Source organism: Pan paniscus, chromosome 18, assembly GCF_029289425.2.
Source record: "Pan paniscus chromosome 18, NHGRI_mPanPan1-v2.0_pri, whole genome shotgun sequence".
NCBI classification, from domain to species: Eukaryota; Metazoa; Chordata; class Mammalia; order Primates; family Hominidae; genus Pan; species Pan paniscus.
Window position 1 is genome coordinate 17464070 of NC_073267.2, and position 285241 is coordinate 17749310.

At 46.4% G+C, this 285241-nt stretch overlaps 4 protein-coding genes and 5 long non-coding RNA genes across 16 annotated transcripts; 8 read left to right on the forward strand and 1 right to left on the reverse strand.

Annotated features, from left to right (window-relative positions):
• Window positions 1-486: 486 nt before the first annotated feature.
• Window positions 487-5078, reverse strand: LOC134729409 (ATP-binding cassette sub-family C member 6-like). Of its 2 annotated transcripts, XM_063598428.1 has the most exons (3): window positions 4189-5078; window positions 2441-2623; window positions 487-739 (listed from the first exon to the last, which is right to left on the reverse strand). In XM_063598428.1, exons 1-3 carry the CDS (start codon window positions 4222-4224, stop codon window positions 488-490), a joined length of 471 nt encoding a protein of 156 aa, XP_063454498.1. In that variant the 5' UTR covers window positions 4225-5078; the 3' UTR covers window position 487. The 2 variants fall into 2 exon arrangements, with proteins under 2 accessions (XP_063454498.1, XP_063454499.1); XM_063598429.1 differs by lacking the exon at window positions 487-739 and having other exon boundaries at window positions 758-2623; window positions 4189-5062.
• Window positions 5079-11997: 6919 nt separating this feature from the next.
• On the forward strand, window positions 11998-41066 carry LOC129394132 (BOS complex subunit NOMO3-like). Its single transcript, XM_055099383.2, has 12 exons — window positions 11998-12307; window positions 16398-16487; window positions 19354-19399; window positions 22666-22766; window positions 24587-24693; window positions 26914-26986; window positions 30436-30588; window positions 31472-31609; window positions 31942-32031; window positions 35244-35349; window positions 35533-35678; window positions 41027-41066. Exons 1-11 carry the CDS (start codon window positions 12143-12145, stop codon window positions 35541-35543), a joined length of 1080 nt encoding a protein of 359 aa, XP_054955358.2. The 5' UTR covers window positions 11998-12142; the 3' UTR covers window positions 35544-35678; window positions 41027-41066.
• A 6662-nt stretch (window positions 41067-47728) lies between these two features.
• On the forward strand, window positions 47729-55406 carry LOC129394135 (polycystin-1-like). 2 transcript variants are annotated; one of them, XM_063598410.1, is made up of 10 exons: window positions 47729-48288; window positions 48584-48740; window positions 48921-49173; window positions 49298-49493; window positions 50992-51161; window positions 51248-51391; window positions 51486-51696; window positions 51787-51913; window positions 53581-53697; window positions 53785-55406. In XM_063598410.1, exons 1-8 carry the CDS (start codon window positions 48057-48059, stop codon window positions 51807-51809), a joined length of 1386 nt encoding a protein of 461 aa, XP_063454480.1. In that variant the 5' UTR covers window positions 47729-48056; the 3' UTR covers window positions 51810-51913; window positions 53581-53697; window positions 53785-55406. The 2 variants fall into 2 exon arrangements, with proteins under 2 accessions (XP_063454480.1, XP_054955371.1); XM_055099396.2 differs by lacking the exons at window positions 51248-51391; window positions 51486-51696; window positions 51787-51913; window positions 53581-53697; window positions 53785-55406 and having other exon boundaries at window positions 49298-49452; window positions 50992-51160.
• A 48067-nt stretch (window positions 55407-103473) lies between these two features.
• Window positions 103474-119918, forward strand: LOC129394154 (uncharacterized). Of its 2 annotated transcripts, XR_010110501.1 has the most exons (4): window positions 103474-103606; window positions 106369-106497; window positions 115294-115422; window positions 119884-119918. It is a non-coding gene; the product is annotated as an uncharacterized LOC129394154 (long non-coding RNA). The 2 variants fall into 2 exon arrangements; XR_010110502.1 differs by lacking the exons at window positions 103474-103606; window positions 106369-106497 and adding an exon at window positions 112387-112519.
• A 1405-nt stretch (window positions 119919-121323) lies between these two features.
• On the forward strand, window positions 121324-137812 carry LOC134729413 (uncharacterized). Of its 3 annotated transcripts, XR_010110493.1 has the most exons (4): window positions 121324-121444; window positions 124221-124349; window positions 133136-133264; window positions 137726-137812. It is a non-coding gene; the product is annotated as an uncharacterized LOC134729413 (long non-coding RNA). The 3 variants fall into 3 exon arrangements; XR_010110494.1 differs by lacking the exons at window positions 133136-133264; window positions 137726-137812 and adding an exon at window positions 128811-128897; XR_010110495.1 differs by lacking the exons at window positions 121324-121444; window positions 124221-124349 and adding an exon at window positions 130228-130360.
• Window positions 137813-139142: 1330 nt separating this feature from the next.
• Window positions 139143-156103, forward strand: LOC134729415 (uncharacterized). Of its 2 annotated transcripts, XR_010110499.1 has the most exons (4): window positions 139143-139275; window positions 142050-142178; window positions 151000-151128; window positions 155589-156103. It is a non-coding gene; the product is annotated as an uncharacterized LOC134729415 (long non-coding RNA). The 2 variants fall into 2 exon arrangements; XR_010110500.1 differs by lacking the exons at window positions 139143-139275; window positions 142050-142178 and adding an exon at window positions 148095-148227.
• A 918-nt stretch (window positions 156104-157021) lies between these two features.
• LOC129394305 (uncharacterized) lies at window positions 157022-191937 on the forward strand. Of its 2 annotated transcripts, XR_010110491.1 has the most exons (8): window positions 157022-157154; window positions 159926-160054; window positions 168850-168978; window positions 173429-174909; window positions 177674-177802; window positions 182255-183735; window positions 186499-186627; window positions 191088-191937. It is a non-coding gene; the product is annotated as an uncharacterized LOC129394305 (long non-coding RNA). The 2 variants fall into 2 exon arrangements; XR_010110490.1 differs by lacking the exons at window positions 157022-157154; window positions 159926-160054 and adding an exon at window positions 165171-166087.
• Window positions 191938-192324: 387 nt separating this feature from the next.
• LOC134729412 (uncharacterized) lies at window positions 192325-205071 on the forward strand. Its single transcript, XR_010110492.1, has 3 exons — window positions 192325-192584; window positions 195330-195458; window positions 204161-205071. It is a non-coding gene; the product is annotated as an uncharacterized LOC134729412 (long non-coding RNA).
• Window positions 205072-207845: 2774 nt separating this feature from the next.
• On the forward strand, window positions 207846-214273 carry LOC117976211 (nuclear pore complex-interacting protein family member A9-like). Its single transcript, XM_063598435.1, has 6 exons — window positions 207846-208024; window positions 208166-208332; window positions 211288-211395; window positions 212409-212469; window positions 212579-212614; window positions 213974-214273. Exons 1-6 carry the CDS (start codon window positions 207959-207961, stop codon window positions 214217-214219), a joined length of 684 nt encoding a protein of 227 aa, XP_063454505.1. The 5' UTR covers window positions 207846-207958; the 3' UTR covers window positions 214220-214273.
• The last annotated feature ends 70968 nt before the right edge of the window (window positions 214274-285241 follow it).

A 285241-nucleotide genomic window follows, 5' to 3' on the forward strand; every position in this document is an offset into this window, starting at 1 on the left:
GGTATGTGTGCACACAGGTGTGTCTGTGCCCAGGTTGTGTGTGTGTGCATGCATGCATGTACTTGTGCGATGTATGAATCAGTGCCTATAAGTGTGTGCATCGTGTGCAAGTGGCACGTGTGATGTGGGCGTGTAAGACAGCAAATTGTGTTGATAAGAAATGTATGCGATGATGGGTACTGACAGGTGCGGGAGTGGATTTTGTGTCTCTAGAGTGTAAGTGACTGGCTTGTGTGTGTCACTGTATAGAGAATAGGTTGTATGTGGAAACAGGAGGAGAAAGGAAGGGACCCAAGGCATGAGCCACCATTTTGGTTTCCCAGGGTGGCCCACGCCCCGACTTACCGCTCCGGAGGCCTGCTGGGCAGCGTTGGTAGCTGGCAAGACAAAGCAGAGAAGCCAGTAACCAAACAGCACTCCAGATGACTGGACTCCCTTTTTCCTCTCGGTGTGAATCAGGAACACTGCGAAGCTCTGGACGGGAAAGTCAGGGAGGCCCCTTAGGGGAGGGTGGGAGGCTGAGGGGAGCCTCTTCTCTTCCCCTTGTTCTCCACTGTGGCAGGCAAAGCAGCAGCTGGGAGGAAGCCGGGCTCCAGACTGAAGGCATCATTACCATCGTGGTGAGCCACACGGTAGGATGAATGAGGAATTCTGGGGCCTCAGGCGTTCCCTGTTGGATTTTCCAAAGAGCGACAGCCACGCTGGACGTACACAGGACTATGAGGGTGAATCCAAGCACCTGAGGATACAGGCTTAGATAAGCTTGGGGGGCAATAAGGGAGGTCACAGCAAACTGGTAGGCGGCCCCATGTCCAACTGGGAGCTGGTTTTGCAACATCCTGGCTGATACTGAGTATACCAGGGTCACCAGCTAGCAACGTGCCAATGTGAACAATGTGTAAAGGGCATTGCAGATCACTCCTGACCTGTAACTGTCATATAAATAATGCACAGCAAGGGCTTGAGCCAACCGAGTGTTTTCCAAAATGCAGGAAGTGCTCCAGTCGTGCACATATGAGATGACTTTGGGTATGGAGAAACAGCAGGAAATGAAATGTACTCACCAGGTAAAAAACTATCCTTTCTCCAAGTCATTTTTCAATCCCTGCTATGAAATCAAGGAGCAACTCTCTGTTGGGCCAGTAAGTCTCTAGGGTCTCTCTAATATATTTTGGTTTCTCTATTGAATAAAAGAAAGGAAGAAAATGAGAGAACGTGGACACACCAGAGGGAAGGCCAGAGCTAGGTTACGTTGGAGGAACTGCTCAAAGAACCTCAGTTTAAAGCAGAAGTTGGCAAACTATCAATCATCAAAGAAAAATAAAAAGCATATGTCATGACAGGTGAAAATTACATGAAATCCAAATTTCAGTGACTACAAATAAAGTTTTATTGAAACACAGTTGGCCGGGGGTGGTGGCTCACACCTGTAATCCCAGCACTTTGGCAGGCCGAGGCAGGCAGATCACCTGAGGTCAGGAGTTGGAGACCAGCCTGGCCAACATGGCGAAACCCTGTTTCTACTAAAAATACAAAAAAATAGCGAGGTGTGGGGGTGGGCACCTGTAATCCCAGCTACTCGGGAAGCTGAGGCAGGAGAATCACTTGAACCCAGGAGGCGGAGGTTGCAGTGAGCCGAGATGGCACCATTGCACTCCAGCCTGGGTAACAAGAGCAAAACTGCATCTCAAAAAAAAAAACAAAAACAAAAAATAACACAGTCATGACTATTGTCTATGGTTATGACTATTGCGTTCATTCTGGAATGGCAGAGTTCAGTGTTCAGAAGGAAGATTACCTGGCTCACAAAGTCTCAAATACTGTATACCGCTTGGCTCTTTAAGTTTGCCAACCCCTGGGTTGGTGGTGGGTGATAATGTAAAAATTAATACAATGGCAGAAGAATGAATGAACTCTGAAGAACATTCTTTGGAAGCCTACAAGAATGGAGTAGAAGAGGATGGATGAGCAGAAAGGCTCACACTTGGAATGCCAGTGTTTATTTAACACACTAAGGTAAATACATATCACATATAAAAATTGTCCTATAATACAGCCAGTGGGGGAACATAAAAATAAATGCATAACTTTTTAAAAGGTTCGTCCTAATGTGGCCCTAAAATTACCTTGTGTATCCAAGAGTCTACATGGTATGTTTTGGAAAATGCCAGGTTATGGTAGCTATAAACTGTCCAGGAACATGGGAGTGTATGCGTATGTTTGCGCGTGCGTGGATTTTCGGAATTACAAAATCTGTTTGGGAGAACCGTGTTCCACTGAATTGACCTCTGTAGCCTTTCTAATATTGCTCTGTTTGATTAACAGATTCCCTTCTACACCCCGATAGGAGGAGTCTACTTTAAGACTTCACCAGGTTCCAGCCTGTCCCCTGCCTCCCCCCACCATTGCCTGGTTCCATGCTCCCAGGGATGGCAGCTACCATCTTGGCTTTGAAGAGTGGGGACATCCGGAGGTAGCCCCGGCCATGGTGGTGGATGAAGAGGAGGTAGATGGGACCAAGGACCCAGAGGTACATGGGGGGCACCCAGACCCCTGCTGTTCTCAGGAAGCACAGGCTCAGCAGGCTGGTGGCGGCAGGTTCAGGCTCTGTCTGGTTCCAGACCTGAGGGAACACAAAGAGGACCCTTAGGATGGTACAAGGCAGGGGTCCCCAGCTCACCTGCCCGGGGGGCCAGGCAACTTTTTGGATCTTTAACATTTACACAAAAATGTGCCAAGTACTCTTTGGAATACCTACTAATTCTCAATTCCTTTCATCCTGACATTAACCCTAGGTAGTTGCAATTATATTGATTTGCAGATGAAGAAGCTGAGGACCAGAGAGGCTGAGTAACTTTGCTGACTTTACCCAGCTGAGGAGTGGAAGGGCTGGGATTTGAACCCAGGGAACTGGGCCATGTGGTCTAGGAGACCTGGGCTCCATAATCATTGCTAGGCATGGACTGTCAGTTAATCCTTATAACAACTCCAGGACGCAGACAGTACTGTCTCCATTTCAGAAACCAGCAGACTGAGGCACCAATCGGAGAACTGCCTCCCCCAGGGACACACAAATGGGAAGTGGCAAAGTTGACTCTGACCCAGGCTTATCTGACCCCAAACCTCGTTCGACTGGTGGTCTTGATGTATGATTTATTTTTATTTTTTATTATTAATTAATTTATGTTTTAGAGACAGGGTCTCACTCTGTTGCCCAGGCTGAAGTGGCACAATCAAAGCTCAACAAAGCTTCGAATTTCCTGGGCTCAAGCAATCCTCCCACCTCGGCCTCCCAGAGTGCTGGGATTACAGGCATAAGCTGCCTCACCAGGCCTGGCTAATTTTTTTTTTATGTTTTGTAGAGATGGGGGTCTCTCTATGCTGGTCTTGAACTCCTGGCCTCAAGCAATCCTCCTGCCTCAGCCTCCTAGGTACTGGGATTACAGGCAAGAGCCACCGGCCCAGCTTGATCTGTTATTTTCATCTCAGCAGGTCTGCTGGTCCTATCTAACCCTAGAAGAAATTTGAAGTTGAGTGGACGTGGCCTCTTCAATTCTCTCTCCGCTGTCTTTTTACTCCTCCTGGTTTCACAACTCACCGGCTGTGCAAACTTTAACCTCTCTGTATCTCAGTTTCCTTCCCTGCAAAAGGGGGATAACGAGACTCTACCTCTATGAGTTGTATTAAATGGATTAATAGCAGCAAAGTTCATAGCAGCATGGCACAAGGTTGGGCACAAGGCTAGGCACAGAGAAAGCCCTCAGTTCATTGCCAGTTTATTGCTTCAACTCCCTGGCCCTCGAAATGCTGGCAGTTTGCAACCCCCACCCCCACTCCATGAACTCCACTCCCTGGAGTCCTTTGCTAAGAGCAATGGAAAAAGAAACCAGAGAGGTAAGGGCTCTCCGGGGGCAGGAGGGCTTGGGGGACCCACTAGCTTTCTGCAAAGAAGGGTCAAAGCCCCTAGTAGCTGGGGGGTCTGGTGGCCCCTTAAATAGAGCTGGGCTCTCGGCTGCTGGCTTGGTGAAAGAAATCCAACCCGCTGCAGTGAGGGGGCCGGAGTAAGTCTCCTCGCTTCCCGGGTCCAGGAATTTGGGGGTCTCTCCTCTCCCCAGTATCGCAGCCCGAGAGCTCTGCAGCCAAACCAAGCCTGGAAAAGGAGAGTGGGGCGCAATGGGGGGCACTCACCCCCTGCCCCGCGCAGGGCTCAGCAGGCGCGGCCATCGGCGCCTTCTGTCGTCGTGGGTCCCAGCGTCTGTCTGTCTGTCGCTAAGTCTCTGGGCAGACTGCTCGGCCGCGATCCTGCCAGGGAAGAGGCGGGGCTGGGCTGGTCGGGCTGGGCTGGTCCGGCTGGGATTCGAGCTCCGGGATCGGGAGGCCCCGGGCAAGGTCCAGCTGCGCGGCGGGAGTGAGGCCACGGGAGGTGAAAACAGGCGAGGTGGGGGAGGGGGGAAGAGAGGCGCTCGGGGAGCTGGGACGGGCACCGGGTTGGGGGGTCCCGGAACCCCTGAAAGTTCAGTGACACCTCCATAGTTCCCTCTTCCCCCTGCAACAAGAATCACTCCAAACTTCCCAAACACTTTGGACCCAGCAATTTCCAGGAGTTCATCCTGATGAGAGAACTGAAAGGTGTGCACACGTTAGTAACAAGGAGGCCTGGTGACCGCCTAAGCGTCCAATCGCGGGGACCACCGGGTCGAGGCCGAGAGGATGGAGACCGCGTCACAGGCACCTCGCTGCTGGAATGGAGGGTGGTGGGGAGAACTTAGAAGATTATGCAATGGGCTGGCAGGGCTATACCCAGCCGCCCTGGTAAGCAGAAACTCAAGAAACCTCTAGGGTCCTGTTTTCTGGTCGTATGATCCCAGGAGTGCACATGGGCCCCTCGGGTGTCTGAACAGAAGGGCATAGGAGGGAGGGCGGCAGCCCTGCAGTCTCACTCTGCTGGTGTAGCAGTCACCTGCCAACTCCCACCCCACCCTGCACCGCGGGCTCCTGAGTCGGCAGATTAAGCATTTTACAAATTCTATTTTAAATACGTGTTTTAAACTTGTCAGATGTTTGTCTTCATTTCAGTCCCTGCGCCTCTACCTCTTGCCGTGGTCGCTTATTTAACACTGGGGGGCTACGTTCTGCTAAGTCCCAGGGAGAGACTGTTCCTAATATCCGAGGGAGATATCATTCCTAATATCACGCTGGGTGAACACCACGTGTGTACAGCCTCTGATACGATTGGTACTATCCAAGGGAGATATTATCCTAACATCCCAGTGGGTGAACACCATGTGTGTAAACGCTGTGGTATTATTAGAAATATCCAAGGGAGATATTACTCCTAATATCACAGTGGGTGTACATCCTGTGATATTATTTGTAATATCCGAAGGAGATTGTACTCCTAATATCACAGTGGGAGTACACACTGTGATATTATTTGTAATATCCGAGGGAGATTTTACTCCTAATATCACAGTAGGTGTACAACCTGTGATATTATTCATAATATGCTAGAGATATATTACTCCATATCTCATGGTGGGTGTACACTCTGTCATAGAATTCGTGATATCCTAGGGAGTTATTACCGCTAATATCACAGTGAGAGTACACCCTGTGATATTATTCATACTATCCTAGAAAGATATTACTTTTAATATCACAGAGGGTGTACACCCTGTGATATTATTCATAATATTCTATGAAGATATAACTCCTGATATAACCGTAGGTGTATACCCTGTGATATTATTTGTTATATCCTAGGGAGATACTACACCTAATACCACAGCGGGTGTACACCCTGTGATATGATTTGTAATATCCTAGGGAGATATAACTCCTAATATCACGGAGGGAGTACACCCTGTAATATTATTCATAATATCCTACAAAGATAATACTTTTAATATCACAGTGGGTGTACACTCTGTGATAATATTCGTAATTTCCTAGGGAGATACTACTCCTAATATCACCTTGAGTGTACACTGCGTGATATTATTCATAATATCGTAGGGAGCTATTGCTTTTAATTTCACAGTGGGTGTATACCCTATGATATTATTCATAATATCTTAAGAAGGCAGTACTCCTAAAATCACAGTGCCTGTACACACTGTGATATTATTCATAATATTCTAGGGAGATGTTACTCCTAATCTCATAGTGGGTGTACACCTTGTGATGCTATTTGTAATGTTCTAGAAAGATATTCCTTTTAATATCACAGTGGGTGTACACCCTGTGATATGATTCAAAATATTCTAGGGCGATATTACTCCTAATATCCCAGTGAATTTACACCATGCGTGTACACGCTGTGACCTCCCAGAAAGATATGACTCCTAATATCACAGTGGGGGTACACCCTGTGATATTATTTGTAATACCCTATGGATATCATAATATCACAATGAACGTACACCATTGTGTACATGCTGTGATATTATTTGTAATATTTTTGGGTGATATTACCCCTAATGTCACAGTGCGTGTACATCTTTTGATATTATTTGTAATATTCTGTGGAGATATTGCCCCTAATATCACAGTGGGTGTATACTCTTTGATACTATTCGTAACATCCTGGAAGATATTATCCATATTGTCACGGTGGGCATACACCCTGTGATATTATTCGTTATATTCTGGGGATATACTATTACCCCTAATATACTGTGGGTGTACCCCCTGTGATATTATTCACTATATCTTGGAGATATAATATTACCCCTAATATCACAGTGGGTGTATACTTTGTGATATTATTCATTATATCCTGAAGAGATATTATTTCCTTTAATATCACAGTGCATGTAAACCTTGTGATATTATTTGTTATATCCTGGGGAGATACTACTATATTACTCCTAGTATCGCAGTGGCTGTACACCTTGTGATACTATTCATTATATCCTGGGGAGATATTATTACTCCTAATATCACAGTAAGTGTATACCCTGTGATATTATTCATAATATCCTGGGAGATATTACCCGTATTGTCACAGTGGGTGTACATCCTGTAATATTATTTGTAATATCCTGGTAAGATATTATTAGTCCTAATAGCACAGTGGGTGTACACCCTGTGATATTATTGGTTATATCCTGGTGAGATGTTATTACTGCTAATATCACAGGGTGTGTCAAATTTTCTGGAGATATTATTACCCTTAATATCACAGTGGGTGTACACCTTGTGTGTACACTGTAATATTATTCATAATATTTTATGGAGATATTACTACTAATTTCACAGTGGGTGTACACCTTGAGGAGATATTACTTCCTCTGATATCACAGTGGGTGTACACCCTCTCATATTATTCATTATGTGCTAAGTAGATATTATTACCCCTAATATCACAGTGGGTGTACACCCTGTGATGTTATTCCTTATATCCCAAGAAGATATTATTATAACTAATATCACAGTGGGTGTACACCTTATGATATTATCTGTTATATACTGGGGGGATATTATTTGTAATATTTTAGGGAGATACTACTCCTAATATCATAGTGGGTGTACTCATATTTTACAGATATATTACTTTTAATATCACAGTGGGTGTACACCCTGTGTGTACACGCTGTAATATTTTAGGGAGATATTACTCCTAATATCATAGTGGGTGTACACCATGTTTGTAAACCCTAGGATATTATTTATAATATCCAAGGGAGATATTACTCCCAATATCACAGTGGTTTTACACCCTATGATATTATTTGTAATATCTGAGGCAGGTATTACTCTCCATATCACAGTGAGTGTACACCCTTCTATATTATTCATAACATCCGAGGGAGATATTACTTCCAATATCGAAGTGGGTGTGATAATATCTGAGGGAGATATTATTCCTAATATCCATGGGAGATATTATTCCTAATATCTCAGTGGGTGTACCGCGTCACAGTGGGTGTGCACTGTGTGATATTATTCATAGTATCCAAGGGAGATCTTACTCCTAATATCACAGTGAGTGTACACCCTGTGATATTATTCATTATATTTGAGGGTGATTTTACTCCTGATATCACAGTGAGTGTACACCCTGTGATATTATTCTAATACCCAAGGGAGAGCTTTCTCCTAATATCACAGTGGGTGTACACTCTGTGATATTTTTCATAATATCCGAGGGAGATAGGATGGAGACCACGTCACAGTCCCCTCACTGCTGGAATGGACACTGTCTACCCGTGGAGTGGTGGGGAGAACTTAGTGAGATTATGCAAGCGTTTAGCACACTGCCAGATATACATTAAATGCTCAGAAGACTTAGCTTTTATTATTACTGTTATAAGTGAGGCCATGGGTTACTAACCAGTGGTTTAAAATGCCATTGCAGCCGGGCACGGTGGCTCACGCCTGTAATCCCAGCACTTTGGGAGGCTGATGAGGGCGGATCACTTGAGGTCAGGAGTTTGTGACCAGCCTGGCAAACATAGTGAAACCCTGTTTCTACTAAAAATACAAAAATTAGCTGGGTGTTTTGGTGCGTGCCTGTAGTTTCAGCTTCTCAGGAGGTTGAGGCAGGAGAATCGCTTGAACCTGGGAGGCGAAGGTTGCAGTGAGCCAAGATTGTGCCACTGCACTCCAGCCTGGGTGACAGAGTGAGACTCTGTCTCAAAACAAACAAACAAAATGCCATTGAAGACATATATGAATATGAAAAGGTGGTTGCTAAATGATGATTGAATAAAAGAGATTATAATATAAAATAGGCTTTGGTTTTTTTAAAGCAAAAAAGAAAAGGATATGCCTAAATTAGGGAACATGGAGAAGAAGGCCAAGGCATTTACCTTCCTCTCTTGAGTCTTTTTCTCTCTCCGTCTCTTTTTTTTTTTTTTTTTTTTTTTTTTGAGTCAGGGTCTTGCTCTGTCACCCAGGCTGGAGTGCAGTAGTGCCATCATGGCTCACTGCAGCCTTGACCTCCTGAGCTCAAGCAACCTTCCACCTCAGCCTCTCCGGAGTATCTGGGACTACACGCACACACCACCAAACCTGGCTAATTTTTAAATTTTTTGTGAAGACTGGTCTCACTTTGTTGCCCAAGCTGCTTTGGAACTCCTGGCCTCAAGCCATCCTCTTGCCTAGGCCTCCCAAAGTGCTGCCATTACAGGTGTGAGCCACCATGCCCAGCTCTCTCTTGGGTCTTAAAGCAAAGTGTCAAAGACCCAGCCACCACTTCTTAGAAATGACTCAATGTCATACTAGCATAAATGCATCGATAAAAAGATGGAAATGTGGTAACACAGTGATTTTGGGGAATCCTAGTTTTCTTTTCCAATTTCTTTGTTGTTGCAGTGAGCAAGTACTCATTTCAAGATAGGAATGAAATATTCAGCTCTTTTAGACAGACAAGCACAGGTGCTCAGTTTGGGAGAAGAATTAAAATCCTCTGCACTCTCCATGCTGCCTTGCTAATTCTCGGGGTCCTGTCCTCATCTTCTACTCTTGCCTTCTGCAGGGACCCCACAGCGTGTTTTCCCCGATCTTTTTGTACCACTCTAAATCCAGTCTTGGGCCCAGGGAGCACCACCTCCCCTGCCCCCTTCAGCTGTCCCCCTGCCTGAGTCTTCTGGAAGCTTCGGGACAGAAAGAACCCAAGGATTTGTCATGAAGCTCAGTGTGGCAGGTCTACTGTTTCCATGTAAATCATGTCTGCTTATCTGAGTTGGTTTTGGTGGAAACTGATGGAAATTATGGGGAAACTAAATCCCTGTCTCTCTGCAAGCCACTCCCCAGTCCCACCCCCATGAATTGGCATTGTCACAGTCCTGGTGCTTCATTTCTTTCTATATTTGAAGATGAATTTGCGGGACATAGTCAGAAAGTCAAGAAGAACACAGCAGAAATCAATTGGGGTGAGTCCAGAACAAAACTTGGGGATCCCACTTCCTGCTTTTTTTTTTTTTTTTTTTTTTTGAGATGGAGTCTCACTCTGTCACCCAGGCTGGAGTGCAGTGGCAAGACCTCAGCTCACTGCAACCTGTGGCTCCCTGGTTCAAGTGATTCTCCTGCCTCAGCCTCCTGAGTAGCTGGGATTAGAGGCATGCACCACCACACCTAGCTAATTTTTGTATTTTTAGTAGAGACAGGGTTTCGCCAAGTTGGCCAAGTTGGTCTCGAACTCCTGACCTCAAATGATCTGCCCACCTCGGACTCCCAACATCTTCGTATTTCAGTAGTATGCCACGGCTTCTGGCCCCAATTCCTGCTCTCTAGCTCCGGGAAAACCTATGGCTGCATGCAGAGTCTTAGACAACTTCCTTTTCTTCTCTGGGCCTCAGTTTCCCATTCTGTAAGATGAGAGGTTTCCATAGGCCAACACTTTCTAATTGGTGGTTTTCAATCCTCTGGTGATTTGCATAAAAGGCATCTATTTCAATTGTGCTTATAAATAACAAACCCCAATAAATAGAGGAATTATTTAAATGGTTTCTCATTATCACGGAATAGTTGAGAGTCTACTGTATTTGAGTGAAAAGGCAGCACGAGAAACTGAAATCAGATGCACTCATGATTATGACCCTGAGGTCAATGTGTCATTTCCTTCATTCCCTCCTTGCCCCCATGAAGGTTTGACTACTGTATAGTTTGAACCTGTGCTTCTTAGTTGTTTATTGCTTAAGTTTTAGCCACAATGGCAAATTGCAGCGGGAAATTCAGTCTTACTTTGTCATTTAGAAACAAAATACGAAACCTATCAAAATAAAGCACTAGCTTTTTTTTTTTGAGACAAAATGGAGGAAATCCTAATATTAGGTTAGAAAAGCAATTTTTTGGTGTTTTTATTTTATTTTATTTTATTTTATTTTGAGACACAGTCTTGCTCTGTCGCCCAGGCTGGAGTGCAGGGGTGCGATCTCGGCTCACTGCAAGCTCCGCCTCCCAGGTTCACGCCATTCTCCTGCCTCAGCCTCCCGAGTAGCTGGTACTACAGGCGCCCGCCACCACGCCCGGCTAATTTTTTATATTTTTAGTAGAGATGGGGTTTCACCGTGTTAGCCAGGATGGTCTCGATCTCGTGACCTCATGATCTGCCAGCCTCGGCCTCCCAAAGTGCTGGGATTACAGGCGTGAGCCACTGTGCCCGGCCTCTTTGGTGTGTATTCTGATGTGGTGACTGGTAGTTAAATTCAGTGTACATATGAATTCACTCTTGGGACAAAATATGCTGGATTTGAGCTTGTTTTCAGGCAAATCATGTTTCATCTTGCAGAGCTAATTCAAAGTATACTGACTGCATGCACTTCTTCCTTAGGGGAAGAAAACTCATCATAATTTGTTTCTAGGCACATGTTATTAGAGCTAGGATTAAAATAAATCCTACATACTTTCTTTAATATGCTAACATTAACACGTTTCGCTTAAAAAAGTATCGATCATTTATCATGGAAAAATACACCAGCTTACACAAATTCCTAAAGCGTTTTTCGTGTGTGTGTGTGTGCGTGTGCGTGTGTGTGTGTGTGTGTGTGTGTGTAGAGATGGGGTTTCGCCATATTGCCCAGGCTGGTCTCAAACTCCTGGGCTCAAGCGATCCACCCACCTCAGCCTCCCAAAGTGCTGGGATTACAGGCGTGAGCCACACACCCGGTCCCAAAGCTTTTTGTGAGATTATATATTTTACCTGCGAAATATATGGGTCAGAAAGATTTGAGAAAGTTGTTAGATAATTCCACCAACAAAATCTCCCGTCCTTTCCAGCTGTGATGGTGAATTCTAAAGTAGAATTCATCTTTGGAGCTTCTCCCTGTAGGCATGCACCTTGCGTTGCACCAGCAAGATGTTGCGCGGAGTCCTCCAGGCCTCTAGAGGGCAGAGATGGTCTCGTTTCCTTGCCGAGCATGCGCCTTAGTTCTCTCCTTTGGGGCTGTGACCGTGGGGTCGAAGCGCGCGTGCGCGGCGGACGGCGGCGGCGGCTGGCGGCGGCGGCTGGCGGCGGCGGCTGGCGGCGGCGGCTGGCGGCGGCGGCGGCGGCTGGCGGCGGCGGCTGGCGGCGGCGGCGGCTGGCGGCGGGGCCTGGGCTGTCAGCCGGCCTAGGAGGAGGAAGGAGCCTGCAGCGTGCAGTGTGAGGGGCGGGACCCGGCTGCCGGCGGTTGGTCTAGCTGGGGGAGGTCGGGCCATGCCGGTGGGCCAGGGCGCGGGGCCGCTGGGGCCCGCGGTGGTCACCGCCGCGGTGGTGCTGCTGCTGAGCGGTGTGGGGCCGGCGCACGGCTCGGAGGACATCGTGGTGGGCTGCGGTGGCTTCGTCAAGTCGGACGTGGAGATCAACTACTCGCTCATCGAGGTGAGTGCCCGCCCCGCCGCCCGGCGCCGAGTCGCCGGGCCGGTGGTTCAGCCTCTCTGGGCCGCGCTGGCCTCGTCTCTGACACCGGGCGGGGTGGAGTCCTTGGAGCCCTTACCTCTTCCGAGGCTATGCTGTCCGCGGGCTCCCTGCAGCCCCTCCCCAGTCGCGCTGGAGGGGAGGTTCTTATCATGGGGTCGTCTAAGGACTGAGGGGGTGCCAGACCTCAGGTTCTTCAAAACCCGGACTCCAGATCCCCGGAACACAGACCCCAGATCCTCAAAACCCAGACCCTAAATTCCCTGGAGCCCAGACTCCATTTCTTTAAAATTTAGACCTGAGATCTCCTCGAATCAGACCCCCTGAAACTCAGATTTCCCCAAACCCACATTCCAGAACCTAGAGACCACATGTCTTATCCCCCAAACTCCACAGCCCAGAACCCCCCGAAGTTCTAATCCACTGCTCCTCCAAACCCCGCGGCATGATTTTAAAGAGCATCAATTCCCATCCCATAGATTCTGACCTAGTAGATCAGTATTGGCAACCCTGGGGCCGGAAAGCTATTTTTTATTTCTCCGGCTCCCCTCCACTTCTGAAAATGGAGAGTTGCCAGCTGCCCTGATTGCCTTAATGAGTAGTTAATGGAATTACCCTAGAGATTTGTGCTGAAGGTTTTTGTGTGTGTGTGTGTGTGTTTTTAATTAAGTTGTAAAGTCCTGTTAAATGTTTATCAGCCCGGTGGGATTATGACCCAGAAAGGTTCCCGTAAAGAGGAAAGGGATGGATGGAGGTAGGGGCAGAATGTCATTTGTCCCGGTAGATGGGAGGGGACCAGAGCAAGACCTGGGCCTCATTTTTGGGAGGGGATTTATGGTGGGGTAGGACAAGGAAGAGGAAAAGAGCGGGTGCCTCGGAGGTAATTTAGGAGAAAACGAAGGAAGAGGCTGGGAAATGCCAAAGAGAGGGATTGGGGAATAAGACCCCAAAGATCGTCTGAAAGCACCTTTGAGCTGTTCCAGGGCTGGCAGTGAAGGGTGAAGCTCTGTGTTCTGCAAAGCGGGCTGCTGAGGATTGGGGGAGGGGGAGGGAGTCAGTTCCACACCCCACCAGCTCTGCGACCTGCCCTTGCTCTAGGTTTCAGTTTTTGTACCTATAGGATGGTGTTGGGAGAGAAAGAGTGGAACCCAGCAGATACATTTCTTAAACAAGCGGATCCGTGATCATCTTCAAGGCCCCCTTGTTTGCTGCTTTTTCAGTCTGAAGAGGTCAGAGGTCAGGCATTGAATGAATCTACCCACTGGCAGCGGCAAGGCTCCTAGGATTTCCTGGGTACATGTTTCTGGGTGCCTATGCCACCTCCTAGGTCTGCACTGGGGACAGGACACGTTCAGGGTGGTATGGCTGTAGACGGCACAGGGCATTTCAGAAGCTGAAATGCAAGAGGTCGGTAAGGCCTCTTGCAACTTGTAGTTTCCAGGGGTTCTGGAAGGAAGGAAAAGACAGGCACCCCCCTCCACCCTCACCCTCATACTAATAGTGACCTTGAGAGCAGAGGACAGGTTTTGTGACCCATTTCGAAGTGTGTTCCTTAAGCCCAAGAGCTGCCTGTCCAGATGGTGTGGGACACTCATTCTTTCGTAAGTAATTCAGATTCTGAAATCAGACATTTCATACTGGCCATCTTGACGTAGATTACATTGCCATCCTGTGTCCTGATTGTACTTTATGAAAGATGTAGAAATAATCATGATATTTCACGGTTATTTCTTGATTGTGTTTTTTTGCGTTCCTATGCAACTGCCGCCATTCTTCTCTAGCTTTCTCCCATCCTGGGTGTTTTTACATCGTGTTCATTGAGTCAACAACTATTTACTGAGCCCCGGCACATACTGAAGCCTTGTCCCCAGTGTGGATATAGCAGTACAGTGAACAGAACAGACAAAACTCCATACTCTCATGAGACTGACATTTTCTTCTCTAACAGGGACCTTACTGTTAAAAAAAAAAAAAAAATTATACTGGTTGCTAATACTTTAACAATCAGCAGGTTTCACATTAAAAACTGGGTTCTTTATTTCTCTGGAAAACCAGCCGATCTTTAGGCTGCCACACTTGGCTTGGGTTTTGTAGTGATCTGAATCCTTTTGGATGAATGCCCCTTGATGTTGCCTCCCTAAGCGGTCTAGGCTGGTGAATTTCCAGTCCCTGCCTTAAATGCATGCATCTGAATCTCTTTGTCACCTGTAGCAAATTCACTGAGTACCTAGAGTAAGCAAGACACTGTCTCAGGCACTGGGGAATGAAGCTGTGGTCACTGACCTCTGAGAACTTTACATACAGGCTTAACCTTATTTCACACGAGTCCTTTCCCAAATGTTCAAATGTTCATTTTATGAGTTAGTCACTTTGTACATCTTCTTAGCTGGTAAGATTTGACTGTTTCATTGCAGCTTGTGTCATGGTTTGTTTCATGGTCATAGAGCATTAACATTTTGGAGGTGAGGCTTTTAGGTGCATCAGACCCAACTGCTTCCTTTTACAGACATGGAAACTGAGCCTCAGAGTGGTTGAGCTGTGCAGGTACATTTAGGAAATTTTCCTTGAGCCCGGTATGTTCCCTACGTATTACACTGTGTTGCCTTTTTCTTCAGAGAGAGATATTAAATAGTAATACAAACTGCTTTTTCCATTTTACTTATTTTATTTTGTTTTATTTTGAGGCAGGGTCTCACACTGTTGCTCAGGCTGGAGTACAGTGGCACCATCATAGCTCACCAAAGCCTCTGACTGCTGGCCTCAAGCAATCCTCCTGCCTCGGCCTCCTGAGTAGCTGAGGCTACAGGCACGTGCCATCATGCCTAGCTAATTTTTTTTCTAGTAGGGATGAGGTGTGGCTGTGTTGTCCAGGCTGGTCTCCTGGGCTCAAGTGATCCTCCTTCTTTGGCCTCCCAAAGTGCTGGGAATCCAGGCATGAGCCACCATGCCTGGCCGCAAACTGATTTTTCTTTGAATCCATATTCTATAGTAGGTGCTTAATATGCGTTGATGTGAATCTGTACAACCACATGAAAAGGAGTGGCTCTGTGTCTACACCTGAAGAAACCGAACATGAGCTTGCCCAAGGCCACGCAACACGTGGAAGACTCAGATGGCATTTGGGCATCTTGCTGGGTTAACACTTCGTGTCTGGTAATGCTCAGAATGTAAGAGTTTTAGAGAGTCCTTGAAGAGAGGACAGACATTAAATGTCTTTTTAGTCTCTTTTTCTTCGGAGAATGAAAGTAATGAGAAAATTAAGTTTCTAGATGAATGTTGCTCCAAGTATTTGAAATTATTCAGAGTTAGTAAGGAAGATTTCTGGCCCTCATTCCAGACCTTTAGTTGAGAAATAGAGGTGGGCCCCAGGAATTTGCAATTTATTTTACTTTATTTTTTTTTTTATTATTATTTTTGAGACGGAGTCTTGCTCTGTCTCCCAGGCTGGAGTGCTGTGGCATGATCTTGGCTCACTGCAACCTCCGCCTCCTGAGTTCAAACAATTTTCCTGCCTCAGCCTCCCAAGTACCTGGGACTACCGGTGCCTGCCACCATGCCTGGGTAACTTTTTTTGTATTTTTAGTAGGGACAGGGTTTCACCTTGTTGGCCAGGCTGGTCTCAAATTCCTGACCTTAAGTGATCTGCCCACCTCAGCCTCCTGAAGTGCTGGGAGTACTGGCATGAGCCACCGTGCCCAGCCAGGAATTTGCATGTTAATAAGCACCTTACTAATGGCAAAGTTGGCAAATTTGTTTTAGACCCAGAAACTTACACGAGCTACCTAGAGACAGCCACTAAAATACACAGAAAAGCATTGAAAAATAAGGCATTGTAATAGGCTGTAGGTGGTTTCTAATCTGAAAAACATTGAGTCACATGATTTGGGAGAGAGTTTGTTGATTTCCCTCTGTCCCCAGTAATGCCCCGTGTTAAAAGCTGGTATATAATAGGTCCTCAGTGAATGTATACTGACTGAGTGCATTCAAGTGTAACATGTGTAGTTAATTCCCAAAGGCAATGTTATGATTTCTGTTTTCCTTCCTTCCTTTCCAGATAAAGCTGTACACCAAGCATGGGACTTTGAAATACCAGACAGACTGTGCCCCTAATAATGGTTACTTTATGATCCCTTTGTATGATAAGGTAAGAGGGGACTGCTTGTCACTTATGATGGGAAGTCACTAGTGTGCCTCACCAGGCTGCACTAACCATGCCCTTTCCTACACTAGCAAATGCTCATCTGTTTTGTAAATTATTAGTGGAATATGGTAATCCTAGCCACATTTGGAGGGAGACAACTTACAAACTGCCTTGACGAATACAGTGGCTCTCTCTGTGTTTAGGGCCATTTGGCAATGTCTAGAGATGTTTTTGTTGTGACATCTGTGGCTGTGCGCTACAGTCACCCAGTGAGTAGTGGCCAGGCGTGGAGCTAAATGCGCTACAGTGCTGCCTACGACAGCCCAGATGTCAGTAGTGCCAGGGCTGAGAAACTCTGATTTCATGGAACCCGTTACTTGCAGGCAGCTTAAAGTATTGTTAAAACAATTGTATAAGTAATACATGAATTCATGAACTATGTGAAAAAAAAAGTCAAGGTCTTTAGAAGTATGTGAAATAAATTTGTACCCTTTTCCCTCCAATTTTACCTCCCTCTGTAGTGATAACCTCTGATAATCTGATAAAGGTGTTTTTTTTTTTTTTTTTTTTTTCTTCTTTTGAGATGGAGTCTCGCTGGGTCGCCCAGGCTGGAGTGCAGTGGCGTGATCTTGGCTCACTCCAACCTCCACCCCCTAGGTTCAAGCCATTTTCCTTCCTCGGCCTCCCGAATAGCTGGGATTACGGGCACCTGCCACTACACCCAGCTAATGTTTTGTATTTTTAGTAGTGACGGGGTTTTGCCATGTTGGCCAGGCTGGTCTCGAACTCCTGACCTCAAGTGAACCACGTGCCTCAGCCTCCCAAAGTGCTGGGATTACAGGTGTGAGCCAGTGTTTCCGGCCCTCTTATAAAATTTTGATGTGCATCCTAACAGATTGCTTTCTATTTATAGTTATTCAGATATCCACGGGTACACATGCATATGTATATATGCAAATACACACAAGCACACATGCACATAGATATGTATCCACAAACACCTCTATACAATCCCATCCTCCCACATATAAACCTTTTATTTGGAAATACAGATTCATAGGAAGTTGCAAAAATAGTCAATATACATAGTTTTGATTTTGATATATTTTTTAATACAAATGAAATCAAACAATAGGATTTATTCTGCAGTTTCATTTTTTCCCCTGTGTTAATGCTTTCAATACCAGAGGGACATTTGGTTTTTTCCTCTTGCGTGCTTTCAACATTAGCATAGATAGATTTACTGACTTTTTTTTTTTTTTTTTTTTTTTGAGACAGAGTCTCACTCTGTCAGCCAGGCTGGAGTGCAGTGGCGCGATCTCGGCTCACTGCAACCTCTGCCTCCTGGGTTCCAGTGATTCTTCTGCCTCAGCCTCCCAAGTAGCTGGGATTACAGGCACCCACCACCATGCCCAGCTAATTTTTTTTGTATTTTTAGTAGAGATGGTGTTTCACCATGTTGGCCAGGCTGGTTTTGAACTCCTGACCTCAGGTGATCCGCCCACCTCAGCCTCCCAGAGTGCTGGGATTACAGGCATGAGCCACCATGCTCGGCCTACTGACTTCTTTTTAATCACTGCATAGTGTGTCAGAGTCAAACCCAAACTGTAATTTATTTAACTACTTGGACATATAGACTTTCCCCAATTTTAAAATAGTAGTAATTTTAACATAACACACCAGGAAATATTCTTGAACTTAACTCTTCATCCAGAATGCATAGGATTGATTTCTAGAGATGGACTAGCTGGGTCTGTCCTGAAATCTATTTAATTAATTTTTAAATAGTATCAGTATCAGTCTCAAGAAACCAGGAGGCTGGATGTGGTAGCTCATGCCTGTAATCCTAGCACTTTGGGAGGTTGAGGCAGGTGGATCGCCTGAGCTCAGGAGTGTGAGACCAGCCTGGGCAACATGGTGCAACCCCGTCTCTACTAAAATACAAAAAAATTAGCCGAGTGTCATGTGGATGCCTGTAGTCCCAGCTACTTGGGAGGCTGAGGCAGGAGAATCGCTTGAACCTAGGAGACGGAGGTTGCAGTGAGCCAAGATCGCACCACTTCACTCCAGCCTGGGCAACAGAGCAAAGCTCCATCTCAAAAAAAACAAAAACAAAAACAAAGAAACCAGGGTTGATAAGTAAAATGTAGTTTTATTTATTGAATTAATGAGTTAATGTATTGTTTAGAGACAGGATCTCCCTCCGCTGCCCATGCTGGAGTGCAGTGGCACAATTATGGTTCACTGCAGCACTGACCTCCTGGGCTCAAGTGATCCTCCTGCCTCTTCCACCTAAGTAGCTAAGACTGTAGGCGCCTGCCACCACACCCAGCTAATTTTTTAAGAACATTTTTTGTACAGATGGGGTCTTGCTATGTCGCTTAGGCTGGTCTTGAACTCCTGGCCTCAAGTGACCCTCCTGCCTTGGCCTCCCACAGTGTTGGGATTATAGGTGTGAGGTACTGTGCCTGGCCAAATCTAGTTTTAAGAGGTGACTTTAGTTCCTGAAGATACATGCTAACTTGTGCAACTGTAGGCACGTGAGGGCTTAATGGGAGACTCAATTAATAGAATTATAGTATGTTTAGTATTAAAAGACAGTGAGTGGCTGAACCTAGTGTCTTTAGAACTCATGAATGGGCTTCAGCACTGTCTTCTGATTGTTTAGATGAAAACTTCTGGTGTTCAGCTTCAGCTTGTAGCTTCTGAAGAGAATCAGTGCTCAGTACCATATAGAAGAACAAGGCTTACTCTTAGAATTTCATTTCCGGTGTAAAAAAATTTCAGATTAAATGATAACACTAAACTAAATTAAGCCAGAGTCACAATTCTCATTTCTTGAAATTACATTTTCTTTTTTTCCTTTTAGGGGGATTTCATTCTGAAGATTGAGCCTCCCCTGGGGTGGAGTTTTGGTAAGTTAACTGAATCACTAGACATTCTTTGTAAAAGATTAGATGATATGCCGAATATTAATTTAGGCTAGCAGAGTGCATAAACTATTAAAATATTAAGGATCATTTCCAGTATGGAAGAGGGTTTGTATTCCTCCCCTCCTTGCCCCCATCACTCTGGTTTCGTTCGGATTTACCTTAATCTACCTTAAGACTTTCTGTCACCTTTGAAAAATAGACATCTTTTCTTCTACCTTTCTGGAAACTCCTCCCTTGCAGTTTCACTCATTACGTGGCCGTAGAACAGTATAGAAATCAAGAGTGGGGACTTGGTTCCCGTCCCAGGATGGCTTCTTTTTTAGCCCCCTCAGTTTTTTAATTTTTTATGGAATTAATTGAAACATTTAAAGATTGTGAGATTTGTCATAAAAATCCAGATTTATGTCCCATGAGATGAGAAGACTGTCAGCCTTAAACCTTACCAGTTAAATACCTTTGGGCAAGTTACTTCCCCCGTGTCAGCCTGGCTCCTCACTGTCGAGCAAGGGTAGTTATAGTCCCTGCCCCACTGGGTACTTGGAGGGTTAATAAACCAATACTGAGTGTTCAGAGTGGCTGGCACGTAATTAGCAAGTACTCAGTATTCGAAAACAGCCCTTCTGCACACATCCCAATAAAAGCTCCAAACTTTCCTCATATAACTGTCTTCAGGCATAGCTGGGGAGTTGGGGATGGGGTTGAGATCAGAAGAGAGGGTCTGTTTTGATGTAGTTTACATTTTTGAAGAGGAGAGACTCTTGATGTTTCAGCAGAACAGGTGTGGGTGACCCCAGTCCATGGCTTGGGGAGAGGAGTAGGGATCACCGTTGTTGATATCAGGCTTGCTCGTGCATTAGACAAGGAAGAATTTAGCACCTGCCATCACCAAGGCTAAAATGAGGCTCAGGCAGCTGACAGCTAATTTGGCTCTGTGAGAGCAGCTCTTTTATCAGTTTGTAGTCAGGGATAGGGCGGGGGGTGCCTGGCTGGTACGTTCCAGAAAGCTGGAGAGGAATGTAGCCCTGCTCATGGCCAAAGCAGAAGTCCAGATTGGTGGCCTGGAGGAGTGTTGTGTTTGCCACCCCCCACCCTACCCCCAACTGGTGCTGTTGATAAGCTTTTTAATTGAATTATGCTTTCAGAAAAGTGCCTTGGATGAATTTTCACTAAGTGAACACACCCATGTATCCACCATCCAGATGATAAGATAGCACTTCACCAGCACCCCAGAAGTCCCCATCCTGGGTGCTCATTAGCCATCCCACCCCACCCTCCAGGTGACCACCACCCTGACCTTCTACAAATGAGAGATCCATTTGGTCGTTTTGAACTTTATACAAATGCTATCATGCAGGGAACTTTTTAATATCTGGTTTCTTTCACTCAACATTATGAACTTTATCTGTATCATTTGTAGCTTTAGTTCATTCTCTTTGCTGTTCAGAATTCTGATGCATAAATATAAAATTATTTATATTTTATAAAATATTTATATTTTCTTTTCTTTTTTTCTTTTTTTTGAGACTGAGTCTCGCTCTGCTGCCCAGGCTGGAGTGTGATCTCGGTTCACTGCAACTTCTGCCTGGGTTCAAGCAATTCTTGTGCCTCAGCCTCCTCAGTAGATGAGATTACAGGTGTGCACCACCACACCCAGCTAATTTTTGTATTTTTAGTAGAGATGGGGTTTCATCATGTTGACCCAGGTTGGTCTCGAACTCCTGACCTGAAGTGATCTGCCCGCTTTGGCCTCCCAAAGTGTTGGGATTATAGGCAAGAGCCACCACGCCTGGCCTATATTTATATTTTATATTCATATTTTGTATCAGTGATCTCTTCTACTGTTGATGGCCATTTGAGTTGCTTACCGATTTTGGCCACTAAGAGTAGTGCTCCTGTGAACATTCTTGTATGTATATTTTGATACATGTGTGTCTGCATTTTTGCTGAGTATATCACAGGAGTAAAGTTGCTGAGCCATAGAGCTGATACATGCTCAGCTTTAGGTGTTTGCAAACATCCAAAGTGGATGCACCAGTTTGTGTTCTCCCAGCAGTGTACAAGGGTTTCCATTGCTCCACATCCTAACCTACACTTGGTATCGTCAGTTTTTTTTAATTTTAGCCCTTCTGGTAGGGGTGTGGTATTATCTCACTGTGGCCTTGATTTACATTCCACTGATGGCCAATGAGGTTTCACACTTTTTCGTATGTTTATGTTTATTTGCCATGGGCTAGCTATTTTTGTAAGATTCCTGTTCAAGTCTTTTGCCCATTTTTTATTGGAGTCTTTGTGTGTGTGTGTGTGTGTGTGTGCACGTGCATGTATGCGTGCAAGCACGTGTGTAATTCATCTTAACTGAAAATCTCATCTCATGGTTTTCCATTTTTTTCTCTACTCATTACTCCATATTCTTCCTAACCTTTCAAAAACTCAACCTTAACCCCTATTATGATGAACTCTTCAGTTAAAAAATGGAGTTAATTGCTGATATTGAAAAATCAAGAGATGGTATATAAAATCCAGATTTCCAGTTTTTCGGAGAAGTTGGAAGCTCTGGCAAAGCATGGTAGTGGTTGGCAGACTTGAGTGGCAGTTGTCTCCTTTCAATTTGCCACAGTCCCCCTGAGGATGCTCCGCTTACTTCGAACCCATGAAGCCCCTGTGGCCCTGGAGTTTGTGTTCCTGGTTTAACATGGCTGAGCTCATGTCCTTGGTCAGAGAACAGATCCAGAGCCAGACTTTTAGGGTCGAATTGGGGCTCTGTCACTCAGAAGCTCTGTGATCTTGGGAGCTCCTTTAACCTTTCTGTGCCTTAATTTACCCCTCAGTAAATTGCAGCTATTACTGCCTGTCTCTTAAGATAATTGTGAGGATTAAAGGCACTCAGCTCAGTGCCTGGTCGGTGATGAGCATTCAGGAAATAAAATTATTTGGTGCTCACTGAATTTTCACTGGAACTCTGAGATATAACTTAGCTGAAAGGCGTTGTAAAATTATTTTATACTCTAAACACGAATTCCCTCTGGGGCAGGAAACCAGGAGGCTAGGGGGATAGGGGTGAGAGGGAGACTTTTCCCAGAATACTTTTTTGTACCTTTGGATTTGGAAACACACGAGTGTATTAAGTGTTCAAAAGTGAAATGAAATCTGAATAATAAAAATACATTCTACTTAGGTTCACTGTTCCCCAAAACTAAGCTTGCCTTTGTGTCTTGTGCCCCCGTTTCCTCCCCTGCTTCGTTCCTCAGAGCCGACGACCGTGGAACTCCATGTGGATGGAGTCAGTGACATCTGCACAAAGGGCGGAGACATCAACTTTGTCTTCACTGGGTTCTCTGTGAATGGCAAGGTTTGTCTTTGGAACTTGATTATTTTTCCTGTTCACTCTATAATGTATACTAAATCCTTTTTTAAAAAAATGCAGGATACTTTAACCTGGGGACTTTGATCCCACAGGGGACCCATGGATAAGTGGCAAGGGAGCCTGTGAACTCTGTACTTCATCCTGTGTAGAACGCAGCAGGTGTATTTAGGAGTGAGATTGAGGTTGCTGGTCATCCCCTCTGCTCCCAGAGCATAGGCTGTTGGTGTTTTTATTTTTTTATTTTTTATTTTGAGACAGGGTCTTGCTCTATTGCCCAGGCTGGAGTGCAGTGGTGCAATCTTGACTCACTGCAGCCTCCACCTCCCAGGTTCAAGTGATTCTCCTGCCTCACCCTCCCGCTCCTTCACCCTCCCGAGTAGCTAGGATTACAAGTGTGTGCCACCATGCCTGGCTAATTTTTGTATTTTCAGTAGAGATGAGCTTTTGCTGTGTTGGCCAGGCTGGTCTCAAACTCCTGACCTCAGGTGATCTGCCTGCCTCCACCTCCCATAGTGCTGGGATTACAGGTGTACGCTGTGCACCCAGCCGCTGTTAGTGTTTATGTCAGGGATGGCCTTTTACAGGGATGCCGAATTGGAAGGACGCACTCTCTAAGCCTTGTGGCATCTTGCTGTCCCTGTGGGTGAATTGAAGTCAGCTTCTCCCAGAGAGAGCATGCATCTGCTTCTGACACTTACCTAGGAGGATTCCCATCATTTAAGTTCTGAGATTTTTTTGGACCGCCACGGTGGTGTGAATTTAGAGTCCTAACGGGTGTGTGCCCCAGCTCCCGCGATTCAGATTCTCAGGGGAGAGTCGTTTTTCCTCCACCCGCCCTGTGCCTGAGGTTGAGATGTGCTTCCTTCCTTCCTGTCCTTCCTTCCTTCCTGTCCTTCTCTTCATGATGGGCTTCTTTCTCCTCTACCTTTGCGGTGAGGGGGAGGCCCTGCCATCCCAGCTGTATGTGTGGGCTTCTTGTTAGAGATGGGGATCTTGGGTAGTTTTTTCTTTATCGATGGTTTGCAAAATAATGGTGAATCTTTTTTTATTTTTATTTTTATTTATTTATTTTTTTGAGACAGAGTCTCGCTCTGTGGCCTAAGGTGGAGTGCAGTAGCGCAGTCTCTCTCACCACAACCTCCACCTCCTGGGTTTGAGCAATTCTCCTGCCTCAGCCTCCCCAGTAGCTGGGATTACAGGTGTGTGCCACCTGACCCAGCTAATTTTTATATTTTTATTTTTATGTATATTTACTTTTTTTTTTTTTTTTTTTTGAGATGGAGTCTCCCTCTGTCACCCAGGCTGGAGTGCAGTGGCACGATTGCAGCTTACTGCAACCTCCGCCTCCTGGGTTCAAGTGATTCTCCTGCCTCAGCCTCAGGAGTAGCTGGGATTACAAGCATGTGCCGTGACGTTCAGCTAATTTTTGTATTTTTAGTAGAGACAGGGTTTCACCATGTTGGCCAGGCTGGTCTCAAACTCCTGGCCTCAAGTGGTCTGCCTGCCTCAGCCTCCCAAAGTGCTGGGATTACAGGCGTGAGCCACCACACCCACCCAGACCAATAATGGTGAATCTATAACTGATGATGTCTTAGATTCATTGAAATAGAGTCTTATTTTACTGTTACTGTTCCCTCTCCTACCTCATCCCCAGGAAACATATCCATGATTTATATCATCTTTTCAATGGGATTCTTGACCCAAAGAGGGTTCCTGGCTCCACCTGGGAGTTGTAAGCAGGGCTGCCAGTGCTTTGAGAGGAGGGTGCTTTGCTGGGTGGGCCCTAACTTTCTTCTCCATGGCAGGTCCTCAGCAAAGGGCAGCCCCTGGGTCCTGCGGGAGTTCAGGTGTCTCTGAGAAACACTGGGACCGAAGCAAAGATCCAGTCCACAGTTACACAGCCTGGCGGAAAGTGAGTAGCGTCCTGTCTCTTAGTGTTGCCTTAGAGCCGGGCTCTGACAGGGGTCATGGAGCTGGGTTTGGGAGTTTGGATTCAGGGAGTTCTGGGTTCAGATCCTGATTCAGCCTCTTAACTTTGGGTGAGTTCATGCCCCTCAGAGTGCTGAGTTCCCCACATGTGAAATGGAATCCATTTGACCCATCTTGCCTAGCACTGATGGGATGATTAAATATGAGTTCATACTGGCCAGGCATATTGGCTTGCGCCTATAATGCCAGCACTTCGGGAGGCCAGGATGGGAGGATCACTTGAGTTCAGGAGTTCGAGACCAGCCTGGACAACATAGGGAGACTCAATCTCCACAAATAATTTTAAAAATTATATCAAGTAGAGTCCCACGGGGGAAAACAATTAGCTGGGTGTGGTGGCATGCTCCTGTGGTCGCAGCTACTCGGGAGGCTGAGGTGGGAGGATTGCTTGAGCCTGGAAGGTTGAGGCTGCAGTGAGCCGTGATCATGTGCCACTGTGCTCCAGCCTCGGCAGCAGAGCAAGACCCTGTCTGAAACAAACAAAAAAAGAGTTAATACCCATAAAGCACCTGCTTCAAGGCCTGGGGCTTAGTGGGTCTTCATTTAGCAGCTCAGCCTGGCTCTGGAGCCTGCCAGCCTGGGCTTGAATCCCAGCTCCCCCATTTGCTGGCTGGTTGACCTAGGGCAAGTTCCTTAACCCCTCTGTGCCTCAGTTTCCTCTTTCGTAAATGAAGATAATTGTGGAACCTATCTCCTAAGGTACTGGAAAGATGAAATTAATATTATTACTTCAAGCTGCCTGGCATATTAGCTCAAATAGGTTAGCTCAGTTATGATTAGAAAAAATCATTATCATTATTATAGCAAAACTGCTTTGTAGTTGGAACAGATGCCTAGCTGACCTTGCTGAGTCAGATTTAAAGCATTTATTTAATGGATGTATATAGTTGAGTTGTAAATGTTAACAGATATGCCAAGATTAATACCAGAATAGTTCAAACTGATAATTCCGAAAGCGTTCAAATCATTACTAACTCCGTTAATATACAAACTGAGTAAATTGCAAAATAGAAGTTTATAATGAGTCTGTCAGTAAGTTATTCAATTTTAAAGTTATTATTGTTGAAACTAGTTTTCATTTTTGAAATAACATTTACTTCTGCTTGACTGGTGCCTCTCCAGCCCTGGTGTGTAGCAGGAATATGGAGCTGTCATTTTTTTTCTGGGCTAGTAATTTGATGTTGACCTTACTAGAAAAAAATAGTGTCTTGAGCCTTCTAAATACCTTTCATCTGCACTAACTGAAACAATGAAACATGTAGCACTGGGCTATTATGAAAATGAAATAGAAGCTCAATCTTACCAATACTTGTAGTAATGTGATTTCCAAGCCCTATCCAGTTATTGCAGGCAAGATTTGATACAATAAAATACCACAGAAGAAGAAATCAAATGCATTTTCTAGTTCATTTCACTGGACTTAGCCTCCTCATTTGTCAGTTGCCTTACAAATTTGAAGGGATAAACATGTTAGTATACTGGCAGCAGCATTTCCAGCTTTAGCTCGGCTCACTCTGGTGTTAGTCTGTCTATGGCTAGTAGAGTAATTTTCATCAGCTGCTGGTTTCTTATCTCAGTTGCTTTGTGCAAAAACCCAGAATGACTTATCTGTGTTTCTCTAAAGCCTTTTTTCTGGGATTCAAAGCTTGTGATAGTTTACCCTGCCCTGTGTCATTTGCATCATCTTGGGTCAGCGTCCCCCTCAGCCTGTGCATCTGTTCTGTTCTTTTTCACCCCACTTCTCCCTTCCCATGTGTTTCCTTGGACACTTCTGTCCCCTTCTCCTTGTCAGTTCATGCCTGTCACCTCTGTCAAACCCAGTCGAATGTTCTGTGACTGGTCCCTGCTGTGCTACAAGGATTGGTTTTATGCCAGAAATCCTTGAGATTAAGGGAGACGTAAGCACTCCTCTTTCCGATCAGCACATGGAGCACCCCTCTTGGCACACAGTAAGTGCTCAATAAGCGCTCTTTTATGCAGATTTGTACAGTGAAGGATTGAATTTCATTCATGCTCATTTAACAAGCTAATGGAAGTTTGCGATAATTCCAACATTGTTTTCTTGTGCTGCCAACATTAGTCATAGAATTAGAAATACTTGGGTTGTTTGGAGAAAGTTAAATGGTTATTTTTTATGTCTTAGGTTTGCATTTTTTAAAGTTCTGCCTGGAGATTATGAAATCCTCGCAACTCATCCAACCTGGGCGTTGAAAGAGGTGAGTGTGACAGCTACGTCTATAGCCATGCCAATAATATGCTGGTCTTGGGACAGATGTAGGGCTTTTCAATTTAGGATATGAAAAGAATTTATGGTTTCTCCAGGACCAGATGAAGAACCAATGGTGCTGTTGTTTAGTTTGGTAGTTATTTATAAGGTGTAACTCCTCACTGTAGCAGATGTTGCTTGTGTTAGTTTCAGTTTTAGGTGACAGTGTTGTCTTCCTGCTGTGAAATAGATCTGTTTTATTAACTATAGCTATTTTAAACTAAATCAACAACAGAAGGCCCTGACGAGATTTATTTGTTGTTCTTTTTTCAGCCTGAAACAGAAATCTGTAAATATACTAAACATTCTAGAAACTGTGGTACGCGTGACCAAGGAGAATGTATGAGAATGTTTATTGCAGCTTTGTTTGTAATAGCAAAATATTGTAAACAACCTAAATGCCTTTTAAGAGAAGAATGGATTGGGGTTCCATCATACAATAGGCTGCTATATGTCAGCAGTAATGAATGAACCAGAGCTACATATATCAATGTAACTACATTTAAAAACAGAGTTGAAGGAAATATGATTTTAAATACTTGTGATAATCATTTATGGATACAGTCTTTTTTTTTTTTTAAAGACGGAGTCTCACTCTGTTGTCAAGACTGGAGTGCAGTGGCGTGATCTTGGCTTATTGCAACCTCGGTCTTCTGTGTCCAAGCGAGTCTCCGGCTTCAGTCTCCTGAGCAGCTGAATTACAGGGATGTGCCACCACGCCCAGCTAATTTTTGTATTTTTAGTATATATGGGATTTTGCCATGTTGGCCAGGCTGGTCTCGAACTCCTAGCCTCAAATGATCCACCAGCCTCGGGCTCTCAAAGTGGTGGGATTACAGGTATAAACCAGTGCACTCGGCCAGATACAGTCTTTTTTTTTTTTTTTTTGCAACAGGGTCTTGCTCTGTTGCCCAGGCTAGAGTACAGTGACATATTCATGGCTCATTGCAGCCTCTGGTTCCTGGCCTTAGGTGATCCTTCCACCTTGGCCTCCCAAGGATCTGGAACTGCAGGCGTGTGCCACTGCCCCTAGCTAAGGATACAGTCTCTTTTTTTTGAGATGAAGTCTTGCTCTTGTTGCCCAGGCTGGAGTGCAGTGGGGCGCTCTCGGCTCATTGCAACCTCCGCCTCTTGGGTTCAAGCGATTCTCCTGCCTCAGCCTCCTGAGTAGCTGGGGTTACAGGCGCCTGCCACCATGCCCAGTTAATTTTTGTATTTTTAGTAGGGACAGGGAGGATACGGTCTTATGTAGAAAAATTATGAAGACACGTATGGGAATAGCAGACGCTGTTCAAAATGATACTGACTTCTAGAGAAAGAGGGAGGAGGGGGACTTCGGGGTACGCCAGCATCTTGAATTGTATTTTTTTAAATTTCTTTAGCTGGTTAGAAGGTATGTAAGTGTTTTTTAGCATATCTTTTTTTGTTTGACTGAAATAGTTTATAGTCAAAGATCAAAAAAGGAACTCCACCTAGTAGGTGAGGTTCTGTAATAGTCGTGAAAGACCAAATTGAAATAAGACTTAAGGGACATCTTGACATGTTAGCTTCTGTGTTAGTATTGAAGCTGTATCTCATTTTTGCTAAAGAAGCATTGGAATCAGTATTTCAGCTTCTACTCTATAAGTTTTATTATTATTTTTACTCTGTAGGTTTTACGCACTTACAATTGATGATAGTTTCACACCTAGATGTCTCTTCTTACTGTTTATGACTTTTGGTTTTGGGGGTTTTTCTCTTCTGCAGCAACATTTAAAAATATTTTATTCGAGGCTGGGCGCAGTTGCTCATGCTGTAATTCCAGCATTTTGGGAGGCTGAGGTGGGTGGATCACTTGAGGTCAGGAGTTCGAGACCAACCTGGCCAACATGGTGAAACCGCATCTCTACTAAAAATAGAAAAAAATTAGCCAGGAATGGTGGCATACACCTGTAATCCCAGCTACTCGGGAGGCTGAGGCAGGAGAATCGCTTGAACCTGGGAGGTGGAGGTAGCAGTGAGCCAAGATTGCACCACTGCACTTCAGCTTGGGTGACAGAGTGAGACTCCATCTCAAAAAAAAAAAAAAAATTTTATTCGAAATGAAAGAGCTTACACATTTATAAATAGAAGAGATTTTAAGGTTTACATTGTATGTTAATTGTCTGCATAGAAGAATCTGAGTTTATTAATATGAGATTGGGATTTTCAAGTAAAGCATGTTGTTAGAAGTCAGGATAATATTTATCCTCCTGGGGTGTTAGTGACTGGAAGCAAGTGTGAGGGCACTTCTGGCTTGCTGGTGCTATTCTGTTGGGTAACCAGTGCCCAATTTGTGACAAGCCCTGTGCTGTGTGCTTAGAATCTGTACACTTTTCTCTGTGTTTATTGTACCTTAACAAAAATGTTTAAAAATATACACATATTGTGAAAAGAACAACTTAAGGCAAATTAAACAGAGTTTAATTGAGCATAGAACAATTTGTCAGTTGGGCAGCCCCCTGAGCCAGAATAGGTTTACAGCGACTGTGGCACTGTTGCGTGATTGGAAAGGGCTTATGGACAGAAAAAGAAAGTGACGGACAGAAAGTGGAAGTGAGGTACAGAAACAGTTGGATTGGTTACAGCTGGACGTTTGTCTTATTTGCACATGGTTTGAACAGTTGGCTGCCTGTGAGTAGTTGAAGGGTGGCTGCTTGAATTGGCTGAGACTTGGCAACACGTACAGAGAAACCTTTAGGCCAAACTTAAAATATGTAAGGAGGCAGCTTTAGGCTAATCTTCAGTTAACACTATATATCATTAAAAATAGAAAAAAAGGCAAAATATGCTCATTAAAAAAATTGGAACATATAGAGGAATATAAAGCAGTGGAAACAAATTTTGGAAGCTGGAAAAGTATACAAGTAAAATAGCACCATATAGACAAAATCATTATTATTTACATTTTGCCTCATTTCCTTTCACTTCATTTTGGGCATTAAAAAATAATGATAAGCCAGGCATGGTGGCTCACACCTGTAATCCCAGCACTTTGGGAGGCTGAGGCGGGCGGATCACCTGAGGTCAGGAGTTCGAGACCAGCCTGGCGAACATGGTGAAACCCTGTCTCTACTAAAAACACAAAAATTAGCCGGGCGTGGTGGCGAGCGCTTGTAATCCCTGCTACTTGGGAGGCTGAGGCAGGAGAATCTCTTGAACCCAGGAGGCAGAGGTTGCAGTGAGCCGAGGTTGCGCCATTGCACTCAAGCCTGTGCGACATACTGAGACTCCGTCTCAAAAAAAGAAGTGATCATACTGAATAAGCAATTTTATAGATTACGTTTCCCAGTTAATATTTTAGCTTCAGCGTGTCCTCATGTTGTTAGGCACTTTGCAAGTGTTAATTTTTTTACAGGTTAAAATCTTTTTCTGTTACAGGCAAGCACCACAGTGCGTGTAACCAACTCCAATGCCAATGCGGCCAGTCCCCTCATAGTTGCTGGCTACAATGTGTCTGGCTCTGTCCGAAGTGATGGGGAGCCCATGAAAGGGGTGAAGTTTCTTCTCTTTTCTTCTTTAGTAACTAAAGAGGTAAGCAAAGAAAAGAACAAAAGAGATGGTGTGAGGGGTAGGAGGGTGGGGGAGTATAGCCCAGAACGTACTGTTGTAAGAAATGCAGGTCTGAGTTGATTTATCATTTTAACACTTAAGAATATCGTCTGTCTCAGGCCGGGTGTGGTAGCTCATGCCTGCAATCCCAGCACTTTGGGAGGCCAAGGTGGGTGGATCACTTGAGCTCAGGAGTTTTAGACCAGCCTGGCCAACATTATGAAACCCCGTCTCTACTAAAAATACAAAAACATTAGCCGGGCATGTTGGCACGTGCCTGTAGTCCCGGCTGCGTGGGAGGCTGAGGCAGTAGAATCGCCTGAACCCAGGAGGTGGAGGTTGCAGTGAGCCGAGATCACGCCACTGCACTCCAGCCTGGGTGACAGAGTGAGACTGTCTCAAAAAAAGAAAAAAATTCAAGAATATCATGTGTCTCTGTTGACTCACAAGACATTGCACATCTACACTGGGAGGCAGTGGTATGTGATGGAAAGTACACAGGCTTTGAAATCAGACCTGGGTTTAAACAAATCTCAGGTTTAAACAAATTCCTCTTCCTAGCTGTGCGACCCTGGGCCAGTCACATTACCTTCCTGAGCCTCCGTTTCCTTATTTGGAGAATGGTGACCCATCATAAGGAAGGACAGTCATGTCATCTTTCCCGGGAAGACTGTGCCAGTTTTTAACTTTGCAACTTGAATGTCAAGATTTTTGTTCCTTTTATCTGTATTAATGTGTCTTAGATTTCAGAAATACATATATTGACGTGAAACTTAAAAATATTTTCCTATAATGTGGCTAATTGATGGTATTCAGAACATGTAAATGGAAAAGGAAGTCTTGTCTTTTTTACCCCCTGGCATAGGATGTCCTGGGCTGCAATGTCTCACCAGTGCCTGGGTTCCAGCCCCAAGACGAGAGTCTGGTGTATTTGTGCTACACGGTCTCCAGAGAAGATGGCTCGTTCTCTTTCTATTCCTTGCCAAGTGGGGGCTACACTGTGGTGAGTGAAGCAGATTTCCGTTCTGTTTATGTCTGGGACTCTCATGACACAGTAAAAGCCAATGCTGTTTGGGTGTTAAAGGAAAAGATGGTTGGCCTGCAGTTCTCTGAACACGCTGTTAAGCAGTAACTTACTTAAGATGAGACACTCACCCCTTCGTAATAGCTACAAAAAGGGCAAGGCTTCCTCTTTTTGAATCTGCAACAGTTATGATGAATGTTTCTCTTGGTCTGTCTGAACCCCTTGTCATTTGTGGGCTGCTAGATCGATTATTAATATTGCTGATTGATCATGTTAGTGGTTCTTAGTGATTAAGAGACTCTTCCTTCCAGATTCCGTTCTATCGAGGGGAGAGGATTACCTTTGATGTGGCGCCTTCCAGACTTGACTTCACAGTGGAGCATGACAGCCTGAAAATCGAGGTAAGGCTTTTCTGTCTTCTGGAGGGACAGGTGTTTGAGTTCCCATCCCTAGGCACAGGTATTGCAAACGTGTTTTTAAAAAAAATCAATTATTTTATCTGGAAGGGCTGTTGGAAAAAATGCCATCTGGTATTATATTCTTACACATGGTGTCCTTATCGTAGAGAGCTGGATTCCTAGTTAAATCTACTCATTCAGTGAAATATATTTATTGATTGCCAGTGACATACGTTTCAGGCACCATCCAGGACTGGGGATACAGCAGTGACCAAAAGAGGCAAAAATGCTTGTCCCTGTGGACCTCATTTTTTTTTTTTTTTTTTTTTTTTTAAGATAGGGTCTCACTGTGTGGCTCAAGCTGGAGTGCAGTGGTACGATCTCATCTCACTGCAGCCATTGCCTCCAGGGCTCAAGTGATCCTCCCACCTCAGCCTGTTGAGTAGCTGGGACCACAGGCGCGTGCCACCATGCCCAGCTAATTTTTGTATTTTTGTTAGTGATGGGGTCTCACCATGTTGCCCAGGCTGTTCTCTAACTCCTGGGTTCAAGTGATCTGCCTGCCTCGGCTTCCCAAAGTGTTGGGATTACAGGTGTGAGCCATCGCACCTGGCTAGACCTCATGTTCTAATGACAGGAAGGGTCAATACATGTATAGATGTATAAGTTAGAAAGTACAGTAGAAGGTGATAAGTGTTCTCTAGAAAAATAAAGGAAGAAAGGAGGTCGTACAGTATCAGGGTGGAGACAGGGGTTGCAGTTGTACATAGGGTGTTTTTGGGAAGTCCTCCCTGTGAAGGTGACATTTGAGCAACAACCTGAAGGGAAAGAACAAGAGAACCATACTTCACTCCTGCAGGAAGAGTGTGTAAGACTGAGGGAATGGCACGTGCAAAGGTCCTGAGGCAGGAGTGTGCTGAAGGGTTTGGGGCACCCCAAGGCGGCCAGGGTGGCTGGAGTGGAGGGAATGAGCAAGGAAGGAGGAGGCGGAAAGAGGGTCAGGGAGGTGACAGGGCAGATTGTGCAGGGCGTGGTGGGCCACTTTCCCTATAACTCTGGGTGAGAATTGGTGCCACTGGAAGGTTCCTAGCAGAGGAGTGGCGTGATCCTTCTGGCAGCTGCATTGAGGAGAGTTTGCAGGGTGTCAGGGTGGAAGTGGGAGACCAGTTGGGATGCCATGGCCGTAAACCAGGTGAGAACTGGCAGAGCTTGGACCGTGATGGTAGGAATGGGCAGTGTGATACATGGCTTGATAAACTGCCTAGACCCTCACATAAATGGTAAATGTATTTTTCATCTCACTTACGTCTCCTTTAATTACAGAAGTAGAAAATGGTTACTGTAGAAAATTGGCTAGCTAGAACAAATCCCAAAAGAAAATAACAGCCTCTCCTAAGTGGACTACCCAATGTTAGAGTTATCAAAGCAATTATATTTTAATCATTTTCTCTTAATATTACATTTGAAAGTACTGTGTTAAAATCGCTTAAACTGGCAGAAGCGGGCTTTTAGGTCATATGCACAGTGGGGTGCAGACTCTGCATTTTAAGATTCAGTGGAGTGTTTGACCGTTCTGCTGTACACTGGAGGGGAAAGAGAAGGGTAAGAAGATGAAGCCTTTACTTTGCTTCTCGTAGCTTGCAGAGAAGGATGGGGGCAGGTGAGCAGAGACAGCTATTCCCAGATTACAGCCAAATACATATTTTGAAAATGATGAATGGAATTTCAGGGAATGGGGCCCTGTAAGTTCCCTGAGGTCAGGTACCGTGTCTTATTCTTTACTGTTTTCCTAACATGTGATTTAGTGCCTGGCACATAGTAGGTGCCCAGCAAAAATATTTGTTGAATACATATGTGAATTAATAAGTAGGTAATGCATGGAATGAAACATGTCTTTTTGGAAAGATCAAGAAGGACTACCTGTCATGTGAGACCATCACTAAGAAACCATTTGCTGAAAAAAAAATAAAAAAATAAAAAAGAAGGGCTACCTGCATAAAAAGGAAGTCATTTAATTATTTAAAGCTTCATCTCAAATGCTGTTGCACACGTGCGTGCACACATTCATTCATTCAGTAGTCAGTTATTGAGTGCCTGCTGTGTACCAGGTGACTAAGACAGAAAAAGTCCCTGTCTCCATGAGGTAACATGCTAGTGGGAGGGAGACAACTAAGAAATCGAACGAGGACATTTCAGATACTGGTAAGTTTGATGAAGATACTAAAATAGGTTAGCAGTGGTGACCTTGGGGATACACAGATCAGGGCTGGAACTCAGTAACTGCAGAGAAAGCACAGGTGTGCTGCTCACAGGCGAGTGGGGCACAGACACAGACACAGACACATGGAGCATGGGACCACGTGTGAGCCAGTGATGGTGGTGGAGGAGGGTGGTCTAGGTGGATTTCTTCTTTTTTTTTTTTTTCTTTTTTTTTCTTTGAGACAGAGTCTTGCTGCTTCACACAGGCTGGCACTATCTTGGCTCACTGCAACCTCCGCATCCCGAGTTGAAGCGATTCTCCTGCCTCAGCCTCCCGAGTAGCTGGGATTACAGGCGCCTGCCACCACATCTGGCTAATTTTTGTATTTTTAGTGGAGACAGGGCTTCACCATGTTGGCCAGGCTGGTCTTGGACTCCTGACCTCAATTGATCTGCCTGCCTCGGCCTCCCAAAGTGCTGGGATTACAGGCGTGAACCACTGCGCCTGGCCTAGGTGGATTTCATAAGGACCTGTGTTCAGGTCGTGGTGGAAAGACAGGAGGGGGCACGTGAGACCTTGCAGAGGTGGAATCCACAGGACTGATCGATGCTGGAGGAGCGGGGCGGGGCATCCGAAGTGATGCCGGGGTGTGCATGGGAGACTGGAGGAAGACGTGGGTCACCAAAATGGGGGCATCTGGAGGGGAGGAGATGGCACAGGGGTAAGGGTGGGGGGCTTCTAGAAGCTTGAGTCAGTGACCTTTTAACGAGGGAAGTAAGTCTCTAGACTTTTCTGTTGTTTGACGCTCAGCAGTGTGTTGGGAACACAACAGAGAAGACAGATGTGGGTAAAGTGAGAGGGAGCCCGGCTGGCACACAGGACCGGGGCACTGAGTGTTGGGAGGTGGGCGGCAGGAGCAGACATGGTAGGTGGTGGCCGGCACAGCAGAAGGAGGCTTTGTGGCTCTGGCACAGGAGCACCTTCGAGCACCTTCTTCTTCTTCTTTGTTTTCTAGCCCGTGTTCCACGTCATGGGATTCTCCGTCACCGGGAGGGTCTTGAACGGACCCGAAGGAGATGGTGTTCCAGAAGCAGTAGTCACCCTGAATAACCAAATCAAAGGTGGGCTGACACAGCAGCCCCAGGCTGATGGCCAGCGCTGTTTTTGGATCACAGAGAGAAATGGAGAGGAACTGATGACTATATGAGAACATGGCAGCTTTTGGTCTCAAGTATTCTGGTGTACATGTAAGGATACACTGTTGTTTTTGGCTTATCTTCTGTTTGTGTGTTTTTGTTTTACAGTTAAAAGCTGATGGCTCATTCCGCCTTGAGAACATAACCACAGGGACATACACCATCCATGCTCAGAAAGAGCACCTCTACTTTGAAACGGTCACCATCAAAATTGCACCGAACACACCTCAGCTGGCTGACATTATTGCAACAGGGTAAGCTTATCGTGTGGATTTGGAAGCGCCAGTAAATATGCTGGCAGCCAGTGTAGAACAAAATGACCTGTGATCTGTGTGTCTTTGCCGAGCTTAAGAACTTAAGAAACATTAGTACTTTTTTTTTTTTTTTTTTTTTTGAGAGTCAGAGTCTTGCCCTGTTGCCCAGGCTGTAGTGCAGTGGTGCCATCTCGACTCACTGCAACCTCTGCCTCCCAGGTTCAAGTGATTCTCCTGCCTCAGCTTCCCAAGTAGCTGGGACTACAGGTGTGCCCCACCACACCCAGCTAATTTTTGTATTTTTTAGTAGAGACAGGGTTTCACTCTATGTTGGCCAGGCTGGTCTCAAAACTCCTAACCTCAGGCTGTCTGCCTGCTTTGGCCTCCCAAAGTGCTGGGATTATAGGTGTGAGACACTGCACCCGGCCAAGAAAGATTAGTTCTAAATCTTACAAACTGAAGGTACTGACATGTCGGATGCTTAATGAAAAGTCCCTTGCTTCAAATTAAAATGGGCTTGTGAAATTAAAAAATCTTTCATGTCTGACTTTCACGATCTTTCACAGGACCCCTCTTTGCTTAATCTTTGAGGATTTTTGGAAGATGGTATTGTTGGTTGAGAAAGCTTATTGGAAGATGCTTCAGGTCATTGGTGTAGTTCTTCCTGCTTGTAGTTACTCATTATACTATAAGTACAGGCAGGGACATCTTGTGGTTGAATTCATGTGGTTTTACCATCATCTGAAGCAAGATTGTGTAGTGCCAAGAACTTGGGCTTTGGAGTCAGATCCCAGATCCACCTGCATGTAACCTGCAGAACAGCTTTAGACATAACAGGTGCTCACAAAACAGTAGCTTAGAAGGAGAGTGCAGGGTCTGCTTGGGAGAAGCGCGGCATGAGCAAAGTCAGGCAGTCTCACAGCAGCATGAGGTGGCTGCGGGTGTAAAGCTGGGTGCTACTGGAGCAGAATATACTGGCAGGTGAAGGTGATGATGAGGCCAACCCCATAGCACCTCCTCACACCCCACCGGGGCGTAGGGGCTTTCTCCCACTGGGGCCAACGGGCCGTGAGTGGTTTTGAGCATTAATTTAACAAGCTTTGATCATTGTTTTCAATAGGGCATTCTGAAAACAATGGCATGGAGTAGAGTGGCTTTGAAGGGGACAGGACTTGGGCACAGGAGGTCTGAAAGCAGAGACGACAAGGGCTTGCCTCGTAGGGAAGTCAGGGACAGACTGGTGAGATATTTAGGGTGCCCAGCTTGAGAGGTGTGATGGCTGGGGACAGAAAGAGAAGCCAGTTAGGTGATGAGGGTTCAGATTTGGCCACATTGGTCTGTAGGACCACTAGGTGGAGCTCTTCAATAGGCGCTTGGATGGATGGTCAATCCTGAAGATTCGGCTGCAGGTGGCAGCCAGGACCTCAAATATGTATGTGCAGGTAGAATTAGAAGAACAGTAGGCCAAAAACAGAGTGCCAGGTGGCCCAGGGGGGACCTAGGGAGCATGAGGTCATAGGAGCTAAGAAAGTAAGTTTGGGGTAGGAGGTAGTGCCCAACAGGGAGGTGCAGGGAGCTGAGCCCTGGTGAACACAGTCCCCTGGCTTGATCACTGAGGAGGCCACAGTGACTCTTTTCTGTAGACAGATGGAGGTCGAGGTCAAGGAGTCCAGTGGTGAATGGAAGACAGGGAAGCAAATTACCCTCAGAAAGTAATTCTTGGATTGAAGTCTTTCCCACCTTCCATAAACACTTTGTGCAATTACTCTAGCTGAGGCACTGAAAAATGCTTCGTACCTAATAATTAATCAAACTAGTGTTCCAGAGATGGGGCTTTCACCCTACCAGGGAGACAGACTGAAGACAAATACATCTGTGGCCAGGCTTAATGCCTCACACCTGTAATCCATCCCAGCACCTTGGGAGGCGGAGGTGGGCGGATCGCTTGAGCCCAGGAGTTTGAGACCAGCCTGGGCAACTTGGCAAAACACCATCTCTACCAAAAATGCAAAAAGTAGCTAGTTTCATAACCTGGTCTAAAAATAAATAAATAAAGAGATAAAAATTAAAAGATAACAAGATTTTAAAAAAAGACAAAAAAGACAAATACATTTATGCTGCTAAATTATGGCAAGTGTCGTGCAGGGAAGAGATCAGGGTGCTGCAAGAAGAGCTAATTTAGAGTGGGAGCTCTGCAAGGCTCTCTGGGTTGCAGAGACCTTAGTAGAGACTAAAAGTTAGCTAAAGCAAATCTTCCCTAGTAGAGAAGCAGCATGCTCAGAGGCCTGCATAGGATAGGAAGGACCTGAAAGGCAGTCTGCGCAGCTGGAGGAGGTGGGTGAGGTCAGGGAGCTCTGGGGCCTTGTAGCCTTGCTTTGGGATTGGGCTTTGCTCCCTAATGCAGTGGAAACCCGTTAGGAGTTGTCTGTTGGTTGGCCGGGCACGGTGGCTCACGCCTATGGTCTCAGCACTTTGGGAGGCTGAGGTGGGCGGATCATGAGGTCAGGAGTTCAAGCCCAGCCTGGCCAGCATGGTGAAACCCGGTCTGTACTAAAGATACAAAAGGTTGGTGATGCGCGCCTGTAATCCCAACAACTCAGGAGGCTGAAGCAGGAGAATCGCTTCAACCCGAGAGGCAGGGGTTGCAGTGAGCTGAGATTGCACCATTGCACTCCAGCCTGGCCGACAGGGTGAGATTCCGTCTCAAAAAAAAAAAAGAGTTATCAGTTGGCAAGGGAGCGATAGGGATCATGGTACTTTAAAAAGTTTGTTTTTCTTCCTGGCTGCTGTGTGGAGAATGGATTGGAGGAAAGCCATGGTGTGAATGGAGGGGCCAGATATGAGGCAGTGGTGGTTGTCTGGAGGAGATATGGTAGTGGCCGGGCCCAGGCGGCTGGCAGGCGAGGGAGCGAGGAGTAGATGGATTTGGTAGGTCACATGGAGAACACACCCACAGGCCTGTGCTGTTGAGGTTACAGGTTTCTTATTTGAGCCACTGGGTAGATGGAGGAGGCGCTGTTCACAGAGATGGAGGAAATATATTTATTTTCTCCTTTAAAGTAGAGTATTTGGGTCAAAGAAAGAAAAATAGCATTTGTTGAACATTTTTGGAAAATCTGTTTTTTTTATTGGCCGACGTAGTACATTTGCCTTTTTAGCACACTGATACTTCTTACTATTTCTTTTCCTTTTTATTTTTTTTGAGACAGGGTCTTACTCTGTTGCCCAGGCTGGAGTACAGTGGCGCCATCTCGGCTCACTGCAGCCTCCGCCTCTCGGGTTCAAGTGATTCTCCTGCCCCAGCCTCCTGAGTAGCTGGGATTACAGGCTAATTTTTATATTTTTTAGTAGAGATGTGGTTTTGCCGTGTTGGCTAGGCTGGTCTCGAACTCCTGACCTCAAGTGACCCACCCGCCTCGGCTTCCCAAAGTGCTGGGCTTACAGGCTGAGCCATGGTGCCTAGTCTTCCTTTAAAGTAAAATAAAAAAATTACTCAATTTATTGTAAAAACAAACTCTTTGGCTTCTGTCCAAATGACTGTGAAAATAGATTTCTCTCAATATCCACCAATATTACCTGTTTCTGTCCATATATGTATTTAAACCCTGTTGAAAGAATTTATTGATACAAATCAATTTTTAAGGGCTTCAGTATAACGAAACCTTTTTCTACCACCCTTTTGGTTTATTTTTCCAAACTAAGCCAGTATAGATTTGAGGTTTAGGGAGAATAGGCACTTCTTTTTAATAAGAATATGGGCTAAAACAGATCTTATGGTTCAAATATTTACAACTTAAGGAGGCAAAGAGATTTGATAGGAAATAGACAAGGTGATGTGTCCCCTGACAGGTACACAAATCAAGAGAATATGACAGGTCCTTGGGAATGATTGTGTCAGTGTTCGCTTCCCATCCTTTTATTCTGAAAGTTCACAGTAGGGGAATGTGAGAACCAAAATGCATATGCTAGGTCAGGGATTGGGACACTTTCTCTGTGGAGAGCCAGAGAATAACTATTTTAGGCTGCGTGAGCCATACGGTCTCTAGGACCACAGCTGAGATAGACAATTTGTAAATGAATGGGCAGAGCGCAACACAACTACATTTTTGGACACCACAGTTTGCATTTCATGTAATTTTTACATGTGAAACATTATCTTTCTTTTTTTTTTTTTTTTAACTTTAACCACTTAAGAGTGTACAATTCTTTTTCTCGGCTTGCAGTTCATCACAAACGGGAGGGGGGCCCTGACTTGGTCCTTGGGTGGTAGTTTGCTGACCCATGCTGGAGATAGTGAGCTCATATGGCTGGGCAGTCCCTTCACTCTGAAGAAATGGCTGTGTTTTTCATGATTCCTAGATTTCACATACACAATCTTCCACCATTTCCTTGTGTTTTCCACTGTTTTTTTATTTGAGGCGGAGTGGTGGTTCCAACATTTAATGTACCCCTAATTGTCAGAATCCAACATTCTTGATTATCTTTATGTCAAAAGTGACTAATTTTTATCTAAAATGATTGTTGAAGATTCTTTAAAAGGAACAGTTGAAAAGACAACTGTGACCCCCAGCTGGGATGTACTATTACACTTTAACACACCAGCTGCTTCAGAAATGAAGACCAGCACTGCAAGGATGATGGTCGTTGTAGGGGGGCCTCTCATGTGTTATTCGAGGGATGCCTTGCAACACCTTACTCCTTATTTAGAATCTCAAATCTGAATCATTACCTTAATAGGGCTTTTCAGTTATAAGTTACATTTGTGGCTCCTACCTCCCAAGGAGTTCAATTTTAGCTTTGCATTTTTTAACTTAATTACCTTTTCTGTTCCAATCTCCCAGTTTGCTTTCATCCATGTATTATATATAATCACAAGCAAGGAAGACGTCATTGATAATCCTGACTTATTTGATGGCCTGGTAATGCCACAGTTTCTTAGGCAGCTTAGAGCTCTTGCTTTTAAGGGCTAGCCCACATTCTCAGTCCAAGGCCGCTCTGCTGTCAACGATCCAATTACTGGAAACGTTTTTATTATCTGCAGGTTTTCTTAAAATTGCCTCTGCAGTGGGGGATTGCCAGATGTCACCCGGAACACACAAACAGCCCCACTATGGGCCCCTGTTCTGTAGAAAGATGCCCAGTCTTGCTTCTGAAGGTTGCTTTTTAAAACCAGAATGAAGGTTGCTTTTTAAAACCAGAATCATCTGGACTGCATTCTGTCTCTTCATTAAGATTAGACTATTCTCAGGAACAAGGGCTGGGAGAGGGCAGCATCTTTTTTGGTCGATAAGAGCCTTTCCTGTTATAATTGAGTCCTTGTGCTGGAATGAATGGTCTTCTCTTTGCAGGTTCAGTGTCTGTGGTCAGATATCAATCATTCGCTTCCCCGACACCGTCAAGCAGATGAATAAATACAAAGTTGTCCTGTCATCTCAAGACAAGGACAAGTCTTTGGTCACCGTGGAGACAGATGCTCATGGATCATTTTGTTTTAAAGCAAAACCAGGGACTTACAAAGTGCAGGTGTGTTGCATTGTTTTAAATTTAAAATGTTTTGAGAAAAAGCAGTGATTTTTAGAAGGGTTATTAGGTTGAATGGGGTTAGAGAAGGAGCATTCCAGTTTCCAACTTCTTGTTTCTAAGTCTTTACAATCCTGCACCAGTAGAGGAGAGTCAGATAGGCATCCAGCTAAAAAATAATGCCATCTGCCTCTCTTTTTTCCAGTCTTGATGTTTATTAGTATCAGGCTGCCAGTCACTCCTCTACCTTCAGGCTTCTGGCTGCTGTAGAATGTCGATGAGTCCAAGAGGACACCAAAAATGAACTCTACTAATGGCAGCTCAAAAATGGCCATAGTGCGTGGCTTCTGGGACCCCAGGCCAAAATGGAGCTTCCCATTTCCTGCTTTGCCTTGACTTCAAGATGGCTAGGCAGGGACCACGCGACTTATCCATTCAAGCAGGCCGAGAACGGGGAGACGGTCTGGCCTGTGGTCTCATCACCATGGTGAAGGCCCAAGCCACAGCTGGCCCAAGCAAGCAAGAGACAGGACAGAGCAGAGGTCAGCCCACCATGCCTTTCAGTGCAGTGGCCCTGCCCTTGGGGAGAGACTGTTTCCGTGGGCTCTCACCCATCAAATCAGCAGCTGCCCTTCCTCCCTGTGGAAGAGCAAATAACACAAAGGGAGAGGGCCGAGAAGGTTCCCTGTTAGACTCTGCTCTCCTCTAGGGCAAAGTGGGGTCCCTCCCTCTGTGGGAAACAGGGTAGGAGATTGCGTTCTCCCTGCTTCCACAGAACAGCGTGGTGTGTGGGTTGACAGCTGCCTTTATTAGATGGTAGCTGGCTTCTTGCAAAGACGTCCACATTGACAAGTCTTTGGAAGCCCTTTCGGAAGCATGATGGACTTCTCCAAGGAAGGGCAGTGTCGTCTTTACTAGGGATGAAAGAGTTGACCGCTGCTACCTTCACCTGTTCCTCCTCTTAGCCCATGAAAGGCACACAGAACAATAGGAGGAAGAAAATGACTTAATTCCACCAAAGTGTCATCCACATAGTGTTGACAGGTTCAGAGCTTATGCTACAAGTGATCTGAAGCCTGGAAAAGTGACTGGGATGTAGTATGGTTTCTAGTATGTAAGTGAGGCGTGTCCGCGTTGCGTGCCTGTGGGGAATTAGGCCAGATAGACTTTTGTTCATACACATGGGTCTGTTGAGGCTAATTTTTCATCTGGGTAGAACTGTGTTTACTTCACACAAGTTATTCGTGGATTTGATGTGATTGTAAATTCGGCCTGGAAACGAACCTTTGGCCTTCAAAATCTCTTTAGCCTTGGTCCCAGATGAATGTTCTAGCGCCCTGTAGGTCAGGGGGAAGATCTCCCCGAATGCAGCCTCTAACGCTCCATCCACGTTTCCGCAGGTGATGGTTCCTGAGGCAGAAACCAGAGCAGGGCTGACGTTGAAACCCCAGACATTTCCTCTTACTGTGACCGACAGGCCGGTGATGGATGTGGCCTTTGTACAGTTCTTGGCATCAGTTTCTGGGAAAGTCTCTTGTTTGGGTAAGATATCACTGGAAAGTAAGAACACTTAGTTTCAAAGAAGTCAGCCGGTAGGAGTGGGATTTGGGAAACTTTTCCTTTTGCCTTTGTTGTTTGCTACTGATCACCTGCGTGCGAGGGAGGCTTCTTGGAGTCAAGTGGGTGCATGTTAGCTTGAAAGAAGCACTCCGTCCGCCTCCGGCCCCTGCCTCTTAGGAGCTCAGCGGTAGCAAGAAGCTATTACATAGGGTTAGGATTCGAACCTGTGCTGAAGCCTTATGAGGGGTCACATGGGGCCCTCCCTTCTTTTCCCTGCAGACACCTGCGGTGACTTGCTGGTGACTCTACAGTCCCTGAGCCGCCAGGGTGAGAAGCGGAGCCTCCAGCTCTCCGGCAAGGTCAACGCCATGACTTTCACCTTTGACAACGTGCTCCCTGGAAAATACAAAAGTAAGAATTGGAATGCAACATCCTGTGGCCCTCACACACTTCTTGTCTTTGTAAACTTTCTAAAACTCAGGTCTCAAATTGTATCACGACCATGTACCTTTCCTTGCTTTAAGTTGTCTTTGCCTCATGACCTTGATGGCATTATTTAGCGTTGGACAAGCATGGAGGAGTCCAGGCCCTGAGCTGACCGCCACCTTGTCAGCACAGCCCACTGGCTGCTTCTGTTAAGGGAGGGTGCCCCGACGTATGGCATTTTATTTCTAAAGGCCAGAAAAAGGAGTGTGAAATAGTTCCACTGATGTGTTCTACTAACTTAGCAGTACTGGTGCTGAGTACTGGCCATGGCAAGGTACTTGACCTCCCCGAAACTCAGTTTTCCCATCTGTAAAATAGACGTAATAGACCCTTTCTGCAGAATATAAGACTAAAAGAAGTAAAGTTTATAAAGCCCGTTGTGCAGAGAGCCAGCTAAGTAGCTGGTGCCCACAAATGTTACTTCCCTTTTCCTTGCCCTTCTTAAGAAGCCACTTCTTGCCTGTATTTCTGCTTTTTCAGAAATCAGCTTGGGGCTGCTGGCAGTGGATAGCTTATAAAACAGACTGCTTTTCTGGAATTATATTAATATTTTCTGTTATGGCAGGGCTTGGCAGACTACAAAAACTGCCTTTTTTATAAGCATAGTTTCCTTAGAATACAGCCTTGCCCATTTGTTTATGGATTCTCTATGGCTGCTCGTGTGTAACAGTGGCCAAGTCGAGTGGTTGAGGCTGACAAAGCATGTGGCCTGCAAAACTGAAAAGAGTTGCAGAAAAAGTTTGTGGATCCCTGAATACCTTACTTGCAGCCTGATCTTACAGGCCCCATTAGATTTCTTTCTTGATGTAATGGACATTGGTTCGAGTTTTTCTTTCTTTTTTTTTTGAAATTTAGCCTCGCTCTGTCACCCAGGCCGGAGTGTGGTGGCGTGACCTTGGCTCACTGCAACCTCTCCGCCTTCTGGGTGCAGGAGATTCTCTTGCCTCAGCTTCCCGAGTAGCTGGGATTACAGGCATGCACCACCATGCCTGGATAACTTCTGTATTTTTAGTAGAGATGGGGTTTTGCTATGTTGGTCAGACTGGTCTTGAACTCCTGGCTTCAAGCCATCCAACTGCCTCGGCCTCCCAGAGTGCTGGGATTATAGGCGTGAGCCACCACGCTCGACTCCAGGTTTTCTTTAGCAGTAATTTATTCCAAATACTGCTAGTTATAAATATATGTATGTGTATATTTCTATCTTTATGTCTACATACACACCTGCTTTTTAAAATTAGTTAATTCATGATCATTGTTTCTGGTGGCGTGCTCCACGCCCACGTGTCCGTTTTTGGTGTTTCCTTTTGCAGTAAGCATCATGCATGAGGATTGGTGCTGGAAGAACAAGAGCCTGGAGGTGGAAGTGCTGGAGGATGAGGTGTCTGCAGTTGAGTTCAGGCAGACGGGCTACATGCTGAGATGTTCCCTGTCTCACGCCATCACTCTGGTATGTACGGCTTATGGAGTCTCTTATTTGGAAAAACGCTGGCCTTGTGGATGTCAAGAAAGACTAACATCCCAGGCATATTGTAAACGTAGGCAAGTCAGATTTCCTTTTCTGCCTCTCCACTCGCCCACCTGTTACGCAACGCATAATCAGGAAGCATTTATACTCTCTCAGTGGAAGGACCCCTGTATTTAGGAGGTTTCCTTGTCCTGGCCGTACGCTAAATCTGACTGGTGATTCGGGGTGGCCTTTGGTACAGTGCAGAGCACACTGGCTTTATATTATTAGGAATAATAGCTTTGGGTAAATTCATTTGCTGCTTCTCAGCCTCAGTTTTCACCGCAAATTGAGATCTTAATACCTACTTCTCAGGGTTATGGCAGGGCTTAAGTGAACCCTCTTCGGTATCAAAGTGTCCTTGGTGTACACCGCTCTGTACTGCCAAGTGAGTTTCTCTGATATATATATATATAAATTTTTTTTTTTTTTTTTTTTTTTTGAGATGGAGTCTTGCTCTGTTGCCCAGGCTGGAGTGCAGTGGCACAATCTCGACTCACTGAAACCTCCGCCTCCTGGGTTCAAGCGATTCTCCTGCCTCAGCCTCCCGAGTAGCTGGGACTAGAGGTGCGTGCCACCATGCCCAGCTAATTTTTTTTTTTTTTTTTTTGTATTTTTGTTAGAGACAGAGTTCCACCATGTTGGCCAGACTGGTCTTAAAACTCCTGACCTCAGGGGATCCACCCGCGTTGGCCTCGCAGAGTGCTAGGATTACAGGCATGAGCCATTGTGCCCCACCTTCTCTGGTGTATTTATTCCAGCACGGGAAGAAGCTGTAAACAGGATCTTAGCTTCTTGTTGACTGTGGTCTCTGTGGCCTGAAAGGCAGTGTGAAATGGGTTTCAGGAGCACCTCTGTAGATCCCTTCGTGAATTTCTATAATGTTTTGATGTTGAGCGGCGGCAGATGTCGTCGTCAGGTCTTAGTTTCTCTGTAGAGAAACTAGAAGAATTGGAACTGGTGTTTCATGTGCCAGCTTACTCCCCTAACTGCTTAATTACAAAAGCTCGACAGGTCGATTTGTTATAGGAGATCGATTAATATCCAGTTCATAATAAGTGATAGATATTTAGGAAACCTTTCCCTTCCAGCAGTGGAGTGGATTTCCAGCTCTCTTGTAATAAGATCCTTTTTTTTTTTTTTTTTTTTTTTGACACTTCTTAACCCCTTCTTTATCTCCTCCCACTGTCCCCTCACTCGCCGGGCCCCAGCCACAGTGGTCCTCTGCAGTCCCACACCAAGCTCACTCCCTCCTCGGGGCCTTTGCACATACTCTCCCCTCTGCCTGGAGTGCTGTGTCTTCTCCAGAAACACTTCTCCCTCTCCTCTTCCCCTCCCCTCCCCTCTTCCCCTCCCCTCCTCTTCCCTCCCCTCTTCCCCTCTCCTCCTCTTCCCTCCCCTCTTCCCCTTTCCTCTTCCCCTCCCCTCCTCATCCCTCCCCTCTTTCCCCTCTTCCCCTCCCCTCCTCTTCCCTCTCCTTTCTCCCCCTTCTCTCCCCTCCCTTCTCCTCTCCCCCTTCTCTCCCCTCCCCTCTCCTCTCCCCCTTCTCTCCCCTCCCCTCTCCTCTCCCCGTTCTCTCCCCTCCCCTCTCCTCTCCCCCTTCTCTCCCCTCCCCTCTCCTCTCCCCCTTCTCTCCCCTCCCCTCTCCTCTCCCCGTTCTCTCCCCTCCCCTCTCCTCTCCCCCTTCTCTCCCCTCCCCTCTCCTCTCCCCCTTCCCTCTCCTCTCCTCCTTCTCTCTCCCTTCCCTCTCCTCTCCCCCTTCTCTCCCCTTCCCTCTCCTCTCCCCCCTTTTCTCCACTCCCCTCTCCTCTCTCCCCTCTCCCCTCCTCCTCCTCTCTTTTGAAGAGGTGCCTTGTGTGGTCGGTGCGCTGCATCACGTGGTCCCCAGGTGGAGGCCCTGGGTCATGCAGAGCCACAGAAAATGCTTAGTGAGGAGGCTGTGGGGGTCCAGTCAAGTGGGCTCTCCAGCTGCAGGGCTGGGGGTGTGAGCCAGGTGAGGACCTGTGTAGAGAGGAGGGCGTGTGCAAGGAGTGGGGCCAGGAGCGGGACTGGACACTGCTGGCTCCACACAGGGGCCCAGCAGGGAGCTCGTATGCCGCTCGTGCCTGAAGCAGACGCTGCACAAGCTGGAGGCCATGATGCGCATCCTGCAGGCAGAGACCACCACGGGCACCGTGATGCCCACTGCCATCGGAGACAGCATCCTCAACATCACAGGTGCCACGGCCTGTGCCCCATGCCACCCGTCTGCCCCACGTGGCCCGTCCGCCCCATGCTGCCCTTTCCTCTGCCTCCCTCCTCCCCACAACCGCCTCACCTTTGCCCCATCCCATCTTTGTCCCCCTTCCCTCCCCCCAATTCCCATCCTCATCCCCCTCCCCCATTCCCATCCTCATCCCCCTCCCCCATTCCCATCCTTATCCCCCTCCCCCAATTCCCATCCTTATACCCCTCCCCCAATTCCCATTCTCCCCCCCCTCCCCTATTACCTTTTCTCCATCTCTCTCCCCTTTTCTCCATTTCCCCCCCATCCTCCCCGTCCTTTTGTCCATTCCCCTCATCTTTCTTATCCCCCTTATTCTCCTTCCCCTCCCTTATTCCCCTTCCCCTCCCTTATCCCCCTTCCCCTCCCTTTCCCCTGCTCCTCCTCTTCTCCCGTTTCTCTTTTCTCTACCCTTTCCTTCCTTTTTCCTCCCTCTCCCCATCATCCCCCTCATCTTCATCCTCATCCCCATCCCCTTCCCCCTCCCCCTCCACCACTCTCTCTCCAGCTTCCCCCTTCCTTCTGCCTGTGCCTCGCTCTCTGCCCCCTCAGGTTCCCCCTTTCTCTCAGCCCCCACCCTCCGGCTCCCCCTTTTTGCCTGCCCCCACCCTCCCTCTGCCTCCCTGTCTCTGCACTGACCTCACGCCTGTCTGCAGGAGACCTCATCCACCTGGCCAGCTCAGATGTGCGGGCACCACAGCCCTCAGAGCTGGGAGCCGAGTCACCATCGCGGATGGTGGCGTCCCAGGCCTACAACCTGACCTCTGCTCTCATGCGCATCCTCACACGCTCCCGCGTGCTCAACGAGGAGCACCTGACGCTGGCGGGCGAGGAGATCGTGGCCCAGGGCAAGCGCTCGGACCCGCGGAGCCTGCTGTGCTATGGCGGCGCCCCAGGGTCTGGCTGCCACTTCTCCATCCCCTAGGCTTTCAGCAGGGCCCTGGCCAACCTCAGTGACGTGGTGCAGCTCATCTTTCTGGTGGACTCCAATCCCTTTCCCTTTGGCTATATCAGCAACTACACCGTCTCCACCAAGGTGGCCTCGATGGCGTTCCAGACACGGGCCGGCGCCCAGATCCCCATCGAGCGGCTGGCCTCAGAGCGCGCCATCACCGTGAAGGTGCCCAACAACTCGGACTGGGCTGCCCGGGGCCACCGCAGCTCCGCCAACTCCGTTGTGGTCCAGCCCCAGGCCTCCGTCGGTGCTGTGGTCACCCTGGACAGCAGCAACCCTGCGGCCGTGCTGCATCTGCAGCTCAACTATACGCTGCTGGACGGTGCGTGCAGTGGGTGGGGCACACGCGGCCCCCTGGCCTTGTTCTTGGGGGGAAGGCCTTTCTCGTAGGGCTTCCATGGGTGTCTCTGGTGAAATTTGCTTTCTGTTTCATGGGCTGCTGGGGGCCTGGCCGGAGAGGAGCTGGGGGCCACGGAGAAGCAGGTGCCAGCTCTGGTGCAGAGGCTCCTATGGCCTTTCAGGCCCGTGGCAGAGGGTGGGCTCAGGAGGGCCATCGTGGGTGTCCCCCGGGTGGTTGAGCTTCCCGGCAGGCGTGTGACCTGCGCGTTCTGCCCCAGGCCGCTACCTGTCTGAGGAATCCGAGCCCTACCTGGTAGTCTGTCTGCACTCGGAGCCCCGGCCCAATGAGCACAACTGCTCGGCTAGCAGGAGGATCCGCCCAGAGTCACTCCAGGGTGCCGACCACCGGCCCTACACCTTCTTCATTTCCCCGGGGTGAGCTCTGCGGGCCGGCCTGGCAGGGCAGGGCAGGGCATCATGGGTCAGCATTGCCCGGGTTACTGGCCCTATGGGGACGGCAGGCAGCGAGGGGACTGGACCGGGTATGGGCTCTGGGACTCTGACATCCAACCTGGCGGAGCCTGGGCTCACGTCCACTGCCCCTTCCCTGCCCAGGAGCAGAGACCCAGTGGGGAGTTACCATCTGAACCTCTCCAGCCACTTCCGCTGGTCGGCGCTGGAGGTGTCCGTGGGCCTGTACGCGTCCCTGTGCCAGTACTTCAGCGAGGAGGACATGGTGTGGCGGACAGAGGGGCTGCTGCCACTGGAGGAGACCTCGCCCTGCCAGGCCGTCTGCCTCACCCGCCACCTCACCGCCTTCGGCGCCAGCCTCTTCGTGCCCCCAAGCCATGTCCGCTTTGTCTTTCCTGTGAGTGACCCTGTGCTCCTGGGAGCCTCTGCAGAGTTGAGGAGGGCCTGGGTGGGCTCGGCTCTATCCTGAGAAGGCACAGCTTGCACGTGACCTCCTGGGCCTGGCGGCTGTGTCCTCACAGGAGCCGACAGCGGATGTAAACTACATCGTCATGCTGACATGTGCTGTGTGCCTGGTGACCTACATGGTCATGGCCGCCATCCTGCACAAGCTGGACCAGTTGGATGCCAGCCGGGGCCGCGCCATCCCCTTCTGTAGGCAGCGGGGCCGCTTCAAGTACGAGATCCTCGTCAAGACAGGCTGGGGCCGGGGCTCAGGTGGGGCGCAGCGGGGTGGTAGGGCCTCCCCTGCTCTCACTGGCTGTGCTGGTTGCACCCTCTGGGAGTGAGTCTCGTCGCAGGCGTCAGAACAAGGCAGTTTTTGCAGTGCTGTGTGAAGGGCTGGTGTGTTCATCCTGGGAATGACCTCGTGAGCACTTACTGTCCTGAGGACTAGGACAGCTCCTAGCTGGAAGTAGGTGCCAGTCAGTCAGGGTGGGCAGCCCACGTTCTGCACAGTAGCGTGGCCCCACAAGTGACGTGAGCATCGCTACCACTGTGGGAGACCGTGCATCCACCCGTGATCCTGACTGCATAGCTCGTCTCTCAGACGGAGGCGCCAGCACCCTCCCCGTGGCTGTTTCTTCAATACCTCCATTTTCCTTTCATTGGAATTGCCCTTCTGGCATTCCCTTTTTGTTTTCGTTTTTCTTTTTTTGGAGACGGAGTCTCGCTCTGTTGCCCAGGCTAGAGTGCAATGGCGTGCTCTTGGCTCACAGGAACTTCCAGCTCCTGGGTTTAAGCGATTCCCCTTAAGCGATTCTCCTGAGTAGCTGGGAGTACAGGTGCACGCCACCACACCCAGTTAATTTTTCACCATGTCGGCCAGGCGAACTCCTGACCTCAGGTGATCCGCCTGCCTCGGCCTGCCAGAGTGCTGGGATGACAGGTGTGAGCCACCACACCTGGCCGTGTTCCCATTTTTTATTTCCGTGCTGCTTTCATCTTCATTTCCCAGTTCTTTCTTTTGATTACCTACTTTTAAAAACTGTCGGCTGGGCACGGTGGCTCACACCTGTAATCCGAGCACTTTGGGAGGCCGAGGCAGGCAAATCACGGGGTCAGGAGATCGAGACCATCCTGGCTAACGGTGAAACCCTGTCTCTACTAAAAAATACAAAAAAATTAGCCCGGCGTGGTGGCAGGCGCCTGTAGTCCCAGCTCCTCGGGAGACTGAGGCAGGAGAATGGCGTGAACCCGGGAGGCGGAGCTTGCAGTGAGCTGAGATTGCGCCACTGCACTCCAGCCTGGGTGACACAGCAAGACTCCATCTCAAAAAAAAAAAGAAAAGAAAAAAAATACTGTCACCTGGGTCTGTCACTGGGAGAGGAGGTGACACAGCTTCACGTTTTGCAGTCTGTGCATGAACTGAGGGACGGGTGTGTGGTGCGGGTCACCGGTTGTGGCGTGACTGAGGCGTGGACAGGTGTGCAGTGCAGGTCACTGGTTGTGGTGTGGACTGAGGCGTGTGCAGCCATGTTTGCATGTCACAAGTTACAGTTCTTTCCATGTAACTTAATCATGTCCTTGAGGTCCTGCTGTTTATTGGACAAATTGCAGTAACCGCAGCTCCTCGTGTATGGCAGAGCCGTGCAAAGCCGGGACTGCCTGTGTGGCTCCTTGAGTGCGCGGAGGCCAAAGCTGAGATGACTTGCCTGGGATGCCACACGTGTTGGGCAGCAGACCGAGCCTCCCACCCCTCCCTCTTGCCCTCCAGGTACCACGGCCCACGTGGGCATCATGCTGTATGGGGTGGACAGCCGGAGCAGCCACTGGCACCTGGACGGCGACAGAGCCTTCCACCGCAACAGCCTGGACATCTTCCGGATCGCCACCAGCACAGCCTGGGTAGCGTGTAGAAGATCCGAGTGTGGCACGACAACAAAGGTCTGTGCGGACCCTGCCAAGCTCTGCCCCTCTGCCCCCGCATTGGGGTGCCCTGCGAGCCTGACCTCCCTCCCGCGCCTCTGCAGGGCTCAGCCCTGCCTGGTTCCTGCACCACATCATCGTCAGGGACCTGCAGACGGCACACAGCACCTTCTTCCTGGTCAATGACTGGCTTTCGGTGGAGACGGAGGCCAACGGGGGTCTGGTGGAGAAGGAGATGCTGGCCGCGAGTAAGGCCTCGTTCCATGTTCCCACTCCGTGGGAGGTTGGGCAGGGTGGTCCTGCCCCGTGGCCTCCTGCAGTGCGGCCCTCCCTGCCTTCTAGGCGACGCAGCCCTGTTGCGCTTCCGGCGCCTGCTGGTGGCTGAGCTGCAGCGCGGCTTCTTTGACAAGCACATCTGGCTCTCCATATGGGACCGGCTGCCTCGTAGCTGTTTCACTCGCATCCAGAGGGCCACCTCCTGCGTTCTTCTCATCTGCCTCTTCCTGGGTGCCAACGCCGTGTGGTACGGGGCTGTTGGTGACTCTGCCTACAGGTGGGTGCCGTAGGGGTCGGGACAGCCTCTTCCTGCCCAGCCCTTCCTGCCCCTCAGCCTCACCTGTGTGGCCTCCTCTCCTCCACACAGCACGGGGCGTGTGTCCAGGCTGAGCCCGCTGAGCGTCGACACAGTCGCTGTTGGCCTGGTGTCCAGCGTGGTTGTCTATCCCGTCTACCTGGCCATCCTCTTTCTCTTCTGGGTGTCCCGGAGCAAGGTGGGCTGGGGCTGGGGACCCGGGAGTAGTGGGAATGGAGCCTGGGCCTTGGCACCATGCCCAGGGCCGCCACTTTCCAGTGCTGCAGCCAGAGGGAAAGGCGTCCACCAAAGGCTGCTCGGGAAGGGTCAACACACTTGAGCAGCCTTAGCTAGACTGACCAGGGAGAAAGAGAGAAGACTCAGAAGCCAGAATCGTGAAAGAACGAGGGCACTTTGCTAAGCAGACGCCACGGACAACTGCACAGCAGCACGCCAGATAACTCAGAAGAAGCAAGCACGCGGCTGTGCACGCTTCCGAAATGCACTCCAGAAGAAAATCTCAGTACATCTATAGCAAGTGAAGAGGCCAAGTTAGTCCCTTAGAAACCTCCCAGTGGCCGGGCCGGGTGTGGTGGCTCACGCCTGTAATCCCAACACTTCAGGAGGCCGAGGTGGGCGGATCTGAGTCCAGGAGTCTGAGACCAGCCTGGGCAACATAGCAAGACCCCATCTATATAAAACATTAAAAAGGGCCAGGCACGGTGGCTCACGCCTGTAATCCCAACACTTTGGGAGGCCGAGGCGGGCAGATCACTTGAGGTCAGGAGTTCGAGACCAGCCTGGCCAACACAATGAAACCCCGTCTCTACTACAAATACAAAAACTTAGCTGGGCATGGTGGCGGGTGCCTGTAGTCCCAGCTACTCGAGAGGCTGAGGCAGGAGAATGGCATGAACCCAGGAGGCGGAGCTTGCAGTGAGCCGAGATTTTGCCACTGCACTCCATCCTGGGCAACGGAGCAAGACTCTGTCTCCAAAAAAAAAAAAAAAAAAAAAATCCCACAAAGAAAAGCCCAGGCTCAGAGCCTTCACGATAGAATTTTTCTAAGCAGTTCAGGAAGAATTCACACCAATCCTTCACAGCCTCTTTCCAAGAATAGAGCAGGTGGGAACTCTTCCCATTCATACGGAAACGGTAGGCCGCACCCCTTAGAAATACACATGTGGGGTCCTCAAGAGGCTACATGCAAACTAACCCCAGCAGCACACAGAGAAGGCGCATAAGCCGCGACCAGGAGGGGTTGCTCCCGAGTCCGTGGCAGGAACCAGAGGCCACATGTGGCTGCTCGTATTTAAGTTAATTAAAATGGAACGATGGCCGGGCGTGGTGGCTCACACCTGTAATCCCAGCACTTTGGGAGGCCGAGGCGGCCAGATCACTTGAGGTCAGGAGTTCCAAGACCAGCCTGGCCAACACAGTGAAACCCCGTCTCTACTAAAAATACAAAAAATTAGCTGGGCATCGTGGCAGGCCCCTGTAATCCCAGCTACTCAGGAGGCTGAGCCAGGACAATCTCCTGAACGCGGGAGGTGGAGGTTGCAGTGAGCTGAGATTGCGCCAGTGCACTCCAGCCTGGGTGACAGAGCGAGACTCCATCTAAAAAAAAAAAAAAATGAAATTTAAAACTCTGTTCCTTAGCTGCACCAGTCTGCTGTCAAGTGTTCAGTGGCACACGTCGTGAGCGGCTGCCATCACGGACGGTGCAGATGTCCCATATATCCAGCATTCTAGAACATTCTGTCAGATGGCACCGGGCTCTGCCCTGTCTGCTGAGGAGGTGGCTTCTAATCCCTGTCCTGAGCAGGTCTGAGCTGCCGCCCGCTGACCACTGCCCTCGTCCTGCAGGTGGCTGGGAGCCCGAGCCCCACACCTGCCGGGCAGCAGGTGCTGGACATTGAAAGCTGCCTGGACTCGTCCATGCTGGACAGCTCCTTCCTCACGTTCTAAGGCCTCCACGCTGAGGTGAGGGCTCTACTGGGGGTCCTGGGCTGGGCTGGGGGTCCTGCCGCCTCGGCGCAGCTTGGACTCAAGACACCGTGCACCTCTTAGCAGGCCTTTGCTGGACAGATGAAGAGTGACTTGTTTCTGGATGATTCTAAGAGGTGGGTTCCATAGAGAAAACTCGAGCCCTGGTGCAGGTCACTGTTTCTGGGGTGCCGGGGGTGTGAGGGCTACGTGTCCTTGCTGGGTGTCTGTGGCTTCATGTGGTCACACCACCTGGGAGCAGGTTTGCTCGGAAGCCCAGGGTGTCCGAGCGTGACTGGACGGGGGTGGGGTGTGTGTGTGACACATCCCCTGGTACCTTGCTGACCCGCGCCACCTGCAGTCTGGTGTGCTGGCCCTCCAGCGAGGGAACCCAGTTGGCCGGATCTGCTCAGTGACCCGTCCATTGTGAGTAGCAATCTGCGGCACAACCCCCACTTACTGGGTCTCTCCTTTTACAACCAACACAACCGAAATCTAGGGCTGCTTTTTTTTTTTTTTTTTTTTTTTTTTTTGAGACAGAGTCTCATTCCATTCTGTCACCCAGGCTGGAGTGCAATGGTACGATCTCGGCTCACTGCAACCTCAGCCTCCCGGGTTCAAGGGATTGTCCCGCCTCAGCCTCCTGAGTAGCTGGGATTACAGGCGTGTGCCACCATGCCCGGCTAATTCTTGTATTTTTAGTAGAGACGGGGTTTTACCATGTTGGCCAGGCTAGTCTCAAAACCCGACCTCAAATGATCCACCCGCCTCAGCCTCCCAAAGTGCTGGGATTACAAGCGTGAGCCACCACGTGAGCCAGGGGAAGTTTTTAAATTTACCACTTTTTAACAATTCCATTTAGGAAAGTTCAGTTGAGCTGTTGGACTTGGACAACTTTGCACCTCTCATCTTTGTCCTTGTCATCTAGTCATCTATACCATTACCTCCTAAGCAGGGACATCATGGGTGCCATGAAGCATTCATGCGTGATGGCATTTCTTTGCCTCTCATTTCTTCGTGTGTTTGACATTTCTCCTAGCTCCAAACTGGGCCAGCTACCTTTCCTATGAAATCTAGCAGTAGCTGTGGGATAGACGTGGTTGCTCTTCTCATCTTTTTAGATTACCCATTGCTTCTCTCGAAATCCTAGTACATGATTTTTTTTTGATCCTATGTGCAGAAATCAGGAAAAAACAAATTCTACAAAGAATTTGAAAGATATTATTTCAGGCCAGGTGTGGTGGCTCATGCCTGTAATCCCAGCACTTTGGGAGGCTGAGGCAGGTGGATCACTTGAGGTCAGCAGTTCAAGACCAGATGGGCCAACATAGTGAAATCCCATCTCTACTAAAAAGACAAAAATTAGCCAGGCATGGTAGCAGGCACCTGTAATCCCAGCTACTTGGGAGGCCGAGGCACAAGAATCGCTTGAATCTGGGAGGTGGAGGTTGCCGTGAGCCACGGTAGCGCCACTGCACTTCAGCATGGTTGAGTGACACTCCGTCTCAAGAAAAAAGTCATTTCAATGACTACCTCAGGAGATTCATAGGTACCTGACCCACATCTGAGATGGGATTTGCATTGCATTTTAGCTATGATGAGAACAAATATTTAATGTCTTCGAAGATTAAAAGCATACTGTGATAATATGGAAATCTTGGTGGGAATTCAGTCATTAGTGAGAATGTTTTGCGTTAAGTTCAAACCGGCCTCAACGAAGCTGATGTGAGGGAAGGGAAAGTGAACTCTGAGTAGAGCAGGGACAGAAGAAAGATGCTCCAGTGCGGATCAGGAAGGAGCAGGGGGTGAAATGTTACAAATTCTAGAACTCAGAGAGCTGAAGGTAATTACTTCCTTTTCAGGTTGTGAAACATGTTAACCTGTGGTAAAATACTTACAAGATGATAATTACCATCTAACCGTGTTGAAGTGTGCAGTTCAGTTGTGTGAAGTATATTCATGTCATTTTTTTTTTTTTTTTTTGAGACGGAGTCTCACTCTGTCACCAGGCTGGAGTGCAGTGGTGGGATCTTGGCTCACTGCAACCTCTGCCTCCTGGGTTCAAGCAGTTCTCCTGCCTCAGCCTCCCGAGTAGCTGGGACTACAGGCGTGCGCCACCATGCTCAGCTAATTTTTGTATTTTTAGTAGAGACAGGGTTTCACCATGTTGGTCAGGCTGGTCTTGAACTCCTAACCTCGTGATCCGCCTGCCTCAGCCTCCCAAAGTGCTGGGATTACAGGCGTGAGCCACCATGCCCAGCGAAATCTAGGGCTGGAACATGGCTGCAGCATATAAATAGAATTGAATTCCATCGTTTTGTTAACCCTGTTTTTTGTTTGTTTGTAGTTGTTGCTGTTTTTGAGACACAGTCTCGCTCTGTCGCCTAGGCTGGAGTGCAGTGGTGCAATCTCGGCTCACGGCAGACTCTGCCTCCTGGGTTCAAACTATTCTCCTGCCTCAGCCTCCCAAGTAGGTGGGACTACAGGCGCCTACCACCACACCCGGCTAATTTTTGTATTTTATTAGAGACAGGGTTTCACCATATTGGCCAGGCTGGTCTGGAACTCCTGACCTTGTGATCTGCTCACCTCGGCCTCCCAAAGTGCTGGGATTACAGGCGTGAGCCACCACACCCAGCCCCTGTTTTGTTTTTGTTTTGCTTGTTTCTTAGGGTTGTTTTTCTATTTATGGTAAAGGCATTGGCTTTCCATTTGTAGCATCAATCGAATATTTCCTGTTAACAATAACCTTATGTCATAGTAAATGGTAAAGGGATTTAAAGCAGTGGTTTTCAGCTGCCAGAGGCCTGAGTGAGTTTGGGCACACTCTGTGTGATCGGGCAGAAGGCCTGTGGGAAGTTTAGCCGAGGACAGGGCCAGGAAAGGTGATGGACAGTGGGGGTCTGTCCTGGTCACCAGGCCCCTGGGTCCTGCCCACCTGCTTGGAGCTCCCCACCCATCACACACGATGCTGCCAAGCCCTCTGGGTATTGTGGGCAAATACCTTAGGAGAGAAGCTGATGAACTTTGTTTCTTGAAATGCACAGATTCCTTGGACATCCCTGAGAGATCAATCATGAAAGTCAACTTGGTTTTCTCCCCCTCATTTGGGTTCAGAATTTAAAGTCCACACACACAGGCAGTAAGATGATATAGATAAGGACATCATCACTCGGTTTCGGATGTTAAAATGTCTAGGTGGGTTAGGGGTGATTTGAGATCACACAACCTTGTGGCACAAAGAGGAATTCCCAGGCCAGAGGGAGACATTTTATTGCCATGTTATGATCTTATCATTGAGTTGAAAGGCAATCTTGTTTCATTTTGGATTCTTTCTTATGTTTATGTCTTATAAGGGCACTTTGAATTTCCAAGCAAATAATAATTTTGAATTAGCTTTTAATCATTGACTTCTAGCACAGTTATATGATCAGAAACATGCTGTGTGATTGGATTGCTCTCAAACATATTGAGATTTGCTGGAACAAAATAAGTCAGGTTAATTTTTGTAAATGTACCATGCCTGCTTAAAATGAATGTATGTACATTTGTTCCTGAGATACAGGTTGATGGGCGGATGGCTACATGGATGTGATGGAGATGTTTTACTATCGGGACCTTCCGCATCCTGCTGATGTTTTGTTGCTTAAGATATGAATGGCTGAGCGGAGGCTGTAAACCCTGGCACTCTGCTTGGGTATGAGGTTCTTCCTGCCATCCTGCCATCATTTGTTTTTTATGTTTTGTCGCCAAAAGTGACCTTGAGGAACCCTGGGAGCTCAGGAAGGAAGGAGCGCCCAGAAGCAGGGACAGGGAGCTGGTTGGGGAGGACCAGAAATCAGGTTTGTGAAGGTTCCAGAGAGGACCTGGCCTTGGGAGGAGCGTGGGGGACTGAGATGGGGGAGGGGTCATTGGAATGATGCGGGCGCTACTTGGAATGTCCATTGTGAGGCACCACCGGGGTCATCAGGGATTGGTGGAGAGGGAGTATGAAGCCCCAGGGTTGCTAAGGGAGGGCCCAGACCGAAGAAGGTTTGGTGGAAAGCAGAACCTTAGTCTCCCTCTAATTGCTCCTAAGCCTCAACGCTCCCTTGCCCCGCGTGTCCTGTTGCTTCCCTGATCTTCTCCGTGACCTGTAGCTAAGCCTTCCACCAGCGCTTGAGTACTTAATTTGAACCGGATCCTTTCCCAGACCCTTTCTTCTTCTCCTCCTCCTCCTCCACCTCCTCCAGGTGCCCAACAGCCCCCTTCTCCTCCTTTCCCTTCCCTTACTTCCCCCCTTCCCCTCCCCTTCCCCTCCCCTTACTTCCCCCCTTCCCCTCCCCTTCCCCTCCCCTTACTTCCCCCCTTCCCCTCCCCTCTCCCTCCCCTCCCCCTCCCCAACTCAGATCCGGCCCCCGGTCCCCGTCCCGTTCCCTCCCCCCTGCCCTAAGCCACCTCCACCTCTGTCCTGGTCGCCTCAGGGCGCCTGAAAGGACCAGGACATGCGGGTGCTGTGGCTGCTCTTTTGGCTCCTCTTTTGGCTCCTGCTGGCATTTATCAGCCATCAGTCCACCTGTGTGAGTGGACGGGTGCTGTGGCTGCTCTTTCGGCTCCTCTTTTGGCTCCTGCTGGGATTTATCAGCCATCAGTCCACCTGTGTGAGTAGACGCTGGACCCGCGGGGTTTCTTCCTTTTTACTGGGCTGTGTCACGCGGCATGAAATGACACAGCTCAGGCCTGTAATCCCAGCACTTTAGGGGGCCGAGGTGGGCAGATCACTTGAGTCCAGGAGTTGAAGACTAGCCAGGGCATCATAGCAAAACCCCATCTCTACAAAAAATTCCAAAAAAGATTAGTCGGTCCTGGTGGTGCGTACCTGTTATCCCAGTTACTGGAGAGGCTGAGGTGGGAGGATCGCTTGGGCCCAGGAGCTGGCCGTTGCAGTGAGCCGAGATGGCCCCGCTGCACTCTTGTCTCTAACAAACAAAACGGACCAAAACGAAGTGAAATGTCATTTGATTTGTGTCATCTGGTTTGATGACTTTTTTTTTTTTTAGACAGAGCTGGAGTGCAGTGGCAAGATCTCGGCTCACTGCAACCTCCGCTTCCGGGGTTCAAGCAATTGTCCCGCCTCAGCCTCCTGAGTAGCTCTGATTACAACGCCTGGCTAATTTCTGTATTTTTAGTAGCGACGGGGTTTCACCATGTTCGCCAGGATAGTCTCCATCTCTTCACCTCGTGATCCGCCTGCCTCGGCCTCCCAGTGCTGGGATTACAGGCGTGAGCCACCGCGCCTGGCCAAACTATATAACCTTAAGTGTAAGTTTACTAACTTTGGAAAGTACATACACCAGCATAAACCAACCCCCTTTCAAGATCTACATTATTTTATTTATTTATTTATTTTTTTGAGACAGTTTCTCCCTTGTTGCCGAGGCTGGAGTGCAATGGGGGCAATATCAGCTCACCGCAACCTCTGCTTCCCAGATTCGAGCGATTCTCCTGCCTCAGCCTCCCGAGTGGCTGGGATTACAGACATGTGCCACCACTCCCAGCTAATTTTGTATTTTTAGTAGAGATAGGGTTTCTCCATGTTGGTCAGGCTGGTTTTGAACTCCCGACCTCAGGTGATCCGCCCGCCTCGGCCTCCCAAAGCATTGGGATTACAGGCATGAACCACCGTGCCCAGCCAAGATCTACACTATTATGTCACCCCAGAAAGTGAACTCTCACTCTTCCCAGCCAGTCTCTTTCTTATCCTAGGTTAGCTTGCTTATTCTGGAATTTCGTGTATACAGATGCATGCCATGCCATAGGTACTCTTTTGTGTCTGCTTTATTCTGCTCAACACCATGTTTCTGAAATCATGACCATTGTTGTATGGTTCTCTAAGTCCATCATTTCCATTTCAGACTCAGCATATGCTGAGTTCAACCTGTTGAAGGGCTATCTCTGTTTAATTCACCATCTTGAAAGAAACATTTAAAATTGAGATGTTTTCAAGAATATATAGTTAAATCCTGAGGAATCGATGTAGAAATGTTATCGTCTTCACTCACATAAGAGTCTAATGGAATTAATGTCAACAATCTTAGAGAAATCCCACACTATTCATGCCATTTTCATGATCTCCATCTTGGTAATTTTTTTTTTTTTTTTTTTTTTTTTTTGAGACAGAGTCTCGCTCTGTCACCCAGGCTGAAGTGCAGTGGTGCGATCTCGGCTCACTGCAACCTCTGCCTCCCGGGTTCAAGTGATTCTTCTGCCTCAGCCTCCCAAGTAGCTGGAACTATAGGCGGGTGCCACCATGCCCTGCTAATTTTTTGTATTTTTAGTAGAGATTGGTTTCACCGTGTTAGCTAGGATGGTCTCAATCTCCTGATCTCGTGGTCCACCCACCTCGGCTTCCCAAAGTGCTGGGATTGCAGGCGTGAGCCACCACGCCCGGCCCACCTTGTTAATTTTTAAGCACTAAAATTCGATACTTATTTGTGAATGAAGTAATCTCTTCATTGTATTTTTTTTTTTTTTTTTTTTTACTTATGCTGAGCTTTAAATGACAAAGATTCATATAATCCAAGAGAGAAGTATTATTTAGAGGGATTCTTTTACCATGTGATATATAATAAATGCATCCAATGTTATACATCAATTTAAAAAACAAGTAAATAACTAAAGAAAAGATAACTACTGGCCAGGTGCAGTGGCTCACACTTGTATTCCCAGCACTTTGGGAGGCCGAGGCAGGTGGATCATGAGGTCAGGAGTTGGAGACCAGCCTGGCCAAGATGGTGAAACCCTGTTTCTACTAAAAATACAAAAATTAGCCGAGCGTGGTGGCAGGCGCCTGTAATCCCAGTTACTCAGTAGCTGAGGCAGGAGAATCGCTTGAACCCGGGAGGCGGAGGTTGCAGTGAGCTGAGATCATGCCACTGCAATCTAGCCTGGGTGACAGAGCAAGACTTTGTCTCAAAACAAAAAGAAAAGGAAAGATAAGATAATTACTTTATACTTAGCTTGTCTTAGCCATGAGTGACGGGCTGCATGTGGCCCAGGACAGTTTTGAATGCAGTTCAGCACAAATTTGTAAACTTTCTTAAAACATTAGGAGATTTTGGCCAGGTACAGTGGCTCATGCCTGTAATCCCAGCACTTTGGGAGGCTGAGGCGGGCAGATTACCTGAGGTCAGGAGTTCGAGACCACCCTGGCCAACATGGCAAAACCCCATCTCCACAAAAAATAAAAAAATTTGCTGAGTGCACTGTCAGGCACCTGTACTCCCAGCTACTCAGGAGGCTGAGGCAGGAGAATCACTTGAACCTGAGAGGCAGAGGTTGCAGTGAGCCGAGAGCACACCACTGCACTCCAGCCTGGGTGACAGAGTGAGACCCCATCTCAAAAAGAAACAACAAACAAAAACAAAAACAAAAACAATGGCCGGGCACGGTGGTTCACACCTGTAATCCCAGCACTTTGGGAGGCCGAGGCAGGCAGATCGCCTGTCGGGAGTTGAAGGCCAGACTGGCCAACATGGTGAAACCTCATCTCTACTAAAAATACAAAAATTAGTCGGGCGTGGTGGCAGAGACCTGTAATCTCAGCTGCTTGGGAGGCTGAGGGAGGAGAATGGCTTGAGCCCAGGAGCTGGAGGTTGCAGTGAGCTGAGATTGCACCACTGCACTCCAGCCTGGGCGACTGAGTGGAGCGGAACTCTGTGTCAAAAAAAAAAAAAAGAGGTTTTTTTAAGATCATCAGCTGTTGTTAGTGTCAGTGTATGTTATGTGTGGCTCAAGACAACTTTGCTTCTTTTAATATAGGCAGGGAAGTCAAAAGATTGGATATCCCTGCTTTATACCAAGAAAGACAACACCCCACATTTGCAATGCCTAAAAACACTACCAGCCATCTGAAAAACATGAGACTTCTCTAACTTCTGTTCTTTTTTGTAGCAGTGGAATCCCACGGTGATATCTGAGGGATGTGGTTACCTTTTGGAGGAGGTTGACGGTTTCTAAGGATGATTCTTTCTGAGTGAAATATTGTCAGTGTCATTGACCTTTTCATTATTTCAACTATTATTATTCCAGGTTATCAATACTCTGGCTGACCTTCGTCATCGTGGGACTGACTTTGGTGGAAGTCTTTGGTTACTTATCATTACTGTGTTTCTGAGAAGTTATAAATTTGCCATCTCCCTCCGCACAAGTTACCTTTCTGTGAGTATACTAACTTTCTGTAGAGGTATACTTGTAATCACAAATAAGAATAAGTTATATGAAACAATTCACGTTTCTGGACTTCATTATGAATATGTGGTTTTACCCCAAAAATCAGGGAAATGATTTATTAGCATAAGAAATATGAAAATATCTGCCATTTACATTATGAAAATTAAATAGGTCGGTGTTTAATAGAATGTCAACAGAGCTTTTGGTCAAAAATAAGTTTTTTTAACCTTTGTGCTATTTGTCACAAATGGAGTATGAGGTTTCGTCACTTAAATAGGAAAGTCTTTCTAAACTCTTCTGCTTTATAGTTCTATCGTATGGGTGGAAGGAAAACTTCCAATCTCCACTCTGAAGATTCACTGCAGAAATGAGCTGACAACAGACAGCTTAACAGGAAAAGAAAAACATAGAACAGGCATAAACATGGGAACCAGCTGAAAAATGAGACTGCTAGAAGGGCTGGATGGTTGATGCTTAAAGAGCACCCTCTTCTGAGGGGAGAGGGAGATAGATGGAGATGTAGGCCATTTAGAGGGGCAGCAAATGATTTTTAGGGGAAATGAAAGAGCCCAAGGAACAAACAGTTGGCCTGAGACAAAGTTCCTCTGAGGTCATAGGGACGAGGTGACAAACTGCCGGAAGGTGAAGGGCAGAACTGCACTGGGTCTCATGATGCAGAGAAAGCCCCAGAGAATCTCTTAGAACTGCCCTCCAAGAGAATCAATGAAAAGTGTGTCTGGGCAGGGTAATTTTGAATGACATCATTCAAAGTGCATGTTCCCACTTGCAACTGGAGAGAGATCAGTATGTCAAAAGTCTGTACTTGGTAAGAATTTGGCTGCTAAGTTGTGCCATAATTTGTCTTTTGAGCCTTTTTTCCTTTGGGGAAGTTGAGCTCTACATTTTGTCTTGCCATTCATGACAGTAAAAATGTGGCCGTCTGGGGGCTGAACCTCCTTCTGAACAATGATCCAAGATAAAAGTACTAATACCACAATGCTTTTTTATATTCAAGGGAAGAGGAAGTATGTTTCAGTTTTACCGCCTAGATAATTACACGTCATTTGGCACTGCCTTTCAAGATATGTAGAAAACAGAAAATATATGAGTTATGAAGATATCTAGGCACATTTAACATTCTCTGTGCCACTTAGTCCTGAACAGAGAATTTTCGGTATAAATTGGAGGAAGCTTTTTTTTTTTTTTTTTTTTTTTTTCTTTTCTCACTCCCAAGACGTGTCTCCCTCTGTTGCCCAGGCTGGAGTATAATGGTGTGAGCTCGGCTCACTGCAACCTCCACCTCCTGGCTTCAAGTGATTCCCCTGCCTCAGCCTCTCAAGTAGCTGGGATTACAGGTGCCCACCACCATGCCCAGCTAATTTTTGTATTTTTAGTAGAGTCGGGGTTTTACCATGTTGGCCAGGCTAGTCTCAAAACCCGACCTCAAATGATCCACCCGCCTCAGCCTCCCAAAGTGCTGGGATTACAAGCGTGAGCCACCACGTGAGCCAGGGGAAGTTTTTAAATTTACCACTTTTTAACAATTCCATTTAGGAAAGTTCAGTTGAGCTGTTGGACTTGGACAACTTTGCACCTCTCATCTTTGTCCTTGTCATCTAGTCATCTATACCATTACCTCCTAAGCAGGGACATCATGGGTGCCATGAAGCATTCATGCGTGATGGCATTTCTTTGCCTCTCATTTCTTCGTGTGTTTGACATTTCTCCTAGCTCCAAACTGGGCCAGCTACCTTTCCTATGAAATCTAGCAGTAGCTGTGGGATAGATGTGGTTGCTCTTCTCATCTTTTTAGATTACCCATTGCTTCTCTCGAAATCCTAGTACATGATTTTTTTTTGATCCTATGTGCAGAAATCAGGAAAAAACAAATTCTACAAAGAATTTGAAAGATATTATTTCAGGCCAGGTGTGGTGGCTCATGCCTGTAATCCCAGCACTTTGGGAGGCTGAGGCAGGTGGATCACTTGAGGTCAGCAGTTCAAGACCAGATGGGCCAACATAGTGAAATCCCATCTCTACTAAAAAGACAAAAATTAGCCAGGCATGGTAGCAGGCACCTGTAATCCCAGCTACTTGGGAGGCCGAGGCACAAGAATCGCTTGAATCTGGGAGGTGGAGGTTGCCGTGAGCCACGGTAGCGCCACTGCACTTCAGCATGGTTGAGTGACACTCCGTCTCAAGAAAAAAGTCATTTCAATGACTACCTCAGGAGATTCATAGGTATCTGACCCACATCTGAGATGGGATTTGCATTGCATTTTAGCTATGATGAGAACAAATATTTAATGTCTTCGAAGATTAAAAGCATACTGTGATAATATGGAAATCTTGGTGGGAATTCAGTCATTAGTGAGAATGTTTTGCGTTAAGTTCAAACCGGCCTCAACGAAGCTGATGTGAGGGAAGGGAAAGTGAACTCTGAGTAGAGCAGGGACAGAAGAAAGATGCTCCAGTGCGGATCAGGAAGGAGCAGGGGGTGAAATGTTACAAATTCTAGAACTCAGAGAGCTGAAGGTAATTACTTCCTTTTCAGGTTGTGAAACATGTTAACCTGTGGTAAAATACTTACAAGATGATAATTACCATCTAACCGTGTTGAAGTGTGCAGTTCAGTTGTGTGAAGTATATTCATGTCATTTTTTTTTTTTTTTTTTTTTTGAGACGGAGTCTCACTCTGTCACCAGGCTGGAGTGCAGTGGTGGGATCTTGGCTCACTGCAACCTCTGCCTCCTGGGTTCAAGCAGTTCTCCTGCCTCAGCCTCCCGAGTAGCTGGGACTACAGGCGTGCGCCACCATGCTCAGCTAATTTTTGTATTTTTAGTAGAGACAGGGTTTCACCATGTTGGTCAGGCTGGTCTTGAACTCCTAACCTCGTGATCCGCCTGCCTCAGCCTCCCAAAGTGCTGGGATTACAGGCGTGAGCCACCATGCCCAGCGAAATCTAGGGCTGGAACATGGCTGCAGCATATAAATAGAATTGAATTCCATCGTTTTGTTAACCCTGTTTTTTGTTTGTTTGTAGTTGTTGCTGTTTTTGAGACACAGTCTCGCTCTGTCGCCTAGGCTGGAGTGCAGTGGTGCAATCTCGGCTCACGGCAGACTCTGCCTCCTGGGTTCAAACTATTCTCCTGCCTCAGCCTCCCAAGTAGGTGGGACTACAGGCGCCTACCACCACACCCGGCTAATTTTTGTATTTTATTAGAGACAGGGTTTCACCATATTGGCCAGGCTGGTCTGGAACTCCTGACCTTGTGATCTGCTCACCTCGGCCTCCCAAAGTGCTGGGATTACAGGCGTGAGCCACCACACCCAGCCCCTGTTTTGTTTTTGTTTTGCTTGTTTCTTAGGGTTGTTTTTCTATTTATGGTAAAGGCATTGGCTTTCCATTTGTAGCATCAATCGAATATTTCCTGTTAACAATAACCTTATGTCATAGTAAATGGTAAAGGGATTTAAAGCAGTGGTTTTCAGCTGCCAGAGGCCTGAGTGAGTTTGGGCACACTCTGTGTGATCGGGCAGAAGGCCTGTGGGAAGTTTAGCCGAGGACAGGGCCAGGAAAGGTGATGGACAGTGGGGGTCTGTCCTGGTCACCAGGCCCCTGGGTCCTGCCCACCTGCTTGGAGCTCCCCACCCATCACACACGATGCTGCCAAGCCCTCTGGGTATTGTGGGCAAATACCTTAGGAGAGAAGCTGATGAACTTTGTTTCTTGAAATGCACAGATTCCTTGGACATCCCTGAGAGATCAATCATGAAAGTCAACTTGGTTTTCTCCCCCTCATTTGGGTTCAGAATTTAAAGTCCACACACACAGGCAGTAAGATGATATAGATAAGGACATCATCACTCGGTTTCGGATGTTAAAATGTCTAGGTGGGTTAGGGGTGATTTGAGATCACACAACCTTGTGGCACAAAGAGGAATTCCCAGGCCAGAGGGAGACATTTTATTGCCATGTTATGATCTTATCATTGAGTTGAAAGGCAATCTTGTTTCATTTTGGATTCTTTCTTATGTTTATGTCTTATAAGGGCACTTTGAATTTCCAAGCAAATAATAATTTTGAATTAGCTTTTAATCATTGACTTCTAGCACAGTTATATGATCAGAAACATGCTGTGTGATTGGATTGCTCTCAAACATATTGAGATTTGCTGGAACAAAATAAGTCAGGTTAATTTTTGTAAATGTACCATGCCTGCTTAAAATGAATGTATGTACATTTGTTCCTGAGATACAGGTTGATGGGCGGATGGCTACATGGATGTGATGGAGATGTTTTACTATCGGGACCTTCCGCATCCTGCTGATGTTTTGTTGCTTAAGATATGAATGGCTGAGCGGAGGCTGTAAACCCTGGCACTCTGCTTGGGTATGAGGTTCTTCCTGCCATCCTGCCATCATTTGTTTTTTATGTTTTGTCGCCAAAAGTGACCTTGAGGAACCCTGGGAGCTCAGGAAGGAAGGAGCGCCCAGAAGCAGGGACAGGGAGCTGGTTGGGGAGGACCAGAAATCAGGTTTGTGAAGGTTCCAGAGAGGACCTGGCCTTGGGAGGAGCGTGGGGGACTGAGATGGGGGAGGGGTCATTGGAATGATGCGGGCGCTACTTGGAATGTCCATTGTGAGGCACCACCGGGGTCATCAGGGATTGGTGGAGAGGGAGTATGAAGCCCCAGGGTTGCTAAGGGAGGGCCCAGACCGAAGAAGGTTTGGTGGAAAGCAGAACCTTAGTCTCCCTCTAATTGCTCCTAAGCCTCAACGCTCCCTTGCCCCGCGTGTCCTGTTGCTTCCCTGATCTTCTCCGTGACCTGTAGCTAAGCCTTCCACCAGCGCTTGAGTACTTAATTTGAACCGGATCCTTTCCCAGACCCTTTCTTCTTCTCCTCCTCCTCCTCCACCTCCTCCAGGTGCCCAACAGCCCCCTTCTCCTCCTTTCCCTTCCCTTACTTCCCCCCTTCCCCTCCCCTTCCCCTCCCCTTACTTCCCCCCTTCCCCTCCCCTTCCCCTCCCCTTACTTCCCCCCTTCCCCTCCCCTCTCCCTCCCCTCCCCCTCCCCAACTCAGATCCGGCCCCCGGTCCCCGTCCCGTTCCCTCCCCCCTGCCCTAAGCCACCTCCACCTCTGTCCTGGTCGCCTCAGGGCGCCTGAAAGGACCAGGACATGCGGGTGCTGTGGCTGCTCTTTTGGCTCCTCTTTTGGCTCCTGCTGGCATTTATCAGCCATCAGTCCACCTGTGTGAGTGGACGGGTGCTGTGGCTGCTCTTTCGGCTCCTCTTTTGGCTCCTGCTGGGATTTATCAGCCATCAGTCCACCTGTGTGAGTAGACGCTGGACCCGCGGGGTTTCTTCCTTTTTACTGGGCTGTGTCACGCGGCATGAAATGACACAGCTCAGGCCTGTAATCCCAGCACTTTAGGGGGCCGAGGTGGGCAGATCACTTGAGTCCAGGAGTTGAAGACTAGCCAGGGCATCATAGCAAAACCCCATCTCTACAAAAAATTCCAAAAAAGATTAGTCGGTCCTGGTGGTGCGTACCTGTTATCCCAGTTACTGGAGAGGCTGAGGTGGGAGGATCGCTTGGGCCCAGGAGCTGGCCGTTGCAGTGAGCCGAGATGGCCCCGCTGCACTCTTGTCTCTAACAAACAAAACGGACCAAAACGAAGTGAAATGTCATTTGATTTGTGTCATCTGGTTTGATGACTTTTTTTTTTTTTAGACAGAGCTGGAGTGCAGTGGCAAGATCTCGGCTCACTGCAACCTCCGCTTCCGGGGTTCAAGCAATTGTCCCGCCTCAGCCTCCTGAGTAGCTCTGATTACAACGCCTGGCTAATTTCTGTATTTTTAGTAGCGACGGGGTTTCACCATGTTCGCCAGGATAGTCTCCATCTCTTCACCTCGTGATCCGCCTGCCTCGGCCTCCCAGTGCTGGGATTACAGGCGTGAGCCACCGCGCCTGGCCAAACTATATAACCTTAAGTGTAAGTTTACTAACTTTGGAAAGTACATACACCAGCATAAACCAACCCCCTTTCAAGATCTACATTATTTTATTTATTTATTTATTTTTTTGAGACAGTTTCTCCCTTGTTGCCGAGGCTGGAGTGCAATGGGGGCAATATCAGCTCACCGCAACCTCTGCTTCCCAGATTCGAGCGATTCTCCTGCCTCAGCCTCCCGAGTGGCTGGGATTACAGACATGTGCCACCACTCCCAGCTAATTTTGTATTTTTAGTAGAGATAGGGTTTCTCCATGTTGGTCAGGCTGGTTTTGAACTCCCGACCTCAGGTGATCCGCCCGCCTCGGCCTCCCAAAGCATTGGGATTACAGGCATGAACCACCGTGCCCAGCCAAGATCTACACTATTATGTCACCCCAGAAAGTGAACTCTCACTCTTCCCAGCCAGTCTCTTTCTTATCCTAGGTTAGCTTGCTTATTCTGGAATTTCGTGTATACAGATGCATGCCATGCCATAGGTACTCTTTTGTGTCTGCTTTATTCTGCTCAACACCATGTTTCTGAAATCATGACCATTGTTGTATGGTTCTCTAAGTCCATCATTTCCATTTCAGACTCAGCATATGCTGAGTTCAACCTGTTGAAGGGCTATCTCTGTTTAATTCACCATCTTGAAAGAAACATTTAAAATTGAGATGTTTTCAAGAATATATAGTTAAATCCTGAGGAATCGATGTAGAAATGTTATCGTCTTCACTCACATAAGAGTCTAATGGAATTAATGTCAACAATCTTAGAGAAATCCCACACTATTCATGCCATTTTCATGATCTCCATCTTGGTAATTTTTTTTTTTTTTTTTTTTTTTTTTTTTTTTTTTGAGACAGAGTCTCGCTCTGTCACCCAGGCTGAAGTGCAGTGGTGCGATCTCGGCTCACTGCAACCTCTGCCTCCCGGGTTCAAGTGATTCTTCTGCCTCAGCCTCCCAAGTAGCTGGAACTATAGGCGGGTGCCACCATGCCCTGCTAATTTTTTGTATTTTTAGTAGAGATTGGTTTCACCGTGTTAGCTAGGATGGTCTCAATCTCCTGATCTCGCGGTCCACCCACCTCGGCTTCCCAAAGTGCTGGGATTGCAGGCGTGAGCCACCACGCCCGGCCCACCTTGTTAATTTTTAAGCACTAAAATTCGATACTTATTTGTGAATGAAGTAATCTCTTCATTGTATTTTTTTTTTTTTTTTTTTACTTATGCTGAGCTTTAAATGACAAAGATTCATATAATCCAAGAGAGAAGTATTATTTAGAGGGATTCTTTTACCATGTGATATATAATAAATGCATCCAATGTTATACATCAATTTAAAAAACAAGTAAATAACTAAAGAAAAGATAACTACTGGCCAGGTGCAGTGGCTCACACTTGTATTCCCAGCACTTTGGGAGGCCAAGGCAGGTGGATCATGAGGTCAGGAGTTGGAGACCAGCCTGGCCAAGATGGTGAAACCCTGTTTCTACTAAAAATACAAAAATTAGCCGAGCGTGGTGGCAGGCGCCTGTAATCCCAGTTACTCAGTAGCTGAGGCAGGAGAATCGCTTGAACCCGGGAGGCGGAGGTTGCAGTGAGCTGAGATCATGCCACTGCAATCTAGCCTGGGTGACAGAGCAAGACTTTGTCTTAAAACAAAAAGAAAAGGAAAGATAATTACTTTATACTTAGCTTGTCTTAGCCATGAGTGACGGGCTGCATGTGGCCCAGGACAGTTTTGAATGCAGTTCAGCACAAATTTGTAAACTTTCTTAAAACATTAGGAGATTTTGGCCAGGTACAGTGGCTCATGCCTGTAATCCCAGCACTTTGGGAGGCTGAGGCGGGCAGATTACCTGAGGTCAGGAGTTCGAGACCACCCTGGCCAACATGGCAAAACCCCATCTCCACAAAAAATAAAAAAATTTGCTGAGTGCACTGTCAGGCACCTGTACTCCCAGCTACTCAGGAGGCTGAGGCAGGAGAATCACTTGAACCTGAGAGGCAGAGGTTGCAGTGAGCCGAGAGCACACCACTGCACTCCAGCCTGGGTGACAGAGTGAGACCCCATCTCAAAAAGAAACAACAAACAAAAACAAAAACAAAAACAAAAACAATGGCCGGGCACGGTGGTTCACACCTGTAATCCCAGCACTTTGGGAGGCCGAGGCAGGCAGATCGCCTGTCGGGAGTTGAAGGCCAGACTGGCCAACATGGTGAAACCTCATCTCTACTAAAAATACAAAAATTAGTCGGGCGTGGTGGCAGAGACCTGTAATCTCAGCTGCTCGGGAGGCTGAGGGAGGAGAATGGCTTGAGCCCAGGAGCTGGAGGTTGCAGTGAGCTGAGATTGCACCACTGCACTCCAGCCTGGGCGACTGAGTGGAGCGGAACTCTGTCTCAAAAAAAAAAAAAAAAGAGGTTTTTTTAAGATCATCAGCTGTTGTTAGTGTCAGTGTATGTTATGTGTGGCTCAAGACAACTTTGCTTCTTTTAATATAGGCAGGGAAGTCAAAAGATTGGATATCCCTGCTTTATACCAAGAAAGACAACACCCCACATTTGCAATGCCTAAAAACACTACCAGCCATCTGAAAAACATGAGACTTCTCTAACTTCTGTTCTTTTTTGTAGCAGTGGAATCCCACGGTGATATCTGAGGGATGTGGTTACCTTTTGGAGGAGGTTGACGGTTTCTAAGGATGATTCTTTCTGAGTGAAATATTGTCAGTGTCATTGACCTTTTCATTATTTCAACTATTATTATTCCAGGTTATCAATACTCTGGCTGACCTTCGTCATCGTGGGACTGACTTTGGTGGAAGTCTTTGGTTACTTATCATTACTGTGTTTCTGAGAAGTTATAAATTTGCCATCTCCCTCCGCACAAGTTACCTTTCTGTGAGTATACTAACTTTCTGTAGAGGTATACTTGTAATCACAAATAAGAATAAGTTATATGAAACAATTCACGTTTCTGGACTTCATTATGAATATGTGGTTTTACCCCAAAAATCAGGGAAATGATTTATTAGCATAAGAAATATGAAAATATCTGCCATTTACATTATGAAAATTAAATAGGTCGGTGTTTAATAGAATGTCAACAGAGCTTTTGGTCAAAAATAAGTTTTTTTAACCTTTGTGCTATTTGTCACAAATGGAGTATGAGGTTTCGTCACTTAAATAGGAAAGTCTTTCTAAACTCTTCTGCTTTATAGTTCTATCGTATGGGTGGAAGGAAAACTTCCAATCTCCACTCTGAAGATTCACTGCAGAAATGAGCTGACAACAGACAGCTTAACAGGAAAAGAAAAACATAGAACAGGCATAAACATGGGAACCAGCTGAAAAATGAGACTGCTAGAAGGGCTGGATGGTTGATGCTTAAAGAGCACCCTCTTCTGAGGGGAGAGGGAGATAGATGGAGATGTAGGCCATTTAGAGGGGCAGCAAATGATTTTTAGGGGAAATGAAAGAGCCCAAGGAACAAACAGTTGGCCTGAGACAAAGTTCCTCTGAGGTCATAGGGACGAGGTGACAAACTGCCGGAAGGTGAAGGGCAGAACTGCACTGGGTCTCATGATGCAGAGAAAGCCCCAGAGAATCTCTTAGAACTGCCCTCCAAGAGAATCAATGAAAAGTGTGTCTGGGCAGGGTAATTTTGAATGACATCATTCAAAGTGCATGTTCCCACTTGCAACTGGAGAGAGATCAGTATGTCAAAAGTCTGTACTTGGTAAGAATTTGGCTGCTAAGTTGTGCCATAATTTGTCTTTTGAGCCTTTTTTCCTTTGGGGAAGTTGAGCTCTACATTTTGTCTTGCCATTCATGACAGTAAAAATGTGGCCGTCTGGGGGCTGAACCTCCTTCTGAACAATGATCCAAGATAAAAGTACTAATACCACAATGCTTTTTTATATTCAAGGGAAGAGGAAGTATGTTTCAGTTTTACCGCCTAGATAATTACACGTCATTTGGCACTGCCTTTCAAGATATGTAGAAAACAGAAAATATATGAGTTATGAAGATATCTAGGCACATTTAACATTCTCTGTGCCACTTAGTCCTGAACAGAGAATTTTCGGTATAAATTGGAGGAAGCTTTTTTTTTTTTTTTTTTTTTTTTTTCTTTTCTCACTCCCAAGACGTGTCTCCCTCTGTTGCCCAGGCTGGAGTATAATGGTGTGAGCTCGGCTCACTGCAACCTCCACCTCCTGGCTTCAAGTGATTCCCCTGCCTCAGCCTCTCAAGTAGCTGGGATTACAGGTGCCCACCACCATGCCCAGCTAATTTTTGTATTTTTAGTAGAGTCGGGGTTTTACCATGTTGGCCAGGCTAGTCTCAAAACCCGACCTCAAATGATCCACCCGCCTCAGCCTCCCAAAGTGCTGGGATTACAAGCGTGAGCCACCACGTGAGCCAGGGGAAGTTTTTAAATTTACCACTTTTTAACAATTCCATTTAGGAAAGTTCAGTTGAGCTGTTGGACTTGGACAACTTTGCACCTCTCATCTTTGTCCTTGTCATCTAGTCATCTATACCATTACCTCCTAAGCAGGGACATCATGGGTGCCATGAAGCATTCATGCGTGATGGCATTTCTTTGCCTCTCATTTCTTCGTGTGTTTGACATTTCTCCTAGCTCCAAACTGGGCCAGCTACCTTTCCTATGAAATCTAGCAGTAGCTGTGGGATAGACGTGGTTGCTCTTCTCATCTTTTTAGATTACCCATTGCTTCTCTCGAAATCCTAGTACATGATTTTTTTTTGATCCTATGTGCAGAAATCAGGAAAAAACAAATTCTACAAAGAATTTGAAAGATATTATTTCAGGCCAGGTGTGGTGGCTCATGCCTGTAATCCCAGCACTTTGGGAGGCTGAGGCAGGTGGATCACTTGAGGTCAGCAGTTCAAGACCAGATGGGCCAACATAGTGAAATCCCATCTCTACTAAAAAGACAAAAATTAGCCAGGCATGGTAGCAGGCACCTGTAATCCCAGCTACTTGGGAGGCCGAGGCACAAGAATCGCTTGAATCTGGGAGGTGGAGGTTGCCGTGAGCCACGGTAGCGCCACTGCACTTCAGCATGGTTGAGTGACACTCCGTCTCAAGAAAAAAGTCATTTCAATGACTACCTCAGGAGATTCATAGGTACCTGACCCACATCTGAGATGGGATTTGCATTGCATTTTAGCTATGATGAGAACAAATATTTAATGTCTTCGAAGATTAAAAGCATACTGTGATAATATGGAAATCTTGGTGGGAATTCAGTCATTAGTGAGAATGTTTTGCGTTAAGTTCAAACCGGCCTCAACGAAGCTGATGTGAGGGAAGGGAAAGTGAACTCTGAGTAGAGCAGGGACAGAAGAAAGATGCTCCAGTGCGGATCAGGAAGGAGCAGGGGGTGAAATGTTACAAATTCTAGAACTCAGAGAGCTGAAGGTAATTACTTCCTTTTCAGGTTGTGAAACATGTTAACCTGTGGTAAAATACTTACAAGATGATAATTACCATCTAACCGTGTTGAAGTGTGCAGTTCAGTTGTGTGAAGTATATTCATGTCATTTTTTTTTTTTTTTTTTGAGACGGAGTCTCACTCTGTCACCAGGCTGGAGTGCAGTGGTGGGATCTTGGCTCACTGCAACCTCTGCCTCCTGGGTTCAAGCAGTTCTCCTGCCTCAGCCTCCCGAGTAGCTGGGACTACAGGCGTGCGCCACCATGCTCAGCTAATTTTTGTATTTTTAGTAGAGACAGGGTTTCACCATGTTGGTCAGGCTGGTCTTGAACTCCTAACCTCGTGATCCGCCTGCCTCAGCCTCCCAAAGTGCTGGGATTACAGGCGTGAGCCACCATGCCCAGCGAAATCTAGGGCTGGAACATGGCTGCAGCATATAAATAGAATTGAATTCCATCGTTTTGTTAACCCTGTTTTTTGTTTGTTTGTAGTTGTTGCTGTTTTTGAGACACAGTCTCGCTCTGTCGCCTAGGCTGGAGTGCAGTGGTGCAATCTCGGCTCACGGCAGACTCTGCCTCCTGGGTTCAAACTATTCTCCTGCCTCAGCCTCCCAAGTAGGTGGGACTACAGGCGCCTACCACCACACCCGGCTAATTTTTGTATTTTATTAGAGACAGGGTTTCACCATATTGGCCAGGCTGGTCTGGAACTCCTGACCTTGTGATCCGCTCACCTCGGCCTCCCAAAGTGCTGGGATTACAGGCGTGAGCCACCACACCCAGCCCCTGTTTTGTTTTTGTTTTGCTTGTTTCTTAGGGTTGTTTTTCTATTTATGGTAAAGGCATTGGCTTTCCATTTGTAGCATCAATCGAATATTTCCTGTTAACAATAACCTTATGTCATAGTAAATGGTAAAGGGATTTAAAGCAGTGGTTTTCAGCTGCCAGAGGCCTGAGTGAGTTTGGGCACACTCTGTGTGATCGGGCAGAAGGCCTGTGGGAAGTTTAGCCGAGGACAGGGCCAGGAAAGGTGATGGACAGTGGGGGTCTGTCCTGGTCACCAGGCCCCTGGGTCCTGCCCACCTGCTTGGAGCTCCCCACCCATCACACACGATGCTGCCAAGCCCTCTGGGTATTGTGGGCAAATACCTTAGGAGAGAAGCTGATGAACTTTGTTTCTTGAAATGCACAGATTCCTTGGACATCCCTGAGAGATCAATCATGAAAGTCAACTTGGTTTTCTCCCCCTCATTTGGGTTCAGAATTTAAAGTCCACACACACAGGCAGTAAGATGATATAGATAAGGACATCATCACTCGGTTTCGGATGTTAAAATGTCTAGGTGGGTTAGGGGTGATTTGAGATCACACAACCTTGTGGCACAAAGAGGAATTCCCAGGCCAGAGGGAGACATTTTATTGCCATGTTATGATCTTATCATTGAGTTGAAAGGCAATCTTGTTTCATTTTGGATTCTTTCTTATGTTTATGTCTTATAAGGGCACTTTGAATTTCCAAGCAAATAATAATTTTGAATTAGCTTTTAATCATTGACTTCTAGCACAGTTATATGATCAGAAACATGCTGTGTGATTGGATTGCTCTCAAACATATTGAGATTTGCTGGAACAAAATAAGTCAGGTTAATTTTTGTAAATGTACCATGCCTGCTTAAAATGAATGTATGTACATTTGTTCCTGAGATACAGGTTGATGGGCGGATGGCTACATGGATGTGATGGAGATGTTTTACTATCGGGACCTTCCGCATCCTGCTGATGTTTTGTTGCTTAAGATATGAATGGCTGAGCGGAGGCTGTAAACCCTGGCACTCTGCTTGGGTATGAGGTTCTTCCTGCCATCCTGCCATCATTTGTTTTTTATGTTTTGTCGCCAAAAGTGACCTTGAGGAACCCTGGGAGCTCAGGAAGGAAGGAGCGCCCAGAAGCAGGGACAGGGAGCTGGTTGGGGAGGACCAGAAATCAGGTTTGTGAAGGTTCCAGAGAGGACCTGGCCTTGGGAGGAGCGTGGGGGACTGAGATGGAGGAGGGGTCATTGGAATGATGCGGGCGCTACTTGGAATGTCCATTGTGAGGCACCACCGGGGTCATCAGGGATTGGTGGAGAGGGAGTATGAAGCCCCAGGGTTGCTAAGGGAGGGCCCAGACCGAAGAAGGTTTGGTGGAAAGCAGAACCTTAGTCTCCCTCTAATTGCTCCTAAGCCTCAACGCTCCCTTGCCCCGCGTGTCCTGTTGCTTCCCTGATCTTCTCCGTGACCTGTAGCTAAGCCTTCCACCAGCGCTTGAGTACTTAATTTGAACCGGATCCTTTCCCAGACCCTTTCTTCTTCTCCTCCTCCTCCTCCACCTCCTCCAGGTGCCCAACAGCCCCCTTCTCCTCCTTTCCCTTCCCTTACTTCCCCCCTTCCCCTCCCCTTCCCCTCCCCTTACTTCCCCCCTTCCCCTCCCCTTCCCCTCCCCTTCCCCTCCCCTTCCCCTCCCCCTCCCCTTCCCCTCCCCCTCCCCTCCCCTCCCCCTCCCCAACTCAGATCCGGCCCCCGGTCCCCGTCCCGTTCCCTCCCCCCTGCCCTAAGCCACCTCCACCTCTGTCCTGGCCGCCTCAGGGCGCCTGAAAGGACCAGGACATGCGGGTGCTGTGGCTGCTCTTTTGGCTCCTCTTTTGGCTCCTGCTGGCATTTATCAGCCATCAGTCCACCTGTGTGAGTGGACGGGTGCTGTGGCTGCTCTTTCGGCTCCTCTTTTGGCTCCTGCTGGGATTTATCAGCCATCAGTCCACCTGTGTGAGTAGACGCTGGACCCGCGGGGTTTCTTCCTTTTTACTGGGCTGTGTCACGCGGCATGAAATGACACAGCTCAGGCCTGTAATCCCAGCACTTTAGGGGGCCGAGGTGGGCAGATCACTTGAGTCCAGGAGTTGAAGACTAGCCAGGGCATCATAGCAAAACCCCATCTCTACAAAAAATTCCAAAAAAGATTAGTCGGTCCTGGTGGTGCGTACCTGTTATCCCAGTTACTGGAGAGGCTGAGGTGGGAGGATCGCTTGGGCCCAGGAGCTGGCCGTTGCAGTGAGCCGAGATGGCCCCGCTGCACTCTTGTCTCTAACAAACAAAACGGACCAAAACGAAGTGAAATGTCATTTGATTTGTGTCATCTGGTTTGATGACTTTTTTTTTTTTTAGACAGAGCTGGAGTGCAGTGGCAAGATCTCGGCTCACTGCAACCTCCGCTTCCGGGGTTCAAGCAATTGTCCCGCCTCAGCCTCCTGAGTAGCTCTGATTACAACGCCTGGCTAATTTCTGTATTTTTAGTAGCGACGGGGTTTCACCATGTTCGCCAGGATAGTCTCCATCTCTTCACCTCGTGATCTGCCTGCCTCGGCCTCCCAGTGCTGGGATTACAGGCGTGAGCCACCGCGCCTGGCCAAACTATATAACCTTAAGTGTAAGTTTACTAACTTTGGAAAGTACATACACCAGCATAAACCAACCCCCTTTCAAGATCTACATTATTTTATTTATTTATTTATTTTTTTGAGACAGTTTCTCCCTTGTTGCCGAGGCTGGAGTGCAATGGGGCAATATCAGCTCACCGCAACCTCTGCTTCCCAGATTCGAGCGATTCTCCTGCCTCAGCCTCCCGAGTGGCTGGGATTACAGACATGTGCCACCACTCCCAGCTAATTTTGTATTTTTAGTAGAGATAGGGTTTCTCCATGTTGGTCAGGCTGGTTTTGAACTCCCGACCTCAGGTGATCCGCCCGCCTCGGCCTCCCAAAGCATTGGGATTACAGGCATGAACCACCGTGCCCAGCCAAGATCTACACTATTATGTCACCCCAGAAAGTGAACTCTCACTCTTCCCAGCCAGTCTCTTTCTTATCCTAGGTTAGCTTGCTTATTCTGGAATTTCGTGTATACAGATGCATGCCATGCCATAGGTACTCTTTTGTGTCTGCTTTATTCTGCTCAACACCATGTTTCTGAAATCATGACCATTGTTGTATGGTTCTCTAAGTCCATCATTTCCATTTCAGACTCAGCATATGCTGAGTTCAACCTGTTGAAGGGCTATCTCTGTTTAATTCACCATCTTGAAAGAAACATTTAAAATTGAGATGTTTTCAAGAATATATAGTTAAATCCTGAGGAATCGATGTAGAAATGTTATCGTCTTCACTCACATAAGAGTCTAATGGAATTAATGTCAACAATCTTAGAGAAATCCCACACTATTCATGCCATTTTCATGATCTCCACCTTGGTAATTTTTTTTTTTTTTTTTTTTTTTTTTTGAGACAGAGTCTCGCTCTGTCACCCAGGCTGAAGTGCAGTGGTGCAATCTCGGCTCACTGCAACCTCTGCCTCCCGGGTTCAAGTGATTCTTCTGCCTCAGCCTCCCAAGTAGCTGGAACTATAGGCGGGTGCCACCATGCCCTGCTAATTTTTTGTATTTTTAGTAGAGATTGGTTTCACCGTGTTAGCTAGGATGGTCTCAATCTCCTGATCTCGCGGTCCACCCACCTCGGCTTCCCAAAGTGCTGGGATTGCAGGCGTGAGCCACCACGCCCGGCCCACCTTGTTAATTTTTAAGCACTAAAATTCGATACTTATTTGTGAATGAAGTAATCTCTTCATTGTATTTTTTTTTTTTTTTTTTTTTACTTATGCTGAGCTTTAAATGACAAAGATTCATATAATCCAAGAGAGAAGTATTATTTAGAGGGATTCTTTTACCATGTGATATATAATAAATGCATCCAATGTTATACATCAATTTAAAAAACAAGTAAATAACTAAAGAAAAGATAACTACTGGCCAGGTGCAGTGGCTCACACTTGTATTCCCAGCACTTTGGGAGGCCGAGGCAGGTGGATCATGAGGTCAGGAGTTGGAGACCAGCCTGGCCAAGATGGTGAAACCCTGTTTCTACTAAAAATACAAAAATTAGCCGAGCGTGGTGGCAGGTGCCTGTAATCCCAGTTACTCAGTAGCTGAGGCAGGAGAATCGCTTGAACCCGGGAGGCGGAGGTTGCAGTGAGCTGAGATCATGCCACTGCAATCTAGCCTGGGTGACAGAGCAAGACTTTGTCTCAAAACAAAAAGAAAAGGAAAGATAATTACTTTATACTTAGCTTGTCTTAGCCATGAGTGACGGGCTGCATGTGGCCCAGGACAGTTTTGAATGCAGTTCAGCACAAATTTGTAAACTTTCTTAAAACATTAGGAGATTTTGGCCAGGTACAGTGGCTCATGCCTGTAATCCCAGCACTTTGGGAGGCTGAGGCGGGCAGATTACCTGAGGTCAGGAGTTCGAGACCACCCTGGCCAACATGGCAAAACCCCATCTCCACAAAAAATAAAAAAATTTGCTGAGTGCACTGTCAGGCACCTGTACTCCCAGCTACTCAGGAGGCTGAGGCAGGAGAATCACTTGAACCTGAGAGGCAGAGGTTGCAGTGAGCCGAGAGCACACCACTGCACTCCAGCCTGGGTGACAGAGTGAGACCCCATCTCAAAAAGAAACAACAAACAAAAACAAAAACAAAAACAAAAACAAAAACAATGGCCGGGCACGGTGGTTCACACCTGTAATCCCAGCACTTTGGGAGGCCGAGGCAGGCAGATCGCCTGTCGGGAGTTGAAGGCCAGACTGGCCAACATGGTGAAACCTCATCTCTACTAAAAATACAAAAATTAGTCGGGCGTGGTGGCAGAGACCTGTAATCTCAGCTGCTCGGGAGGCTGAGGGAGGAGAATGGCTTGAGCCCAGGAGCTGGAGGTTGCAGTGAGCTGAGATTGCACCACTGCACTCCAGCCTGGGCGACTGAGTGGAGCGGAACTCTGTCTCAAAAAAAAAAAAAAAAGAGGTTTTTTTAAGATCATCAGCTGTTGTTAGTGTCAGTGTATGTTATGTGTGGCTCAAGACAACTTTGCTTCTTTTAATATAGGCAGGGAAGTCAAAAGATTGGATATCCCTGCTTTATACCAAGAAAGACAACACCCCACATTTGCAATGCCTAAAAACACTACCAGCCATCTGAAAAACATGAGACTTCTCTAACTTCTGTTCTTTTTTGTAGCAGTGGAATCCCACGGTGATATCTGAGGGATGTGGTTACCTTTTGGAGGAGGTTGACGGTTTCTAAGGATGATTCTTTCTGAGTGAAATATTGTCAGTGTCATTGACCTTTTCATTATTTCAACTATTATTATTCCAGGTTATCAATACTCTGGCTGACCTTCGTCATCGTGGGACTGACTTTGGTGGAAGTCTTTGGTTACTTATCATTACTGTGTTTCTGAGAAGTTATAAATTTGCCATCTCCCTCCGCACAAGTTACCTTTCTGTGAGTATACTAACTTTCTGTAGAGGTATACTTGTAATCACAAATAAGAATAAGTTATATGAAACAATTCACGTTTCTGGACTTCATTATGAATATGTGGTTTTACCCCAAAAATCAGGGAAATGATTTATTAGCATAAGAAATATGAAAATATCTGCCATTTACATTATGAAAATTAAATAGGTCGGTGTTTAATAGAATGTCAACAGAGCTTTTGGTCAAAAATAAGTTTTTTTAACCTTTGTGCTATTTGTCACAAATGGAGTATGAGGTTTCGTCACTTAAATAGGAAAGTCTTTCTAAACTCTTCTGCTTTATAGTTCTATCGTATGGGTGGAAGGAAAACTTCCAATCTCCACTCTGAAGATTCACTGCAGAAATGAGCTGACAACAGACAGCTTAACAGGAAAAGAAAAACATAGAACAGGCATAAACATGGGAACCAGCTGAAAAATGAGACTGCTAGAAGGGCTGGATGGTTGATGCTTAAAGAGCACCCTCTTCTGAGGGGAGAGGGAGATAGATGGAGATGTAGGCCATTTAGAGGGGCAGCAAATGATTTTTAGGGGAAATGAAAGAGCCCAAGGAACAAACAGTTGGCCTGAGACAAAGTTCCTCTGAGGTCATAGGGACGAGGTGACAAACTGCCGGAAGGTGAAGGGCAGAACTGCACTGGGTCTCATGATGCAGAGAAAGCCCCAGAGAATCTCTTAGAACTGCCCTCCAAGAGAATCAATGAAAAGTGTGTCTGGGCAGGGTAATTTTGAATGACATCATTCAAAGTGCATGTTCCCACTTGCAACTGGAGAGAGATCAGTATGTCAAAAGTCTGTACTTGGTAAGAATTTGGCTGCTAAGTTGTGCCATAATTTGTCTTTTGAGCCTTTTTTCCTTTGGGGAAGTTGAGCTCTACATTTTGTCTTGCCATTCATGACAGTAAAAATGTGGCCGTCTGGGGGCTGAACCTCCTTCTGAACAATGATCCAAGATAAAAGTACTAATACCACAATGCTTTTTTATATTCAAGGGAAGAGGAAGTATGTTTCAGTTTTACCGCCTAGATAATTACACGTCATTTGGCACTGCCTTTCAAGATATGTAGAAAACAGAAAATATATGAGTTATGAAGATATCTAGGCACATTTAACATTCTCTGTGCCACTTAGTCCTGAACAGAGAATTTTCGGTATAAATTGGAGGAAGCTTTTTTTTTTTTTTTTTTTTTTTTTTTCTTTTCTCACTCCCAAGACGTGTCTCCCTCTGTTGCCCAGGCTGGAGTATAATGGTGTGAGCTCGGCTCACTGCAACCTCCACCTCCTGGCTTCAAGTGATTCCCCTGCCTCAGCCTCTCAAGTAGCTGGGATTACAGGTGCCCACCACCATGCCCAGCTAATTTTTGTATTTTTAGTAGAGTCGGGGTTTTACCATGTTGGCCAGGCTAGTCTCAAAACCCGACCTCAAATGATCCACCCGCCTCAGCCTCCCAAAGTGCTGGGATTACAAGCGTGAGCCACCACGTGAGCCAGGGGAAGTTTTTAAATTTACCACTTTTTAACAATTCCATTTAGGAAAGTTCAGTTGAGCTGTTGGACTTGGACAACTTTGCACCTCTCATCTTTGTCCTTGTCATCTAGTCATCTATACCATTACCTCCTAAGCAGGGACATCATGGGTGCCATGAAGCATTCATGCGTGATGGCATTTCTTTGCCTCTCATTTCTTCGTGTGTTTGACATTTCTCCTAGCTCCAAACTGGGCCAGCTACCTTTCCTATGAAATCTAGCAGTAGCTGTGGGATAGACGTGGTTGCTCTTCTCATCTTTTTAGATTACCCATTGCTTCTCTCGAAATCCTAGTACATGATTTTTTTTTGATCCTATGTGCAGAAATCAGGAAAAAACAAATTCTACAAAGAATTTGAAAGATATTATTTCAGGCCAGGTGTGGTGGCTCATGCCTGTAATCCCAGCACTTTGGGAGGCTGAGGCAGGTGGATCACTTGAGGTCAGCAGTTCAAGACCAGATGGGCCAACATAGTGAAATCCCATCTCTACTAAAAAGACAAAAATTAGCCAGGCATGGTAGCAGGCACCTGTAATCCCAGCTACTTGGGAGGCCGAGGCACAAGAATCGCTTGAATCTGGGAGGTGGAGGTTGCCGTGAGCCACGGTAGCGCCACTGCACTTCAGCATGGTTGAGTGACACTCCGTCTCAAGAAAAAAGTCATTTCAATGACTACCTCAGGAGATTCATAGGTATCTGACCCACATCTGAGATGGGATTTGCATTGCATTTTAGCTATGATGAGAACAAATATTTAATGTCTTCGAAGATTAAAAGCATACTGTGATAATATGGAAATCTTGGTGGGAATTCAGTCATTAGTGAGAATGTTTTGCGTTAAGTTCAAACCGGCCTCAACGAAGCTGATGTGAGGGAAGGGAAAGTGAACTCTGAGTAGAGCAGGGACAGAAGAAAGATGCTCCAGTGCGGATCAGGAAGGAGCAGGGGGTGAAATGTTACAAATTCTAGAACTCAGAGAGCTGAAGGTAATTACTTCCTTTTCAGGTTGTGAAACATGTTAACCTGTGGTAAAATACTTACAAGATGATAATTACCATCTAACCGTGTTGAAGTGTGCAGTTCAGTTGTGTGAAGTATATTCATGTCATTTTTTTTTTTTTTTTTTGAGACGGAGTCTCACTCTGTCACCAGGCTGGAGTGCAGTGGTGGGATCTTGGCTCACTGCAACCTCTGCCTCCTGGGTTCAAGCAGTTCTCCTGCCTCAGCCTCCCGAGTAGCTGGGACTACAGGCGTGCGCCACCATGCTCAGCTAATTTTTGTATTTTTAGTAGAGACAGGGTTTCACCATGTTGGTCAGGCTGGTCTTGAACTCCTAACCTCGTGATCCGCCTGCCTCAGCCTCCCAAAGTGCTGGGATTACAGGCGTGAGCCACCATGCCCAGCGAAATCTAGGGCTGGAACATGGCTGCAGCATATAAATAGAATTGAATTCCATCGTTTTGTTAACCCTGTTTTTTGTTTGTTTGTAGTTGTTGCTGTTTTTGAGACACAGTCTCGCTCTGTCGCCTAGGCTGGAGTGCAGTGGTGCAATCTCGGCTCACGGCAGACTCTGCCTCCTGGGTTCAAACTATTCTCCTGCCTCAGCCTCCCAAGTAGGTGGGACTACAGGCGCCTACCACCACACCCGGCTAATTTTTGTATTTTATTAGAGACAGGGTTTCACCATATTGGCCAGGCTGGTCTGGAACTCCTGACCTTGTGATCCGCCCACCTCGGCCTCCCAAAGTGCTGGGATTACAGGCGTGAGCCACCACACCCAGCCCCTGTTTTGTTTTTGTTTTGCTTGTTTCTTAGGGTTGTTTTTCTATTTATGGTAAAGGCATTGGCTTTCCATTTGTAGCATCAATCGAATATTTCCTGTTAACAATAACCTTATGTCATAGTAAATGGTAAAGGGATTTAAAGCAGTGGTTTTCAGCTGCCAGAGGCCTGAGTGAGTTTGGGCACACTCTGTGTGATCGGGCAGAAGGCCTGTGGGAAGTTTAGCCGAGGACAGGGCCAGGAAAGGTGATGGACAGTGGGGGTCTGTCCTGGTCACCAGGCCCCTGGGTCCTGCCCACCTGCTTGGAGCTCCCCACCCATCACACACGATGCTGCCAAGCCCTCTGGGTATTGTGGGCAAATACCTTAGGAGAGAAGCTGATGAACTTTGTTTCTTGAAATGCACAGATTCCTTGGACATCCCTGAGAGATCAATCATGAAAGTCAACTTGGTTTTCTCCCCCTCATTTGGGTTCAGAATTTAAAGTCCACACACACAGGCAGTAAGATGATATAGATAAGGACATCATCACTCGGTTTCGGATGTTAAAATGTCTAGGTGGGTTAGGGGTGATTTGAGATCACACAACCTTGTGGCACAAAGAGGAATTCCCAGGCCAGAGGGAGACATTTTATTGCCATGTTATGATCTTATCATTGAGTTGAAAGGCAATCTTGTTTCATTTTGGATTCTTTCTTATGTTTATGTCTTATAAGGGCACTTTGAATTTCCAAGCAAATAATAATTTTGAATTAGCTTTTAATCATTGACTTCTAGCACAGTTATATGATCAGAAACATGCTGTGTGATTGGATTGCTCTCAAACATATTGAGATTTGCTGGAACAAAATAAGTCAGGTTAATTTTTGTAAATGTACCATGCCTGCTTAAAATGAATGTATGTACATTTGTTCCTGAGATACAGGTTGATGGGCGGATGGCTACATGGATGTGATGGAGATGTTTTACTATCGGGACCTTCCGCATCCTGCTGATGTTTTGTTGCTTAAGATATGAATGGCTGAGCGGAGGCTGTAAACCCTGGCACTCTGCTTGGGTATGAGGTTCTTCCTGCCATCCTGCCATCATTTGTTTTTTATGTTTTGTCGCCAAAAGTGACCTTGAGGAACCCTGGGAGCTCAGGAAGGAAGGAGCGCCCAGAAGCAGGGACAGGGAGCTGGTTGGGGAGGACCAGAAATCAGGTTTGTGAAGGTTCCAGAGAGGACCTGGCCTTGGGAGGAGCGTGGGGGACTGAGATGGGGGAGGGGTCATTGGAATGATGCGGGCGCTACTTGGAATGTCCATTGTGAGGCACCACCGGGGTCATCAGGGATTGGTGGAGAGGGAGTATGAAGCCCCAGGGTTGCTAAGGGAGGGCCCAGACCGAAGAAGGTTTGGTGGAAAGCAGAACCTTAGTCTCCCTCTAATTGCTCCTAAGCCTCAACGCTCCCTTGCCCCGCGTGTCCTGTTGCTTCCCTGATCTTCTCCGTGACCTGTAGCTAAGCCTTCCACCAGCGCTTGAGTACTTAATTTGAACCGGATCCTTTCCCAGACCCTTTCTTCTTCTCCTCCTCCTCCTCCACCTCCTCCAGGTGCCCAACAGCCCCCTTCTCCTCCTTTCCCTTCCCTTACTTCCCCCCTTCCCCTCCCCTTCCCCTCCCCTTACTTCCCCCCTTCCCCTCCCCTTCCCCTCCCCTTCCCCTCCCCTTCCCCTCCCCCTCCCCTTCCCCTCCCCCTCCCCTCCCCTCCCCTTCCCCAACTCAGATCCGGCCCCCGGTCCCCGTCCCGTTCCCTCCCCCCTGCCCTAAGCCACCTCCACCTCTGTCCTGGCCGCCTCAGGGCGCCTGAAAGGACCAGGACATGCGGGTGCTGTGGCTGCTCTTTTGGCTCCTCTTTTGGCTCCTGCTGGCATTTAGCAGCCATCAGTCCACCTGTGTGAGTGGACGGGTGCTGTGGCTGCTCTTTCGGCTCCTCTTTTGGCTCCTGCTGGGATTTATCAGCCATCAGTCCACCTGTGTGAGTAGACGCTGGACCCGCGGGGTTTCTTCCTTTTTACTGGGCTGTGTCACGCGGCATGAAATGACACAGCTCAGGCCTGTAATCCCAGCACTTTAGGGGGCCGAGGTGGGCAGATCACTTGAGTCCAGGAGTTGAAGACTAGCCAGGGCATCATAGCAAAACCCCATCTCTACAAAAAATTCCAAAAAAGATTAGTCGGGCCTGGTGGTGCGTACCTGTTATCCCAGTTACTGGAGAGGCTGAGGTGGGAGGATCGCTTGGGCCCAGGAGCTGGCCGTTGCAGTGAGCCGAGATGGCCCCGCTGCACTCTTGTCTCTAACAAACAAAACGGACCAAAACGAAGTGAAATGTCATTTGATTTGTGTCATCTGGTTTGATGACTTTTTTTTTTTTTAGACAGAGCTGGAGTGCAGTGGCAAGATCTCGGCTCACTGCAACCTCCGCTTCCGGGGTTCAAGCAATTGTCCCGCCTCAGCCTCCTGAGTAGCTCTGATTACAACGCCTGGCTAATTTCTGTATTTTTAGTAGCGACGGGGTTTCACCATGTTCGCCAGGATAGTCTCCATCTCTTCACCTCGTGATCCGCCTGCCTCGGCCTCCCAGTGCTGGGATTACAGGCGTGAGCCACCGCGCCTGGCCAAACTATATAACCTTAAGTGTAAGTTTACTAACTTTGGAAAGTACATACACCAGCATAAACCAACCCCCTTTCAAGATCTACATTATTTTATTTATTTATTTATTTTTTTGAGACAGTTTCTCCCTTGTTGCCGAGGCTGGAGTGCAATGGGGCAATATCAGCTCACCGCAACCTCTGCTTCCCAGATTCGAGCGATTCTCCTGCCTCAGCCTCCCGAGTGGCTGGGATTACAGACATGTGCCACCACTCCCAGCTAATTTTGTATTTTTAGTAGAGATAGGGTTTCTCCATGTTGGTCAGGCTGGTTTTGAACTCCCGACCTCAGGTGATCCGCCCGCCTCGGCCTCCCAAAGCATTGGGATTACAGGCATGAACCACCGTGCCCAGCCAAGATCTACACTATTATGTCACCCCAGAAAGTGAACTCTCACTCTTCCCAGCCAGTCTCTTTCTTATCCTAGGTTAGCTTGCTTATTCTGGAATTTCGTGTATACAGATGCATGCCATGCCATAGGTACTCTTTTGTGTCTGCTTTATTCTGCTCAACACCATGTTTCTGAAATCATGACCATTGTTGTATGGTTCTCTAAGTCCATCATTTCCATTTCAGACTCAGCATATGCTGAGTTCAACCTGTTGAAGGGCTATCTCTGTTTAATTCACCATCTTGAAAGAAACATTTAAAATTGAGATGTTTTCAAGAATATATAGTTAAATCCTGAGGAATCGATGTAGAAATGTTATCGTCTTCACTCACATAAGAGTCTAATGGAATTAATGTCAACAATCTTAGAGAAATCCCACACTATTCATGCCATTTTCATGATCTCCATCTTGGTAATTTTTTTTTTTTTTTTTTTTTTGAGACAGAGTCTCGCTCTGTCACCCAGGCTGAAGTGCAGTGGTGCGATCTCGGCTCACTGCAACCTCTGCCTCCCGGGTTCAAGTGATTCTTCTGCCTCAGCCTCCCAAGTAGCTGGAACTATAGGCGGGTGCCACCATGCCCTGCTAATTTTTTGTATTTTTAGTAGAGATTGGTTTCACCGTGTTAGCTAGGATGGTCTCAATCTCCTGATCTCGCGGTCCACCCACCTCGGCTTCCCAAAGTGCTGGGATTGCAGGCGTGAGCCACCACGCCCGGCCCACCTTGTTAATTTTTAAGCACTAAAATTCGATACTTATTTGTGAATGAAGTAATCTCTTCATTGTATTTTTTTTTTTTTTTTAACTTATGCTGAGCTTTAAATGACAAAGATTCATATAATCCAAGAGAGAAGTATTATTTAGAGGGATTCTTTTACCATGTGATATATAATAAATGCATCCAATGTTATACATCAATTTAAAAAACAAGTAAATAACTAAAGAAAAGATAACTACTGGCCAGGTGCAGTGGCTCACACTTGTATTCCCAGCACTTTGGGAGGCCGAGGCAGGTGGATCATGAGGTCAGGAGTTGGAGACCAGCCTGGCCAAGATGGTGAAACCCTGTTTCTACTAAAAATACAAAAATTAGCCGAGCGTGGTGGCAGGCGCCTGTAATCCCAGTTACTCAGTAGCTGAGGCAGGAGAATCGCTTGAACCCGGGAGGCGGAGGTTGCAGTGAGCTGAGATCATGCCACTGCAATCTAGCCTGGGTGACAGAGCAAGACTTTGTCTCAAAACAAAAAGAAAAGGAAAGATAATTACTTTATACTTAGCTTGTCTTAGCCATGAGTGACGGGCTGCATGTGGCCCAGGACAGTTTTGAATGCAGTTCAGCACAAATTTGTAAACTTTCTTAAAACATTAGGAGATTTTGGCCAGGTACAGTGGCTCATGCCTGTAATCCCAGCACTTTGGGAGGCTGAGGCGGGCAGATTACCTGAGGTCAGGAGTTCGAGACCACCCTGGCCAACATGGCAAAACCCCATCTCCACAAAAAATAAAAAAATTTGCTGAGTGCACTGTCAGGCACCTGTACTCCCAGCTACTCAGGAGGCTGAGGCAGGAGAATCACTTGAACCTGAGAGGCAGAGGTTGCAGTGAGCCGAGAGCACACCACTGCACTCCAGCCTGGGTGACAGAGTGAGACCCCATCTCAAAAAGAAACAACAAACAAAAACAAAAACAAAAACAAAAACAATGGCCGGGCACGGTGGTTCACACCTGTAATCCCAGCACTTTGGGAGGCCGAGGCAGGCAGATCGCCTGTCGGGAGTTGAAGGCCAGACTGGCCAACATGGTGAAACCTCATCTCTACTAAAAATACAAAAATTAGTCGGGCGTGGTGGCAGAGACCTGTAATCTCAGCTGCTCGGGAGGCTGAGGGAGGAGAATGGCTTGAGCCCAGGAGCTGGAGGTTGCAGTGAGCTGAGATTGCACCACTGCACTCCAGCCTGGGCGACTGAGTGGAGCGGAACTCTGTCTCAAAAAAAAAAAAAAAAGAGGTTTTTTTAAGATCATCAGCTGTTGTTAGTGTCAGTGTATGTTATGTGTGGCTCAAGACAACTTTGCTTCTTTTAATATAGGCAGGGAAGTCAAAAGATTGGATATCCCTGCTTTATACCAAGAAAGACAACACCCCACATTTGCAATGCCTAAAAACACTACCAGCCATCTGAAAAACATGAGACTTCTCTAACTTCTGTTCTTTTTTGTAGCAGTGGAATCCCACGGTGATATCTGAGGGATGTGGTTACCTTTTGGAGGAGGTTGACGGTTTCTAAGGATGATTCTTTCTGAGTGAAATATTGTCAGTGTCATTGACCTTTTCATTATTTCAACTATTATTATTCCAGGTTATCAATACTCTGGCTGACCTTCGTCATCGTGGGACTGACTTTGGTGGAAGTCTTTGGTTACTTATCATTACTGTGTTTCTGAGAAGTTATAAATTTGCCATCTCCCTCCGCACAAGTTACCTTTCTGTGAGTATACTAACTTTCTGTAGAGGTATACTTGTAATCACAAATAAGAATAAGTTATATGAAACAATTCACGTTTCTGGACTTCATTATGAATATGTGGTTTTACCCCAAAAATCAGGGAAATGATTTATTAGCATAAGAAATATGAAAATATCTGCCATTTACATTATGAAAATTAAATAGGTCGGTGTTTAATAGAATGTCAACAGAGCTTTTGGTCAAAAATAAGTTTTTTTAACCTTTGTGCTATTTGTCACAAATGGAGTATGAGGTTTCGTCACTTAAATAGGAAAGTCTTTCTAAACTCTTCTGCTTTATAGTTCTATCGTATGGGTGGAAGGAAAACTTCCAATCTCCACTCTGAAGATTCACTGCAGAAATGAGCTGACAACAGACAGCTTAACAGGAAAAGAAAAACATAGAACAGGCATAAACATGGGAACCAGCTGAAAAATGAGACTGCTAGAAGGGCTGGATGGTTGATGCTTAAAGAGCACCCTCTTCTGAGGGGAGAGGGAGATAGATGGAGATGTAGGCCATTTAGAGGGGCAGCAAATGATTTTTAGGGGAAATGAAAGAGCCCAAGGAACAAACAGTTGGCCTGAGACAAAGTTCCTCTGAGGTCATAGGGACGAGGTGACAAACTGCCGGAAGGTGAAGGGCAGAACTGCACTGGGTCTCATGATGCAGAGAAAGCCCCAGAGAATCTCTTAGAACTGCCCTCCAAGAGAATCAATGAAAAGTGTGTCTGGGCAGGGTAATTTTGAATGACATCATTCAAAGTGCATGTTCCCACTTGCAACTGGAGAGAGATCAGTATGTCAAAAGTCTGTACTTGGTAAGAATTTGGCTGCTAAGTTGTGCCATAATTTGTCTTTTGAGCCTTTTTTCCTTTGGGGAAGTTGAGCTCTACATTTTGTCTTGCCATTCATGACAGTAAAAATGTGGCCGTCTGGGGGCTGAACCTCCTTCTGAACAATGATCCAAGATAAAAGTACTAATACCACAATGCTTTTTTATATTCAAGGGAAGAGGAAGTATGTTTCAGTTTTACCGCCTAGATAATTACACGTCATTTGGCACTGCCTTTCAAGATATGTAGAAAACAGAAAATATATGAGTTATGAAGATATCTAGGCACATTTAACATTCTCTGTGCCACTTAGTCCTGAACAGAGAATTTTCGGTATAAATTGGAGGAAGCTTTTTTTTTTTTTTTTTTTTTTTTTTCTTTTCTCACTCCCAAGACGTGTCTCCCTCTGTTGCCCAGGCTGGAGTATAATGGTGTGAGCTCGGCTCACTGCAACCTCCACCTCCTGGCTTCAAGTGATTCCCCTGCCTCAGCCTCTCAAGTAGCTGGGATTACAGGTGCCCACCACCATGCCCAGCTAATTTTTGTATTTTTAGTAGAGTCGGGGTTTTACCATGTTGGCCAGGCTAGTCTCAAAACCCGACCTCAAATGATCCACCCGCCTCAGCCTCCCAAAGTGCTGGGATTACAAGCGTGAGCCACCACGTGAGCCAGGGGAAGTTTTTAAATTTACCACTTTTTAACAATTCCATTTAGGAAAGTTCAGTTGAGCTGTTGGACTTGGACAACTTTGCACCTCTCATCTTTGTCCTTGTCATCTAGTCATCTATACCATTACCTCCTAAGCAGGGACATCATGGGTGCCATGAAGCATTCATGCGTGATGGCATTTCTTTGCCTCTCATTTCTTCGTGTGTTTGACATTTCTCCTAGCTCCAAACTGGGCCAGCTACCTTTCCTATGAAATCTAGCAGTAGCTGTGGGATAGACGTGGTTGCTCTTCTCATCTTTTTAGATTACCCATTGCTTCTCTCGAAATCCTAGTACATGATTTTTTTTTGATCCTATGTGCAGAAATCAGGAAAAAACAAATTCTACAAAGAATTTGAAAGATATTATTTCAGGCCAGGTGTGGTGGCTCATGCCTGTAATCCCAGCACTTTGGGAGGCTGAGGCAGGTGGATCACTTGAGGTCAGCAGTTCAAGACCAGATGGGCCAACATAGTGAAATCCCATCTCTACTAAAAAGACAAAAATTAGCCAGGCATGGTAGCAGGCACCTGTAATCCCAGCTACTTGGGAGGCCGAGGCACAAGAATCGCTTGAATCTGGGAGGTGGAGGTTGCCGTGAGCCACGGTAGCGCCACTGCACTTCAGCATGGTTGAGTGACACTCCGTCTCAAGAAAAAAGTCATTTCAATGACTACCTCAGGAGATTCATAGGTATCTGACCCACATCTGAGATGGGATTTGCATTGCATTTTAGCTATGATGAGAACAAATATTTAATGTCTTCGAAGATTAAAAGCATACTGTGATAATATGGAAATCTTGGTGGGAATTCAGTCATTAGTGAGAATGTTTTGCGTTAAGTTCAAACCGGCCTCAACGAAGCTGATGTGAGGGAAGGGAAAGTGAACTCTGAGTAGAGCAGGGACAGAAGAAAGATGCTCCAGTGCGGATCAGGAAGGAGCAGGGGGTGAAATGTTACAAATTCTAGAACTCAGAGAGCTGAAGGTAATTACTTCCTTTTCAGGTTGTGAAACATGTTAACCTGTGGTAAAATACTTACAAGATGATAATTACCATCTAACCGTGTTGAAGTGTGCAGTTCAGTTGTGTGAAGTATATTCATGTCATTTTTTTTTTTTTTTTTTGAGACGGAGTCTCACTCTGTCACCAGGCTGGAGTGCAGTGGTGGGATCTTGGCTCACTGCAACCTCTGCCTCCTGGGTTCAAGCAGTTCTCCTGCCTCAGCCTCCCGAGTAGCTGGGACTACAGGCGTGCGCCACCATGCTCAGCTAATTTTTGTATTTTTAGTAGAGACAGGGTTTCACCATGTTGGTCAGGCTGGTCTTGAACTCCTAACCTCGTGATCCGCCTGCCTCAGCCTCCCAAAGTGCTGGGATTACAGGCGTGAGCCACCATGCCCAGCGAAATCTAGGGCTGGAACATGGCTGCAGCATATAAATAGAATTGAATTCCATCGTTTTGTTAACCCTGTTTTTTGTTTGTTTGTAGTTGTTGCTGTTTTTGAGACACAGTCTCGCTCTGTCGCCTAGGCTGGAGTGCAGTGGTGCAATCTCGGCTCACGGCAGACTCTGCCTCCTGGGTTCAAACTATTCTCCTGCCTCAGCCTCCCAAGTAGGTGGGACTACAGGCGCCTACCACCACACCCGGCTAATTTTTGTATTTTATTAGAGACAGGGTTTCACCATATTGGCCAGGCTGGTCTGGAACTCCTGACCTTGTGATCCGCTCACCTCGGCCTCCCAAAGTGCTGGGATTACAGGCGTGAGCCACCACACCCAGCCCCTGTTTTGTTTTTGTTTTGCTTGTTTCTTAGGGTTGTTTTTCTATTTATGGTAAAGGCATTGGCTTTCCATTTGTAGCATCAATCGAATATTTCCTGTTAACAATAACCTTATGTCATAGTAAATGGTAAAGGGATTTAAAGCAGTGGTTTTCAGCTGCCAGAGGCCTGAGTGAGTTTGGGCACACTCTGTGTGATCGGGCAGAAGGCCTGTGGGAAGTTTAGCCGAGGACAGGGCCAGGAAAGGTGATGGACAGTGGGGGTCTGTCCTGGTCACCAGGCCCCTGGGTCCTGCCCACCTGCTTGGAGCTCCCCACCCATCACACACGATGCTGCCAAGCCCTCTGGGTATTGTGGGCAAATACCTTAGGAGAGAAGCTGATGAACTTTGTTTCTTGAAATGCACAGATTCCTTGGACATCCCTGAGAGATCAATCATGAAAGTCAACTTGGTTTTCTCCCCCTCATTTGGGTTCAGAATTTAAAGTCCACACACACAGGCAGTAAGATGATATAGATAAGGACATCATCACTCGGTTTCGGATGTTAAAATGTCTAGGTGGGTTAGGGGTGATTTGAGATCACACAACCTTGTGGCACAAAGAGGAATTCCCAGGCCAGAGGGAGACATTTTATTGCCATGTTATGATCTTATCATTGAGTTGAAAGGCAATCTTGTTTCATTTTGGATTCTTTCTTATGTTTATGTCTTATAAGGGCACTTTGAATTTCCAAGCAAATAATAATTTTGAATTAGCTTTTAATCATTGACTTCTAGCACAGTTATATGATCAGAAACATGCTGTGTGATTGGATTGCTCTCAAACATATTGAGATTTGCTGGAACAAAATAAGTCAGGTTAATTTTTGTAAATGTACCATGCCTGCTTAAAATGAATGTATGTACATTTGTTCCTGAGATACAGGTTGATGGGCGGATGGCTACATGGATGTGATGGAGATGTTTTACTATCGGGACCTTCCGCATCCTGCTGATGTTTTGTTGCTTAAGATATGAATGGCTGAGCGGAGGCTGTAAACCCTGGCACTCTGCTTGGGTATGAGGTTCTTCCTGCCATCCTGCCATCATTTGTTTTTTATGTTTTGTCGCCAAAAGTGACCTTGAGGAACCCTGGGAGCTCAGGAAGGAAGGAGCGCCCAGAAGCAGGGACAGGGAGCTGGTTGGGGAGGACCAGAAATCAGGTTTGTGAAGGTTCCAGAGAGGACCTGGCCTTGGGAGGAGCGTGGGGGACTGAGATGGAGGAGGGGTCATTGGAATGATGCGGGCGCTACTTGGAATGTCCATTGTGAGGCACCACCGGGGTCATCAGGGATTGGTGGAGAGGGAGTATGAAGCCCCAGGGTTGCTAAGGGAGGGCCCAGACCGAAGAAGGTTTGGTGGAAAGCAGAACCTTAGTCTCCCTCTAATTGCTCCTAAGCCTCAACGCTCCCTTGCCCCGCGTGTCCTGTTGCTTCCCTGATCTTCTCCGTGACCTGTAGCTAAGCCTTCCACCAGCGCTTGAGTACTTAATTTGAACCGGATCCTTTCCCAGACCCTTTCTTCTTCTCCTCCTCCTCCTCCACCTCCTCCAGGTGCCCAACAGCCCCCTTCTCCTCCTTTCCCTTCCCTTACTTCCCCCCTTCCCCTCCCCTTCCCCTCCCCTTACTTCCCCCCTTCCCCTCCCCTTCCCCTCCCCTTCCCCTCCCCTTCCCCTCCCCCTCCCCTTCCCCTCCCCCTCCCCTCCCCTCCCCCTCCCCAACTCAGATCCGGCCCCCGGTCCCCGTCCCGTTCCCTCCCCCCTGCCCTAAGCCACCTCCACCTCTGTCCTGGCCGCCTCAGGGCGCCTGAAAGGACCAGGACATGCGGGTGCTGTGGCTGCTCTTTTGGCTCCTCTTTTGGCTCCTGCTGGCATTTATCAGCCATCAGTCCACCTGTGTGAGTGGACGGGTGCTGTGGCTGCTCTTTCGGCTCCTCTTTTGGCTCCTGCTGGGATTTATCAGCCATCAGTCCACCTGTGTGAGTAGACGCTGGACCCGCGGGGTTTCTTCCTTTTTACTGGGCTGTGTCACGCGGCATGAAATGACACAGCTCAGGCCTGTAATCCCAGCACTTTAGGGGGCCGAGGTGGGCAGATCACTTGAGTCCAGGAGTTGAAGACTAGCCAGGGCATCATAGCAAAACCCCATCTCTACAAAAAATTCCAAAAAAGATTAGTCGGTCCTGGTGGTGCGTACCTGTTATCCCAGTTACTGGAGAGGCTGAGGTGGGAGGATCGCTTGGGCCCAGGAGCTGGCCGTTGCAGTGAGCCGAGATGGCCCCGCTGCACTCTTGTCTCTAACAAACAAAACGGACCAAAACGAAGTGAAATGTCATTTGATTTGTGTCATCTGGTTTGATGACTTTTTTTTTTTTTAGACAGAGCTGGAGTGCAGTGGCAAGATCTCGGCTCACTGCAACCTCCGCTTCCGGGGTTCAAGCAATTGTCCCGCCTCAGCCTCCTGAGTAGCTCTGATTACAACGCCTGGCTAATTTCTGTATTTTTAGTAGCGACGGGGTTTCACCATGTTCGCCAGGATAGTCTCCATCTCTTCACCTCGTGATCTGCCTGCCTCGGCCTCCCAGTGCTGGGATTACAGGCGTGAGCCACCGCGCCTGGCCAAACTATATAACCTTAAGTGTAAGTTTACTAACTTTGGAAAGTACATACACCAGCATAAACCAACCCCCTTTCAAGATCTACATTATTTTATTTATTTATTTATTTTTTTGAGACAGTTTCTCCCTTGTTGCCGAGGCTGGAGTGCAATGGGGCAATATCAGCTCACCGCAACCTCTGCTTCCCAGATTCGAGCGATTCTCCTGCCTCAGCCTCCCGAGTGGCTGGGATTACAGACATGTGCCACCACTCCCAGCTAATTTTGTATTTTTAGTAGAGATAGGGTTTCTCCATGTTGGTCAGGCTGGTTTTGAACTCCCGACCTCAGGTGATCCGCCCGCCTCGGCCTCCCAAAGCATTGGGATTACAGGCATGAACCACCGTGCCCAGCCAAGATCTACACTATTATGTCACCCCAGAAAGTGAACTCTCACTCTTCCCAGCCAGTCTCTTTCTTATCCTAGGTTAGCTTGCTTATTCTGGAATTTCGTGTATACAGATGCATGCCATGCCATAGGTACTCTTTTGTGTCTGCTTTATTCTGCTCAACACCATGTTTCTGAAATCATGACCATTGTTGTATGGTTCTCTAAGTCCATCATTTCCATTTCAGACTCAGCATATGCTGAGTTCAACCTGTTGAAGGGCTATCTCTGTTTAATTCACCATCTTGAAAGAAACATTTAAAATTGAGATGTTTTCAAGAATATATAGTTAAATCCTGAGGAATCGATGTAGAAATGTTATCGTCTTCACTCACATAAGAGTCTAATGGAATTAATGTCAACAATCTTAGAGAAATCCCACACTATTCATGCCATTTTCATGATCTCCACCTTGGTAATTTTTTTTTTTTTTTTTTTTTTTTTTGAGACAGAGTCTCGCTCTGTCACCCAGGCTGAAGTGCAGTGGTGCAATCTCGGCTCACTGCAACCTCTGCCTCCCGGGTTCAAGTGATTCTTCTGCCTCAGCCTCCCAAGTAGCTGGAACTATAGGCGGGTGCCACCATGCCCTGCTAATTTTTTGTATTTTTAGTAGAGATTGGTTTCACCGTGTTAGCTAGGATGGTCTCAATCTCCTGATCTCGCGGTCCACCCACCTCGGCTTCCCAAAGTGCTGGGATTGCAGGCGTGAGCCACCACGCCCGGCCCACCTTGTTAATTTTTAAGCACTAAAATTCGATACTTATTTGTGAATGAAGTAATCTCTTCATTGTATTTTTTTTTTTTTTTTTTTTTACTTATGCTGAGCTTTAAATGACAAAGATTCATATAATCCAAGAGAGAAGTATTATTTAGAGGGATTCTTTTACCATGTGATATATAATAAATGCATCCAATGTTATACATCAATTTAAAAAACAAGTAAATAACTAAAGAAAAGATAACTACTGGCCAGGTGCAGTGGCTCACACTTGTATTCCCAGCACTTTGGGAGGCCGAGGCAGGTGGATCATGAGGTCAGGAGTTGGAGACCAGCCTGGCCAAGATGGTGAAACCCTGTTTCTACTAAAAATACAAAAATTAGCCGAGCGTGGTGGCAGGTGCCTGTAATCCCAGTTACTCAGTAGCTGAGGCAGGAGAATCGCTTGAACCCGGGAGGCGGAGGTTGCAGTGAGCTGAGATCATGCCACTGCAATCTAGCCTGGGTGACAGAGCAAGACTTTGTCTCAAAACAAAAAGAAAAGGAAAGATAATTACTTTATACTTAGCTTGTCTTAGCCATGAGTGACGGGCTGCATGTGGCCCAGGACAGTTTTGAATGCAGTTCAGCACAAATTTGTAAACTTTCTTAAAACATTAGGAGATTTTGGCCAGGTACAGTGGCTCATGCCTGTAATCCCAGCACTTTGGGAGGCTGAGGCGGGCAGATTACCTGAGGTCAGGAGTTCGAGACCACCCTGGCCAACATGGCAAAACCCCATCTCCACAAAAAATAAAAAAATTTGCTGAGTGCACTGTCAGGCACCTGTACTCCCAGCTACTCAGGAGGCTGAGGCAGGAGAATCACTTGAACCTGAGAGGCAGAGGTTGCAGTGAGCCGAGAGCACACCACTGCACTCCAGCCTGGGTGACAGAGTGAGACCCCATCTCAAAAAGAAACAACAAACAAAAACAAAAACAAAAACAAAAACAAAAACAATGGCCGGGCACGGTGGTTCACACCTGTAATCCCAGCACTTTGGGAGGCCGAGGCAGGCAGATCGCCTGTCGGGAGTTGAAGGCCAGACTGGCCAACATGGTGAAACCTCATCTCTACTAAAAATACAAAAATTAGTCGGGCGTGGTGGCAGAGACCTGTAATCTCAGCTGCTCGGGAGGCTGAGGGAGGAGAATGGCTTGAGCCCAGGAGCTGGAGGTTGCAGTGAGCTGAGATTGCACCACTGCACTCCAGCCTGGGCGACTGAGTGGAGCGGAACTCTGTCTCAAAAAAAAAAAAAAAAGAGGTTTTTTTAAGATCATCAGCTGTTGTTAGTGTCAGTGTATGTTATGTGTGGCTCAAGACAACTTTGCTTCTTTTAATATAGGCAGGGAAGTCAAAAGATTGGATATCCCTGCTTTATACCAAGAAAGACAACACCCCACATTTGCAATGCCTAAAAACACTACCAGCCATCTGAAAAACATGAGACTTCTCTAACTTCTGTTCTTTTTTGTAGCAGTGGAATCCCACGGTGATATCTGAGGGATGTGGTTACCTTTTGGAGGAGGTTGACGGTTTCTAAGGATGATTCTTTCTGAGTGAAATATTGTCAGTGTCATTGACCTTTTCATTATTTCAACTATTATTATTCCAGGTTATCAATACTCTGGCTGACCTTCGTCATCGTGGGACTGACTTTGGTGGAAGTCTTTGGTTACTTATCATTACTGTGTTTCTGAGAAGTTATAAATTTGCCATCTCCCTCCGCACAAGTTACCTTTCTGTGAGTATACTAACTTTCTGTAGAGGTATACTTGTAATCACAAATAAGAATAAGTTATATGAAACAATTCACGTTTCTGGACTTCATTATGAATATGTGGTTTTACCCCAAAAATCAGGGAAATGATTTATTAGCATAAGAAATATGAAAATATCTGCCATTTACATTATGAAAATTAAATAGGTCGGTGTTTAATAGAATGTCAACAGAGCTTTTGGTCAAAAATAAGTTTTTTTAACCTTTGTGCTATTTGTCACAAATGGAGTATGAGGTTTCGTCACTTAAATAGGAAAGTCTTTCTAAACTCTTCTGCTTTATAGTTCTATCGTATGGGTGGAAGGAAAACTTCCAATCTCCACTCTGAAGATTCACTGCAGAAATGAGCTGACAACAGACAGCTTAACAGGAAAAGAAAAACATAGAACAGGCATAAACATGGGAACCAGCTGAAAAATGAGACTGCTAGAAGGGCTGGATGGTTGATGCTTAAAGAGCACCCTCTTCTGAGGGGAGAGGGAGATAGATGGAGATGTAGGCCATTTAGAGGGGCAGCAAATGATTTTTAGGGGAAATGAAAGAGCCCAAGGAACAAACAGTTGGCCTGAGACAAAGTTCCTCTGAGGTCATAGGGACGAGGTGACAAACTGCCGGAAGGTGAAGGGCAGAACTGCACTGGGTCTCATGATGCAGAGAAAGCCCCAGAGAATCTCTTAGAACTGCCCTCCAAGAGAATCAATGAAAAGTGTGTCTGGGCAGGGTAATTTTGAATGACATCATTCAAAGTGCATGTTCCCACTTGCAACTGGAGAGAGATCAGTATGTCAAAAGTCTGTACTTGGTAAGAATTTGGCTGCTAAGTTGTGCCATAATTTGTCTTTTGAGCCTTTTTTCCTTTGGGGAAGTTGAGCTCTACATTTTGTCTTGCCATTCATGACAGTAAAAATGTGGCCGTCTGGGGGCTGAACCTCCTTCTGAACAATGATCCAAGATAAAAGTACTAATACCACAATGCTTTTTTATATTCAAGGGAAGAGGAAGTATGTTTCAGTTTTACCGCCTAGATAATTACACGTCATTTGGCACTGCCTTTCAAGATATGTAGAAAACAGAAAATATATGAGTTATGAAGATATCTAGGCACATTTAACATTCTCTGTGCCACTTAGTCCTGAACAGAGAATTTTCGGTATAAATTGGAGGAAGCTTTTTTTTTTTTTTTTTTTTTTTTTTCTTTTCTCACTCCCAAGACGTGTCTCCCTCTGTTGCCCAGGCTGGAGTATAATGGTGTGAGCTCGGCTCACTGCAACCTCCACCTCCTGGCTTCAAGTGATTCCCCTGCCTCAGCCTCTCAAGTAGCTGGGATTACAGGTGCCCACCACCATGCCCAGCTAATTTTTGTATTTTTAGTAGAGTCGGGGTTTTACCATGTTGGCCAGGCTAGTCTCAAAACCCGACCTCAAATGATCCACCCGCCTCAGCCTCCCAAAGTGCTGGGATTACAAGCGTGAGCCACCACGTGAGCCAGGGGAAGTTTTTAAATTTACCACTTTTTAACAATTCCATTTAGGAAAGTTCAGTTGAGCTGTTGGACTTGGACAACTTTGCACCTCTCATCTTTGTCCTTGTCATCTAGTCATCTATACCATTACCTCCTAAGCAGGGACATCATGGGTGCCATGAAGCATTCATGCGTGATGGCATTTCTTTGCCTCTCATTTCTTCGTGTGTTTGACATTTCTCCTAGCTCCAAACTGGGCCAGCTACCTTTCCTATGAAATCTAGCAGTAGCTGTGGGATAGACGTGGTTGCTCTTCTCATCTTTTTAGATTACCCATTGCTTCTCTCGAAATCCTAGTACATGATTTTTTTTTGATCCTATGTGCAGAAATCAGGAAAAAACAAATTCTACAAAGAATTTGAAAGATATTATTTCAGGCCAGGTGTGGTGGCTCATGCCTGTAATCCCAGCACTTTGGGAGGCTGAGGCAGGTGGATCACTTGAGGTCAGCAGTTCAAGACCAGATGGGCCAACATAGTGAAATCCCATCTCTACTAAAAAGACAAAAATTAGCCAGGCATGGTAGCAGGCACCTGTAATCCCAGCTACTTGGGAGGCCGAGGCACAAGAATCGCTTGAATCTGGGAGGTGGAGGTTGCCGTGAGCCACGGTAGCGCCACTGCACTTCAGCATGGTTGAGTGACACTCCGTCTCAAGAAAAAAGTCATTTCAATGACTACCTCAGGAGATTCATAGGTATCTGACCCACATCTGAGATGGGATTTGCATTGCATTTTAGCTATGATGAGAACAAATATTTAATGTCTTCGAAGATTAAAAGCATACTGTGATAATATGGAAATCTTGGTGGGAATTCAGTCATTAGTGAGAATGTTTTGCGTTAAGTTCAAACCGGCCTCAACGAAGCTGATGTGAGGGAAGGGAAAGTGAACTCTGAGTAGAGCAGGGACAGAAGAAAGATGCTCCAGTGCGGATCAGGAAGGAGCAGGGGGTGAAATGTTACAAATTCTAGAACTCAGAGAGCTGAAGGTAATTACTTCCTTTTCAGGTTGTGAAACATGTTAACCTGTGGTAAAATACTTACAAGATGATAATTACCATCTAACCGTGTTGAAGTGTGCAGTTCAGTTGTGTGAAGTATATTCATGTCATTTTTTTTTTTTTTTTTTGAGACGGAGTCTCACTCTGTCACCAGGCTGGAGTGCAGTGGTGGGATCTTGGCTCACTGCAACCTCTGCCTCCTGGGTTCAAGCAGTTCTCCTGCCTCAGCCTCCCGAGTAGCTGGGACTACAGGCGTGCGCCACCATGCTCAGCTAATTTTTGTATTTTTAGTAGAGACAGGGTTTCACCATGTTGGTCAGGCTGGTCTTGAACTCCTAACCTCGTGATCCGCCTGCCTCAGCCTCCCAAAGTGCTGGGATTACAGGCGTGAGCCACCATGCCCAGCGAAATCTAGGGCTGGAACATGGCTGCAGCATATAAATAGAATTGAATTCCATCGTTTTGTTAACCCTGTTTTTTGTTTGTTTGTAGTTGTTGCTGTTTTTGAGACACAGTCTCGCTCTGTCGCCTAGGCTGGAGTGCAGTGGTGCAATCTCGGCTCACGGCAGACTCTGCCTCCTGGGTTCAAACTATTCTCCTGCCTCAGCCTCCCAAGTAGGTGGGACTACAGGCGCCTACCACCACACCCGGCTAATTTTTGTATTTTATTAGAGACAGGGTTTCACCATATTGGCCAGGCTGGTCTGGAACTCCTGACCTTGTGATCCGCCCACCTCGGCCTCCCAAAGTGCTGGGATTACAGGCGTGAGCCACCACACCCAGCCCCTGTTTTGTTTTTGTTTTGCTTGTTTCTTAGGGTTGTTTTTCTATTTATGGTAAAGGCATTGGCTTTCCATTTGTAGCATCAATCGAATATTTCCTGTTAACAATAACCTTATGTCATAGTAAATGGTAAAGGGATTTAAAGCAGTGGTTTTCAGCTGCCAGAGGCCTGAGTGAGTTTGGGCACACTCTGTGTGATCGGGCAGAAGGCCTGTGGGAAGTTTAGCCGAGGACAGGGCCAGGAAAGGTGATGGACAGTGGGGGTCTGTCCTGGTCACCAGGCCCCTGGGTCCTGCCCACCTGCTTGGAGCTCCCCACCCATCACACACGATGCTGCCAAGCCCTCTGGGTATTGTGGGCAAATACCTTAGGAGAGAAGCTGATGAACTTTGTTTCTTGAAATGCACAGATTCCTTGGACATCCCTGAGAGATCAATCATGAAAGTCAACTTGGTTTTCTCCCCCTCATTTGGGTTCAGAATTTAAAGTCCACACACACAGGCAGTAAGATGATATAGATAAGGACATCATCACTCGGTTTCGGATGTTAAAATGTCTAGGTGGGTTAGGGGTGATTTGAGATCACACAACCTTGTGGCACAAAGAGGAATTCCCAGGCCAGAGGGAGACATTTTATTGCCATGTTATGATCTTATCATTGAGTTGAAAGGCAATCTTGTTTCATTTTGGATTCTTTCTTATGTTTATGTCTTATAAGGGCACTTTGAATTTCCAAGCAAATAATAATTTTGAATTAGCTTTTAATCATTGACTTCTAGCACAGTTATATGATCAGAAACATGCTGTGTGATTGGATTGCTCTCAAACATATTGAGATTTGCTGGAACAAAATAAGTCAGGTTAATTTTTGTAAATGTACCATGCCTGCTTAAAATGAATGTATGTACATTTGTTCCTGAGATACAGGTTGATGGGCGGATGGCTACATGGATGTGATGGAGATGTTTTACTATCGGGACCTTCCGCATCCTGCTGATGTTTTGTTGCTTAAGATATGAATGGCTGAGCGGAGGCTGTAAACCCTGGCACTCTGCTTGGGTATGAGGTTCTTCCTGCCATCCTGCCATCATTTGTTTTTTATGTTTTGTCGCCAAAAGTGACCTTGAGGAACCCTGGGAGCTCAGGAAGGAAGGAGCGCCCAGAAGCAGGGACAGGGAGCTGGTTGGGGAGGACCAGAAATCAGGTTTGTGAAGGTTCCAGAGAGGACCTGGCCTTGGGAGGAGCGTGGGGGACTGAGATGGGGGAGGGGTCATTGGAATGATGCGGGCGCTACTTGGAATGTCCATTGTGAGGCACCACCGGGGTCATCAGGGATTGGTGGAGAGGGAGTATGAAGCCCCAGGGTTGCTAAGGGAGGGCCCAGACCGAAGAAGGTTTGGTGGAAAGCAGAACCTTAGTCTCCCTCTAATTGCTCCTAAGCCTCAACGCTCCCTTGCCCCGCGTGTCCTGTTGCTTCCCTGATCTTCTCCGTGACCTGTAGCTAAGCCTTCCACCAGCGCTTGAGTACTTAATTTGAACCGGATCCTTTCCCAGACCCTTTCTTCTTCTCCTCCTCCTCCTCCACCTCCTCCAGGTGCCCAACAGCCCCCTTCTCCTCCTTTCCCTTCCCTTACTTCCCCCCTTCCCCTCCCCTTCCCCTCCCCTTACTTCCCCCCTTCCCCTCCCCTTCCCCTCCCCTTCCCCTCCCCTTCCCCTCCCCCTCCCCTTCCCCTCCCCCTCCCCTCCCCTCCCCTTCCCCAACTCAGATCCGGCCCCCGGTCCCCGTCCCGTTCCCTCCCCCCTGCCCTAAGCCACCTCCACCTCTGTCCTGGCCGCCTCAGGGCGCCTGAAAGGACCAGGACATGCGGGTGCTGTGGCTGCTCTTTTGGCTCCTCTTTTGGCTCCTGCTGGCATTTAGCAGCCATCAGTCCACCTGTGTGAGTGGACGGGTGCTGTGGCTGCTCTTTCGGCTCCTCTTTTGGCTCCTGCTGGGATTTATCAGCCATCAGTCCACCTGTGTGAGTAGACGCTGGACCCGCGGGGTTTCTTCCTTTTTACTGGGCTGTGTCACGCGGCATGAAATGACACAGCTCAGGCCTGTAATCCCAGCACTTTAGGGGGCCGAGGTGGGCAGATCACTTGAGTCCAGGAGTTGAAGACTAGCCAGGGCATCATAGCAAAACCCCATCTCTACAAAAAATTCCAAAAAAGATTAGTCGGGCCTGGTGGTGCGTACCTGTTATCCCAGTTACTGGAGAGGCTGAGGTGGGAGGATCGCTTGGGCCCAGGAGCTGGCCGTTGCAGTGAGCCGAGATGGCCCCGCTGCACTCTTGTCTCTAACAAACAAAACGGACCAAAACGAAGTGAAATGTCATTTGATTTGTGTCATCTGGTTTGATGACTTTTTTTTTTTTTAGACAGAGCTGGAGTGCAGTGGCAAGATCTCGGCTCACTGCAACCTCCGCTTCCGGGGTTCAAGCAATTGTCCCGCCTCAGCCTCCTGAGTAGCTCTGATTACAACGCCTGGCTAATTTCTGTATTTTTAGTAGCGACGGGGTTTCACCATGTTCGCCAGGATAGTCTCCATCTCTTCACCTCGTGATCCGCCTGCCTCGGCCTCCCAGTGCTGGGATTACAGGCGTGAGCCACCGCGCCTGGCCAAACTATATAACCTTAAGTGTAAGTTTACTAACTTTGGAAAGTACATACACCAGCATAAACCAACCCCCTTTCAAGATCTACATTATTTTATTTATTTATTTATTTTTTTGAGACAGTTTCTCCCTTGTTGCCGAGGCTGGAGTGCAATGGGGCAATATCAGCTCACCGCAACCTCTGCTTCCCAGATTCGAGCGATTCTCCTGCCTCAGCCTCCCGAGTGGCTGGGATTACAGACATGTGCCACCACTCCCAGCTAATTTTGTATTTTTAGTAGAGATAGGGTTTCTCCATGTTGGTCAGGCTGGTTTTGAACTCCCGACCTCAGGTGATCCGCCCGCCTCGGCCTCCCAAAGCATTGGGATTACAGGCATGAACCACCGTGCCCAGCCAAGATCTACACTATTATGTCACCCCAGAAAGTGAACTCTCACTCTTCCCAGCCAGTCTCTTTCTTATCCTAGGTTAGCTTGCTTATTCTGGAATTTCGTGTATACAGATGCATGCCATGCCATAGGTACTCTTTTGTGTCTGCTTTATTCTGCTCAACACCATGTTTCTGAAATCATGACCATTGTTGTATGGTTCTCTAAGTCCATCATTTCCATTTCAGACTCAGCATATGCTGAGTTCAACCTGTTGAAGGGCTATCTCTGTTTAATTCACCATCTTGAAAGAAACATTTAAAATTGAGATGTTTTCAAGAATATATAGTTAAATCCTGAGGAATCGATGTAGAAATGTTATCGTCTTCACTCACATAAGAGTCTAATGGAATTAATGTCAACAATCTTAGAGAAATCCCACACTATTCATGCCATTTTCATGATCTCCATCTTGGTAATTTTTTTTTTTTTTTTTTTTTTGAGACAGAGTCTCGCTCTGTCACCCAGGCTGAAGTGCAGTGGTGCGATCTCGGCTCACTGCAACCTCTGCCTCCCGGGTTCAAGTGATTCTTCTGCCTCAGCCTCCCAAGTAGCTGGAACTATAGGCGGGTGCCACCATGCCCTGCTAATTTTTTGTATTTTTAGTAGAGATTGGTTTCACCGTGTTAGCTAGGATGGTCTCAATCTCCTGATCTCGCGGTCCACCCACCTCGGCTTCCCAAAGTGCTGGGATTGCAGGCGTGAGCCACCACGCCCGGCCCACCTTGTTAATTTTTAAGCACTAAAATTCGATACTTATTTGTGAATGAAGTAATCTCTTCATTGTATTTTTTTTTTTTTTTTAACTTATGCTGAGCTTTAAATGACAAAGATTCATATAATCCAAGAGAGAAGTATTATTTAGAGGGATTCTTTTACCATGTGATATATAATAAATGCATCCAATGTTATACATCAATTTAAAAAACAAGTAAATAACTAAAGAAAAGATAACTACTGGCCAGGTGCAGTGGCTCACACTTGTATTCCCAGCACTTTGGGAGGCCGAGGCAGGTGGATCATGAGGTCAGGAGTTGGAGACCAGCCTGGCCAAGATGGTGAAACCCTGTTTCTACTAAAAATACAAAAATTAGCCGAGCGTGGTGGCAGGCGCCTGTAATCCCAGTTACTCAGTAGCTGAGGCAGGAGAATCGCTTGAACCCGGGAGGCGGAGGTTGCAGTGAGCTGAGATCATGCCACTGCAATCTAGCCTGGGTGACAGAGCAAGACTTTGTCTCAAAACAAAAAGAAAAGGAAAGATAATTACTTTATACTTAGCTTGTCTTAGCCATGAGTGACGGGCTGCATGTGGCCCAGGACAGTTTTGAATGCAGTTCAGCACAAATTTGTAAACTTTCTTAAAACATTAGGAGATTTTGGCCAGGTACAGTGGCTCATGCCTGTAATCCCAGCACTTTGGGAGGCTGAGGCGGGCAGATTACCTGAGGTCAGGAGTTCGAGACCACCCTGGCCAACATGGCAAAACCCCATCTCCACAAAAAATAAAAAAATTTGCTGAGTGCACTGTCAGGCACCTGTACTCCCAGCTACTCAGGAGGCTGAGGCAGGAGAATCACTTGAACCTGAGAGGCAGAGGTTGCAGTGAGCCGAGAGCACACCACTGCACTCCAGCCTGGGTGACAGAGTGAGACCCCATCTCAAAAAGAAACAACAAACAAAAACAAAAACAAAAACAAAAACAATGGCCGGGCACGGTGGTTCACACCTGTAATCCCAGCACTTTGGGAGGCCGAGGCAGGCAGATCGCCTGTCGGGAGTTGAAGGCCAGACTGGCCAACATGGTGAAACCTCATCTCTACTAAAAATACAAAAATTAGTCGGGCGTGGTGGCAGAGACCTGTAATCTCAGCTGCTCGGGAGGCTGAGGGAGGAGAATGGCTTGAGCCCAGGAGCTGGAGGTTGCAGTGAGCTGAGATTGCACCACTGCACTCCAGCCTGGGCGACTGAGTGGAGCGGAACTCTGTCTCAAAAAAAAAAAAAAAAGAGGTTTTTTTAAGATCATCAGCTGTTGTTAGTGTCAGTGTATGTTATGTGTGGCTCAAGACAACTTTGCTTCTTTTAATATAGGCAGGGAAGTCAAAAGATTGGATATCCCTGCTTTATACCAAGAAAGACAACACCCCACATTTGCAATGCCTAAAAACACTACCAGCCATCTGAAAAACATGAGACTTCTCTAACTTCTGTTCTTTTTTGTAGCAGTGGAATCCCACGGTGATATCTGAGGGATGTGGTTACCTTTTGGAGGAGGTTGACGGTTTCTAAGGATGATTCTTTCTGAGTGAAATATTGTCAGTGTCATTGACCTTTTCATTATTTCAACTATTATTATTCCAGGTTATCAATACTCTGGCTGACCTTCGTCATCGTGGGACTGACTTTGGTGGAAGTCTTTGGTTACTTATCATTACTGTGTTTCTGAGAAGTTATAAATTTGCCATCTCCCTCCGCACAAGTTACCTTTCTGTGAGTATACTAACTTTCTGTAGAGGTATACTTGTAATCACAAATAAGAATAAGTTATATGAAACAATTCACGTTTCTGGACTTCATTATGAATATGTGGTTTTACCCCAAAAATCAGGGAAATGATTTATTAGCATAAGAAATATGAAAATATCTGCCATTTACATTATGAAAATTAAATAGGTCGGTGTTTAATAGAATGTCAACAGAGCTTTTGGTCAAAAATAAGTTTTTTTAACCTTTGTGCTATTTGTCACAAATGGAGTATGAGGTTTCGTCACTTAAATAGGAAAGTCTTTCTAAACTCTTCTGCTTTATAGTTCTATCGTATGGGTGGAAGGAAAACTTCCAATCTCCACTCTGAAGATTCACTGCAGAAATGAGCTGACAACAGACAGCTTAACAGGAAAAGAAAAACATAGAACAGGCATAAACATGGGAACCAGCTGAAAAATGAGACTGCTAGAAGGGCTGGATGGTTGATGCTTAAAGAGCACCCTCTTCTGAGGGGAGAGGGAGATAGATGGAGATGTAGGCCATTTAGAGGGGCAGCAAATGATTTTTAGGGGAAATGAAAGAGCCCAAGGAACAAACAGTTGGCCTGAGACAAAGTTCCTCTGAGGTCATAGGGACGAGGTGACAAACTGCCGGAAGGTGAAGGGCAGAACTGCACTGGGTCTCATGATGCAGAGAAAGCCCCAGAGAATCTCTTAGAACTGCCCTCCAAGAGAATCAATGAAAAGTGTGTCTGGGCAGGGTAATTTTGAATGACATCATTCAAAGTGCATGTTCCCACTTGCAACTGGAGAGAGATCAGTATGTCAAAAGTCTGTACTTGGTAAGAATTTGGCTGCTAAGTTGTGCCATAATTTGTCTTTTGAGCCTTTTTTCCTTTGGGGAAGTTGAGCTCTACATTTTGTCTTGCCATTCATGACAGTAAAAATGTGGCCGTCTGGGGGCTGAACCTCCTTCTGAACAATGATCCAAGATAAAAGTACTAATACCACAATGCTTTTTTATATTCAAGGGAAGAGGAAGTATGTTTCAGTTTTACCGCCTAGATAATTACACGTCATTTGGCACTGCCTTTCAAGATATGTAGAAAACAGAAAATATATGAGTTATGAAGATATCTAGGCACATTTAACATTCTCTGTGCCACTTAGTCCTGAACAGAGAATTTTCGGTATAAATTGGAGGAAGCTTTTTTTTTTTTTTTTTTTTTTTTTTCTTTTCTCACTCCCAAGACGTGTCTCCCTCTGTTGCCCAGGCTGGAGTATAATGGTGTGAGCTCGGCTCACTGCAACCTCCACCTCCTGGCTTCAAGTGATTCCCCTGCCTCAGCCTCTCAAGTAGCTGGGATTACAGGTGCCCACCACCATGCCCAGCTAATTTTTGTATTTTTAGTAGAGTCGGGGTTTTACCATGTTGGCCAGGCTAGTCTCAAAACCCGACCTCAAATGATCCACCCGCCTCAGCCTCCCAAAGTGCTGGGATTACAAGCGTGAGCCACCACGTGAGCCAGGGGAAGTTTTTAAATTTACCACTTTTTAACAATTCCATTTAGGAAAGTTCAGTTGAGCTGTTGGACTTGGACAACTTTGCACCTCTCATCTTTGTCCTTGTCATCTAGTCATCTATACCATTACCTCCTAAGCAGGGACATCATGGGTGCCATGAAGCATTCATGCGTGATGGCATTTCTTTGCCTCTCATTTCTTCGTGTGTTTGACATTTCTCCTAGCTCCAAACTGGGCCAGCTACCTTTCCTATGAAATCTAGCAGTAGCTGTGGGATAGACGTGGTTGCTCTTCTCATCTTTTTAGATTACCCATTGCTTCTCTCGAAATCCTAGTACATGATTTTTTTTTGATCCTATGTGCAGAAATCAGGAAAAAACAAATTCTACAAAGAATTTGAAAGATATTATTTCAGGCCAGGTGTGGTGGCTCATGCCTGTAATCCCAGCACTTTGGGAGGCTGAGGCAGGTGGATCACTTGAGGTCAGCAGTTCAAGACCAGATGGGCCAACATAGTGAAATCCCATCTCTACTAAAAAGACAAAAATTAGCCAGGCATGGTAGCAGGCACCTGTAATCCCAGCTACTTGGGAGGCCGAGGCACAAGAATCGCTTGAATCTGGGAGGTGGAGGTTGCCGTGAGCCACGGTAGCGCCACTGCACTTCAGCATGGTTGAGTGACACTCCGTCTCAAGAAAAAAGTCATTTCAATGACTACCTCAGGAGATTCATAGGTATCTGACCCACATCTGAGATGGGATTTGCATTGCATTTTAGCTATGATGAGAACAAATATTTAATGTCTTCGAAGATTAAAAGCATACTGTGATAATATGGAAATCTTGGTGGGAATTCAGTCATTAGTGAGAATGTTTTGCGTTAAGTTCAAACCGGCCTCAACGAAGCTGATGTGAGGGAAGGGAAAGTGAACTCTGAGTAGAGCAGGGACAGAAGAAAGATGCTCCAGTGCGGATCAGGAAGGAGCAGGGGGTGAAATGTTACAAATTCTAGAACTCAGAGAGCTGAAGGTAATTACTTCCTTTTCAGGTTGTGAAACATGTTAACCTGTGGTAAAATACTTACAAGATGATAATTACCATCTAACCGTGTTGAAGTGTGCAGTTCAGTTGTGTGAAGTATATTCATGTCATTTTTTTTTTTTTTTTTTGAGACGGAGTCTCACTCTGTCACCAGGCTGGAGTGCAGTGGTGGGATCTTGGCTCACTGCAACCTCTGCCTCCTGGGTTCAAGCAGTTCTCCTGCCTCAGCCTCCCGAGTAGCTGGGACTACAGGCGTGCGCCACCATGCTCAGCTAATTTTTGTATTTTTAGTAGAGACAGGGTTTCACCATGTTGGTCAGGCTGGTCTTGAACTCCTAACCTCGTGATCCGCCTGCCTCAGCCTCCCAAAGTGCTGGGATTACAGGCGTGAGCCACCATGCCCAGCGAAATCTAGGGCTGGAACATGGCTGCAGCATATAAATAGAATTGAATTCCATCGTTTTGTTAACCCTGTTTTTTGTTTGTTTGTAGTTGTTGCTGTTTTTGAGACACAGTCTCGCTCTGTCGCCTAGGCTGGAGTGCAGTGGTGCAATCTCGGCTCACGGCAGACTCTGCCTCCTGGGTTCAAACTATTCTCCTGCCTCAGCCTCCCAAGTAGGTGGGACTACAGGCGCCTACCACCACACCCGGCTAATTTTTGTATTTTATTAGAGACAGGGTTTCACCATATTGGCCAGGCTGGTCTGGAACTCCTGACCTTGTGATCCGCCCACCTCGGCCTCCCAAAGTGCTGGGATTACAGGCGTGAGCCACCACACCCAGCCCCTGTTTTGTTTTTGTTTTGCTTGTTTCTTAGGGTTGTTTTTCTATTTATGGTAAAGGCATTGGCTTTCCATTTGTAGCATCAATCGAATATTTCCTGTTAACAATAACCTTATGTCATAGTAAATGGTAAAGGGATTTAAAGCAGTGGTTTTCAGCTGCCAGAGGCCTGAGTGAGTTTGGGCACACTCTGTGTGATCGGGCAGAAGGCCTGTGGGAAGTTTAGCCGAGGACAGGGCCAGGAAAGGTGATGGACAGTGGGGGTCTGTCCTGGTCACCAGGCCCCTGGGTCCTGCCCACCTGCTTGGAGCTCCCCACCCATCACACACGATGCTGCCAAGCCCTCTGGGTATTGTGGGCAAATACCTTAGGAGAGAAGCTGATGAACTTTGTTTCTTGAAATGCACAGATTCCTTGGACATCCCTGAGAGATCAATCATGAAAGTCAACTTGGTTTTCTCCCCCTCATTTGGGTTCAGAATTTAAAGTCCACACACACAGGCAGTAAGATGATATAGATAAGGACATCATCACTCGGTTTCGGATGTTAAAATGTCTAGGTGGGTTAGGGGTGATTTGAGATCACACAACCTTGTGGCACAAAGAGGAATTCCCAGGCCAGAGGGAGACATTTTATTGCCATGTTATGATCTTATCATTGAGTTGAAAGGCAATCTTGTTTCATTTTGGATTCTTTCTTATGTTTATGTCTTATAAGGGCACTTTGAATTTCCAAGCAAATAATAATTTTGAATTAGCTTTTAATCATTGACTTCTAGCACAGTTATATGATCAGAAACATGCTGTGTGATTGGATTGCTCTCAAACATATTGAGATTTGCTGGAACAAAATAAGTCAGGTTAATTTTTGTAAATGTACCATGCCTGCTTAAAATGAATGTATGTACATTTGTTCCTGAGATACAGGTTGATGGGCGGATGGCTACATGGATGTGATGGAGATGTTTTACTATCGGGACCTTCCGCATCCTGCTGATGTTTTGTTGCTTAAGATATGAATGGCTGAGCGGAGGCTGTAAACCCTGGCACTCTGCTTGGGTATGAGGTTCTTCCTGCCATCCTGCCATCATTTGTTTTTTATGTTTTGTCGCCAAAAGTGACCTTGAGGAACCCTGGGAGCTCAGGAAGGAAGGAGCGCCCAGAAGCAGGGACAGGGAGCTGGTTGGGGAGGACCAGAAATCAGGTTTGTGAAGGTTCCAGAGAGGACCTGGCCTTGGGAGGAGCGTGGGGGACTGAGATGGGGGAGGGGTCATTGGAATGATGCGGGCGCTACTTGGAATGTCCATTGTGAGGCACCACCGGGGTCATCAGGGATTGGTGGAGAGGGAGTATGAAGCCCCAGGGTTGCTAAGGGAGGGCCCAGACCGAAGAAGGTTTGGTGGAAAGCAGAACCTTAGTCTCCCTCTAATTGCTCCTAAGCCTCAACGCTCCCTTGCCCCGCGTGTCCTGTTGCTTCCCTGATCTTCTCCGTGACCTGTAGCTAAGCCTTCCACCAGCGCTTGAGTACTTAATTTGAACCGGATCCTTTCCCAGACCCTTTCTTCTTCTCCTCCTCCTCCTCCACCTCCTCCAGGTGCCCAACAGCCCCCTTCTCCTCCTTTCCCTTCCCTTACTTCCCCCCTTCCCCTCCCCTTCCCCTCCCCTTACTTCCCCCCTTCCCCTCCCCTTCCCCTCCCCTTCCCCTCCCCTTCCCCTCCCCCTCCCCTTCCCCTCCCCCTCCCCTCCCCTCCCCCTCCCCAACTCAGATCCGGCCCCCGGTCCCCGTCCCGTTCCCTCCCCCCTGCCCTAAGCCACCTCCACCTCTGTCCTGGCCGCCTCAGGGCGCCTGAAAGGACCAGGACATGCGGGTGCTGTGGCTGCTCTTTTGGCTCCTCTTTTGGCTCCTGCTGGCATTTATCAGCCATCAGTCCACCTGTGTGAGTGGACGGGTGCTGTGGCTGCTCTTTCGGCTCCTCTTTTGGCTCCTGCTGGGATTTATCAGCCATCAGTCCACCTGTGTGAGTAGACGCTGGACCCGCGGGGTTTCTTCCTTTTTACTGGGCTGTGTCACGCGGCATGAAATGACACAGCTCAGGCCTGTAATCCCAGCACTTTAGGGGGCCGAGGTGGGCAGATCACTTGAGTCCAGGAGTTGAAGACTAGCCAGGGCATCATAGCAAAACCCCATCTCTACAAAAAATTCCAAAAAAGATTAGTCGGGCCTGGTGGTGCGTACCTGTTATCCCAGTTACTGGAGAGGCTGAGGTGGGAGGATCGCTTGGGCCCAGGAGCTGGCCGTTGCAGTGAGCCGAGATGGCCCCGCTGCACTCTTGTCTCTAACAAACAAAACGGACCAAAACGAAGTGAAATGTCATTTGATTTGTGTCATCTGGTTTGATGACTTTTTTTTTTTTTAGACAGAGCTGGAGTGCAGTGGCAAGATCTCGGCTCACTGCAACCTCCGCTTCCGGGGTTCAAGCAATTGTCCCGCCTCAGCCTCCTGAGTAGCTCTGATTACAACGCCTGGCTAATTTCTGTATTTTTAGTAGCGACGGGGTTTCACCATGTTCGCCAGGATAGTCTCCATCTCTTCACCTCGTGATCCGCCTGCCTCGGCCTCCCAGTGCTGGGATTACAGGCGTGAGCCACCGCGCCTGGCCAAACTATATAACCTTAAGTGTAAGTTTACTAACTTTGGAAAGTACATACACCAGCATAAACCAACCCCCTTTCAAGATCTACATTATTTTATTTATTTATTTATTTTTTTGAGACAGTTTCTCCCTTGTTGCCGAGGCTGGAGTGCAATGGGGCAATATCAGCTCACCGCAACCTCTGCTTCCCAGATTCGAGCGATTCTCCTGCCTCAGCCTCCCGAGTGGCTGGGATTACAGACATGTGCCACCACTCCCAGCTAATTTTGTATTTTTAGTAGAGATAGGGTTTCTCCATGTTGGTCAGGCTGGTTTTGAACTCCCGACCTCAGGTGATCCGCCCGCCTCGGCCTCCCAAAGCATTGGGATTACAGGCATGAACCACCGTGCCCAGCCAAGATCTACACTATTATGTCACCCCAGAAAGTGAACTCTCACTCTTCCCAGCCAGTCTCTTTCTTATCCTAGGTTAGCTTGCTTATTCTGGAATTTCGTGTATACAGATGCATGCCATGCCATAGGTACTCTTTTGTGTCTGCTTTATTCTGCTCAACACCATGTTTCTGAAATCATGACCATTGTTGTATGGTTCTCTAAGTCCATCATTTCCATTTCAGACTCAGCATATGCTGAGTTCAACCTGTTGAAGGGCTATCTCTGTTTAATTCACCATCTTGAAAGAAACATTTAAAATTGAGATGTTTTCAAGAATATATAGTTAAATCCTGAGGAATCGATGTAGAAATGTTATCGTCTTCACTCACATAAGAGTCTAATGGAATTAATGTCAACAATCTTAGAGAAATCCCACACTATTCATGCCATTTTCATGATCTCCATCTTGGTAATTTTTTTTTTTTTTTTTTTTTTTTTTTTTTTTTTGAGACAGAGTCTCGCTCTGTCACCCAGGCTGAAGTGCAGTGGTGCGATCTCGGCTCACTGCAACCTCTGCCTCCCGGGTTCAAGTGATTCTTCTGCCTCAGCCTCCCAAGTAGCTGGAACTATAGGCGGGTGCCACCATGCCCTGCTAATTTTTTGTATTTTTAGTAGAGATTGGTTTCACCGTGTTAGCTAGGATGGTCTCAATCTCCTGATCTCGCGGTCCACCCACCTCGGCTTCCCAAAGTGCTGGGATTGCAGGCGTGAGCCACCACGCCCGGCCCACCTTGTTAATTTTTAAGCACTAAAATTCGATACTTATTTGTGAATGAAGTAATCTCTTCATTGTATTTTTTTTTTTTTTTTAACTTATGCTGAGCTTTAAATGACAAAGATTCATATAATCCAAGAGAGAAGTATTATTTAGAGGGATTCTTTTACCATGTGATATATAATAAATGCATCCAATGTTATACATCAATTTAAAAAACAAGTAAATAACTAAAGAAAAGATAACTACTGGCCAGGTGCAGTGGCTCACACTTGTATTCCCAGCACTTTGGGAGGCCGAGGCAGGTGGATCATGAGGTCAGGAGTTGGAGACCAGCCTGGCCAAGATGGTGAAACCCTGTTTCTACTAAAAATACAAAAATTAGCCGAGCGTGGTGGCAGGCGCCTGTAATCCCAGTTACTCAGTAGCTGAGGCAGGAGAATCGCTTGAACCCGGGAGGCGGAGGTTGCAGTGAGCTGAGATCATGCCACTGCAATCTAGCCTGGGTGACAGAGCAAGACTTTGTCTTAAAACAAAAAGAAAAGGAAAGATAATTACTTTATACTTAGCTTGTCTTAGCCATGAGTGACGGGCTGCATGTGGCCCAGGACAGTTTTGAATGCAGTTCAGCACAAATTTGTAAACTTTCTTAAAACATTAGGAGATTTTGGCCAGGTACAGTGGCTCATGCCTGTAATCCCAGCACTTTGGGAGGCTGAGGCGGGCAGATTACCTGAGGTCAGGAGTTCGAGACCACCCTGGCCAACATGGCAAAACCCCACCTCCACAAAAAATAAAAAAATTTGCTGAGTGCACTGTCAGGCACCTGTACTCCCAGCTACTCAGGAGGCTGAGGCAGGAGAATCACTTGAACCTGAGAGGCAGAGGTTGCAGTGAGCCGAGAGCACACCACTGCACTCCAGCCTGGGTGACAGAGTGAGACCCCATCTCAAAAAGAAACAACAAACAAAAACAAAAACAAAAACAAAAACAATGGCCGGGCACGGTGGTTCACACCTGTAATCCCAGCACTTTGGGAGGCCGAGGCAGGCAGATCGCCTGTCGGGAGTTGAAGGCCAGACTGGCCAACATGGTGAAACCTCATCTCTACTAAAAATACAAAAATTAGTCGGGCGTGGTGGCAGAGACCTGTAATCTCAGCTGCTCGGGAGGCTGAGGGAGGAGAATGGCTTGAGCCCAGGAGCTGGAGGTTGCAGTGAGCTGAGATTGCACCACTGCACTCCAGCCTGGGCGACTGAGTGGAGCGGAACTCTGTCTCAAAAAAAAAAAAAAAAGAGGTTTTTTTAAGATCATCAGCTGTTGTTAGTGTCAGTGTATGTTATGTGTGGCTCAAGACAACTTTGCTTCTTTTAATATAGGCAGGGAAGTCAAAAGATTGGATATCCCTGCTTTATACCAAGAAAGACAACACCCCACATTTGCAATGCCTAAAAACACTACCAGCCATCTGAAAAACATGAGACTTCTCTAACTTCTGTTCTTTTTTGTAGCAGTGGAATCCCACGGTGATATCTGAGGGATGTGGTTACCTTTTGGAGGAGGTTGACGGTTTCTAAGGATGATTCTTTCTGAGTGAAATATTGTCAGTGTCATTGACCTTTTCATTATTTCAACTATTATTATTCCAGGTTATCAATACTCTGGCTGACCTTCGTCATCGTGGGACTGACTTTGGTGGAAGTCTTTGGTTACTTATCATTACTGTGTTTCTGAGAAGTTATAAATTTGCCATCTCCCTCCGCACAAGTTACCTTTCTGTGAGTATACTAACTTTCTGTAGAGGTATACTTGTAATCACAAATAAGAATAAGTTATATGAAACAATTCACGTTTCTGGACTTCATTATGAATATGTGGTTTTACCCCAAAAATCAGGGAAATGATTTATTAGCATAAGAAATATGAAAATATCTGCCATTTACATTATGAAAATTAAATAGGTCGGTGTTTAATAGAATGTCAACAGAGCTTTTGGTCAAAAATAAGTTTTTTTAACCTTTGTGCTATTTGTCACAAATGGAGTATGAGGTTTCGTCACTTAAATAGGAAAGTCTTTCTAAACTCTTCTGCTTTATAGTTCTATCGTATGGGTGGAAGGAAAACTTCCAATCTCCACTCTGAAGATTCACTGCAGAAATGAGCTGACAACAGACAGCTTAACAGGAAAAGAAAAACATAGAACAGGCATAAACATGGGAACCAGCTGAAAAATGAGACTGCTAGAAGGGCTGGATGGTTGATGCTTAAAGAGCACCCTCTTCTGAGGGGAGAGGGAGATAGATGGAGATGTAGGCCATTTAGAGGGGCAGCAAATGATTTTTAGGGGAAATGAAAGAGCCCAAGGAACAAACAGTTGGCCTGAGACAAAGTTCCTCTGAGGTCATAGGGACGAGGTGACAAACTGCCGGAAGGTGAAGGGCAGAACTGCACTGGGTCTCATGATGCAGAGAAAGCCCCAGAGAATCTCTTAGAACTGCCCTCCAAGAGAATCAATGAAAAGTGTGTCTGGGCAGGGTAATTTTGAATGACATCATTCAAAGTGCATGTTCCCACTTGCAACTGGAGAGAGATCAGTATGTCAAAAGTCTGTACTTGGTAAGAATTTGGCTGCTAAGTTGTGCCATAATTTGTCTTTTGAGCCTTTTTTCCTTTGGGGAAGTTGAGCTCTACGTTTTGTCTTGCCATTCATGACAGTAAAAATGTGGCCGTCTGGGGGCTGAACCTCCTTCTGAACAATGATCCAAGATAAAAGTACTAATACCACAATGCTTTTTTATATTCAAGGGAAGAGGAAGTATGTTTCAGTTTTACCGCCTAGATAATTACACGTCATTTGGCACTGCCTTTCAAGATATGTAGAAAACAGAAAATATATGAGTTATGAAGATATCTAGGCACATTTAACATTCTCTGTGCCACTTAGTCCTGAACAGAGAATTTTCGGTATAAATTGGAGGAAGCTTTTTTTTTTTTTTTTTTTTTTTTTTCTTTTCTCACTCCCAAGACGTGTCTCCCTCTGTTGCCCAGGCTGGAGTATAATGGTGTGAGCTCGGCTCACTGCAACCTCCACCTCCTGGCTTCAAGTGATTCCCCTGCCTCAGCCTCTCAAGTAGCTGGGATTACAGGTGCCCACCACCATGCCCAGCTAATTTTTGTATTTTTAGTAGAGTCGGGGTTTTACCATGTTGGCCAGGCTAGTCTCAAAACCCGACCTCAAATGATCCACCCGCCTCAGCCTCCCAAAGTGCTGGGATTACAAGCGTGAGCCACCACGTGAGCCAGGGGAAGTTTTTAAATTTACCACTTTTTAACAATTCCATTTAGGAAAGTTCAGTTGAGCTGTTGGACTTGGACAACTTTGCACCTCTCATCTTTGTCCTTGTCATCTAGTCATCTATACCATTACCTCCTAAGCAGGGACATCATGGGTGCCATGAAGCATTCATGCGTGATGGCATTTCTTTGCCTCTCATTTCTTCGTGTGTTTGACATTTCTCCTAGCTCCAAACTGGGCCAGCTACCTTTCCTATGAAATCTAGCAGTAGCTGTGGGATAGACGTGGTTGCTCTTCTCATCTTTTTAGATTACCCATTGCTTCTCTCGAAATCCTAGTACATGATTTTTTTTTGATCCTATGTGCAGAAATCAGGAAAAAACAAATTCTACAAAGAATTTGAAAGATATTATTTCAGGCCAGGTGTGGTGGCTCATGCCTGTAATCCCAGCACTTTGGGAGGCTGAGGCAGGTGGATCACTTGAGGTCAGCAGTTCAAGACCAGATGGGCCAACATAGTGAAATCCCATCTCTACTAAAAAGACAAAAATTAGCCAGGCATGGTAGCAGGCACCTGTAATCCCAGCTACTTGGGAGGCCGAGGCACAAGAATCGCTTGAATCTGGGAGGTGGAGGTTGCCGTGAGCCACGGTAGCGCCACTGCACTTCAGCATGGTTGAGTGACACTCCGTCTCAAGAAAAAAGTCATTTCAATGACTACCTCAGGAGATTCATAGGTATCTGACCCACATCTGAGATGGGATTTGCATTGCATTTTAGCTATGATGAGAACAAATATTTAATGTCTTCGAAGATTAAAAGCATACTGTGATAATATGGAAATCTTGGTGGGAATTCAGTCATTAGTGAGAATGTTTTGCGTTAAGTTCAAACCGGCCTCAACGAAGCTGATGTGAGGGAAGGGAAAGTGAACTCTGAGTAGAGCAGGGACAGAAGAAAGATGCTCCAGTGCGGATCAGGAAGGAGCAGGGGGTGAAATGTTACAAATTCTAGAACTCAGAGAGCTGAAGGTAATTACTTCCTTTTCAGGTTGTGAAACATGTTAACCTGTGGTAAAATACTTACAAGATGATAATTACCATCTAACCGTGTTGAAGTGTGCAGTTCAGTTGTGTGAAGTATATTCATGTCATTTTTTTTTTTTTTTTTTGAGACGGAGTCTCACTCTGTCACCAGGCTGGAGTGCAGTGGTGGGATCTTGGCTCACTGCAACCTCTGCCTCCTGGGTTCAAGCAGTTCTCCTGCCTCAGCCTCCCGAGTAGCTGGGACTACAGGCGTGCGCCACCATGCTCAGCTAATTTTTGTATTTTTAGTAGAGACAGGGTTTCACCATGTTGGTCAGGCTGGTCTTGAACTCCTAACCTCGTGATCCGCCTGCCTCAGCCTCCCAAAGTGCTGGGATTACAGGCGTGAGCCACCATGCCCAGCGAAATCTAGGGCTGGAACATGGCTGCAGCATATAAATAGAATTGAATTCCATCGTTTTGTTAACCCTGTTTTTTGTTTGTTTGTAGTTGTTGCTGTTTTTGAGACACAGTCTCGCTCTGTCGCCTAGGCTGGAGTGCAGTGGTGCAATCTCGGCTCACGGCAGACTCTGCCTCCTGGGTTCAAACTATTCTCCTGCCTCAGCCTCCCAAGTAGGTGGGACTACAGGCGCCTACCACCACACCCGGCTAATTTTTGTATTTTATTAGAGACAGGGTTTCACCATATTGGCCAGGCTGGTCTGGAACTCCTGACCTTGTGATCCGCCCACCTCGGCCTCCCAAAGTGCTGGGATTACAGGCGTGAGCCACCACACCCAGCCCCTGTTTTGTTTTTGTTTTGCTTGTTTCTTAGGGTTGTTTTTCTATTTATGGTAAAGGCATTGGCTTTCCATTTGTAGCATCAATCGAATATTTCCTGTTAACAATAACCTTATGTCATAGTAAATGGTAAAGGGATTTAAAGCAGTGGTTTTCAGCTGCCAGAGGCCTGAGTGAGTTTGGGCACACTCTGTGTGATCGGGCAGAAGGCCTGTGGGAAGTTTAGCCGAGGACAGGGCCAGGAAAGGTGATGGACAGTGGGGGTCTGTCCTGGTCACCAGGCCCCTGGGTCCTGCCCACCTGCTTGGAGCTCCCCACCCATCACACACGATGCTGCCAAGCCCTCTGGGTATTGTGGGCAAATACCTTAGGAGAGAAGCTGATGAACATTGTTTCTTGAAATGCACAGATTCCTTGGACATCCCTGAGAGATCAATCATGAAAGTCAACTTGGTTTTCTCCCCCTCATTTGGGTTCAGAATTTAAAGTCCACACACACAGGCAGTAAGATGATATAGATAAGGACATCATCACTCGGTTTCGGATGTTAAAATGTCTAGGTGGGTTAGGGGTGATTTGAGATCACACAACCTTGTGCCACAAAGAGGAATTCCCAGGCCAGAGGGAGACATTTTATTGCCATGTTATGATCTTATCATTGAGTTGAAAGGCAATCTTGTTTCATTTTGGATTCTTTCTTATGTTTATGTCTTATAAGGGCACTTTGAATTTCCAAGCAAATAATAATTTTGAATTAGCTTTTAATCGTTGACTTCTAGCACAGTTATATGATCAGAAACATGCTGTGTGATTGGATTGCTCTCAAACATATTGAGATTTGCTGGAACAAAATAAGTCAGGTTAATTTTTGTAAATGTACCATGCCTGCTTAAAATGAATGTATGTACATTTGTTCCTGAGATACAGGTTGATGGGCGGATGGCTACATGGATGTGATGGAGATGTTTTACTATCGGGACCTTCCGCATCCTGCTGATGTTTTGTTGCTTAAGATATGAATGGCTGAGCGGAGGCTGTAAACCCTGGCACTCTGCTTGGGTATGAGGTTCTTCCTGCCATCCTGCCATCATTTGTTTTTTATGTTTTGTCGCCAAAAGTGACCTTGAGGAACCCTGGGAGCTCAGGAAGGAAGGAGCACCCAGAAGCAGGGACAGGGAGCTGGTTGGGGAGGACCAGAAATCAGGTTTGTGAAGGTTCCAGAGAGGACCTGGCCTTGGGAGGAGCGTGGGGGACTGAGATGGAGGAGGGGTCATTGGAATGATGCGGGCGCTACTTGGAATGTCCATTGTGAGGCACCACCGGGGTCATCAGGGATTGGTGGAGAGGGAGTATGAAGCCCCAGGGTTGCTAAGGGAGGGCCCAGACCGAAGAAGGTTTGGTGGAAAGCAGAACCTTAGTCTCCCTCTAATTGCTCCTAAGCCTCAACGCTCCCTTGCCCCGCGTGTCCTGTTGCTTCCCTGATCTTCTCCGTGACCTGTAGCTAAGCCTTCCACCAGCGCTTGAGTACTTAATTTGAACCGGATCCTTTCCCAGACCCTTTCTTCTTCTCCTCCTCCTCCTCCACCTCCTCCAGGTGCCCAACAGCCCCCTTCTCCTCCTTTCCCTTCCCTTACTTCCCCCCTTCCCCTCCCCTTCCCCTCCCCTTACTTCCCCCCTTCCCCTCCCCTTCCCCTCCCCTTCCCCTCCCCTTCCCCTCCCCCTCCCCTTCCCCTCCCCCTCCCCTCCCCTCCCCCTCCCCAACTCAGATCCGGCCCCCGGTCCCCGTCCCGTTCCCTCCCCCCTGCCCTAAGCCACCTCCACCTCTGTCCTGGCCGCCTCAGGGCGCCTGAAAGGACCAGGACATGCGGGTGCTGTGGCTGCTCTTTTGGCTCCTCTTTTGGCTCCTGCTGGCATTTATCAGCCATCAGTCCACCTGTGTGAGTGGACGGGTGCTGTGGCTGCTCTTTCGGCTCCTCTTTTGGCTCCTGCTGGGATTTATCAGCCATCAGTCCACCTGTGTGAGTAGACGCTGGACCCGCGGGGTTTCTTCCTTTTTACTGGGCTGTGTCACGCGGCATGAAATGACACAGCTCAGGCCTGTAATCCCAGCACTTTAGGGGGCCGAGGTGGGCAGATCACTTGAGTCCAGGAGTTGAAGACTAGCCAGGGCATCATAGCAAAACCCCATCTCTACAAAAAATTCCAAAAAAGATTAGTCGGGCCTGGTGGTGCGTACCTGTTATCCCAGTTACTGGAGAGGCTGAGGTGGGAGGATCGCTTGGGCCCAGGAGCTGGCCGTTGCAGTGAGCCGAGATGGCCCCGCTGCACTCTTGTCTCTAACAAACAAAACGGACCAAAACGAAGTGAAATGTCATTTGATTTGTGTCATCTGGTTTGATGACTTTTTTTTTTTTTAGACAGAGCTGGAGTGCAGTGGCAAGATCTCGGCTCACTGCAACCTCCGCTTCCGGGGTTCAAGCAATTGTCCCGCCTCAGCCTCCTGAGTAGCTCTGATTACAACGCCTGGCTAATTTCTGTATTTTTAGTAGCGACGGGGTTTCACCATGTTCGCCAGGATAGTCTCCATCTCTTCACCTCGTGATCCGCCTGCCTCGGCCTCCCAGTGCTGGGATTACAGGCGTGAGCCACCGCGCCTGGCCAAACTATATAACCTTAAGTGTAAGTTTACTAACTTTGGAAAGTACATACACCAGCATAAACCAACCCCCTTTCAAGATCTACATTATTTTATTTATTTATTTATTTTTTTGAGACAGTTTCTCCCTTGTTGCCGAGGCTGGAGTGCAATGGGGCAATATCAGCTCACCGCAACCTCTGCTTCCCAGATTCGAGCGATTCTCCTGCCTCAGCCTCCCGAGTGGCTGGGATTACAGACATGTGCCACCACTCCCAGCTAATTTTGTATTTTTAGTAGAGATAGGGTTTCTCCATGTTGGTCAGGCTGGTTTTGAACTCCCGACCTCAGGTGATCCGCCCGCCTCGGCCTCCCAAAGCATTGGGATTACAGGCATGAACCACCGTGCCCAGCCAAGATCTACACTATTATGTCACCCCAGAAAGTGAACTCTCACTCTTCCCAGCCAGTCTCTTTCTTATCCTAGGTTAGCTTGCTTATTCTGGAATTTCGTGTATACAGATGCATGCCATGCCATAGGTACTCTTTTGTGTCTGCTTTATTCTGCTCAACACCATGTTTCTGAAATCATGACCATTGTTGTATGGTTCTCTAACTCCATCATTTCCATTTCAGACTCAGCATATGCTGAGTTCAACCTGTTGAAGGGCTATCTCTGTTTAATTCACCATCTTGAAAGAAACATTTAAAATTGAGATGTTTTCAAGAATATATAGTTAAATCCTGAGGAATCGATGTAGAAATGTTATCGTCTTCACTCACATAAGAGTCTAATGGAATTAATGTCAACAATCTTAGAGAAATCCCACACTATTCATGCCATTTTCATGATCTCCATCTTGGTAATTTTTTTTTTTTTTTTTTTTTTTTTTTTTTTTTGAGACAGAGTCTCGCTCTGTCACCCAGGCTGAAGTGCAGTGGTGCGATCTCGGCTCACTGCAACCTCTGCCTCCCGGGTTCAAGTGATTCTTCTGCCTCAGCCTCCCAAGTAGCTGGAACTATAGGCGGGTGCCACCATGCCCTGCTAATTTTTTGTATTTTTAGTAGAGATTGGTTTCACCGTGTTAGCTAGGATGGTCTCAATCTCCTGATCTCGCGGTCCACCCACCTCGGCTTCCCAAAGTGCTGGGATTGCAGGCGTGAGCCACCACGCCCGGCCCACCTTGTTAATTTTTAAGCACTAAAATTCGATACTTATTTGTGAATGAAGTAATCTCTTCATTGTATTTTTTTTTTTTTTTAACTTATGCTGAGCTTTAAATGACAAAGATTCATATAATCCAAGAGAGAAGTATTATTTAGAGGGATTCTTTTACCATGTGATATATAATAAATGCATCCAATGTTATACATCAATTTAAAAAACAAGTAAATAACTAAAGAAAAGATAACTACTGGCCAGGTGCAGTGGCTCACACTTGTATTCCCAGCACTTTGGGAGGCCGAGGCAGGTGGATCATGAGGTCAGGAGTTGGAGACCAGCCTGGCCAAGATGGTGAAACCCTGTTTCTACTAAAAATACAAAAATTAGCCGAGCGTGGTGGCAGGTGCCTGTAATCCCAGTTACTCAGTAGCTGAGGCAGGAGAATCGCTTGAACCCGGGAGGCGGAGGTTGCAGTGAGCTGAGATCATGCCACTGCAATCTAGCCTGGGTGACAGAGCAAGACTTTGTCTCAAAACAAAAAGAAAAGGAAAGATAATTACTTTATACTTAGCTTGTCTTAGCCATGAGTGACGGGCTGCATGTGGCCCAGGACAGTTTTGAATGCAGTTCAGCACAAATTTGTAAACTTTCTTAAAACATTAGGAGATTTTGGCCAGGTACAGTGGCTCATGCCTGTAATCCCAGCACTTTGGGAGGCTGAGGCGGGCAGATTACCTGAGGTCAGGAGTTCGAGACCACCCTGGCCAACATGGCAAAACCCCATCTCCACAAAAAATAAAAAAATTTGCTGAGTGCACTGTCAGGCACCTGTACTCCCAGCTACTCAGGAGGCTGAGGCAGGAGAATCACTTGAACCTGAGAGGCAGAGGTTGCAGTGAGCCGAGAGCACACCACTGCACTCCAGCCTGGGTGACAGAGTGAGACCCCATCTCAAAAAGAAACAACAAACAAAAACAAAAACAAAAACAAAAACAAAAACAATGGCCGGGCACGGTGGTTCACACCTGTAATCCCAGCACTTTGGGAGGCCGAGGCAGGCAGATCGCCTGTCGGGAGTTGAAGGCCAGACTGGCCAACATGGTGAAACCTCATCTCTACTAAAAATACAAAAATTAGTCAGGCGTGGTGGCAGAGACCTGTAATCTCAGCTGCTCGGGAGGCTGAGGGAGGAGAATGGCTTGAGCCCAGGAGCTGGAGGTTGCAGTGAGCTGAGATTGCACCACTGCACTCCAGCCTGGGCGACTGAGTGGAGCGGAACTCTGTGTCAAAAAAAAAAAAAAGAGGTTTTTTTAAGATCATCAGCTGTTGTTAGTGTCAGTGTATGTTATGTGTGGCTCAAGACAACTTTGCTTCTTTTAATATAGGCAGGGAAGTCAAAAGATTGGATATCCCTGCTTTATACCAAGAAAGACAACACCCCACATTTGCAATGCCTAAAAACACTACCAGCCATCTGAAAAACATGAGACTTCTCTAACTTCTGTTCTTTTTTGTAGCAGTGGAATCCCACGGTGATATCTGAGGGATGTGGTTACCTTTTGGAGGAGGTTGACGGTTTCTAAGGATGATTCTTTCTGAGTGAAATATTGTCAGTGTCATTGACCTTTTCATTATTTCAACTATTATTATTCCAGGTTATCAATACTCTGGCTGACCTTCGTCATCGTGGGACTGACTTTGGTGGAAGTCTTTGGTTACTTATCATTACTGTGTTTCTGAGAAGTTATAAATTTGCCATCTCCCTCCGCACAAGTTACCTTTCTGTGAGTATACTAACTTTCTGTAGAGGTATACTTGTAATCACAAATAAGAATAAGTTATATGAAACAATTCACGTTTCTGGACTTCATTATGAATATGTGGTTTTACCCCAAAAATCAGGGAAATGATTTATTAGCATAAGAAATATGAAAATATCTGCCATTTACATTATGAAAATTAAATAGGTTGGTGTTTAATAGAATGTCAACAGAGCTTTTGGTCAAAAATAAGTTTTTTTAACCTTTGTGCTATTTGTCACAAATGGAGTATGAGGTTTCGTCACTTAAATAGGAAAGTCTTTCTAAACTCTTCTGCTTTATAGTTCTATCGTATGGGTGGAAGGAAAACTTCCAATCTCCACTCTGAAGATTCACTGCAGAAATGAGCTGACAACAGACAGCTTAACAGGAAAAGAAAAACATAGAACAGGCATAAACATGGGAACCAGCTGAAAAATGAGACTGCTAGAAGGGCTGGATGGTTGATGCTTAAAGAGCACCCTCTTCTGAGGGGAGAGGGAGATAGATGGAGATGTAGGCCATTTAGAGGGGCAGCAAATGATTTTTAGGGGAAATGAAAGAGCCCAAGGAACAAACAGTTGGCCTGAGACAAAGTTCCTCTGAGGTCATAGGGACGAGGTGACAAACTGCCGGAAGGTGAAGGGCAGAACTGCACTGGGTCTCATGATGCAGAGAAAGCCCCAGAGAATCTCTTAGAACTGCCCTCCAAGAGAATCAATGAAAAGTGTGTCTGGGCAGGGTAATTTTGAATGACATCATTCAAAGTGCATGTTCCCACTTGCAACTGGAGAGAGATCAGTATGTCAAAAGTCTGTACTTGGTAAGAATTTGGCTGCTAAGTTGTGCCATAATTTGTCTTTTGAGCCTTTTTTCCTTTGGGGAAGTTGAGCTCTACATTTTGTCTTGCCATTCATGACAGTAAAAATGTGGCCGTCTGGGGGCTGAACCTCCTTCTGAACAATGATCCAAGATAAAAGTACTAATACCACAATGCTTTTTTATATTCAAGGGAAGAGGAAGTATGTTTCAGTTTTACCGCCTAGATAATTACACGTCATTTGGCACTGCCTTTCAAGATATGTAGAAAACAGAAAATATATGAGTTATGAAGATATCTAGGCACATTTAACATTCTCTGTGCCACTTAGTCCTGAACAGAGAATTTTCGGTATAAATTGGAGGAAGCTTTTTTTTTTTTTTTTTTTTTTTTTTCTTTTCTCACTCCCAAGACGTGTCTCCCTCTGTTGCCCAGGCTGGAGTATAATGGTGTGAGCTCGGCTCACTGCAACCTCCACCTCCTGGCTTCAAGTGATTCCCCTGCCTCAGCCTCTCAAGTAGCTGGGATTACAGGTGCCCACCACCATGCCCAGCTAATTTTTGTATTTTTAGTAGAGTCGGGGTTTTACCATGTTGGCCAGGCTAGTCTCAAAACCCGACCTCAAATGATCCACCCGCCTCAGCCTCCCAAAGTGCTGGGATTACAAGCGTGAGCCACCACGTGAGCCAGGGGAAGTTTTTAAATTTACCACTTTTTAACAATTCCATTTAGGAAAGTTCAGTTGAGCTGTTGGACTTGGACAACTTTGCACCTCTCATCTTTGTCCTTGTCATCTAGTCATCTATACCATTACCTCCTAAGCAGGGACATCATGGGTGCCATGAAGCATTCATGCGTGATGGCATTTCTTTGCCTCTCATTTCTTCGTGTGTTTGACATTTCTCCTAGCTCCAAACTGGGCCAGCTACCTTTCCTATGAAATCTAGCAGTAGCTGTGGGATAGACGTGGTTGCTCTTCTCATCTTTTTAGATTACCCATTGCTTCTCTCGAAATCCTAGTACATGATTTTTTTTTGATCCTATGTGCAGAAATCAGGAAAAAACAAATTCTACAAAGAATTTGAAAGATATTATTTCAGGCCAGGTGTGGTGGCTCATGCCTGTAATCCCAGCACTTTGGGAGGCTGAGGCAGGTGGATCACTTGAGGTCAGCAGTTCAAGACCAGATGGGCCAACATAGTGAAATCCCATCTCTACTAAAAAGACAAAAATTAGCCAGGCATGGTAGCAGGCACCTGTAATCCCAGCTACTTGGGAGGCCGAGGCACAAGAATCGCTTGAATCTGGGAGGTGGAGGTTGCCGTGAGCCACGGTAGCGCCACTGCACTTCAGCATGGTTGAGTGACACTCCGTCTCAAGAAAAAAGTCATTTCAATGACTACCTCAGGAGATTCATAGGTATCTGACCCACATCTGAGATGGGATTTGCATTGCATTTTAGCTATGATGAGAACAAATATTTAATGTCTTCGAAGATTAAAAGCATACTGTGATAATATGGAAATCTTGGTGGGAATTCAGTCATTAGTGAGAATGTTTTGCGTTAAGTTCAAACCGGCCTCAACGAAGCTGATGTGAGGGAAGGGAAAGTGAACTCTGAGTAGAGCAGGGACAGAAGAAAGATGCTCCAGTGCGGATCAGGAAGGAGCAGGGGGTGAAATGTTACAAATTCTAGAACTCAGAGAGCTGAAGGTAATTACTTCCTTTTCAGGTTGTGAAACATGTTAACCTGTGGTAAAATACTTACAAGATGATAATTACCATCTAACCGTGTTGAAGTGTGCAGTTCAGTTGTGTGAAGTATATTCATGTCATTTTTTTTTTTTTTTTTTGAGACGGAGTCTCACTCTGTCACCAGGCTGGAGTGCAGTGGTGGGATCTTGGCTCACTGCAACCTCTGCCTCCTGGGTTCAAGCAGTTCTCCTGCCTCAGCCTCCCGAGTAGCTGGGACTACAGGCGTGCGCCACCATGCTCAGCTAATTTTTGTATTTTTAGTAGAGACAGGGTTTCACCATGTTGGTCAGGCTGGTCTTGAACTCCTAACCTCGTGATCCGCCTGCCTCAGCCTCCCAAAGTGCTGGGATTACAGGCGTGAGCCACCATGCCCAGCGAAATCTAGGGCTGGAACATGGCTGCAGCATATATATAGAATTGAATTCCATCGTTTTGTTAACCCTGTTTTTTGTTTGTTTGTAGTTGTTGCTGTTTTTGAGACACAGTCTCGCTCTGTCGCCTAGGCTGGAGTGCAGTGGTGCAATCTCGGCTCACGGCAGACTCTGCCTCCTGGGTTCAAACTATTCTCCTGCCTCAGCCTCCCAAGTAGGTGGGACTACAGGCGCCTACCACCACACCCGGCTAATTTTTGTATTTTATTAGAGACAGGGTTTCACCATATTGGCCAGGCTGGTCTGGAACTCCTGACCTTGTGATCCGCCCACCTCGGCCTCCCAAAGTGCTGGGATTACAGGCGTGAGCCACCACACCCAGCCCCTGTTTTGTTTTTGTTTTGCTTGTTTCTTAGGGTTGTTTTTCTATTTATGGTAAAGGCATTGGCTTTCCATTTGTAGCATCAATCGAATATTTCCTGTTAACAATAACCTTATGTCATAGTAAATGGTAAAGGGATTTAAAGCAGTGGTTTTCAGCTGCCAGAGGCCTGAGTGAGTTTGGGCACACTCTGTGTGATCGGGCAGAAGGCCTGTGGGAAGTTTAGCCGAGGACAGGGCCAGGAAAGGTGATGGACAGTGGGGGTCTGTCCTGGTCACCAGGCCCCTGGGTCCTGCCCACCTGCTTGGAGCTCCCCACCCATCACACACGATGCTGCCAAGCCCTCTGGGTATTGTGGGCAAATACCTTAGGAGAGAAGCTGATGAACTTTGTTTCTTGAAATGCACAGATTCCTTGGACATCCCTGAGAGATCAATCATGAAAGTCAACTTGGTTTTCTCCCCCTCATTTGGGTTCAGAATTTAAAGTCCACACACACAGGCAGTAAGATGATATAGATAAGGACATCATCACTCGGTTTCGGATGTTAAAATGTCTAGGTGGGTTAGGGGTGATTTGAGATCACACAACCTTGTGGCACAAAGAGGAATTCCCAGGCCAGAGGGAGACATTTTATTGCCATGTTATGATCTTATCATTGAGTTGAAAGGCAATCTTGTTTCATTTTGGATTCTTTCTTATGTTTATGTCTTATAAGGGCACTTTGAATTTCCAAGCAAATAATAATTTTGAATTAGCTTTTAATCATTGACTTCTAGCACAGTTATATGATCAGAAACATGCTGTGTGATTGGATTGCTCTCAAACATATTGAGATTTGCTGGAACAAAATAAGTCAGGTTAATTTTTGTAAATGTACCATGCCTGCTTAAAATGAATGTATGTACATTTGTTCCTGAGATACAGGTTGATGGGCGGATGGCTACATGGATGTGATGGAGATGTTTTACTATCGGGACCTTCCGCATCCTGCTGATGTTTTGTTGCTTAAGATATGAATGGCTGAGCGGAGGCTGTAAACCCTGGCACTCTGCTTGGGTATGAGGTTCTTCCTGCCATCCTGCCATCATTTGTTTTTTATGTTTTGTCGCCAAAAGTGACCTTGAGGAACCCTGGGAGCTCAGGAAGGAAGGAGCGCCCAGAAGCAGGGACAGGGAGCTGGTTGGGGAGGACCAGAAATCAGGTTTGTGAAGGTTCCAGAGAGGACCTGGCCTTGGGAGGAGCGTGGGGGACTGAGATGGGGGAGGGGTCATTGGAATGATGCGGGCGCTACTTGGAATGTCCATTGTGAGGCACCACCGGGGTCATCAGGGATTGGTGGAGAGGGAGTATGAAGCCCCAGGGTTGCTAAGGGAGGGCCCAGACCGAAGAAGGTTTGGTGGAAAGCAGAACCTTAGTCTCCCTCTAATTGCTCCTAAGCCTCAACGCTCCCTTGCCCCGCGTGTCCTGTTGCTTCCCTGATCTTCTCCGTGACCTGTAGCTAAGCCTTCCACCAGCGCTTGAGTACTTAATTTGAACCGGATCCTTTCCCAGACCCTTTCTTCTTCTCCTCCTCCTCCTCCACCTCCTCCAGGTGCCCAACAGCCCCCTTCTCCTCCTTTCCCTTCCCTTACTTCCCCCCTTCCCCTCCCCTTCCCCTCCCCTTACTTCCCCCCTTCCCCTCCCCTTCCCCTCCCCTTCCCCTCCCCCTCCCCTTCCCCTCCCCCTCCCCTCCCCTCCCCCTCCCCAACTCAGATCCGGCCCCCGGTCCCCGTCCCGTTCCCTCCCCCCTGCCCTAAGCCACCTCCACCTCTGTCCTGGCCGCCTCAGGGCGCCTGAAAGGACCAGGACATGCGGGTGCTGTGGCTGCTCTTTTGGCTCCTCTTTTGGCTCCTGCTGGCATTTATCAGCCATCAGTCCACCTGTGTGAGTGGACGGGTGCTGTGGCTGCTCTTTCGGCTCCTCTTTTGGCTCCTGCTGGGATTTATCAGCCATCAGTCCACCTGTGTGAGTAGACGCTGGACCCGCGGGGTTTCTTCCTTTTTACTGGGCTGTGTCACGCGGCATGAAATGACACAGCTCAGGCCTGTAATCCCAGCACTTTAGGGGGCCGAGGTGGGCAGATCACTTGAGTCCAGGAGTTGAAGACTAGCCAGGGCATCATAGCAAAACCCCATCTCTACAAAAAATTCCAAAAAAGATTAGTCGGGCCTGGTGGTGCGTACCTGTTATCCCAGTTACTGGAGAGGCTGAGGTGGGAGGATCGCTTGGGCCCAGGAGCTGGCCGTTGCAGTGAGCCGAGATGGCCCCGCTGCACTCTTGTCTCTAACAAACAAAACGGACCAAAACGAAGTGAAATGTCATTTGATTTGTGTCATCTGGTTTGATGACTTTTTTTTTTTTTAGACAGAGCTGGAGTGCAGTGGCAAGATCTCGGCTCACTGCAACCTCCGCTTCCGGGGTTCAAGCAATTGTCCCGCCTCAGCCTCCTGAGTAGCTCTGATTACAACGCCTGGCTAATTTCTGTATTTTTAGTAGCGACGGGGTTTCACCATGTTCGCCAGGATAGTCTCCATCTCTTCACCTCGTGATCCGCCTGCCTCGGCCTCCCAGTGCTGGGATTACAGGCGTGAGCCACCGCGCCTGGCCAAACTATATAACCTTAAGTGTAAGTTTACTAACTTTGGAAAGTACATACACCAGCATAAACCAACCCCCTTTCAAGATCTACATTATTTTATTTATTTATTTATTTTTTTGAGACAGTTTCTCCCTTGTTGCCGAGGCTGGAGTGCAATGGGGCAATATCAGCTCACCGCAACCTCTGCTTCCCAGATTCGAGCGATTCTCCTGCCTCAGCCTCCCGAGTGGCTGGGATTACAGACATGTGCCACCACTCCCAGCTAATTTTGTATTTTTAGTAGAGATAGGGTTTCTCCATGTTGGTCAGGCTGGTTTTGAACTCCCGACCTCAGGTGATCCGCCCGCCTCGGCCTCCCAAAGCATTGGGATTACAGGCATGAACCACCGTGCCCAGCCAAGATCTACACTATTATGTCACCCCAGAAAGTGAACTCTCACTCTTCCCAGCCAGTCTCTTTCTTATCCTAGGTTAGCTTGCTTATTCTGGAATTTCGTGTATACAGATGCATGCCATGCCATAGGTACTCTTTTGTGTCTGCTTTATTCTGCTCAACACCATGTTTCTGAAATCATGACCATTGTTGTATGGTTCTCTAACTCCATCATTTCCATTTCAGACTCAGCATATGCTGAGTTCAACCTGTTGAAGGGCTATCTCTGTTTAATTCACCATCTTGAAAGAAACATTTAAAATTGAGATGTTTTCAAGAATATATAGTTAAATCCTGAGGAATCGATGTAGAAATGTTATCGTCTTCACTCACATAAGAGTCTAATGGAATTAATGTCAACAATCTTAGAGAAATCCCACACTATTCATGCCATTTTCATGATCTCCATCTTGGTAATTTTTTTTTTTTTTTTTTTTTTTTTTTTTTTTGAGACAGAGTCTCGCTCTGTCACCCAGGCTGAAGTGCAGTGGTGCGATCTCGGCTCACTGCAACCTCTGCCTCCCGGGTTCAAGTGATTCTTCTGCCTCAGCCTCCCAAGTAGCTGGAACTATAGGCGGGTGCCACCATGCCCTGCTAATTTTTTGTATTTTTAGTAGAGATTGGTTTCACCGTGTTAGCTAGGATGGTCTCAATCTCCTGATCTCGCGGTCCACCCACCTCGGCTTCCCAAAGTGCTGGGATTGCAGGCGTGAGCCACCACGCCCGGCCCACCTTGTTAATTTTTAAGCACTAAAATTCGATACTTATTTGTGAATGAAGTAATCTCTTCATTGTATTTTTTTTTTTTTTTAACTTATGCTGAGCTTTAAATGACAAAGATTCATATAATCCAAGAGAGAAGTATTATTTAGAGGGATTCTTTTACCATGTGATATATAATAAATGCATCCAATGTTATACATCAATTTAAAAAACAAGTAAATAACTAAAGAAAAGATAACTACTGGCCAGGTGCAGTGGCTCACACTTGTATTCCCAGCACTTTGGGAGGCCGAGGCAGGTGGATCATGAGGTCAGGAGTTGGAGACCAGCCTGGCCAAGATGGTGAAACCCTGTTTCTACTAAAAATACAAAAATTAGCCGAGCGTGGTGGCAGGTGCCTGTAATCCCAGTTACTCAGTAGCTGAGGCAGGAGAATCGCTTGAACCCGGGAGGCGGAGGTTGCAGTGAGCTGAGATCATGCCACTGCAATCTAGCCTGGGTGACAGAGCAAGACTTTGTCTCAAAACAAAAAGAAAAGGAAAGATAATTACTTTATACTTAGCTTGTCTTAGCCATGAGTGACGGGCTGCATGTGGCCCAGGACAGTTTTGAATGCAGTTCAGCACAAATTTGTAAACTTTCTTAAAACATTAGGAGATTTTGGCCAGGTACAGTGGCTCATGCCTGTAATCCCAGCACTTTGGGAGGCTGAGGCGGGCAGATTACCTGAGGTCAGGAGTTCGAGACCACCCTGGCCAACATGGCAAAACCCCATCTCCACAAAAAATAAAAAAATTTGCTGAGTGCACTGTCAGGCACCTGTACTCCCAGCTACTCAGGAGGCTGAGGCAGGAGAATCACTTGAACCTGAGAGGCAGAGGTTGCAGTGAGCCGAGAGCACACCACTGCACTCCAGCCTGGGTGACAGAGTGAGACCCCATCTCAAAAAGAAACAACAAACAAAAACAAAAACAAAAACAAAAACAAAAACAATGGCCGGGCACGGTGGTTCACACCTGTAATCCCAGCACTTTGGGAGGCCGAGGCAGGCAGATCGCCTGTCGGGAGTTGAAGGCCAGACTGGCCAACATGGTGAAACCTCATCTCTACTAAAAATACAAAAATTAGTCAGGCGTGGTGGCAGAGACCTGTAATCTCAGCTGCTCGGGAGGCTGAGGGAGGAGAATGGCTTGAGCCCAGGAGCTGGAGGTTGCAGTGAGCTGAGATTGCACCACTGCACTCCAGCCTGGGCGACTGAGTGGAGCGGAACTCTGTGTCAAAAAAAAAAAAAAGAGGTTTTTTTAAGATCATCAGCTGTTGTTAGTGTCAGTGTATGTTATGTGTGGCTCAAGACAACTTTGCTTCTTTTAATATAGGCAGGGAAGTCAAAAGATTGGATATCCCTGCTTTATACCAAGAAAGACAACACCCCACATTTGCAATGCCTAAAAACACTACCAGCCATCTGAAAAACATGAGACTTCTCTAACTTCTGTTCTTTTTTGTAGCAGTGGAATCCCACGGTGATATCTGAGGGATGTGGTTACCTTTTGGAGGAGGTTGACGGTTTCTAAGGATGATTCTTTCTGAGTGAAATATTGTCAGTGTCATTGACCTTTTCATTATTTCAACTATTATTATTCCAGGTTATCAATACTCTGGCTGACCTTCGTCATCGTGGGACTGACTTTGGTGGAAGTCTTTGGTTACTTATCATTACTGTGTTTCTGAGAAGTTATAAATTTGCCATCTCCCTCCGCACAAGTTACCTTTCTGTGAGTATACTAACTTTCTGTAGAGGTATACTTGTAATCACAAATAAGAATAAGTTATATGAAACAATTCACGTTTCTGGACTTCATTATGAATATGTGGTTTTACCCCAAAAATCAGGGAAATGATTTATTAGCATAAGAAATATGAAAATATCTGCCATTTACATTATGAAAATTAAATAGGTCGGTGTTTAATAGAATGTCAACAGAGCTTTTGGTCAAAAATAAGTTTTTTTAACCTTTGTGCTATTTGTCACAAATGGAGTATGAGGTTTCGTCACTTAAATAGGAAAGTCTTTCTAAACTCTTCTGCTTTATAGTTCTATCGTATGGGTGGAAGGAAAACTTCCAATCTCCACTCTGAAGATTCACTGCAGAAATGAGCTGACAACAGACAGCTTAACAGGAAAAGAAAAACATAGAACAGGCATAAACATGGGAACCAGCTGAAAAATGAGACTGCTAGAAGGGCTGGATGGTTGATGCTTAAAGAGCACCCTCTTCTGAGGGGAGAGGGAGATAGATGGAGATGTAGGCCATTTAGAGGGGCAGCAAATGATTTTTAGGGGAAATGAAAGAGCCCAAGGAACAAACAGTTGGCCTGAGACAAAGTTCCTCTGAGGTCATAGGGACGAGGTGACAAACTGCCGGAAGGTGAAGGGCAGAACTGCACTGGGTCTCATGATGCAGAGAAAGCCCCAGAGAATCTCTTAGAACTGCCCTCCAAGAGAATCAATGAAAAGTGTGTCTGGGCAGGGTAATTTTGAATGACATCATTCAAAGTGCATGTTCCCACTTGCAACTGGAGAGAGATCAGTATGTCAAAAGTCTGTACTTGGTAAGAATTTGGCTGCTAAGTTGTGCCATAATTTGTCTTTTGAGCCTTTTTTCCTTTGGGGAAGTTGAGCTCTACATTTTGTCTTGCCATTCATGACAGTAAAAATGTGGCCGTCTGGGGGCTGAACCTCCTTCTGAACAATGATCCAAGATAAAAGTACTAATACCACAATGCTTTTTTATATTCAAGGGAAGAGGAAGTATGTTTCAGTTTTACCGCCTAGATAATTACACGTCATTTGGCACTGCCTTTCAAGATATGTAGAAAACAGAAAATATATGAGTTATGAAGATATCTAGGCACATTTAACATTCTCTGTGCCACTTAGTCCTGAACAGAGAATTTTCGGTATAAATTGGAGGAAGCTTTTTTTTTTTTTTTTTTTTTTTTTTCTTTTCTCACTCCCAAGACGTGTCTCCCTCTGTTGCCCAGGCTGGAGTATAATGGTGTGAGCTCGGCTCACTGCAACCTCCACCTCCTGGCTTCAAGTGATTCCCCTGCCTCAGCCTCTCAAGTAGCTGGGATTACAGGTGCCCACCACCATGCCCAGCTAATTTTTGTATTTTTAGTAGAGTCGGGGTTTTACCATGTTGGCCAGGCTAGTCTCAAAACCCGACCTCAAATGATCCACCCGCCTCAGCCTCCCAAAGTGCTGGGATTACAAGCGTGAGCCACCACGTGAGCCAGGGGAAGTTTTTAAATTTACCACTTTTTAACAATTCCATTTAGGAAAGTTCAGTTGAGCTGTTGGACTTGGACAACTTTGCACCTCTCATCTTTGTCCTTGTCATCTAGTCATCTATACCATTACCTCCTAAGCAGGGACATCATGGGTGCCATGAAGCATTCATGCGTGATGGCATTTCTTTGCCTCTCATTTCTTCGTGTGTTTGACATTTCTCCTAGCTCCAAACTGGGCCAGCTACCTTTCCTATGAAATCTAGCAGTAGCTGTGGGATAGACGTGGTTGCTCTTCTCATCTTTTTAGATTACCCATTGCTTCTCTCGAAATCCTAGTACATGATTTTTTTTTGATCCTATGTGCAGAAATCAGGAAAAAACAAATTCTACAAAGAATTTGAAAGATATTATTTCAGGCCAGGTGTGGTGGCTCATGCCTGTAATCCCAGCACTTTGGGAGGCTGAGGCAGGTGGATCACTTGAGGTCAGCAGTTCAAGACCAGATGGGCCAACATAGTGAAATCCCATCTCTACTAAAAAGACAAAAATTAGCCAGGCATGGTAGCAGGCACCTGTAATCCCAGCTACTTGGGAGGCCGAGGCACAAGAATCGCTTGAATCTGGGAGGTGGAGGTTGCCGTGAGCCACGGTAGCGCCACTGCACTTCAGCATGGTTGAGTGACACTCCGTCTCAAGAAAAAAGTCATTTCAATGACTACCTCAGGAGATTCATAGGTATCTGACCCACATCTGAGATGGGATTTGCATTGCATTTTAGCTATGATGAGAACAAATATTTAATGTCTTCGAAGATTAAAAGCATACTGTGATAATATGGAAATCTTGGTGGGAATTCAGTCATTAGTGAGAATGTTTTGCGTTAAGTTCAAACCGGCCTCAACGAAGCTGATGTGAGGGAAGGGAAAGTGAACTCTGAGTAGAGCAGGGACAGAAGAAAGATGCTCCAGTGCGGATCAGGAAGGAGCAGGGGGTGAAATGTTACAAATTCTAGAACTCAGAGAGCTGAAGGTAATTACTTCCTTTTCAGGTTGTGAAACATGTTAACCTGTGGTAAAATACTTACAAGATGATAATTACCATCTAACCGTGTTGAAGTGTGCAGTTCAGTTGTGTGAAGTATATTCATGTCATTTTTTTTTTTTTTTTTTGAGACGGAGTCTCACTCTGTCACCAGGCTGGAGTGCAGTGGTGGGATCTTGGCTCACTGCAACCTCTGCCTCCTGGGTTCAAGCAGTTCTCCTGCCTCAGCCTCCCGAGTAGCTGGGACTACAGGCGTGCGCCACCATGCTCAGCTAATTTTTGTATTTTTAGTAGAGACAGGGTTTCACCATGTTGGTCAGGCTGGTCTTGAACTCCTAACCTCGTGATCCGCCTGCCTCAGCCTCCCAAAGTGCTGGGATTACAGGCGTGAGCCACCATGCCCAGCGAAATCTAGGGCTGGAACATGGCTGCAGCATATAAATAGAATTGAATTCCATCGTTTTGTTAACCCTGTTTTTTGTTTGTTTGTAGTTGTTGCTGTTTTTGAGACACAGTCTCGCTCTGTCGCCTAGGCTGGAGTGCAGTGGTGCAATCTCGGCTCACGGCAGACTCTGCCTCCTGGGTTCAAACTATTCTCCTGCCTCAGCCTCCCAAGTAGGTGGGACTACAGGCGCCTACCACCACACCCGGCTAATTTTTGTATTTTATTAGAGACAGGGTTTCACCATATTGGCCAGGCTGGTCTGGAACTCCTGACCTTGTGATCCGCCCACCTCGGCCTCCCAAAGTGCTGGGATTACAGGCGTGAGCCACCACACCCAGCCCCTGTTTTGTTTTTGTTTTGCTTGTTTCTTAGGGTTGTTTTTCTATTTATGGTAAAGGCATTGGCTTTCCATTTGTAGCATCAATCGAATATTTCCTGTTAACAATAACCTTATGTCATAGTAAATGGTAAAGGGATTTAAAGCAGTGGTTTTCAGCTGCCAGAGGCCTGAGTGAGTTTGGGCACACTCTGTGTGATCGGGCAGAAGGCCTGTGGGAAGTTTAGCCGAGGACAGGGCCAGGAAAGGTGATGGACAGTGGGGGTCTGTCCTGGTCACCAGGCCCCTGGGTCCTGCCCACCTGCTTGGAGCTCCCCACCCATCACACACGATGCTGCCAAGCCCTCTGGGTATTGTGGGCAAATACCTTAGGAGAGAAGCTGATGAACTTTGTTTCTTGAAATGCACAGATTCCTTGGACATCCCTGAGAGATCAATCATGAAAGTCAACTTGGTTTTCTCCCCCTCATTTGGGTTCAGAATTTAAAGTCCACACACACAGGCAGTAAGATGATATAGATAAGGACATCATCACTCGGTTTCGGATGTTAAAATGTCTAGGTGGGTTAGGGGTGATTTGAGATCACACAACCTTGTGGCACAAAGAGGAATTCCCAGGCCAGAGGGAGACATTTTATTGCCATGTTATGATCTTATCATTGAGTTGAAAGGCAATCTTGTTTCATTTTGGATTCTTTCTTATGTTTATGTCTTATAAGGGCACTTTGAATTTCCAAGCAAATAATAATTTTGAATTAGCTTTTAATCATTGACTTCTAGCACAGTTATATGATCAGAAACATGCTGTGTGATTGGATTGCTCTCAAACATATTGAGATTTGCTGGAACAAAATAAGTCAGGTTAATTTTTGTAAATGTACCATGCCTGCTTAAAATGAATGTATGTACATTTGTTCCTGAGATACAGGTTGATGGGCGGATGGCTACATGGATGTGATGGAGATGTTTTACTATCGGGACCTTCCGCATCCTGCTGATGTTTTGTTGCTTAAGATATGAATGGCTGAGCGGAGGCTGTAAACCCTGGCACTCTGCTTGGGTATGAGGTTCTTCCTGCCATCCTGCCATCATTTGTTTTTTATGTTTTGTCGCCAAAAGTGACCTTGAGGAACCCTGGGAGCTCAGGAAGGAAGGAGCGCCCAGAAGCAGGGACAGGGAGCTGGTTGGGGAGGACCAGAAATCAGGTTTGTGAAGGTTCCAGAGAGGACCTGGCCTTGGGAGGAGCGTGGGGGACTGAGATGGGGGAGGGGTCATTGGAATGATGCGGGCGCTACTTGGAATGTCCATTGTGAGGCACCACCGGGGTCATCAGGGATTGGTGGAGAGGGAGTATGAAGCCCCAGGGTTGCTAAGGGAGGGCCCAGACCGAAGAAGGTTTGGTGGAAAGCAGAACCTTAGTCTCCCTCTAATTGCTCCTAAGCCTCAACGCTCCCTTGCCCCGCGTGTCCTGTTGCTTCCCTGATCTTCTCCGTGACCTGTAGCTAAGCCTTCCACCAGCGCTTGAGTACTTAATTTGAACCGGATCCTTTCCCAGACCCTTTCTTCTTCTCCTCCTCCTCCTCCACCTCCTCCAGGTGCCCAACAGCCCCCTTCTCCTCCTTTCCCTTCCCTTACTTCCCCCCTTCCCCTCCCCTTCCCCTCCCCTTACTTCCCCCCTTCCCCTCCCCTTCCCCTCCCCTTCCCCTCCCCCTCCCCTTCCCCTCCCCCTCCCCTCCCCTCCCCCTCCCCAACTCAGATCCGGCCCCCGGTCCCCGTCCCGTTCCCTCCCCCCTGCCCTAAGCCACCTCCACCTCTGTCCTGGCCGCCTCAGGGCGCCTGAAAGGACCAGGACATGCGGGTGCTGTGGCTGCTCTTTTGGCTCCTCTTTTGGCTCCTGCTGGCATTTATCAGCCATCAGTCCACCTGTGTGAGTGGACGGGTGCTGTGGCTGCTCTTTCGGCTCCTCTTTTGGCTCCTGCTGGGATTTATCAGCCATCAGTCCACCTGTGTGAGTAGACGCTGGACCCGCGGGGTTTCTTCCTTTTTACTGGGCTGTGTCACGCGGCATGAAATGACACAGCTCAGGCCTGTAATCCCAGCACTTTAGGGGGCCGAGGTGGGCAGATCACTTGAGTCCAGGAGTTGAAGACTAGCCAGGGCATCATAGCAAAACCCCATCTCTACAAAAAATTCCAAAAAAGATTAGTCGGGCCTGGTGGTGCGTACCTGTTATCCCAGTTACTGGAGAGGCTGAGGTGGGAGGATCGCTTGGGCCCAGGAGCTGGCCGTTGCAGTGAGCCGAGATGGCCCCGCTGCACTCTTGTCTCTAACAAACAAAACGGACCAAAACGAAGTGAAATGTCATTTGATTTGTGTCATCTGGTTTGATGACTTTTTTTTTTTTTAGACAGAGCTGGAGTGCAGTGGCAAGATCTCGGCTCACTGCAACCTCCGCTTCCGGGGTTCAAGCAATTGTCCCGCCTCAGCCTCCTGAGTAGCTCTGATTACAACGCCTGGCTAATTTCTGTATTTTTAGTAGCGACGGGGTTTCACCATGTTCGCCAGGATAGTCTCCATCTCTTCACCTCGTGATCCGCCTGCCTCGGCCTCCCAGTGCTGGGATTACAGGCGTGAGCCACCGCGCCTGGCCAAACTATATAACCTTAAGTGTAAGTTTACTAACTTTGGAAAGTACATACACCAGCATAAACCAACCCCCTTTCAAGATCTACATTATTTTATTTATTTATTTATTTTTTTGAGACAGTTTCTCCCTTGTTGCCGAGGCTGGAGTGCAATGGGGCAATATCAGCTCACCGCAACCTCTGCTTCCCAGATTCGAGCGATTCTCCTGCCTCAGCCTCCCGAGTGGCTGGGATTACAGACATGTGCCACCACTCCCAGCTAATTTTGTATTTTTAGTAGAGATAGGGTTTCTCCATGTTGGTCAGGCTGGTTTTGAACTCCCGACCTCAGGTGATCCGCCCGCCTCGGCCTCCCAAAGCATTGGGATTACAGGCATGAACCACCGTGCCCAGCCAAGATCTACACTATTATGTCACCCCAGAAAGTGAACTCTCACTCTTCCCAGCCAGTCTCTTTCTTATCCTAGGTTAGCTTGCTTATTCTGGAATTTCGTGTATACAGATGCATGCCATGCCATAGGTACTCTTTTGTGTCTGCTTTATTCTGCTCAACACCATGTTTCTGAAATCATGACCATTGTTGTATGGTTCTCTAAGTCCATCATTTCCATTTCAGACTCAGCATATGCTGAGTTCAACCTGTTGAAGGGCTATCTCTGTTTAATTCACCATCTTGAAAGAAACATTTAAAATTGAGATGTTTTCAAGAATATATAGTTAAATCCTGAGGAATCGATGTAGAAATGTTATCGTCTTCACTCACATAAGAGTCTAATGGAATTAATGTCAACAATCTTAGAGAAATCCCACACTATTCATGCCATTTTCATGATCTCCATCTTGGTAATTTTTTTTTTTTTTTTTTTTTTTTTTTTTTTTTTTGAGACAGAGTCTCGCTCTGTCACCCAGGCTGAAGTGCAGTGGTGCGATCTCGGCTCACTGCAACCTCTGCCTCCCGGGTTCAAGTGATTCTTCTGCCTCAGCCTCCCAAGTAGCTGGAACTATAGGCGGGTGCCACCATGCCCTGCTAATTTTTTGTATTTTTAGTAGAGATTGGTTTCACCGTGTTAGCTAGGATGGTCTCAATCTCCTGATCTCGCGGTCCACCCACCTCGGCTTCCCAAAGTGCTGGGATTGCAGGCGTGAGCCACCACGCCCGGCCCACCTTGTTAATTTTTAAGCACTAAAATTCGATACTTATTTGTGAATGAAGTAATCTCTTCATTGTATTTTTTTTTTTTTTTAACTTATGCTGAGCTTTAAATGACAAAGATTCATATAATCCAAGAGAGAAGTATTATTTAGAGGGATTCTTTTACCATGTGATATATAATAAATGCATCCAATGTTATACATCAATTTAAAAAACAAGTAAATAACTAAAGAAAAGATAACTACTGGCCAGGTGCAGTGGCTCACACTTGTATTCCCAGCACTTTGGGAGGCCGAGGCAGGTGGATCATGAGGTCAGGAGTTGGAGACCAGCCTGGCCAAGATGGTGAAACCCTGTTTCTACTAAAAATACAAAAATTAGCCGAGCGTGGTGGCAGGCGCCTGTAATCCCAGTTACTCAGTAGCTGAGGCAGGAGAATCGCTTGAACCCGGGAGGCGGAGGTTGCAGTGAGCTGAGATCATGCCACTGCAATCTAGCCTGGGTGACAGAGCAAGACTTTGTCTTAAAACAAAAAGAAAAGGAAAGATAATTACTTTATACTTAGCTTGTCTTAGCCATGAGTGACGGGCTGCATGTGGCCCAGGACAGTTTTGAATGCAGTTCAGCACAAATTTGTAAACTTTCTTAAAACATTAGGAGATTTTGGCCAGGTACAGTGGCTCATGCCTGTAATCCCAGCACTTTGGGAGGCTGAGGCGGGCAGATTACCTGAGGTCAGGAGTTCGAGACCACCCTGGCCAACATGGCAAAACCCCATCTCCACAAAAAATAAAAAAATTTGCTGAGTGCACTGTCAGGCACCTGTACTCCCAGCTACTCAGGAGGCTGAGGCAGGAGAATCACTTGAACCTGAGAGGCAGAGGTTGCAGTGAGCCGAGAGCACACCACTGCACTCCAGCCTGGGTGACAGAGTGAGACCCCATCTCAAAAAGAAACAACAAACAAAAACAAAAACAAAAACAAAAACAATGGCCGGGCACGGTGGTTCACACCTGTAATCCCAGCACTTTGGGAGGCCGAGGCAGGCAGATCGCCTGTCGGGAGTTGAAGGCCAGACTGGCCAACATGGTGAAACCTCATCTCTACTAAAAATACAAAAATTAGTCGGGCGTGGTGGCAGAGACCTGTAATCTCAGCTGCTCGGGAGGCTGAGGGAGGAGAATGGCTTGAGCCCAGGAGCTGGAGGTTGCAGTGAGCTGAGATTGCACCACTGCACTCCAGCCTGGGCGACTGAGTGGAGCGGAACTCTGTCTCAAAAAAAAAAAAAAAAGAGGTTTTTTTAAGATCATCAGCTGTTGTTAGTGTCAGTGTATGTTATGTGTGGCTCAAGACAACTTTGCTTCTTTTAATATAGGCAGGGAAGTCAAAAGATTGGATATCCCTGCTTTATACCAAGAAAGACAACACCCCACATTTGCAATGCCTAAAAACACTACCAGCCATCTGAAAAACATGAGACTTCTCTAACTTCTGTTCTTTTTTGTAGCAGTGGAATCCCACGGTGATATCTGAGGGATGTGGTTACCTTTTGGAGGAGGTTGACGGTTTCTAAGGATGATTCTTTCTGAGTGAAATATTGTCAGTGTCATTGACCTTTTCATTATTTCAACTATTATTATTCCAGGTTATCAATACTCTGGCTGACCTTCGTCATCGTGGGACTGACTTTGGTGGAAGTCTTTGGTTACTTATCATTACTGTGTTTCTGAGAAGTTATAAATTTGCCATCTCCCTCCGCACAAGTTACCTTTCTGTGAGTATACTAACTTTCTGTAGAGGTATACTTGTAATCACAAATAAGAATAAGTTATATGAAACAATTCACGTTTCTGGACTTCATTATGAATATGTGGTTTTACCCCAAAAATCAGGGAAATGATTTATTAGCATAAGAAATATGAAAATATCTGCCATTTACATTATGAAAATTAAATAGGTCGGTGTTTAATAGAATGTCAACAGAGCTTTTGGTCAAAAATAAGTTTTTTTAACCTTTGTGCTATTTGTCACAAATGGAGTATGAGGTTTCGTCACTTAAATAGGAAAGTCTTTCTAAACTCTTCTGCTTTATAGTTCTATCGTATGGGTGGAAGGAAAACTTCCAATCTCCACTCTGAAGATTCACTGCAGAAATGAGCTGACAACAGACAGCTTAACAGGAAAAGAAAAACATAGAACAGGCATAAACATGGGAACCAGCTGAAAAATGAGACTGCTAGAAGGGCTGGATGGTTGATGCTTAAAGAGCACCCTCTTCTGAGGGGAGAGGGAGATAGATGGAGATGTAGGCCATTTAGAGGGGCAGCAAATGATTTTTAGGGGAAATGAAAGAGCCCAAGGAACAAACAGTTGGCCTGAGACAAAGTTCCTCTGAGGTCATAGGGACGAGGTGACAAACTGCCGGAAGGTGAAGGGCAGAACTGCACTGGGTCTCATGATGCAGAGAAAGCCCCAGAGAATCTCTTAGAACTGCCCTCCAAGAGAATCAATGAAAAGTGTGTCTGGGCAGGGTAATTTTGAATGACATCATTCAAAGTGCATGTTCCCACTTGCAACTGGAGAGAGATCAGTATGTCAAAAGTCTGTACTTGGTAAGAATTTGGCTGCTAAGTTGTGCCATAATTTGTCTTTTGAGCCTTTTTTCCTTTGGGGAAGTTGAGCTCTACGTTTTGTCTTGCCATTCATGACAGTAAAAATGTGGCCGTCTGGGGGCTGAACCTCCTTCTGAACAATGATCCAAGATAAAAGTACTAATACCACAATGCTTTTTTATATTCAAGGGAAGAGGAAGTATGTTTCAGTTTTACCGCCTAGATAATTACACGTCATTTGGCACTGCCTTTCAAGATATGTAGAAAACAGAAAATATATGAGTTATGAAGATATCTAGGCACATTTAACATTCTCTGTGCCACTTAGTCCTGAACAGAGAATTTTCGGTATAAATTGGAGGAAGCTTTTTTTTTTTTTTTTTTTTTTTTTTCTTTTCTCACTCCCAAGACGTGTCTCCCTCTGTTGCCCAGGCTGGAGTATAATGGTGTGAGCTCGGCTCACTGCAACCTCCACCTCCTGGCTTCAAGTGATTCCCCTGCCTCAGCCTCTCAAGTAGCTGGGATTACAGGTGCCCACCACCATGCCCAGCTAATTTTTGTATTTTTAGTAGAGTCGGGGTTTTACCATGTTGGCCAGGCTAGTCTCAAAACCCGACCTCAAATGATCCACCCGCCTCAGCCTCCCAAAGTGCTGGGATTACAAGCGTGAGCCACCACGTGAGCCAGGGGAAGTTTTTAAATTTACCACTTTTTAACAATTCCATTTAGGAAAGTTCAGTTGAGCTGTTGGACTTGGACAACTTTGCACCTCTCATCTTTGTCCTTGTCATCTAGTCATCTATACCATTACCTCCTAAGCAGGGACATCATGGGTGCCATGAAGCATTCATGCGTGATGGCATTTCTTTGCCTCTCATTTCTTCGTGTGTTTGACATTTCTCCTAGCTCCAAACTGGGCCAGCTACCTTTCCTATGAAATCTAGCAGTAGCTGTGGGATAGACGTGGTTGCTCTTCTCATCTTTTTAGATTACCCATTGCTTCTCTCGAAATCCTAGTACATGATTTTTTTTTGATCCTATGTGCAGAAATCAGGAAAAAACAAATTCTACAAAGAATTTGAAAGATATTATTTCAGGCCAGGTGTGGTGGCTCATGCCTGTAATCCCAGCACTTTGGGAGGCTGAGGCAGGTGGATCACTTGAGGTCAGCAGTTCAAGACCAGATGGGCCAACATAGTGAAATCCCATCTCTACTAAAAAGACAAAAATTAGCCAGGCATGGTAGCAGGCACCTGTAATCCCAGCTACTTGGGAGGCCGAGGCACAAGAATCGCTTGAATCTGGGAGGTGGAGGTTGCCGTGAGCCACGGTAGCGCCACTGCACTTCAGCATGGTTGAGTGACACTCCGTCTCAAGAAAAAAGTCATTTCAATGACTACCTCAGGAGATTCATAGGTATCTGACCCACATCTGAGATGGGATTTGCATTGCATTTTAGCTATGATGAGAACAAATATTTAATGTCTTCGAAGATTAAAAGCATACTGTGATAATATGGAAATCTTGGTGGGAATTCAGTCATTAGTGAGAATGTTTTGCGTTAAGTTCAAACCGGCCTCAACGAAGCTGATGTGAGGGAAGGGAAAGTGAACTCTGAGTAGAGCAGGGACAGAAGAAAGATGCTCCAGTGCGGATCAGGAAGGAGCAGGGGGTGAAATGTTACAAATTCTAGAACTCAGAGAGCTGAAGGTAATTACTTCCTTTTCAGGTTGTGAAACATGTTAACCTGTGGTAAAATACTTACAAGATGATAATTACCATCTAACCGTGTTGAAGTGTGCAGTTCAGTTGTGTGAAGTATATTCATGTCATTTTTTTTTTTTTTTTTTTTTTGAGACGGAGTCTCACTCTGTCACCAGGCTGGAGTGCAGTGGTGGGATCTTGGCTCACTGCAACCTCTGCCTCCTGGGTTCAAGCAGTTCTCCTGCCTCAGCCTCCCGAGTAGCTGGGACTACAGGCGTGCGCCACCATGCTCAGCTAATTTTTGTATTTTTAGTAGAGACAGGGTTTCACCATGTTGGTCAGGCTGGTCTTGAACTCCTAACCTCGTGATCCGCCTGCCTCAGCCTCCCAAAGTGCTGGGATTACAGGCGTGAGCCACCATGCCCAGCGAAATCTAGGGCTGGAACATGGCTGCAGCATATAAATAGAATTGAATTCCATCGTTTTGTTAACCCTGTTTTTTGTTTGTTTGTAGTTGTTGCTGTTTTTGAGACACAGTCTCGCTCTGTCGCCTAGGCTGGAGTGCAGTGGTGCAATCTCGGCTCACGGCAGACTCTGCCTCCTGGGTTCAAACTATTCTCCTGCCTCAGCCTCCCAAGTAGGTGGGACTACAGGCGCCTACCACCACACCCGGCTAATTTTTGTATTTTATTAGAGACAGGGTTTCACCATATTGGCCAGGCTGGTCTGGAACTCCTGACCTTGTGATCCGCCCACCTCGGCCTCCCAAAGTGCTGGGATTACAGGCGTGAGCCACCACACCCAGCCCCTGTTTTGTTTTTGTTTTGCTTGTTTCTTAGGGTTGTTTTTCTATTTATGGTAAAGGCATTGGCTTTCCATTTGTAGCATCAATCGAATATTTCCTGTTAACAATAACCTTATGTCATAGTAAATGGTAAAGGGATTTAAAGCAGTGGTTTTCAGCTGCCAGAGGCCTGAGTGAGTTTGGGCACACTCTGTGTGATCGGGCAGAAGGCCTGTGGGAAGTTTAGCCGAGGACAGGGCCAGGAAAGGTGATGGACAGTGGGGGTCTGTCCTGGTCACCAGGCCCCTGGGTCCTGCCCACCTGCTTGGAGCTCCCCACCCATCACACACGATGCTGCCAAGCCCTCTGGGTATTGTGGGCAAATACCTTAGGAGAGAAGCTGATGAACTTTGTTTCTTGAAATGCACAGATTCCTTGGACATCCCTGAGAGATCAATCATGAAAGTCAACTTGGTTTTCTCCCCCTCATTTGGGTTCAGAATTTAAAGTCCACACACACAGGCAGTAAGATGATATAGATAAGGACATCATCACTCGGTTTCGGATGTTAAAATGTCTAGGTGGGTTAGGGGTGATTTGAGATCACACAACCTTGTGGCACAAAGAGGAATTCCCAGGCCAGAGGGAGACATTTTATTGCCATGTTATGATCTTATCATTGAGTTGAAAGGCAATCTTGTTTCATTTTGGATTCTTTCTTATGTTTATGTCTTATAAGGGCACTTTGAATTTCCAAGCAAATAATAATTTTGAATTAGCTTTTAATCGTTGACTTCTAGCACAGTTATATGATCAGAAACATGCTGTGTGATTGGATTGCTCTCAAACATATTGAGATTTGCTGGAACAAAATAAGTCAGGTTAATTTTTGTAAATGTACCATGCCTGCTTAAAATGAATGTATGTACATTTGTTCCTGAGATACAGGTTGATGGGCGGATGGCTACATGGATGTGATGGAGATGTTTTACTATCGGGACCTTCCGCATCCTGCTGATGTTTTGTTGCTTAAGATATGAATGGCTGAGCGGAGGCTGTAAACCCTGGCACTCTGCTTGGGTATGAGGTTCTTCCTGCCATCCTGCCATCATTTGTTTTTTATGTTTTGTCGCCAAAAGTGACCTTGAGGAACCCTGGGAGCTCAGGAAGGAAGGAGCGCCCAGAAGCAGGGACAGGGAGCTGGTTGGGGAGGACCAGAAATCAGGTTTGTGAAGGTTCCAGAGAGGACCTGGCCTTGGGAGGAGCGTGGGGGACTGAGATGGAGGAGGGGTCATTGGAATGATGCGGGCGCTACTTGGAATGTCCATTGTGAGGCACCACCGGGGTCATCAGGGATTGGTGGAGAGGGAGTATGAAGCCCCAGGGTTGCTAAGGGAGGGCCCAGACCGAAGAAGGTTTGGTGGAAAGCAGAATCTTAGTCTCCCTCTAATTGCTCCTAAGCCTCAACGCTCCCTTGCCCCGCGTGTCCTGTTGCTTCCCTGATCTTCTCCGTGACCTGTAGCTAAGCCTTCCACCAGCGCTTGAGTACTTAATTTGAACCGGATCCTTTCCCAGACCCTTTCTTCTTCTCCTCCTCCTCCTCCACCTCCTCCAGGTGCCCAACAGCCCCCTTCTCCTCCTTTCCCTTCCCTTACTTCCCCCCTTCCCCTCCCCTACCCCTCCCCTTACTTCCCCCCTTCCCCTCCCCTTACTTCCCCCCTTCCCCTCCCCTTCCCCTCCCCTTCCCCTCCCCTTCCCCTCCCCCTCCCCTTCCCCTCCCCCTCCCCTCCCCTCCCCCTCCCCAACTCAGATCCGGCCCCCGGTCCCCGTCCCGTTCCCTCCCCCCTGCCCTAAGCCACCTCCACCTCTGTCCTGGCCGCCTCAGGGCGCCTGAAAGGACCAGGACATGCGGGTGCTGTGGCTGCTCTTTTGGCTCCTCTTTTGGCTCCTGCTGGCATTTATCAGCCATCAGTCCACCTGTGTGAGTGGACGGGTGCTGTGGCTGCTCTTTCGGCTCCTCTTTTGGCTCCTGCTGGGATTTATCAGCCATCAGTCCACCTGTGTGAGTAGACGCTGGACCCGCGGGGTTTCTTCCTTTTTACTGGGCTGTGTCACGCGGCATGAAATGACACAGCTCAGGCCTGTAATCCCAGCACTTTAGGGGGCCGAGGTGGGCAGATCACTTGAGTCCAGGAGTTGAAGACTAGCCAGGGCATCATAGCAAAACCCCATCTCTACAAAAAATTCCAAAAAAGATTAGTCGGGCCTGGTGGTGCGTACCTGTTATCCCAGTTACTGGAGAGGCTGAGGTGGGAGGATCGCTTGGGCCCAGGAGCTGGCCGTTGCAGTGAGCCGAGATGGCCCCGCTGCACTCTTGTCTCTAACAAACAAAACGGACCAAAACGAAGTGAAATGTCATTTGATTTGTGTCATCTGGTTTGATGACTTTTTTTTTTTTTAGACAGAGCTGGAGTGCAGTGGCAAGATCTCGGCTCACTGCAACCTCCGCTTCCGGGGTTCAAGCAATTGTCCCGCCTCAGCCTCCTGAGTAGCTCTGATTACAACGCCTGGCTAATTTCTGTATTTTTAGTAGCGACGGGGTTTCACCATGTTCGCCAGGATAGTCTCCATCTCTTCACCTCGTGATCCGCCTGCCTCGGCCTCCCAGTGCTGGGATTACAGGCGTGAGCCACCGCGCCTGGCCAAACTATATAACCTTAAGTGTAAGTTTACTAACTTTGGAAAGTACATACACCAGCATAAACCAACCCCCTTTCAAGATCTACATTATTTTATTTATTTATTTATTTTTTTGAGACAGTTTCTCCCTTGTTGCCGAGGCTGGAGTGCAATGGGGCAATATCAGCTCACCGCAACCTCTGCTTCCCAGATTCGAGCGATTCTCCTGCCTCAGCCTCCCGAGTGGCTGGGATTACAGACATGTGCCACCACTCCCAGCTAATTTTGTATTTTTAGTAGAGATAGGGTTTCTCCATGTTGGTCAGGCTGGTTTTGAACTCCCGACCTCAGGTGATCCGCCCGCCTCGGCCTCCCAAAGCATTGGGATTACAGGCATGAACCACCGTGCCCAGCCAAGATCTACACTATTATGTCACCCCAGAAAGTGAACTCTCACTCTTCCCAGCCAGTCTCTTTCTTATCCTAGGTTAGCTTGCTTATTCTGGAATTTCGTGTATACAGATGCATGCCATGCCATAGGTACTCTTTTGTGTCTGCTTTATTCTGCTCAACACCATGTTTCTGAAATCATGACCATTGTTGTATGGTTCTCTAAGTCCATCATTTCCATTTCAGACTCAGCATATGCTGAGTTCAACCTGTTGAAGGGCTATCTCTGTTTAATTCACCATCTTGAAAGAAACATTTAAAATTGAGATGTTTTCAAGAATATATAGTTAAATCCTGAGGAATCGATGTAGAAATGTTATCGTCTTCACTCACATAAGAGTCTAATGGAATTAATGTCAACAATCTTAGAGAAATCCCACACTATTCATGCCATTTTCATGATCTCCATCTTGGTAATTTTTTTTTTTTTTTTTTTTTTTTTTTTTTTTTTTGAGACAGAGTCTCGCTCTGTCACCCAGGCTGAAGTGCAGTGGTGCGATCTCGGCTCACTGCAACCTCTGCCTCCCGGGTTCAAGTGATTCTTCTGCCTCAGCCTCCCAAGTAGCTGGAACTATAGGCGGGTGCCACCATGCCCTGCTAATTTTTTGTATTTTTAGTAGAGATTGGTTTCACCGTGTTAGCTAGGATGGTCTCAATCTCCTGATCTCGCGGTCCACCCACCTCGGCTTCCCAAAGTGCTGGGATTGCAGGCGTGAGCCACCACGCCCGGCCCACCTTGTTAATTTTTAAGCACTAAAATTCGATACTTATTTGTGAATGAAGTAATCTCTTCATTGTATTTTTTTTTTTTTTAACTTATGCTGAGCTTTAAATGACAAAGATTCATATAATCCAAGAGAGAAGTATTATTTAGAGGGATTCTTTTACCATGTGATATATAATAAATGCATCCAATGTTATACATCAATTTAAAAAACAAGTAAATAACTAAAGAAAAGATAACTACTGGCCAGGTGCAGTGGCTCACACTTGTATTCCCAGCACTTTGGGAGGCCGAGGCAGGTGGATCATGAGGTCAGGAGTTGGAGACCAGCCTGGCCAAGATGGTGAAACCCTGTTTCTACTAAAAATACAAAAATTAGCCGAGCGTGGTGGCAGGCGCCTGTAATCCCAGTTACTCAGTAGCTGAGGCAGGAGAATCGCTTGAACCCGGGAGGCGGAGGTTGCAGTGAGCTGAGATCATGCCACTGCAATCTAGCCTGGGTGACAGAGCAAGACTTTGTCTCAAAACAAAAAGAAAAGGAAAGATAATTACTTTATACTTAGCTTGTCTTAGCCATGAGTGACGGGCTGCATGTGGCCCAGGACAGTTTTGAATGCAGTTCAGCACAAATTTGTAAACTTTCTTAAAACATTAGGAGATTTTGGCCAGGTACAGTGGCTCATGCCTGTAATCCCAGCACTTTGGGAGGCTGAGGCGGGCAGATTACCTGAGGTCAGGAGTTCGAGACCACCCTGGCCAACATGGCAAAACCCCATCTCCACAAAAAATAAAACAATTTGCTGAGTGCACTGTCAGGCACCTGTACTCCCAGCTACTCAGGAGGCTGAGGCAGGAGAATCACTTGAACCTGAGAGGCAGAGGTTGCAGTGAGCCGAGAGCACACCACTGCACTCCAGCCTGGGTGACAGAGTGAGACCCCATCTCAAAAAGAAACAACAAACAAAAACAAAAACAAAAACAAAAACAATGGCCGGGCACGGTGGTTCACACCTGTAATCCCAGCACTTTGGGAGGCCGAGGCAGGCAGATCGCCTGTCGGGAGTTGAAGGCCAGACTGGCCAACATGGTGAAACCTCATCTCTACTAAAAATACAAAAATTAGTCGGGCGTGGTGGCAGAGACCTGTAATCTCAGCTGCTCGGGAGGCTGAGGGAGGAGAATGGCTTGAGCCCAGGAGCTGGAGGTTGCAGTGAGCTGAGATTGCACCACTGCACTCCAGCCTGGGCGACTGAGTGGAGCGGAACTCTGTCTCAAAAAAAAAAAAAAAGAGGTTTTTTTAAGATCATCAGCTGTTGTTAGTGTCAGTGTATGTTATGTGTGGCTCAAGACAACTTTGCTTCTTTTAATATAGGCAGGGAAGTCAAAAGATTGGATATCCCTGCTTTATACCAAGAAAGACAACACCCCACATTTGCAATGCCTAAAAACACTACCAGCCATCTGAAAAACATGAGACTTCTCTAACTTCTGTTCTTTTTTGTAGCAGTGGAATCCCACGGTGATATCTGAGGGATGTGGTTACCTTTTGGAGGAGGTTGACGGTTTCTAAGGATGATTCTTTCTGAGTGAAATATTGTCAGTGTCATTGACCTTTTCATTATTTCAACTATTATTATTCCAGGTTATCAATACTCTGGCTGACCTTCGTCATCGTGGGACTGACTTTGGTGGAAGTCTTTGGTTACTTATCATTACTGTGTTTCTGAGAAGTTATAAATTTGCCATCTCCCTCCGCACAAGTTACCTTTCTGTGAGTATACTAACTTTCTGTAGAGGTATACTTGTAATCACAAATAAGAATAAGTTATATGAAACAATTCACGTTTCTGGACTTCATTATGAATATGTGGTTTTACCCCAAAAATCAGGGAAATGATTTATTAGCATAAGAAATATGAAAATATCTGCCATTTACATTATGAAAATTAAATAGGTCGGTGTTTAATAGAATGTCAACAGAGCTTTTGGTCAAAAATAAGTTTTTTTAACCTTTGTGCTATTTGTCACAAATGGAGTATGAGGTTTCGTCACTTAAATAGGAAAGTCTTTCTAAACTCTTCTGCTTTATAGTTCTATCGTATGGGTGGAAGGAAAACTTCCAATCTCCACTCTGAAGATTCACTGCAGAAATGAGCTGACAACAGACAGCTTAACAGGAAAAGAAAAACATAGAACAGGCATAAACATGGGAACCAGCTGAAAAATGAGACTGCTAGAAGGGCTGGATGGTTGATGCTTAAAGAGCACCCTCTTCTGAGGGGAGAGGGAGATAGATGGAGATGTAGGCCATTTAGAGGGGCAGCAAATGATTTTTAGGGGAAATGAAAGAGCCCAAGGAACAAACAGTTGGCCTGAGACAAAGTTCCTCTGAGGTCATAGGGACGAGGTGACAAACTGCCGGAAGGTGAAGGGCAGAACTGCACTGGGTCTCATGATGCAGAGAAAGCCCCAGAGAATCTCTTAGAACTGCCCTCCAAGAGAATCAATGAAAAGTGTGTCTGGGCAGGGTAATTTTGAATGACATCATTCAAAGTGCATGTTCCCACTTGCAACTGGAGAGAGATCAGTATGTCAAAAGTCTGTACTTGGTAAGAATTTGGCTGCTAAGTTGTGCCATAATTTGTCTTTTGAGCCTTTTTTCCTTTGGGGAAGTTGAGCTCTACGTTTTGTCTTGCCATTCATGACAGTAAAAATGTGGCCGTCTGGGGGCTGAACCTCCTTCTGAACAATGATCCAAGATAAAAGTACTAATACCACAATGCTTTTTTATATTCAAGGGAAGAGGAAGTATGTTTCAGTTTTACCGCCTAGATAATTACACGTCATTTGGCACTGCCTTTCAAGATATGTAGAAAACAGAAAATATATGAGTTATGAAGATATCTAGGCACATTTAACATTCTCTGTGCCACTTAGTCCTGAACAGAGAATTTTCGGTATAAATTGGAGGAAGCTTTTTTTTTTTTTTTTTTTTTTTTTTCTTTTCTCACTCCCAAGACGTGTCTCCCTCTGTTGCCCAGGCTGGAGTATAATGGTGTGAGCTCGGCTCACTGCAACCTCCACCTCCTGGCTTCAAGTGATTCCCCTGCCTCAGCCTCTCAAGTAGCTGGGATTACAGGTGCCCACCACCATGCCCAGCTAATTTTTGTATTTTTAGTAGAGTCGGGGTTTTACCATGTTGGCCAGGCTAGTCTCAAAACCCGACCTCAAATGATCCACCCGCCTCAGCCTCCCAAAGTGCTGGGATTACAAGCGTGAGCCACCACGTGAGCCAGGGGAAGTTTTTAAATTTACCACTTTTTAACAATTCCATTTAGGAAAGTTCAGTTGAGCTGTTGGACTTGGACAACTTTGCACCTCTCATCTTTGTCCTTGTCATCTAGTCATCTATACCATTACCTCCTAAGCAGGGACATCATGGGTGCCATGAAGCATTCATGCGTGATGGCATTTCTTTGCCTCTCATTTCTTCGTGTGTTTGACATTTCTCCTAGCTCCAAACTGGGCCAGCTACCTTTCCTATGAAATCTAGCAGTAGCTGTGGGATAGACGTGGTTGCTCTTCTCATCTTTTTAGATTACCCATTGCTTCTCTCGAAATCCTAGTACATGATTTTTTTTTGATCCTATGTGCAGAAATCAGGAAAAAACAAATTCTACAAAGAATTTGAAAGATATTATTTCAGGCCAGGTGTGGTGGCTCATGCCTGTAATCCCAGCACTTTGGGAGGCTGAGGCAGGTGGATCACTTGAGGTCAGCAGTTCAAGACCAGATGGGCCAACATAGTGAAATCCCATCTCTACTAAAAAGACAAAAATTAGCCAGGCATGGTAGCAGGCACCTGTAATCCCAGCTACTTGGGAGGCCGAGGCACAAGAATCGCTTGAATCTGGGAGGTGGAGGTTGCCGTGAGCCACGGTAGCGCCACTGCACTTCAGCATGGTTGAGTGACACTCCGTCTCAAGAAAAAAGTCATTTCAATGACTACCTCAGGAGATTCATAGGTATCTGACCCACATCTGAGATGGGATTTGCATTGCATTTTAGCTATGATGAGAACAAATATTTAATGTCTTCGAAGATTAAAAGCATACTGTGATAATATGGAAATCTTGGTGGGAATTCAGTCATTAGTGAGAATGTTTTGCGTTAAGTTCAAACCGGCCTCAACGAAGCTGATGTGAGGGAAGGGAAAGTGAACTCTGAGTAGAGCAGGGACAGAAGAAAGATGCTCCAGTGCGGATCAGGAAGGAGCAGGGGGTGAAATGTTACAAATTCTAGAACTCAGAGAGCTGAAGGTAATTACTTCCTTTTCAGGTTGTGAAACATGTTAACCTGTGGTAAAATACTTACAAGATGATAATTACCATCTAACCGTGTTGAAGTGTGCAGTTCAGTTGTGTGAAGTATATTCATGTCATTTTTTTTTTTTTTTTTGAGACGGAGTCTCACTCTGTCACCAGGCTGGAGTGCAGTGGTGGGATCTTGGCTCACTGCAACCTCTGCCTCCTGGGTTCAAGCAGTTCTCCTGCCTCAGCCTCCCGAGTAGCTGGGACTACAGGCGTGCGCCACCATGCTCAGCTAATTTTTGTATTTTTAGTAGAGACAGGGTTTCACCATGTTGGTCAGGCTGGTCTTGAACTCCTAACCTCGTGATCCGCCTGCCTCAGCCTCCCAAAGTGCTGGGATTACAGGCGTGAGCCACCATGCCCAGCGAAATCTAGGGCTGGAACATGGCTGCAGCATATAAATAGAATTGAATTCCATCGTTTTGTTAACCCTGTTTTTTGTTTGTTTGTAGTTGTTGCTGTTTTTGAGACACAGTCTCGCTCTGTCGCCTAGGCTGGAGTGCAGTGGTGCAATCTCGGCTCACGGCAGACTCTGCCTCCTGGGTTCAAACTATTCTCCTGCCTCAGCCTCCCAAGTAGGTGGGACTACAGGCGCCTACCACCACACCCGGCTAATTTTTGTATTTTATTAGAGACAGGGTTTCACCATATTGGCCAGGCTGGTCTGGAACTCCTGACCTTGTGATCCGCCCACCTCGGCCTCCCAAAGTGCTGGGATTACAGGCGTGAGCCACCACACCCAGCCCCTGTTTTGTTTTTGTTTTGCTTGTTTCTTAGGGTTGTTTTTCTATTTATGGTAAAGGCATTGGCTTTCCATTTGTAGCATCAATCGAATATTTCCTGTTAACAATAACCTTATGTCATAGTAAATGGTAAAGGGATTTAAAGCAGTGGTTTTCAGCTGCCAGAGGCCTGAGTGAGTTTGGGCACACTCTGTGTGATCGGGCAGAAGGCCTGTGGGAAGTTTAGCCGAGGACAGGGCCAGGAAAGGTGATGGACAGTGGGGGTCTGTCCTGGTCACCAGGCCCCTGGGTCCTGCCCACCTGCTTGGAGCTCCCCACCCATCACACACGATGCTGCCAAGCCCTCTGGGTATTGTGGGCAAATACCTTAGGAGAGAAGCTGATGAACTTTGTTTCTTGAAATGCACAGATTCCTTGGACATCCCTGAGAGATCAATCATGAAAGTCAACTTGGTTTTCTCCCCCTCATTTGGGTTCAGAATTTAAAGTCCACACACACAGGCAGTAAGATGATATAGATAAGGACATCATCACTCGGTTTCGGATGTTAAAATGTCTAGGTGGGTTAGGGGTGATTTGAGATCACACAACCTTGTGGCACAAAGAGGAATTCCCAGGCCAGAGGGAGACATTTTATTGCCATGTTATGATCTTATCATTGAGTTGAAAGGCAATCTTGTTTCATTTTGGATTCTTTCTTATGTTTATGTCTTATAAGGGCACTTTGAATTTCCAAGCAAATAATAATTTTGAATTAGCTTTTAATCGTTGACTTCTAGCACAGTTATATGATCAGAAACATGCTGTGTGATTGGATTGCTCTCAAACATATTGAGATTTGCTGGAACAAAATAAGTCAGGTTAATTTTTGTAAATGTACCATGCCTGCTTAAAATGAATGTATGTACATTTGTTCCTGAGATACAGGTTGATGGGCGGATGGCTACATGGATGTGATGGAGATGTTTTACTATCGGGACCTTCCGCATCCTGCTGATGTTTTGTTGCTTAAGATATGAATGGCTGAGCGGAGGCTGTAAACCCTGGCACTCTGCTTGGGTATGAGGTTCTTCCTGCCATCCTGCCATCATTTGTTTTTTATGTTTTGTCGCCAAAAGTGACCTTGAGGAACCCTGGGAGCTCAGGAAGGAAGGAGCGCCCAGAAGCAGGGACAGGGAGCTGGTTGGGGAGGACCAGAAATCAGGTTTGTGAAGGTTCCAGAGAGGACCTGGCCTTGGGAGGAGCGTGGGGGACTGAGATGGAGGAGGGGTCATTGGAATGATGCGGGCGCTACTTGGAATGTCCATTGTGAGGCACCACCGGGGTCATCAGGGATTGGTGGAGAGGGAGTATGAAGCCCCAGGGTTGCTAAGGGAGGGCCCAGACCGAAGAAGGTTTGGTGGAAAGCAGAACCTTAGTCTCCCTCTAATTGCTCCTAAGCCTCAACGCTCCCTTGCCCCGCGTGTCCTGTTGCTTCCCTGATCTTCTCCGTGACCTGTAGCTAAGCCTTCCACCAGCGCTTGAGTACTTAATTTGAACCGGATCCTTTCCCAGACCCTTTCTTCTTCTCCTCCTCCTCCTCCACCTCCTCCAGGTGCCCAACAGCCCCCTTCTCCTCCTTTCCCTTCCCTTACTTCCCCCCTTCCCCTCCCCTACCCCTCCCCTTACTTCCCCCCTTCCCCTCCCCTTCCCCTCCCCTTCCCCTCCCCTTCCCCTCCCCTTCCCCTCCCCCTCCCCTCCCCCTCCCCTCCCCTCCCCCTCCCCAACTCAGATCCGGCCCCCGGTCCCCGTCCCGTTCCCTCCCCCCTGCCCTAAGCCACCTCCACCTCTGTCCTGGCCGCCTCAGGGCGCCTGAAAGGACCAGGACATGCGGGTGCTGTGGCTGCTCTTTTGGCTCCTCTTTTGGCTCCTGCTGGCATTTATCAGCCATCAGTCCACCTGTGTGAGTGGACGGGTGCTGTGGCTGCTCTTTCGGCTCCTCTTTTGGCTCCTGCTGGGATTTATCAGCCATCAGTCCACCTGTGTGAGTAGACGCTGGACCCGCGGGGTTTCTTCCTTTTTACTGGGCTGTGTCACGCGGCATGAAATGACACAGCTCAGGCCTGTAATCCCAGCACTTTAGGGGGCCGAGGTGGGCAGATCACTTGAGTCCAGGAGTTGAAGACTAGCCAGGGCATCATAGCAAAACCCCATCTCTACAAAAAATTCCAAAAAAGATTAGTCGGGCCTGGTGGTGCGTACCTGTTATCCCAGTTACTGGAGAGGCTGAGGTGGGAGGATCGCTTGGGCCCAGGAGCTGGCCGTTGCAGTGAGCCGAGATGGCCCCGCTGCACTCTTGTCTCTAACAAACAAAACGGACCAAAACGAAGTGAAATGTCATTTGATTTGTGTCATCTGGTTTGATGACTTTTTTTTTTTTTAGAGAGAGCTGGAGTGCAGTGGCAAGATCTCGGCTCACTGCAACCTCCGCTTCCGGGGTTCAAGCAATTGTCCCGCCTCAGCCTCCTGAGTAGCTCTGATTACAACGCCTGGCTAATTTCTGTATTTTTAGTAGCGACGGGGTTTCACCATGTTCGCCAGGATAGTCTCCATCTCTTCACCTCGTGATCCGCCTGCCTCGGCCTCCCAGTGCTGGGATTACAGGCGTGAGCCACCGCGCCTGGCCAAACTATATAACCTTAAGTGTAAGTTTACTAACTTTGGAAAGTACATACACCAGCATAAACCAACCCCCTTTCAAGATCTACATTATTTTATTTATTTATTTATTTTTTTGAGACAGTTTCTCCCTTGTTGCCGAGGCTGGAGTGCAATGGGGCAATATCAGCTCACCGCAACCTCTGCTTCCCAGATTCGAGCGATTCTCCTGCCTCAGCCTCCCGAGTGGCTGGGATTACAGACATGTGCCACCACTCCCAGCTAATTTTGTATTTTTAGTAGAGATAGGGTTTCTCCATGTTGGTCAGGCTGGTTTTGAACTCCCGACCTCAGGTGATCCGCCCGCCTCGGCCTCCCAAAGCATTGGGATTACAGGCATGAACCACCGTGCCCAGCCAAGATCTACACTATTATGTCACCCCAGAAAGTGAACTCTCACTCTTCCCAGCCAGTCTCTTTCTTATCCTAGGTTAGCTTGCTTATTCTGGAATTTCGTGTATACAGATGCATGCCATGCCATAGGTACTCTTTTGTGTCTGCTTTATTCTGCTCAACACCATGTTTCTGAAATCATGACCATTGTTGTATGGTTCTCTAAGTCCATCATTTCCATTTCAGACTCAGCATATGCTGAGTTCAACCTGTTGAAGGGCTATCTCTGTTTAATTCACCATCTTGAAAGAAACATTTAAAATTGAGATGTTTTCAAGAATATATAGTTAAATCCTGAGGAATCGATGTAGAAATGTTATCGTCTTCACTCACATAAGAGTCTAATGGAATTAATGTCAACAATCTTAGAGAAATCCCACACTATTCATGCCATTTTCATGATCTCCACCTTGGTAATTTTTTTTTTTTTTTTTTTTTTTTTTTTGAGACAGAGTCTCGCTCTGTCACCCAGGCTGAAGTGCAGTGGTGCGATCTCGGCTCACTGCAACCTCTGCCTCCCGGGTTCAAGTGATTCTTCTGCCTCAGCCTCCCAAGTAGCTGGAACTATAGGCGGGTGCCACCATGCCCTGCTAATTTTTTGTATTTTTAGTAGAGATTGGTTTCACCGTGTTAGCTAGGATGGTCTCAATCTCCTGATCTCGCGGTCCACCCACCTCGGCTTCCCAAAGTGCTGGGATTGCAGGCGTGAGCCACCACGCCCGGCCCACCTTGTTAATTTTTAAGCACTAAAATTCGATACTTATTTGTGAATGAAGTAATCTCTTCATTGTATTTTTTTTTTTTTTTTTTTTTACTTATGCTGAGCTTTAAATGACAAAGATTCATATAATCCAAGAGAGAAGTATTATTTAGAGGGATTCTTTTACCATGTGATATATAATAAATGCATCCAATGTTATACATCAATTTAAAAAACAAGTAAATAACTAAAGAAAAGATAACTACTGGCCAGGTGCAGTGGCTCACACTTGTATTCCCAGCACTTTGGGAGGCCGAGGCAGGTGGATCATGAGGTCAGGAGTTGGAGACCAGCCTGGCCAAGATGGTGAAACCCTGTTTCTACTAAAAATACAAAAATTAGCCGAGCGTGGTGGCAGGCGCCTGTAATCCCAGTTACTCAGTAGCTGAGGCAGGAGAATCGCTTGAACCCGGGAGGCGGAGGTTGCAGTGAGCTGAGATCATGCCACTGCAATCTAGCCTGGGTGACAGAGCAAGACTTTGTCTCAAAACAAAAAGAAAAGGAAAGATAAGATAATTACTTTATACTTAGCTTGTCTTAGCCATGAGTGACGGGCTGCATGTGGCCCAGGACAGTTTTGAATGCAGTTCAGCACAAATTTGTAAACTTTCTTAAAACATTAGGAGATTTTGGCCAGGTACAGTGGCTCATGCCTGTAATCCCAGCACTTTGGGAGGCTGAGGCGGGCAGATTACCTGAGGTCAGGAGTTCGAGACCACCCTGGCCAACATGGCAAAACCCCATCTCCACAAAAAATAAAAAAATTTGCTGAGTGCACTGTCAGGCACCTGTACTCCCAGCTACTCAGGAGGCTGAGGCAGGAGAATCACTTGAACCTGAGAGGCAGAGGTTGCAGTGAGCCGAGAGCACACCACTGCACTCCAGCCTGGGTGACAGAGTGAGACCCCATCTCAAAAAGAAACAACAAACAAAAACAAAAACAAAAACAATGGCCGGGCACGGTGGTTCACACCTGTAATCCCAGCACTTTGGGAGGCCGAGGCAGGCAGATCGCCTGTCGGGAGTTGAAGGCCAGACTGGCCAACATGGTGAAACCTCATCTCTACTAAAAATACAAAAATTAGTCGGGCGTGGTGGCAGAGACCTGTAATCTCAGCTGCTCGGGAGGCTGAGGGAGGAGAATGGCTTGAGCCCAGGAGCTGGAGGTTGCAGTGAGCTGAGATTGCACCACTGCACTCCAGCCTGGGCGACTGAGTGGAGCGGAACTCTGTGTCAAAAAAAAAAAAAAAAGAGGTTTTTTTAAGATCATCAGCTGTTGTTAGTGTCAGTGTATGTTATGTGTGGCTCAAGACAACTTTGCTTCTTTTAATATAGGCAGGGAAGTCAAAAGATTGGATATCCCTGCTTTATACCAAGAAAGACAACACCCCACATTTGCAATGCCTAAAAACACTACCAGCCATCTGAAAAACATGAGACTTCTCTAACTTCTGTTCTTTTTTGTAGCAGTGGAATCCCACGGTGATATCTGAGGGATGTGGTTACCTTTTGGAGGAGGTTGACGGTTTCTAAGGATGATTCTTTCTGAGTGAAATATTGTCAGTGTCATTGACCTTTTCATTATTTCAACTATTATTATTCCAGGTTATCAATACTCTGGCTGACCTTCGTCATCGTGGGACTGACTTTGGTGGAAGTCTTTGGTTACTTATCATTACTGTGTTTCTGAGAAGTTATAAATTTGCCATCTCCCTCCGCACAAGTTACCTTTCTGTGAGTATACTAACTTTCTGTAGAGGTATACTTGTAATCACAAATAAGAATAAGTTATATGAAACAATTCACGTTTCTGGACTTCATTATGAATATGTGGTTTTACCCCAAAAATCAGGGAAATGATTTATTAGCATAAGAAATATGAAAATATCTGCCATTTACATTATGAAAATTAAATAGGTCGGTGTTTAATAGAATGTCAACAGAGCTTTTGGTCAAAAATAAGTTTTTTTAACCTTTGTGCTATTTGTCACAAATGGAGTATGAGGTTTCGTCACTTAAATAGGAAAGTCTTTCTAAACTCTTCTGCTTTATAGTTCTATCGTATGGGTGGAAGGAAAACTTCCAATCTCCACTCTGAAGATTCACTGCAGAAATGAGCTGACAACAGACAGCTTAACAGGAAAAGAAAAACATAGAACAGGCATAAACATGGGAACCAGCTGAAAAATGAGACTGCTAGAAGGGCTGGATGGTTGATGCTTAAAGAGCACCCTCTTCTGAGGGGAGAGGGAGATAGATGGAGATGTAGGCCATTTAGAGGGGCAGCAAATGATTTTTAGGGGAAATGAAAGAGCCCAAGGAACAAACAGTTGGCCTGAGACAAAGTTCCTCTGAGGTCATAGGGACGAGGTGACAAACTGCCGGAAGGTGAAGGGCAGAACTGCACTGGGTCTCATGATGCAGAGAAAGCCCCAGAGAATCTCTTAGAACTGCCCTCCAAGAGAATCAATGAAAAGTGTGTCTGGGCAGGGTAATTTTGAATGACATCATTCAAAGTGCATGTTCCCACTTGCAACTGGAGAGAGATCAGTATGTCAAAAGTCTGTACTTGGTAAGAATTTGGCTGCTAAGTTGTGCCATAATTTGTCTTTTGAGCCTTTTTTCCTTTGGGGAAGTTGAGCTCTACATTTTGTCTTGCCATTCATGACAGTAAAAATGTGGCCGTCTGGGGGCTGAACCTCCTTCTGAACAATGATCCAAGATAAAAGTACTAATACCACAATGCTTTTTTATATTCAAGGGAAGAGGAAGTATGTTTCAGTTTTACCGCCTAGATAATTACACGTCATTTGGCACTGCCTTTCAAGATATGTAGAAAACAGAAAATATATGAGTTATGAAGATATCTAGGCACATTTAACATTCTCTGTGCCACTTAGTCCTGAACAGAGAATTTTCGGTATAAATTGGAGGAAGCTTTTTTTTTTTTTTTTTTTTTTTCTTTCTTTTCTCACCCCCAAGACGTGTCTCCCTCTGTTGCCCAGGCTGGAGTATAATGGTGTGAGCTCGGCTCACTGCAACCTCCACCTCCTGGCTTCAAGTGATTCCCCTGCCTCAGCCTCTCAAGTAGCTGGGATTACAGGTGCCCACCACCATGCCCAGCTAATTTTTGTATTTTTAGTAGAGTCGGGGTTTTACCATGTTGGCCAGGCTAGTCTCAAAACCCGACCTCAAATGATCCACCCGCCTCAGCCTCCCAAAGTGCTGGGATTACAAGCGTGAGCCACCACGTGAGCCAGGGGAAGTTTTTAAATTTACCACTTTTTAACAATTCCATTTAGGAAAGTTCAGTTGAGCTGTTGGACTTGGACAACTTTGCACCTCTCATCTTTGTCCTTGTCATCTAGTCATCTATACCATTACCTCCTAAGCAGGGACATCATGGGTGCCATGAAGCATTCATGCGTGATGGCATTTCTTTGCCTCTCATTTCTTCGTGTGTTTGACATTTCTCCTAGCTCCAAACTGGGCCAGCTACCTTTCCTATGAAATCTAGCAGTAGCTGTGGGATAGACGTGGTTGCTCTTCTCATCTTTTTAGATTACCCATTGCTTCTCTCGAAATCCTAGTACATGATTTTTTTTTGATCCTATGTGCAGAAATCAGGAAAAAACAAATTCTACAAAGAATTTGAAAGATATTATTTCAGGCCAGGTGTGGTGGCTCATGCCTGTAATCCCAGCACTTTGGGAGGCTGAGGCAGGTGGATCACTTGAGGTCAGCAGTTCAAGACCAGATGGGCCAACATAGTGAAATCCCATCTCTACTAAAAAGACAAAAATTAGCCAGGCATGGTAGCAGGCACCTGTAATCCCAGCTACTTGGGAGGCCGAGGCACAAGAATCGCTTGAATCTGGGAGGTGGAGGTTGCCGTGAGCCACGGTAGCGCCACTGCACTTCAGCATGGTTGAGTGACACTCCGTCTCAAGAAAAAAGTCATTTCAATGACTACCTCAGGAGATTCATAGGTATCTGACCCACATCTGAGATGGGATTTGCATTGCATTTTAGCTATGATGAGAACAAATATTTAATGTCTTCGAAGATTAAAAGCATACTGTGATAATATGGAAATCTTGGTGGGAATTCAGTCATTAGTGAGAATGTTTTGCGTTAAGTTCAAACCGGCCTCAACGAAGCTGATGTGAGGGAAGGGAAAGTGAACTCTGAGTAGAGCAGGGACAGAAGAAAGATGCTCCAGTGCGGATCAGGAAGGAGCAGGGGGTGAAATGTTACAAATTCTAGAACTCAGAGAGCTGAAGGTAATTACTTCCTTTTCAGGTTGTGAAACATGTTAACCTGTGGTAAAATACTTACAAGATGATAATTACCATCTAACCGTGTTGAAGTGTGCAGTTCAGTTGTGTGAAGTATATTCATGTCATTTTTTTTTTTTTTTTTTGAGACGGAGTCTCACTCTGTCACCAGGCTGGAGTGCAGTGGTGGGATCTTGGCTCACTGCAACCTCTGCCTCCTGGGTTCAAGCAGTTCTCCTGCCTCAGCCTCCCGAGTAGCTGGGACTACAGGCGTGCGCCACCATGCTCAGCTAATTTTTGTATTTTTAGTAGAGACAGGGTTTCACCATGTTGGTCAGGCTGGTCTTGAACTCCTAACCTCGTGATCCGCCTGCCTCAGCCTCCCAAAGTGCTGGGATTACAGGCGTGAGCCACCATGCCCAGCGAAATCTAGGGCTGGAACATGGCTGCAGCATATAAATAGAATTGAATTCCATCGTTTTGTTAACCCTGTTTTTTGTTTGTTTGTAGTTGTTGCTGTTTTTGAGACACAGTCTCGCTCTGTCGCCTAGGCTGGAGTGCAGTGGTGCAATCTCGGCTCACGGCAGACTCTGCCTCCTGGGTTCAAACTATTCTCCTGCCTCAGCCTCCCAAGTAGGTGGGACTACAGGCGCCTACCACCACACCCGGCTAATTTTTGTATTTTATTAGAGACAGGGTTTCACCATATTGGCCAGGCTGGTCTGGAACTCCTGACCTTGTGATCCGCCCACCTCGGCCTCCCAAAGTGCTGGGATTACAGGCGTGAGCCACCACACCCAGCCCCTGTTTTGTTTTTGTTTTGCTTGTTTCTTAGGGTTGTTTTTCTATTTATGGTAAAGGCATTGGCTTTCCATTTGTAGCATCAATCGAATATTTCCTGTTAACAATAACCTTATGTCATAGTAAATGGTAAAGGGATTTAAAGCAGTGGTTTTCAGCTGCCAGAGGCCTGAGTGAGTTTGGGCACACTCTGTGTGATCGGGCAGAAGGCCTGTGGGAAGTTTAGCCGAGGACAGGGCCAGGAAAGGTGATGGACAGTGGGGGTCTGTCCTGGTCACCAGGCCCCTGGGTCCTGCCCACCTGCTTGGAGCTCCCCACCCATCACACACGATGCTGCCAAGCCCTCTGGGTATTGTGGGCAAATACCTTAGGAGAGAAGCTGATGAACTTTGTTTCTTGAAATGCACAGATTCCTTGGACATCCCTGAGAGATCAATCATGAAAGTCAACTTGGTTTTCTCCCCCTCATTTGGGTTCAGAATTTAAAGTCCACACACACAGGCAGTAAGATGATATAGATAAGGACATCATCACTCGGTTTCGGATGTTAAAATGTCTAGGTGGGTTAGGGGTGATTTGAGATCACACAACCTTGTGGCACAAAGAGGAATTCCCAGGCCAGAGGGAGACATTTTATTGCCATGTTATGATCTTATCATTGAGTTGAAAGGCAATCTTGTTTCATTTTGGATTCTTTCTTATGTTTATGTCTTATAAGGGCACTTTGAATTTCCAAGCAAATAATAATTTTGAATTAGCTTTTAATCATTGACTTCTAGCACAGTTATATGATCAGAAACATGCTGTGTGATTGGATTGCTCTCAAACATATTGAGATTTGCTGGAACAAAATAAGTCAGGTTAATTTTTGTAAATGTACCATGCCTGCTTAAAATGAATGTATGTACATTTGTTCCTGAGATACAGGTTGATGGGCGGATGGCTACATGGATGTGATGGAGATGTTTTACTATCGGGACCTTCCGCATCCTGCTGATGTTTTGTTGCTTAAGATATGAATGGCTGAGCGGAGGCTGTAAACCCTGGCACTCTGCTTGGGTATGAGGTTCTTCCTGCCATCCTGCCATCATTTGTTTTTTATGTTTTGTCGCCAAAAGTGACCTTGAGGAACCCTGGGAGCTCAGGAAGGAAGGAGCGCCCAGAAGCAGGGACAGGGAGCTGGTTGGGGAGGACCAGAAATCAGGTTTGTGAAGGTTCCAGAGAGGACCTGGCCTTGGGAGGAGCGTGGGGGACTGAGATGGGGGAGGGGTCATTGGAATGATGCGGGCGCTACTTGGAATGTCCATTGTGAGGCACCACCGGGGTCATCAGGGATTGGTGGAGAGGGAGTATGAAGCCCCAGGGTTGCTAAGGGAGGGCCCAGACCGAAGAAGGTTTGGTGGAAAGCAGAACCTTAGTCTCCCTCTAATTGCTCCTAAGCCTCACGCTCCCTTGCCCCGCGTGTCCTGTTGCTTCCCTGATCTTCTCCGTGACCTGTAGCTAAGCCTTCCACCAGCGCTTGAGTACTTAATTTGAACCAGATCCTTTCCCAGACCCTTTCTTCTTCTCCTCCTCCTCCTCCACTTCCTCCAGGTGCCCAACAGCCCCCTTCTCCTCCTTTCCCTTCCCTTACTTCCCCCCTTCCCCTCCCCTTCCCCTCCCCTTACTTCCCCCCTTCCCCTCCCCTTCCCCTCCCCTTCCCCTCCCCCTCGCCTTCCCCTCCCCTTCCCCTCCCCCTCCCCTTCCCCTCCCCCTCCCCTCCTCCTCCCCAACTCAGATCCGGCCCCGGTCCCCGTGCCCTTCCCTCCCCCCTGCCCTAAGCCACCTCCACCTCTGTCCTGGCCGCCTCAGGGCGCCTGAAAGGACCAGGACATGCGGGTGCGGTGGCTGCTCTTTTGGCTCCTCTTTTGGCTCCTGCTGGCATTTATCAGCCATCAGTCCACCTGTGTGAGTGGACGGGTGCTGTGGCTGCTCTTTCGGCTCCTCTTTTGGCTCCTGCTGGGATTTATCAGCCATCAGTCCACCTGTGTGAGTAGACGCTGGACCCGCGTGGTTTCTTCCTTTTTACTGGGCTGTGTCACGCGGCATGAAATGACACAGCTCAGGCCTGTAATCCCAGCACTTTAGGGGGCCGAGGTGGGCAGATCACTTGAGTCCAGGAGTTGAAGACTAGCCAGGGCATCATAGCAAAACCCCATCTCTACAAAAAATTCCAAAAAAGATTAGTCAGGCCTGGTGGTGCGTACCTGTTATCCTAGTTACTGGAGAGGCTGAGGTGGGAGGATCGCTTGGGCCCAGGAGCTGGCCGTTGCAGTGAGCCGAGATGGCCCCGCTGCACTCTTGTCTCTAACAAACAAAACGGACCAAAACGAAGTGAAATGTCATTTGATTTGTGTCATCTGGTTTGATGACTTTTTTTTTTTTTAGACAGAGCTGGAGTGCAGTGGCAAGATCTCGGCTCGCTGCAACCTCCGCTTCCGGGGTTCAAGCAATTGTCCCGCCTCAGCCTCCTGAGTAGCTCTGATTACAACGCCTGGCTAATTTCTGTATTTGTAGTACAGACGGGGTTTCACCATGTTCGCCAGGATAGTCTCCATCTCTTCACCTCGTGATCCGCCTGCCTCGGCCTCCCAGTGCTGGGATTACAGGCGTGAGCCACCGCGCCTGGCCAAACTATATAACCTTAAGTGTAAGTTTACTAACTTTGGAAAGTACATACACCAGCATAAACCAACCCCCTTTCAAGATCTACATTATTTTATTTATTTATTTATTTATTTTTTTGAGACAGTTTCTCCTTTGTTGCCGAGGCTGGAGTGCAATGGGGCAATATCAGCTCACCGCAACCTCTGCTTCCCAGATTCGAGCGATTCTCCTGCCTCAGCCTCCCGAGTGGCTGGGATTACAGACATGTGCCACCACTCCCAGCTAATTTTGTATTTTTAGTAGAGATAGGGTTTCTCCATGTTGGTCAGGCTGGTTTTGAACTCCCGACCTCAGGTGATCCGCCCGCCTCGGCCTCCCAAAGCATTGGGATTACAGGCATGAACCACCGTGCCCAGCCAAGATCTACACTATTATGTCACCCCAGAAAGTGAACTCTCACTCTTCCCAGCCAGTCTCTTTCTTATCCTAGGTTAGCTTGCTTATTCTGGAATTTCGTGTATACAGATGCATGCCATGCCATAGGTACTCTTTTGTGTCTGCTTTATTCTGCTCAACACCATGTTTCTGAAATCATGACCATTGTTGTATGGTTCTCTAAGTCCATCATTTCCATTTCAGACTCAGCATATGCTGAGTTCAACCTGTTGAAGGGCTATCTCTGTTTAATTCACCATCTTGAAAGAAACATTTAAAATTGAGATGTTTTCAAGAATATATAGTTAAATCCTGAGGAATCGATGTAGAAATGTTATCGTCTTCACTCACATAAGAGTCTAATGGAATTAATGTCAACAATCTTAGAGAAATCCCACACTATTCATGCCATTTTCATGATCTCCACCTTGGTAATTTTTTTTTTTTTTTTTTTTTTTTGAGACAGAGTCTCGCTCTGTCACCCAGGCTGAAGTGCAGTGGTGCGATCTCGGCTCACTGCAACCTCTGCCTCCCGGGTTCAAGTGATTCTTCTGCCTCAGCCTCCCAAGTAGCTGGAACTATAGGCGGGTGCCACCATGCCCTGCTAATTTTTTGTATTTTTAGTAGAGATTGGTTTCACCGTGTTAGCTAGGATGGTCTCAATCTCCTGATCTCGCGGTCCACCCACCTCGGCTTCCCAAAGTGCTGGGATTGCAGGCGTGAGCCACCACGCCCGGCCCACCTTGTTAATTTTTAAGCACTAAAATTCGATACTTATTTGTGAATGAAGTAATCTCTTCATTGTATTTTTTTTTTTTTTTTTTTTACTTATGCTGAGCTTTAAATGACAAAGATTCATATAATCCAAGAGAGAAGTATTATTTAGAGGGATTCTTTTACCATGTGATATATAATAAATGCATCCAATGTTATACATCAATTTAAAAAACAAGTAAATAACTAAAGAAAAGATAACTACTGGCCAGGTGCAGTGGCTCACACTTGTATTCCCAGCACTTTGGGAGGCCGAGGCAGGTGGATCATGAGGTCAGGAGTTGGAGACCAGCCTGGCCAAGATGGTGAAACCCTGTTTCTACTAAAAATACAAAAATTAGCCGAGCGTGGTGGCAGGCGCCTGTAATCCCAGTTACTCAGTAGCTGAGGCAGGAGAATCGCTTGAACCCGGGAGGCGGAGGTTGCAGTGAGCTGAGATCATGCCACTGCAATCTAGCCTGGGTGACAGAGCAAGACTTTGTCTCAAAACAAAAAGAAAAGGAAAGATAATTACTTTATACTTAGCTTGTCTTAGCCATGAGTGACGGGCTGCATGTGGCCCAGGACAGTTTTGAATGCAGTTCAGCACAAATTTGTAAACTTTCTTAAAACATTAGGAGATTTTGGCCAGGTACAGTGGCTCATGCCTGTAATCCCAGCACTTTGGGAGGCTGAGGCGGGCAGATTACCTGAGGTCAGGAGTTCGAGACCACCCTGGCCAACATGGCAAAACCCCATCTCTGCAAAAAATAAAACAATTTGCTGAGTGCACTGTCAGGCACCTGTACTCCCAGCTACTCAGGAGGCTGAGGCAGGAGAATCACTTGAACCTGAGAGGCAGAGGTTGCAGTGAGCCGAGAGCACACCACTGCACTCCAGCCTGGGTGACAGAGTGAGACCCCATCTCAAAAAGAAACAACAAACAAAAACAAAAACAAAAACAATGGCCGGGCACGGTGGTTCACACCTGTAATCCCAGCACTTTGGGAGGCCGAGGCAGGCAGATCGCCTGTCGGGAGTTGAAGGCCAGACTGGCCAACATGGTGAAACCTCATCTCTACTAAAAATACAAAAATTAGTCGGGCATGGTGGCAGAGACCTGTAATCTCAGCTGCTCGGGAGGCTGAGGGAGGAGAATGGCTTGAGCCCAGGAGCTGGAGGTTGCAGTGAGCTGAGATTGCACCACTGCACTCCAGCCTGGGCGACTGAGTGGAGCGGAACTCTGTCTCAAAAAAAAAAAAAGAGGTTTTTTTAAGATCATCAGCTGTTGTTAGTGTCAGTGTATGTTATGTGTGGCTCAAGACAACTTTGCTTCTTTTAATATAGGCAGGGAAGTCAAAAGATTGGATATCCCTGCTTTATACCAAGAAAGACAACACCCCACATTTGCAATGCCTAAAAACACTACCAGCCATCTGAAAAACATGAGACTTCTCTAACTTCTGTTCTTTTTTGTAGCAGTGGAATCCCACGGTGATATCTGAGGGATGTGGTTACCTTTTGGAGGAGGTTGACGGTTTCTAAGGATGATTCTTTCTGAGTGAAATATTGTCAGTGTCATTGACCTTTTCATTATTTCAACTATTATTATTCCAGGTTATCAATACTCTGGCTGACCTTCGTCATCGTGGGACTGACTTTGGTGGAAGTCTTTGGTTACTTATCATTACTGTGTTTCTGAGAAGTTATAAATTTGCCATCTCCCTCCGCACAAGTTACCTTTCTGTGAGTATACTAACTTTCTGTAGAGGTATACTTGTAATCACAAATAAGAATAAGTTATATGAAACAATTCACGTTTCTGGACTTCATTATGAATATGTGGTTTTACCCCAAAAATCAGGGAAATGATTTATTAGCATAAGAAATATGAAAATATCTGCCATTTACATTATGAAAATTAAATAGGTCGGTGTTTAATAGAATGTCAACAGAGCTTTTGGTCAAAAATAAGTTTTTTTAACCTTTGTGCTATTTGTCACAAATGGAGTATGAGGTTTCGTCACTTAAATAGGAAAGTCTTTCTAAACTCTTCTGCTTTATAGTTCTATCGTATGGGTGGAAGGAAAACTTCCAATCTCCACTCTGAAGATTCACTGCAGAAATGAGCTGACAACAGACAGCTTAACAGGAAAAGAAAAACATAGAACAGGCATAAACATGGGAACCAGCTGAAAAATGAGACTGCTAGAAGGGCTGGATGGTTGATGCTTAAAGAGCACCCTCTTCTGAGGGGAGAGGGAGATAGATGGAGATGTAGGCCATTTAGAGGGGCAGCAAATGATTTTTAGGGGAAATGAAAGAGCCCAAGGAACAAACAGTTGGCCTGAGACAAAGTTCCTCTGAGGTCATAGGGACGAGGTGACAAACTGCCGGAAGGTGAAGGGCAGAACTGCACTGGGTCTCATGCAGAGAAAGCCCCAGAGAATCTCTTAGAACTGCCCTCCAAGAGAATCAATGAAAAGTGTGTCTGGGCAGGGTAATTTTGAATGACATCATTCAAAGTGCATGTTCCCACTTGCAACTGGAGAGAGATCAGTATGTCAAAAGTCTGTACTTGGTAAGAATTTGGCTGCTAAGTTGTGCCATAATTTGTCTTTTGAGCCTTTTTTCCTTTGGGGAAGTTGAGCTCTACATTTTGTCTTGCCATTCATGACAGTAAAAATGTGGCCGTCTGGGGGCTGAACCTCCTTCTGAACAATGATCCAAGATAAAAGTACTAATACCACAATGCTTTTTTATATTCAAGGGAAGAGGAAGTATGTTTCAGTTTTACCGCCTAGATAATTACACGTCATTTGGCACTGCCTTTCAAGATATGTAGAAAACAGAAAATATATGAGTTATGAAGATATCTAGGCACATTTAACATTCTCTGTGCCACTTAGTCCTGAACAGAGAATTTTCGGTATAAATTGGAGGAAGCTTTTTTTTTTTTTTTTTTTTTCTTTCTTTTCTCACCCCCAAGACGTGTCTCCCTCTGTTGCCCAGGCTGGAGTATAATGGTGTGAGCTCGGCTCACTGCAACCTCCACCTCCTGGCTTCAAGTGATTCCCCTGCCTCAGCCTCTCAAGTAGCTGGGATTACAGGTGCCCACCACCATGCCCAGCTAATTTTTGTATTTTTAGTAGAGTTGGGGTTTTACCATGTTGGCCAGGCTAGTCTCAAAACCCGACCTCAAATGATCCACCCGCCTCAGCCTCCCAAAGTGCTGGGATTACAAGCGTGAGCCACCACGTGAGCCAGGGGAAGTTTTTAAATTTACCACTTTTTAACAATTCCATTTAGGAAAGTTCAGTTGAGCTGTTGGACTTGGACAACTTTGCACCTCTCATCTTTGTCCTTGTCATCTAGTCATCTATACCATTACCTCCTAAGCAGGGACATCATGGGTGCCATGAAGCATTCATGCGTGATGGCATTTCTTTGCCTCTCATTTCTTCGTGTGTTTGACATTTCTCCTAGCTCCAAACTGGGCCAGCTACCTTTCCTATGAAATCTAGCAGTAGCTGTGGGATAGACGTGGTTGCTCTTCTCATCTTTTTAGATTACCCATTGCTTCTCTCGAAATCCTAGTACATGATTTTTTTTTGATCCTATGTGCAGAAATCAGGAAAAAACAAATTCTACAAAGAATTTGAAAGATATTTCAGGCCAGGTGTGGTGGCTCATGCCTGTAATCCCAGCACTTTGGGAGGCTGAGGCAGGTGGATCACTTGAGGTCAGCAGTTCAAGACCAGATGGGCCAACATAGTGAAATCCCATCTCTACTAAAAAGACAAAAATTAGCCAGGCATGGTAGCAGGCACCTGTAATCCCAGCTACTTGGGAGGCCGAGGCACAAGAATCGCTTGAATCTGGGAGGTGGAGGTTGCCGTGAGCCACGGTAGCGCCACTGCACTTCAGCATGGTTGAGTGACACTCCGTCTCAAGAAAAAAGTCATTTCAATGACTACCTCAGGAGATTCATAGGTATCTGACCCACATCTGAGATGGGATTTGCATTGCATTTTAGCTATGATGAGAACAAATATTTAATGTCTTCGAAGATTAAAAGCATACTGTGATAATATGGAAATCTTGGTGGGAATTCAGTCATTAGTGAGAATGTTTTGCGTTAAGTTCAAACCGGCCTCAACGAAGCTGATGTGAGGGAAGGGAAAGTGAACTCTGAGTAGAGCAGGGACAGAAGAAAGATGCTCCAGTGCGGATCAGGAAGGAGCAGGGGGTGAAATGTTACAAATTCTAGAACTCAGAGAGCTGAAGGTAATTACTTCCTTTTCAGGTTGTGAAACATGTTAACCTGTGGTAAAATACTTACAAGATGATAATTACCATCTAACCGTGTTGAAGTGTGCAGTTCAGTTGTGTGAAGTATATTCATGTCATTTTTTTTTTTTTTTTTTTTTTGAGACGGAGTCTCACTCTGTCACCAGGCTGGAGTGCAGTGGTGGGATCTTGGCTCACTGCAACCTCTGCCTCCTGGGTTCAAGCAGTTCTCCTGCCTCAGCCTCCCGAGTAGCTGGGACTACAGGCGTGCGCCACCATGCTCAGCTAATTTTTGTATTTTTAGTAGAGACAGGGTTTCACCATGTTGGTCAGGCTGGTCTTGAACTCCTAACCTCGTGATCCGCCTGCCTCAGCCTCCCAAAGTGCTGGGATTACAGGCGTGAGCCACCATGCCCAGCGAAATCTAGGGCTGGAACATGGCTGCAGCATATAAATAGAATTGAATTCCATCGTTTTGTTAACCCTGTTTTTTGTTTGTTTGTAGTTGTTGCTGTTTTTGAGACACAGTCTCGCTCTGTCGCCTAGGCTGGAGTGCAGTGGTGCAATCTCGGCTCACGGCAGACTCTGCCTCCTGGGTTCAAACTATTCTCCTGCCTCAGCCTCCCAAGTAGGTGGGACTACAGGCGCCTACCACCACACCCGGCTAATTTTTGTATTTTATTAGAGACAGGGTTTCACCATATTGGCCAGGCTGGTCTGGAACTCCTGACCTTGTGATCTGCTCACCTCGGCCTCCCAAAGTGCTGGGATTACAGGCGTGAGCCACCACACCCAGCCCCTGTTTTGTTTTTGTTTTGCTTGTTTCTTAGGGTTGTTTTTCTATTTATGGTAAAGGCATTGGCTTTCCATTTGTAGCATCAATCGAATATTTCCTGTTAACAATAACCTTATGTCATAGTAAATGGTAAAGGGATTTAAAGCAGTGGTTTTCAGCTGCCAGAGGCCTGAGTGAGTTTGGGCACACTCTGTGTGATCGGGCAGAAGGCCTGTGGGAAGTTTAGCCGAGGACAGGGCCAGGAAAGGTGATGGACAGTGGGGGTCTGTCCTGGTCACCAGGCCCCTGGGTCCTGCCCACCTGCTTGGAGCTCCCCACCCATCACACACGATGCTGCCAAGCCCTCTGGGTATTGTGGGCAAATACCTTAGGAGAGAAGCTGATGAACTTTGTTTCTTGAAATGCACAGATTCCTTGGACATCCCTGAGAGATCAATCATGAAAGTCAACTTGGTTTTCTCCCCCTCATTTGGGTTCAGAATTTAAAGTCCACACACACAGGCAGTAAGATGATATAGATAAGGACATCATCACTCGGTTTCGGATGTTAAAATGTCTAGGTGGGTTAGGGGTGATTTGAGATCACACAACCTTGTGGCACAAAGAGGAATTCCCAGGCCAGAGGGAGACATTTTATTGCCATGTTATGATCTTATCATTGAGTTGAAAGGCAATCTTGTTTCATTTTGGATTCTTTCTTATGTTTATGTCTTATAAGGGCACTTTGAGTTTCCAAGCAAATAGTAATTTTGAATTAGCTTTTAATCATTGACTTCTAGCACAGTTATATGATCAGAAACATGCTGTGTGATTGGATTGCTCTCAAACATATTGAGATTTGCTGGAACAAAATAAGTCATGTTAGTTTTTGTAAATGTACCATGCCTGCTTAAAATGAATGTATGTACATTTGTTCCTGAGATACAGGTTGATGGGCGGATGGCTACATGGATGTGATGGAGATGGTTTACTATCGGGACCTTCCGCATCCTGCTGATGTTTTGTTGCTTAAGATATGAATGGCTGAGCGGAGGCTGTAAACCCTGGCACTCTGCTTGGGTATGAGGTTCTTCCTGCCATCATTTGTTTTTTATGTTTTGTCGCCAAAAGTGACCTTGAGGAACCCTGGGAGCTCAGGAAGGAAGGAGCGCCCAGAAGCAGGGACAGGGAGCTGGTTGGGGAGGACCAGAAATCAGGTTTGTGAAGGTTCCAGAGAGGACCTGGCCTTGGGAGGAGCGTGGGGGACTGAGATGGGGGAGGGGTCATTGGAATGATGCGGGCGCTACTTGGAATGTCCATTGTGAGGCACCACCGGGGTCATCAGGGATTGGTGGAGAGGGAGTATGAAGCCCCAGGGTTGCTAAGGGAGGGCCCAGACCGAAGAAGGTTTGGTGGAAAGCAGAACCTTAGTCTCCCTCTAATTGCTCCTAAGCCTCACGCTCCCTTGCCCCGCGTGTCCTGTTGCTTCCGTGATCTTCTCCGTGACCTGTAGCTAAGCCTTCCACCAGCGCTTGAGTACCTAATTTGAACCGGATCCTTTCCCAGACCCTTTCTTCTTCTCCTCCTCCTCCTCCACCTCCTCCAGGTGCCCAACAGCCCCCTTCTCCTCCTTTCCCTTCCCTTACTTCCCCCCTTCCCCTCCCCTTCCCCTTCCCTTCCCCTTCCCCTCCCCAACTCAGATCCGGCCCCGGTCCCCGTGCCCTTCCCTCCCCCCTGCCCTAAGCCACCTCCACCTCTGTCCTGGCCGCCTCAGGGCGCCTGAAAGGACCAGGACATGCGGGTGCGGTGGCTGCTCTTTTGGCTCCTCTTTTGGCTCCTGCTGGCATTTATCAGCCATCAGTCCACCTGTGTGAGTGGACGGGTGCTGTGGCTGCTCTTTTGGCTCCTCTTTTGGCTCCTGCTGGGATTTATCAGCCATCAGTCCACCTGTGTGAGTAGACGCTGGACCCGCGGGGTTTCTTCCTTTTTACTGGGCTGTGTCACGCGGCATGAAATGACACAGCTCAGGCCTGTAATCCCAGCACTTTAGGGGGCCGAGGTGGGCAGATCACTTGAGTCCAGGAGTTGAAGACTAGCCAGGGCATCATAGCAAAACCCCATCTCTACAAAAAATTCCAAAAAAGATTAGTTGGGCCTGGTGGTGCGTACCTGTTATCCCAGTTACTGGAGAGGCTGAGGTGGGAGGATCGCTTGGGCCCAGGAGCTGGCCGTTGCAGTGAGCCGAGATGGCCCCGCTGCACTCTTGTCTCTAACAAACAAAACGGACCAAAACGAAGTGAAATGTCATTTGATTTGTGTCATCTGGTTTGATGACTTTTTTTTTTTTTAGACAGAGCTGGAGTGCAGTGGCAAGATCTCGGCTCGCTGCAACCTCCGCTTCCGGGGTTCAAGCAATTGTCCCGCCTCAGCCTCCTGAGTAGCTCTGATTACAACGCCTGGCTAATTTCTGTATTTTTAGTAGAGACGGGGTTTCACCATGTTCGCCAGGATAGTCTCCATCTCTTGACCTCGTGATCCGCCTGCCTCGGCCTCCCAGTGCTGGGATTACAGGCGTGAGCCACCGCGCCTGGCCAAACTATATAACCTTAAGTGTAAGTTTACTAACTTTGGAAAGTACATACACCAGCATAAACCAACCCCCTTTCAAGATCTACATTATTTTATTTATTTATTTATTTTTTTGAGACAGTTTCTCCCTTGTTGCCGAGGCTGGAGTGCAATGGGGCAATATCAGCTCACCGCAACCTCTGCTTCCCAGATTCGAGCGATTCTCCTGCCTCAGCCTCCCGAGTGGCTGGGATTACAGACATGTGCCACCACTCCCAGCTAATTTTGTATTTTTAGTAGAGATAGGGTTTCTCCATGTTGGTCAGGCCGGTTTTGAACTCCCGACCTCAGGTGATCCGCCCGCCTCGGCCTCCCAAAGCATTGGGATTACAGGCATGAACCACCGTGCCCAGCCAAGATCTACACTATTATGTCACCCCAGAAAGTGAACTCTCACTCTTCCCAGCCAGTCTCTCTCTTATCCTAGGTTAGCTTGCTTATTCTGGAATTTCGTGTATACAGATGCATGCCATGCCATAGGTACTCTTTTGTGTCTGCTTTATTCTGCTCAACACCATGTTTCTGAAATCATGACCATTGTTGTATGGTTCTCTAAGTCCATCATTTCCATTTCAGACTCAGCATATGCTGAGTTCAACCTGTTGAAGGGCTATCTCTGTTTAATTCACCATCTTGAAAGAAACATTTAAAATTGAGATGTTTTCAAGAATATATAGTTAAATCCTGAGGAATCGATGTAGAAATGTTATCGTCTTCACTCACATAAGAGTCTAATGGAATTAATGTCAACAATCTTAGAGAAATCCCACACTATTCATGCCATTTTCATGATCTCCACCTTGGTAATTTTTTTTTTTTTTTTTTTTTTTTGAGACAGAGTCTCGCTCTGTCACCCAGGCTGAAGTGCAGTGGTGCGATCTCGGCTCACTGCAACCTCTGCCTCCCGGGTTCAAGTGATTCTTCTGCCTCAGCCTCCCAAGTAGCTGGAACTATAGGCGGGTGCCACCATGCCCTGCTAATTTTTTGTATTTTTAGTAGAGATTGGTTTCACCGTGTTAGCTAGGATGGTCTCAATCTCCTGATCTCGCGGTCCACCCACCTCGGCTTCCCAAAGTGCTGGGATTGCAGGCGTGAGCCACCACGCCCGGCCCACCTTGTTAATTTTTAAGCACTAAAATTCGATACTTATTTGTGAATGAAGTAATCTCTTCATTGTATTTTTTTTTTTTTTTTTTTTACTTATGCTGAGCTATAAATGACAAAGATTCATATAATCCAAGAGAGAAGTATTATTTAGAGGGATTCTTTTACCATGTGATATATAATAAATGCATCCAACGTTATACATCAATTTAAAAAACAAGTAAATAAGTAAAGAAAAGATAACTACTGGCCAGGTGCAGTGGCTCACACTTGTATTCCCAGCACTTTGGGAGGCCGAGGCAGGTGGATCATGAGGTCAGGAGTTGGAGACCAGCCTGGCCAAGATGGTGAAACCCTGTTTCTACTAAAAATACAAAAATTAGCCGAGTGTGGTGGCAGGCGCCTGTAATCCCAGTTACTCAGTAGCTGAGGCAGGAGAATCGCTTGAACCCGGGAGGCGGAGGTTGCAGTGAGCTGAGATCATGCCACTGCAATCTAGCCTGGGTGACAGAGCAAGACTTTGTCTCAAAACAAAAAGAAAAGGAAAGATAAGATAATTACTTTATACTTAGCTTGTCTTAGCCATGAGTGACGGGCTGCATGTGGCCCAGGACAGTTTTGAATGCAGTTCAGCACAAATTTGTAAACTTTCTTAAAACATTAGGAGATTTTGGCCAGGTACAGTGGCTCATGCCTGTAATCCCAGCACTTTGGGAGGCTGAGGCGGGCAGATTACCTGAGGTCAGGAGTTCGAGACCACCCTGGCCAACATGGCAAAACCCCATCTCCACAAAAAATAAAAAAATTTGCTGAGTGCACTGTCAGGCACCTGTACTCCCAGCTACTCAGGAGGCTGAGGCAGGAGAATCACTTGAACCTGAGAGGCAGAGGTTGCAGTGAGCCGAGAGCACACCACTGCACTCCAGCCTGGGTGACAGAGTGAGACCCCATCTCAAAAAGAAACAACAAACAAAAACAAAAACAAAAACAATGGCCGGGCACGGTGGTTCACACCTGTAATCCCAGCACTTTGGGAGGCCGAGGCAGGCAGATCGCCTGTCGGGAGTTGAAGGCCAGACTGGCCAACATGGTGAAACCTCATCTCTACTAAAAATACAAAAATTAGTCAGGCGTGGTGGCAGAGACCTGTAATCTCAGCTGCTCGGGAGGCTGAGGGAGGAGAATGGCTTGAGCCCAGGAGCTGGAGGTTGCAGTGAGCTGAGATTGCACCACTGCACTCCAGCCTGGGCGACTGAGTGGAGCGGAACTCTGTCTCAAAAAAAAAAAAAAGAGGTTTTTTTAAGATCATCAGCTGTTGTTAGTGTCAGTGTATGTTATGTGTGGCTCAAGACAACTTTGCTTCTTTTAATATAGGCAGGGAAGTCAAAAGATTGGATATCCCTGCTTTATACCAAGAAAGACAACACCCCACATTTGCAATGCCTAAAAACACTACCAGCCATCTGAAAAACATGAGACTTCTCTAACTTCTGTTCTTTTTTGTAGCAGTGGAATCCCACGGTGATATCTGAGGGATGTGGTTACCTTTTGGAGGAGGTTGACGGTTTCTAAGGATGATTCTTTCTGAGTGAAATATTGTCAGTGTCATTGACCTTTTCATTATTTCAACTATTATTATTCCAGGTTATCAATACTCTGGCTGACCTTCGTCATCGTGGGACTGACTTTGGTGGAAGTCTTTGGTTACTTATCATTACTGTGTTTCTGAGAAGTTATAAATTTGCCATCTCCCTCCGCACAAGTTACCTTTCTGTGAGTATACTAACTTTCTGTAGAGGTATACTTGTAATCACAAATAAGAATAAGTTATATGAAACAATTCACGTTTCTGGACTTCATTATGAATATGTGGTTTTACCCCAAAAATCAGGGAAATGATTTATTAGCATAAGAAATATGAAAATATCTGCCATTTACATTATGAAAATTAAATAGGTCGGTGTTTAATAGAATGTCAACAGAGCTTTTGGTCAAAAATAAGTTTTTTTAACCTTTGTGCTATTTGTCACAAATGGAGTATGAGGTTTCGTCACTTAAATAGGAAAGTCTTTCTAAACTCTTCTGCTTTATAGTTCTATCGTATGGGTGGAAGGAAAGCTTCCAATCTCCTCTCTGAAGATTCACTGCAGAAATGAGCTGACAACAGACAGCTTAACAGGAAAAGAAAAACATAGAACAGGCATAAACATGGGAACCAGCTGAAAAATGAGACTGCTAGAAGGGCTGGATGGTTGATGCTTAAAGAGCACCCTCTTCTGAGGGGAGAGGGAGATAGATGGAGATGTAGGCCATTTAGAGGGGCAGCAAATGATTTTTAGGGGAAATGAAAGAGCCCAAGGAACAAACAGTTGGCCTGAGACAAAGTTCCTCTGAGGTCATAGGGACGAGGTGACAAACTGCCGGAAGGTGAAGGGCAGAACTGCACTGCGTCTCATGATGCAGAGAAAGCCCCAGAGAATCTCTTAGAACTGCCCTCCAAGAGAATCAATGAAAAGTGTGTCTGGGCAGGGTAATTTTGAATGACATCATTCAAAGTGCATGTTCCCACTTGCAACTGGAGAGAGATCAGTATGTCAAAAGTCTGTACTTGGTAAGAATTTGGCTGCTAAGTTGTGCCATAATTTGTCTTTTGAGCCTTTTTTCCTTTGGGGAAGTTGAGCTCTACATTTTGTCTTGCCATTCATGACAGTAAAAATGTGGTCGTCTGGGGGCTGAACCTCCTTCTGAACAATGATCCAAGATAAAAGTACTAATACCACAATGCTTTTTTATATTCAAGGGAAGAGGAAGTATGTTTCAGTTTTACCGCCTAGATAATTACACGTCATTTGGCACTGCCTTTCAAGATATGTAGAAAACAGAAAATATATGAGTTATGAAGATATCTAGGCACATTTAACATTCTCTGTGCCACTTAGTCCTGAACAGAGAATTTTCGGTATAAATTGGAGGAAGCTTTTTTTTTTTTTTTTTTTTTCTTTTCTCACCCCCAAGACGTGTCTCCCTCTGTTGCCCAGGCTGGAGTATAATGGTGTGAGCTCGGCTCACTGCAACCTCCACCTCCTGGCTTCAAGTGATTCCCCTGCCTCAGCCTCTCAAGTAGCTGGGATTACAGGTGCCCACCACCATGCCCAGCTAATTTTTGTATTTTTAGTAGAGTCGGGGTTTTACCATGTTGGCCAGGCTAGTCTCAAAACCCGACCTCAAATGATCCACCCGCCTCAGCCTCCCAAAGTGCTGGGATTACAAGCGTGAGCCACCACGTGAGCCAGGGGAAGTTTTTAAATTTACCACTTTTTAACAATTCCATTTAGGAAAGTTCAGTTGAGCTGTTGGACTTGGACAACTTTGCACCTCTCATCTTTGTCCTTGTCATCTAGTCATCTGTACCATTACCTCCTAAGCAGGGACATCATGGGTGCCATGAAGCATTCATGCGTGATGGCATTTCTTTGCTTCTCATTTCTTCGTGTGTTTGACATTTCTCCTAGCTCCAAACTGGGCCAGCTGCCTTTCCTATGAAATCTAGCAGTAGCTGTGGGATAGACGTGGTTGCTCTTTTCATCTTTTTAGATTACCCATTGCTTCTCTCGAAATCCTAGTACATGATTTTTTTTTGATCCTATGTGCAGAAATCAGGAAAAAACAAATTCTACAAAGAATTTGAAAGATATTATTTCAGGCCAGGTGTGGTGGCTCATGCCTGTAATCCCAGCACTTTGGGAGGCTGAGGCAGGTGGATCACTTGAGGTCAGGAGTTCAAGACCAGATGGGCCAACATAGTGAAATCCCATCCCTACTAAAAAGACAAAAATTAGCCAGGCATGGTAGCAGGCACCTGTAATCCCAGCTACTTGGGAGGCCGAGGCACAAGAATCGCTTGAATCTGGGAGGTGGAGGTTGCCGTGAGCCACGGTAGCGCCACTGCACTTCAGCATGGTTGAGTGACACTCCGTCTCAAGAAAAAAGTCATTTCAATGACTACCTCAGGAGATTCATAGGTATCTGACCCACATCTGAGATGGGATTTGCATTGCATTTTAGCTATGATGAGAACAAATATTTAATATCTTCGAAGATTAAAAGCATACTGTGATAATATGGAAATCTTGGTGGGAATTCAGTCATTAGTGAGAATGTTTTGCGTTAAGTTCAAACCAGCCTCAACGAAGCTGATGTGAGGGAAGGGAAAGTGAACTCTGAGTAGAGCAGGGACAGAAGAAAGATGCTCCAGTGCGGATCAGGAAGGAGCAGGGGGTGAAATGTTACAAATTCTAGAACTCAGAGAGCTGAAGGTAATTACTTCCTTTTCAGGTTGTGAAACATGTTAACCTGTGGTAAAATACTTACAAGATGATAATTACCATCTAACCGTGTTGAAGTGTGCAGTTCAGTTGTGTGAAGTATATTCATGTCATTTTTTTTTTTTTTTTTTTTTTGAGACGGAGTCTCACTCTGTCACCAGGCTGGAGTGCAGTGGTGGGATCTTGGCTCACTGCAACCTCTGCCTCCTGGGTTCAAGCAGTTCTCCTGCCTCAGCCTCCCGAGTAGCTGGGACTACAGGCGTGCGCCACCATGCTCAGCTAATTTTTGTATTTTTAGTAGAGACAGGGTTTCACCATGTTGGTCAGGCTGGTCTTGAACTCCTAACCTCGTGATCTGCCTGCCTCAGCCTCCCAAAGTGCTGGGATTACAGGCGTGAGCCACCATGCCCAGCGAAATCTAGGGCTGGAACATGGCTGCAGCATATAAATAGAATTGAATTCCATCGTTTTGTTAACCCTGTTTTTTGTTTGTTTGTAGTTGTTGCTGTTTTTGAGACAGAGTCTCGCTCTGTCGCCTAGGCTGGAGTGCAGTGGTGCAATCTCGGCTCACGGCAGACTCTGCCTCCCGGGTTCAAACTATTCTCCTGCCTCAGCCTCCCAAGTAGGTGGGACTACAGGCGCCTACCACCACACCCGGCTAATTTTTGTATTTTATTAGAGACAGGGTTTCACCATATTGGCCAGGCTGGTCTGGAACTCCTGACCTTGTGATCCGCCCACCTCGGCCTCCCAAAGTGCTGGGATTACAGGCGTGAGCCACCACACCCAGCCCCTGTTTTGTTTTTGTTTTGCTTGTTTCTTAGGGTTGTTTTTCTATTTATGGTAAAGGCATTGGCTTTCCATTTGTAGCATCAATCGAATATTTCCTGTTAACAATAACCTTATGTCATAGTAAATGGTAAAGGGATTTAAAGCAGTGGTTTTCAGCTGCCAGAGGCCTGAGTGAGTTTGGGCACACTCTGTGTGATCGGGCAGAAGGCCTGTGGGAAGTTTAGCCGAGGACAGGGCCAGGAAAGGTGATGGACAGTGGGGGTCTGTCCTGGTCACCAGGCCCCTGGGTCCTGCCCACCTGCTTGGAGCTCCCCACCCATCACACACGATGCTGCCAAGCCCTCTGGGTATTGTGGGCAAATACCTTAGGAGAGAAGCTGATGAACTTTGTTTCTTGAAATGCACAGATTCCTTGGACATCCCTGAGAGATCAATCATGAAAGTCAACTTGGTTTTCTCCCCCTCATTTGGGTTCAGAATTTAAAGTCCACACACACAGGCAGTAAGATGATATAGATAAGGACATCATCACTCGGTTTCGGATGTTAAAATGTCTAGGTGGGTTAGGGGTGATTTGAGATCACACAACCTTGTGGCACAAAGAGGAATTCCCAGGCCAGAGGGAGACATTTTATTGCCATGTTATGATCTTATCATTGAGTTGAAAGGCAATCTTGTTTCATTTTGGATTCTTTCTTATGTTTATGTCTTATAAGGGCACTTTGAGTTTCCAAGCAAATAGTAATTTTGAATTAGCTTTTAATCATTGACTTCTAGCACAGTTATATGATCAGAAACATGCTGTGTGATTGGATTGCTCTCAAACATATTGAGATTTGCTGGAACAAAATAAGTCATGTTAGTTTTTGTAAATGTACCATGCCTGCTTAAAATGAATGTATGTACATTTGTTCCTGAGATACAGGTTGATGGGCGGATGGCTACATGGATGTGATGGAGATGGTTTACTATCGGGACCTTCCGCATCCTGCTGATGTTTTGTTGCTTAAGATATGAATGGCTGAGCGGAGGCTGTAAACCCTGGCACTCTGCTTGGGTATGAGGTTCTTCCTGCCATCATTTGTTTTTTATGTTTTGTCGCCAAAAGTGACCTTGAGGAACCCTGGGAGCTCAGGAAGGAAGGAGCGCCCAGAAGCAGGGACAGGGAGCTGGTTGGGGAGGACCAGAAATCAGGTTTGTGAAGGTTCCAGAGAGGACCTGGCCTTGGGAGGAGCGTGGGGGACTGAGATGGGGGAGGGGTCATTGGAATGATGCGGGCGCTACTTGGAATGTCCATTGTGAGGCACCACCGGGGTCATCAGGGATTGGTGGAGAGGGAGTATGAAGCCCCAGGGTTGCTAAGGGAGGGCCCAGACAGAAGAAGGTTTGGTGGAAAGCAGAACCTTAGTCTCCCTCTAATTGCTCCTAAGCCTCACGCTCCCTTGCCCCGCGTGTCCTGTTGCTTCCGTGATCTTCTCCGTGACCTGTAGCTAAGCCTTCCACCAGCGCTTGAGTACCTAATTTGAACCGGATCCTTTCCCAGACCCTTTCTTCTTCTCCTCCTCCTCCTCCACCTCCTCCAGGTGCCCAACAGCCCCCTTCTCCTCCTTTCCCTTCCCTTACTTCCCCCCTTCCCCTCCCCTTCCCCTTCCCCTCCCCTTCCCCTCCCGAACTCAGATCTGGCCCCGGTCCCCGTGCCCTTCCCTCCCCCCTGCCCTAAGCCACCTCCACCTCTGTCCTGGCCGCCTCAGGGCGCCTGAAAGGACCAGGACATGCGGGTGCGGTGGCTGCTCTTTTGGCTCCTCTTTTGGCTCCTGCTGGCATTTATCAGCCATCAGTCCACCTGTGTGAGTGGACGGGTGCTGTGGCTGCTCTTTCGGCTCCTCTTTTGGCTCCTGCTGGGATTTATCAGCCATCAGTCCACCTGTGTGAGTAGACGCTGGACCCGCGGGGTTTCTTCCTTTTTACTGGGCTGTGTCACGCGGCATGAAATGACACAGCTCAGGCCTGTAATCCCAGCACTTTAGGGGGCCGAGGTGGGCAGATCACTTGAGTCCAGGAGTTGAAGACTAGCCAGGGCATCATAGCAAAACCCCATCTCTACAAAAAATTCCAAAAAAGATTAGTTGGGCCTGGTGGTGCGTACCTGTTATCCCAGTTACTGGAGAGGCTGAGGTGGGAGGATCGCTTGGGCCCAGGAGCTGGCCGTTGCAGTGAGCCGAGATGGCCCCGCTGCACTCTTGTCTCTAACAAACAAAACGGACCAAAACGAAGTGAAATGTCATTTGATTTGTGTCATCTGGTTTGATGACTTTTTTTTTTTTTAGACAGAGCTGGAGTGCAGTGGCAAGATCTCGGCTCGCTGCAACCTCCGCTTCCGGGGTTCAAGCAATTGTCCCGCCTCAGCCTCCTGAGTAGCTCTGATTACAACGCCTGGCTAATTTCTGTATTTTTAGTAGAGACGGGGTTTCACCATGTTCGCCAGGATAGTCTCCATCTCTTGACCTCGTGATCCGCCTGCCTCGGCCTCCCAGTGCTGGGATTACAGGCGTGAGCCACCGCGCCTGGCCAAACTATATAACCTTAAGTGTAAGTTTACTAACTTTGGAAAGTACATACACCAGCATAAACCAACCCCCTTTCAAGATCTACATTATTTTATTTATTTATTTATTTTTTTGAGACAGTTTCTCCCTTGTTGCCGAGGCTGGAGTGCAATGGGGCAATATCAGCTCACCGCAACCTCTGCTTCCCAGATTCGAGCGATTCTCCTGCCTCAGCCTCCCGAGTGGCTGGGATTACAGACATGTGCCACCACTCCCAGCTAATTTTGTATTTTTAGTAGAGATAGGGTTTCTCCATGTTGGTCAGGCCGGTTTTGAACTCCCGACCTCAGGTGATCCGCCCGCCTCGGCCTCCCAAAGCATTGGGATTACAGGCATGAACCACCGTGCCCAGCCAAGATCTACACTATTATGTCACCCCAGAAAGTGAACTCTCACTCTTCCCAGCCAGTCTCTCTCTTATCCTAGGTTAGCTTGCTTATTCTGGAATTTCGTGTATACAGATGCATGCCATGCCATAGGTACTCTTTTGTGTCTGCTTTATTCTGCTCAACACCATGTTTCTGAAATCATGACCATTGTTGTATGGTTCTCTAAGTCCATCATTTCCATTTCAGACTCAGCATATGCTGAGTTCAACCTGTTGAAGGGCTATCTCTGTTTAATTCACCATCTTGAAAGAAACATTTAAAATTGAGATGTTTTCAAGAATATATAGTTAAATCCTGAGGAATCGATGTAGAAATGTTATCGTCTTCACTCACATAAGAGTCTAATGGAATTAATGTCAACAATCTTAGAGAAATCCCACACTATTCATGCCATTTTCATCATCTCCACCTTGGTAATTTTTTTTTTTTTTTTTTTTTTTTGAGACAGAGTCTCGCTCTGTCACCCAGGCTGAAGTGCAGTGGTGCGATCTCGGCTCACTGCAACCTCTGCCTCCCGGGTTCAAGTGATTCTTCTGCCTCAGCCTCCCAAGTAGCTGGAACTATAGGCGGGTGCCACCATGCCCTGCTAATTTTTTGTATTTTTAGTAGAGATTGGTTTCACCGTGTTAGCTAGGATGGTCTCAATCTCCTGATCTCGCGGTCCACCCACCTCGGCTTCCCAAAGTGCTGGGATTGCAGGCGTGAGCCACCACGCCCGGCCCACCTTGTTAATTTTTAAGCACTAAAATTCGATACTTATTTGTGAATGAAGTAATCTCTTCATTGTATTTTTTTTTTTTTTTTTTTACTTATGCTGAGCTATAAATGACAAAGATTCATATAATCCAAGAGAGAAGTATTATTTAGAGGGATTCTTTTACCATGTGATATATAATAAATGCATCCAACGTTATACATCAATTTAAAAAACAAGTAAATAAGTAAAGAAAAGATAACTACTGGCCAGGTGCAGTGGCTCACACTTGTATTCCCAGCACTTTGGGAGGCCGAGGCAGGTGGATCATGAGGTCAGGAGTTGGAGACCAGCCTGGCCAAGATGGTGAAACCCTGTTTCTACTAAAAATACAAAAATTAGCCGAGTGTGGTGGCAGGCGCCTGTAATCCCAGTTACTCAGTAGCTGAGGCAGGAGAATCGCTTGAACCCGGGAGGCGGAGGTTGCAGTGAGCTGAGATCATGCCACTGCAATCTAGCCTGGGTGACAGAGCAAGACTTTGTCTCAAAACAAAAAGAAAAGGAAAGATAAGATAATTACTTTATACTTAGCTTGTCTTAGCCATGAGTGACGGGCTGCATGTGGCCCAGGACAGTTTTGAATGCAGTTCAGCACAAATTTGTAAACTTTCTTAAAACATTAGGAGATTTTGGCCAGGTACAGTGGCTCATGCCTGTAATCCCAGCACTTTGGGAGGCTGAGGCGGGCAGATTACCTGAGGTCAGGAGTTCGAGACCACCCTGGCCAACATGGCAAAACCCCATCTCCACAAAAAATAAAAAAATTTGCTGAGTGCACTGTCAGGCACCTGTACTCCCAGCTACTCAGGAGGCTGAGGCAGGAGAATCACTTGAACCTGAGAGGCAGAGGTTGCAGTGAGCCGAGAGCACACCACTGCACTCCAGCCTGGGTGACAGAGTGAGACCCCATCTCAAAAAGAAACAACAAACAAAAACAAAAACAAAAACAATGGCCGGGCACGGTGGTTCACACCTGTAATCCCAGCACTTTGGGAGGCCGAGGCAGGCAGATCGCCTGTCGGGAGTTGAAGGCCAGACTGGCCAACATGGTGAAACCTCATCTCTACTAAAAATACAAAAATTAGTCAGGCGTGGTGGCAGAGACCTGTAATCTCAGCTGCTCGGGAGGCTGAGGGAGGAGAATGGCTTGAGCCCAGGAGCTGGAGGTTGCAGTGAGCTGAGATTGCACCACTGCACTCCAGCCTGGGCGACTGAGTGGAGCGGAACTCTGTCTCAAAAAAAAAAAAAAGAGGTTTTTTTAAGATCATCAGCTGTTGTTAGTGTCAGTGTATGTTATGTGTGGCTCAAGACAACTTTGCTTCTTTTAATATAGGCAGGGAAGTCAAAAGATTGGATATCCCTGCTTTATACCAAGAAAGACAACACCCCACATTTGCAATGCCTAAAAACACTACCAGCCATCTGAAAAACATGAGACTTCTCTAACTTCTGTTCTTTTTTGTAGCAGTGGAATCCCACGGTGATATCTGAGGGATGTGGTTACCTTTTGGAGGAGGTTGACGGTTTCTAAGGATGATTCTTTCTGAGTGAAATATTGTCAGTGTCATTGACCTTTTCATTATTTCAACTATTATTATTCCAGGTTATCAATACTCTGGCTGACCTTCGTCATCGTGGGACTGACTTTGGTGGAAGTCTTTGGTTACTTATCATTACTGTGTTTCTGAGAAGTTATAAATTTGCCATCTCCCTCCGCACAAGTTACCTTTCTGTGAGTATACTAACTTTCTGTAGAGGTATACTTGTAATCACAAATAAGAATAAGTTATATGAAACAATTCACGTTTCTGGACTTCATTATGAATATGTGGTTTTACCCCAAAAATCAGGGAAATGATTTATTAGCATAAGAAATATGAAAATATCTGCCATTTACATTATGAAAATTAAATAGGTCGGTGTTTAATAGAATGTCAACAGAGCTTTTGGTCAAAAATAAGTTTTTTTAACCTTTGTGCTATTTGTCACAAATGGAGTATGAGGTTTCGTCACTTAAATAGGAAAGTCTTTCTAAACTCTTCTGCTTTATAGTTCTATCGTATGGGTGGAAGGAAAGCTTCCAATCTCCTCTCTGAAGATTCACTGCAGAAATGAGCTGACAACAGACAGCTTAACAGGAAAAGAAAAACATAGAAGAGGCATAAACATGGGAACCAGCTGAAAAATGAGACTGCTAGAAGGGCTGGATGGTTGATGCTTAAAGAGCACCCTCTTCTGAGGGGAGAGGGAGATAGATGGAGATGTAGGCCATTTAGAGGGGCAGCAAATGATTTTTAGGGGAAATGAAAGAGCCCAAGGAACAAACAGTTGGCCTGAGACAAAGTTCCTCTGAGGTCATAGGGACGAGGTGACAAACTGCCGGAAGGTGAAGGGCAGAACTGCACTGCGTCTCATGATGCAGAGAAAGCCCCAGAGAATCTCTTAGAACTGCCCTCCAAGAGAATCAATGAAAAGTGTGTCTGGGCAGGGTAATTTTGAATGACATCATTCAAAGTGCATGTTCCCACTTGCAACTGGAGAGAGATCAGTATGTCAAAAGTCTGTACTTGGTAAGAATTTGGCTGCTAAGTTGTGCCATAATTTGTCTTTTGAGCCTTTTTTCCTTTGGGGAAGTTGAGCTCTACATTTTGTCTTGCCATTCATGACAGTAAAAATGTGGTCGTCTGGGGGCTGAACCTCCTTCTGAACAATGATCCAAGATAAAAGTACTAATACCACAATGCTTTTTTATATTCAAGGGAAGAGGAAGTATGTTTCAGTTTTACCGCCTAGATAATTACACGTCATTTGGCACTGCCTTTCAAGATATGTAGAAAACAGAAAATATATGAGTTATGAAGATATCTAGGCACATTTAACATTCTCTGTGCCACTTAGTCCTGAACAGAGAATTTTCGGTATAAATTGGAGGAAGCTTTTTTTTTTTTTTTTTTTTTTTCTTTTCTCACCCCCAAGACGTGTCTCCCTCTGTTGCCCAGGCTGGAGTATAATGGTGTGAGCTCGGCTCACTGCAACCTCCACCTCCTGGCTTCAAGTGATTCCCCTGCCTCAGCCTCTCAAGTAGCTGGGATTACAGGTGCCCACCACCATGCCCAGCTAATTTTTGTATTTTTAGTAGAGTCGGGGTTTTACCATGTTGGCCAGGCTAGTCTCAAAACCCGACCTCAAATGATCCACCCGCCTCAGCCTCCCAAAGTGCTGGGATTACAAGCGTGAGCCACCACGTGAGCCAGGGGAAGTTTTTAAATTTACCACTTTTTAACAATTCCATTTAGGAAAGTTCAGTTGAGCTGTTGGACTTGGACAACTTTGCACCTCTCATCTTTGTCCTTGTCATCTAGTCATCTGTACCATTACCTCCTAAGCAGGGACATCATGGGTGCCATGAAGCATTCATGCGTGATGGCATTTCTTTGCTTCTCATTTCTTCGTGTGTTTGACATTTCTCCTAGCTCCAAACTGGGCCAGCTGCCTTTCCTATGAAATCTAGCAGTAGCTGTGGGATAGACGTGGTTGCTCTTTTCATCTTTTTAGATTACCCATTGCTTCTCTCGAAATCCTAGTACATGATTTTTTTTTGATCCTATGTGCAGAAATCAGGAAAAAACAAATTCTACAAAGAATTTGAAAGATATTATTTCAGGCCAGGTGTGGTGGCTCATGCCTGTAATCCCAGCACTTTGGGAGGCTGAGGCAGGTGGATCACTTGAGGTCAGGAGTTCAAGACCAGATGGGCCAACATAGTGAAATCCCATCCCTACTAAAAAGACAAAAATTAGCCAGGCATGGTAGCAGGCACCTGTAATCCCAGCTACTTGGGAGGCCGAGGCACAAGAATCGCTTGAATCTGGGAGGTGGAGGTTGCCGTGAGCCACGGTAGCGCCACTGCACTTCAGCATGGTTGAGTGACACTCCGTCTCAAGAAAAAAGTCATTTCAATGACTACCTCAGGAGATTCATAGGTATCTGACCCACATCTGAGATGGGATTTGCATTGCATTTTAGCTATGATGAGAACAAATATTTAATATCTTCGAAGATTAAAAGCATACTGTGATAATATGGAAATCTTGGTGGGAATTCAGTCATTAGTGAGAATGTTTTGCGTTAAGTTCAAACCAGCCTCAACGAAGCTGATGTGAGGGAAGGGAAAGTGAACTCTGAGTAGAGCAGGGACAGAAGAAAGATGCTCCAGTGCGGATCAGGAAGGAGCAGGGGGTGAAATGTTACAAATTCTAGAACTCAGAGAGCTGAAGGTAATTACTTCCTTTTCAGGTTGTGAAACATGTTAACCTGTGGTAAAATACTTACAAGATGATAATTACCATCTAACCGTGTTGAAGTGTGCAGTTCAGTTGTGTGAAGTATATTCATGTCATTTTTTTTTTTTTTTTTTTTTTTTTGAGACGGAGTCTCACTCTGTCACCAGGCTGGAGTGCAGTGGTGGGATCTTGGCTCACTGCAACCTCTGCCTCCTGGGTTCAAGCAGTTCTCCTGCCTCAGCCTCCCGAGTAGCTGGGACTACAGGCGTGCGCCACCATGCTCAGCTAATTTTTGTATTTTTAGTAGAGACAGGGTTTCACCATGTTGGTCAGGCTGGTCTTGAACTCCTAACCTCGTGATCTGCCTGCCTCAGCCTCCCAAAGTGCTGGGATTACAGGCGTGAGCCACCATGCCCAGCGAAATCTAGGGCTGGAACATGGCTGCAGCATATAAATAGAATTGAATTCCATCGTTTTGTTAACCCTGTTTTTTGTTTGTTTGTAGTTGTTGCTGTTTTTGAGACAGAGTCTCGCTCTGTCGCCTAGGCTGGAGTGCAGTGGTGCAATCTCGGCTCATGGCAGACTCTGCCTCCCGGGTTCAAACTATTCTCCTGCCTCAGCCTCCCAAGTAGGTGGGACTACAGGCGCCTACCACCACACCCGGCTAATTTTTGTATTTTATTAGAGACAGGGTTTCACCATATTGGCCAGGCTGGTCTGGAACTCCTGACCTTGTGATCCGCCCACCTCGGCCTCCCAAAGTGCTGGGATTACAGGCGTGAGCCACCACACCCAGCCCCTGTTTTGTTTTTGTTTTGCTTGTTTCTTAGGGTTGTTTTTCTATTTATGGTAAAGGCATTGGCTTTCCATTTGTAGCATCAATCGAATATTTCCTGTTAACAATAACCTTATGTCATAGTAAATGGTAAAGGGATTTAAAGCAGTGGTTTTCAGCTGCCAGAGGCCTGAGTGAGTTTGGGCACACTCTGTGTGATCGGGCAGAAGGCCTGTGGGAAGTTTAGCCGAGGACAGGGCCAGGAAAGGTGATGGACAGTGGGGGTCTGTCCTGGTCACCAGGCCCCTGGGTCCTGCCCACCTGCTTGGAGCTCCCCACCCATCACACACGATGCTGCCAAGCCCTCTGGGTATTGTGGGCAAATACCTTAGGAGAGAAGCTGATGAACTTTGTTTCTTGAAATGCACAGATTCCTTGGACATCCCTGAGAGATCAATCATGAAAGTCAACTTGGTTTTCTCCCCCTCATTTGGGTTCAGAATTTAAAGTCCACACACACAGGCAGTAAGATAGATAAGGACATCATCACTCGGTTTCGGATGTTAAAATGTCTAGGTGGGTTAGGGGTGATTTGAGATCACACAACCTTGTGGCACAAAGAGGAATTCCCAGGCCAGAGGGAGACATTTTATTGCCATGTTATGATCTTATCATTGAGTTGAAAGGCAATCTTGTTTCATTTTGGATTCTTTCTTATGTTTATGTCTTATAAGGGCACTTTGAATTTCCAAGCAAATAATAATTTTGAATTAGCTTTTAATCATTGACTTCTAGCACAGTTATATGATCAGAAACATGCTGTGTGATTGGATTGCTCTCAAACATATTGAGATTTGCTGGAACAAAATAAGTCAGGTTAATTTTTGTAAATGTACCACGCATGCTTAAAATGAATGTATGTACATTTGTTCCTGAGATACAGGTTGATGGGCGGATGGCTACATGGATGTGATGGAGATGGTTTACTATCGGGACCTTCCGCATCCTGCTGATGTTTTGTTGCTTAAGATATGAATGGCTGAGCGGAGGCTGTAAAACCTGGCACTCTGCTTGGGTATGAGGTTCTTCCTGCCATCCTGCCATCATTTGTTTTTTATGTTTTGTCGCCAAAAGTGACCTTGAGGAACCCTGGGAGCTCAGGAAGGAAGGAGCGCCCAGAAGCAGGGACAGGGAGCTGGTTGGGGAGGACCAGAAATCAGGTTTGTGAAGGTTCCAGAGAGGACCTGGCCTCGGGAGGAGCGTGGGGGACTGAGATGGGGGAGGGGTCATTGGAATGATGCGGGCGCTACTTGGAATGTCCATTGTGAGGCACCACCGGGGTCATCAGGGATTGGTGGAGAGGGAGTATGAAGCCCCAGGGTTGCTAAGGGAGGGCCCAGACCGAAGAAGGTTTGGTGGAAAGCAGAACCTTAGTCTCCCTCTAATTGCTCCTAAGCCTCACGCTCCCTTGCCCCGCATGTCCTGTTGGTTCCCTGATCTTCTCCGTGACCTGCAGCTAAGCCTTCCACCAGCGCTTGAGTACTTAATTTGAACCAGATCCTTTCCCAGACCCTTTCTTCTTCTCCTCCTCCTCCTCCACCTCCTCCAGGTGCCCAACAGCCCCCTTCTCCTCCTTTCCCTTCCCTTACTTCCCCCCTTCCCCTCCCCTTCCCCTTCCCCTCCCCTTCCCCTCCCCCTCCCCTCCCCCTCCCCAACTCAGATCCGGCCCGGTCCCCGTCCCCTTCCCTCCCCCCTGCCCTAAGCCCCCTCCACCTCTGTCCTGGCCGCCTCAGGGCGCCTGAAAGGACCAGGACATGCGGGTGCGGTGGCTGCTCTTTTGGCTCCTCTTTTGGCTCCTGCTGGCATTTATCAGCCATCAGTCCACCTGTGTGAGTGGACGGGTGCTGTGGCTGCTCTTTCGGCTCCTCTTTTGGCTCCTGCTGGGATTTATCAGCCATCAGTCCACCTGTGTGAGTAGACGCTGGACCCGCGGGGTTTCTTCCTTTTTACTGGGCTGTGTCACGCGGCATGAAATGACACAGCTCAGGCCTGTAATCCCAGCACTTTAGGGGGCCGAGGTGGGCAGATCACTTGAGTCCAGGAGTTGAAGACTAGCCAGGGCATCATAGCAAAACCCCATCTCTACAAAAAATTCCAAAAAAGATTAGTCGGGCCTGGTGGTGCGTACCTGTTATCCCAGTTACTGGAGAGGCTGAGGTGGGAGGATCGCTTGGGCCCAGGAGCTGGCCGTTGCAGTGAGCCGAGATGGCCCCGCTGCACTCTTGTCTCTAACAAACAAAACGGACCAAAACGAAGTGAAATGTCATTTGATTTGTGTCATCTGGTTTGATGACTTTTTTTTTTTTTAGACAGAGCTGGAGTGCAGTGGCAAGATCTCGGCTCACTGCAACCTCCGCTTCCGAGGTTCAAGCAATTGTCCTGCCTCAGCCTCCTGAGTAGCTCTGATTACAACGCCTGGCTAATTTCTGTATTTGTAGTACAGACGGGGTTTCACCATGTTCGCCAGGATAGTCTCCATCTCTTGACCTCGTGATCCGCCTGCCTCGGCCTCCCAGTGCTGGGATTACAGGCGTGAGCCACCGCGCCTGGCCAAACTATATAACCTTAAGTGTAAGTTTACTAACTTTGGAAAGTACATACACCAGCATAAACCAACCCCCTTTCAAGATCTACATTATTTTATTTATTTATTTATTTTTTTGAGACAGTTTCTCCCTTGTTGCCGAGGCTGGAGTGCAATGGGGCAATATCAGCTCACCGCAACCTCTGCTTCCCAGATTCGAGCGATTCTCCTGCCTCAGCCTCCCGAGTGGCTGGGATTACAGACATGTGCCACCACTCCCAGCTAATTTTGTATTTTTAGTAGAGATAGGGTTTCTCCATGTTGGTCAGGCTGGTTTTGAACTCCCGACCTCAGGTGATCCGCCCGCCTCGGCCTCCCAAAGCATTGGGATTACAGGCATGAACCACCGTGCCCAGCCAAGATCTACACTATTATGTCACCCCAGAAAGTGAACTCTCACTCTTCCCAGCCAGTCTCTTTCTTATCCTAGGTTAGCTTGCTTATTCTGGAATTTCGTGTATACAGATGCATGCCATGCCATAGGTACTCTTTTGTGTCTGCTTTATTCTGCTCAACACCATGTTTCTGAAATCATGACCATTGTTGTATGGTTCTCTAAGTCCATCATTTCCATTTCAGACTCAGCATATGCTGAGTTCAACCTGTTGAAGGGCTATCTCTGTTTAATTCACCATCTTGAAAGAAACATTTAAAATTGAGATGTTTTCAAGAATATATAGTTAAATCCTGAGGAATCGATGTAGAAATGTTATCGTCTTCACTCACATAAGAGTCTAATGGAATTAATGTCAACAATCTTAGAGAAATCCCACACTATTCATGCCATTTTCATCATCTCCACCTTGGTAATTTTTTTTTTTTGAGACAGAGTCTCGCTCTGTCACCCAGGCTGAAGTGCGGTGGTGCGATCTCGGCTCACTGCAACCTCTGCCTCCCGGGTTCAAGTGATTCTTCTGCCTCAGCCTCCCAAGTAGCTGGAACTATAGGCGGGTGCCACCATGCCCTGCTAATTTTTTGTATTTTTAGTAGAGATTGGTTTCACCGTGTTAGCTAGGATGGTCTCAATCTCCTGATCTCGCGGTCCACCCACCTCGGCTTCCCAAAGTGCTGGGATTGCAGGCGTGAGCCACCACGCCCGGCCCACCTTGTTAATTTTTAAGCACTAAAATTCGATACTTATTTGTGAATGAAGTAATCTCTTCATTGTATTTTTTTTCTTTACTTATGCTGAGCTATAAATGACAAAGATTCATATAATCCAAGAGAGAAGTATTATTTAGAGGGATTCTTTTACCATGTGATATATAATAAATGCATCCAACGTTATACATCAATTTAAAAAACAAGTAAATAACTAAAGAAAAGATTACTACTGGCCAGGTGCAGTGGCTCACACTTGTATTCCCAGCACTTTGGGAGGCCGAGGCAGGTGGATCATGAGGTCAGGAGTTGGAGACCAGCCTGGCCAAGATGGTGAAACCCTGTTTCTACTAAAAATACAAAAATTAGCCGAGCGTGGTGGCAGGCGCCTGTAATCCCAGTTACTCAGTAGCTGAGGCAGGAGAATCGCTTGAACCCGGGAGGCGGAGGTTGCAGTGAGCTGAGATCATGCCACTGCAATCTAGCCTGGGTGACAGAGCAAGACTTTGTCTCAAAACAAAAAGAAAAGGAAAGATAAGATAATTACTTTATACTTAGCTTGTCTTAGCCATGAGTGACGGGCTGCATGTGGCCCAGGACAGTTTTGAATGCAGTTCAACACAAATTTGTAAACTTTCTTAAAACATTAGGAGATTTTGGCCAGGTACAGTGGCTCATGCCTGTAATCCCAGCACTTTGGGAGGCTGAGGCGGGCAGATTACCTGAGGTCAGGAGTTCGAGACCACCCTGGCCAACATGGCAAAACCCCATCTCCACAAAAAATAAAAAAATTTGCTGAGTGCACTGTCAGGCACCTGTACTCCCAGCTACTCAGGAGGCTGAGGCAGGAGAATCACTTGAACCTGAGAGGCAGAGGTTGCAGTGAGCCGAGAGCACACCACTGCACTCCAGCCTGGGTGACAGAGTGAGACCCCATCTCAAAAAGAAACAACAAACAAAAACAAAAACAAAAACAATGGCCGGGCACGGTGGCTCACACCTGTAATCCCAGCACTTTGGGAGGCCGAGGCAGGCAGATCGCCTGTCGGGAGTTCAAGGCCAGACTGGCCAACATGGTGAAACCTCATCTCTACTAAAAATACAAAAATTAGTCGGGCATGGTGGCAGAGACCTGTAATCTCAGCTGCTCGGGAGGCTGAGGGAGGAGAATGGCTTGAGCCCAGGAGCTGGAGGTTGCAGTGAGCTGAGATTGCACCACTGCACTCCAGCCTGGGCGACTGAGTGGAGCGGAACTCTGTCTCAAAAAAAAAAAAAAAGAGGTTTTTTTTAGATCATCAGCTGTTGTTAGTGTTAGTGTATGTTATGTGTGGCTCAAGACAACTTTGCTTCTTTTAATATAGGCAGGGAAGTCAAAAGATTGGATATCCCTGCTTTATACCAAGAAAGACAACACCCCACATTTGCAATGCCTAAAAACACTACCAGCCATCTGAAAAACATGAGACTTCTCTAACTTCTGTTCTTTTTTGTAGCAGTGGAATCCCACGGTGATATCTGAGGGATGTGGTTACCTTTTGGAGGAGGTTGACGGTTTCTAAGGATGATTCTTTCTGAGTGAAATATTGTCAGTGTCATTGACCTTTTCATTATTTCAACTATTATTATTCCAGGTTATCAATACTCTGGCTGACCTTCGTCATCGTGGGACTGACTTTGGTGGAAGTCTTTGGTTACTTATCATTACTGTGTTTCTGAGAAGTTATAAATTTGCCATCTCCCTCCGCACAAGTTACCTTTCTGTGAGTATACTAACTTTCTGTAGAGGTATACTTGTAATCACAAATAAGAATAAGTTACATGAAACAATTCACGTTTCTGGACTTCATTATGAATATGTGGTTTTACCCCAAAAATCAGGGAAATGATTTATTAGCATAAGAATTATGAAAATATCTGCCATTTACATTATGAAAATTAAATAGGTCGGTGTTTAATAGAATGTCAACAGAGCTTTTGGTCAAAAATAAGTTTTTTTAACCTTTGTGCTATTTGTCACAAATGGAGTATGAGGTTTCGTCACTTAAATAGGAAAGTCTTTCTAAACTCTTCTGCTTTATAGTTCTATCGTATGGGTGGAAGGAAAGCTTCCAATCTCCTCTCTGAAGATTCACTGCAGAAATGAGCTGACAACAGACAGCTTAACAGGAAAAGAAAAACATAGAAGAGGCATAAACATGGGAACCAGCTGAAAAATGAGACTGCTAGAAGGGCTGGATGGTTGATGCTTAAAGAGCACCCTCTTCTGAGGGGAGAGGGAGATAGATGGAGATGTAGGCCATTTAGAGGGGCAGCAAATGATTTTTAGGGGAAATGAAAGAGCCCAAGGAACAAACAGTTGGCCTGAGACAAAGTTCCTCTGAGGTCATAGGGACGAGGTGACAAACTGCCGGAAGGTGAAGGGCAGAACTGCACTGCGTCTCATGATGCAGAGAAAGCCCCAGAGAATCTCTTAGAACTGCCCTCCAAGAGAATCAATGAAAAGTGTGTCTGGGCAGGGTAATTTTGAATGACATCATTCAAAGTGCATGTTCCCACTTGCAACTGGAGAGAGATCAGTATGTCAAAAGTCTGTACTTGGTAAGAATTTGGCTGCTAAGTTGTGCCATAATTTGTCTTTTGAGCCTTTTTTCCTTTGGGTAAGTTGAGCTCTACATTTTGTCTTGCCATTCATGACAGTAAAAATGTGGCCATCTGGGGGCTGAACCTCCTTCTGAACAATGATCCAAGATAAAAGTACTAATACCACAATGCTTTTTTATATTCAAGGGAAGAGGAAGTATGTTTCAGTTTTACCGCCTAGATAATTACACGTCATTTGGCACTGCCTTTCAAGATATGTAGAAAACAGAAAATATATGAGTTATGAAGATATCTAGGCACATTTAACATTCTCTGTGCCACTTAGTCCTGAACAGAGAATTTTCGGTATAAATTGGAGGAAGCTTTTTTTTTTTTTTTTTTTTTCTTTTCTCACCCCCAAGACGTGTCTCCCTCTGTTGCCCAGGCTGGAGTATAATGGTGTGAGCTCGGCTCACTGCAACCTCCACCTCCTGGCTTCAAGTGATTCCCCTGCCTCAGCCTCTCAAGTAGCTGGGATTACAGGTGCCCACCACCATGCCCAGCTAATTTTTGTATTTTTAGTAGAGTCGGGGTTTTACCATGTTGGTCAGGCTAGTCTCAAAACCCGACCTCAAATGATCCACCCGCCTCAGCCTCCCAAAGTGCTGGGATTACAAGCGTGAGCCACCACGTGAGCCAGGGGAAGTTTTTAAATTTACCACTTTTTAACAATTCCATTTAGGAAAGTTCAGTTGAGCTGTTGGACTTGGACAACTTTGCACCTCTCATCTTTGTCCTTGTCATCTAGTCATCTGTACCATTACCTCCTAAGCAGGGACATCATGGGTGCCATGAAGCATTCATGCGTGATGGCATTTCTTTGCTTCTCATTTCTTCGTGTGTTTGACATTTCTCCTAGCTCCAAACTGGGCCAGCTGCCTTTCCTATGAAATCTAGCAGTAGCTGTGGGATAGACGTGGTTGCTCTTTTCATCTTTTTAGATTACCCATTGCTTCTCTCGAAATCCTAGTACATGATTTTTTTTTTGATCCTATGTGCAGAAATCAGGAAAAAACAAATTCTACAAAGAATTTGAAAGATATTATTTCAGGCCAGGTGTGGTGGCTCATGCCTGTAATCCCAGCACTTTGGGAGGCTGAGGCAGGTGGATCACTTGAGGTCAGGAGTTCAAGACCAGATGGGCCAACATAGTGAAATCCCATCCCTACTAAAAAGACAAAAATTAGCCAGGCATGGTAGCAGGCACCTGTAATCCCAGCTACTTGGGAGGCCGAGGCACAAGAATCGCTTGAATCTGGGAGGTGGAGGTTGCCGTGAGCCACGGTAGCGCCACTGCACTTCAGCATGGTTGAGTGACACTCCGTCTCAAGAAAAAAGTCATTTCAATGACTACCTCAGGAGATTCATAGGTATCTGACCCACATCTGAGATGGGATTTGCATTGCATTTTAGCTATGATGAGAACAAATATTTAATATCTTCGAAGATTAAAAGCATACTGTGATAATATGGAAATCTTGGTGGGAATTCAGTCATTAGTGAGAATGTTTTGCGTTAAGTTCAAACCAGCCTCAACGAAGCTGATGTGAGGGAAGGGAAAGTGAACTCTGAGTAGAGCAGGGACAGAAGAAAGATGCTCCAGTGCAGATCAGGAAGGAGCAGGGGGTGAAATGTTACAAATTCTAGAACTCAGAGAGCTGAAGGTAATTACTTCCTTTTCAGGTTGTGAAACATGTTAACCTGTGGTAAAATACTTACAAGATGATAATTACCATCTAACCGTGTTGAAGTGTGCAGTTCAGTTGTGTTAAGTATATTCATGTCATTTTTTTTTTTTTTTTTTTTTTTTTGAGATGGAGTCTCACTCTGTCACCAGGCTGGAGTGCAGTGGTGGGATCTTGGCTCACTGCAACCTCTGCCTCCTGGGTTCAAGCAGTTCTCCTGCCTCAGCCTCCCGAGTAGCTGGGACTACAGGCGTGCGCCACCATGCTCAGCTAATTTTTGTATTTTTAGTAGAGACAGGGTTTCACCATGTTGGTCAGGCTGGTCTTGAACTCCTAACCTCGTGATCCGCCTGCCTCAGCCTCCCAAAGTGCTGGGATTACAGGCGTGAGCCACCATGCCCAGCGAAATCTAGGGCTGGAACATGGCTGCAGCATATAAATAGAATTGAATTCCATCGTTTTGTTAACCCTGTTTTTTGTTTGTTTGTAGTTGTTGCTGTTTTTGAGACAGAGTCTCGCTCTGTCGCCTAGGCTGGAGTGCAGTGGTGCAATCTCGGCTCATGGCAGACTCTGCCTCCCGGGTTCAAACTATTCTCCTGCCTCAGCCTCCCAAGTAGGTGGGACTACAGGCGCCTACCACCACACCCGGCTAATTTTTGTATTTTATTAGAGACAGGGTTTCACCATATTGGCCAGGCTGGTCTGGAACTCCTGACCTTGTGATCCGCCCACCTCGGCCTCCCAAAGTGCTGGGATTACAGGCGTGAGCCACCACACCCAGCCCCTGTTTTGTTTTTGTTTTGCTTGTTTCTTAGGGTTGTTTTTCTATTTATGGTAAAGGCATTGGCTTTCCATTTGTAGCATCAATCGAATATTTCCTGTTAACAATAACCTTATGTCATAGTAAATGGTAAAGGGATTTAAAGCAGTGGTTTTCAGCTGCCAGAGGCCTGAGTGAGTTTGGGCACACTCTGTGTGATCGGGCAGAAGGCCTGTGGGAAGTTTAGCCGAGGACAGGGCCAGGAAAGGTGATGGACAGTGGGGGTCTGTCCTGGTCACCAGGCCCCTGGGTCCTGCCCACCTGCTTGGAGCTCCCCACCCATCACACACGATGCTGCCAAGCCCTCTGGGTATTGTGGGCAAATACCTTAGGAGAGAAGCTGATGAACTTTGTTTCTTGAAATGCACAGATTCCTTGGACATCCCTGAGAGATCAATCATGAAAGTCAACTTGGTTTTCTCCCCCTCATTTGGGTTCAGAATTTAAAGTCCACACACACAGGCAGTAAGATAGATAAGGACATCATCACTCGGTTTCGGATGTTAAAATGTCTAGGTGGGTTAGGGGTGATTTGAGATCACACAACCTTGTGGCACAAAGAGGAATTCCCAGGCCAGAGGGAGACATTTTATTGCCATGTTATGATCTTATCATTGAGTTGAAAGGCAATCTTGTTTCATTTTGGATTCTTTCTTATGTTTATGTCTTATAAGGGCACTTTGAATTTCCAAGCAAATAATAATTTTGAATTAGCTTTTAATCATTGACTTCTAGCACAGTTATATGATCAGAAACATGCTGTGTGATTGGATTGCTCTCAAACATATTGAGATTTGCTGGAACAAAATAAGTCAGGTTAATTTTTGTAAATGTACCACGCATGCTTAAAATGAATGTATGTACATTTGTTCCTGAGATACAGGTTGATGGGCGGATGGCTACATGGATGTGATGGAGATGGTTTACTATCGGGACCTTCCGCATCCTGCTGATGTTTTGTTGCTTAAGATATGAATGGCTGAGCGGAGGCTGTAAAACCTGGCACTCTGCTTGGGTATGAGGTTCTTCCTGCCATCCTGCCATCATTTGTTTTTTATGTTTTGTCGCCAAAAGTGACCTTGAGGTACCCTGGGAGCTCAGGAAGGAAGGAGCGCCCAGAAGCAGGGACAGGGAGCTGGTTGGGGAGGACCAGAAATCAGGTTTGTGAAGGTTCCAGAGAGGACCTGGCCTCGGGAGGAGCGTGGGGGACTGAGATGGGGGAGGGGTCATTGGAATGATGCGGGCGCTACTTGGAATGTCCATTGTGAGGCACCACCGGGGTCATCAGGGATTGGTGGAGAGGGAGTATGAAGCCCCAGGGTTGCTAAGGGAGGGCCCAGACCGAAGAAGGTTTGGTGGAAAGCAGAACCTTAGTCTCCCTCTAATTGCTCCTAAGCCTCACGCTCCCTTGCCCCGCATGTCCTGTTGGTTCCCTGATCTTCTCCGTGACCTGCAGCTAAGCCTTCCACCAGCGCTTGAGTACTTAATTTGAACCAGATCCTTTCCCAGACCCTTTCTTCTTCTCCTCCTCCTCCTCCACCTCCTCCAGGTGCCCAACAGCCCCCTTCTCCTCCTTTCCCTTCCCTTACTTCCCCCCTTCCCCTCCCCTTCCCCTTCCCCTCCCCTTCCCCTCCCCCTCCCCTCCCCCTCCCCAACTCAGATCCGGCCCGGTCCCCGTCCCCTTCCCTCCCCCCTGCCCTAAGCCACCTCCACCTCTGTCCTGGCCGCCTCAGGGCGCCTGAAAGGACCAGGACATGCGGGTGCGGTGGCTGCTCTTTTGGCTCCTCTTTTGGCTCCTGCTGGCATTTATCAGCCATCAGTCCACCTGTGTGAGTGGACGGGTGCTGTGGCTGCTCTTTCGGCTCCTCTTTTGGCTCCTGCTGGGATTTATCAGCCATCAGTCCACCTGTGTGAGTAGACGCTGGACCCGCGGGGTTTCTTCCTTTTTACTGGGCTGTGTCACGCGGCATGAAATGACACAGCTCAGGCCTGTAATCCCAGCACTTTAGGGGGCCGAGGTGGGCAGATCACTTGAGTCCAGGAGTTGAAGACTAGCCAGGGCATCATAGCAAAACCCCATCTCTACAAAAAATTCCAAAAAAGATTAGTCGGGCCTGGTGGTGCGTACCTGTTATCCCAGTTACTGGAGAGGCTGAGGTGGGAGGATCGCTTGGGCCCAGGAGCTGGCCGTTGCAGTGAGCCGAGATGGCCCCGCTGCACTCTTGTCTCTAACAAACAAAACGGACCAAAACGAAGTGAAATGTCATTTGATTTGTGTCATCTGGTTTGATGACTTTTTTTTTTTTTAGACAGAGCTGGAGTGCAGTGGCAAGATCTCGGCTCACTGCAACCTCCGCTTCCGAGGTTCAAGCAATTGTCCTGCCTCAGCCTCCTGAGTAGCTCTGATTACAACGCCTGGCTAATTTCTGTATTTGTAGTACAGACGGGGTTTCACCATGTTCGCCAGGATAGTCTCCATCTCTTGACCTCGTGATCCGCCTGCCTCGGCCTCCCAGTGCTGGGATTACAGGCGTGAGCCACCGCGCCTGGCCAAACTATATAACCTTAAGTGTAAGTTTACTAACTTTGGAAAGTACATACACCAGCATAAACCAACCCCCTTTCAAGATCTACATTATTTTATTTATTTATTTATTTTTTTGAGACAGTTTCTCCCTTGTTGCCGAGGCTGGAGTGCAATGGGGCAATATCAGCTCACCGCAACCTCTGCTTCCCAGATTCGAGCGATTCTCCTGCCTCAGCCTCCCGAGTGGCTGGGATTACAGACATGTGCCACCACTCCCAGCTAATTTTGTATTTTTAGTAGAGATAGGGTTTCTCCATGTTGGTCAGGCTGGTTTTGAACTCCCGACCTCAGGTGATCCGCCCGCCTCGGCCTCCCAAAGCATTGGGATTACAGGCATGAACCACCGTGCCCAGCCAAGATCTACACTATTATGTCACCCCAGAAAGTGAACTCTCACTCTTCCCAGCCAGTCTCTTTCTTATCCTAGGTTAGCTTGCTTATTCTGGAATTTCGTGTATACAGATGCATGCCATGCCATAGGTACTCTTTTGTGTCTGCTTTATTCTGCTCAACACCATGTTTCTGAAATCATGACCATTGTTGTATGGTTCTCTAAGTCCATCATTTCCATTTCAGACTCAGCATATGCTGAGTTCAACCTGTTGAAGGGCTATCTCTGTTTAATTCACCATCTTGAAAGAAACATTTAAAATTGAGATGTTTTCAAGAATATATAGTTAAATCCTGAGGAATCGATGTAGAAATGTTATCGTCTTCACTCACATAAGAGTCTAATGGAATTAATGTCAACAATCTTAGAGAAATCCCACACTATTCATGCCATTTTCATCATCTCCACCTTGGTAATTTTTTTTTTTTGAGACAGAGTCTCGCTCTGTCACCCAGGCTGAAGTGCGGTGGTGCGATCTCGGCTCACTGCAACCTCTGCCTCCCGGGTTCAAGTGATTCTTCTGCCTCAGCCTCCCAAGTAGCTGGAACTATAGGCGGGTGCCACCATGCCCTGCTAATTTTTTGTATTTTTAGTAGAGATTGGTTTCACCGTGTTAGCTAGGATGGTCTCAATCTCCTGATCTCGCGGTCCACCCACCTCGGCTTCCCAAAGTGCTGGGATTGCAGGCGTGAGCCACCACGCCCGGCCCACCTTGTTAATTTTTAAGCACTAAAATTCGATACTTATTTGTGAATGAAGTAATCTCTTCATTGTATTTTTTTTTCTTTACTTATGCTGAGCTATAAATGACAAAGATTCATATAATCCAAGAGAGAAGTATTATTTAGAGGGATTCTTTTACCATGTGATATATAATAAATGCATCCAACGTTATACATCAATTTAAAAAACAAGTAAATAACTAAAGAAAAGATTACTACTGGCCAGGTGCAGTGGCTCACACTTGTATTCCCAGCACTTTGGGAGGCCGAGGCAGGTGGATCATGAGGTCAGGAGTTGGAGACCAGCCTGGCCAAGATGGTGAAACCCTGTTTCTACTAAAAATACAAAAATTAGCCGAGCGTGGTGGCAGGCGCCTGTAATCCCAGTTACTCAGTAGCTGAGGCAGGAGAATCGCTTGAACCCGGGAGGCGGAGGTTGCAGTGAGCTGAGATCATGCCACTGCAATCTAGCCTGGGTGACAGAGCAAGACTTTGTCTCAAAACAAAAAGAAAAGGAAAGATAAGATAATTACTTTATACTTAGCTTGTCTTAGCCATGAGTGACGGGCTGCATGTGGCCCAGGACAGTTTTGAATGCAGTTCAACACAAATTTGTAAACTTTCTTAAAACATTAGGAGATTTTGGCCAGGTACAGTGGCTCATGCCTGTAATCCCAGCACTTTGGGAGGCTGAGGCGGGCAGATTACCTGAGGTCAGGAGTTCGAGACCACCCTGGCCAACATGGCAAAACCCCATCTCCACAAAAAATAAAAAAATTTGCTGAGTGCACTGTCAGGCACCTGTACTCCCAGCTACTCAGGAGGCTGAGGCAGGAGAATCACTTGAACCTGAGAGGCAGAGGTTGCAGTGAGCCGAGAGCACACCACTGCACTCCAGCCTGGGTGACAGAGTGAGACCCCATCTCAAAAAGAAACAACAAACAAAAACAAAAACAAAAACAATGGCCGGGCACGGTGGCTCACACCTGTAATCCCAGCACTTTGGGAGGCCGAGGCAGGCAGATCGCCTGTCGGGAGTTCAAGGCCAGACTGGCCAACATGGTGAAACCTCATCTCTACTAAAAATACAAAAATTAGTCGGGCATGGTGGCAGAGACCTGTAATCTCAGCTGCTCGGGAGGCTGAGGGAGGAGAATGGCTTGAGCCCAGGAGCTGGAGGTTGCAGTGAGCTGAGATTGCACCACTGCACTCCAGCCTGGGCGACTGAGTGGAGCGGAACTCTGTCTCAAAAAAAAAAAAAAAGAGGTTTTTTTTAGATCATCAGCTGTTGTTAGTGTTAGTGTATGTTATGTGTGGCTCAAGACAACTTTGCTTCTTTTAATATAGGCAGGGAAGTCAAAAGATTGGATATCCCTGCTTTATACCAAGAAAGACAACACCCCACATTTGCAATGCCTAAAAACACTACCAGCCATCTGAAAAACATGAGACTTCTCTAACTTCTGTTCTTTTTTGTAGCAGTGGAATCCCACGGTGATATCTGAGGGATGTGGTTACCTTTTGGAGGAGGTTGACGGTTTCTAAGGATGATTCTTTCTGAGTGAAATATTGTCAGTGTCATTGACCTTTTCATTATTTCAACTATTATTATTCCAGGTTATCAATACTCTGGCTGACCTTCGTCATCGTGGGACTGACTTTGGTGGAAGTCTTTGGTTACTTATCATTACTGTGTTTCTGAGAAGTTATAAATTTGCCATCTCCCTCCGCACAAGTTACCTTTCTGTGAGTATACTAACTTTCTGTAGAGGTATACTTGTAATCACAAATAAGAATAAGTTACATGAAACAATTCACGTTTCTGGACTTCATTATGAATATGTGGTTTTACCCCAAAAATCAGGGAAATGATTTATTAGCATAAGAATTATGAAAATATCTGCCATTTACATTATGAAAATTAAATAGGTCGGTGTTTAATAGAATGTCAACAGAGCTTTTGGTCAAAAATAAGTTTTTTTAACCTTTGTGCTATTTGTCACAAATGGAGTATGAGGTTTCGTCACTTAAATAGGAAAGTCTTTCTAAACTCTTCTGCTTTATAGTTCTATCGTATGGGTGGAAGGAAAGCTTCCAATCTCCTCTCTGAAGATTCACTGCAGAAATGAGCTGACAACAGACAGCTTAACAGGAAAAGAAAAACATAGAAGAGGCATAAACATGGGAACCAGCTGAAAAATGAGACTGCTAGAAGGGCTGGATGGTTGATGCTTAAAGAGCACCCTCTTCTGAGGGGAGAGGGAGATAGATGGAGATGTAGGCCATTTAGAGGGGCAGCAAATGATTTTTAGGGGAAATGAAAGAGCCCAAGGAACAAACAGTTGGCCTGAGACAAAGTTCCTCTGAGGTCATAGGGACGAGGTGACAAACTGCCGGAAGGTGAAGGGCAGAACTGCACTGCGTCTCATGATGCAGAGAAAGCCCCAGAGAATCTCTTAGAACTGCCCTCCAAGAGAATCAATGAAAAGTGTGTCTGGGCAGGGTAATTTTGAATGACATCATTCAAAGTGCATGTTCCCACTTGCAACTGGAGAGAGATCAGTATGTCAAAAGTCTGTACTTGGTAAGAATTTGGCTGCTAAGTTGTGCCATAATTTGTCTTTTGAGCCTTTTTTCCTTTGGGTAAGTTGAGCTCTACATTTTGTCTTGCCATTCATGACAGTAAAAATGTGGCCATCTGGGGGCTGAACCTCCTTCTGAACAATGATCCAAGATAAAAGTACTAATACCACAATGCTTTTTTATATTCAAGGGAAGAGGAAGTATGTTTCAGTTTTACCGCCTAGATAATTACACGTCATTTGGCACTGCCTTTCAAGATATGTAGAAAACAGAAAATATATGAGTTATGAAGATATCTAGGCACATTTAACATTCTCTGTGCCACTTAGTCCTGAACAGAGAATTTTCGGTATAAATTGGAGGAAGCTTTTTTTTTTTTTTTTTTTTTCTTTTCTCAGTCCCAAGACGTGTCTCCCTCTGTTGCCCAGGCTGGAGTATAATGGTGTGAGCTCGGCTCACTGCAACCTCCACCTCCTGGCTTCAAGTGATTCCCCTGCCTCAGCCTCTCAAGTAGCTGGGATTACAGGTGCCCACCACCATGCCCAGCTAATTTTTGTATTTTTAGTAGAGTCGGGGTTTTACCATGTTGGCCAGGCTAGTCTCAAAACCCGACCTCAAATGATCCACCCGCCTCAGCCTCCCAAAGTGCTGGGATTACAAGCGTGAGCCACCACGTGAGCCAGGGGAAGTTTTTAAATTTACCACTTTTTAACAATTCCATTTAGGAAAGTTCAGTTGAGCTGTTGGACTTGGACAACTTTGCACCTCTCATCTTTGTCCTTGTCATCTAGTCATCTGTACCATTACCTCCTAAGCAGGGACATCATGGGTGCCATGAAGCATTCATGCGTGATGGCATTTCTTTGCTTGTCATTTCTTCATGTGTTTGACATTTCTCCTAGCTCCAAAGTGGACCAGCTACCTTTCCTATGAAATCTAGCAGTAGCTGTGGGATAGATGTGGTTGCGCTTTTCATCTTTTTAGATTACCTGTTGCTTCTCTCGAAATCGTAGTACATGATTTTTTTTGATCCTATGTGCAGAAATCAGGAAAAAACAAATTCTACAAAGAATTTGAAAGATATTATTTCAGGCCAGGTGTGGTGGCTCATGCCTGTAATCCCAGCACTTTGGGAGGCTGAGGCAGGTGGATCACTTGAGGTCAGGAGTTCAAGACCAGATGGGCCAACATGGTGAAACCCCATCTCTACTAAAAAGACAAAAATTAGCCAGGCATGGCAGCGGGCACCTGTAATCCCAGCTACTTGGGAGGCCGAGGCACAAGAATCGTTTGAATCTGGGAGGTTGCCGTGAGCCACGGTAGCGCCACTGCACTTCAGCATGGTTGAGTGACACTCCGTCTCAAGAAAAAAGTCATTTCAATGACTACCTCAGGAGATTCATAGGTATCTGACCCACATCTGAGATGGGATTTGCATTGCATTTTAGCTATGATGAGAACAAATATTTAATATCTTTGAAGATTAAAAGCATACTGTGATAATATGGAAATCTTGGTGGGAATTCAGTCATTAGTGAGAATGTTTTGCGTTAAGTTCAAACCAGCCTCATCGAAGCTGATGTGAGGGAAGGGAAAGTAAACTCTGAGTAGAGCAGGGACAGAAGGAAGATGCTCCAGTGCAGATCAGGAAGGAGCAGGGGGTGAAATGTTACAAATTCTAGAACTCAGAGAGCTGAAGGTAATTACTTCCTTTTCAAGTTGTGAAACATGTTAACCTGTGGTAAAATACTTACAAGATGATAATTACCATCTAACCGTGTTGAAGTGTGCAGTTCAGCTGTGTGAAGTATATTCATGTCATTTTTTTTTTTTTTTTTTTTTTTGAGACGGAGTCTCACTCTGTCACCAGGCTGGAGTGCAGTGGTGGGATCTTGGCTCACTGCAACCTCTGCCTCCTGGGTTCAAGCAGTTCTCCTGCCTCAGCCTCCCGAGTAGCTGGGACTACAGGCGTGCATCACCATGCTCAGCTAATTTTTGTATTTTTAGTAGAGACGTGGTTTCACCATGTTGCCCAGGATGGTCTCCATCTCTTGACCCTGTGATTCACCCGCCTCGACCTCCCAAAGTGCTGGGATTACAGGCGTGAGCTACCGCAGCTGGCCTTTTTTTTTTTTTTTTTTTTTTTTTTTTTTTTTGAGACAGAGTTTAAATTTTGTTGCCCAGGTTGGAGTGCAATGGCACAATCTCAGCTCACCACAACCTTTTCCTGCTGGGTTCAAGTGATTCTCCTACCTCAGCCTCCCGACTAGCTGGGATTACAGGCATGCACCACCATGCCTGGCTAATTTTGTATTTTTAGCAGAGGCAGCATTTCTCCATGTTGGTGAGGCTGGTCTCAAACTCCCGACCTCAGGTGATCCGCCTGCCTCGGCCTCCCAAAGTGCTGGGATTAGAGGAGTGAGCCACCGTGCCAGCCTCATGTCATTCTTGTGTGTGTGTGTGTGTGTGTGTGTGTGTGTGTGTGTGTGTGAGTGTGACAGAGTCTCATTCTGTCGCTCAGGCTGGAGTGCAGTGGTGTGATCTCGTCTCACTGCAACCTCCACCTCCCAGCTTCCAACGGTTTTGTGCCTCAGCCTCCCGAGTAGCTCGGATTACAGGCGCCCGCTGCCATGCCCGGCTAATTTTTGTATTTTTAGTAGCTACGGGGTTTCACCATCTTAGCCAGGCTGGTCTTGAACTCCTGACCCCGTGATCCACCTGCCTCGGCCCCCAAAGTACTGGGATTATACGCATGAGCCAGCGTGCCCAGCCGTCATTCTTATATTATTATTTCCTAGGTGTCTTTCCTGAAGACTCTCTTCCCGTCTCAAAATGGACATGGTGGATCCACGGATGTACAGCAGAGAGCCAGGAGGTCCAACCACCGTAGACAGGAAGGTATGGCTCTGTTGGAGTCCCCATAGTGTGGAAATGAGTTTGCCCTGGAAAGGGAAAGAACAGCTTCTTGCCCTCAGGTTTCTCACCTTCTCCTCTCCTCACTCTGACCAAGGGCTGAGGTCCATTTGTATGCACACAAAGAAAAGAGTTTCTTCCTTTCTAGGAATTAAAATTGTCCTGGAAGCCATCTTTACTTTATGGAGACAGGTGAAAACCAAAGTTCCAGCTAAAATCCATAAGATGAAGGTGATAACAAAAGTCAACCATCATGACAAAATCAATGGAAAGAGGAAGACCACCAAAGAACAGTAAGATGTGCCTTGACACAAATACTGTTGTATGAACCATGTGCCAATCAAAGTAGACAACTGTCCTTGAGAATATTTTCTACAATATTTGTGGCAAATTCAGTGGGTTCAAAATTGAGTTTGTCCTTTCTGCTTCATTAGTTTAAGATGTATAATTCCTTTCCCTTCCTACATTCTTGTTTGTAATTTTTTTGGGGGAAGAGGAGTTGCTAGTACTGGCATTGGTTTTCCTTTCTCTCTCTCTTTTTTTTTTTTTTTCCTGAGATGGAGCTTTGCTCTTGTTGCCCAGGCTGTAGTGCAATGGCACAATGTCAGCTCACTGCCTTTTGGGTTCAAGCAATTCTCCTGCCTCAGCCTCCCAAGTAGCTGGGATTACAGGTGCCCACCACCACGCCGAGCTAATTTTTGTATTTTTCCTAGAGATGGGGTTTCACCATGTTGTCCAGGCTGGTCTCGAACTTCTGACCTCAGGTAATCCATCCGCCTCAGCCTCCCAAAGTGCTGGCATTAGAGGCGTGAGCCACCACACCCAGCCTTTTTTTTTTTTTTAATTTTGAGATAGAGTCTCGCTCTGTCACCCAGGCTGGAGTGCTATGGTTCAATCTTGGCTCACTGCAACCTCTGCCTCCCAGTTTGAAGCAACTCTGCCTCAGCTTCCCGAGTAGCTTGTATTACAGGTGTGTGCCGCCACATTCGGCCAATTTTTTTTTTTTTTTTTTTTTTTTTTTTTTTTGAGACAGAGTCTCACTCTGTCACCCAGGCTAGAGTGCAGTGGCATGATCTTGGCTCACTGCAACCTCCGCCTCCCAGGTTCAAACGATTCTTATCCCTCAGCCTCTTGAGTAGCTGGGACTACAGGCATATGCCACCATGCCCGGATAATTTTTGTATTTTTAGTACAGGCGGGGTTTCACCATATTGGCCAAGCTGGTCTAGAACTCCTGACGTCATGATCCGCACACCTCGGCCTCCCAATGTGCTGGGATTACAGGTGTGAGCCACCGTGCCCAGCCCAATTTTTGTATTTTTAGTAGAGACAGGGGTTCACCATGTTGGCCAGGCTAGTCTTGAACTCCTGACCTCAGGTGATCTGCCTACCTCAGCCTCCCAGTGTGAGCCACCGCACCCAGCCTGGATTGTTGAATTCAATGCTTGGGTCACCTCCAGATTCATTTTCACAGTCTTTCATGTTTTGGTCATATGACATTGTATTTTGCTGCCATATGACTGATCTTTTTTTGTTAAATGTGAGATACTTGCTAAAAAATATTTAGCAATGAATTGAGGCCTAGTAGCATGTTATCTTGCTGCAGAAGAGATGGGAGTCTACTTCTGGGGGATGGTCAGGGGTCCTCCATACAGGCTGCAATTGAGGTCTTCGGTGCAGGCTCAGTCCCTACAAAGGCCAGGGTATTTCCTGTCCACCTCTATTCTGTTGCATGACCCTTCTGGGTCTCAACCAGAGCCAGTGGACTTCAGTATGGGTCGCTTTCATTGGCAGACCCTCAGTCCACTTGTTTTCCATCTAACCCCATGCATGTGTGCAAAAGCTGCTCTGCTTCTTTGCATCTCAGTAGTTCCTTCTGGAATTCAGCAATGAAACTCAGGGAAATGGGTTCCAAATGCGAGGCTGACTTTCGTCCTGGGTTTCCTTCTTCTCCGTCTTCACCTCGTGTCTGTTTACTGCCATGTTAGCAATTTGATGTATTCAATCATGGGTTTCATATTCTGTTTGGTGTCCTCCATTGTTCTCATCGGAGATCAGAAGCTTCAGATGCACTTATGTCAACTCAAGAGTAGAATGCTTCCTTAGCTTCCCTCCAGAGTCAGGTTTTGTGTTTCTAGTTCCCAAGTGCACAGCAGGAGTAGTGATGTCCTCACTGGCTTCTCATTTGCATTAAACTGTGAGCTTCTGTAGCGTGGGGACAGGACCCTGCTCCCATTGCATTCTCAGCACCTCACCACACACTCCTTGTTGGAGGCCACTCCAGACAGCATGTGCTGAAGGATGCCCTGTGGTCAGAAACAAGTTCATTAACTTTCTCTTTGAAGTGTTTTCGTCCCTGATTCGTAGCGTTCTGGGAGTTTTACACATCCTTCCTATAAAACCAAGTATCAGGTGAGATCCTTAGGATCAGGACCATGAATCAAGTGGTGTGAGGGCAACACAGCAAACTTACCCTTTTTAGGCCCTTTCCTTTTTCTGCCCTCAATCTCTGTGAACTGAACCTTGTTAAAGTCAGTCAACACCAGGGTGGATGGTTTGCTGTTGTCACCTATTTTCAGGACATAACACCCTGACTTAGGAGCCATTCCAATCATTTCTAATTCAATAGATGCGCCCAGCATTCAGATTGCCTTTTCAGGATCTTTAAAGTCGATGACAAGAGTTCCAGTCCTGAATCATGGCAAAGTGCAGTAGTGAACTGCGGGGTTAATGACACCATATTCTGGAAGGATCTCTCTATGGCTGATGGTCTCAGTTCCGGCATCAGCCTCTGACTGAGAATCAGGTCTCACACAGGAGGAGTCAGATGAGGAGCAATCCTCTGCTTCCGATGGAGTTAGTTGTGATGAATTGGTGAGGTCTGGTTTTTCACACTGAACTAAAATGAGCTTTTGCTGTGTCAAGCACAAGACTGACCCCAGAGACACACATAGTGCACCTCATAGAAGCTTTTAATAGTCTTTATATTTACTAAAGAATAGGACTAACTATGGAACTATGAAGATGAGCTGGAAATGACAGGTGACTTGCCAGCAGGCCAGAGTGTGATTTTTTTTTGTCCCTCAATGGGAGGTGTCCATTCTTCCTTCAGTTGTGAGAATCAGTTGGTTCATTTATGGGAAGGTTGCAGGGGGGGATCTTTGAATCACAGCCTTCAGATGCCAGAAGGGCAGAGGGAATCCCACACGGGCTGGTGGATCATGTGTGTGCATTTCTCTCCCTTCTAGTCTGAGGAAACTACGTACGAAAGGACGTGAGCATGCAGAAAAGGAGAGGCAGCTATCAGAGGCAGAGGAAAATGGGAAATTGGATATGAAAGAAATACAAACCTACAAGTGAGTTCAGAAACTGAACCCCACCCTCTTGGGAAACGCCCATTGGAGTGTTGTTTTTAACCTTTGTACAATGTTTAGACCCAGTAAATGCATAAATAGAAACAAATGGTCAGAAGACATATCGTGAGAGAGAGAGAGAGAGTTCACAAAACAGAAAACAAAGTACCTTAATATTTACCAGTGACCAAAAGATGTGAAGCAGCAAAACGTCTCCTGACCCCATTGCCAGCTAGAGTGTGTGGAAACTCAGTTCATACCAGCCATTCTAGGGGTGGGGTGAGTTGTTGTCATCCTTAGGAAAGTGTGTTGTTGTAGGATCAACCACATCCTTCAAAAGGACTATGCCTGTTTATAAGCCCAGCTGTTTCTGCCCTGTGAAACACGGTAAGGATATTAATACAAAGAGAATACAGCTTTACGATAAAAGATGCTCAATGAAGGATGAATTAGGGATCTACTGAGAATGGGGAAGGAAACTATCATCTCAGAAGTCAGCAGGCAATAAGCAAGAGGAGGAATCAATATAGCAACAGTTTGGATCAGACTGTACAGTTTTTTTGTTTTTGTTTTTGTTTTTCTGAGATGGAGTCTCGCTGTGTCACCCAGGCTGGAGTGCAATGACGTGATCTTGGCTCACTGCAACCTCCGCCTCCCAGGTTCAAGTGATTCCCCTGCCTCAGCCTCCCGAGTAGCTGGGATTACAGGTGCCTGCCACCACGCCCAGCTAATGTTTTGTATTTTTAGTAGAGACGGGGTTTCACCGTATTAGCCAGGATGGTCTCAATCTCCTGACCTCGTGATCCATCCGCCTCGCCCTCCCAGAGTGCTGGGATTACAGGCGTGAGCCACCGTGACCGGCTCAGACTGTACTCTTACAGCCATCTGAAATAAGTTTTCTAGGTAGAGATAGAGTGTGTAAGGGTACAGTTGTGAGGATAACAGAAACGTGGCAGATTATTTAAAATCATCCTGAAAGTGGTGCTTTATCTGATGAAAGTGATTGTAATCCATAGGGAACTGTTTGAACGTGTGCAAGCGTTGCGGCGGCGGGCAGAGGACTACTACAAATGCAAAGTAAGGAGCTTCCTCCCCGCAGCTGCAGGATAGTTCAGTGCTGATGCAGATGATGCCACGGCCCTTAGACTCTCTCAACATTCAATTTCTCATGTGTTGGCTTTTTCAGATCCCCTCTTCTGCAAGAAAGCCTCTTTGCAACTGGGTAAGTTTGCTTGTTTTCCTTGCTTTTGGACATAGTCTGCCAGGTCAGGACATGGATACATTTTTCTCCCTACGGCTCTGTGCTCAAGCCCTGCAGAGGGAGATGGCAGAGAGGAAGGCTGCCTACAAGCATCACAGTCCCATCCCTCTTGGTAACCGTGTTGTGCAAAAACACCTTCATCCCCACCCAGTGGGGCCCCGATCTAATATTCTAAGTGTCAGAGGTTCCGTATTTGTTATAGCAAATGGGCCCTGACTGTAAATTAGTGAAGAGTGAATGCAACTTATTACCCACAGGGACAATTCCAAATGAAGGCCTTAAATGATGCTCAGCTAAGCTGGTTCTTGTGTGGCCTCTGTACCTTCAAAAGCTGCCGAGTCCTATGATTACACGTGATGGGACTTGTACACTTGAAGTGAAACACAGTTTTAAAACTTGCTTTGCTTAGAATTCCCACCTCATTTTTGCATGGACAAAAGTATTCTTTATGTCCTAGTGCACTTACAATTTGGTATTACCTGGGAGTGAAAAGAAATATTACAGCCATGCCTAACTGACTTCTTGAGGTAAGATTGTTCTGTCAGAAAACCCTCTCCCAGTTCCCCTGCAGCTCTTCAGGAATCCACATCTCTCCAGAGCTCTTTGTTCTCATGGGTGGCACCTCCAGAGTGAAGAAGATTCTTTGTCAAGAAGGGAAACAGAGGGGAAATGAGAGGGTCCTGCAGGCAGAGCTGGAATCAACTTCCACTCTGCCTCTTGCAAGCTGTGTGACCCTGGGCACAATTTCTCCTTCCTCTGGAAACCTCTGTTTTCTTGGATTTGGAGCAGGGTGGTCACACTGACCTTGCAGAGTTCTGAGAATCAGAGACAGAACATAAAAGGCCTGGAAAACATTCTCCAAAAAGAAGCTGCAACATGTGTGGACAATGGGCTTTTCATGCCTCTCTTACTGTCTCTTACTGTCTGTTGACCTGGTGCAAGAAACATGCTCTGGTGATGGCTGTGAGGGAGGAATGAGGATAGACATAGACACTCCTGTGTCTCAAACATGCTTCTGTATTACTCCGTTATGACTCTGTCTTCCCTGGGGCAGGACCCCAGCCTGCCTACATTTGCAGACAGACACAGTGGCATGTGGAGACAACAGTGTGTCCCAGTGACTTTTCTTTACCCCCCAGCTGTCGGCAGTACTCAGTGGAAGGGTGATATTATGACACTGATACTGCTATTCTGAAACCTGGAGGATGGAAAGGTGCAAAAATCTATCACCAGCAACAGAAGGTGCAGACTGTGTTGGTGGCGGTAATTTTGTCCATCAAATGAATATGTGTGAAAACATTCCCTCCTTTGGCCCTACAGGTCAGAATGGCGGCAGCGGAGCATCGTCATTCTTCAGGATTGCCCCACCGGCCCTACCTCACAGCTGAAACTTTAAAAACCAGGATGTGCCGCCAGCCACCTCCTCCAACTCAACAACGTTCTATAAAGGATAACTCCCTGAGCCTCAAGACACCTCCCGAGTGTCCGCTCCCTCCCCTTCCACCCTCAGCGGATTATAATCTCAAGACACCTCCCGAGTGTCTCATAACTCCGCTTCCACCCTGAGCGGATGATAAGAAACTAACAAAGAATAAATAAATAATATAAAAATAAAATGAATACTGCAGTCCTTATGTTATTGCTTTGTTTCAATATCTGGTATGATTGCCTGAGGGACCTGAGGTTTTTAATCGTAGGGTTTTTTTTTAATCTTTAGAAGTGGTTGGTTATGTAAAATATTATTATTTGTTTTTTTTTTTTTGAGGCTGGATTTTGCTCTGTCACCCAGGCTGGAGTGCAGTGGCTCGATCACAGCTCACTGCAGCCTCAACCTCCTGGGCTTCAAGCAATCCTCCTGCCCCAGCCTCCCAAGTAGCTGGGATCACAGATGTGTGCCACCACGCCTGGCCAATGTTAAAAAATCCTTTAACTTTTTTGTAGAGATGCACTCGTGGACTCAAGCGATCCTCCTACTTGTCCCGACCACCAGCCTCTTTCTGATAAACATTTACACTGTTTATTATCTGATGCCATTTCTATCTTCTTCCTTGTCGTCCAGACATCAAAGAATTAGGTTTCTTCAGGGTTTTCTTTTTCAAGTGCTCAGTGTTAAAGATCACTCACATTAGGGCCACACACCACGGCTCATGCCTGTAATCCCAGCACTTTGGGAGCCCGAGGCGGGCAGAGCACTTGAGGTGGGGAGTTTGAGACCAGCCCAGCCAACTTGGTGAAACCCCACCTCTACTGAAAAAAATACAAAAATTAGCTGGGCGTGATGGTGCATGCCTGTAGTCCCAGCCACTTGGGAGGCTGAGGCATGAGAATCGCTTGAACCCAGGAGGCAGAGGTTGTAGTGAGCCGAGATCACATCAGCACACTCTAGCCTGGGTGACAGAGTGAGACTGACTCAAAAAATAAATATCACTTACATTAGATATACCCAAGGGGTGGTCTATAGAGAGTTGGAAGCAGTGGTTATTGCAACAGGGGCATGGAAGTCATCTGGCTATGCCAGGATGCCCAGGGGATACTCGGGGTGGGTGGCATGGTGGTGCTGGGACTCACCGCACAGGATGCTCTGATTGACGCACTGCCAGGAGTAGCGCTCTGTCTTGGGGCTGCAGCCGGCCGCCTCAGCTCGAGTGTAACAACAGTCGTGGCCATGGCAGCACCTGCGGATGTCACATGGGCAGGACAGCAGGTAGGTGAAGCTCTCTCCTGGCCCTCCTCTCTTGCCAGGACCATGGGTGACTGAAGACCCCCAGGGAGGCACAGCATCCTCTTATCTATGATTTTTTTTTTTTTTTTAAGAGACAGGGTCTTTCTCTGTCGCCCAGGCTGGACTGCAGAGGCACAATCATAGCTCACGGCAGCCTTGAACTCCTGGGCTCAAGCGATCCTCCCACTTTAGTGTCCCAAGTAGCTGAGACTACAGGCACACGCCAGCATGCCCGGCTGGTTTTTTAATTTGTATTTCCTTTGAGACAGCGTATCTCTCTGTTGCTCAGGCTGGAGTGCAATGGCTCAATCAGCTCACTTTAGCCTTGAACTCCCGGGCTCAAGTGATACTGCCACCTCAACCTCCCAAGTCTGCTACTACAGGAACACAAACTCCTTTTTTAAATTTTTTGTGGATATGGGGTCTCACTATGTTGCCTAGGCTGGTCTCGAACTCCCAGGCTCAAGCAGTCCTCCTACCTCAGCCTCCCCAAATGCTGGGATTACAGGTGGGAGCTACTGTACACCTGGCCTTATCTAAGCTGTTTCCCTGAAAATCCCCGACTTGGGTAATGATTCCATTGGCCCCACCATGCCCTGTCCTGCCTTCCTGGCTGTGCCCAAGCTTGGTCCCTGCCTGCCTGCCTGCCTCTCTGGGTCTCGAGCTCCTGTGACACATGACTCCTCTCTCTTCCTGGAGTGATCCAAGCCCTGCCACTTCCTGACTTTGCCCACACTGTACCCTCTGCCTGGGGCAACTTCATGTCTGCCCATTGTCCCTTAGGCCTCAGCCCAGGCACAAGCCCCTGCCTCCGGAGGTCATCCAGGCCTCACCAGGCTACACCCGCTCATAAAATTGGATTCCCTCCCTTCAGGGCAGGTTTATAATGAAATCCTCCTCAGAGGCCAGGTGCGGTGACACCCATCTGTAATCCCAGCACTTTGGGAGGCTGAGGTGGGAGGATCACTTGAGGCCAGGGGGTCGAGACCAGCCTGGGCAACATAAGAGAGACTCTTGTCTCTATAACAAATTTAAAAATTAGCTCACCAGGCCAGGCTCAGTGGCTCATGCCTGTAATCCCAACACTTTGAGAGGCCGAGGCAGGTGGATCACGAGGTCAGGAGTTCGAGAGCAGCCTGACCAACATGGCGAAACCCTGTCTCTACTAAAAATACAAGATTAGCCAGGCATGATGGCACGCACCTGTAATCCCAGCTACTCGGGAGGCTGAAGTAGGAGAATTGCTTGAACCCAGGAGGTGGAGGTTGCGGTGAGCCAAGATCACGCCATTGCAGTCCAGCCTGAGCAACAGAGCAAGACTCTGTCTCGAGACAATAAAAACACACAAAAAATTAACTCGCCATGATGGCACATGCCTATAGTCCTAGCTACTTGGGAGGCTGAGGTGGGAGGATTCCCTTCAGCCCAGGAGTTTGAGGCTGCAGTGAGCCACCGTGATTGTGCCACTGCACTCTAACCTGGGCAAAAGCGAGACCCCAGGCTAGAGTGCATGATTTTGGGTCACTGCAACCTCCACCTCCCAGGTTCAAGTGATTCTCCTGCCTCAGCCTCTTGAGTAGCTGGGACTACAGGCATGTGCCACCACGCCTGGGTAATTTTTGTATTTTTAGTAGAGACAGGGTTTAGTAGAGACCATGGTGAAACCCCGTCTCTATTAAACAAATCTCTACTAACCCCATCTCTACAAAAAACAGCTGGGCGTGGTAGTGCACACCTGTAATTCCAGCTACTTGGGAGGCTGAGGCACGAGAATCATTTGCATCTTGGAGGCAGAGTTTGCAGTGAGCTGACATCGCACCACTGCACTCCAGCCGGGATGACAGAGCAAGACCCTGTCTCAAAAAAAAGAAAAAGGAACAAACAACAGCAACGACAACAAAAAAACCTCTGTGTCAATCACAGCCTTCAAGCTAGGGGAGAGGCGGCCGAATTCTGCCCTCTGCTAACTGACTATAGCTTTGTGGAAATGGGTGAGTGGCGTGCCCTTGTGAGCCTCAGGGCCCCATCTGTAAAATGGGCATAACTGTCATGCCCGTCTTGAAGAACAGCCTTGGGGGTAAATGAGTGGAAGTCATGGAAAGATCTCAGCCCACAACCTTCCACAGAACAGACGCTTCTCACACAGTAAGTAGCAGGAGTGCAGAGGCTGCAGGCATGAATCCAGCCAGACTGCCTGGGTTCAAGTCCCAGCTCCCACGTCTTGGTAACTATGTGGCCTCAGACAAGTTACTTAATATTTCTTTTTTTTTTTTTTCAGACGGAGTTTTGCTCTGTCACCCAGGTTGGAGTGCAGTGGTGTGATCTCGGCTCATTGCAACCTCTGCCTCCCGGGTTCAAGCAATTCTCCTGCCTCAGCTTCCTGAGTAGCTGGAATTACAGGCACCTGCCACAACACACAGCTAATTTTTGTATTTTTAGTAGAGACGGGGTTTCACCATGTTGGCCAGGATGGTCTCGAACTCCTGACCTCGTGATCTGCCTGCCTCAGCCTCCCAAAGTACTGGGATTACAGGCGTGAGCCACCGCACCTGGACACGTTACTGAATATTTCTGTGCCTAGGTTTTTCATGTGAAATGGGATTGTTGTGAGAACACAAAGGGATTCCCAGGGCAGTTCCTAGTGCATAGTCTGGCTGCCTTTGTATGTCTGTGTGTGTGTGCATGCATGCGCGTGTGTGTGTGTTTAATATAGAGACAGGGTCTCACTCTGTTGCCTAGGCTCGTTTGAAACTCCTGGGCTCCAGTGATCCTCCTGCCTCGACCCAAAGTGGTGGGATTACAGGCATGAGTCAACACACCTGATCACTTTATATTATTATTATTATTTTCTTTTGAGACAGGGTTTGGCACTGTTGTCCAGGTTGGAATACAGCGGTGCAATCTCAACTCACTGCAAACTCTGCCTCCCGGGTTCAAGCAATTCTCCTGCCTCAGTCTCCCGAGTAGCTGAGATTACAGACGCCTGCCACCACACACAGCTAATTTTTGCATTTTTAGTAGAGATGGGGTTTCACCATATTGGCCAGGCTGGTCTTGAACTCCTGACCTCAAGTGATTTGCCCGCCTCGGCCTCCCAAAGTGCTGGGATTACAGGAGTGAGCCACCGCTCCTGGCCAATTTTTTAAGGCAACGTTTTCAGCCCATGGCCAGGGTAAGGCGCAGCTAGTACCAAGATCTGGCTTCACTGGCCATGTTATCCAAGAGGCCTCTGCCTGCCTGCAAAGTAGTACTGCACACTGGGATCTCCCTGGACCAAACCCCAGCTTCAGTTTTGGGTACTTCCTCATAAGCCTTGACTACCCCAGAGTGTGAGGGATTTTGTAGCCTGGTCCCAGGCATGCACTCACCAGTCAATGGCATCGCGGGGCTGGCCATGGCCTCCCAAGCCACGAAAGCAGCCATATTTCACATAGGCGATGGGGGTTCAGGGACCAACACAACCCACAATTCCTGCCAGTTCCAGGATCCCACGCCGGTGCACACATAATATCCTGGAGGCTGGGGGGTAAACAAAGGTGACAGGCTGCAGGTCAGGGCTTCCCAGACCCCTGGGAAGGGCATGAGCCTGAGAAGAGCGTAGGTGTTACAGCCTGGCTGGGTTTGAGTCCTACTTCCTGGCTGTGTGACCTTGGACAAATTCCTAACCTCTCTGGGCCTTGGTTTCCTCATCTGTGAAATGGGGGATAAGCTGACTTCAACTCATATGAATGAAATGAGATAATGAGTATAAAGCCCCTGGTGCATGAAAAGGCTATTATAATCCGGCTGGGCTCAGTGGCTCACACCTGTAATCCCAAGATTTTGGGAGGCCCAGGCGGGCAGATCACCTGAGGTCAGCAGTTCAAGATCAGCCTGGCCAACATGGTGAAACCCCATCTGTAGTAAAAATACAAAAATTAGCCGAGCATAGTGGTGCACGCCTGTAATCCCAGCTACTAGGGAGGCTGAGGAAGGAGAGTCACTTGAACCTGAGAGGCGAAGATTGCAGTGAGCCAAGATTTTGCCACTGCATTCCAACCTGGGCGACAGAGCAAGAGTCTCAAAAAAAGAAAGAAAGAAAAAGGCTAACTATTATAATCAAGGTCCTCAAGGTAGCCAAGGAGGGAAAAGAGTCGTGCATGAAACCTTTGTCCAGTTCCCTGTATTGGGCACTCGGCATCATATGAGCCTACAGGTGTCTGTCACCAAGGTGGGCTCCTCTGTGGCAGCTCCCAGGCCCTGGCACTGCCCTGTGCTCATGACTTTTCCTCCAGACTCAGGCTCAGGGCCCTTGGTATCTCCTCTTATTTTCACTGCCAGATAGGAAGGCCCCTTGGCCTGAGCCCAGCCATTTTTCTAGATCCTGGCACAGCTTGGACATGTAATGGTGCCCAATGCATGTGACTGGAACCCCTGCATTGGACATGTAGGAAACGAGGCCAGCCGGGAAAGGTAACCCCACATTCCCACAGCCAGCAGGAACTCAAGCAGAGGCTTCAACCCAGGCTTCTGACTTGGAAACCAGTGCTCCTTCCTCCTTACACAGTAACAACAGGGGAAGGTGGCCTTCCGGGTTGCCAGAGCCGAGTGGTACCAGCAATAGAGTGGAAACTCACACACAGGCTTCCCTGCATCCTGGTTTAGGTTTAGGGTTTATACGGCTCCGGGAGGTTGATGCATTGTGTTTGATCATCCCTTTTTTTTTTTTTTTTTTTTTTTTTTTTTGAGACAGAGTCTCATTCCTGTTGCCCAGGCTGGAGCACAGTGGTGTAATCTTGCTCACAGCAACTTCTGCCTCCCAGGTTCAAGCAATTGTCCAGCCTCAGTCTCCCGAGTAGCTGGGATCACAGGCGTGCCCCACCACACCCAGCTGATTTTTGTATTTCTAGTAGAAACGGGGTTTCACCATCTAGGCTGGGCCGGTCTCAAACTCCTGACCTCATGTGATCCACCTGCTTTGGCCTCCCAAAGTGCTGGGATTATAGGCGTGAGCCACTGCACTCATCCTGATCATCTTGTCTCTCTTTTTTTAAATAGAGACAGGGTCTCACTCTGTCACCCACACTGGAGTGCAGTGGCACAATCATAGCTCACTGCAGCCTCCAGATCCTGGGCTCAAGCGATCCTCCTGCCTCAGCCTCCCAACATATGGGCATGCACCACCATGCCCAGCTAATTTTTAAATTTTTAGTAGATCTGCGGTCTCACTATGTTGCCCAGGCTGGTCACAAACTCCTGGCCTCAAGTGATTCTCCTTCCTTGGCCTCCCAAGGCACTGGGATTCCAGGCATGAGCCACCATGCCCAGTCTCATTTCTGTTTTATCTAGAACATGTTTTCATCACACTGACTTTTTTGAGAAGTCCAGGCCAATTTTAAATTCCATTTTGTCTTTTTATCAGTGGAAAAGTAGCATATTTATGTTGCACGACAAAGATGAATCAAATAGGAAGAAAATGTAAAACACATTTGGGGCCAGGCACAGTGGCTCCTGCCTGTAATCCCAGCACTTTGGGAGGCCAAGGTGGGCGGATCACCTGAAGTCAGGAGTTCCAGACCAGCCTGACCAACACGGAGAAACCCTGTTTCTACTAAAAATATAAAATTAGCCACACATGGTGGTGCATGCCTGTAATCCCAGCTACTTGGGAGGGTGAGGCAGTAGAATCGCTTGAACCCGGGAGGCAGAGGTTGCAGTGAGCTGAGCTCATGCTATCACACTCCAGCTGGGGCAATAAGAGTGAAACTCCGTCTCAAAAAAAAAAAAAAAACACACACGAAAATAAAACGGCATTTAGAGTTGAAAGCCTCACCTTCCTCTCTGGATGGTGAGTCCTCACTCTCCCAGCAGCCCACGCCTCTGCCTCAAACCTCCATGGCTCCCATGAGTCTGGATAAAGCTAAGGAGTCTCACTGCACCTCAAGTCCTGGGGGTAGTCAGCCCCTCTCACCCCTCCCTCATCCTCTCACACAAGAGTCATTTACTGTCCCTCCAGTTATGCCCGGTCACGCAGACTGGTGCAATCTATCCATCTCTGCTGCTCAAATACCCTCACCCCATCCTCAGCCTGCTCCCAGGCCACCTCCCTCCAGAATCCACCTTGCCTGCCAGGTGGCCATAGGGACCCTCGCCATACTGTCTGCTTGTGGCAGTGCCCTCCAGCCTGGGGAGTCTTCCAGAGCAGATATCTGGCCAAGTGCAGTGGCTCATGCCTGTAATCTCAGCACTTTCAGAGGCCAAGGCAGGTGGATCACCTGAGGTCAGGAGTTCGAGACCAGCCTTGCTAACATGGTGAAACCCCGTCTCTACTAAAAATACAAAAATTAGCCAGGTGTGGTGGTGGTGCATGCCTGTAGTCCCAGCTACTCAGGAGGCTGAGGCAGGAGAATCTCTTGGCCCCGGGAGGTGGAGGTTGCAGTGAGCCGAAATGGTGCCACTGCACTCCAGCCTGGGCAACAGTGAGACTCTGTCTTAAAAAAAAAAAAAAAAGAAAGAAAAAGAGTGGAGCTCTGATATAAGCTGCCCTGGCACACTGTGAGCTTCCAGAAATGGTCCCTTGACCTCTAAATCCACCAAGACCCAGGGAACATGCCCTCTCTGAGCACTCTGACAATGATTTGCATTTCTCTAATGACCAGTGATGATGAGCTTTTCTTCACATGTTTGTTGGCCACATAAATGTCTTCTTTTGAGAAGTGTCTGTTCATATCCTCTGGCCACTTTTGGATGGGGTTGTTTTTCTCTTGTAAATATGTTTAAGTTCCTTGTGGATTCTGGATATTAGCCCGATGGATAGATTGCAAAACTTTTCTCCCATTCTGTAAGTTGCCTGTTCACTCTGATGATAGTTTGTTTTGCTGTGCAGAAGCTCTTTAGTTTAATTAGATCCCACTTGTCAATTTTGGCTTTTGTTGCCATTGCTTTTGGTGTTTCAGTCATGAAGCCTTTGCCCATGCCTATGTCCTGAATGGTATTGCCTAGGTTTTCTTCTTGGGTTTTTATGGTTTTAGGTCTAACACTTAAGACTTTAATCAATCTTGAGTTAATTTTTGTATCAGGTGTAAGGAAGGGGCCCAGTTTCAGTTTTCTGCATATGGCTAGCCAGTTTTCCCAACACCATTTTAAATAGGGAATCCTTTCCCATTCTTGTTTTTTATTACAACTTTTTACCTAAACATTCAATAGTTTTCACTAACTTTTTGGCAACGAGGCAGCTGAGTCTAAGTAGGTTAAATCACTTATCTGAGGTCACACGGCAGGACAGTGCTTGTTCTGCAAAGTTAAGTGTGTTTCTTTTTGTGGACCATGAGAACATCTCCAACTGCCCTTTTTGACTTGGCCACCAGGGAACTCAGCGCCATGTTCTCAAATCCAGTTTAGTAACTGGCCTTCTGGCCTGTATATCTTTATTCTACCTTCCATCCTGCTCTGTTCTACTTTTACCTCTTATTCTAGATTATCTTTCTTTAGTCCTAATTTTAAATTTATATCTATAATCTTGTTATATATATTTCTTGGCATCTACTGTAAGTGGGTAGTGAACGAATAAACAAAATGTGATGAATTTTAGAGGACTAAGAAGGGCCTAAGTCACACCAAGATTCATGCTAGATAATATGTCATCCACCCAGACTGTGGTTCTGCACTCGCCAGTAACCAGTTTTTTTTTTTTTTTTTTTTGCTTTTTGCCAACCATACATTTTGCTTTCATGGTATCGAAGTGGTTTAAGCTTATGGCTTCCAGCCTGCAGTGGCCATGAGGGGTCAGTCTCTCGTCAGGAGGGGTTGGCAGACTCTGTTCTCAGATAGGCAGCAAGGATGGAGGTGGGGCAGGAGCAATTTCACTACCTGCCTGGCGTCTGGGTCTTGCTTAGAGAAATAATTCCAGGCTCTGCTGCTTTCGACTCTGTCTCTCATGGTTCCACTGATTCCTGCAGAGATCTAGAGAGAAAATTTCCAGCTAGGAGTTTCTGGCTCGTTTGATTTTGAACATGTTTTGAGTATTCCACCCCTTACCCCCCTGCCCCCACTCACTACTCTATAGTTTTTTTTTGTTTTTTTTTTTTAAGAAAACAGTTTGAAAGCAAAAATAAATAAATAATTCAAAACAGAGGGGCCATTTTTATTTACTTTGGTTATTTCAGGATAGGGAAGGGAGCTTACACTTTTTTTGAACTCTTATTCTATGCCAGCCGATGTACCACATTCTTAGCTTAAAAGCCTGCTTCTCTTTGATTTCAGAATAACTTGGAAATAAATTATCAGACCCTGCATGCTCTGATCCTGGCTGTCTGCTCTAACTAAATCTCCCCTTCCTTGCTTCCTCCAGCGAGTTGTTCTCCCTTCACCTCCCAGCACAAGCTTTGCACGTGTTGCCGTCTGTCCTACAAATGTCCGTCCCTTCCCAGTCTCCGTGTGACTCCCTCCTTCACACTCATGGTTCTCCACTGAAATGTCCTTTGAGCGCGTCTCAGATGCCTCAGTCTAAAGTAGATGATTCCGGGCTGGGTGCAGCGGCTCACGCCTGTAATCCCAGCACTTTGGGAGGCTGAGGCAGGCAGATCACCTGACATCAGGAGTTCAAGACCAGCCTGGCCAACATAGTAAAACCCCGTGTCTACTAAAAATACAAAAATAAGCCAGGCATGGTGGCGGGTGCCTGTAATCCCAGCTACTTGGGAGGCTGAGGCAGGAGAATCGCTTGAACCTGGGAGGCGGAGGTTGCAGTGAGCTGAGATCACGCCACTGCACTCCAGCCTGGGTGACAGAGCAAAACTCTGTCTCAAAATAAATAAATAAATAAATAAATAAATAAATAAATAAATAAATAAATCAGATGATTCACAGAAACCTCTGTTCTTTTAGAGCACTCTTCAACACTTTTTATGCTTTTTATGTTTGATTTCTAATAAATATGTTTCTTTCACTATACCATAAGTATATTCCTTCTTCTAAGTTTCATTAAGGTAGAATCACGTATGTCTTATTTCCTGTTATATCCCTAAGTACCTAGCATGTAGTAGGCATTCAATAAAAATTGATTGAATGATTGAACACTCAATCCCATGATTTGAGTGTTTTTTTTGTTTTTGTTTGTTTGTTTTGAGACAAAGTCTTGCTCTATCACCCAGGCTGGAGTGCAGTGGTACTATCTTGGCTCACTGCAATCTCTGCATCCTGGGTTCAAGCGATTTTCTTGCCTCAGCCTCTCAAGAAGCTGAGACTAACTACAGGCATGTGCCACCATGCCCAGTGATTTGTTTTGCATGTGTGTGTATTTTTAGCAGAGATGGGGTTTCACTGTGTTGGCCATGCTGGTCTTAAACTCCTGACCTCAGGCCATCCACCCTCCTTGGCCTCTGAAAGTGTTGGGATTACAGGTGTGAGCCACCACGCCTGGCCTTTTGTAATTATTCTAACAGCTACTACTTATTAGGTGCTGACTGTATGCCAGGCACTGTGCCAATTGATTTATTTATTTTCAGGGATTGGGTCTTGTTCTGTCACCATGGCTGGAGTTCAGTGGCACAATCATAGCTCGCTGAAGCTTCAAACTCCTGGGGTTAAGCAGTCCTCCTGCTTCAGCTTCCCAAGTAGCTGGGATTACAGAGATATACCATTACACTCAGCTAATTTTAAAAAATGGCTGATTTTTTTTTTCAGAGATGGAAAAAAAAACAAAAAACAAAAAACAGCTACTACTTATTAGGTGCTGACTGTATGCCAGGCACTGTGCTGTTTTTTTTTTTTTAATGTTTTTTATTTTTTTAGAGTTGGGGTCTAGTTCTGTCACCATGGCTGGAGTTCAGTGGCATGATCATAGCTCACTACAGCTTTGAACTCCTGGGCTTAAGCAATCTTCCTGTCTCAGCTTCCCAAGTAGCTGGGATTACAGGCATGGGCTATCACACCCAGCTAATTAAAAAGACATTTTATTGTATAGATAGGGGTCTGGCTATGTTGCCCAGGTTAGTCTCAAACTCCTGGCTTCAAGCGATTCTCCTGCCTCCACCTCCCAATGTGCTGGTGTTACAGGTGTGAGTCATGGCACCTGGCCCTGTGTTGATGTTTTACATACAGCATCTCATTTAATCCCCACCAGGATCCTGTGGGGATGGATTGGATTATCCCCTACTCCTTGGAAGAGCTTAAGGATACCCAACCAGTTGGTGATTGAGCTGGGATTTGAACTCAGTCATTCTAATGGCAAAGCTGTGCCCCTTCCACTCTACCATCGTGTTCCTCTCCAGGGGAGGTGTCCCTGCAGTGCTGTGACTTTGTCGTCGAACATGTGCTGAGGTACGTGAATCCTCTGGAGAAGAAGGGCAAAGGAACAGGCTTTCCAGGCAGGAAGCCCCTGCAGGCGAGGGAGGAAGGCTGCAAGGGACATGGTAGGAGGTATCTTGCTCCCCATAGCTGGGCTGGGAGGATGAGATGGCTGAGAGCCAGGAGCTGGGCTGGGGTTAGGCTCATATCAGCCTGCAGAGGGCTTTGGGGAACCCAGGCTTTGGGGCCAGACAAACATAGCTTCTCACCCACCTGATCATTTCCTCTCTGTTGTATCCTATGTTTCTGGGTCTCAGTTTCCTTATCTATGAAATGGGGATACCATGACCTGTTCTGCCTGCTTCATAGAGTGCTAAGGAGCAGATGACATAACGTGTGCAAAAGCAGCTGTTCTTATTTCTATTACTTATTTTCATTATCGCTATTCTCAAGCAGGCAGACTGTAATTTTTTACCTCTTTCTTTTTTTTCACCCTTGAGTTGTTTGGAAGTTATTTTTAAAAGTTTTGAAGTGTCCTTTTCTGTATTTGGCAAAAGCAAAATGGAAATTGATAGCATTGTCACCGTCGGCATCCCCTCACTCCGGCCGCCTGGCTGGGGGACAGCTCTGGGAAAATGTGGAGATGTCCGTTGTGGGCGGCAGGTTTGTTATTGCGTGAACTTTTCTGGTGAGTCCTGACCAGCTCCCTTTTAAGGCAATTTCTCGTGTTCTTGTTCCTCCTCTTTTCTTTTCCTGCCAATGTCAGGTCCTCTGTGCCATCTCCAGGCTCAGAAATCCGTACAGCCAGAGTCGGTCCCCAGTTTGGCCACTTCCAGCTGAAAAGCTTTCCCATGCCTTCCCTTTAACTTAGAATAGCATCCAAATCCTTCATTGTGACCAAGGCCCTGTGCAGTCTGCTCCTGTCACTTTCCTCTCCATTACTCAGCTCCAAAAGTGTCACCTCCCTTGACTCCTCCAATGCCCCGCATGGTTTCCAGCCCCAGGGTCTTTGTGGGGTCTTTGCCAGGAATCCTGTTCCCCATTTTTTTGTTATGGGTAGCTCTTTCTCATCTTTGACATCTCTGCTCCAGAGTCAACTTCGCACATGGCTCTTCCCTAACCCACACTAAAAAATAAGCCTCCTTAAAGAAAAAAAAGAGGCTGGACGTGGTGGCTCATGCCTGTAATTCCAGTGCTTTGGGAGACTGAGGTAGGAGGATCACTTGAGACCAGGAGTTTGAGATCAGCCTGGGCAACACATTGAGACCCCATCTCTACAAAAAAAATAAAAAATAAAAAAAAAATAGCGAGGCGTGGTGCTGTATACCCGTAGTTCTAGCTACTCTGGTGGCTGAGGCAAGAGGATTGCTTGAGCCCAGGAGTTCAAGGCTGCAGTGAGCCATGATTGCACCACTGAACACCAGACGCAGTGTCATGTACTTGTAGTCCCGGCTGCTTGGGAGGCTGAGGTGGGACCATCTCTTAAGCCTGGGAGTTTGAGGCTGCAGTGAGCCCTGATCATCCCTGTGAATGGCCATTGCACTGCAGCCTGAGTTACACAGATACGTCTCTTAAAAAATAAATGAAAAGAAAAGCCTTTTAAATTCAGTGTCTTCGCATAGTTAGTCCAACCTTAAGGAGTGTTACCAGATACAAACAGGATGCCCAGTTACTTTTTTTTTTTTTTTTTTTTTTGAGACAGAGTCTCACTCTATCTCCCAGGCTGGAGTGCCGTGGCATGATCTTGGCTCACTGCAACCTCTGCCTCCCAGGTTCAAGTGATTCTGATGCCTCAGCCTCCTGTGTAGCTGGAATTACAGACATGCACCACCAGGCCTGGCTAATGTTTGTATTTTTAGTAGAGATGGGTTTTTGCCCTGTTGGCCAGGTTGGTCTCGAACTCCTGATCTCAGGTGATCTGCCCACCTTGGCCTCCCAAAGTGCTGGGGTGACAGGCGTGAGCCACCATGCCTGGCAAAACTTTGTAGCCCAGTTTGTTCTATTTTTTTTTTTTTTTGAGACAGAGTCTCGCTCTGTCGCCCAGGCTGGAGTGCAGTGGCATGATCTTGGCTCACTGCAACTTCTGCCTCCCGGGTTCAAGTGATTTCCCTGCCTCAGCCTTCCAAGTAGCTGGGAATATAAGCGCGTGCCACTGCACCCAAATTTGAACCTTAGATAAACATTGAATAATTTTCCAGTATTACATCAGATACATAACTTGTATTTTAAAAATCATTCCTTATTTCACTGGATTTAAAATTGAATTGGGTGTCGTATATTTTTACTTGTTAAGTCTGGCAACCCTACCCTCTAGAGAGAGGTGTTGAATGAATGAGTGTGAAGTCCTTAGCTTAGGGCCTGGCGCTCAGTAGGTGCTAAGTAAATGTCACCTGTCAGCATCTTCCTCCTCCTCCTCTTCCTCCTCTAGTTGCTTCTCGGAGCTAAGGTCTCCCTGCTCCTTTTTTCCTCTATGGAAATGGATGAGAAAAGGTTTTCTAACAAGGGGCCATCACCTGGATTTTTAGAATAGCATAAAATATTCTCTGCTGCAGCTTCGGAATCCGACTGTGCTGGTGTTTGACAGGAAAATGCAGTGAGTTATCACAGAGCGTTCCCTCCAGCACTGGGTCATGCAAATATTTATTGCGAGCGTTAAATAATAAATGGAGCAGCCTGCCCAGTGGTAAATCTGTCATGTTTGGTTTCAGCCAGGAGTTGTGATGGCTCTGGAATCGCTGCCCGTTTCACCGCATCCACCTGCCCTCTAGAGGAGCAAGGCCAACAGCCGAGTTCTCTGGGGTGGCATCAGTGGGCTGGTGTGGAAGCCAGAGGGGCGGTGGGGGGAGTCAGCCAGGCACGGAAACTGGCAGGTAAGGCAGCCCTGTGGCCCAGGAACCCGAGCCGCAGCCACACTGAGCAGGCCTGGACCTTTGAGTCCCGCTGCCACCACAGTTCTCAGGGGACACGGCCTCATTGTCCACATCTGGATTTCTCTTTCCGTATTTCCCTCATTGCTCTTGTCAGCTTCACTCTGGCTGACTGGCTGGAGCTGGCAAGCTTCTGAAAGTGGAGTCAACCTTCCGACCCTTTTTCTAGGCTGAGTGGTGGGGGGAGGAATGAGACCGTGTGTTGGACTCAAACTCGATGCAATAATGTTTCCCAGCCCCTGTGGTGTGCTGGGGCTCCTAGCACACATCCTCTTGTTTAACCTCAGCATTGCAACCTGAAACACAGACACGTGGGTTCTTGAGCCAGATGCCTCTGAGTTGGAATCCTATCTCTGCACTTAACAAGCGGTATGACCTTGAGTGAGCCACAGTTTTTCAGAGCCCCTGTTTCCTGATCTGTAAGGTGGGGGAGATGGTGGCACTCACCTTATGGGGCTGTTATGTATTAGTCCATTGAGGTGTCTTAGCCTGTTTTGCGTTGCCATAAAGGAATGCTTGAGGGTGGGTAATTTATAAGAAAAGAGGTTTGTTTAGCTCACGGTTCTGCAGACTGTACAAGAAGCATGATGCCAGCATCTGCTTCTGGTGAGACCTCAGGAAGCTTTTCTTCACTGTGGAGGGTGAAAGGGGAGCAGGTGTGTCACATGGTGAGAAGAGGGGTGAGAGAGAGACAGGAAGGGTGCCAAACACTTTTTTAACAATCAGACCTCGCCGTGAACTAAAAGAGTGAGAACTCACTCATTACTCAGGGAGGGCACCAAGCTATTCATGAGGGATCTGCTCCCACCACCCAAATACCTCTCGCCAAGCCCCGCCTCCAACATTGGGGATCACATTTCAACATGAGGTTTGGAGGGGACACACATCCAAACTATCTTATGAGGTAGTAGGATAATGTAGGTGAAGACTTGCACAGTGCCCGGGACCTGGGGACAAATGCTAGCTCTGATGGTTAATAATGGTCCAGAGAAGAAAATAACTGCTCAGATGCACAGACATGACTGCACTAGTCAACCATGCAGGTATGAGTCCCCATCCTAGAGTATGGGGTGCATAGAGCTCTAGCCCACCATTATTGAGTTGTAGAACTAAGGCTCCAATCTGGGGCTTTATGGATCCCTAAATCATGCCCTTTCACCTTCCCCATATCTGCTTTATTCCTCATAGGGTGGCAGGGAGGGTGGAGCTCATGCCTGGCCTTAATCATCATGGCCTAAGTTTGGTAGTGTCCAAACAGTGGTGAGGGGTGAAGTTGTAGGGTTGCCAGGTAGGTTGTGTTTGGCTTCAAATCACTGAGAACCCAACTGGAAGTGGTGTAGATGCTAATGGAAGTTATTGTTTCTCTGCAGGGGGCCATGTGGTTAATTGATTCAGTGGCTCCATTGTGGAATGGTGGGCCTTGTTTCCTTCCACTTTTCCACTATTCCATTCTTAGCAGCTGGCTCTTGCCCTCAGCCACACCCCATCATGGTCTCCAGATAATATGGACAAGAGAGAAGAGAGCCTTCTTCCACTTGTTCCCCGCTTGTTTTTGAGACAGGGTCTCGCTCTGTCACCCAGACTGGAGTGTAGTGGTGCAATCATAGCTCGCTGCAGCCTTGAACTTCTAGGCTGAAGTGATCCTCCTTCAGTTTCCTGAGTAGCTGGGACTATAGGTGCATGCTACCATACCCAGCTAACTTTAGAGTTTTTTCTAGAGATGAGGTCTCCCTCTGTTGCCCAGGCTGGTCTCGAACTCTGGGCCTCAAGTGATCCTCTTGCCTCAACCTCCCAAAGCACTAGGGTTACAGATGTGAGCCACCATGCCCAGCCCATCTATCCCTTTTTATGATCATTTTCTCATTTTCTCAGAAGCTGCCAGCTGACTTCTCCTTCATCTCATTGGTCAGAAATGTATCACGTGCCCTTTTCTAAGCCAGTTGCTGGCAAGGGGAATGGAATTACCAAGGTTGCCTTAGACCAGTGGTTCTTAAAGTGAGATCCCCAGGCCAGCAGCATCTGCCATGTCTAGGCAATTTTAAGAACTGCAAATTCTCAGACCCCAGCTCAGACCTACTAAATCAGAAACTCTGGGGTGGGATCTATGTTTTTATTTATTTATTTACTAGAATCGGGGTCTCTGTTGCCCAGGCAGGAGTACAGTGACACTATCATAGCGCATTGCAGCCTCCAACTCCTGGGCTCGAGCGATCCTCCTGCCTCAGCCTCCCATGTAGCCAGGACTACAGGTGTGCACCCCCACACCCAGCTATTTTTTTTATTTTTTGTAGAGACAGGGTCTTGCTATGTTGTCCAGTCTGGTCTCAAACTCTTGGCTTAAACAATGCTCTGGTCTCAAACTCTCGGCCTCCCAAAGTGTTAGAATTACAGGCGTGAGCCACTGCGCCCGGCCCATAGTCTATGTTTAAACGTGCCCTCTGGGGGTTTCTGATGGACACTGAGTTTGAGAACCTCTGGCTTCCTAAGATCTTTTCCTCTGAAGAGCCAGAGAATAAATATTTCAGGCTTGTGGCCACACAGTTTCTGTAGCAACCACTCTGTTCTGCTGTTGCAGTGTGAAAGCAGCTATAGATGATAATAAATAAGTGAATGGGTTTATTTATGGAGACTGAGATTTGAATTTCATCTAATTTTTATGTGTTAGGAGGTATTATTACACTTTTGATCTTTTCTAACTACTTAAAAATGTAAAAGCCATTTCCAGCTCCTGAGCCGTACAAAAGCAGGTGGTGGGCCGGGTTTAGGCAATGGTTTGCCAGCCCTCCATCAGACTGCTCAAGATTCATCCCCTGAAACTGGGGAGAGCCTAATAGTCTTAAAACACAGAGAGCCCCAGATTCTTTAGGAAATTGGAATTTGGGCTGGGTGTGGTGGCTCACATCTGTAATCCCAGCACTTTGGGAGGCTGAGGTGGGAGGATGGCTTGAGCCCAGGAATTTCAGGCCAGCCTGGGCAACATAATGAGACCCCATCTTTACAAAAAATAAAAATAGTAGTCGGACATGGTGGCATGTACCTGTAGTCCCAGCTACTCAGGAGGCTGAGGCAGGAGGATCTCTTGAGCCCAGGAGTTTGAGGCTGCAGTGAGCTATGATCACGCCACTGATTGCAGACTGGGTGACAGAGCAAGACACTGTCTCTGTCTAAAAAAAAAAAATGAAATTTGGGCCAGGTGCAGTGGCTCATGTCTCTAATCCCAGCACTTTGGGAGGCCAAAGTGGGTGGATCACCTGAAGTCAGGAGTTCAAGACCAGCCTGGCCAACATGGCGAAACCCTATCTCTACTAAAAATACAAAAATTAGCCGGACGTGCTGGTGGGTGCCTATAATCCCAGCTGCTCGGGAGGCTGAGGCAGGAGAATGGCTTGAACCCGGGAGGCAGAGGTTGCAGTGAGCCGAGATCGTGCCACTGCACTCCAGCCTGGGCAACAGAGCGAGACTCTGTCTCAAAAATAATTTTTTAAAAAAAGGAATTTGATGTATAAGGAAGAAGGGTCAAATTGCTGCTGTTTGTTCACCTGCAGCACTTACCATGATAGGCCTGTGTCCAGGTCAGCTAAGAGTCAACTTCCTTAATGTCTCACTTTTAAAGTCTCGATTTAGTTTTATTCTTTGGGTAGATTTTTTCCCCCATAAGTTATTGGGGTACAAGTGGTATTTGGTTACATGAGTAAGTTCTTTAGTGGTGATTTGTGAGATATTGGTGCACCCATCATCTGAGCACTATACGCTGCCCCATATTTATAGCCTTTTATCCCTCGACCCCCTTCCACTCTTCCCCCCAAGTCCCCAAAGTCCATTGTAACATTCTTATGACTTAGGCAGATTGTTCATCTTCCCACTGAAAGGCAGTCTTCATTGTCCTGAAAAGCCTGGTTATAAGCTGTTCTCTTACCCGAAACACCAGCTCAAATTCCCAGGTGGCATCAGAGCATAGGAAGGTAACAGGACTGGTTTCAAGCTTCCTGCATGTGATTTGTGACTCTTTAAGAACAAAAGTTCTAAATGCCATTTGTAGATGGAGCAACAGAATATCAAAAAGGTTAGAGGTGTGATGTCTAGAGCTACCTCTTAGCTTCCCAATTCTGTAATTTTATGCCACTTCCCTGGGTAACACGCTCCCTGGAAGGCCAGCAATCCTAGGGCCTGGCCAAGGGCCTCCCTCTTTCCTTAGTAAAAGTTAATAATAATAATACCGATAAAGGGCCGTGTGTGGTGGCTTACGCCTGTAATTCCAGCACTTTGGGAGGCCGAGGCGGGAAGATCACCTGAGGTCAGGAGTTCGAGACCAGCCTGGCCAACATGGAGAAACCCCATCTCTACTAAAAATGCAAAAATTAGCTGGGCGTGGCGGCACGTGCCTGTACTCCCAGCTACTCGAGAGGCTGAGGCAGGAGAATTGCTTGAACCTGGGAGGTGGAGGTTGCAGTGAGCCAAGATTGCACCACTGCACTCCAGCCTGGGTGACAGAGCGAGACCCTGTTTCAAAAAGAAAAAAAACAAAAAGGGCTGGGCGTGGTGGCTGACGCCTGTAATCCTAGCACTTTGGGAGGCCGAGGCGGGCGGATCACAAGGTCAGGAGTTTGAGACCAGCCTGGCCAATATGGTGAAACCCTGTCTCTACTAAAAATACAAAAATTAGTCGGGCGTGGTGGCAGGCGCCTGTACTCCCAGCTACTTGGGAGGCTGAGGCAGGAGAATTGCTTGAACCTGGGAGGCGGAGGTTGCAGTGACTCAGCCTGGGTGACAGAGCGAGACTCCATCAAAAAAAAAAAAAAAAAAAAAAAAACTGATAATGACAGTGCTAACAGCAATAATAGATAGCTAACAAGTGTGGAGTGCTTATCCATCTTCTAGTCCCCACCTTCCTTTAGCCCAGGAGTTCGAGGCTGCAGTGAGCTATGATTGTGGCACTGTACTCTAGCCTGGGCAACAGAGCAAGGTCCTGTCTCTAAAAAAATAAAAGCATAAAAATAAAATAACCAAACTTTTTATTAACCTTCTACCCCCAGAGGGCCCCCTCCCTCAAATAGCTCATTAACTAGACCTGGTTTGCATGCCCACCCCCTCTAGGGACTGAGCCCAACTTCTGAGATAGGGACCCTTGAAAGAACTGGGGTTCTGTTAGCAAGAAGAATTAAGACAAGAGGATGACTTTTGGTGTTGACAGTGTCTGCCCCTGTTTTTTGTTTGTTTGTTTGTTTGTTTTTTTGAGATGGTGTCTTGCTCTGTCACCCAGGCTGGAGTGCAATGGCAGGATCTCAGCTCACCCCAACCTCTGCCTCCCAGGTTCAAGCAATTGTCCTGCCTCAGCCTCCTGAGTAGCTGGGATTACAGGCATGCACCACCACACCCAGCTAATTTTGTATATTTAGTAGAGATGGGGTTTCTCCATGTTGGTCAGGCTGGTCTTGAACTCCTGACCTCAGGTGATCTGCCCACCTCAGCATCCCAAAGTGCTGAGATTACAGCCATGCCTAGCCTTCTTTTTTTCTCTTTTTGAGACAGAGTCTCACTCTGTCGCCCAGGCTGGAGTGCAGTGGCGCATTCTTGGCTCACTGCAACCTCCACCTCCCGGGTTCAAGCGATTCTCCCACCTCAGCCTCCTGAGTAGCTAGGATTATAGGTGTGCACCACAATACCTGGCTAATTTTTTGTATTTTAGTAGAGATGAGGTTTCACCATGTTGCCCAGGCTGGTCTCAAACTCCTGAGCTCAGGCAATCTGCCCACCTCGGCCTCCCAAGGTGTTAGGATTACAGGTGTGAGACACCACACCCAGCCTTGGGTATGTTTTTATTAGCAGTGTGAGAAATGAGTAATACACGGATGGATCCAGGTAGAATCTGTGCCTGCAGTGGATTTGCATCACACCTGAGGAACCCCAAGTTTAGGAATCTTGGTCTTTTCAACCTTTACCCTGGATGGAGGGAGACATTGTCATTATAATCCTTTCTTTTTCTTCTTCTTTTTTTTTGTTTTTTGTTTTTTTGAGGTAGAGTCTTGCTCTGTCACACCCATGTTGGAGTGCAGTGGAATGATCTTAGCTCATTGCAACCCCTGCCTCTTGGGTTCAAGCAATTCTCCCACCTGTCTCCCAAGTAGCTGGGATTACAGGCACCCACCACCACACCCAGCTAATTTTTTAAGTGTTTGTAGTAGAGATGGCAGTTTCACCATATTGGCCAGGCTGGTCTTGAACTCCCAACCTCAGGTCATCTGCCTGCCTCAGCCTCACAAATTGGTGGGATTACAGGCATGAGCCACTGTGCCTGGTCCGGAGATATTATTGTTATAATCCTAATCAGCAAATAAATCTGTCTTCTACTATATTAACCCTATCTTCCAATGCTATTAGCTATACAAACATCCTTATAAAGACGGTCTAGAACAAAAGCTGACACAAGATGTGCAGAAATGTAAGAGACACATGGGGAATTGTTGCACAGCATAGAGAATCTTTCCTAAGGAAACTACATCTGAAACACACACAGAAAATGTATTCTTAAAGCAACAATAGTTCAGCATTAGGGGAAGAGGTTAAACAGACCGTTGTTGGGATATTCTTCTGTTTCTAAACATGTTTCTGAAGATCTTGGAATGGGAAGTGTAAACGTTCAACTTAAAATGTAAAGTCGAACAAAAAGCTGCAAAAATTGAATATATGTTTTTATTAACTATGTAGAGACATCTATTCCAGGAAAACTTGGAAGGGAGACTTGCTAAAATGTTCATAGTCTTTCTCTGGGCAATGAGTCTAGGATCAACTGTTTTTCTTCATTTGGAATTTTTTTTTTCCAGTTTTTCTATAATGAACATGTATTACTTTTATAATAGAAAATAACAAGATAATTTCTGAAAGCAGTGCCCAGCATCCAGAATTTGGCAAAAACAGGAGAAGAAAGCATAAAATAAGCAGGGAAAAAGGTTTTCAGTTAAATTAGATGTCCAATTAAGAGATTAGCTTGGCTGCAAAATATCTTTTTGACAGACAATTAGTTCTGGGCAAGTCAAATGTTTCAACAGTGCGTTCTTCTGGGGCAATTAAAGTAATTCATACTTGATGTGCGGAAATGTGATAATTGGGAAAGTTCCCCAAATGGCAGTTGAAACTGGGCTGGTTGTGTTTGGAGAAGTTAAGTCATGCCCTTGACAAGCCATCTATCTGAGTCTACTGAAGAGGGGTTGGGCTGGGGGATTTTAAGATGGAATTTTCCACTGGGCGTAGGAAGTGATGTTGGGAATGGAATAGAAGGGTCAACAGTGACAACATTAACAGCATTTATTGTAATATAAATACAGTTGGCCCTTGAATAACATGGATTTGAACCGCATGGGTCCACTTATACATGGATTTTTTTCTGTTTTTGCCACCTCTGAGACGGCGAAACCAATTCCTCCTCTTCCTCCTCTTCCTCAGTCTCCTCAATGTGAAGACAATGAGGATGAAGACGTTTATGATGATCCACTTCCACTTAATGAATAATAAATACATTTTGTCTTCCTTATGATTTTCTTAATCATATATTGTTTTCTCTAGCTTATTTTATTGTAAGAATACAGTGTATAATCATATAAAATACAACATATGTGTATATTGTTTGTGTTATTGGTAAGACTTCTGGTCAACAATAGGCTATTAGTAGCTACGTTTTGGGGCAGTCAAAAGTTATAGGTGGATTTCCAACTGTGAGGGGGTTGGCATCACAATCATTCATGGGTCAACCATTGTGTCAATAACAATCATACCACACATATTTTGAGTGCCACATGTTGCACCAAGCACTTATGTATCTATTAATTTCTACAACTATCCCGTGCAATAGATATGATTGGAGTTTCCATCTTACTGATAAGGAAACTGAGGGCCAGAGAGGTCAATTGAGTTGTCCAAGGTCACACAGCCAGTTAGTAATGGAGCTGGAATCTGAATCCATGCAATCTGACCCTTGTTCAATGCTCCTAGACTTATGTGCTGGATTTTTTTTTTTGAAATAACAATGTTTTATACCTCTATCTTTACTTTCCTAGATAAGGGCATCTGATTTCCCTCCATGGCAAGCAAGTTATGTTGTATTTGCTACATTTGAGAGGGAAAAAAGCTGAAGTTCAGAACGGATTAGAAATTTCCCAAGGCCACACAGTGAAAGAATAAGAAAGTTTCCTTTTTTAAATGGCGGAGCTTTTATATCAATGCTGTTTGTAAATTTTAGTTGGCAATGTCTGTTATATTCCATGAAACTGAACGAGAGGTGAGGTGGTATATTAGCCAAAACTCTCTCAGCTACATCTTGCTATTGTTCCATGCAACTTCAAAGCCCACAGATAGACTGGACTTCAAGTATGGCTGGATCCAGATGCTTAAATGATATGCTTTGAAATCTGTCTGATCTCTACTTCTCAGCTCTCTTTTCATCCATGTTGGCTTCATTATCAGGCCCTTTTCTTATGCCATCAGCAGCTGCTGACTTACCTCCTACCAGCTTAGTAATCCCAGGGGAAAATGAACTTACCTTTGCCAAAAGCACTGGCATAAGAAGCTGACTCTCATTGCATTGTAAGAGTCAGGTGCCCATCTCTGAATGAATTATTGTGGCTAAGGAAGTAGAAGAGGGTGATTAGTCAGTCCTGATCATGTGCTCAGCCCTAGCTTTAGAAGATGGTGCTATCCAAACTCCATGAATGAACAGTGAAGGAAGGACCATTGTTCAAAAGTAAGTGGAAATGCTGTTTCCAGGAAAGCAGAATGGGAGGAGGAAGCGGGGGGAGGGGGGAAGGGATTCAAGGGGTGGGAGCTGGAATGGAATTAGCCCTAAATAGTTGGAGTTTGGAGGGTGTAAGTAAGTGTGAGCTGAATGCCGAAAGCAGAGTTTGCAAGATGGTGTGTCAGCCCAGTTCTGAGAAACAAACTCCCATACAGGATTACACATATGTGATTTTTATTAAGGGAAATGCCCTTGAGAGAAAGCAAAGAAGGTGCCACATGAAGCTGGGAGAACCTGAGACAGTAATGCAAGTCTGACTCTGAGTAAAAGAGAGAGGAGAAAAAAGTTAGGGTGCGAACACCATAGGGAAGTCCCTAAGCCAAAGCCGGGGACAGGGGAATCCTGTGTCTCCCGGGGAGGGGTCTGCTTTAGTGTCCCTGCCATGCTCAGTCATTAGCCAGGAGCACCTCATGGAAGGAAGCATATGGATTCCCCAGCGCAGCAGCTGGGGCCCTGGTTAATTACACTCCCTGTAGAGGGAGGTCGATGAGGCCCATTCTCAGGGCCAGCACGTGGTGAGCCATGCAGCACTGGCCTGGCAGAACATTTGTCTGGGTTCATACAGTATTTACATTAAAAAAAATCAGGGCTGGGTGCTGTGGCTCACACCTGTAACCCCAGCATTCTGGGAGGCCAAGGCAGGCAGATCACTTGAGATTAGGAGCTGGAGACCAGTGTGGCCAACAAGGGGAAACCTCGTCTCTACTAAAAATACAAAAATTAGCTGGGTATGGTGGTGCACCCCTGTAATCCCAGCTACTTAGGAGGCTGAGGCAGGAGAATTTCTTGAATGTGGGAGGAGGAGGCTGCAGTGAGCTGAGATCATGCCACTGCACTCCAGCCTGGGCAACAGAGTGAGACTCTTGTCTCAAAAAAAAAAAAAAAAAATCAGTTGCCAGCATTCAACAAACTGTGTGTTTTACATCTTAAAAAACCCCTGGATTTCCTGCTTCTCTTTAAAAAATAGTGGCAGTTTGGCAACATTGGGAGTCCATTCCACAAATCTTGCAAAATTGAGTCCTCGCTGCCTCCTTAGATAGGGTGTGTGCTCTCTAGTTTGCCACAGTCTCCACCAGACCCAGTTGCCCTAATCTGTACTCTTCACTCATTTGTGTTACTTGTCTGCCCATGTGTGCATTTAAGTTTGCAACCCTTGCCTTAAATTCATCTGAGAAACGAACTGTGGAAGTCAGGTTCAGCCATAGAATCTAATGGGAAGGAGCAAAGCTGGAGATTGAGCGACTAAGCTAGAGGTTGATAAAGCAGGAATAGAGCAGGTAGCTGGAGTCTGAGCAGACAGACTTCAAGGCTTGTCTGCCTTCCTAAGAGCTCCTTTGCTGGCTGGGTGAAGTCACTGAGAACCTAAGCAGAGGGTGTCAGTTCTAGCCTTCCTGGAGAAATCTTAGTTGAGATGGATGTTTAGAGCTGGTGGACACTGCCTTTGTGTCAAGCCAGTCTAGGAGTCACAGCAATATTTGGACACTGGTTGAAAGTTGTTTCATCCCATCCCACTTGCTCAGCAATTTGGACAAGTGTGGGTTTAGGTTATTTTAATTGGTTAATACCCTTTTGTTTAGGTGCTCTCCTTTCCTCTTCCACATGGTTCAGTAAGGCTGCCAATTCTAGAGCTCTTTCTTCTCCTATGAAAGTCATGGATGTCTTAGGCTGGGTTTTCCCAGAGGCAGATCCTGTGATGAGGATTTCCATGTAATGGTTTATTTGTAGGGTGACTCTGGGAAGCACCAGTAGGAGAATGGGGGTGTATTAGTCAGGGTTCTTTAGAGAAGTAGAACCAATAGAATAGCACACACACATACACACACACATATGCATATACATATACACACACGCACACACACACATCTATAAGCATATGGGGAATCCATATGCTTCCTTCCATGAGGTGCTCCTGGCTAATGACTGAGCATGGTAGGGACACTAAAGCAGACCCCTCCCCAGGAGACACAGGATTCCCCTGTCCCCAGCTTTGGCTTAGAGACTTCCCTATGGTCTTTATATATATATGTATATATATATATGTATATATATATATACACATATATATATACACACACACACATATACATATATATACACACACACACACCGACACACATATATGTGTGTATATGTGTATATATACATACACATACATATATGTATCTATATGCACTTTTATATGTGTGTGTGTGTGTGTGTGTGTGTGTGTGTATATGCAATTATGGAGGCTGACAAGTCCTAAGATCTGCAGGATGAGTCAGTAAGCTGGAGACCCAGGAGACCCAATGGTGTAGTTCCAGTCTGAAAACCAGCAGGCTTGAGATCCAGAAAGAGCCGTGTTTCAGTTTGAGTCTAAAGGCAGGAAAATTTTGACGTTTCAGTTTGAAGGCCCTCAGGCAGGAGGAGATCTCTCTGACTCAGGCAAGGGTTGGCCTTTTGTTCTATTTAGACCTTCAACTGATTGGATGAGGACCACGCACACCTGGAGTGCAACCTGCTTTCCTCAGTCTACCCATTTAAATGTTAATCTCATCTGAAAACACCTTCACGGGAACACCCAGAATAATGTTTTACCAATTATCTGGGCACTCAGCGTCCCAGTCAGGTTGACACATAAAATTAACCATCACAGGGCAAAATGAGACAAGGAAATCTAAACCAGAATAGAGCAAGGTAATGAGTAAGTTACTTCTACGGGCAGCCGGGGCTTGGTCCTTTTGGTGGGCTTTGGTTGATGGCACGGAACACACCTCAAAGTGTCCCGCCTGAGTGTTGAGAAAACTGAGATATTTATCTTTCATCACTCATCTGACATTGACCAAGGGATGCTCTCAGGGACTTTGACATCCTTGAACTTCTGGCCTGTCTCGCCGAGGCCGAGAAAAGGCCTTCAGGTGGGGAGTTGCACATGCTTGCAGAGGGATGCCTTCAGCTTGTATGGGATGGGGAGGGTCCAAGGGACATGGGTGGCCATTGCCAGTGTCTGCTATGGTTGGTAAGTGGCACATATCTGGTCAAACATCAGGCTCTATCCACCCAGCAGTGTTGGACCATGGAGTGGCACAGGCATCAGAATCTTCCCTGGGGATTAATTTATTGTGGTTCTTGAACAGAGAGGATATATATCTGGAGGTGCCAGCCTCTACTTGCCCTCCCACATGGAGAGAGATGGAGAATAAGGCTGAGCAAAGACAAACAGTGAAGACAAATGGAGAGAGAGAGAGAGAGAGAGAGAGAGTATACATGTACTTTGAGGCAGTGAGTCCTGTTTCTAGTCCCTGGGGCTCTGGTTCTTTTCTCTTCCTGTCTTAGTCTGTTTTTGCTGCTGTAACAAAATAGCCAAGACTAGATAACTTATAAAGGACAGAAACTTATTTCTCACCGTTCTGGAGGCTGAGGAGTCCAGGATCAAGGCACAGGCACATTTTGTGTCTGGTAAGGGGCTCTGTTCCTTGCTTCTAAGGTGGTGCCTTGTGTCCTCTGGAGGGCATGAATGCTGTATCCTCATATGTGGAAGGTGGAAGGGCAAAAGGGCCTAAGTTAGTTCCCTCTACCCCTTTATAAGGCATGAATTCATTCCTTAAGGGCCAAGCTCTCCTGACTGAATCACTTTCTAAAAAGCCCCACCTCTTAATACCACTGCAATGAGGATTAAGTTTCAACATGAATTTTGGAGGAGACACATTCAAACCTTAGCATTCCCTTTCCGTAAATGACCTCAGCTGGATAAACCAGTATATTCGTTTCTTGATTAATTTAGCTAGAGTTAGATTTCTGGGCATGCAACCAAAAGCTCTTACTAACATTTATTGTGGTGGGATAGGGATGGGGGGAAGGGAGATTGGGATTGAGAGAGAGATTGCCCTGGGCCTAAGAGCTTTCTCTCCTTATTACATCCCAGTGCCTGAGATTTAAGTTGCTAGAAGGAAGATGAGTTTATGGTGGAAATTTGTAACCGACCATTAACTAGAATGGCACAGCTAAGCCCCTGTGCCTGACCAATTGTTAGGACTTAAAGAAATAGCAATAAAGAAAGAGCTTTTAGTTTCAGAGCTTAATTAGCCATTCTTTTCCTTCCTGACTTTTAGTTTTATGACTCTAGCTTCCAGGATAGAATTTTATTGTAGTCAAATACAAATTAAACCCAAACAAGGACTTTCCCGTGTTTCTGTTTCTTCAATTTAAATTTATTCTTTGTAGGGTGACACTAAGTACCACAGTATATGTCACATGTAAGAACAGTAAATTTTTAAAAAAGAGAGACAGGGCAAGCATTTATCATTGTGATCTCTTCTCTAAACATAATGGGAACTTAGGTTAATTAAAAAAAAAAGTTAATGCCGTTGTTTTTTGCCTTAAGAAGGGTAGGAGTTTTATCTGAAGTTCTCTGAGAATTGGCACTCTAAAATCTGCAATGATGAGAAATAACAGTAGCTACCATTTGTTGAAAATCTATTAGTAGTACGCTAGGTCCTTAACCTTCAGCATCTCTCATTACCCCAAGACACTTGAAGGATGGGTGGCCTAAAGTTTCCATGTGTGCAAAATGATAGCTCTGAGAAGACTTAACCAATGTTTCAAAGATTAAAAAAAAAAAAAAAAAGGAATTGGAGCCAGTTTGCATTAAGACCTTTTGAACTCCAAAAAATCTATCTATGTGCTTCTGACTTGAAAAGGGTATGTTTTGCATGCTGGATATGGGTTTGGTGGAGGTGCTAGTGTATACACTGTATGTTTCAATGCTAGACATTGTGCTGGGTACTGCACTTAGTAGGCACCTGATCGCATTTCTGTTCGGCAAATTCAGAATATGTGAGCCACTGAAACTTCATTAGGTTGAAGGGGAATTTATCTTTTCATTACGTCTGAGCAAAGGGTTTATTCGGTAAGATATATTTATATTATATTATATTATATTAGTGCCCCATGGAAATTATATTTGTTTCTCTACAGATAACAAAGATTCTTATTTCTCTCTTAAAATTCAAAATAAAGAGCCTTACTGACATCTACCATAAATCCTCTGCTGTAACCAGGTAGAGTATAAATAACTCCATAAAAAGAGAGTAATGCTGTCTTGCGTTTGCACAGCACTTTACAGTTTAGAAAGTATTTGCTTGCCATGTCCCTTTTGATCCTCCTGATAGGCTTGCAGGGTAGGAAAGAGAGATACTGTCATTTCCATTTTCCTGGTGGGAAACAAACATTTGGAGAAGTTGGGTGACTTGCCCCAAGGTGACACAATAGTGAAGGGTTCAAACCAGGACTTAGTTAGTTTGGGTGTCAGAATGGGTCAGAGTGGGTTTGTCTTAGTTAGTTTGGGCTATGTATTAGTCTCTTCTTGCATTGTTATAAAGAAATACCTGAGACTGGGTAATTTATAAACAAAAGAGGTTTAATTGGCTCACAGTTTTGCAGGCTGTACAGGAAGCATAGCTGAGGAAGCCTCAGGAAACTTACAATCATGGCAGAAGGTGAAAGGGAAGCTGGCATGTCCTACATGGCTGGAGTAGGAGGAAGAGAGCAAAGGGGAAAGTGCTACACACTTTTAAACAATCAGATCTTGTGAGAACTCACTCACCGTCATGAGAACAGCAAGGGGGAAGTCTGTCCCCATGATCCAATCCCCCTCCCCCAGGCCCCTCCTCCAACACTGGGGATTACGATTCGAGGTGAGATTTGGGTCAGGACACAAATCCGAACCATATCAGGCTGCAATAACAAAATAGTATAAACTGGATGGCTTAAGCAACAGAAATCTATTTCTCACAGTTTTGGAGGCTGAGAAGTGCCACAATCTGGCTGATGTAGTTCCCAGCGGACCCTCCTCCTGGCTTGCAGAAAGCTGCTTTCTGTCTGCATTCTCACATGAGGGAGGAAGTGGGGGGTGAGGGGAGCGGAGGTAGAGAGGGAGAGAGAGAGAGAGAGAGAGGGAGGGAAGAGGAGAGACAGAGCAAGAGAGCAAGCCGTCTGGTGTCTTTTCTTCTAAGGATGCTAATTCCATCACGAAGACCTCATCCTCATGATCTCATCTAAACTAATAGTCTTCCAAAAAAGCCCCCCTCCTAATACCATCATAATGGAAGTTAAGGCTTCAACATATCAATTTTGAGGGGACACAGTTCAGTCCATTGGACTTAGAGTTCACACTTCCTGGACAAGATTTTGGAATGTTGTAAAGCTTTCTTCAGAAAAACAACTGATTTATTTTCCCCCAAGCATTTATAGCCCACTTTAGCAGCACTCAACTGCATGCCTCTGATCTATATGCTAATTTTGGATCCGCCTTATCTCTTAAGTAATCCAAGAGTTTGTGTGTGTGTGGATGCTCCTTGATTTGAAATCCTTATGTGCTTAGAACTAATGGGGTTGTAAAACACACTCCAGAATGTACCCTTCTCTAATTCAGCCTGATTTTCTCACATCACTCCACGTTAGCAGGGCTCCCATGCCCCGTTTTTGATCACGATTAATTGTCCAGCTCCAAAGCATCATCTGAATGACTTATGGTCTTTCTCCCGAGTGTTGGAGCCCAGGGTAGGCAGATGGGAGAGGGTAGGGGATTTGAACCAGGGAAAGACATTTAAATTTCCTCCTGTTCATCTTAGCTTAGGAAGTTACCTGCTGTCTGAAGGGTGTATCCCTATTTTATTATTTATTTATTTTTGCAAAACCAAGGGAAACCAGCAACGAAACGCAAGAGGAGCTCCTCTGCCTCTGATTCCAGTAGCTGTGCTCTCAGGTTGGAGCAGCCAACCCAGAAATTGGTGGCCAGTGGCTAGGGTCAGGATGAGCAGAGTGAATGCGAATTCTATGTCTGATTATAAAAACTGTACTTGCTCCTTATGGAGAATTTGAAATCTAGGGAAATTATAAAAATGTAAAGTGTTATCAGTCCTTTGTCAGCCATTGGGCTGGTTGGTTGGTCAGAAGTCATCACTGTTATAGACCCTCATTGCTTAATTAAAATTAATTTGTCAAGCGATTTCCTTGATGATGCTGATATTTATTGAAAGGTTACCCTAGGCTGAGTTCTGGCTAACAGCTGTATATATGTATACTTTTATTTTCCAAGTGAAGAAACAGGCTCAGAGAGGGTAAGAACTTACTCACAGTCACACAGCAACTGAGTGGGACAGCTAGAATTTGGGTTCAGATAGTCAGACGTTAGAGTTCAGGTTTTTCATCCCTTCAACATCTACACATTTTTCAAGAAATAACAAGATTCACTTTTGGTTTGAAGGGGAGTGCATGGGAGAGAAAGAAAAGTACCAAATGGGAAAAAGAGAGAGCAAGGAAACTCCATTTGTGGTCATGAGCTACATTAAAAAAAAAAAAAAAAAAAGCCAGGCCAGGGACAATGGCTGGATTATGCCTGTAATCCTGCCACTTTGGGAGGCCAAGGCAGGAGGATCACTTGAGGTCAGAAGTTTGAGACCAGCCTGGGCAATATAGCGAGACCCTATCTCTACAATTCTTTTCTTTTTTTTTTTTTTTTGAATTAGCAAGGCGTGCTGGTGTGCACCTGTAGCCACAGCTACTGGGGAGGCTGAAGCAGGAGGATCGCTTGAGCCCAGGAGTTCAAGGCTGCAGTGAGCTATGATCCCACCACTGCACTCCAGCCTGAGCAACAGAGTGAGACTCTGTCTCTGAAAAAACAACAACAAAAACAAAAACAAAGCAAAGCTGGTGGTTTCACATGAGTGTTGCTTCTTCTGGAAAGGCATCACTGGAGTGGGTGCCATATTTTGATGCTGCTGCTGCCAACGATGAGAACATGGGCAACCTCCTTTGCCTGTAATTTTTTTTTTTTTTGAGACAGTCTTGCTCTGTCACCCAGGCTGGAGTGCAGTAGTGCATTCTCAGCTCACTGCAACCTCCGCCTCCTGGGTTCAAGCGATTCTCCTGCCTCAGCCTCCCGAGTAGCTGGGATTACAGCCGCCTGCCTCCACACCCAGCTAATTTTTGTATTTTTAGTAGAGATGGGATTTTGCCATGTTGGCGAGGCTGGTCTCAAACTCCTAACCTCGTGATCCACCCACCTCGGCCTTCCAAAGTGCTGGTATTACAGGCATGAGCCACCGTGCCCGGCCAAGAGAGACTTTTCTACACTTTTTAATTATGTTATTTTTAAACTGAAAACTATATTTCCTATTTCTTAGTGTTAGAAAGAAAGAGAAATCCCTCAGAACAATCACCAGCCTGGAGCATAGTTTGAGACTCCCACTAACTGAGCCAAGAGTCTCAAACTAGGCCAACATGTACCCTTGGGGAACCCTGCTGTATCCCTGGGACATAAAAAACTACAGTACAAACATCATCATCTTCCTGGAGGATGAATAAACTTTAGTAGAGTAATAGTAATTTAAAACACGTGTGGCACAAAATAGAACGCAGAGTTCACAAATACCTAAGGTAAAATAAGACTTCAAAGAAAATTTCACCCTTGCAGAGGTTATTTTGGGCTACACTCCACAGAGTATGAATTCATTCTCTTTTCCTCTCAGGGATAGTTTGTTAAGAGTTTGAAAACCACTGCTCTGCGCAAACTGCCCTCCGGAGTCACACACAAAAAATCAATCTCGTTACTGAAGATAAATTTTATTTCAATAAAAATTGTAATGAGCTTGATCACCTACCCTTTTCACCTGACTTGGCTACAAATGACTGCCAACTGTTTAAAAAAAAAAAATCCAACCGACCCTCAGAGCTAATATGCTATTACTTTTAAAGATTACAGACAGGCCAGGTGCGGTGGCTCACGCCTGTAATCCCAGCACTCTGGGAGGCCAAGTTCCTATTTCTTAGTGTTAGAAAGAAAGAGAGAGAAATCCCTCAGAACAATCAGCAGCCTGGAGCATAGTGTGAGACTCCCACTAACAGAGCCAAGAGTCTCAAACTAGGCCAACAGGTACCCTTGGGGAACCCTGCTGAGGCTGAGGCAGGAGAATTCCTGGAACCCGGGAGGCGGAGGTTGCAGTGAGCTGAGATCGCGCCATTGCACTTCAGCCCGGGCAACGAGAGCGAGACTCGGTCTCAAAAAAATAAAAAAATAAAAAAGCCTCTCTTGTGTCCTTGTCCCCAGCCTTCCAGCTCTCCTCTGAGGGAACCAGTTTTCAAGATGGCCCGCAACAATCCCTGACTGCTGCCATTCACACCCTTGTTTAGTCCCCTCCCACGCTGGAAAGATCCATGTTGGGGCTTGTGTGTGACCAATGCCGCAGAAGTGATGTTATGTCACTTCCGCGATTACGTCATGAAAGACTGCAGCTTCCATTGTTGGCTCTTTCTCTCTCTTTCTTGGATCAGTCGCTTTGGAGGAAGCCAGCTGCCATGTTTTGAGGACACTAAGGCACCTTACGGAGAGGCCCACGTGGTGAGGAATTGAGGTTTCTGTCTAAGAGCCAGTAAGGAATAGAGACAACCACACAGTGAGCCTGGAAGCCTAGTCTTCAGCCCCAGAAACGCTCAGATGACTGCAGTCCTGGCTGACAACTTACCTGCAGCCTCATGGGAGACCCTAAGCCAGAGCACTTAGCTGAGTTGGCTTGTGGGTTCCAAATCCAGACAATTAGATGATAAATGCTTGTTGTTTTATATTTAGTTTTAGTTTTTGTGACTACATCGTAGGTGTATATATTTATGGGTTACGTGAGATATAGGCATGCAATGTGTAATTATCACATCAGGCTAAATGCAGTATCCATCATCTCAAGCGTTTTCCTTTGTGTTACAATCTAATTATTCTCTTTTAGTTATTCTAAAAAGTACGATTAAATTGTTTTTGATTATAGTCACCCCACTGTGCTAGCAAATAGTAGGTCTTATTCATTCTTTTTTTTTTTTGAGATGGAGTCTTGCTCTGTCACCCAGGCTGGAGTGCAGTGGTGCGATCTTGGCTCACTGCAACCTCTGCCTCCCAGGTTCCAGGAATTCTCCTGCCTCAGCCTCCTGGGTAGCTGGGACTACAGGCGCTTGTCACCACGCCCGGCTAACTTTTGTATTTTTTAGTACAGACGGGGTTTCACCACATTGACCAGTCTGGTCTCGAAGTCCTGACCTCTTGATCCACCCACCTTGGCCTCCCAAAGTGTTGGGATTACAGGAGTAAGCCACCTCGCCTGGCCTTATTCATTCTTTCTAACTATTTTGTTGTACTATCATGGCTCACTGCAGCCTCATTTTGACCTCCTGGGTTCAATTGATCCTCCCACCCCAGCCTCCTGAGTAGCTGGGACTGTATGCACATGCCACCATACCTAGGTAATTTTTAAAGATTCTTATATAGAGATGGGGTCTTCTTATGTTGCCCAGGCTCGTCTCAAACTCCTGGGCTCAAGTGATCCTCTCGCCTCTGCTTCCCAAAGTGCTGGGATAACAGGCGTAAGCCACTGCACCCAGTCGATGGTGTGTATTAAAAGGAATGATGATATAAATACTGATGACTAACATTTATTGAGTGTTTTTCCATGTCAGGCATTATATCAAGCACTTTACATGCATATCTCATCAGTAAAACATTTGCATTTCTTTTCTTATCACTAGTAAATCCTTCTCCTCCCAGAAGCATTTAAAAATCCACAAACCATGGCTAACTTCCTGTGAAATGGCTTAGTGGGCAAAAATTCAGAATAAGGGGAGTGTGAGTCCATGTCTCCTGCCCAGAGATGAAGAAGATTCTCTTTTCTGTGCATGAAGAAGACAATGGGATATGGATGACACTAAACCTTTGAAAGTTCCTGCTAACCTCCAGGTGGAAGGAAAGGGCCCACGGTGATCAATAAATGTGTTTGCTATTTTTTGGGTGAAAGGAAGAGAGCCTGCCCCTCTGTTGGGGTAGGTTATCCACGCTGTCTGCCTGGGGTCCAGATTCCTGGCATTGATATGACTTCTTGGCTCTCTTGAGCCCTGAATCTGCTTCAAATTCAGAAAGCCCCAAGCCTTCTGGGCTCTATAATTACTCTGGGCTTTGGAGAATGGTTTCTCTTATGAACAAAACAATGGTGGAAACTTGTACCAATGAAGGAAACACACAAGCGTGTAGAGGAACATTGCTGTTTGCTGATGATGCTGGTGGCTGCTTGGGTGAGAGATAAACTCTCCAAAGAGCGTTGGCCCTTTTGTGGCTGCAGGATCTGGGTGAAAGAGATTCTTGTAGTCTATCCTATCACTAGATACTATCCGTCTTAGTCCATTTTGTGCTGCTATAACAGAATACCACAGACCAGGTAATTTACAATGAATAGAAATTTACTTGGCTCACAGTTCTGGAGGCTGGGAAGTCCGAGGTTGAGAGCTTATATCTGGTGAAGGCCTTCTTGCTGCATCATGGTGTGACCCAAGGCATCACATGGGTGAGAGAGAGGGTAAGAGAGAGCACCTACTCCTGTGAAAACCAACCTGCTCCCATGATAAAGGCATTAATCCATTCAGAAAGATGATGTCCCCATGATCCAAACACCTCTTGAAGGCCTCACCTCTCAACACGGTTGCATCAGGGATTAAGTTTCCAGCACTTGAACTTTGGGGAACACATGCAAACCATAGCAATATCTGTGCTGGATATTTTGTATTTGCTCCTTTACATCCACTGTCCACCCCCATTTCCTGCTTTGTACCCCAGGAGGCTGACTTCTATGGACTACATCACATGGGGTCTCCCATCCTCTTGTGGCTGCTTGGGTTTGGCCAATGGGGTGGGGATCATAGAATACTAGAAGGTGGGAGGAGAGAGGGATTCAGATATTTATTTCTGTGGCTCCTTCCTGTTGGGTTGCCATAGGTTGGAAGCTCCTGCCAGGCAGCTGTCTTTCCCTGAAGACTGTGGCTACTCTCCTTGGGTTCCATAACTATTTCCCCTCCAGGTCTAGGGGTAGAAATGGCTCCTCACTGCTGCTAGTTAGGGCTACTGCAACCTTCCTTTTTGTTTTTGTTTTTTTTTAATCCCACTTATACAGCTATATATAGCCCTTTGCTAAACTCTTTTTAGTTACCCCATTTGAGTTTACTATGTATTTCCTGCCACAACCTTGATTGATACAGCAGCCCAGAGAAGGGAAGCAATTAACTTTCTCACTCCTTTATTCATTCATCCAACCTCCCATCAACACTTACTCTATGCCAGGACTTGTGCTGAGGCTTTTAAGAATGAGACATGATTTCTTGTCTATGTCCCTGAGTTCTCAGTTGTTCACCCCAGAAACTGACTCTTACCAAAGAAACAGAACATGCCGAAAGCATTGCTGAAGGCCCAGCCTTGGAAAACACCCCACACAAGGTGACTCCAGACGGCTTTGTAGCGGCAACTCCTCCAAGGGCATGCGTTAGGGATAGGCTGATCTGGGGACCCCTGCTCTCCCTGCAGAGAATTCATGGAAACCCAATAGGGCCTGTGTTCTTGCATCATGAGTCAAGGTGCCAAGAGAGATCACCTGATTGGCTGATCCAGAGTCACACGGTTGGGGGAGGGTGTACAAAGTGGAGGGCTCACCACAGCGGTCAGAGATAAGGCTGCTCCTTGCAGCTCTGTTTTTTGCAATTCCTCTTGGACCCTCACCAGTTCGGCCACCACCCTTGAGGCTAGCAAGGGTGAGTTGTGTCAGAAGCATTCCATGCAAGGAAATAACAACTTGAAATCCAAATATATTCATTAGTAAGTAATGGAAACCTGAAATTGCTTAAACAAGATGGGACATTATTCTCTCATATTAAAAGGAATTTGGGGGTAGGTGAGTCTAGGGTTGGTTTATTCAGTAGTTCAGTTGTATCATCAAAGACCTGGGCTCTTGCCATCTTTCTGCTCTGACTTACAGAGCAAGGGCTTAATTCCAGTCTTTTCCTCTAATGATCACAAAATGGGTGCCACAGCACCATACATCACATCCTAACACAATAACGGTCAATGTCCAAAGGTCAGAGGAGAAAATGTGTCTTCCCTGTGTCCATTGTTGACAGCAAGGAGGAAATTTCCATCAACTCTCATTGGTCACAATGGGTCACGTGCCTATTCCTAAGCAATCACTAGACAGGGGGTCAGTATTACTATGATTAGTTTAGGTCAGTCAAGATTCACTCCTTGAGGCCCAGAAGGGCAACTTCTCCTAAAGCATGTGACTGTTCAATACTTTAAAAATTGGGGTTCTCTTAGCAAAGGAGAAGAGAGGCTCTTTTTTTGACAAGCAATCGTAGCCTCTATCAAAGCATAAGAAAAGCTTGTGAATGATGAGGTTGGAGACTGAGAAGGTTCCAGAACATGACATTCTGGTGAAGTAGGCAGGACCCAGAAATCTCAAAAGTGACCCAATGTCACAGAGTCTGTTGGTGGCAGAGGAATTGAGGCATCTAGAGGCATCTAGGCAGAGTGATTGAGGCATCTCACTTTCTACGCAGAAAAGGAGGCATTTGCTCCACAAAAGCCTCCTGCTAATTCCAGGGACCTTTTGCTGTAGAGACAACTTTATGGCATCAGTGACAACTTTGGCCTCATTGTCCTGACAGAGCCTACAATGGTGCTATCTTTGGGCTTCGTATCTGTGAGGCACTCAGAAATGTATGAAGCATTTCCAAGTCCATGGTCTCATTTGCTCTCCACTTTGCAGTGGGGAAACTGAGGTTCAGACAGGTGAAGAGACCTGATCAAGATCACATAGCTGGAGAGCAGGAAACACTGAGCTCAACCCCAGATATTTTAACCAAAGGTCTTAATTCTCTGCCTTCCTGCCTTCTAGATAACTCCATAGCGTCTGCAGGGTAGATCCTCAATCATGATGTATGAAAAGCGTGAATGAATGCAAAAAAAAAAAAAGGTTTAAAAAAGCTGTGCAAGCTGGGCACAGTGGCTCACACCTGTAATCTCAGCAATTTGGGAGGCCAAGGTGGGAGAATGTCTTGAGGCCAGGAGTCTGAGACTAGCCTGGGCAACATAGTGAGACTCCTTTTCTATAAAAAATTTAAAAATTAGCTGGGTATGGTGGTGTGCATCTGTAGTCCCAGCTATTTGGAAGGCCTAGGTGGGAGGATCACTTGAGCCCAGGAGTTCAAGACCAGCCTGAGCAACCTAGGGAGAGCCCGTCTCTACAAAAATTAATATAAATTAGCAAGGTGTGGAAGTGCATTTCTGTAATCCCATCTACTTGGGAGGCTGAGGTGGGAGGATTGCCTGGGCACAGGAGGTCGAGGCTGCAGTGAGCTGTGATCACACCACTGCACTTCCAGCCTGGGTGACAGAGTGAGACCCTGTCTCAAAAAATAAAGTAAAAAAGTTGTGCAAAGATAAAAACCCCGTTATGACTCTCATCGTGGACCCATAAATAAAGCAAAGTTATCAAATAGAGATGTGTGAGCTGCTGAATGGAACAGAACTCACTGAGTTTATGGGGCTGTGTCAGGCACCTCTGACAATGCCAGATATTTACTTTGCAGATGAATGACTTCATTTCTTGCCCCAAATGCATCACTGGTGGGTAATATTTATGCAGATTGGAAGCATTCTCCCTCCTTTATTTGGTCCTGGGCTGTTTGTAACCATTGGATTTTTTTACCTTTTGACTTGACATTGTTCTTCACGGGACCGTGGTGTGGGATGCATTTCAATAAACAATACCAAAGTGACAGATTTTGGCTTTAAATAAAATTGTATTCCATAAAGTGGGAGACAAAGGCTTATAACTCACTGTCGGCTGCAGACATTTTGGCAAAAATTATCTTTCAGGCTTTGATCTCCACTGTATCATTTTACTGAGTGGCCTCATGTGCTCTATCAATCAAACCCACTGAAGATGCAGGAGAATCACATTTAAAATCAAATACAAATCGTAGATTCATCTGCCCAGGAGGAAGAGAAATGTGTCATGAATCCTGCCTTCAGTCTTCTATGATTACAACGGAATTAGTTTTTGAAAACTCCAGAGGATGGTTTTCCACTTCCCAACTTTCATATTATTATTATTATTTTTGAAGGGGGTAATATTAGATGGGTAGAGAGGTAGACTAAAGAGATTCAGCTGTGAGATCGGAGTCTCGCCTTCCATCTAACTGTAGGTTAGGGCCTTTTAATATTCCTCTGACGGAGATTCTTTATGTAGGAAGGGATGTTAAGAAGAAAGATGTTCTCTAACAAGAAAACATTTAGACAAAGAGGATGTGACCTCCCTCACTCAATCTCGCCTGCTTTCTTGGCATACATGGGAAGAGAGGATGAACTAGAAAGGAAATATTACTTGCTGATCTCCTTTCTTTGTCTGAGGCTCATGCACAGGATGTCTCATTTGATAGTCACATGCCCATGCGAGGTGAACAATCCACACCATGCTTTACAGAAGGGGAAACTGAGGTCAAGAAACATGCTCATGGGCCGGGCACGGTGGCTCACGCTTGTAATCCCAGCACTTTGGGAGGCCGAGGCTGGCAGATCACGAGGTCCAGCATTCGAGACCAGCCTGGCCAACATGGTGAAACCCTGTCTCTACTAAAAATACAAACATTAGGCCAGGTGTGGTGGCGTGCGCCTGTAATCCCAGCTACTCGGGAAGCTGAGACAGGAGAATCGCTTGAACCCGGAAGGCAGGAGGTTGCAGTGAGCTGAGATTGCACCACTGCACTCCAGCCTGGGCAAAAAGAGCGAAACTCTGTATCAAAAAAAAAAAAAAAAAGAAAAACAAATATTAGCCGAGCGTCGTGGCACGTGCCTGTAATCCCAGCTACTCAGGAAGCTGAGGTAGGAGAATCGCTTGACCTCACAAGGTGGAGGTTACAGTCAGCCAAGATCGTGCCACTGCACTCCAACCCGGGTGACAGAGCAAGGCTCTGTCTCAACAAAAAAAAAAAAAAAGAAAAAGAGAAAAGAAACATGCTTATGGCTGAAGAGCTGAGCCCAAGTCTATGTGATTCTGAATAACATGCTTTTAATTAAATTAATTAATTAATTTATTTATTTATTTGAGACAGGGTCTCACTCTGTCTCCCAGGCTGCAGTGCCGTTGCACCATCATGGCTAGGCTTGCTGCAGCCTTGACCTCCTGGGCTCAAGTGATCCTCCCACCTCAGCCTCCCAACTACCTGGGACTACAGGCACACACTGCCATGCTCAACTAATTTTTTTTTTTTGCATTTTTTAAGGAGACGGGGTCTTACTATGTTGCCTAGGCTGGTCTTGGACTCCTGTATTCAATTGACCCTCCTGCCGCGACCTCCCAAAGTACTGGGATTATAGGCTTGAGCCACTGTGCCCAGCCTAAAACTTTTGAGAAAGAATGCCTCTTGTTGATTGTCTCCCCTCTCTATTACCTTAGTGTCTGGCATATAGTAGGTGCTTGAAAGCACTTGTTTAGTGCCTAAGCCAGGGGCTGACAACCTTACTGTAAAGGCCCAGATAGCGGATTATTTGAGGCTTTGGGGGCCATGTGCTCTCTTGCAACCATGCAACCCTGCCGTTGTAGTGCAAAAGCAGCCACAGACAACACTTTATTTATAAACTCTGAAATTGGAATTTCATATAATTTTCATGTAATGACGTATTATTCCTTTTGTCTTTTTCCCACTAACTATTTAAAATGTAAGAACTAGCTGGGCGCAGTGGCTCATGCCTGTAATCCCAGTACTTTGGGAGGCTGAGGTGGGCGGATGACCTGAGGTCAGGAGTTCGAGACCAGCCTGGACAACATGGTAAAGCCCTGTCTCTACTAAAAATACAAAAATTAGCCAGGTGTGGTGGCAGGTGCCTGTAATTCCAGCTACTCAGGAGGCTGAGGCAGTAGAATCGCTTGAACCTGGCAGGCAGATGTTGCAGTGAGCTGAGATGGTGCCACTGCACTCCAGCCTGGGCAACAGAGTGAGACTCCATCTCAAAATAATAATAATAATAATAATAATAATAATAATAATAATAATAATAAAATGTAAGAACCATTCTTAGCTTTCAGGCCATAGGAAAACAGGCATCTCGGATTTGGCCTTCAGGCTGTATTTTGCAGATTCCTGGTCTAAATAATTACCTTAATTATCACACTAGCAGATACTAGCAGATACTAAGAACTAGTGTATCTCCAAAGTCTAGTTTGGTGCCCGGTACAAACATTCTTTCCCCAAGGTGGAGTCCTCTTGACCAGAGTGGAGCGTTACAGTGCTGGGGAAGAGTTGGAAGACGTCTCTGCCTGGGGGTTGGGGGAAGGGCAGAGAAATCTCTTGGGGTTTGTTCTGGGGACACTGGGAATTGTGGGAGAACTGAGGAGGCAGGAAAGGGGACTTTAAGAATATTATTGTGGGCCAGGCGTGGTGGCTCACGCCTGTAATCCCAGCACTTTGGAGGCTGAGGCGGGCGGATCACGAGGTCAGGAGATCGAGACCATCCTGGCTAACACAGTGAAACCCCGTCTCTACTAAAAACACAAAAAAGCCGGCCATGGTGGCGGATGCCTGTAGTCCCAGCTACTCGGGAGGCTGAGGCAGGAGAATGGCGTGAACCTGGGAGGCGGAGCTTGCAGTGAGCTGAGATCGCACCACTGCACTCCAGCCTGGGCGACAGCGAGACTCTGTCTCAAAAAAAAAAAAAGAATATTATTGCGGGTTAGGAATTGGACCTTTTATTACAGAGGTTCTCACTGGGGACTGAATTGTCCCGTGTGTGTGTGTTTGTGTGTGTGTGTGTGTTTGTGTGTGTGTGTTTTAAATCTGCAGAGAGCTTTTGGTTGCCCTAATGATAGGGATGGGGGAGTCATTACGGTGTGGGGCAGTTTTTTGAATATATATATGTGTAGATCCCAAATTCATATGGGTTAGAAGAACCATGATTATCAGAGTCTATAACCTTGTTCTATTTTTTTTTTTTTTTTTTTTTTTTGAAACAGAATCTCACTGTGTCACCCAGGCTGGAGTTCAGTGGTGCCATCTCGGCTCACTGCAACCTCTGCCTCCCCGGTTCCAGCGATTCTCCTGCCTCAGCCTCCGGAGTAGCTGGGACTACAGGCGGGTACTACCACGTCCAGCTAATTTTTGTATTTTTAGTAGAGACGGGGTTTCACCCTGTTGGCCAGGATGGTCTTGCTCTCTCGATCTTGTGATCGGCCCACCTCGGCCTCCCAAAGTGCTAGGATTACAGGTGTGAGCCACCACGCCCGGTCCAACCTTCTTCTATTTTATCTGCCTATTCTATTTTATATGTTTACATGTTCTACTTTACATGTAACTGTTGAATGAACACTGATGTTTCCAAGAATGCAGCAGCTATGGTGTAAATCAAGAGAAGATTTGACTCTGTTTGGTACTGGAATTTATCAAGAAAGAGCCACTCTTTTGAAGAACATGGCACTCTCAGTAAAGCCGATGTGACAACACACCACGCTGTCTGTGTTTGTGACTGTCACTGGTTATTCTACACACATGTGTGTGAGCACTTGTCTGCTTTGCTCCGTCTTTCCTGGTGGAAACCCATATCATTTCTCTATATATTATTTCATTAGAAATCCTCATCATTTCATTTCTCCTTTTTATTATAATTAGGGCACAATTGTGATTGGTTAGAAGAGTAGATGGGTTATAGGATCAGCACATTTTTTTTTTTTCAGGATAGAAAAGAGAGCTTTTCAGCTGGGCATGGTGGCTCACGCCTATAATCCCAGCACTTTGGGAGGCTGAGGCTGGTGGATCATTTGAGGTCAGGAGTTCGAGACCAGCCTGGCCAACATGGTGAAACCCTGTCTCTACCAAAAATACAAAAAAAAAAAATGTACCGGGCATGGTGGCACGCATCTGTAATCCCAGCTACTCGGGAGGCTGAGGCACGAGAATCGCTTGAACTCAGGAGGTGGAGGTTGCAGTGAGCCAAGATCCCACCACTGCCTTCCAGCCTGGACTATAGAGTGAGACCCCGTCTCAAAAAAAAAAAAAGAGGGCTTTTCAATTGTTGTTTAAAACATGGGACATTGGATCTGATGGCACCAAGAATGCCTGCCCTGTAACACTGTTTGAGCTGGTGTGTGGGGAACTGCTTTTGGATTACTTATGGGTTGCTGAAATATACTTCTCTGAATGCAGAGATTGGGCTCCTGATTATATTTGGGAGGCAAAACCATCACCTTGTAGGCACCTGGCAGGGTAAAATAAATGGATGCTTCTTAGAGGCCAACTGCTTTCTCACTTCCTGTTTCCCTTTTGTTTGCAGCGTAAAGCCAGATGCCTTTTACCTCTTGTATCACTGCTTGTTGTCTGAGAATTTTTTTTTTTTTTTTTGGATGGAGTCTCGCTCTGTCACCCAGGCTGGAGTGCAGTGGCGCAGTCTTGGCTCACCGCAACCTCTGCCTCTTGGATTCAAGTGATTCTCCTGCCTCAGCCTCCCAAGTAGCTGGGATTACAGGTGTCCACCACCATGTTCAGCTAATTTTTGTGTTTTTAGTAGAGATGGGATTTCACCATGTTGGCCTGGCTGGTCTCAAACTCCCGACCTCAGGTGATTCACCTGTCTTGGCCTCCCAAAGTGCTGGGATTACAGGTGTGCACCACCACACCCAGCTAATTTTTGTATTTTTAGTAGAGATGAGGTTTCACCATGTTGTCCAGGCTGGTCTTGAACTCCTGATCTCAAATGATCTGCCCGCCTCAGCTTCCCAAAGTGCTGAGATTACAGGCATGAGCCACCACGCCTGGCCTGGGCAGAGTTTTTAAAAATGCTTCAAACTCTGCTTTAGCTCAGTTTTGGTAGAGTCATTCCTTTCCAGTATAGTTACAATGGAGCTGCCAATCAGCTCAGGCCACACCCAGCCCACAGTCTCAGAGGGGCTGGGTCCCCGCTCTTTCTCTCTCCCTGAAAAGTGGCTGTTAATTTTCTCCTTTAGTCTCCTTTCTCCAGAAAGATATTTCCCTTTACCTTATGGGAGTTTGATAAAACTGGCATCTCCAGCCTTCTTTTCCTTATGTTGGTTTTTCTGCCACAAAAGGCCCAGAGACATTGTCTATGGAACGTTTGGCTGCGGCTGGGCAGGCATTTTATTCTATTGGAAAATTTCACTAGGATTTTCTATGATTACAATAGAGCATGGGTCCTCAGTCAAACCCTCCACCACTTATAAGAAGCTCTGTGACTTTGGGGAAGTGACTTAACCTCTCTGAGCTTCACTTTTTCTATTTGGAAAGAGTGATGGGATGGTAGGTTTTATGTGTTAACTCTTAGGGATACAGGGTGCACAGCTATTTGCCTAAACATCATTTTGGGTGTGTTGGTGAGGGCGTTTTGGGATGATTGTCATTTAAATTGGCAGATTGAGGAAAGCAGTTGCCCCTCCTAATGTGGGTGGACTTCATCCAATCCACGGAAGACCTGAATAGAATAAAAGTCGGTCCTTTCCGAAGTAAGAGAGAATTCCTCCTGCCTGAAGGTTTTTAAACTGCACCATTGGCTTTTTTCTGCCTTTGTACTCAGACTGAAACACTGCTCTTTCCGGGTTTCGAGCCTGCTGGCCTTAGGACTGGAACTAACACCATCAGTTCTCTGGGGTCTCCAGTTTGCTGCCTCACCCTGCAGATGACAGCACTTGTTAGCCCCCATAATTGCATGAAATCTCTCTCTCTGTTTAGACATTGGTTCTGTTTCTCTGGAAAACCCCAATCAATGCAGGCGGTGATCATATTTTGAGGATTAAATGGTACAATGAATAGAATATGCTTAACACACAGTGAGTGCTTGGCACATATGATCTCCTCAATACACATCAGCTTTATCATGGAAATTATTATGTATCATTATACAAAATATAATAAGATTTCAAACTTGTGTTCTCTTAGATGTCCTGTAAATGATTCAATGGAACAAAAAACTCTTCACTCATTTTTGTGTGTATGCAAACTTAATGTCTTTCAATAAAATTTTCCAAGTTATTGTATGTTCGCAAGGACATAATTCTGTTTGACTTCCCATCTTTCCAATACTAGTAGTGAGCCTCATTAGCACATGAATGCTGGTGTCTGTGAGATGTGCTTGCCTTCACTGTCCTGTTTGCCTTGCCCAAGGTGGGTGATGGAAAGGACAAGCCATCTATTATTGGCTGGAGGAAGGACCAACCATCTACTGTCGCAGTCTGCTCAGGCTGCCATACAAAATACCACATATTACATGGCTTAAACAGGAGACATTTATTGTTCACTATTCTGGGGGCTGGGAATTCGAAGATCAAGGTGCTGGGTGATTCGGTTCTCCAGTGAGGGCCCTCTTTGTGGCTTTCAGTTGGAAGCCTTCTTGTTGTATCCTCACAGGGGAGAGAGAGAGAGCACGCAAGCATGAGAGAGAGTGCAAGAGAGAGAGGGAGAGATCAAGCAAGAGTGAGAGAGAGAGAAAGGTATCTCTGGTGTCTCTTCTAATATGGACACATCGCATCACCAGGACCTTACGCTTATGATCTCATCCAAACATAATCACCAAAGCCCCATCTTCAAATACCCAAATACCGTAACACTGGTAATTAGGGTGTCAGCTTCGACATATCAGTTTGGGGGTGGAGGCACAAACATTCATTTCATAGCACTTCCTTTTCCAAAAATGCTCCTTAATCCCTCCCTGCCATCTTTGCTATTCTCATTTGACAGATGAGGAAATTAAGACTCCACGATGTGCCTTAGGTTGCCCATAGCTGTACATCTTATAAGTGCGAGCTCCCCAGATAATTGCATTCATCCACAAGAGCAGAGTTAACCGCAGCATCATAGCCATCCAGGGAGCGTAATGCCCCGTTAAAAATAACAAAGCGTAGAGACCCAGCCTGAACTGAAGATGTGTCTGTGGTTGGGGTTCAGGGTTCTTTGATTTCCAGATCTACCACCTAGATATCTGACAAGTTACATCTACCTCTGGTGCTCATTTCCACATCTCTAAAACAGAAATAATAATAGTGCCTTTTTGTTGCTGAGAGGATTTTGTGGTGTCATGCAGATGAAGTGGCTCTCAAGAGCCTGACTTAGTAAATGTTGGCTGCGTGTTGGGCATCATTAGCTAAGATGTACAAACAGCAGAGGTTTGGTTTGTATGAGTAGATCATATTCCTGCCTGTTGTCACTGAGGGAGAGCAGAGTCCTAAGGGGAAGGGACACAGGTCAGGAGAATTCTAGGGGGTGGGGGATGTTTCTGTCTGATTTCTCAACAATGGGTAAATCTGGGAATCTCATGAGAGCTTCAGTGGGTAAATCTTGGAATCTCATGAGCAAAATGTGGACGTGAAGAAGGAAGAAAAGCTGCTTGGAGGATTGGTGAAGGAGGAGGGAAAGGGAAAAAAAAAGGAAAAAAAATTTAGGGGGTGCTAAATGCCATGCATTTTCCATTTTTGCATCAGTGAATTGTAAAATCACACTGCAAGGCTGGGGATATTATCCCCGTTTTACAGATGAGAGAGAGGAGGCTGGGCAAATTAATGAACTGGTTCAAAGTATCACAGCTAGAGAGTTGGAGCCAAAGTGAGATCGCACAGCTACGCAGACTCTAAAGCCCTTGTCTGTATATTGAATCAAATTTCCCCTTTTGCTGGCTTAGGTAAACGGAGGCAGGAAGAGATGAGAAAGGGTTAAGAGACGTCGGCTGCTCCTTAAACATCTCCCTTCCCAGTGTCATTTGCCATCCATAAACTCTTTCAAAACGTGATAACGGTTTTGATTTTCCTGTCATCTCGATTTGATATGAGAAATTTGGGATTTCCAAATTGACGGAAAACTCGATTTTAAAGATGCTGGAAGGCAAACATCTGTGAAAAATCACAGGAACAATGTCAACATCTGTCCGTGTGAAAGGAAATTGCTGAGGTTCTCAATTTACAGCCAATCAATCAATCTTGGAGGCCAGGGTGCTTGCAAATTGAAATGCATGTTGAAGCTATAGGGATGGCTAATTAATTTAGTTTGTATGCCTATAAGATTTTTCATTGTTTCCAGTTAAAAAACATTCTCTTTTGAATAGGAAACATGTGCATATGGTAAAAAAAAAAAAAAATTAAACAGTACCAGAAAAAGTATACTGTGAAAATTAAGTTTGTTTTCCATCCCAACCACCAGTTCTTCTTCTCCAAGGTCACAAGTGTTGCTGGCTTCTCTTGAAACTTTCCAGAGATACAATCTTTATATAGAAAAATATATGTATATATGTCTCCTCCCAGTTTTATAAATGATAGCCCATTGTACATATTACACTGCATCTTGACTTCATTCAACAATATATCTTTGAGGTTTTTGCATAGCAGTCCATATAGACATTCCTTATTCTTTTTATCAGCTGTGTAATATTCCAGTATACGGATGTGTATAAATTAATCAGTTCCCTCATGGTGGACATTCAGGATATTTTCTGTCATTCTCCACAATTTATGCTTGTATGTCCATCTTGGTGTGTGTTCATCAGTAGGATGCAAATCTAGAGGTGAGCCTCCTGGGCAGATAGGGTGTACATTTAAAGTATGATGCCTTCATGTAAAAGGAAGGTTTTCTTTTCTTTTTTCTTATTTTATTAAGAGACGGGGGTCTCACTATGTTGCCCAGGCTGGTCTTGAACTCCTGGGCTCTAGCAATCCTCCTGCCTCAGCCTTCCAAAATGCTGGGATTACAGATGTGGGCCACCGTGCCTGGCCAGGTTTTCTTTGTTATCTTGGAGGGAGCATCACCCCCCTCAAGGAGATCAGATTGGTGAAGGTGGGATGCTGTGTCTGAGAGCTTAATGACTGTTCACAGATATTGTGGCTGCCCTTCTCTAATGTACCTGCTTCTTCAGGCCCAAAAGGTGGAAATGATGTTTGTTTCTTACTTCTTTGGGGCTTTGACTGTGCCATTGAGATTTTGTGCTCAGGGATAAACTACCGTGTATTTACAGTTACCTCAACCTGTGAGGTTTGATGCCTCTTTCTTTCTTTCTTTCTTTCTTTCTTTCTTTCTTTCTTTCTTTCTTTCTTTCTTTCTTTCTCTTTCTTTCTTTCTTTCCTTCTTTCTTTCTTTCTCTCTCTCTCTTTCTTTCTTTCTTCTTCTTTCTTTTTCTTTCTTTCCTCTTTCTCTCTCTCTTTCCCTCCCTCCCTCCCTTCCTTCCTTCCTCCATCCCTCCCTTCATTTCTTGCTTTTTTTTTTCTTGCTTTGTTACCCAGGCTGGAGTGCAGTGGCATGATCATAGCTCACTGCAGCCTTGAACTTCTGGGCTCAAGCAATCTTCCTGCCTTGGCCACCCTGGGATTACAGGTGTGAACTGTGGAACCCAGCCTTGGCCACTTTCTTTATTCTAAACTTCTTTGTTCCATACTTTGCTTCTTTCCCCTGATCCATCCCCACCAGCCTCCCTTGTCACTCCAGTGATAGGACACTCAGTCTTGCCAAGTCAATGTAAACCCAGATCCTTCTCATTTAAAACCTAGTGTTTTTGGTAAACAGTCAATTCAGGATTCTCACATCAATCTGAGTTTTAAATCTTAATTAGTTGAAAGATTTTCATATCTTTGTCTTTCCACTTTGGTCACTGGCTTCGCTGTGGGTGCTGCACCACTCAGACCTCTGTGCAGGACCACTGAGGCCCTCTCTCCCCCCAGCTGCTGGGAGACCTGGCTGCTAACAGCTCATAGCAAAGTCCTGCCTCTGGCAAGAAGGCACCTGTAGGAAGCCACCTAGTGCTGGGAAATCCTCCTCCCCTCCTAGGCATCCCATAATCCTGGAGGGTTACAAAGGCTCTGTCCCTTGCCCCTCCATATGGGAGTGTATTAGTCAGCGTTCTCTAGAGGGACAGAACTAATAGGATAGATGTATATAAAAAGCGGAGTTTATTAAGGAGTATTGACTCACACGATCACCAGGTGAGGTCTCACAATAGGCCATCTGCAAGCTGAGGAGCAAGGAAGCCAGTCCAAATCCCAAAGCCTCAAAAGTAGGGACGCTAGCAGTGCAGACTTCAGTCTGTGGTCAAAGGTCCAAGAGTCCCAAAGCTGAAGAACTCAGAGTCCGACGTTCGAGGGCAGGAAGCATCCAGCACGAGAGAAAGATGAAGGCTGGAAGACTCAGCCAGTCAAGCCCTTCCATGCTGCTCTGCCTGCTTATATTCTAGCTATGCTGGCAGCTGATTAGATGGTGCCCACCCAGATTGAGGGTGGGTCTGCTTTTCCTAGTCCGCTGACTCAAATATTAATCTTTTTTGGCAACACCCTCACAGACACATCCAGAAACAATACTTTGTATCCTTCAATCCAATTAAGTTGACACTCAGTATTAACCATCACAGGGGGTGTCTCAGGGGTCCTGGCGACTGTTCCCCAGTGCCACTCCCCTCTCTGCCCAATGCTGCTTCCTTGCTTTCCAGCAGGTGCTCCTCCCAGTAAACCCCCTGCACCCAGATCTCCATCCCGCAGCTTGTCTCTCTAGAAACCTGACCTATGACAGGCTTATAAACACCACAACAGGGCATGGGTATGGGCCAGGAGAGCTACTCCTCTCATCTGCTGAGGGTCCTACCCCAGGACCCCTGGGGAGGGATGAGGTCCCTGTTGTTCATCTGGGTGATCATCTAACTCCTGATGAGCCCAGGAGTTAGAGACCGGCCTGGGCAACAAAGTGAGACCCCGTCTCTCCAAAAAAAAAAAAAAAAAAAGTCAAAAAATTAGCCAGATGTGGTCCATGCCCCCAGCTACTTGGGAGGCTGAGATGGGAGGATAGCATTAGCCGGGGAGGTCGAGGCTGCAGTGAGCTATGATTGCACCACTGCTCTTCATTCTGGGTGGCAGACTGAGACCCTGTCTCAAAAAAGTTGTCATGGTCCTATGACATTTTTTTAGGTCCTATGCAGGGGTGCAGGTGGAGGTGGTTTCTGGTTCTACCTGACTGTCTTCGTTCAGCCTCATCCATTTGTTGACTCTGCTACCCAGAAGTGAAAGAATATGGCATCTTTCTCATCTCTATATGGTCCCCATGCAGTAAGGAGTTGACTCAGCCGGTCTGGGGAGTTCAAATCCTGCACATTCCAAAGAAAGCTCTGGCCCTTGACTGGCTCCTGGGAGATAACCGCCAAGTCTTTGGAACATTCTGCCTGATAAGAGTGTCTTTGTTTACCTATGGCCTCAGGCTGAGCTAGCTAGTCCATGCTAACAATGCAATTTATGGTGAGTGCCTGTTTTTGTATGTGTCAGTTTGACCTCCCACGTTCAGGCGATTGTCCTGGCTCAGCCTCCTGAGTAGCTGGGATTACAGGTGCCTGCCACCATGCCCAGCTAATTTTTGTATTTTTAGTAGAGACGGGGTTTCACCATGTTGGCCAGGCTGGTTTTGAACTCCTGACCTCAGGTGATCTGCCCGCCTCGGCCTCCCAATGTGCTGGGATTACAGGTGTGAGCCACCGCGCCTGGCCCATTCTCAGCTTCTTGATGGCTTCCCCCTACTGGGACATTGATCACTTATTCATGACATTGACTGGTCATGAGCCACTCCTCTGCCAGCCCTTGGAGGATCCAAGTGATTCACAAATGGACACAAGGAATATGATTAGTCCTCTGTGAGTGATTCTGAGGGGCCGTGGTATAGAGAGAGAGAGGGGAAGGAGGATGGGAAAATGCCGGCAGTTCCCTCCCCAACCCATTCTGACAGTTTGCTGGTTAGAGAAAAATCCCCATGTCAGAAAATTTTTTTCTTTGTTTATTTCCTGTGAAATAGAATGTGGGTCTGGCATTGGGGAGGACTCTAGTAATTCATATTTTCTGCTTATTTGGCTCCTGGCTGAACAGGAATTTACATTACTTAATGTCTGGGTTTTTCCTGGGGAATCAAAATAAGTTTTCTATTCAATTATTAAGCAAATTTCACAGCCAAATAATCCTCTTATTTTTACAAGTGGTATTTTCCCTGGCAGAGGGTTTTCTGGCTTCTCTGGGTAGTTGATCCGTCTCCTCTCTTCTGTTTCCTCTGTCTTTGTCTGGCTATGAAGGAAGCTAAAGCCCCTCATTCATGGATTAGGGGCTTCTCAATGGCAGTTGGCAGACTTTGGCTTTGCAAGCTAGAGATGAATCTTTTTTTCTTTCTTTTTTTTTTTTTCGAGACGGAGTCTCGCTCTGTTGCGCAGGCTGGTGCGCAGTGGTGCAATCTCCACTCACTACAACCTCTGCCTTCCAGGTTCAAGCTATTCTCCTATCTCAGCCTTCCAAGAAGCTTGGACTACAGGCATGCACCACCACACCTAATTTAAAAAGTATTTTAGTAAATGGCTAATTTAAAAAATATTTTTAGTAAATGGGAGGTTTTACCATGTCGGCCAGGCTGGTCTCGAACTCGTGACCTCAGGTGATCTGCCTGCCTTGGCCTCCCAAAGTGCTGGGCTTACAGGTGTGAGCCACTGCGCCTGGCCTAGAGATAAATCTTAATGTCCGCCAGCCATGGGGTAAGAGTCCACTCCCTCTTTCTGCTCTTCAGTCTATTGACTTTGGGCACAGGCACAGCTGCAGCTCTAGTAGGGGTTGGGCCTGGAGTCAGTGGAGACAAAATGTGAAGGTAACAGGACAGTGCACGGGGCCCAGTGTGCTCTGCCTGGGCTGCTCAGGGAAGAAAAATCACACACACACACAAATAACAATCCTTTTTTTGTCAGAAGTACAGTGAAAGATCTCTACGTCTTGGCCAGCATTTGTTATCTTTTTGCTTCTTTGAAAATAGCCATTCTGGGCCAGATGCAGTGGCTCACGCCTGTAATCCCAGCACTCTGGGAGGCTGAGGCGGGTGGATCACCTGAGGTTAGGAGTTTGAGAGCAGCCTGGTGAACATGATGAAACTTCTTCTCTACTAAAAATACAAAAATTAGCTGGGCGTGGTGGCATGCGCCCATAATCCCAGCTACTCGGGAGGCTGAGGAACAAGAATAGCTTGAACCCTGGAGGTAGAGGTTGCAGTGAGCCGAGATTGTGCCATTGCACTCCAGTCTGGGTGACAGAGTGAGACTCTGTCTCAACAACAACAACAACAACAACAACAACAACAACAACAAAAAATTAAAAATAAATAAAATAAATAAAGGAAACGGAGTCAGTGTGTTGAAGAGATATCTGCACTCCCATGTTCACTGCAATATTATTCACAATAGACAAGGTATAGAATCAACCTAAGTGTCCATCAGTGGATGAGTAGATAAAGAAAATGTGATACACATACACCAATGTGGTATATATACTCTTCAGCCTTAACCCATTTCCATAAAATTAAGGAAACAAAGAAGGAAGTCCTGTTATTGGTGACAACGTGGATGAACCTGGAAGACATTATGTTAAGTGAAATAAATCAGGCACAGAAAGACAAATACCACATGATCTCACTTATATGTGGAATCTAAAAAAGTTGAACTCATTGAAGTACAGAGTAGAATGGTGGTTACCAGAAGCAAGGTGAGGGTGTCTGTAAGAGGGTTGGGGAGACATTGGTCAAAAGATAAAAAATTTCAATTAGCCAGGAGGAAAAAGTTCAAGAGGTCTATTGTGACTAGTTAATAAAAGTGTTCTAATCACAAAAATGATCCATATACAAGGTAGCATATATGTTAATTAGCTTTATTTAGCCATTCCACACTGTATGCGTATATCAAAAAACATGTACACCATAAATATAATTATTATTATTTTTTGAAACAGAGTTTGACTCTTGTTGCCCAGGCTGGAGTGCAATGGCACGATCTCAGCTCACTGCAACCTCCGCCTCCTGGGTTCAAGCGATTCTCCTGCTTCAGCCTCCCTAGTAGCTGGGATTACAGGCATGCACCACCATGCCCAGCTAATTTTGTATTTTTAGTAGAGATGGGGTTTCTCCATACTGGTCAGGCTGGTCTCGAACTCCTGACCTCAGGTGATCCGCCCACCTCGGCCTCCCAAAGTGCTGGGATTATAGGCGTGAGCCATCGTGCCCGGCTTATAATTTTTATTTATAACAAAAAGTAAAGCGAATCTCTTGTAGACAGAGTATAGTTGGATCTTGTTTTTTCAACCTATTCACCTACTCTATGTCTTCTAATTGGGGAATTTAATTCATTTATACTTAAAGTAATTATTGATAGATAATTTACTTAGTAGAAGTATAACTTTGAGCCTGTTATTTACCTTTTCTAAATGAGTTTTCATTTCTGTGAAATGGGCACAATTAAAGAGGCCGCCTCCTGGGACTGGGGTCAGGATTAGTTGAGATAGTCTGTGTAAGGCTAGGAAGGTGCTTGACAGTCAGTGTTAATTATTATTTTTTGATCCTGTGGGATAGGGCAACCCAGATACTCAGGTGGGAAACACTTGCAACCAGAGAACCTTGACTCAAAATCTTGGTCCTACTTGGTTTGAAGGATCCCATTGCATTTGCATTGCTGCCCCTTCTGAGAGGTTATTCACACTGATAAACCCCATTTTGCAACTTACATGTGCAGGATTCAGCTAATTGGACAGGAGTGGACACCGAACCTAAGGTGAAAAATCCAACAAATAGGGATATTGAGGACCAACTGAAAAATTCAGTTGCTTTCTTTTGAAGAATCTGAATACGAGACACAGAGAAAGGATTAGTAGTCAGTATTGGGGGCAGAAACAGAAACACAGAGAAGGAAAGTTATAAGAGGAAGCTTTGAGTCAGCAGAAGCTATGGGTGAATAGGAGCCATGAATTGACAGGAATTATGAGTCAGCAGAAACTTGAGTCGTGGCAAGAGCCACAAGTCAGCAGAAACTATGAGATAGAGAGTAGCATGGAGATAGTAGAGGAATAGGCCAAGACCCGGAGATGCTGCGTCACCATCTTGGTGGAGCCTAGAGGGCAGAGCTAGGATGGTCCCCTGAATTACAGAGCTGCTGTCAGTGATGAGTGTAACCTGAAGATGTTCCAGCCTCTGGCAGCCCTGATTGGGTGGTGAGACTTTGGCCTTCCAGCTTTCATAATGTAAACTGAGAATATTTCTCTTTCTGGCCAACTTACAAGAATCTGACTGACACACTACCCATATCAAACTCCTCTGAGACTCAGTTTTCTTGCCTGTGAAATGGGGACAGCTAAATATACAAGTTGAATGGGTTGAGAAAACAAGATCCAATTATATTCTGTCTACAAGAGACTCATTTTACTTTTGAATTACAAATAAAAATTGTATGTATATATGATATTTTGATATATGTATACAGCATGGAATGGCTAAATCAAGCTAATTAACATATATGTTACCTTGTATACTTGCTTTGGGCTGCTTAGCATCCCTTTTTTGGGGATACCAGCCTTTATTTGCATCTGCCAGTAACAGGATTCTACCTCTAAGGTGGCCACATAATCCAGGCCGGGCCCGTCAGAGCCTCATTGTAGAAATTTGCCTTTAGGTCAGGAGGTGGAAACCCTGAGAGAGTTCCTGGGTTCTGGGATATTCTAAGCTGTCCAGGCTCCTGTGTTTTCTTTGTTTTTGGAGACGGAGTCTAGCTCTGTCACCCAGGCTGGAGTGCAGGGGCACAATCTTGGCTCACTGCAACCTCCGCCTCCTAGGTTCAAGTGATTCTCCTGCCTCAGCCTCCTGAGTAGCTGGGATTACAGGCATGCGCCACTATGCCCAGCTCATTTTTGTATTTTTAATAGAGACGGGGTTTTGCCATTTTTGGCCAGGCTGGTCTCGAACTCCTGACCTCAGGTGATCTGACCACCTTGGCCTCCGAAAGTTCTAGGATTACAAGCGTGAGCCACCATGCCTGGCCGGCTCCTGTGTTTTCTAAGGCCAGTTTATTCAACTCTGTTTTCTTTCTGAGAGTTTCCGAATAGTCATCCCTTGGTATCCATGGGGGATTGGTTCCAGGACTTTCCATGGATACCAAACCCCATAGAAGCTCAAGTCCCTGATATAAAATGATGTAGTCTTTGCATTTAACTACGCACATCCTGCTGTATACTTTATTTTTATTTATTATTATTATTTTTGAGATGGAGTCTCCTTCTGTCACCCAGACTGGCGTGCAGTAGCGCAATCTTGGCTCACTGCAACCTCCGCCTCAGCTAGGTTCAAGCGATTCTCATGCCTCAGCCTCTTGAGTAGCTGGAACTACAGGTGTGTGCCACCACGCCCGGCTACTTTTTGTATTTTTAGTAGAGATGGGGTTTCACCATGTTGGTCAGGCTGGTCTTGAACTCCTGACCTCAAGTGTTCTGCCCACCGCGACCTCCCAAAGTGCTGGGATTACAGGCATGAGCCACCATGCCTGGCCCTCCTGTATACATTAGATTATCTCTAGATTACTCATAAAAATGAATACAATGTAAATGCCGTGTAAGTAGTTGCTATACTGCATTGTTTAGGGAATCATGACAAGAAAAGGAGTCTGTATGTGTTTAGTACAGATGGTTTTTGTTGTCGATTAAAAAATATATATATTTTATACAGACGGGGCCTTGCTACGTTGCTCAGGCTGGTCTTGATCTTCTGGCCTCAAGTGATCCTCCTGCCTCAGCCTGCCAAAGTGCTGGGATTACAGGCATGAGCCACTGTGCCCAGCCTTCCTGAATGTTTTTTTAATTCTCGGTTGGTTGAATCCATAGATGCGGAACTCACAGAGGCAGAGGGCCAACTGTAGCCTTCCTACAGATATTTTTATCTTGTTAAAGTAATAACTCTAACTAGACCCACACCTCACAGGTCTGTTGTGAAGTGACATAAGCCAGCACCTAAGTGGAAAAGCTTGGTGAATGATTTAAAGGAATCTTCTGGCCTGGTGCGGGGGCTCACGCCTGTAATCCCAGCACTTTGGGAGGCCGGAGTGGGTGGATCACCTGAGGTCAGGAGTTTCAAACGTGGTGAAACCCCGTCTCTACTAAAACAATACAAAAATCAGCCGGGCATGGTGACGGGCGCCTGTAATCCCAGCTACTCGGGAGGCTGAGGCAGGAGAATCGCTTGAACCCAGGAGGCGGAGGTTGCAGTGAGCCAAGATCGTGCCACTGCACTCTAGCCTGGGGGACAAGAGTGAAACTCCGTCTCAAAAAATAAAAAAAGGAATCTTCTGGCCTGTGTTTCAGTTGAACAAAGTGAGGTCTAGAGAGGGGAGAAGTGAGCAGTTCCAGGTCGCACGGGCGGTCAGGGGTGAAAGGGGAGTGGGGACGTGAACTCCAGGCGGGTGCTCTTTCGCGCCTCCTGGTCGCTCCCTCCCCTTCCTTCCCCTTCCCTCCCCTTCCCTCCCCCGCTCTCCCTGATGTGCCTGCCTTCCCTACCTAACAGCTCTGAGCTCTGCCTACCTGAATTAGCCCAATGTTTTCACCCTTTGAAAGAAGATTCTAAGCCGAAACCAGCCCCCAGTTCCCCGAGGGCTTTGCCCACTCCTTGCCAAGCACTCTGAGTGCTACCCTTTCTCTTTCTGAATAGGGTGAGATACGTGACGCTGCCCTGAATCAAAGTCAAATGGGGGCTCCTCTCTGCAGTACCACAGAGCTCCCTGTAGGTGGCAGGGTAGGACTGCAAATGTCCTGGAATATTGGTCCCTGAGCGCAAGCCCAGACTGGAGCTGGGGTACAGCATTTACCTGCTGTGGGGAAGAGGAGGACGCCGGAGGGAGGAGGAAGGAAAGTAGAAGCGTTGCCAGTCTTGAGGCAAAAGAGAGTTGATTTGAGGCTGAAGGACAGGAAGAGTTGGTGTAACTCATCCGTCTATCTCTCCATCCACCTACCCACCTATCTACCCAACTACCCTCCATCCATCCACCTACTCTCCATTCACCTACCCACTCACCCATCCACCCACCCACCCACCCACCCATCCATCTACCCATCCATCCATCCATCCATCCATCCATCCATCCATCCATCCACGCATTCATCCAACCACCCATCCACCCATCCACCCACCCACCCATCCATCTACCCACCCACCCATCCATCTACCCATCCATCCATCCATCCATCCATCCATCCATCCATCCATCCATCCACGCATTCATCCAACCACCCATCCACCCATCCACCCATCCATCCATCCATCCATCCATCCATCCATCCATCCATCCACGCATTCATCCAACCACCCATCCACCCATCCACCCACCCACCCACCCACCCATCCATCTACCCATCCATCTACCCATCCATCCATCCATCCACGCATTCATCCAACCACCCATCTATCCATCCACCCACCCATCCATCCATCCATCCATCCACGCATTCATCCAACCACCCATCCACCCATCCACCCACCCATCCATCCATCTACCCATCCATCCATCCATCCATCCATCCATCCATCCATCCATCCATCCATCCACGCATTCATCCAACCACCCATCCACCCATCCACCCACCCACCCATCCATCTACCCATCCATCTACCCATCCATCCATCCATCCAAGCATTCATCCAACCACCCATCTATCCATCCATCCACCCATCCACCCACCCATCCATCCGTCCATCCATCCATCCACCCACCCATCCGTCCATGGGTTCATTCATCCATCCACCAATCCACTCATCCATCCAATAAATATTTTTGAGCACCTGTGCTAAATGCATATACACAAACACACATATCTATGCACACACATACATACACACTGATATATATCACACACATGCATACACACACATGGAGAATAACCGGTACTGCCTTTTGTTGAGTGTCAAGGTTGCTTTTATCTCTCCAGCTGGTACTACAGATTTCTGCACCTGTCTGTAGCATCCATTACTAGCATCCCATTCTCAATATTATTATTCACTCCTTTACTTCCGAATATAAAGCAGATGTCATCTGGGGCCCCTTTTGCCCCTTCTCATTTCAATAAAAATTTCCCCACCGTCCTGTCCTCCTCCTCCTCCTCTATCCCATTCCTGAGGCATCTCAAGTCTTCCCTCGGATTTCTGTCAACTCCTGACTTTTCTGCCTCTAGAGCTTTGGCTCCTAGTAGGATATTTCTGACCTGCAGCATATCATATTCTTTGTTTTTAAAATTTATTATTGTTGGCCAGGCGCAGTGGCTCATGTCTGTAATCCCATCACTTTGGGAGGCTGAGGCAGGTGGATCACCTGAGGTCAGGAGTTTGAGATTAACCTGGCCAACATGGTGAAATCCCGTTTCTACTAAAAATACAAAAATTAGCTGGATGTGGTGGCATGCGCCTGTAATCCCAGCTACTCAGGAGGCTGAGGCAGGAGAATTGCTTGAACCCAGGAGATGGAGGTTGCAGTGAGTCAAGATCTCACCACTACTCCAGCGTGGACGACAGAGCAAGACTCCATCTCAAAAAAAAAACAAACAACAACAAAAAAAAAACAAGAAAAGGCAGCTCAGAGAGGTTAAGTGTCTAGCTTGAGGCCATACAGCTAACTGGGTCAGAACTGAGATTTGAACCCATGTATGTCTGACCTGGTGCTGGGCTCTTTTCTGTAGAGGACTCATCCAGCCCCACATACCTGGTCTAGAAGAAGGGAAGTGGTGGGAGAGGAGCACCCCAGAGAGAGGAGCCCGAATCATCGGGCTGCAAGCTGGTCCTGGGTCCCATGGAGCCATGGGGTGAGGAAGTGGCAGGGGCTACCACCAAACTCAGATGCGGGCCCAAGGCTGGTTGGGGGAGAGGACCCTGGCTGTGGGTGCCCATCTGCCAGCTTGTATGAAGGAGTAGGCGGGGTAGGTGGGAGAAGGGAAGTGGTGCTTCGGTGGGACCACAGGAAACTCTAGATTTTGGTTAGTAGTTGGAAAGTACCAGCAATTTCTCTTTCAACAGAAAACCAGAAAGAGGTCAGGTTTTTCTTATTAAAACAGAGACGAATGCAGACTTTGCAAAGGAAGCAGGGATTTGCAGAGTGAGGCTGGAAGTCACCGAAGCTGAGTGATATTCCCCAGAGAAAGGTTTTACATTCATGTGGAGTGGGTCAGAGGACCTTGAGTTGAGCTGATGAGCAGCCACAGGATGGCGCCAGGTTTTCACGATATGGAGAGAAGGGGACCTGGTGGTGGTTTGGCCACCGTGTCCTGTTTCCTGAAGAACAGAGAGTGTACATGACAGCTGGGGCCTCATAGCCAGTTACTGCCAGCAGGACTCCATCTCAATTCAGATCTTACTTCATGGGACTACACAGAAAGAAGGAAAGCCAGGCCGAGCTATGTTGGGAGCCCTGTTCTGAGGAGCTCTGGCTTCGTGGGTCCCCAGGACCCAGGGTAAGACAGTCCACTCCTTGGGCAACGACTGGGACCAATACCTGGGGAGGTTGGGGCCCTTCATCCCAACTCAGTCCCATCCTTGAGGGAATCAACTGTGACTCACAGCTAACAGGGTGAGCAGAGCTGCTTCTTCAGTCGCGAATGAAAATAACCTTGTCTCTGTAAACAAACAGCTCTCAATTTATTCATTGGGAAGAAAGAAGTGTGTGTGGAAAGAAGGAGGCAATTTCCTGGGGGGCGGAGTGTCAGAGTGTTAGACTTGAGTTACTCAGAGTAATTGATTCACGATGCTGCGTGTCAGGGGTGTTACATCTAATCGGGAGCTGTCCATACAATTTCTCACTAATTGTCACTGGGCGCCATAACAGGATAATGACTTTTGGGGCACAAGAGACTTGGATGTGGTGAGCCAAGGGTATCATTTTGATTTTTGTTTTGAGATGTGCTGGAACTCAGATGACCCTCCTTACCGAAAGGCTCCATCCCTTTAAATTTTTTTTTTTTTTTTTTAAGAGATGATGTTTTTCTGCGCTATGTTGCCCAGGCTGGTCTCAAACTCCTGGGCTTAAGTGATCCTTCCACTTCAGTCTCCCAAGTAGTGGGGAATGCAGGTGTGAGCCACTGCACCCGACTGAAAAGCTCATTCTTTTTTTGTTGAGACAGGGTCTCACGCTGTCACCCAGACTTGGAGTGCAGTGGCGTGCTCACGGCTCACTCTAGCCTTGACCTCTCAGGCTCAAGCTATCCTTCCATCTCATTCTCCCAGGTAGGTGGGACTACAGGCGTGTGCCACCATGCCTGGCTGATTTTTTTATTTTTTGTAGAGACGGGGGTCTCACTATGTTGCCCAGGCTAGTCTCACACTCCTGAGCTCAAGCGATCCTCCCACCTTGGCCTCCCAACATGCTGGGATTACAGGCATGTGGAAGGCTCATTGTTTAGCCAGAGTTTTGTTCTGGACCGGAGACAATCTAGAGGGATGCAGACCTGGGCTTGGACCACCAGAGGTCTGGCTGGACCCCTGGGGGCCAGAAGTGCCTAGTTGAGGGGTATCTTCTTGGACTCGTTACTTACTCCTCACTTTGAACCTGTCACCAAGTGTGTCAGTTTTGCCTCTAAAGCATCTGTCAGCTCTGTCCACTTCTCTCCACTCCCACTGCCACCCCCTGCTTTCACCTGGTGACCACAGATGCTGCTTAGCTTCTGCTCTGTCTCTTATTCCCTTCCCTTTGCCTTTACCCAGAAGCATACATGTAATGGTGACAGTTCCCTGCATAACACACTTCAGTGGTCCCATTCCCTTGAGGATCAAGACCAAAATCCTTAACATGGCTCAAGACATCCCACAACCATCCGGCCCCTGCGCACTTCTCAGCCTCACTGTTCACCATTTTCTCCGGGCAAAAGGAAGGACCAGTGACCTAAGAATGCCGTGGGGCTGCTGCCCTCATTTTGCACCCTAGGATTTTGACCTTATTATTTCCTGTGCATGGGATGCTTTCTTCCCCTCCCTCCCTCCCTTTCTTCCCCTCCCTCCCTCCCTTCCTTCCTTCCTTCCTTCCTTCCTTCCTTCCTTCCTTCCTTCCTTCTTTCCTTCCTTCCTTCCTTCCATCCTCTTTCTTTCTCTCTCCTCTCCCTCTCTCTCTCTCCCTCCCTCCCTCCCCTCCCCTGCCTCCCTCCCCTCCCCTCCCTCCTCCTCCTTCTTTCCCCTCTCTCTCTCTTTCTTTTTGAGACAGGGTCTCATTCTGTCACCCAGGCTGGAGTGCAGTAGTGTGATCGTGGCTCACTGCAGCCTCAACCTCCTGGGCTCAAGTGATCCTCCCACCCTAGCCTCCTGAAGAGCTGGATGCCACTGTGTGCAGTGAGTGCATGCCACTGTGCCCAGCTAATTTTTTGTATTTTTTGCAGAGATGGAGGTTTTGCCACGTTGCAGAGTCTGGTCTCAAACTCCTGGGCTCAAGTGATCTGCCCACCTCGGCCTCCCAAAGTGCTGGGATTACAGGCATGAGCCACCGCACCTGGCCTAGGAGCTGCTTCTTAGATCTTCTGCAGCTCTTTCTCATCACCAACTAAAATGCTGTATCCTGGTAGCATTGTCTTTATCCTCCTCTGGACTGTATCTCTCTTGAAGTCTTCCATTCCAGTTCATTTCTCCTCAGCCTAGTATAATAATACATAGAAAGCACTGGGATTTTTAAAAAATACTAATGTTTATAATCAATTTTAATTCCTTCTGTAAAAAATATACATATTTTGCTTTTTTAAAAAAATGCAAAAGTGGGCCAGGTTTAGTGGTGCATGCCTCTAGTCCCAGCTACTTGGGAGGCTGAGGTGGGAGGATGGCTGGAGCCCAGGAGTTCGAGGCTGCAGTGAGCCATGATTGCACCACTGCACTCCAACCTGGGCAACAGAGTGAGATCCTATCTCAAAAAAAAAAAACCAAAAAAAAAAAAACGGAAAACTCAAGTCCTTTTAGTGATCACACCAAGTTCCTGCACCTTGTCGCTTTTTTATTTTATTTTATTTTATTTTTTTGAGACAGAGTCTTGCTCTGTCTCCCAGGCTGAAGTGCAGTGGCATGATACCAACTTACTGCAACCTCCGCCTCCTGGGTTCAAGCAATTCTCCTGCCTCAGCCTCCTGAGTAGCTGGGATTACAGGCATGTGCCACCATGACTGGCTACATTTTTTGTATTTTTAGTAGAGACAGGGTTTCACCATGATGGTCAGGCTGGTTTTGAACTCCTGGCCTCAAGTGATCCTTCTGCCTTGGCCTCCCAAAGTGCTGGGATTACAGGTGTGAGCCATCACGCTCGGCCAGCCCTTGTTTTTATGAACATCGTGTATCCTTAAGGACCTTCAAATACTTCTGCATCCATTTGTATGCATCTTTAGTTTTGTTCTGAAAACCTCAAGATATAGCACGCTATGTGTATAGTTTGCAACTTGAATTTTTTTCACTCAACACTGTGTTTCTGAGACCAATCCTCGCTGATACATAGAGAGCTAGTTAATTCCTCCTGCCTTCTGCATAGCATCTCACTATGTTATTAATTGCCTTTTGTTTTCTCAAGCTATTTCTGTGTTGATGGGCATTTGTGTTGCGTCTACTGCCTTGCTATTGAAAATAGCACTTCAGTGCGTGCGCCGCGTAGGCCTCTGTGTACTACCGTGAAGTGTTTCCTGAGGCCAGTAGTTCTCAGCTTGGCTGCAGACAGAATCACCTGAACGTTTTTTTTTTACAATCACACCAACTCTGCCTTTCCCCAAATTCTTAGTTGAAGGGTTCAGGGTAGGCGTCGGCAGTTTTAGAAGCTCCAGGGTGCTTCGAAATGTGCATTCAGGGTTGAGACCTGCTGTTCTGGGGTGTACATTGGGGATGTTGGTGTTGCAATGACTGGGCCAAAAGAAGAACCCAACCCCGTGTTTTACCAGGCTCTGCCCAATTGCCTTTCAAGGTGACTGAACTGATCTACATCCTGCTGGCAGTGTGTGAGCGAATAATGACTGTTTTGTGTGAACAAGTGACTACCAGTCACTGCAGGTCAGTGAACCAGAGCCTTCTCCACTGCACAAACTGCCTCCAAGTGGCTCATCACCATGGGCTACAGCCCACAAACGTCTGAGCGTGGAATGCCTTGTGTCCTTAGGTGGCAGCTTGGTGCAGCTGAAAAGGTGCCAGGCTGCTAGTGGGACAATTCAGAGTCCAGTTCAGACCCAGGTTCTACCTTGCTATGTGTCCTCCCAGGTCACATCCCCACACTGAGCCTCAGCATCCCTGCCCTTGGAGGGAGGAGAGCTGGAAACTCACCTGCGGTCATTTTCATGTTTCTCTTCTGTCTGAGCCACACGTTATTTGCAGCCTGTGGTCTGAGCATGGGCTTTAGAGCCCAGTCCTGAATATTTTCTGCACTGTGGGCCCTGTTGGTATCTGGGGAAGCCTATTACCCTTCTCAGAGCAATGTTTCTTTTTCTTCTCTTTTCTTTCTTTTCTTTTCTTTCATTTTTTGTTTGAGACAGAGTCTCGCTCTGTCACTGAGGCTGGAGTGCAGTGGCATGATCTTGGCTAACTGCAACCTCTACATCCTGGGTTCAAGTGATTATCCTGCCTTAGTCTCCTGAGTAGCTGGGATTACAGGTGCCTGCCACCACGCCCGGCTAATTTTTGCATTTTTAGTAGTGATAGGGTTTCACCATGCTGGCCAGGCTGGTCTCAGACACCTGACCTCAGGTGATCCACCCGCCTTGGCCTCCCAAAATGCTGGGATTACAGGTGTGAGCCACCTCGCCCGGCCTTTTTTTTTTTTTTTTTTTTTTTTTTTTTAGAGACGGAGTGTCCCTGTGTCCCTCTGTCACCTAGGCTGGAGTGCAGTGGCTTCATCTCGGCTCACTGACCTCCGCCTCCCAGGTTCAAGTGCTTCTCCTGCCTCAGTCTCCCAAGTAGCTGGGACTATAGGCATGCACCACCACGCCCAGCTAATTTTTGTGTTTTTCAGTAGAGATAGGGTTTCACCATGTTGGCCAGGCTGGTCTTGAACTCCTGGCCTCAAGTGATCTGCCTGCCTTGGCCTCCCAGAGCACTGGGATTACAGGTGTGAGCCACTGCTCCCAACCTCTGAGCAATGTTTCTAAATATGAAATCCAAAGGCTTGTGAAGACAACTGATTATATGGAAATACAGCTGATATAAATATTACAAAATTATTACAAAAATATTACAAAGCCAAACTGTGATATAGCAATACCCATGCCTCTTTATTAACACACCAAATAAGGCGATCTGATGGTGGGTTGGCAACATTATTACGATTGCAATTTAAAGCAGTGATGAGTGTAAATGATATTCCAACATCTTTGCAACAAATGTAACAGGACATGAAAATATCTGTGATTCCTGTTGGTGACAAAGTTACAGGTTCTGTTGACACGACGGCAGTTTGCTGCCTATGCTCATAATGGAAAGAATTGCTACATTGCAGTTTGATGTTAGTAAAATTAAGAGGTCTATTTTTTCTTCCGAGTTCATTGAGTTCATTGACCGCAGGTTACTGGCCCTTGCTAGAGTTATATAGACTTGAGTTTCTTTCTTTATTGTGAGTTTTTTTTTTTTTTTTTTTTTTTTTTTTACGGAGTCTTGCTCGTCATTCAGGCTGGAGTGCAGTGGCATGATCTCGGTTCACCGTAACCTCCACCTCCCGAGTTCAGGCGATTCTCCTGCTTCAGCCTCCTAAGTAGCTGGGATTACAGCATGTGCTACCACGCTCAGCTAATTTGTGCATTTTTAGTAGAGACAGGGTTTCACCATGTTGGTCAGGCTGGTCTCGAACTCCTGACCTCAGGTGATATGCCCCCCCCACCCCCGCTCCTTGGCCTCCCAAAGTGCTAGGATTACAGGTGTGAGCCATTGTGCCCTGCTTTTTTGTGGCTTTTTAAAAATTTTTATTTTGTAGAGACGAAGTCTCACTGTGTTGTCCAGGCTGGTCTTGAGCTCCTGAGCTCAGGTGATCTTTCTGCCTCAGACTCCCAAAGTGCTGGGATTACAGGCATAAACCACCATCCCAGGCTAGACATGGGTTTCAATCTCTGCTCTATAGCTTCCTGTGTGGGTGCATTTGGGTAAATTCCTTTTCTTTCCTGAGTCTCAGTGTCCTCAACTGTAAAATGCGTGTAAGACAGTGAGCTCCTAGGGTGCTGGGAAGAGTAAATGTGACAAATCAAATTCAACACACATTTATAGAGAACTTTTGATGTGCTCAGGGCCATTTTCGGTGCCAGGATGCTGGACCGAATGAGAAGGGCAAAATCCTTGCCCCTCTGGAGTTTACAGTTCGGGGGCAGAGACAATGAATAATGAGGCAGATAAGTAAATAACGGTTTCAGATAATACTAAGGGCAATGAAGAAAATAGTACAGGTGATATGAAAGGGAACAAATGCCTGGTGCAGGTGACATTAAATAGGGCAATTAGGTGATAATACAGACAGAAATGAACAATATTGATGCATAAGACGAGAGAATGTATTTGAAGTATCAGCTCGGCACCTGGTACGTGGTGTATGTTCCATTTGTGCTGGCCACGGTGATGATGATGATGATGACATCTCTCCTGCTACACTGCGAGCACAGATCACAGCTCTCTGTAGCTGATGCTGGCTCTACGCACTGTATTCGGGGCTGGATGAAGGTGGGGCCATGGAAGCGTTCTACACAAGAACTCAGCAGCCCTGTTGGAGCCAGATTGGAAGGAAGCAGGTCTGATTAAAGGAAGATAAAGTCTTCTCTCTGCTATGTCTCGCAGGGAGAGCTAGGCAATCAATAGGTCTCGCAGATCAGTGGAGGGTGCTTGGAATCCGGCAGCATGAGGCTTTTTAATTAAACCTATAACTGCGAGAAAAGGTAACTGCCTTATTTCTGCAGCTTGTGTTTCTGTCTGCCTGCCAGAAACTGAACAAATCAATGCACTTCCAGAGGTTCTGAGGATCTTGACAAGGGGGCCTCTAGTTTTGGGATGGCCAGACCCTGCAGGGATAAACTCTCGAGTGGCCAGGGTGTCAGGTACCAATTCTGGAGGGTCAGGTGTTGCCTTTTACATTTAAATACCCATAGCAGGTGTGATTAGCAACTGCAATTCAGGGGAAGGCAAGGCCCCTTCCCAGCCAGCAGCAGCTTGCCTTCCAGGATTTTATACCAAGCTGGCCCCCTACCACCACAAGATGTCAACATTCCTTTTTTTAATAGAAGATTTTCTTTTACTGTGGGCCAGGCATGGCAGCTTGCTCCTATAATCCCAGCACATTGGGAGGCCGAGGCTGGCAGATCACTTGAGGTCAGGAGTTCCAGACTAGCCTGGTCAACATGGAGAAACCCCTGTCTCTACTAAAAATACAAAATTAGCTTGGCATGGTGGTGTATGCCTGTAATCCCAGCTACTCAGAAGGCTGAGGCACGATCATCATTTGAATCCGGGAGGCAGAGGTTGCAGTGAGCTGAGATCACACCATTGCACTCCAGCCTGGGCAACAGAGTGAGTTTCCATCTCAAAAAAAAAAAAAAAAAAAAAAAGATTTTCGTTTATCATGAAGTAGAATTATGCTGTTTAGGGTATGGTCCATGCACCAGCATCACAGCATCATCTGCTGGGAATGTGTCAGAGATACAGAACTCCAGCCCCACCCCAGACCTACTCAGTTAGAATCTGCATTTTAACCAGATCATCAGGAATTCATATGCATATTGATGTGTGAGAGGCACTGAAATTGAACATACATATGAGACTTAGAAGACAAAGAAGCCAAATGCCAATATGCAGACCTTATTTAAATCCTGAGAGAGTTAAGAAGTTATCTATGAGATAATTTGAAATTTGAACATTTGCAGATATTAAGGAATGATTCATTTCCTAGGTGATAGGGAGGTTTTATTTAAAAAAAAAAAAAAAAGAGCCCTTTTGGCCATGCGCGATGGCTCATGCCTGTAATCCCAGCAGTTTGGGAGGCTGAGGTGGGTGGATCACCTGAGGTCAGGAGTTCAAGCCCAGCCTGGCCAACATGGTGAAATTCCGTCTCTACTAAAAATACAAAATTAGCTAGGCGTGGTAGTAGGTGCCTGTAATCCCAGCTACTCAGGAGGCTGAGGCAGGAGAATTGCTTGAACCTGGGAGGCAGAGGTTGCAGTGAGCCGAGGTCTTGCCACTGCACTCCAGTCTGGGCAACAAGAGTGAAACTCTGTTTCAGAGAGAAAAAAAAACCCTTTTCTTTTAGAGTTACACATGAAAATACTTAGAGATAAAATGATTTCATGCTGGCATTTGTTTTAAAATACTGGTGGAGCTAGACAAAGTCTTGACGTTTGGACACAGCACGAATGACTGTGAGTTGATGGTATGGGGAACTGTGTCACGACCCAGGCAGACACAGTACACAGTATACTATTTACTTAGTATATGTTTCAAATTCCCCACAATAAAAACCTAAGATGATGATATAGAATATTCACATAGAAAATGCATGAAACAGGCTGGGCACAGTGGCTCACACCTGTAATCCCAGCACTTTGGGAGGACAAGGTGGGCAGATCACCTAAGGTCAGGAGTTTGAGACCAGCCTGGCCAACATGGCGAAACCCCGTCTCTACTAAAAAATACAAAAGTTAGCTGGGCATGGTGGTGGGTGCCTGTAATCCCCACTACTCAGGAGGCTGAGGCAGGGAGAATTGCTTGAACCTGGAAGGCAGAGGTTATAGTGAACTGAGATCACGCCACTGCACTCCAGCCTGGGCGACGGAGCAAGATTCTGTCTCACATTAAAAAAAAAGAAAAAAGAAAAAGAATTGCATGAAACAGGAAGGTGTTGTGAATGAACATTAGTTCAAGTGGACATCCATAAATCTGTTACCAGGTCATTACCGGCTCCTGCCCTCTGTCAGAACCTCTGCCCCAGAGTAATTGCTTCCCTCCCATTCTCTGGGGCGCTCTCACCCCTGGCTGCCTATGGAATCGCCTGGGAAAACTTTACAAAACAATGCAGTTGAGCCTCCTCCAGTCCAATGAAAACAGACTCCCTGGGAGTGCGCACAGGTGATTCTAATGTGCGACCTTAGCTGCCCTAGCTTTTCAGGTGAATGCCATATTTGTGCTTGAATTTCTCAACGAGCTTACTGCTCCTTACATCCAACAGGCAATTTCACTTTCTCATCAAGGGACTGAGTTGCTGGACTGTTGTATAAGCACAGGTTACATTGCAACCCATTTTTTTCCTTTTTTTTTTTTTTTTTTTGTTTGAGACTATGTTTCGCCGTGTTGCCTAGGCTGGACTCAAACTTCTGGGCTCAAGTGATCCTCTCTCTTCAGCCTCTTGAGGAGATGGGACTTTAGCTACCGTGCCTGGCTTGCAACCCATTTTTGAAACTAATGGGTTTTTGTGTATTTGTGATAAATGTGTATTTACCACATATTGAGTGCTTTCCATTTCTCTGGAACTGTGCTAAGTACTTTATTTTATTTAATCCCCACAACGATTGTGGGGTCAGCATCCCTGTCCCTATTATACTGATGAAGAAACAGGCTCAGAGAGACTATGTGGCTTGCTTCAGGTCACCCAGTTTAAAAAGTGCTGAGTGTGGACTGGGTTCATAGCTCTCTGACTTAATGCTCTTAAGCATCATTTTGTGCCGTTCATTCAGGGTCTTGATCGAAGAGTTGAGGGCCAGTTAGCCACCCACAGTGAACTGGAAGTAAACATGGAGAGGTCGTCACAGTGTCACTCGAGGCACACTTAAGTGGTGTGCCTTGGAGCTGAGTTTCCGTCTTTGTCAAATGGGGACAGCACTGTTTTGTCTTCTCTGGCTGACAACCTCTTACTCATCTCTCAAAAGTGCGTCAGTTGTCACAGAATGGGGAAGCCGGAAAGCTCCTCTGAATTTCAAGGGACCCCCTGGCTAAAGCAGAATTAGTCATGTCCTCCTCTAGCCTCACAGACCACTTGTCCAGGTCTCTCAGAGCAGTCGACAGGAGCCCGACACTTGTCATGTGAGACACTGGCGCGTCTGAGAACAGGTGCTGTTTTGTAGCTATTTCTCTGTCTGCAGAGTCCAGCCCAGGGGCTGGAGCATGGCAGGGGCCCCTGCATGTCTGCAATTTGAATGAAAGGACGAGGGTACTGCTCAAACACCAAAGCTTTGGTCAGAGCCTAGGATGTACTGACACAGGACCCTTTGGGCAGAGATATATCACATACAGCCACAGGAGAGTGGTTAGGAACCTGGACTCTGAATGAAGACTGCCTGGGTTCAAGTCCAAGCTCTGCCACTTACAAGCTGAATGACCTTGGGCAAGTTATCTCACTTCCCTGGGCCTCCCTTTCCTCATCTGAAAAAATGGCTACATCGCAGCCTTGTTATAAGGATGGAATGGGTGGGTGCAGTGGCTCATACCTGTGATTCCAGCACTTTGGGAAGCTGAGGCAGGAGGATCACTTGAGGCCAGGAGTTTGAGATCAGCCCGGGCAACATAGTGAGATCCCGTCTCTACAAAAAAAAAAAAAAAAGTTGCCAGGTCGAGTGGCTCATGCCTGCAATCCCAGCACTTTGGGAGGCCGAGGAAGGTGGATCACAAGGTCAGGAGTTTGAGACCAGCCAGGCCAACATAGTGAAACCCGTCTCTACTAAAAATACAAAAATTAGCCGAAAAATTAACCGGGTGTGGTGGCACGTGCCTGTAGTCCCAGCTACTTAGGAGGCTGAGGCAGGAGAATCACTTGAACCTGGGAGGCAGAGGTTGCAGTGAGCCGAGACCATGCCATTGCACTGTAGCCTGGGTGACAGAGTGAGAGACTCCATCTCAAAAAAAAAAAAAAAGAAACTTAACTGGGCATGGTGGAATCCACCTGTAGTCCCAGCTCCTCAGGAGGCCGAGGTGGGAGGATCACTTAGCCCAGGAGTTTGAGGCTGCAGTGAGCCACTGCACTCCAACCTGGGTGATGTAGTGAGACCCTGTCTTAAAAGAAGAAGAAGAAAAAAGAATGAGTTTGTATTTTAAAAACACTTCAATGATGCCTGGCACTCTGGTGCCAGGGGCCAAAGAAAAGTTAGTAATACCAATAATTTCCTGAAGACTGTGATATTTGTTTATCATGGGTATTTTTGCATTAATTTTGCATTAATTTTTTCATTCTTTTTCATTTTTAAACATATTGCATCCAAGTGTTATTTATCTTGATGACTGGGTGTTTGGTGCCTCCTTAAATTTTGCTCCCGGGGAGAATGTCTCACTTGCCTCTCCCTCATCCCGGTCCTGGCACCTAAGAAGCAACACATCAGTTCTCATTTGTCTGGAGGGAGCTCAGCATCATTATATGTATTTAAAGAAAAAGATGAATGTGTATATATTACCAATACTTATTCAGAATCTACAAAACTCTGAGCACTGGGGATGGGGCTGTGTGATGGTTAATACTGAGTGTCAACTTGATTGGATTGAAGGATGCAAAGTGTTGTTCCTGGGTGTCTGTGAGGGTGTTGCCAAAGGAGATGAACATTTGAGTCAATGGACTGGGAAAGGCAGACCCACCCTCAATCTGGGTGGATACCATCTAATCAGCTGCCAGCATGGCCAGAATAAAAGCAGGAAGATGAACATGGAAGGACTTGACTTGCTGAGTCTTCTGGCCTTCATCTTTCTCCCATGCTGGATGCTTCCTGCCCAACATAAGACTCAAAGTCTTCAGTTTTTGGACTCTTAGACCTACACCACTGTTTGCCAGGGGCTCTCGGACCTTAGGCCACAGACTGAAGGCTGCACCATCTGCTTCCCCACTTTTGAGGTGTTGGGACTTGGACTGATCCACTACTGGCTTCCTTGCTCCTCAACTTGCAGATGGCCTATCGTGGGACTTTACCTTGTGATTGTGTGAGTCAATTCTCCTTAATACACTCCCTTTCATATACACATATATCCTATTAGTTCTGTCCCTCTAGAGAACCCTGACTAATACAGGCTGGGAATGAGACATTCTCAGCCACGGTCCTTGACCTCAAGGAGTTGACAGATCACTGATTATTGTTACCACTTATTGAGCATTTACTGTATGCAAGACATGGTGCTAGTGATGTTTTTATTAATCCTTGTGGTGACCTTTCCAGAAAGAATCATTACATTCATTTTACAGATGAAGAAATTGGACTCAGAGCAATTAAGCAACTTGCCTGAAGTCATGAAGTTATGAGCTGGGGTCAGGATGTGAACCCAGTCTCTCTCTTTCTCTCTCTCTCTCTCTCTCTCTCTCTATATATATATATATGTATGTATGTATATCAGGGTCTTGCTCTGTCACCCAGGCTGGGATGCAGTGGTGTGATCATAGCTCACTGCAGCCTCAACACCCTAGGCTCAAGTGATTCTCCTGCCTCAGCCTCCTGAGGAGCTGGGACTACAGGTGCCCACAACCATGCCTGGCTAATTTTTAGATTTTTATTGTAGAGATGGGGGTCTCACTATATTGCCTAGCTGGCCTCAAACTCCTGTGGCAAAGTGATCCTCCCACCTCTGTCTCCCAAAATGTTGGGATTACAGTTGTGAGCCACCATGCCTAGCCCTGTGAACCCAGTCTTTTAGACTTTCTACCACGGTATTTGGGTAAGTCCAGAGCTCTGTCCCCATCTTCTGCAAGAACATCTTGAAAGCTGAAGTTATCAGATGGATTTTTCTGGGAGTTCCATTGCTGAGTTCCTCTGATTCATGTCTCAGGAAGCTGGAGTCTAGACGTGGCGGGGCCTGTGGGAGGTGGCCCTCCCCTTTTCAGAGTGGATCTGTGCAGCCATCTGCCATCACCCATTCCTGTGGGGGAAAACACAGATTTTCCTGTGTTAAAAAATCTCTGAGACAAGACTTTGGCAGGATCTGAACAGACTGGCAAAGTGGCTCCAGGATTTCCTGGAAAAGGATGAGAAGGGGGAAAGAGAGGGCAAAGGAGAGGAGGAGAGAGTGGGAGGGAAAGAAGGAGGTCAGGGAGAAGAAAAGTGAGCAGGAAGAGCCAGCAGACAGCCTCCCAGGTGGATGTCTTTGAAGGTAACTGAAATGCATAGTGGGGTTTTCCCAAAGGGTTTCTGTTAGCCATTTCTCACTCCCAGTAGGGAAACTGGCTTCCCTAATCAGGGAAGGGCAGTTCAGGGCAGTGGAGCAGTGGGTGGCGATAATGCCCATCTTGCAGACTAGTTGCGAAGTTTCAGTGAGATTGAATATCTGAAGTGTAGTGTTGGCACACAATAGGTATTCAACAATGT

Excerpts from the sequence above, each read along its gene's own strand:
- LOC134729409 (XM_063598428.1), bottom strand. The coding sequence starts at position 4,224 with ATGGCCGCGCCTGCTGAGCCCTGCGCGGGGCAGGGG. Across the intron at positions 2,624-4,188 it reads AGCCCTGCGCGGGGCAGGGG|GTCTGGAACCAGACAGAGCC; the intron begins GTGAGTGCCCCC and ends GTGTTCCCTCAG. Across the intron at positions 740-2,440 it reads CACTCTTCAAAGCCAAGATG|GTGCTTGGATTCACCCTCAT; the intron begins GTAGCTGCCATC and ends CTGTATCCTCAG.
- LOC129394132 (XM_055099383.2), top strand. The coding sequence starts at position 12,143 with ATGCCGGTGGGCCAGGGCGCGGGGCCGCTGGGGCCCGCGGTGGTCACC. Across the intron at positions 22,767-24,586 it reads GGTTCTCTGTGAATGGCAAG|GTCCTCAGCAAAGGGCAGCC; the intron begins GTTTGTCTTTGG and ends TCTCCATGGCAG. Across the intron at positions 31,610-31,941 it reads CAAGTGGGGGCTACACTGTG|ATTCCGTTCTATCGAGGGGA; the intron begins GTGAGTGAAGCA and ends TCTTCCTTCCAG.
- LOC129394135 (XM_063598410.1), top strand. The coding sequence starts at position 48,057 with ATGGCGTTCCAGACACGGGCCGGCGCCCAGATCCCCATCGAGCGGCTG. Across the intron at positions 49,174-49,297 it reads ATGTCCGCTTTGTCTTTCCT|GAGCCGACAGCGGATGTAAA; the intron begins GTGAGTGACCCT and ends GTGTCCTCACAG. Across the intron at positions 51,162-51,247 it reads AGTGTGGCACGACAACAAAG|GGCTCAGCCCTGCCTGGTTC; the intron begins GTCTGTGCGGAC and ends GCGCCTCTGCAG.
- LOC117976211 (XM_063598435.1), top strand. The coding sequence starts at position 207,959 with ATGGACATGGTGGATCCACGGATGTACAGCAGAGAGCCAGGAGGTCCA. Across the intron at positions 212,470-212,578 it reads AGGACTACTACAAATGCAAA|ATCCCCTCTTCTGCAAGAAA; the intron begins GTAAGGAGCTTC and ends TGGCTTTTTCAG. Across the intron at positions 212,615-213,973 it reads GAAAGCCTCTTTGCAACTGG|GTCAGAATGGCGGCAGCGGA; the intron begins GTAAGTTTGCTT and ends TTGGCCCTACAG.